The following is a 288,358-nucleotide window of genomic DNA, read 5'->3' as shown; positions in this document are numbered from 1 at the left end:
AATTGGGCTAATTTAATAAAAAAATCCTAAACATTTAAAAAAGGCAACCACATTTTATAATTACCTACTTCTTGTCTCTTTGTCTTTAATTTCTTCCATAGCTAAAACATCCACTTATCTTTGATATTCATTAAAATATAATGCTTGTCTCTTTCTATAAAGGCCAAATTCTGTTCTCAGATGCACACAGGTCTCATTGACTTTAGTGAGAATTGCACATCCACCATCTGATGATAGATTTTGACCCTAAGAAATGGTTGATTAAAGCTCCTTCCTCAGCTTGAGACATCCACATAGTGGTACTCTCAATAGTATGAATGATGGGCTGTAGTGACTTTTTTTCTCTAGTTAGCTACCTGAGTCAGTGGTTTTTAGGTGATTTTCTTAGAATGTCTAAGGGCTAGTCTACACTTACCAGCCAGGTCGACATGGTGAGTTCGACTTCTCGGAGTTCGAACTATCACGTCTAATCTGGACGCGATAGTTCGAACTCCGGAAGCGCCGCGGTCGACTCCGGTACTCCACCACTGCAAACGGCGGTGGCGGAGTCGACCTTGGAGCCGCGGACTTTGATTCCGCGGCGTCTGGACGGGTGAGTAGTTCGAACTAGGGTACTTCGAATTCAGCTACGCTATTCACGTAGCTGAATTTGCGTACCCTAGTTCGACCCCACTTCTTAGTGTGGACCAGCCCTAAGATTCATTAAATGGTAATATGCCAGTCAGAGGATTCTTGTTTTACATAGTGTTTTGCTTCTCTGTTACATTGGTACTTGACATTTTAGCTGCCATTTCACAACAACTTAGAAATCCTTTACCTTAGGCCTGTTGTCACTGTAAATGCGTACCAATGTTCTGTGATTTTCCATAAAAAAGTTAATAACAGTAGCTCTGATCTTGTGATGAGAATTGTGCTGGGGGAACCCTGTGCCTTTGTGGAGATCCACTGAAGTGAGTAGGGTTCTGTGCAGACAGAGGAGTCTTCCTCTGCAGTTCTCTTTAAATATTTCTCTTCTGTATTTGGGGAAAAAAACAGATTACACTGGTCTACAATTTCTGAGAAGTCGTCTGTCTCAGAGAGATAAAAAACTATTTATTTATGTATTTTGATGCTGTTGAATTCAAATATGACAATTAAAACAACTGATTGGCTACTGTTTCTAAGACATTTTTTTTTTTTATTTTTATGTATATTATGTAGTATGTAGAGATAGTAGAGTTTAAATAAAAAAACCTAGGTCTTTCATGTTTTTATGGTTTGCTATTTATGTGATATTAATATGATTCTTGTCCTGTACACTTTAAAAAAAAAATCAAAAAAAGGTTATATACAAAAATATTAAATAAAAAAAAAAAAAAAAAAAAAAAATAGTTTAGTCCATTAGTATTCAGTGTCTGCTTTTGCTTTCTTGCTTCTTGTGTGTTGTGTTCTTGTAGCATCTCTTGTCCAGCATCTCTGTCACTCTCCAAGCATTGATGGCCCCATTGCCCTGATAGCATTTCTCCATTGTTGCAATGTCCAATGTTGCAAATGAAATCGCCTCACTCGTGCTGCGTGTGCTGGAAGCTCAAAGAAAAAAGAAAAAAAAAAAAAATCTAATGTGACAAATAAAATGTTGTTGACAGGTTTTGTATGCCTTTCCTTGTATTTGTTTTGTAGGTTTTTCTTGTGGTTTCCTGTGTTGAACTGCCTTGTTTCGAAAAAATTTGTCTTTCCCTGCCTTTCCATGCCTTTCTTTGCATTTTCCTTGCCAAGCAGTGCAACATCAAACCAACAAAGTTCAACAATCTGAGGACCAACAAATCTTAGCTTCACTTAAGCTTTTCATTTTTAGCTTCTTATTTTCCTTGGACATTGTCAATGCAAAGTGCTGTGTTGTCAAAGTGCTTGCGTAGACCAAGCTTGACAATCTTCTTTGATTCTTGATTCAACAATGTGAACAAATCTTCACTGATTCAACAATAACTCACAACTTTCCTCCCAGGCTCCATCTTTCAGGATGAATGGGAATCTCTTGCAATCTTATCTCTTCTCAGCTGAGAACTCTCTTGCTGTGTATCCATATCCAAGAAAAAGCACATGTAAACAACCTTCAATTCTGCAAAAAAGCAGAAACAACAAACAACCAAAGCACAACCTCAAAAGTGTTTTTGTTGTGTTTATTTTTTCATGCAAAGTTTTCATGTTGTCATATGGACTGCATGATAAACTGACATTGATAACAGAACAATGCCATTAAACAAAAAAATTGCTGCAATGAAACATGAAGTGAATCACTGAACAGTCTGAATCAATGGAAAGGAGGTTGCCATCTGAACGATGTTGAGGTTTGTTGCTGCCATCATCCTTCCATGATGAAATTGGGCAATCCTCTTCCTACAACGGGAAAGAAAAAATGGGACAAGATCCTTTGCCAGGAGATTCCACTGAACCCAACATCACATGCCCTGCCTTTCCACTGCTGTGCTCTGGAGCCCAACAGCACAGCACAAATCATTGTGTGGTCATTTGGTTCAGAGTGTGAGGATGAGGAGGTGTGTTGGTGTGGTGGATTGATGAGGAGGAGATGTGAGACCAATCCTTTTCCTCTCTCCTCGATCTCACAGGACCAAATCTCATCATTCCTCCTCTTCCTCGTCCTCCTCCTCCGTGGGGCATCCCAGCAGTGAGAAGGGGAGTGTTTCCCTAATGCGGGGGGTACTTTTTTCTTTTGACACACCTTTTGTGGATGATTTTGCAACTTTTCTCTGCTGGTGCACACTGCCCAACCTTGGCTCTCTCCAACATGTCTTGGTGGCATCCATTTCCTGTTGGCAATGCTGGCCTTTTCCTGTTCCTGCAAGCAATCGTTGTTTATGTTTCCTTGTGTGTGTCCTGATCTGTTTAAGCACTGGCAATAAAGGTGTTAGCTTTCTGTTGCAGCATATGTGTGGGTGATTTTTTTTCTGCACACGTAGTGGTTATACTGCGCTTTGTGATGCATAAAGTTAACACACCAGAACAAGTGGTTACTGTCACAACAACTGCACAAAATGCACTGCTCACTTTGACAAAACAAATAATTCTGAACTGTAAAACAAACAACTGTCAAATGCACTGAGAGCTAAATTAAACATGATGTTAGATAAGATGTAAATCATATGATTGATGAGAGCATCCATGATATGATGCATCTTATGATTGCATCAGGAATATGATGCTTGATGCATATGATGCATCTGATGCACATTTCATTTCATTCATCATCAATCATTATCATCAAAAATTGTCATTTAATCATCAAAAGTTTATTTTAATCATCAGTTTTAAATTTTGATCCCTTTCCTAAGTATAACTGGTCCTCCCTGATTATTCCCAAGTCAAATATATATATTCCCCGAATAATCAAAGCATTCTTGAAAATTTCAGCCAATCAACCCAGAATTAGTATTTAGCCAATACATTTATTTCAGAAGCATTTTTGTAGCAGAGAGTTATTTTATATAGTCTCATCATAGAGCGATAACACTCTTTCCATTCCACTAATAGCTCTGGAGGTTGGTAAAAAGAAGATACTAAAGTTAGACATTTTAAAATTAGCAAGTCCAAATAACTTGCATCCAAGAGTTTTAAAAGAGCTAATGGGAAGTTTGCTGTATTTTCAATAAGTCTGGAGCACTGGGGAAGTTGCAGAAGACTGGAAGAAAGCTAATGTTGTGTCAAATTTTTAAATAAAGGAATGACCTGGGTAATTATAGGACTGTTAGCCTGACATTGATCCTGGGCAAAATAATGGAGCCACCACTATAGGACTCAATTAATAAAGCATTAAAGGAGGGCAATGTAATTAATGCAAATCAACGTGGGTTTTATGGAGAATAGATCCTGTCAAACTAACTTGATATCTTATTTTCATGAGATTACAAGGTTGGCTGATAAAGGGAATAGTGTTGATGTAAAATACTTAGACTTCTGTAAGGTGTTTGACTTGGTACCACACAACATTTTCATTAAAAACAAAAACAAAAAAACAGAATGATATAAAATTAACATGGCACACATTAAATGGATTAAAAACTCTCTAACTGATAGGTCTCAAAATGTCAGGGCCGCCCAGAGGATTCCGGGGGCCTGGGGTCTTCGGCGGTGGGGGCCCTTCTTCGGCGATAAGTCCGCGGCGGGGGGTCCTTCCGTTCCGGGACGTGCCGCCAAAGTGCCCCAAAGACCCATGGCGGGGACCCCCCTCCGCCGAATTACCGCCGAAGTGGGACCCGCCGCCGAAGTGCAGCCCCCACCGCGGGTCTTCGGGGCACTTCGGCGGCGGGTCCCGGAATGGAAGGACCCCCCCGCCGCCGAAATACCGCCGAAGACCCGGCTGCACTCTGGCAGCAGGGGGGTCCTTCTATCCCGGAGAGGAAGGACCCCCGGCCAGCGAAGACCGGGAGCAAAGAAGCTCCGGGGGCCCGGGCCCCGCAAGAGTTTTCCGGGGCCCCCGGAGCGAGTGAAGGACCCCGCTCCAGGGGCCCCGAAAAACTCTCGTGGGGCCCCCTGCTGGGCCCGGGGCCTGGGGCAAATTGCCCCACTTGTCCCCCCCTCTGGGTGGCCCTGCAAAATGTAACTGTAAACAAGGAATAGTTATTGAGAGGGTCTGTTTCTGGTGGCATTCCACAGAGATCAGTTTTTGACCTTATGCTGTTTAAAATCTTTATTAATGACATGGAAGAAAACATAAAAATATCACTGATAAAGTTGGCAAATTACTCAAAAATTGAGAAAGTGGTAAATAATGAAGAGGACAGCTCATAGATTCAGAGTGATTTGGATTCAGTAGTAAACAGTATGGGCACAAGCAAACAATATACATTTTAATATGGGTAAAGGTAAATGTATACATCTAGGAACAAAGAATGTAGGCTACACTTACACAATGGGGGACTCTATCCTGAGAAACAGTCACTCTGAAAAAGATTTAGGGGTTGTGGTGGATAATCAGCTGAACGTGAGCTCTTAGTGTGATGCCAAAGCCAAAAAAGCTAAAGTGATCCGGAGATGCATAAACGGGAATCTCAAGTAGGAGTAGAGAGATTATTTTACCACTGTATTTGGCACTGGTGCAATTAATGCTGGAATACCATATCCAATTCTGGTGCCCACAATTCAAAAAGGATATTGAAAAATTGGAGAGGGTTCAGAGACGAGCCATGAGAATGATTAAGGCAGTGGTTCCCAAACTGGTTCCGCCGCCTGTGCAGGGAAAGCCCCTGGCGGGCCGGGCTGGTTTGTTTACCTTCCATGTCCGCAGGTTCAGCCAATCACAACTCCCAGTGGCTGCAGTTCACTGCTCCAGGCCAATGAGGGCTGCTGGAAGCGGCCTGGGCCAAGGGACTTACGGCCGCCGCTTCCAGCAGACCCCATTGATCTGGAGCAGCAAACCACGGCCCCTGGGAGCTGCGATCGGCCAAACCTGCAGACGCGGCAGGTAAACAAACCAGCCCGGCCCGCCAGGGGCTTTCTCTGCACAAGTGGTGGAACAAGTTTGGGAACCACTGGATTAAGGGATTAGAAAACATGCCTTCTAGTGATAGACTCAAGGAGTTCAATCTATGTAGTTTAACGAACAGAAAATTAAAGGGTGAGACTATTAAATATTTGCTCCCTATGTAGATTCTTATAATGGGCTCTTCAATCTAGCAGAGGTATAAGTCAATCCAGTGGTTGGAAGTTGAAGCTAGACAAATTCAGACTGGAAATAAGGCATACATTTTTAACGGTGAGAGTAATTAACCATGGGAACAATTTACCCTGGGTTGTGGTGGATTCTCCATCACTGACAATTTTGAAATCAAGATTGAACACTTTTCTAAAAGACGTGCTCTAGGAATTACACAGGAGACAGATGATCATAATGGTCCTTTCTGGCCTTAGAATCTATGAATCTTGGGAGGATCCAATGTTAAGGCCTGGATTCTGCAGTCAGAACTTCAAAGGGGCTCTGTATGGGTGCAAGGGTCTGCACATATGGATCAAATTACAGGATCAGGACCTAAAAATTTGACTTCACCAAAAAGTACACTTGGATATCCAAAGAGATTAAACAGGAAGCGTGAGTCAATGAAAATTTAAGTGGGATGACAGTGAAAGATAAAATGTTAGTGAAAACCACTGCTAACTCTTATGGTTTTATCTTACAATATTTGGTGTTTTTCTTAAAGCCCCAGCTTCTGGATTCATCATAGCACCAGGCACCCAGCTTTCACTTTAAGGAAAGCAAGTTTCTAGCCTTCATGATTGCAGAAAAAAAGCATGAAAACATGAACCAATTCCACCTAAAGGGATCAAAACCCTGAAGACAAATACAAAGGACCTAAAACTTATATTTTTTAAAAATAATCTCATGATTTTAAGACAATCTCATGGTATTTTGGGACCCGACTCATGATTTTTGAATGTTTGGGGTTAGCACTACTGATGTATTTATATACATTTTAGGTTACCTTTTTCACATTTGTGTGTTTGCCACTTCAGGTGCTGTTTACATAGATTTCTTGACATTTTAATGGCTTCCATTAAATCAGTAAGCTTTCTGCCATGCATCCAAGAATTTACTTTTTAAAAAAATTCTGTTTTTAATTTGTATTCATTTGTGGTAAAACTGATCCAGGTACTGCAGGCCTGTGCAAGACTTTCTGAGACTTTTAAAATAGGGTAGTTTGTGGAATACCTCCATAGAGAGGAATTTGCATTAACTGAGTGCTACAGAATGGGCTTCTGTCTGGCTTATTGGCCAGGATTGGGCTGTTTAGGAGCCAGTGGATTTTTGCAAGTGTTCCCAACTGCTGTAGCCACATAAGGAAAGGGGTTATAGAGGGGTTACAGCTGCTGCTGTGCAGTAGCTTCCCCACAGGCAGTCCATTTACTTAGGCTCTGAAGAGAGGTGTGAATGTCACTTGATATTTGGCTGTTCAGTAAAACACGGAAAATTCCACCACGAGCAATCAACTTCTCTGTGTGAACATGTCTCAGCTAACTACGCTCTCTCAGATAAGCTCATTAAGCTATGGAGACTGACATTCGCTCTTTTAGAAAGTTCTCAGGTATTAGAGAGATTCATCTGCTACTTCAGGACAGCAGTTCAGTTCTATTTCAAATCAAAACCAAACAGAGTTGCATTTGGCATGGAGAAAAGGGAAGGCAGGCAGACTGAGAGAAAGGACGCCATGATGCTGTAAATCAAACTAGATCTGATACCATGTTACTTGGCAGTTGTGAAAGAAATAGCATTCATTACCTCCTGATGCTTAAGCGCAGTCAGCAATGCTCAGCAGTAGCAAAACTGCTTTGGACTAAGTCACAGCTTGCATTTCAGTAGGAGGCTTAGCTATATAAATATTTGAAACTGTAACCATACATGGTTTTAATCTTAACTGGCAAAATAATCTTCAAACAGCCAAAAGTTCAGTGTGTGTCTCAAAGAACTGACATTGGCATAGTCACGAAGTGGCAGCTGACCTGGACGTGTGGTGTTGCCTAGCAATCCCGCACTATCACATACAACCCAAATGTGGGTTAGAATGATTTACACAAGGAGAAAACAAAATGCTAATTTGCACCAGAAGGTTCTAGTTTTCTGTTGTGATTAGGAATTATATTAATTTACAACACCTCTTTTTTTCCCCTAACACTTTGTAACACATGAAACTGGAATCATCTGTTCAAAGTCTGTAAACAGGTGAGTTATTTTGTCTTCAATGCATTCAGTTAATTTGTTTCCTCTAGGACATAACCTTTTTTTGAAAAAGGTAAATGCAAAGGAAGGGTTATTCTAATACCATCTGAAAGGCATTCTAGATGTTCAGAATTCTGGATGTATCACCCAGACCCTGATCTTGCAGTGAGCTCTGAACATTGACCCCACATGGAGCCCAGTTGACTTTCAGTGTAGAGGTTTGTCCACGTGGAACTCACTGCATGGTCAAACAAACAGTTTGGGCAAAATCTCACTCCACAGGGAAAGCACACATTCCAAGAGAAGTGTGGAGCTCATGTGTCATCCTATCATTGCTGAAGTAGAGATATGCAGATTTTGGACCTTTGGTGGCAGGTGTTTAGAGCAGGTATCTCAACCCATGGGTTGGGACCCAAAACTGGGTCACCAGAATATTTCAGCAAAAAGAATGCTCTTGTTCCCCAGGGCTAGCTGGGCTCACCTCCCTGCTCCAGGCACTGCAACCTCTGGGGTCCCAGCGGCACTCAGGTTTGGCTCAGCCCACAGGCGCTGACTCCGTGAGTGCTCCAGGGCTGGTGCCAGGGCTGAAAGTAATAATAAATTCTTACTGGTCTGGGGGCCGACTCCAGCCCCTGGAAGGGGCGGGGCCTCGGGAAGAAGGGGCGGGACCTTGGGCAGAAGAGGTGGGGCAGTCGGGGTCAGCCTCCCCCAGCCACCCCATCTGTGCTGCCTGGCCCCCCTGCAAGTGGCTCCAGCAGTGATTTAAAAGGGCCTGGGGCTTTGGCTTCTGCTGTGCACATCCCTGCACCTCCCACCCACTGTGATCAGCTGTTTTGCAGCATGTGGGAGGCTCTGGGGGGAAGGGGAGAGGAGCGAGGGTGCAGCACTCTTGTGGGAGGTGGTAGGAAGGGGCAGAGGTGGAGCAGGGACGAGAAGAGGCAGGGTGGGACGGGGGCAGGAAGAGGCGGAGCAGGGGCAGAGCCTTGGGGGAAGGAGTGGAGTGGGAGTGGGGCCTGGGACAGAGCTGGGGATCAAGCACCCGCTGGAACATTGGAAAGTCGGTGCCTGTGGCCCAGTCATCATGATGACGAGAGTCCAGGTAGGCCAACTCTGAGTGAGTAGCACTGCAACCCCATGAGCCAGGTCACAACTCCACTCACATAAAGTCGGGGGGTGGTGGCAAACCTGAGCAGACTGTAACCCCAGAGGTTGCAACGCCCGGAGCGGAGAGCCAAGCCAAGCCAGCCCCACAGCACAGGAGCTGCAGGAGCCGCCACTGTGTGGTGACTGCCAGGCAGGACCCAAGCTCACTGGGGGGGAGGCTTTGATTGAAACCACCTCAGGGCCTCTACCCCCAAACTATTTACTGGGTCATGACAGGCCATAAATTTACAGATGGGTTCTGAGCCCAAAAAGGTCCTGAGAACCTCTAGTTTACAGGGCCTGGAGAGATCCTTTCTCCCCATACACACACTGCTAAATGGTCCATGTCTCATCATTGAATAGTACCAGATACAGGGGCTGCTGCAAAGTTTGGTTCAAGGGCCTGATCCTGCTGTCTTATCAGCTAAAACTCTCATTGTGGGTTATGAGTGAGAAACAAGTAAGTTTTGTCTGCATAGAACTGTAGGATGGGGAGAATGGAACAATGTGTCCTGAAACCCCAAGGCCTCCAAAGGAAATATCTCCAAAGTGGGCAGAGCTCCATCTTATGCCTACCCACTTTGATGTAGCTTATGTCCTCACAACCACTAGGAGAGGAGTATTCTTTGTACTTGTGGACCACGAGGACTGAGACTATGCCTGACCACTTTGTGAGGGTGCTATAGGGGAGATAAACTTCTTGCATTCTCCTCCACCCCCACCTCTGTGTAATGGCCACACACAATTTCACCTTTATTGTACTAAGAGTTTAGTGTGAAGTCAGTGTTGTGTTTTGGCAGGTTTAGCTTGTCACACTCTAAATACTTTTACCAGAGTGAAAGGTGAAGGGGGAGGATAGCTCAGTGGTTTGAGCATTGACCTGCTAAACCCAGGGTTGTGAGTCCAATCCTTGAGGGGGCCATTTAGGGAACTGGGGTAAAAATTTGTTTGGGGATTTGTTCTGCTTTGAGCAGGGGTTTGGACTAGATGCCCTCCTGAGGTCCCTTCCAACCCTGATATCCTATGATAACCCTACTGTTGCCTGTGACGTGCCAACTGTGTTGTGCAATGAACTACTAGCTTGGAGCACAGCATTGGTCAGGCTAGGTGGCATACAGCAGTACACAAACAGGTCCGTGATATGCTTGACACATTATGAATTTCCATGCAGCATACTACCAAACACTGTAGTTGCCTTTCCAAAATGAGTACAGAAGCTTTTATTTGGTTGGATGCTTTAACATAAGGTGGTCTAAGAGTGAAAGGATTTTAGTACTATACTGCTTAATCCAGAAATCTGACATTTCTAAAAGCTGATGCCAAACGCTTTTCCAGACACATTTCAGAGTTTATTCAAGCCGAGAGGTACCTGTTATCTTTCTGAAATGTCAGACTGCTTGTCTGAGGAAAACACCATTAACCATATGGGAGCAGCACAATGAAACCAGCAAGGGCAAATAAAGAGCCTTTGTACAATAAGCAACCATCAAGTCATATATCATCACTTTATATAAGTATCCCCAACGTTTCCAGTACACTTTAGTTTGACCTTTTGTTAAAGACTACAGGACTTCTGCTTGCTAGGCAATTGATTTTTGCTAGACTCTTGGGATGTTAATAGGGAACACCAGTGATTTTTACTACTGCCTTAGATGATTGCAGAAAGAAAAATAAGTAATCAGAATACATAGCTTCAGGAAATTACCAAGCAGTAGTAAAAAAAAATACCTGAAAACATTTGAGAATCCCCCTGATATGAACTGGATAGCTGTGTGTTCTCTTGAGGCTACCATTTTAACAATAATTTTAACAGGAAACAGCCTGATATGTATCAGGACAGGAAGATCAGAGCTGCAGCCAGAGACAGACAGCAAACTGCAGGCAGGAAGCAGCAGGAGATTTTCACAGTTCCATTTATATAAGAAACATAAGTAGTTTACGGATACATAAACAAATAAAAACCTGGCCAAACAAAACTCCCACCAACCCTCCTGCCCCCGAATAAGCTGTGGAAATATGATACTCCTGTGTCATGAGCTGCAGCTTCCTGCATCACTGGCATTTAAAAAAATACTTATTAGTGAAGTGATAGCAAGTGTCTTTCTAAACAATTGCATTTTGCCTTTATTATAGCCAATTTTGCTAAGCGCCGCTTCAACTGTCATTGAAATCAATTACAAAACTCCCATTGATTTCAACAGGAGCAGGAGCAGGCCCCCATTTCAAGACTCTCTAAGACAGGAAGGAAATAAAATCTCTCAAATTAAATAAAATTTCCCCAACCTCCCATTCATACAAAATCCAGATATGTTCCTGACTCCACATGTAATGAACTCTTGGGGTAATACTTGCTCTGAGAGGTTCACATTAGTAGATTTACATATGCAAAGCAATGTATCTGTACATCTGCCTAGTAGTGAACCCTCAGTGGGCAATGTGAAAGTCTGAAGGGCAAGATATTTTTTGCAAGTGTATTCCACTGATCAGCATGTATTACATGTCCCCCTCTGTTATCATATCACAGAAAAATATTTATCTGTTACAGCTCTAAGCTCGAAAGCCTGGCTTTTTGGGTTAAGATGTAGTGCCTTATTAGTTTAAGATCCAGAGGTCCACAATTCAGCCTTTGGTTTGTTGCCCAAGATGGAGGCTGTCACATAAGTAGGGACTTGTCTAGGATTTGAACTGCTGAGAGCCTCCAAGGCAGGTGATGAGTTTCCTCTGTCCAGAAGTGTGTAACCCACTGTCAGTGTGCTATGTGTCCCTTATCTATAGAGGATACGGGTCTGTTATAGCCAGGGCCAGCTCCAGCTTTTTTGCCACCCCAAGCAGTGAAGCAGAGGGGGAAAAAAAAAAAGCTGTGATCGGCGGTACGTCTGCTGCAGCTCATCATGCTGCTCCATTCTTTGGCGGCTAGTCCTTCGATCCTTCTCTTCCTATTTGGCGGCACTTCGGCGGAAGCTCAAAGAGGAAGAGAGGGACTGAGGCTGAGGGACTCGCCGCCGAATTCCTACCGCCGACCCGGACGTGCTGCCCCTTTCCATTGGCCGCCCCAAGCACCTGCTTCCTTTGCTGGTGCCTGGAGCCGGCCCTGGTTATAGCTTTTAGCTTGAAAGCCCACCTCAAGTTATAGAGACTCAAGTTTTTGCTCTGAAGGCCCATGTTTCAATCCTCAGTGTGTTGGTCAAGATGCAGCCATCACACAAGATCATTAGAAACTTGTTTTCCTCTACCGTCAAAGGGAGAGGAGCCATACTTGCAGCAGAACTTTACCTGCAAACAGGTAGTAGAATGTGGAGTACGTTTTGCCTAAACCATCCTTTTTCCCTGCCAAACTGCACAACCTTTTAATGCTCAGTGAGCACTAACATAGAGGAACTGTGGAGCAGGAAATGTTCATTGTGTCAGATTGTGGTCAAAACTACCGTACACTACTAACATGTGAAAAGTCATCTGACATTAGCCAGCTGTCACAGATCCATATCTCAAGATTGGAATAGGCCCAATGCCCTTTTTTTTTTTTTAGTTTTGGTTCCGGTAGATGAACTCTCTCCTTACTGTAATAATAGTTCATCATTGTGCTATAATTAAGAGCTTTTCATATAATCATCCCTATTGCTGATTATTTTGGGCTACCTCCTACTGACATTGAGCTCAATGGCAAAATGTCTATTGACATTAGTTGTAGCAACATTGAACCTTCCCTTAGCTAGCTACTGTATTTATGATATATTTTACTTTTGATAGTAATAATATAGATCATAATACTGACAATACTATAATGCCATTATATTCATGGATAGAATGCCCTTTCCTGGAATAAGGTGTCAGTTCTGCTCGCTATTTCTAAAAGGACTGGCCTACAGTACTAGGTGCCCAAAGCTCCAGTTTGGGCCAGTGGGAGCTGTAGGTATTCAGTACCTCTGAAAAGTAGGTCTTTAGTTAGTGGCTTAGGTTAATAAACATGAAGGTTTATTTCCCTTATAAATATTCTATATTTGTAACTGTGAATATTCTTAATAGCCATATACATTTCCAATCCTTTTTGAAATCCTAAAAAGCTCTTGGAGAGAAATCCTGGGTGCACTGAAGTCAACGGTAAAACTCCCAAGGTTATACCCTTGGCCTCCATGATATGCAGTGGCAATGAGTTTTTTACACAACATATAATTCGTCTGTGGAACTCATTTCTTTTATATGTTTTGTTGGTGGTGTGTTTTTGCAGTTTAATTTAATGTACCCTTGTTTTTGGATTAGGAGAAGAGGCAAATAGGAGTGACCAATTCACTTTTGCTATACCATTCATCATTTGATCTATATCTTTCATCTCCCCTTCTATTTTTTCCTGTTTTAACAGGCCTAATCTCTTCAAGCCTGGTCTTAGGCTGACTTCAGGATTGTGAAAAAGTTTGTGCCCCATGTGATGTACTCAGGTCAACCTAGCCCCCACTGTAAATGTAGCTAGGTCAACAGAATAATTCTCCCATCAACCTACTACCTCCTCTTGGAGACGTGCATTACCTATTTTGATGGACAAACCCCTTCTATCTATGTAGGCAGCATCTACACTCTAATGCTACAGCAGCACAGCCCACATCCCAGTCTTTGACACTCATAACCTCTAATTCTAGCTCTCCCACTGTCTCGGTGTTTGATTGTGGACCAAACTTCTCTGTGCCTCATTTCCTTCCTTGTAGAATTGAGGATCGTAATACTTACCTACTGCACAAAGGTGTTTGTGAGGATTAATCAATTATTCTTTGTACAGTACTTTAAAGAAATGCTATACAGTATTACTATCAGGTGCTGGGGAATAAAAAGCCAGACAAATGGCATGACCACTTAACTGGAAGGTTGCCATGTGGACTAATATATCATAAGAGGAGATTACTTACCTGTAAGTGAAGGTACTTTTTGATGTGTGGTCCCTATTTGTATTCCAAACATAGATGTGCATGTCCACCATGTGCCTGAACTGGAAGGTTTTCCTAGAAGTGTCTGTTGATCTGCACGTGCACCATGCATCCCCTTGTGCTCACAACCGAGGGTATAATAGGCTATGTGGGTTGATGCATCTCCAGTGACCCTCTTACTACTGTGTAGTCCAGTCTGCAGCAGAAGGGATGGAGCATGGGTATTGGAATACAAATAGCGAGCACACATCTTGAAGAACCTCCAGTAATAGGTAAGTAACGTCCTCTTCTTCTTTGAGTGACGGTCCCTATATGTATTCCAAATGTGGTTGAGTAACGAGCTGTGATCAGTGTGGAGGTGAGTGAGGGTAGGTCTATACTTACCGCGCGGGTCGACGTGGTGAGTTCGACTTCTCGGAGTTCGAACTATCACGTCTAATCAAGACGCGATAGTTCGAACTCCCCACGCGCTCCGGTCGACTCCGGAACTCCACCACTGCGAACGGCGGTGGCGGAGTCGACCTTGGAGCCGCGGACTTCGATCCCGCTGCGTCTGGATGGGTAAGTAGTTCGAACTAGTGTACTTCGAGTTCAGCTACGCTATTCACGTAGCTGAACTTGCGTACCCTACTTCGACTCCCCCCCCCTTAGTGTAGACCAGGCCTGAGAGGATGCGAGAAGAAGTGCAGTCTGTAGTACGGTGCGGCCCACTGCAGCATCTGCAGCCACCCATCTGGAGGACAAGTCAAATCTCCAAGCAGTCCCTGTTGTGTGTGTGTGTATAGATAGAGAGGAGCCACATTTGGAGGCAGCGCATGTGCAGATAGGTGTGCAGTGTCACAGAAGTACAGGCTGTGTATGGCCAAGGAGAGAAATACAACGGCTGACAGTGGTGCGGGGTTGTGGTGTAGGGCTGCCATTACAGCCATCAGCATTGTGAAGTAGTCTGCTGGAAGAAAGGCTCATGCTGCGACAGAGTTGAGCCATGTCCCAATAAAGTTGATTATCTGTGTAGGTATGAGTACCAACTTCTCCTTGTTGATGAAAATACCTAAAGACATTAGGAGTATGTGAAAGGCCAAGATGGTGGAGATGAGTTCTTGCTGGGATAACACCACAAGAAGCCAGTCATCCACATAAGGGTACACTGTGTGGCTGAGGTGGCGTATTTGCACCATGACAATGGCGAAGACCTTTGTGAAGACTCATGGAGTTGTCCCTATGCTGAAAGAGAGAACCTGGAATTGGTAGTGGTAGTGTCCTAGGCAGAAATGGAGAAATTTTCGGTGGACCGGGTGAGAAAGGGGATAATCAATGCCAGAATTACCATGTGGAATTTGGATTTCCTGATAAATGTGTTTAACAGCTGAAGGTCGAGGATGGGACAGCGCCGCTGTTTTTCGGGATGAGGAAGTATAGGGAATAGAAGTCTGTTCCCCCGTAGAAAGGTGGTACCTGCTCTATGGCACGCTTTGCAAGAAGGGCATTTGCTTGTTCTTGGAGAATACATTGATGGGACAGGTCCCCTGGAGCTGTCTGGGGGCAGGAGGGCTGACGTGGGGGAAAGGAGAGAAATTCTATGGAGTCCGTGGTGAATGATCTCCAGTACCCAACTATCCATGGTCATCTTGCCCCAATTGTGAATAGGTCAAGACGGCCCCCAAAGATGACATGGGGTACCATGGGTGACATCAGGGGAGGTTTATAGGTCTTGCTAGTTGCATCAAAACTGAGGCTTCAGGTTTTGGTGTGAGGGGGCAGAGGAGATGGGTGTAACAGAAGTGGGGCCGTGCGGTTGCTGGGAACGATGGCAATGGCGTGGGGTTCCTGCTGGCATCGATAATAGGCCCGATAGGGTGCATGCGAGTGGGGACATAACTGCTGCCCCGTTGTCTGCAGTGTGAGGCTGGGGTATATATCCCCAGGGACCATAACGTGGCCTTGGAGTCCTTCAGAAAATGAGGGGACTCCTCAGTCTTACTGGAAAGTGGCTTTCTTCATCAAAGGGGAGGTCCTCAGTCGTAGTTTGGATCTCCCTGGGAAACTGGAGGACTGGAGCCATGAGTCCCGGTGCCAGACGATTCCTGTGGCAAGATGATTCCGTGTCGGCCGCATTCACAGCAGCTTGGGGGCCCACCTTGGTGACCAGGCATCCCTCATCCATCAGTGCCTGAAACTGCTGCTGCTGGTCTAGTGGCAGTTTGTCTCAGAACTCTGCTAGCCACACATAGTTGTTGAAATCATATTTGGCTAGCAGAGCCTGATAATTCACTATGTGAAATTGTAGTGCTGCCGAAGAATACACCTTCCTCTCCAGCAGGTCCAAGTGTTTCGCCTCCCAGTCCGATTTCTGCAGCTGTTGGCATGCCCATTCAACTATGTGAGGGCACAGGAGGCTGGGGCGTGCCACACTGTCCACGCTGGATGGAGGATGGCCTCGTTAGTGGGGAACACCACCCTACATGGTCTCTGAGGCTGGAGAATATCCAGAAGCTGGTGTTGCTGGTCCTGAACCTTGTCCAGTGGTATCCTCAGGTCCACTGCCACCCTCTGGAGCAGGTCTGGGTACTGGCAGTGATTGTCTGGAGAGACAGGGAAGGAGGAATGAGCACCTTGTTTGGTGAGGAGGAAGCAGCTGTAGGGACTGGCAGAGCTGGCAGTACCGACTCAAGTTCATCCTCTCCCTCTGAGACTGACAGTGCTGGAGGAGGAGCCTGGATGATTTGAAAGTGTGCCTGGGAGGGCTGGTAGCACTGTCAATAGGGATCCCAGGTCTCCCAGCACAGATAAAGGGAGGGTTCCTGGGGGTTCAGTGGGCTAACAGTTCACTAGACTGTTAGCAGACGCATGCCACTGGGTCATATGCTGGCAGGTACTGTGGTCGGGGATATGAGTCTGAGCTTTTCCAAGACACTGGGGAGAAGGAGGGTTCTGGCTCAGAGAACTCTTCCAATTCTGAGGATGGTTCCAGTAGCAAGGGAACTGGCGGAATTGGCAGGTGCCAGCAGGGACCTGTCTGGCAATAGCAAGAGCTGTTCATCTGCCAGAGTGGGGACCTTGTGGGTGACTGGAGGTCCAGAGAGGATCAGAAAGGGTGGTTAGGGGAGCACCAGTTCTGCTACCCAGAGATGAGGCTCCAAGCGTCCGGAAATCTGAGGGGTGCCTGTGGAAACACCTGAGTCCAGGTGGCATCTGCAAGTCTGGCTGGTCCAAATGGCGAGGTGATAGCGGTGGGATGGGTGGTGCACGTGCTGGTGAGCTCTCCAGATGGGCTGGGTACCGAGGTGGCTGCCGGTACCACCGGATCCATTTTGCGCAGAGTCTTTCCCTCCACCCAGGGAAGCTTGGGTGCTGGTGTGTCATCTCCCTGCACAACATCTTACCCAATCTGTCATGGCTCGGGGCGGAAACATTGTGCTTACTAGCAGTTTGCTGAAGGACCTGCTTTTGTGACTATGAGAGTGCTTCTTGCTCTCATGTCAGGATTTGTCTTTAACTACTGGTATCACCAAATCCAAGGCACAGGAAGTGGTCAAAGGGGCACTCACCACCAGTGATGGTTGCTTTACCGGAAGTTCTGACAGCCCCCAATCCGAATGCAGCCGCATTGCTTCCTCCATAAGGAAATTACAGAAGCAGAACTCTTTAGTTTCCTGTGCCCAAGGCAGGAATGACTTACAGATTGAGCAACGTGCCGTGATATGAGTCTCACCATTTTATAGAAGCCCTGTGTGTTTCTGCCCAGGTGAGTTTCATCCCCAATTAAGCCTCCCTGCATCCTAGCTCCCCTCCAGGAGCAGCCTATGGCTAATTGGCCTCTCTTGCCTATATTAACTCCTCCAGGGCTAGTGTGGGGTGAATGCCCCATCACAAGGAGACAGACATGACATCTGACAAACTTGCTCAGCTTATCGATAAAAAGGTACTTTGATCTATTTGCCAGCCCAGCAACTCAATCTGGTCTCTGAAGGTCAACTGGATTTTTTTTCCCTAGCTCCTATATCATCACCAATATTTAAGATTCTGCAGGCCAAATCATTCCCTCTGTTACACCGGTGCATCCCCACTGATACCTAATGGGGTTGTACAAGTGTAATTGAGAATATAATGTGGCCTGCGGTAATAGGAAACCACATGATGCCATTTTTTCCAAAGTCGCTTTTCAAAGTAGAACCATAGTTTAACTATAGAGAAACAGTTAAACAGATACATTGTGAAATGGATTTGGGACATACGTTAATGCTGCTGCAGTTTACTGACATAGTCAAAACAACCCCAGTTCAGGGAGAAGAGACCCCAAAAGCATTCCCACATAATACCTTTTTTTGTTCTTTCCATTGTTAGAATTATAACACCAGCCTTGAGAGGGACTGAGCTAGTCAGAAGTGGGGACAATGGAAAAAATCTTCAGAATTTATGAGAAAGGAGACCCAACTCCAAATCCTACCAAAAAACAAAACAAACAAACAGCGTAGAGAAACAGCACTAGCCCTTCTCCTCTGAAAATCATATTGTTTCCTCAGTGGAATATGCTCTCATGTCTCCTGTTTTCTTTCTCCTCCTCACCCATCACTGTTGAGCCCACCAGGAGGTCAATTAGCTCCAGCTAAACCCCAACTGCATTCTCAGAGCTACCTCAGCAGGATCATTACTCAGTCACATCTCCACATATGTGCAAGAAGGGTCCGATCCAAAGCTCACTGAAGTCAGTGGGAATCTTTTCATGGTATTAATGGGCTTTGGTTCAGACCCTAAGTGAGTAGCTGGTGGAAAGGCTCAGTTTCACCTTATTCATGGACTTGTTACAAATGGCACTGCTATACTGAGGGACAGCATGATTGGTAAGGCTGAAGCTTCATTTTAAACCCATTATTTCCTGTGTCAGTCCAACATACCATAATGAGTATGGTCATTGTCTTGGTCCCTTGCTGTGCTGAGGGAGAGAGAGAGAGAGAGAGAGAGAGAGAGGAGTGTCTCACATTGGTGTCAAACTGCATTGTTATTATTCAGACAGGTAATGATGGCTTCTGCAGTGCCCTATGCCCAGCCCTCTTTGACCAGAGGGAAGAGGACTGTAACACACCCCATTGCAGTGAGCACTGAAGAAATCCATGTAGGGAGAGAAGGTAGTAAGAGGGAGGATCTCAAAGAAAAATCTCTTTCTCACAGAATCAGGATTGGTTTGCACTTGCCATTATTATTTAGAGCTTTTCAAAGCAGTGCATGGGAATTTTGTCACGTGATTCCCATTGATATTGGGGGATATTTGTCAATGCCCTTTAGTGAGTTGCCACATTAACTAAATGAAAACAAAGGAATATTGCCAGTTTGTTACAGCTCACAATTTTACTACACCTAAAAACACCACAAAATAACAATGTGAGGACTCCCTCTGCTGTCTTGACTAACAAATACTATTGCCAGAGCGGTGTTGGTAATTCAAACTGTTCTTTATTCTGACAGTTATGTTTCTACAGAGTCTGTTTCCCTGAAGAAAAAGCAGACTCCTTATGTGAAAAACCAATGGCTAGAATTCAGATCTTCCTACAGTATGTGTTACAGATAGGAGGCTCATGGCTGTGGAAGAAGTAGAAGACAGAGAGAAAGGATAAACACATGCTTTGAGGATCAAAATAAGGAGACGCTATATAAAATGACTAAGTGAACTTTAAAACGCTCACCTTTTGTTGATGAGTTTCAAAATCTGAACCACAGCATAGGGAATTTTATTAAACAAAACTAGTCAATCTCTTGAGTGACTCTCCACAGAGAAGATATTTGGCAGTTTAGTGTGAAAGTCTTGAAGGGGTTTAATGTATGCATAAGGAAAGATAGCAAATCTTATTGAGGGAGGCTGTGTATATTGTATGCAATGTATGTGATATTTCATGCAATCCTTATGCTATTTGCCATCAATTTTTTCAAACAAAATTAATATTTGTGAAAAATGCGAAGTGTATGACGGGGAAAGCATTTTCTACTACTAGTTAGAGAATAGTTACAATATGGGGAATAGAAGTGCAAGCCTCTCTGCTAATGTGCCTCAGACTTGACTGGAAGACCTCTTAAATGAGAGGATAGTGCTGTCTCCATGCGGATCCAGTCCTTGGCCTTTGGGATGAGGCTTCTGACAAAGGTGTCAGTTGTGAGGACAGTTTATGTAATGTGGACATGTGCTTTAGTCAGAGGACTCAGATGACTAACTCACTTCACATAAACCACTTAACAAATATCAGCTATAGATAGCAATGATTTTGGGTCACCAATAATTTGGACAGGGTTTTGATTGATGGCTTTTATACAGACTTAGTTGAGAACATTGAAAACAAGGAGGAGGATGCTCTCCTCATTTGTAAATCAGGAACACAACTCCATTGAAGTCAAGAGTGTTCCATTGATGCATAACCAGCTTAAATAAAGGGGAAATAATCTATATTTATACACAATGATAATACTGAAAGGACAGCATATTCAACTCTGTGCAAAAGGCCTGTATACACCACAAAAGTCCCACTTAGACGCTAAGTATTGACCCTCTGTTTAGGGGTGAATTTCATTCACAATAAGGAACAAAGCAACAAAATATAAAAAGATTTGGAGAGATTGGAGTTGCTATGGCAGATGCACATCGGTGTGTATACAAATGGAAAATAGTCTGGGAGCACCAAACTAAGCGAGGGAATATGTACTAAGTGGTACTATCATACAGTGCACTGATAGGGAAAAGGAGCTGAAGGCTATTAAGGGGAAATCATTGAAACCATCAGCTGAGTGCATAGCAGCAATAAAAAGGCAAACAAGATAATAGGTTGCAATAGCAGAGGGATAGAATACAAAATAAAGAGGTGATACTCCGTGATCAAGAACACAAGACTATGCATTTGCCTCTTAATACATAGTAGTAGGCACACTTTCGGTGTGCTGCTGCAAAAGCTCAAATGATTGAATACGCAAGAGGTCTGTGCATTTTCACTGATGATGCTGTTCCTGGAGTGTGTTACTTTGTACTTATCAAATGTTTTCTTTTAAAAAATTTGTTTTTTTTCTAAAGAAAAATGGATTGAGATGCATATTATCAGCTGGTGGAGTGACTTGGCAGAAATCAGACTGAAGTAATCAGCAAGTTTCCTTCCTCCAGCAGGAATAAATCTTTTAAACCATAAATCAAAACAAGTTATTACAGAGCTCATACTGCTCTGAAAATTCCAAGTAGCAGTAGAAGATAATTAAAGGGGAAAGGTCTGGGCTAAGAACAAGCCTTACATTTAAAATGTTTCAGGAATTAATTGTAAAGCCTCTCTCTCTCAAGTGGCAAAATAAATAAATCTGAAACTCAAAAGTGTGAAGAAAAATTACTGGAAAAATATGCTTAGTGATACAGTGATCTAATAGGTGAAGAGACTATGTAGTCCCAAGGTGTAGATAGAAAATAACATGGGTTCAGAACCCTTTCCCACTCATCAGATGGCAGATGGTATCCAAGCCATTTTGTAAAATTAAATAAAGCACTTGTTAGACTCCATCTGGAATACTGTTCGTGTTGTTATTAGTCACCACATGGACTGGCCTCACCCTCTAGTATCATTAGCTGGATGGCTGGAAAGAGTATACACATGCTATCAAGTGAGAGCTAACAGATTCTTTCAAGGAAAAATAATATTAGGAAAATACTTATTGTATTGTATCTATCTCTTAAGGTGAAACAAGGAGGTGGGCCAGCACTATGTGGCTAGTGAGCTCTCTGCAGGGACTAAGAAGAACACCAGTAGCCCATGGATCACAGCTTAAGAATGTCTGATTTTACTTAACACTAAATATTTTAACTTAGTCCTAGCCTGTACTTAGAATCAAGGCAAAGTTTGGTACTGAAAATATGCAAAAAAATATTTATACCAGCCACTATCTATCTATACCTATCTCAAATTTATTTTCCAGGGTAATAAACATTATACAATAGACTTAAATATAAGCTATCTAATTAAGACTAAGTAGCATGTAGATTCTTGTGTCAGATATACAATGCAAGAATATCTACCCGCAACACTTTAAGATCTTCTTAACATGCGCAACGTGCCTCAGATGGCACGTGACCAGGATTCATCATCGAATTTGATCCACTGGTTGGATCATTAGTTTCCCCAGCCCAGGTCAGGCACTGACGGGGAGTATGACATGAATGCTGATTACCATGGCTTTTACCAGAGACTTGATTAGCACCCTCCAAGATATTAACCAACCTAAACTGGAATGAAGGAAATGAAGAGCAGAACAAAAAGCCATGTATTGGACAGCACAAATTGATCTGCCCTTATACCTTATTGATGTATAAGAATACTGTAACACAGTATATATTTGTATTATAGATTTAGTAACAGATTTCAAAGAATTCTGCCACATCTTTATTTTTGAGATCTAAACATTTTTACTGGTGGATGCTGCGCTGGAGCTTCACAACAGTCAGTATCTAGGATCACAGCTGCTTCCGAAACAAACCAGCTGCTTCTTCTGGCTTATAATATACTGGCTCATAGTACAATTTTAAGAAGACAAAGGAGCAGTGCACAGTGCTTGAAATGACCAGCATGCCTCCTAAACTGAATAGAACATATACAATACTTTTAGTCGACAATGTAGTGAAACCACAGTGGTCAGGGCTGGTGCCCCAGCATTTTTGTATGTGTCTAATATGAAGGAAACCTTTCCCCATCCATCCTTGTTTTGTACCTTACTCTTTCTCTACCTGCAGATTGGAGTTAGTATTAGTATGGAGCTTATGGCCCGTGTTTCCATCAGACCAGTGCCCAAACTACCCTGGCTACTTGAAATTCTGTCAAATTGTTCCAAAGCTTGAGCACTGTAGCAGTATTTCTCCTGTGAAAGGCATTCTGGGGGGCTTCAGACTGAAGGCAGAGCAAATCATGGAAGGATACAAACACTGGCTCCAGGCTGCTGCATATGAGAGATGGACCATAGTGATGGGTAAAGAGAGGTACTGAACAAGCACAAGGAAACAAGATCAGACCAAAGCACAGTGTAAACACTGAGAGGCAAGGAAGAGGTGCAGATGGAAGAAAACAGGGTTTTGACAAATGCTGGAGATGGAGTGGCTTGGGTAGGAGGAGATTGCTTAATGGGTGACTGGGCTATTGTTAATTCAGATCAGTACCTTAGGGGAGCTGATTTCAATTACATTAAGCCCCCTTTAAGCTGTTCAGCTCTGATAATGTAAAGAGGCTTAAAGGGGGTTGCATTGGCCCCTTCAGAATACTCCCTGTGTGGGGAACCTCCGTAGCCACTGACGAGCCAGTGTAAGGGCACTACATCTGTGCTGCTTCCATCCCCAGCATAGGATGTGTTAGGGGAAAGGCGAGAGCAGACCATTATGGCCCTGGGTAGACCATAAGTTAGAGCAGCTGTGTGGCAGCTCTTATCCAAAAAAAAATTAAAAAAAAAAAAAAAGGTTGGGTAGGTCCTTGGCTTCATAAGATAGCTTTTCAGTGGTGCTTACTCTGTCTCTTCATAAGAACATAAGAGTGGACATACTGGGTCAAACTACAGGTCCATCTAGCCAAGTATTCTGTCTTCCAGCAGTGGCCAATGCCAGGTGCCCCAGAGGGAATGAACATAACAGGTAATCATCAAGTGATCCATCCCCTGTCACCCATTCCCAGCTTTTGGCAAACAGAGGCTAGGGACACCACCCCTGCCCATCCTGGCTAATAGCCATTGATGGACCTATCCTCCATGAACTTATCTAGTTCTTTTTTGAATCCTGTTGTAGTCTTGGCCTTCACAACATCCTCTGGCAAAGAGTTCCACAAGTTGACTGTGCGTTGTGTGAAGAAATATGTCCTTTTATTTGTTTTAAACCTGCTGCCTATTAATATCATTTGGTGACCCCTAGTTCTTGTGTTATGAGAAGGAGTAAATAACACTTCCTTATTTACTTTCTCCACACCAGTCATGATTTTAGAGACCTCAGTTATATCTCCCCTTAGTCGTCTGTTTTCCAAGCTGAAAAGTCCCAGTATTATTAATCTCTCCTTATATGGAAGCCGTTCCATACCCCTAATCATTTTTGTTTCCCTTTTCTGAACCTTTTCCAGTTCCAATATATCTTTTTTGAGATGGAGCTACCACATCTGCATGCAGTATTGAAGATGTGGGCGTACCATAGATTTTTTACAAATATTTGCACTGTAAAAAGCAAAAGAAATGGTATTTTTCAATTCACCTATTACAAGTACTGTAGTGCAATCTTTTTATCATGAAAGTTGAACTTACAACTGTAGAATTATATACAAAAAAACCTGCATTCAAAAATAAAACAATGTAAAACTTTAGCACCTACAAGTCCACTCAGTCCTACTTCCTGTTCGGCCAATCACTCAGACAAACAAGTTTGGCAACAATTTACAGGAGATAATGCTGCCTGCTTCTTGTTTACAATGTCACCTGAAAGTGAGAACAGGTTTTCGCAGGGCACTGTTGTAGCTGATATCACAAGATATTTACATGCCAGATGTGCTAAAGATTCATATGTCCCTTCATGCTTCAACCACCATTCCAGAGGACATATGTCCATGCTGATGATGGATGTTATCTGCTTGTTAACGAGCCAAAGCAGAGTGGACCGACATATATTCATTTTCATCATCTGAGTCAGATGCCACCAGCAGAAGGCTGATTTTCTTTTTTGCTCTGAAAGTGCTCTTAAAACGAACATGTGCTGGGTCATCATCTGAGACTGCTATAACATGAAATATATAGCAGAATGCGGGTAAAACAGAACAGGAGACATGCAATTCTCCCCCAAGGAGTTCAGTTACAAATTTAATTAATGCATTTTTTTTTAATGAGCATCATCAGCATGGAAGTATGTCCTCTGGAATGGTGGCCAAAGCATGAAGGGACATGCAAAAGTTTAGCATATCTGGCATGTAAATACCATGCAACGCTGGCTACAAAAGTGCTATGCAAATGCCTGTTCTCACTTTCAGGTGACGTAAATAAGAAGCAGGCAGCAGTATCTCCCGTAAATGTAAACAAACTTGTTTGTCTTAGTGATTGGCTGAACAAGAAGTAGTATTGAGTGGACTTGTAGGCCCTAAAGTTTTACATTGTTTTGTTTGAGTGCAGTTATATAACAAAAAAAAATTACATTTGTAAGTTACACTTTAATGATAAAGAGATTGCACTACAGTACTTGCCTGAGGTGTACTGAAAAATGCAATTTCTTTTGTTAATCATTTTTACAGTGCAAATATTTGTAATAAAATAATATAAAGTGAGCACTGTACACTTTGTATTCTGTATTGTAATAGAAATCAATATATTTGAAAATGTAGAAAAACATCCAGAAATATTTAATATATTTCAATTGGTATTCTATTGTTTAACAGTGTGATTAATCATGATTTTTTTTTTATTTAATCACATGAGTTAATTGCGATTAATCAACAGCCCTGGTTGGGATTATGTTTTCCAATGTGCATCACTTTGCATTTATCAACATTGAATTTCATCTGCCATTTTGTTGCCCAGTCACCCAGTTTTGAGAGATCCTTTTGTAGCTCTTCGCAGTCTGCCTGGGACTTAACTATCTTGAGAAGTTTTGTATCATCTGCAAATTTTGCCACCTCACTTTTTACCCCCTTTTCCTGATCTTTTATGAATATGTTGAATAGGACTGGTCCCAGTACAGACTCCTGGGAGACACCACTATTTACCTTACTCCATTCTGAAAACTGACCACTTATGCCTACCCTTTGTTTCCAATCTTTTAACCAGTTACCAATGCATGAGAGGATCTTCCCTTTTATCCCATGACAGCTTCCTTTGCTTAAGAACCTTCGGTGAGAGCCCTTGTCAAAGGCTTTCTGAAAATCTCAGTACACTGTTATCTACTGGATCCCACTTGTCCACATGCTTGTTGACCTCCTCAAAGAAGTGTAGTAGATTGATGAGGCATGATTTCTCTTTACAAAAACCACGTTGACTCTTCCCCAACAAATTATGTTAATCTATTTTTCTGACAATTTTGTTTTTTTACTGTATTTTCAACTAGTTTGCCTGGTACTGAAGTCAGGCTTACCAGCCGGTAATTGCAGGATCACCTCTGGAGTCCTTTTTAAAAATTGGCATCACATTAGTTATCCTCCAGTCATTTGGCACAGAAGCTGATTTAAATGATAGTTTATAGACTACAGTTACTTATTCTGCAGTTTCACATTTGAGTTCCCTCAGAACTCTTGGGTGAATACCATCTGGTCCTGGTGACTTGTTACTGTTTAGTTTATCAATTTGTTCCAAAACCTCCTCTAATGGCACCTCAATCTGGGACAGTGCCTCAGATTTGTCACCTAAAAAGAATGGCCAGGTTTGGGAATCTCCCTCACATCCTCCGCCATGATGACTGATGCAAAGAATACCCTTGAGTGCTCCTTTAGCATCTCAATTGTCCATTGGCCCCACTCGCTGTTTAGCAGACTTCCTGCTTCTGATGTCCTTAAAACACTTTTTGCTATTACTTTTTGAGTCTTTGACTCACTGTTCTTCAAATTCTTTTTTGGCCTTCCTAATTTTTTACACTTCATTTGCCAGAGTTTGAAGGATGCCTTTTTGCCTCTCACTGCTTCTTTTACTTTGTTGTTTAGCCCTGGTGGCTCTTTTTTGGTTCTCTTACTATGTTTTTTTTTTAATTTGGGCTATACATTTAAGTTGAGCCTCTATTATGATGTCTTTTAAAAGTTTCCATGCAGCTTGCAGGGATTTCACTTTTTGCGCTGTACCTTTTAATTTCTGTTTAACTAACTTCATCATTCTTGTGTAGTGTCCCTTTCTGAAATTAAATACTACAGTGTTGGCCTGGTGTGATGTTTTCCCTGCCACAAGGATGTTAAATGTAATTATATTATGGTCACTATTACCAAGCGGTCCAGCTATATTCACCTCTTGGACCAGATCCTGTGTTCTACTTGGGACTAAATCAAGAATTGCCTCTCCTCTTTTTGGTTCCAGGACTAGCTGCTCCAAGAAGCAGTTATTTAAGGTGTCAGAAAACTTTATCTCTGCATCCCGTCCTGAGGTGACATGTACCCAGTCAATATGGGAATAGTTGAAATCCCCCATTATTATTGAGCTTTTTAATTTAATAGCCTCTCTATGCTCCCTGAGCATTTCACAGTCACTATTACCATCCTGGTCAGGTGGTTGGTAATACATCCTTACTGCTATATTGTTATTATTAGAGCATGGAATTACTATCCATAGAGATTATATGGTAGAGTTTGGTTCATTTAAGATTTTTACTTCATTTGATTCTATGCTTTCTTTCACATACAGTACCAGTCTCTTACCAGGATGATCTGTTCTGTCCTTCTGATATATTTTGTACCCTGGTATTACTGTGTCCCATTGATTATCCTCATTCCAACAAGTTTCTGTGATGTGTATTATATCAATAGCCTCATTTAATACAAGGCACTCCAGTTCATCCATCTTATTATTTAGACTTCTAGCATTTGTATATAAGCACTTTAAAAACTTGTCACTTTTTCGCTGTCTGCCACCATAATGTAATTGAATGGGACTTTTTTTCATTCGACTGTTTCTGATCAGATCCTGCCTGTATTTTATCATTGTCCATCATCTTCTCCTTACAAGGACATAGAGAATATCCATTAATAGATCCTCCCCTAAGGGAAGTCTCTGTCCGAACCATGTGCTCCTCTACACCTCTTGGCTTTCCCCCAACCCTTAGTTTAAAAACTGCTCTACGATTTTTAATTTTACGTGCCAGTAATCTGGTTCCATTTTGGTTTAGGTGGAGCCCATCCTTCCTGTATAGGCTCCCCCTTTCCCAGAAGTTTCCTCAGTTCCTAATAAATCTAAACTCCTCCTCCCTACACCATCATCTCATTCATGGACTGAGACCCTGCAGTTCTGCCTGTCTAACAGGTCCTGCGCGTGGAACTGGAAGTATTTCAGAGAATGCTACCACTGAGGTCCTGGACTTCAATCTCTTACCTAGCAGCCTAAATTTGGCCTCCAGGACCTTTCTCCTATCCTTCCCTATGTCATTGGTACCAACATGTACCACATCCAATTATGGGATCATTTCCCTCTGCTCTAGTTGGATGTTCTTCCCTGAGACTTTCATCCTTCTCAACAGAACAAAGGATGTCAGACTGGGGGTGGGATCTTTCTACTGTGTCGGAAAGTCTCATCTATGTACCTTGGTGTCTCCCTTAGCTCCTCCAGCTCAGCCACCCTGTTCTCCAAAACCTGTACATGGTCTCTGAGGGCCAGGAGCATCTTGCACTGAATGCACACATATGCCACCTGCCCATAGGGCAGGTAATCATACATGCCGCATTGGGTGCAATAAACTGGATTACCCCCACTCTGTTGCTGGACTGCTGCCTGCATTCTTTTTTTATTCCTGACGCTCATTCCTTTGTTGTTGGTTTTTTTATCAGGGGGTGTTTTTGGCTTTAAGTTTAAAGAATGTTAAGTGTATCAACTTCTTCACAAAACTCACCTGTTAGCCACTCCTGTTCACTAGCTCCTTTGGTCACTTAGGAGCAGTCTTTTTAAATCCCTGGTCTTCCTGAGTAGCCCCACCCCCTGGTTAAGGGTTCATGGTGCTAAAGGGCTTAGGGATCAAAGCCTCATTAAGAAGCTCTCAGCCTTGCCTGGCAGGCTGCTAGGTTCAGCACACAGTCCCCCAAACAAACAGACCGCACGGTATATTTCAGTCAAGCAACAAGCACACCACAAACACACACACTACAGACAACAAACTTACCCCAAGGGTCTTTGTAGCATCTTTCCATTACAATCACTGTGTATTTTAGTGCCTTCAGGCTTAGTTCCGTATTTATCCCAGATACCAGTTCACTGTTTTGCTGTAGTATCTCATAGTAGCTGGTGCAAAGTATGTTGATGCAGTGATGGACAAGCCTTCTAAAATTTTGTGGCTCATTTCAAACAAGTTCCAAAATGTTTGGAAGCCTTTTTAAAGTTTGTGATTGTCTCTTCGTTGTCACTTCACTTTGCCCCAGAGTAGCCAGCTTTTTCTCCATTCCTGCCAATCTCATCTTCCTTTCCTTCAGACTCCCCCAATCCCTGTTTCTCACCATCTGAATACAATCAGTTAATACCCCATTCTTCTGATCATATCTGGTTGCCAGTTCTCTAAGAAGATTATATATACATTGAATTTTGAATTAAGTCTTAACTTGAGGTCCCATTACTTTAATAAATGAATGATTGCCCTGTTATATAACTTGGTTGTGTTTTGGATTACATAGCTAGTGATTTGGATTTGAGGCCTTCTATATCTTTCCATTAATAAACTAAATGCAAAACAACTGTGCAAAAATGGAAGACTGAGGGATGAATAAATAGAATAAGAATGCCTGGATTAAAATTTTTTACTGTAAAACCCATGGGCAACCAAGAGGAAAGAGGAGGCCGGCCAGCCAAAAATCACATAACATGATAGTGGTAAGGAAAGAAATTTGAGAATCTGTAGCTTGCTTCCTGGCCTCAGGGAGAAGTAGGTCTCTCTGGACACTGGTCTTTTCATTTGTTATTCTACTTCTGTCAGTATAAAGAGAAATCATAATGTAATCACAGTCCCAAAGAGCCTTAAAAACAACAGCAAAGAAGCTTCAGCAAGACTCAGACCATGAATGTCTTCGCTCTGACACTTGACTATGAGGAACCAAGAAGTGTTCAGAGAATATAGTTTGACCTTTCAAATATCTGCAGTACAAATAATTGAAGAATATTCAGTTCACTGGATAGATTCAAATAGAATGGCTGCAAACACTGGAGAAAAGTGGCAGTAAACTACACTGCACTATTGCTAGAACATGATTCTCTAAGATCCTTAAAGACTTTTGAATCCAAGTTGAAGTATGTGATATTTGTCTTTATTTTTTTCAAAGGTGCAGTGATTAAATTGGCAATTAAGTATTACACCTGTATTACTGCTTATGCTTATTTAATTACAAAAGCAATTAAAAGACAATAGTTTAATTCTGATCCAATGTCATGATCGTATCCCACTATGTTTAGATATTGTAGAATGAAAGATCATTGTTTGTTTTAAATCTCAAGCTACAAGCCCATATAATATATAATAGGGTGGTGAACCTGATCTGTTCTTAATGCCTTCAATTCCCACTGGCTGCATTGGAAATAGAGGGTACTCAGCACCAAATTAGCAGCGTATAGCAACTGTCAGGCCCAGGCCCAACTGGTCTGGGCAGAAAATGGTAAGTTAAAGATACTATACCATGTCCTTGGTTTCAGAGATGTGTACATCAATATCAGATAGTTACATTTAGTGACTTTTAATTTGGTGATGCTAACCCTCAAGCAGCTGAACAGGAGATAGCAAAGTTAATTACACAATGAACATAGTTTTTAGTGTTGCTGTGTATTTTTTTTCATCATTGACATGTCATAATTAAAAATATTATAAAAAAGCACAGGGAGTGCATGTGACTAAAAAGCTTTCAATATTAAAAATCCAGTCTGTTTAAACAAGTATTTTTCATATTGAAAAAGGCCTTAGTCCACATTAATCAATAACTCTAAGTAAAGTTAGTTTTTTAAAACTAGGCCATTTTGTCTTGAGAGTTGCAAATGAGCAATCCTATAATGATTCACTGTTTTCTATTTTGGAAAAAGGGCTTTTTCTAGATAAGCTTCTTTACCGCTACAGAACATTTTATCCCACAAACCCAAACAGAAGATGCTTTCTCCATCCCCTGAGTACACTTCAAAGCAGATTTATCTAGGACCTAAATGGTAAGTGACTATAGTACAACCTAACTCATTTTAATGAAAAAAGAACAGAGTCAAAACAAATTTACACATTGACGGCATAGTGCTGTCAAGATTAGTTAAAATTTTGAAACTCTACAGTATATGGAAATTAGGGTGGAAATACCTGTTAAATTCCTTTTATGCTGCTCATTCATTCTCTATTTTTGAGGCTTATTATGGAAGAGTTTAATAGGGTTTGTGTCATACTGTCACTGCTACTCTAAAAATGAAGATCTCCTGTTTTTCTTGTATGCTCTATTACTGTAGTTTGCTCTATTGTTATGGCTGTGTTGGTCCCAGGATATTAGAGAGACAAGGTAGGAAAGGTAATATTTTTTATTGGACCAACTTCTGTTGGTGAAAGAGACAAGCTTTCGAGTTGTCACCTACAATCGCACATTGAATCATAGAATCATAGAATATCAGGGTTGGAAGGGACCTCAGGAGGTCATCTAGCCCAATCCCCTGCTCAAAGTAGGACCAATCCCCAACTAAATCATCCCAGCCAGGGCTTTGTCAAGTTGGACCTTAAAACCCCTATTGGAGCCCATATGGGGTATCATTAAACAATTACAACCCATACTTAATGGGGACTCCCTCCTGAAAGAAATCTTTCCTGAATCCCCTCTTTTGGCCTTGAAATAACCCCCAGTCTCACCAAGCTCATTATCAGAAGCAAGCTCCCCACAGACCAGGACACACCAGATCAAAGCAGCACCAGATCCTGCCAGAACAATAGATGCAAAATATGAAGACATATTGTCACTGCTACAATGATCAATACAGCCTGCCCAACACACCTTACACATGCTATTGTGGTTTGAAGACTCTTCAGGGGTCTTATACATGACTATCACAACAGGTGGTGTACATCCAGTGCATTGAATGCTCTAATAACAACTGTGGGGGTGAAACCAGATGATCACTATACTCTCAAATGAACTGTCACAGAAAAATGATAAAAGACAGAAATACTATATTACCTGCAGGTTAACACTTTCCACAAAATGATCACTCCCTATCTGACATCTCAGTCCTCATCCTCAAAGAAAACCTGTACAACATTTTCAAAAGATGAGCCTGGAAGCTTAAATTCAGAACTTTAATAGACACTAAAAATCGTGATCTTAATAAAAACACTGGATTTATGTTTTATTACAACAATCCGTAACCCACTAATCCCCGTTTTTGTCCTGTTCCTGCAGAGGTGTGAACAGCCCACTTCCCCTGGAAGGGTCCCTTAGACTATGTGTTAACTACTTATGCTAAACAATCTGTTCCACCTTTTATTTAGCTGTGACACTCTTGAGTACCTTTCCTAGACCAAGAAGTGCTCTGTGTAAGCCAAAAGCTTGTTTCTTTCATCAACAGAAGTTGGTAAAGATACTGCCTCAACCACCTTGTCTCTCTATTACTGTATTGTTACTTCCACAAGTGAAAAAAAAAGTTTAACTAGGCTCTAAAGAGTACAGATTTCACTTCCCCCAACCTCTTTCAATTTAACATCCATGTGGACATGACTTTTCTCTGTAACATCCTACTGTGGTGTGAAAAATACCAAAATACCCACATGAAATATACTTGACTTGGAAATACTTGAGTATGACTCTGATTACAAGTACAAGTCATACCAAGTTGCTGACCCACAAAATATGGCTAAGAATTGGTCAAACTCATTTATTGTTTCAGTTTTAACTAAGCTATATAGCGAGGGGAAACTTTGATGAATTAAAAAAGTTATTTAAATATGTGTGTGCTACTGGAGATCAAAGTATGCAACATAGGAACTGCTAGTCTGGATCAGACCCAAGATCTATCTAGTCTAGTATCCTGTCTCTTAAGTGGCCAGTACCATATGCTTCAGAGGAAGGTGTAAGAACCCTCCAGTAGGCAGTTGTGGGATAATCAGCCACCCTGTTATCCCAAAAAAATAGGTTTTGGGGGGACCCCTAGAATAACCTGCCTATTGCCACCTTAATCTGTCTTTCCTGAGGTATGGGTCTTCAGGGTAGTTAAGGAAACACTTGAAGGACATATATATAACCTTCCAATAAAAAGATTGACACTGGCAGTATTTTTCCCCAAAACAAAGTATCTTTTTATTAATGTAACTAATAAATTCCTAATACAACATAATCTAAAAACATGAATCAGGTACAAATCCCTTATTGCAAGTTAAAGAGTATTCAAACCACAATAGCATACAGTTTAAATGATTTTAAGTGTGTGCACTCTGTCACAGATGGCCGGTCTGTAACAGATCGCTGACAGGAGTTCTTAAATTGTACTTTAAGTTTCAGATAAATAAATTACAACTAACATTAATACACTCATACATCACACAGATAAAAGCATACTAATATGATACTACACTATCCTATATTAATACTATAATTAAATAATAACTGGCAGGCTTGCTCACTCTGTCCATTGACTTTGCTCCAGGACTCCCCCAGTTGCTATCACTTAGGGTATGTCTACACTTACCTGCGGTCGGGCGGAGAGTTCGATTTTTTTTTTGGTTCTATCTATCTGTCTGATCTAGACGAGTTCGAACTCCACTCGAAGCGAGGGCGACTCCGCGCTCCACCCTCCCACCTCGGAGAGGAAGGTTCGGTCGGCCGAGCCGAGGGAGACCCCCGCGGCGCGCTGGCGCGGGTGAGTAGTGGTACTAGTGCCAGCCGAGCTTCAGCTATTCACGTAGCTGAATTTATTCTAATTAATCCTTCCCTCCTTTCAAGTCACTGCCACTGATGCTGCCGTTGCTGCTTCTTCAGGTCTGCCACTGCTGTTACTGTTGCTTCTTAAACTATCAGCTTGGTCAGATCTCTTCAGCAGCTGTACACTTCTTCTGTCCTCTTGGAACTCCCTCTATCTCCAGCAGTTCTTCTTGCTGGCTCCTAACTGAAAACTGCATGCTGACTGTTTGCCTTTTATACTATCAGACCTCTATTGAGTATGCTGTCCAGCATGCTCAGCATACCTCATTCCAGTTTATCGCACATGCTCATTCCAGTTTATCTCATACTACCAGAAAAAGCAGCCTCAAACCAGTCCTGTGTAGAGCAGTTTGACCTCTCTCTATCCTTGTATCACACATGCTCATTTCAAGCATTACCTCATTCTGCACATGCTCACTGCCATTGTTTTTACCTCAGACTCATGATTACCTCATCCAACTTTACTGCCTATGCTCCAGATGTAGCCTACTTCTTAGCCATACCTCATTTAATAACTTACATTCTATTGGGCATGCTCAGCCCAGAAATGCTTCATGGCCATACCTCATTTTACTCTCAGCTCTGGTCACGTGACCTACAACATGCAATGGTAAGTGACCTACAGCTTTCAATTGGTGAAGTGACTCCTGCTTATTTGAAATGAAAGCTAGGAACACAAATTGGAGTCTGAAGGAGTCTGGGGAATTTTTCCAGTATCAACCCATATTAGATCTTATCCAGATCTCTAATAGTTATTGATTAGCTTAAACTCTGAAGCATGAGATTTAATATATCTTACAAATATTTTTGTTATTGTTAATATTGATAAAAGTGGATATTTTTATATAAAAAAATCTAACCCTCCCTTTTAAATCTTGTTATATTCTTGGCCTCAACAACTTCCATTGGCAGTGAGTTCCACATCTAATTACACATTGTGTGAAAAAGTATTTCCTTGTATTTGGAATGTCCTAACTTTTAAATGTCTGCTTGTTCTTGTATTATTATGAGAGAGAGGACATCTACCTTCCCTTGATCAGTCATTGCATTTACATATTTTTATCTGGTACCTTCAGTCTTATTGGTCTCTTTTTTAAGATAAACAACCCCATTCTTTTCAATCTCTCTTAATGTGAGAGTTCTTCCAAGCCCTTGATAATCCTCTTGGCTTTTCTCTGATCCTGTTCTAATTCAGCAGTATCCTTTGGCATAAGGGGTGACTGTATTAGTGATGAGGGTACCCCACTCATTTATATAAAGGCATTGTAATATTCTTTGTATTATTCACCATCACATTCCATATGTTAGCTTTTATGACCACAGCTGCACATAATTGGCAGAAATCTTCACTGAGCTGTTGACAGTGTCACTGAGTTTATAAAGTTAATATAGAACTCTGTAAGGTGAATGAGTAGTTTAAATGTTTCCCTCCAAAGTGCATAATTTTGAGTTAATCAACATGGAATTTCATTTGCCATCATGTTTCCTATTCACCTAACTTGTTTAGGTCTCTCTGAAGTTCCTCAGTCTTCCACTAGACAGGGCATACATTACTTATATTAATCTAAATAACTTTGCCATATGCAAATTTTGCTATCTCACTAGTCACCTGGCTTTTCAGGGCATTAATATATTAACAAGACAGGACTTAGTACAAAACCTAGAGGTATCCCACTGTTAACCTTTAGCCATGATGAAAATTGACCAGTTAACCCTGTCTCCTAGCCAGTTTTTGATCCATGATAATATTTTGGCTGTCATGCATGACTACTTAGCTTCTTCAGTAGTGCCTTGTGCGGGACCTCATCAAAGGCCTTATGGAAGTATAAATAAATTATGTTGACTGGTTCTCCTTTATCCACTGTGTTAGGGGGCTTATTCCTTCACCCTCGCATTTCCCTGGTCCTTCTCACATGAAAAAAGAGCAACAATACCCAAAGTCCAAAGGTGCAAACAATTCGATGTTTATTGGAGTGAACCACCAGCAAGCATGATTCCAGTTTCCTTCCTCAGTGTCCCCCTTCCCAGCTCTGACACCACAGAGCCTTGCCTGTGTCCTTGTTCCCATTCCCTGTTCCCATCCCCCCTTAGCAAAACATGATTTCAATTCCTCCACCCTCATTCCCTGTTCCCATTTGCCCCCCCAACTTACTTCCTGATTGACTGAAGACTATATAAAACTTGAGTTCTGATTAGATATACCTTAACCAATCATTTTACTATAATTTAACTAACCAATCCTACCATATTGTAACATGATTATTTAACCAGTTATATCCCACTGCCTTAATTGGTTTACACCCAACAAAATTAATTATACAGCCAGGGCCGGCTCCAGGCACCAGCTGAGCAAGCTGGTGCTTGGGGCGGCAGATTGTAGGGGGCGGCATTCCGTCCAATCCTAGGGCAGCACGGCCGCTTTTTGTTTTTGTTTGTTTGCTGCTCTGGCCACCCTGTAGGGGGTGGAGGAGGGGAGCGCCCTGCAGCAAACTCGGCAGGGCAGCCCGCGTCCTTCCCTCCCTGCCGACCGGAGCAGCGCGGAGCCCTCCCGGCAGGCGGCGCGGTGGTCGGGGCCACGGGGTGAGCTCCCCGCTGAAGCGCTGGCTGCCCCCTTCTCCCTTCCCCCCCCCAACTAGACCGGGCGCGCACTCTGCAGCACAGGGGGTTCCCCCTGCGCCCTGGCTCCGGCCGCCCTTTGGGGTTTTTTGTTTTTTTTTTCCCCTGCTTTGCCAGCCGCACCGTTGTCCCCACCCCCGCTTTGCCGCTCTGGCCGCACCATGTTTTTGTTTTGTCCCCCCACCCGGCTTTGCCGCTTTAGCTGTACCGTGTTTTCTTTTCTTTTTTTTTCACCTGCTTTGCCGCTCCGGCCGCAACATTTTTTTGTTTTTGTTCCCACCCTTCTCCCTGCTTTACTGCTCCGGCCGCACCGTGTTTTGTTGTTGTTGTTCCCCCCCCCGCCCGCTTTGCAGTTCCAGCCACGCTGTTTTTTTGTTCCCCCCACCCCGCTTTGCCGCGCTGTGTGGTTTTTTCCTTCTGCTTTGCCGCTCCAGCGCACCCCCCCCTTTTTTTTTTTTTGCTTGGGGTGGCAAAAAAGCCAGATCCGGCCCTGTATACAGCAGACAGAAACAATCACAGAACCAGACAGAGATTATACAGACAAACAATAGGGAAGTGGAGACTACAATGACAGAACAATACAGAAATGAGGATTTCACATCCCAGCTATTGATAAGTGAGTTCTTGTCAGACAGGATGCTATCAAACTAAGTTTCCTTTTATATCTTCTAGGCTCTTGCCTTTCTTTGGAGGTGATAGGAATATCAGGGCAGGATTGTATTCCTAACAGCCCAATAGCACCTTATTGCAATGTGACTAGTTCAGAATGTAAGGATGTGACCGTACACTTCCCAGTTTATGGCTGGCCTCTGCTACTTAGCCGAAGGCTTAGCCTAAGAACAAGGCCTCAGACTATTACAGTAAGAGAAGGCCCTTACACCGGCAGACAGTGATTTTGATTCTTTCTTTTATACCTCTATAACTAGCTTAGAATACACCTACATTCTTAAAGTATAGGCCTTTGCAGACAGGCCTGAATATCTATATCCTAACACTCCACCCTTTTCTTTTTCTTTTGGGATCCTCCTGCCCAGGTATCCCTGGAAAAGCATAGGACATATGGTGACACATTTCCTGATAGGGCCAGGCATCAAGGTGGAAGGTGTTGATATTCCATATGTCCCACTGCCCCTTGTGTAGTATAGTGCCCTGCACCTTCTCTCGTACGGGCATACCACACCTATTCCAATTAGTGTTCCAGTTTTCCCATTATATTGGGCTCGTGAAGGTTGGGTCTGGGTTGTCTTGCACACTGCGGGGTGGGGAGGGCTTACTACATTACTTATAGGTTATCTCCATATGTAACGTAACACAAGTACAGTTAACAATTCACAATCCACAGCAACACTGAGTCCTGACCACTGCAGTATTGTCCAACATCCGAGCCACCACCAAAACACTGCCTCTCCTCCTTCGACAGGGTTAAGATCTTAATGTGTCCAGTTGCTGGCAGTTGCAACAAGCTGCCCCTGCAGGTTTTACGTGCTTTTGTCCATATCATAAGTCCATTGAATGTCCACAGAGAAATGGGTTATTGTTCAAACCAACTTAACCACTTGGCATGGAATCAGGCCGTATGCCCTGGTTCGATTATTCACAGCAATAAGATTTACAGATCCATTTGTGCACTAAAGTCCAGATAGTAGCGTGTAGATGTGTGTAGTTTGGTTATGGGCTGGTGTAATTGTGCCCCCTAGTAATATGAACATTTTCAGCAAAACACCTCATACACAGTACACCCAATTGTCCACCCCTTGCCATAGGCCATTGATCCTGCTCCTTCATAGTCATAGGAGAGGGGCACAGCCAAACATCTTCTCTGGATATACACCATTTCACACATCCCTCCATTGATTCCCAGTGAGCTCCTCTCCTTCTCATTATTCCCATAGGGCTTGTGGGGCCTATCTTAGTTGTCGTTCTATTTCCAGGCACCAGGGTAGCTATTACACAAGTTCTGGCCTCCTAGTTGAGCATTTTGCATTCCCATACACATCTCCCCCTCAGGTCAGCCTTTTGAAGCCATCCCGCACCCACATCATGAGGTTTCCTGTTCATTGAAACACAACAATGCTAGCAACAAGACAAACAAACACCACAAAACATAGATCCATGGTATTCTGGGTTATTCTTCTGCTGGCACCAGCATGCTTGTAGAGTGTCTGAAAAACAAAAGAAACAATTTCCACCCCCTGGACAGATTATTGCTTAATAATAATACCAATTTCTTTTACAACTTTCCTTGCTAATTGCAGGAAAAATTGAAGAATTACCTCCAGACTGTCCTTATTTTGTTTTATAGTCAGGCTAGTGAATTACCCCACTCACTGGTCATTTATGAAATTCATGAGGTGGCGTGCCTCAGTTTCTCCTCTTGTACAACAAACGAGGTTTGCAATAGTTTCTCTGCTGTACCAAGCTTTAAGTTTATTCTCAGGTAACAGCTCAGAGACAGCTTTAGATTTCTGCTCTGTACACACACACACACACACACACATACACACACCTTAGGGTTAACCTGTCCCCCTTATTTTCAGGCTTGACTTGTTTTTTCACCTCCCTTTTCTGGAGGGCCATAATCTGAGTCTTCTGGTAGCTTGTTTGCAGACCAGATGTATTCATTATTTGGAGGTTCTTTGTGCTGCTACTTATGAGCAGTTTCTTCCTTCCCCCGTCAGCTAGGTAATTTGCATCCACACAGAGGCTTTCTTGGCTTGCTTTTGGATCCAAAGCTATCAGCAGCTCAGAGACTGTCTTAAAAGGGACACATTTCACTTTCAGCAGAGTTCTGATTACTTTTCACTTTCATCTCCTGATCCAAAACACACAGAGATCTGAAAAAGAAAGCACAATCTATTTGTAGATCCTTTTGGAGCCCTAATAGGATTTTAATTAAATACCATAGATTCATAGATTCATAGATTCTAGGACTGGAAGGGACCTTGAGAGGTCATCGAGTCCAGTCCCCTGCCCTCATGGCAGGACCAAATACTGTCTAGACCATCTCTGATAGACATTTATCGAACCTACTCTTAAACATCTCCAGAGATGGAGATTCCACAACCTCCCTAGGCAATTTATTCCAGTGTTTAACCACCCTTACAGTTAGGAAGTTTTTCCTCATGTCCAACCTAAACCTCCCTTGCTTCAGTTTAAGCCCATTGCTTCTTAAGGTACGTCTACACTATGGGACTATTCCAAATTTGCATAAACCGGTTTTGTAAAACAGATTTTATAAAATCGAGTGCGCGCGGCCACACTAAGCACATTAATTCGGTGGTGTGCGTCCACGGTCCGAGGCTAGCGTCGATTTCTGGAGCATTGCACTGTGGGTAGCTATTCCCTAGCTATCCCACAGTTCCCACAGCCTTATTTCCGGGTTGAGATCCCAGTGCCTGATGGGGCAAAAATCATTGTCGCGGGTGGTTCTGGGTAAATGTCGTCAGTCACTCCTTCCTCCGGGAAAGCAACGGCAGACAAGCATTTCGCGGCTTTTTTCCCTGGATTGCCCTGGCAGATGCCATAGCATGGCAATCATGGAGCCTGTTTTGCCTTTTGTGACTGTCACCGTATGTGTGCTAGATGCCGCTGACAGAGGCGATTCAGCAGCGCTACACAGCAGCATGCTTTTGCTTTTGCAGGACAGCAGAGATGGTTACCAACCATACTGTACCATCTACCAATCCATAAATTGGTAAAAAGATGATCATGGTTACCAGTCCTTTTGCACTGCGCCATCTGTTGCTGTCATAAGTGCCCCTGGCTGCTCTTAGCCAGGGGCACAAAAGCCAAAATTGGGAATGACTCCCTGAGTCAATCCCTCCTTTATGGTATAAAAAAACAGAATCAGTCCTGCCTAGAATATGGGCAAGTGTACTAGAGAACCACTGTATCATAGAACCAGAGAGCACAGCTTCTCTGTGTCAGATCCTGCAGGAATGATGAGCTGTATGCTATTCACAGGGGGTGCTCCTGCAACAACCCCACCTGTTGATTCCGTTCTTCCCACAGCCTTCCTGGGCTACCATAGCAGTGTCCCCCCACTTGTGTGATGAAGTAATAAAGAATGCAGGAATAAGACACAGTGACTTGTTAGTGATAAATCAGTGGAAGGCAGCCTCCAGCTGCTATGATAGTCCAGACAGGACATTAAGGAGCGTGGAGGAGAGGAGCCCAGCATCCTGCTGCTAGTCCAGGGGCAATTGAATCTTTTCTTTACACATGAAGGGTGGGGGCTGATGAAGCTCAGCCCCCTGTTGCTATGATGAAGACGGTTATCAACCATACTGCACCATCTACCATGAAAAATTAGGTGCACATGACATTGGGGGCCCTGACAGATGCTAGTCGGCATGGTTACCAGACTTTTTGCACTGCACCACGTGCCAAAAAGCTCATGATGATGAGGACGGATACCAGTCATATTGCACCATCAGCCACCCATAGCGGGGGAGGTGGGAGCAAGGATGTTGGTGTTGACTGCTGCAGCATTGCGTCTATCTGCAGCATTCAGTAAAGATAGGGTGACATGTTAAATAGTCACGAGGATTTTTTCCTTTTACTTCTGGGGTGGGTGGGGTGTACATTGCCGAGCTATGCCCTGAACCACCATGGACACTGTTTGTTTGACCCTAGAGGCACTTGGAGCTCAGCCAAGAATGCAAATGCTTTTCGGAGACTGCAGGAACTGTGGGATAGCTTGAGTCCTCCAGTCCATGAGCGTCCATTTGATTCTTTGGCTTTCCGTTACGCTTGTCACGCTGCAGTGCGCTGAGTCCCTGCTATGGCATCTGTCTGGAGAATTTTTAAAAATGATTCTGAATTTCGTCTTCTATAATGGAGCGCTGATAGAACGGATTTGCCTGCCCTTACTGCGATCACATCCGCATGGTCCATGCTGGAGCTCTTTTTTTATTTTGATTTCGGACTGCATCGCCACCCATGCTGATCGGAGCTCCACGCTGGGCAAACAGGAAATATTCAAAAGTTCGCGGGGCTTTTCCTGTCTACCTGACCACTGCATCCGAGTTCAGATTGCGGTCCAGAGCGGTCAGTGGTGCACTGTGGGATAGCTCCCGGAGGCCAATACCGTCGATTTGCGGCCACACTAACCCTAATCCGATATGGCAATTCCGATACTAGCGCTACTCCTCTCGTTAGGGAGGAGTACAGAAACCGGTTTAAAGAGCCCTTTATATCGCTATAAAGGGCTTCTTGGTGTGGACGGGTGCAGCGTTAAATCGGTTTTATGCTCCTAAAACCGGTTTAAACGCGTAGTGTAGACCAGGCCTTAGAGGCTAAGGTGAACAAGTTTTCTCCCTCCTCCTGATAACACCCTTTTAGATACCTGAAAACTGCTATCATGTCCCCTCTCAGTCTTCTCTTTTCCAAACTAAACAAACCCAATTCTTTCAGCCTTCCTTCATAGATCATGTTCTCAAGACCTTTAATCATTCTTGTTGCTCTTCTCTGGACCCTCTCCAATTTCTCCACATCTTTCTTGAAATGCGGTGCCCAGAACTGGACACAATACTCCAGTTGAGGCCTAACCAGCGCAGAGTAGAGCGGAAGAATGACTTCTCGTGTCTTGCTCACAACACACCTGTTAATGCATCCCAGAATCACGTTTGCTTTTTTTGCAACAGCATCACACTGTTGACTCATATTTAGCTTGTGGTCCACTATAACCCCTAGATCCCTTTCTGCCGTACTCCTTCCTAGACAGTCTCTTCCCATTCTGTATGTGTGAAACTAATTGTTCCTTCCTAAATGGAGCACTTTGCATTTGTCTTTGTTAAACTTCATCCTGTTTACCTCAGACCATTTCTCCAATTTGTCCAGATCATATTTAATTTTGACCGTGTCCTCTAAAGCAGTTGCAATCCCTCCTAGTTTGGTATCATCTGCAAACTTAATAAGTGTACTTTCTATGCAATATCTTTTGTTTGCATTTCTTTTACCCCTTTTCCAGTATACACTGCACATGTCCTGGAAAACAGTTTAACCTCCATAACATTATATTAGACATATTAATTCTACACAAGGTGTAACTGCCTCCCCCCATGCCCACAGAGTTTTCATGCACCCCCACCAAAGTGACAGTCCGATCCCCCAGAGCCACCCCAAGGCTCAGTGTTCCCATCATTGCTCCCCTTTTCCTTTTCTTTTTCCTGTGCACACACACAAAATTATGTTTTGCCTAACATCCCTTGCACTGTGATTACTCTTTTTTACACAACTGTACCCCGATTACACTCCCATCTTGTACAACCAGAGACAGCCAGGGACAGCCAAGTTAAGTTACAATAGAAACCCCTGACATTCCTTTAGTGATTTTGATTACATTACCCAATAGTCAAATAATTTTGATCAGATTATTTCTCCGCCTGCTGCCTGCAGCAGTTCCTTATAGACCATTTTTGTGGGAAAAGGGCCCATTTTCCCTCAGAATAGCTGTAAAGGCTTCAGGGGACAGAAGCATAGTGGTGGTAGTAGCCACTCTACCTGACCCCCTGGTATAATTTAATTACCAAGCTTCCATCCAATGTGACTGCACAGAGTTGCACATACAGTTACATTTATATAACTGGGTTTTATTATCAAACCAAAAATTGCTTCTTAGAACACCACAATTGTTACCTTTTATCATTTCCACAACTCCCAAATGTTTACTTTCCTCCAAACCCTGTATTATTAATTTTTGCAAAAGGTATTTGTAACTTTTCACTTGCTTTTTTAAATCACTGACTCCTACATTTAGTTCTTTAAGGTAGTGCAATTCGTCTGTAACAACTTAGCCACCAAGTACAGTTATTGCCACACAGCTGCCTTAACCTGTGCTGTCTTTACCTTGAGACTGTTCAAAAGGCAGTAAAACATTTGTCTCCATGGTTGCCCACGGATCTTTTACTCCAAAAATTCCAGTGGAATACAGCAGACCTTCATCATCCTTTGTCCCAAACAAAACAAAAAACAGAAACATTTCACATAAGTATCCAAAGTACCCTCCATTAAAACTTCAGAAAAATAAATGTGTGGAAAGGCTGGGGGAGCAGAGGGGGAAGAGGTGGAAAGAAACCAAATTAAGCCTGCCAGGTCAGTTTAAAGTAGAGGCTACCAGCAGCAAATTAAGTAAAATGAGGAACAAGAAGAAGGAAAAGAAGAAAAGGCGATAGTTAGCTCTGAATGAAGAGTAAGCTCCCTGGGCTGAACCAGTTGGGAACCCTTACCCCAAGGTTCTCATCCTGGCTCTGGGAGAAGAGTGGGGGTTGTTACCTGCTCCTGCAAACCCTGTCACTTTGAAACTTTTTTTTTTTGAAGGTGCAAACAATTTGATGTTTATTGGGGTGAACTTCCAGCAAGCATGATTTCAGTTTCCTTCCTCAGTGTCCCCCTTCCCAGCTCTGACACCACAGAGCCTTGCCTGTGTACCTGTTACCATTCCCTGTTTCCATGCTAAGAGATTAGTGAGACATGATTTTCCTTTGCTGAAATGGTGCTCGTTAGTACAGCTGGGCAAAATTTTTCAGACAAATAGTTTACTCACTGAAAAATGTGGTTTCCAGTTGACCAAAACTATTTGTGAATTCTGCAAATAGGTTTGGATGGAAAAATATTTTTTTTCCAAAAAAATCCCCGTGTGTTTTGTTTTAACATTTTCAAAACAAAATATTTTTACCTTTCATTTCAAAATGACATTTCATTTAGAAATTTAGTTAGATTTTTAGAAAGAAATAAACAATTTATTTAAAGAAAGAAATAAACAAAAAGGATAAAAGACACCTGAAAACTAAAGGAAAAATATATAAATATCTGTAATAAATAAATAAATAAACATTTTTCCCCCACTTTTTCCTATTGGCAGAAAAAAACATCAAAAATCTGTTTGGGTCAACTTGAAACAAATGTTTTTGTGGATTTTTTTGTTCAGCCACAGTTCAAGTTGTTAATCCCTTTCATATAATGATCTTCAGGTGTTTCATTATTCTGTTTTAAATGATCATTTCAGCCAATTTCCCAGGTGTAAAGCATACCTATCTATAATCCCCTACATATTGATTGATCCATCCCCTATTGTCCAATCCCAGCTTCTGGCAATCAGATGGACTTAACCTCCATGAATTTATCTAATTCTTTTTTGAACCCAGTTATACTTTTGGCCTTTACAACATCCTGTGGCAAAGAGTTCCACAGGTTGACTGTGTGTTGTGTGAAGAAGTATTTCCCTAAGTTTGTTTTAAACTTGCTGCCCATTAATTCCATTGGGTGACCCTTATTTCCTGTGTTATGTGAAGGGGTAAATAATACTTCCTTATTCACTTTCTCCAAACGATTCATGATTTTATAGACCTCTATCATATCCCTCCTTAGCCCTGGTTCACACTACAAATGTATGTTGGTATAACTATGTTGCCCCTGAGCGATGCAGTTATATTGGTATAACTCCCGGTGTAGAAAATGCTATGTCAACATGAGGGCTTTTCCTGTTGTCACAGCTACCACATCTCAGGGAGATGGAGTACCTACACCAAAAGGAGTAGGTAGTATCTTTACTAAGTACTGCAGCTGCACCGCTGCAGCCCTATAAGTGTACACAAGATCTTAGTTGTCTCTTTTCTAAACTGAACAATCCCAGTCTTCTTAATCTCTGCTCATATGGAAGCTGTTCCATATCCCTAACCATTTTTGTTGCCCTTCTTTGTACTTTTTTTCTGATTTCAAGATATCTTTTTTGAGACGGGGAGACTAGAACTGAATGCAGTATTTAAGGTGTTGGTGTAACATGGATTTATATAATGGCATTATGATATTTTCTGTCTTATTATCTATCTCTTTCCGAATGGTTCCTAACATCTTGTTAGTTTTTTTGACTGCTGCTGCATATTAAGCAGATGTTTTCAGAGAGCTATCCATGATGACTCCAAGATCTCTTTCTTAAAAGAAAAAACAAGAAAGAAAAAAAAATTAAAAGACTTCTTAGTTAAATATACTGCTAAAAGTCTATCTCTATTGAAATGATTGCGATCTTAATTCCTCATGCCATAATTTCTTGTTATGTAAACCGAGAATGACACCTATATTTCTAAAGCAACTTGAGATCTGTGGATGAAAAATGCTAAGTATTATTATTAGGGCTGTCAATTAATTGTGTGAGTTAACTGTGATTAACTAAAAAAAATTAATCACGATTAAAAAAATTAATGTGATGAATCACAGTTTTAATTGCACTGTCAAACTATAGAATACCAATTTAAATGTATTAAATATTTTTGGGTGTTTTTCTACATTTTCAAATATATTGATTGCTATTACAACACATAATACAAAGTATACACTACTCACTTTATGTAATTATTTTTTATTACAAATATTTGCACTGTAAAAATGATAAACAAATGAAATAGTATTTTTCAATTCACCTTATACAAGTACTGTAGAGCAATCTCTTTATCATGAAAGTGCAACTTACAAATGTCGATTTTTTTTGTTACAAAACTACACTCAGAAACAAAACAATTAAAAACTTTAGAGCCTACAAGTCCACTCAGTCCTACTTCTTGTTCAGCCAATTGCTAAGACAAATAAGTTTGTTTACATTTATGATAGATAATACTGCCCACCTCTTATTTACAATGTCACTAGAAAGTGAGAACAGGCATTCACATAAGACTTTTGTAACCGGCATTGCAAGGTATTTATGTGCCAGATATGCTAAACATTTGTATGCCACTTCATGCTTTGGCCACCATTCCAGAGGACATGCTTCCATGCTGATGATGTTTGTTAAAAAAAAATGCATTAATTAAATTTTTGACTGAACTCCTTTGGGGAGAATTGTATGTCCCCTGCTCTGTTTTACCTGCATTCTGCCATATATTTCATTTTATAGTAGTCTCAGATGATGATAGCTCAGTGGTTTGCGTATTGGCCTCCCAAACCCAGTGTTGTGAGCTCAATCCTTGAGGGGGCCATTTAGGGATCTGGGGCAAAAATCTGTCTGGGGATTAGTCCTGCTCTGAGTAGGAGGCTGGACTAGATGACCTTCTGAGGTCCCTTCTAACCCCGATATTCTATAACTCAGCATGTTTGTTTTAAGAACACTTTCACTGCAGATTTGACAAAACGCAAAAAAAGGTACCAATGTGAGATTTCTAAAGATAGCTACAGTACTTGACCCAACGTTTAAGAATCTGAAGTGCCTTCCATAATTTGAGAGGGACGAGGTGTGGAACATGCTTTCAGAAGTCTGAAAAGAGCAACATTCCGATGCGGAAACTACAGAACCAGAACCACCAAAAAAGAAAATCAACTTTCTGCTGGTGGTATCTGACTCAGAGGATGAAAATGAACATGTATCGGTCTGTGCTGCTTTGGATTGTTATTGAGCAGAACCTGTCATCAGCATGGACGCATGTCCTCTGGAATGATGGTTGAAGCATGAAGGGACATATGAATCTTTAGTGCATCTGGCATGTAAATGTCTTGCGACACCAGCTACAACAGTGCCGTGCAAATGCCTGTTCTCACTTTCAGGTGACATTGTCAACAAGTAGCAGGCAGCATTATCTCCTACAAATGTAAACAAATTTGTCTGAGTGATTGGCTGAACAAAAAATAGGACTGAGTGAATTTGTAGGCTCTAAAGTTATTTAAATACAGTGTACAGTTATTTGTTGTACATAATTCTACATTTGTAAATTCAACTTTCATGATAAAGAGATTGCAGTACTGTTTATTTTGTTTTTTACAGTGCAAATATTTGTAATCAGAAATAAATATAAAGTGAGCACTGTACACTTTGTATTCTGTGTTGTAATCAAAATCAATATATTTGAAAATGTAGAAAACATCCAAAAATATGTAAATAAATGGTACAGTATTCTATTATTGTTTAATCGTGTGATTAATCATGATTATTTTTTTAATTGCTTGACAGCCCTAATTATATCATTATTAATTTAAGACTTCTGATTAGCTGCTCCCTGGAACTTAGAATGATAGGAACATAGGCCTTGTCATTCTGTCTCAAGTGACAATCATGTAAAAAAATTAATTGAAGATTTTAAATTGAAAACTGAGAACAACTTGCAGCTTCCTTCTATGAAATGTGGTCATATTGAGATATTCTGGTCACATGGCTGCAATGAAATTTAGTCATCTGTTGTGACAGAAACTTGTGGGTAGTGATTCAAAGCTATATGGTACTCAAATTAGAAGGCAAAATAAATTAACAGATTTATATGACTACTTGGGCTGCTGCAGTCAGAAAGTTAACTCAAGGGTGTCTGGTTTCAGAGTGGTAGCTGTGTTAGTCTGTATCAGCAAAATGAACGAGGAGTACTTGTGGCACCTTAGAGACTAATAAATTTATTTGGGAATAAGCTTTCGTGGGCTAAAACCCACTTCATTGGATGCATGCAGTGGAAAATACAGTAGGAAGATATATATACACAGAGAACATGAAAAAATGGGTGTTGCCATACCAACTATAACGAGATTAATCAATAAAGATGGGCTATTATCAGCAGGAGAAAAAAAAACTTTTGTAGTGATAATCAGGATGGCCCATTTCCAACAGTTGACAAGAAGGTGTGAGTAACAGTAGGGGAAAATTAGCATGGGGAAATAGTTTTACTCATCCAAATTTTGCCTGAAACGACCAATGTTTTTTTTATTGGGACAAAGCCACTAACTTGTGTTTCAGAGTTGGTTACTAATGAGATAACTTGGTAAACCGTTTTTAATCACGCAGCAGATTTGTCATGAAGATGTTGGTTTAGCTTAGCAAGTAGATTCCACAGTGATGGACACTGTATTAAAAAACCAAAAAACCAAAAACTCCCAGATCATTGGATCGATTCAAAAAAAGCTCCTATTTCAGATACTGAGAACTCTTGTTGCTGAGTCACTGATGTTGCTCTTCGGCTTACATGATTTACAGAAATTCCATTAGGTGAGATTCGGAGCAGAACTGATGTTAAACTTAACATGGCAAAAACTTAAGTCCTGCTCTTTCCTCCCAAATGTTCTCTACTCTTTTCTCTGTCACTGCTGACAACACTGCTATGCTCTCTGTAATTGAGGCTTGTAATGTGAGAATCATCTTTGATGCCTGCCTGTACCTTATCCTACAAAGCCAGACTGTGTTCAGTTCTTGCCACTTCTTCCTCCAAAACACTTCTGCAATGGACCTCTTCTTTCTGTCCACACAGCAGGACCTCTTGTCCAGACGCTCTTCATTTTCTGTCTTGATTACTGTAACCTCCCCATCTCTGGACACTCTGACTCTGGTCCCCTGAGCTTTCCAATCCCTTTAAAGAGCAGCTGCTTGGACTAGATCAGGGGTCTCAAACACACGGCCCGCCAAGCTCCCCGCCCCTCTGCCTACCTCCAGGCCAGGGGTGGGCAAACTACAGCCCATGGGCCGAATCCGGCCCACGGGATTGCCCCCCGTGGCGCCGCAAGCCCTGCACCACTCCCTTAAGCGGCTGGCAGTACGTCCCTTTGGGCCGGAGGGGAGGGGGGAGGAGGCAGAGGGCTCTTGCGTTGCCTTGCTTCAAGGTACCGCCCCCCGCAGCTCCCATTGCCCAGGAACAGGGAACCGTGGCCAATGGGAGCTTCATGGGAGGTACCTGGAGGAGCAGCAGCGGAGCCCTGTGCCCACCCCTGCTCCCCCAGGGGCCGTGGTTCCGGCTGCTTCCTAGAGCGGAGCAGCATGGCATGGGGCCAGGAGCCTGCCCTGGCCCCGATGTGTGCTGCTGCCACCCCACAGCTGCTCTAGGTAAGCGGCACCGGGCCAGAGCTCTCACCCCACACCCCAACTCCCTGCCCTAAGCCCCCTGCCACACCCCACACCGCTCCTGCACCCCAACTCCCTGCCTTGAGCCCCTGCTGCACTCCGCACCCCTCCTATACCCAACTCCCTGCCCCGAGCCCCCTGCCACACTGCTCCTGCACGCCAACTCCCTGCCCCGAGCCCCCTGCCGCACCCCACACCGCTCCTGCACCCCAACTCCCTGCCCTGAGCCCCTGCTGCACTCCGCACCCCTCCTATACCCAACTCCCTGCCCCGAGCCCCCTGCCACACTGCTCCTGCACGCCAACTCCCTGCCCCAAGCCCCCTGCCGCACCCCACACCACTCCTGCACGCCAACTCCCTGCCCCGAGCCCCCTGCCGCACTGCTCCTGCACGCCAACTCCCTGCCCCGAGCCCCCTGCTGCACCCCACACCGCTCCTGCACCCCAACTCCCTGCCCTGAGCCCCTGCTGCACTCCGCACTCCTCCTATACCCAACTCCCTGCCCCGAGCCCCCTGCCGTACCCCACACCGCTCCTGCACGCCAACTCCCTGCCCTTAGCCCCTGCCGCACCCCACACCGCTCCTGCACCCCAACTCCCTGCCCATAGCCCCTGCTGCACTCCGCACCCCTCCTATACCCAACTCCCTGCCCCGAGCCCCCTGCCACACCCCACACTGCTCCTGCACCCCAACTCCCTGCCCCGAGCCCCTTGCCGCACCCCACACCGCTCCTGCACCCCAACTCCCTACTCTGAGCCCCATCACACCCACCGCTCCTGCACCCAACTCCCTGCCCTTAGCCCCTGCCGCACCCCACCGCTCCTGCACCCAACTCCCTGCCCTTAGCCCCCGCCGCACCCCACCGCTCCTGCACCCAACTCCCTGCCGAGCCCCATACCGCATCCCACACTCCTCCTGCGCTCCCTGCCCTGAGCCACCAGCTGCACACTGACCCCCTGCCGCACCCCTCACCCCTCTTGCACCCCACACACCAACTCCCTGTCCTGAGCCCCCTGCTGCACCCTGCACACCTCCTGCACCTCAACTCCCTGCCCTGAGCCCCTGCCACACCCTGCACCCCTCCTGCACTCCCTGGTGACAGGGAAGGGGCAGCGTTGGGGTGGGGACTTTGGGGAAAGGGGTGAAAAGGGGCAGGGAAGGGGTGGGAAGAGACGGGGCAGGAGCAGGGCCTCATGGAAGGGGTGGAGTGGAGGCAGGGCCGGGGGCAGTGAGGGTGGAGGTATCAGTGATGTGGCCCTCGGGCCAATGCACTAGACCTCATGTGGCCCTTGTGGTCATTTCAGATTGAGACCCCTGGACTAGATGATCCTGGAAGTCCTTGACAATCTTGTTTTCATGAGTATGATGTATAAGATCATAAACTCCACATTATAATATGTCATGATGGAACATACGGTCACAAATAGAGGCAAAAAGGAAGGGGCAGAGGGTGGATAAGGTGATGGGGGCAGCATTGTTCAGTTTCACTGGGTCACATAACACCTAAATTCTGTACAGTAACTCCCCACTTAAAGTCGTTCCAGTTAACGTTGTTTCATTGTTATGTTGCTCATAGGCACCGACTCTGTGCATGCTCCAGCCCTGGAGCACCCACGGAAAAAAACTGGTGGGTGGCAGCTCCCCGTGGCCCCACCCCGCTCCCCTGCTCCAGCTTACCTCCGTCTCCTCTGCAAGCCTGCTGCTGCGTCCTGCTTCTCCCCCTCCCTCCCAGGGCTTGCACTGCAAAACAGCTGATTCGCAGGACAGGAAGGGAGGGGGAATGCGGCATGCTGTGGGAAGAGGCAGGGCCGGGGATTTTGGGAAGGGATCCAATAGGGGCAGGGAGGGGGCAGAGTTAGGGCAGAGATTTTGGGGATGGGGTTGAAATGGGGGTGGGGACAGGATGGAGTCGGGGTGGGGGGGCATGGGCACCCACCTGCGCCGGAGAAAGTTGGCACCTATGATGTTGCTGATCAATTAAGTTGGTGCCTATGATGTTGCTGATCAATTCGAGTACATGCTTATTTAAAGTTGCACAATGATCCTTTATAACGTTGTTTGGCAGCCGCCTGCTTTGTCTACTGCTTGCAGGAAGAGCAGCCTGTTGCAGCTAGCTGGTGGGAGCTTGAAACCAGGGTGGACCGGCAGCCCCCTATCAGCCCCCCACCCCTTTAAGTTCCCTGTGCAGCAGCTGCCCAGCAGGCTAGCAATTGCCAGCAGTTCAGCTGTCCCTCTCCCCACTGCCATGTGCTGCTCCTGCCCTCTGCCTTGGAGCTGCTCCCAGGAGCCTCCTGCTTGCTGTGCAGGGGGGCGAGGGGAGAAGGGGAGGAAGAAGGGGGGCTGTCAGGGTGTCCCCCTCCCCCCTGCTCACCCCATCTCCACAAAGCGGGGGGGGGGGAACACGACAGGGCTCAAGACAGAGGGAGCTTGCTGACAGTAGCTGCTGTCTCAACTTGCTGATCTACTTAAAAAGGCAATATACTTAGAGTGGGATCAGCATACTTAAGGGGGTGATACATGTCTGTCACACACACACTCTCTCTCTCCCCCCCCCCCCCATGCTGGCTCCCCCTGTCCATTTGTGCTACCTTGTAGTGTCTGAGGCTACATAAACAACGTGTTAACCCTTGAGGGCTCAGCCGAGTGCTAGTTCATCATTTAGCAGCAAGGCATTCCCTGGGAAATATCCCCCCCTCTTCCACCCTCTGACTTCACCACCTCAACCAAGCTTCACAATCATCATTGCTGTGTATAGTATTCAATTGTTTGTTTAAAACTTATACTATATATATAAAAATAATTTTCTCATCAGCCAAAATACTTCCTTGGAACCTACCCCCTCCCCCCCATATTGATTCTTATGGGGAAATTAGATTCGCTTAACATTGTTTCGTTTAAAGTAGCATTTTTCAGGAAAATAACTACAACGTTAAGCAAGGTGTTACTGTATTATCATACATCCAAGGGTAGAAGGGACCACTGTGATCACCTGGTCTGACACCCTGTGTAACACGGGCCTTGGGACTTACCCGAAATAAGTCCTAGAGCATTTTTTTTAAATCCAATCTTGGTTTAAAAGTTGCCTGTGATGGAGACTCCACCACAACCCTTGGTAACATTGTTCCTAGGGTTTATTTCCCTTGCTGTTAAAAATGTGTGTCTCATTTCCAGCCTGCGCAGTTTATAACGTAAGGGCAGCCGGCCCTGGCCTCATTTTCATGGCTGTGGAGGCCCAGGCTCAGAGCTCCCTTTCAGGAGGCACCCACAGGGCCCCATTACTTTCCAGCGGCTCAGCTCTCCAGCCTGACTCTTCAGCAAATTCAAAAACAAGCCGGTCCCGGCCAGCTGGCCCCTGCACCTCCCCGCCTCCCTGGCAGCTAGCGCAGCCTTGGCTGCATCTCTCCCCAACTAGGGTGGCAGCGTCTCCGCCCGCCCGGCGCCTAGGGCGCCGCTGGAGGCCTGGGGCTCAGGGGCCGCGCTCCCCTTCCCCCGCCCTGACGCGAGGTGGCCGCGCACATGCCCAGAAGCGAGCGGCGGAGCGTCCGGGCCGTGCAGCCTGTGACAGCGGCGGCGCTCTCCCTTCCGCTGGGTGTGGGCTCTGCCGCAGCAGCAGCAGCAGCAGCGCCGCGCCCGCCCAGCCCGGGAGCGGACACACACACACACACACACATACACGCACCGAGGCGCGCCGGGGCCCCGTCCCCGCTTCTCCCCGCGCCCAGGGGCGGGAGGCAGCCATGTCGCTATTGTCTCGGGCGCTGCCCGCGCTGCGGCTCTATTGCATCGGCCTCGCCGTCGCCCTGCACCAGCTGCTGCGCCATCTCCGCCCCGGCGGGCCCCCCGCGCCAGGTGAGAGCATCGCGCCCCGCGCCCGCTGCTGCCCAGCGGCGGTGGGGGCCGCCCCGTGCGGAGCGCTGCCGGCAGGCCCGGGGAGCCGCGCAGTGGCACCGGGCGCGGACCGCCGGGCACTGAGCCCGCTCTCCTAACGGGGCAGGGGGGAGAGCAGGAGGCCGGCGGCCGCTGCCTCTTTGTAGCCTTCCCCCGCCGGGCCCCGCTCTCCCCGCGGGGGCTGGGCTGTGGGCCGTGACCTTGGCCCCTGCGCACAGCCAGGCTCTGCAGCGCCGCCCCCGGGCTCCGGCTCCTGCGTGTGCGCAGCCTGCCCTCCGGCCGCACCGCGGGCTCCGCTCCCTGCCAGGGCTGCAGTACCGCAGGGCCTGGCCCTGCCGCTCCTCCCCCGGGAGCTGCACACGCCGCGGCGGCGGCTGCTGCGCGCTCCAGCCTCCCCGCGGCGGCCCGCTGCGCTGGCGCCCTCCGCACGCGCCTGGCTGCTGGGCTGGGGCCGCTCCGGGCCGCTGGGCCCTTTCCCCTGCTGGCCTCGCAGGCGGTTCGTGGGCTGGAGCCTGCCTGGTTGGTGCTGGCATACTCGGTTACTGGGGAGACACCTGCACACGCCCCCTTGCTGCTTGAACTGCGCCCGTCCCCGTGCTACACGCATAGTCTGTTCCCCCTCCACCCCACCCCAGTTACTGCACTTGCCCCAGGCCCCTGCGTTAGGCCCTTGCATCCCTCTCTGCTGCTGGACCTGAGTGGCCTTGTGCTTCAGTTGCTGGACAGACTCCGGACAGCTGGGTTCAGCTCCCCGCATTGCCTCAGATTCAGGCGTGAGTTTTGATCTGGTTGTACCTCAGGTCCCAGCCTCACGTGGGTGTTGAGGATTGATCAGTGTTGTGATGTGCTCAGATACTGTGGTGATAAACCTATAAGAAATCAATCCCCCTAGCTTCTCCTGCTGAACAAGAACCGTCTGCTTTGCCTGGCTACCTTCCTCTGTCCTGATCCTGCACCTAGATACTGGGCTAGAACCCTCCCTGTTCTCCTTACCTGCTTTTGAATTCTGCAACTCAAGTAAATCCCTCCCTCTCTGCTAAACTTGGGCGTTGGACTTTATTCTTCCAGACTCCTGGCCACTTGATTACATCCTCTCTAAAATCACTCTTCTGGTATTGATAGTGGTGAACTTCTTCGCTGAATCCGACTCTCATAGACTGCTAGTCTTCTCTTCCCTCCCAGCCATTGGAGGGAGTGTTGGTGAACACATTCTATATGCTGAATATATATTGTCATTAATTGCCAGTATTTCAGGTGACAATTCATTTGTGTTACATTTTTAAATGATTTTTGTGGTCAACAGAAAACTTAATGATGTTCTGTTTCCCCACATTAGGTGTCTATGAAGGAAGCCTGAGGTTTTCAAAAATGATTAGTCTGAGAATCTCTTCAGGCCAGACAGCAATACAATAGGAATCTTAAATTTAGAAGGACACTAATTTTTAAAAACACTTTTGAATTTGTTGGTGCTTCTAACAGCTCCCTGCAACTTGGGAGGGCCTGAAAACCATGTAATGAGTGACAGCATCACTGCAGCTCACTAGTTTGGTTCTGTTTATTTTCTCTGACTAGCTTCAAATGTGGCTCTTATGGAGGTGATCGTGGCTTTAACAAGAATAACAACAAAATTGCAGGTATCGGGATGTAGTTCAGTGAGATTATTTAAAATATGAGGCCGAAATCCACTTATTGTATAGTTGAGGTACTAGAGAGGAGAGAAAATAAATTTCTGTGTCAACCATTAATTTTTGTAAAATTAATACAAAGACTGGACAGCACAGATTTTCGCACATGGGTTCATTGGGTAATGTTTCTTCCATACTAATAATTCTAATGCAGATTTGAGTTTTGCTCTCATTCTCAAAAACATATAACATGCCAAAAAAAAAAAAAAAAGCAGATGTGTGCCTACAGTTTTATGTCAGCTGAGCATTCTTCTAGCATTAGTTTTTCTTGGCAGGGTAAAATTGTGGATTATGCCTACGGTGTGTAATTCTTTCAAAATAATTTAAAACTGAACAGAAATATTATGACAAAGATTGACCCAAACATTTTATTTTATTGTAAATTTAAATATAATTAACAAATCAGAAAATATCAAGAATGTATTTGAAACAGTGTGATTAAAAAACAAACCAACTTGTGAACAGGGGTATTTTGATATGGACGTTAGGCTAGTCTAGGTAAGATTTCAAAGTAGTGATCATAGTATGACAAAAACAACACTTTAAAATGTGAAAGTAATTACGTGTGTTTTAGAATGGACATAGTTAATCTTGGATCAGTAATCTGCTACTTTTATTGGAATAAAGAGGCAACAATTGTGTCAAGAAGTTAGTAAACTAAAAATATTTTAAAATACAGAAGTTGAAAGCTTTTTCTAACCCTTGTAGTCCTCAATTCTCAAAAAGATATGGTTACTGGAATAAAAGATGCATAAATCAGGTGTCAATGAGAGACATTTAAAAAAACATTGGGGGGAATAGGGCAGAGGCAGAGATTTGTAGTTTAGCTCCTCAGGTCTCCATGTTCTGGAATTTGGACCTCAAACCTACTTGACCTTATCTACGCTGGCAAGCCACATAGCCATAATTCAGCATAGGTGCAGCTCCATGGTGGAAGCTATATTATAGAAAACCATCTGGCATCCAGTGATTGATCTGCCCTGTGTTGAATTAAGGGTCTGAAGTGTACTAGTGTAGCTGTAGCCCTTATATAGTCAGAAGCTGCATTCATTTAAAAAAAGTTTGTTATACTATTTCACAGAAATATTCAGGAGCTGCAGTCTAAAATAAACTAAATTAAATTAATCCTCTTTTCCTGAATTAATCAAGGTTGTATGCTGTTTTTGCTCCACAATTTAACTTGTCTTTCTAAAAACTGACTCCTCTCCTACTACGTCCTGCTAATATTTGTCTAATTTTACAGATATTGTTTAGGATGGTGTGTATGGAAAGGACAGTTTGAACTGTACAAATGAGCAGCTCCGGGGGCAAAATATATTGCAGTAGTTTTGATTTGTGAACTGAAAACACAGAAGTATATAACATGAAGGTGCAAACATGAAGGTGTAAATTTCACAGCATTCCAGGGTAGGAATATCAGGAAGTTTGCTTCAGATTCTGAAACTGAAACACAGAAGGAGGAATTTCAATGCAGGTTGTGAATTTAATGTAAACTTCACAATTAAGTGCAGTGCTGGATAGTAAAGGAGGAAGAGGAATGACATGAATTATTATTTAAACATTTCTCAATACTAATTGTATAAAATAGTATAATTAACGATCATTATGGTAATATATATCTGTTAGTACTGTGTGTACCAAAATAATTAATTATTCAAATAGATACACTGCATGCATATTCTTCTCCCATTGCTTAACTTTAATAATTAAAATAAATGCTTGTACTGATATCTTAATGTAAGGTGTGACTTTGCCTCAAAATCAAGTTTTAAAAACAAAAATCTAATCAGTGAATTTACAAAAGATGAGCTAGCTAATTGTGACACGGGAAGTTAATACAGGAAATGTGGTTTCAGCCCATTGAAAGTCATCTCATTGTTTTTTATCTTTTTAAAATCATGCTCTCTCTGACACTAATTGTTTCACAGAGTAGGATTTTCTGTGATCATGTTGAAGAGTTGTCAGAAAATTTTTGTTTTTTCTCATGCTGCATTTGATCTTCTATTGCATAAATCATTTCATTGAAATTTGGCTTCAAACATACTCGATGCATGTTTTGTACTTATAGAGAAGACTTGTTAATGTTTATATTTGTACTTGAGAGATGTAGAAAGTGACTTAGAACTGAGTGCTAATATTACTCATTCATGTTTTTAAAAACATCTTTTAACCTGAGAGACTTTAAATGTTCCCAATTTTCTCTTTCTAATTAATCTAAATGAAATTATTTTCTTCTGGCTTTCACTATAATTTTCAAAACTATTAATAGGGAGCTTGGGTCCCCCTCAGTTTTGATTCAAGTATTAATATCTTTTATTTCATATGGAGAAAGTATTATAATAGATTAAGGATGCTGTACTTCCTGTCTTAAACAAGTATGTTTCCCAGTTGTTAAAATTGTTGCACTCCAGAGACAGTTTGTGATCCATTGCTGGTGAAGTGATTCACATATATGGGAGGAACAATATCTGGGATCCATCAAGATGAAAGGATCTATATATAATGTACATGTAAGATATTATTAAATTATATCCAGAAAAAGGCTACATTTAAAAGAGAGCAATTTAGATTGCAAAGTAATGTGTGGTTTAGTATTATAATTAAGGTGGTATGCTGATGTATCTTTAACTGTGGCAATGCTACAATGTACCACTCTAGTTAAACGTTGAGTCTATATATAAATGATAGAAAAGATCTTACAGTCATAAAATCAGGTGGAGTGAGCCTGGGACACTCATTCACTTTGAATGAACATGTGTTTTCTTGTTCTATGACAGGATCTGTATGTTGTAGAATTTCCCTCCTTAATTTTAAATATTAAAGGCACACCACCTGTTTTATTACGCTACTTCCTCTTTGCGTCCAGGAACCTCTGTGTTACAGTAAGGGATACTCTGGGATAAAATAAAATTTGTTGAGTCTGTATGTGTACCAGAAACCCTGTGACATGGCTTGAAATAGAAGTATCTGAAGCAATAATAACAGCAAATACTGATATGGTACATCATGCCAGTGCATAAGATGAAGCTATTAAAACCATCATCTGTAACATTATACTGTATATACCTCTCCTTCAAAGTTATATTGTCATACTATGAGAATGCATAACATGGAGTTGTTAATATGGATCTTTGGAATGATACAGCATAACCATGTTGGGTCGGTAATTCATATTGATGACTGAAGCACTGAAAATAGCCATAGCAAAGGACATACCAGAATTCAGAGCACATTTTAAAAAACAGAATAGTTTTACCTCCTGATGCAGAATCTTCAGATGTAAATATTTAAAGAAAATCAACTAAACCAAAAAAATCTGCAACTCCCCCCATCTGTAACCTTCAATAACCTTGTCTTACTATTTTATTAAAAAAACTCAAAATATTAAAAAATAACCAGAATAGTTAAAAGGAACAAAAGTCCCTTACTCCATAAAGTCAAGTATCAGAGGGGTAGCCGTGTTCGTCTGGATCTGTAAAAGCAGCAAAGAGTCCTGTGGTACCACCTTATAGACTAACAGATGTATTGGAGCATAAGCTTTCGTGGGTGAATACCCACTTTGTTGTATTGGAGCATGAGCTTTCGTGGGTGAATACCCACTTCGTCGGATGCATGTGACATGCATCCGATGAAGTGGGCATTCACCCACAAAAGCTCATGCTCCAATACATCTGCTAGTCTATAAGGTGCCACAGGACTCTTTGCTTCTTTTACTCCATAGAGTAAGATCACAGGAGCAACTGCACTGAAAAGATACACACAAACATTCCTGCAGGTCTGCAACAATGTCATGAAAAGCCTACTAGCTTATCTTACTCACCCAGGGCTTTCTTTTTCTGTTTCCTGGCATGGTGCTGCCACTGACAGGGAATGATGGGGACATGTCCTCTTCCCCCAACTTACTGATTTGTTGACGTCCCATTCTCAGTAGAATGCATCATGAACGTATTCTCAACTCTGGTCCTCTCAAATTTTTGTATGGGCCTGCACCACTGTTCCCTGATGGCTCCTTTACCCTCTCCTTACTGATCTTTTTTACCCATTTACTGGGCATTTCAAGAATGGGGCTGTTTGTTGTTCTGAGGGTCTGTTGGCAATGGTCTGGCAAGATTGCAGCCATGGTAGAGGTAGACAAAGCAACATCTACAAATGCAGTCTCAGCCATGTGTAGTGGTGCACTGGTGCAGAGAAATGAGCTCTGGCAGGTAATTGCTTGAAGGGAGACTGGTGGCTTTATTATACTTTTCTGGGAAAAATATTTTGCCCCATGCAAATCTGTAGGTATAATTTTCCAGAGCACACTCTGTAGAAAACTCTTACATTTGTTCTTCTGAACAGCTAAAGAGAATGTTCAAACTGACATATTTCAATGCATTGATAAAAGTTCCCCTGCCTGCCTCTCTTCCTGCAATTATAAGGTGCTGATATTCCAGGAGCCAAGAGCTCTGAATATTAATTCCACAGAGGCAGGCAGGAAAGTCCTCAAATGTATATTGTTGCTCTGCATGAGGGCTCTGATCCTTCTTTAACTGAATCCAGTTGGAAAATGTCCTTTGATTTGAGCAGAGCAGGATCAGTTCCATAGTTGTAATGTATAACTTAAAAAATTAATCTGACAAAGTCAAACCAATTTAACAAAATTGGTTTAAGCACAAACAAACATTTATTCCTTGTGTATCAAATTTCTGCTGAAATAGCAGAAACAGCAGAGTTCAATAATTCTTGTGCAAAGGGATGTTGACTCAACCTTAAGTATAATTTCAGCATAGGGAGCTTCTGTAACAAATGTCTAATGTACGTGGCAATAACGTTCTTAAACTCTACAGTGATTGTTGCACTTTCTCTACCAAGAATTTTCATGTTACTCAAGAAACTCAGTTTTTCTTGATTGTACTAGCTCAGTCACAGCATCGCTTCACATATTAAAACATTTTTATTTTTGACATTCTAATGGGTCTTCCTATAGGTCACACTTTCTGTAAACTTCATCTTTAATTTTTCAAATGTAATTAGTAAGGTAGGTTTCTTGGTGTATTCACAAAAGCACTGATTTCACATAGTTGAGTGTGCTCCACGTGTGCTTTCTCATTGTATCTTTATCTTACTGCCTTTATCAGGTACTCATTAATGAGTGAAGGATCAAAAGGTGGGACGGTGGCCAAGAAGCAATGGAGAATAAAAGCTTAGAAGGCTCGCCATCAGATCTAAAGTTAGTGGCTCATCCAAGAGCAAAGAGTAAAGTATGGAAGTACTTTGGGTTTGATACTAATGCAGAAGGATGCATATTACAGTGGAAGAAAATCTATTGCCGCATCTGCATGGCCCAAATTGCCTATTCAGGAAACACGTCCAACCTTTCATACCACCTTGAGAAAAATCATCCTGATGAGTTCTGCGAATTTGTGAAAAGTAACACTGAGCAAATGAGGGAAGCGTTCGCTACTGCATTTTCAAAACTGAAGCCAGAATCATCACAGCAGGTTGTTCAAGACACTTTAATTATGAAGACCAGCCACAATTATGAAAACAAAAAGCATCAAGAATTGACTGCTGCTGTGATTAGCCTAATTTGTGAGGGCATGTATCCTTCCTCTATTGTTGATGAACCCACATTCAAGGCACTTTTGAGAACAGCTGATCCTAGATATGAACTTCCTAGCAGGAAATATTTCTGCACAAAAGCAATTCCCGAAAAATACAATGCTATTAGAGAAATTGTGTTAAAAGAACTTACTGAAATTCTATGGTGTGGCATATCCACTGATATGTGGAGAAGTGAAAACCAGAATAGATCGTATGTAACACTCGCAGTTCATTTTCTGAACAGTAGCCCTTCTAACTGTCTGGCTGTTAACTCCCGGTGTTTAAAAACATTTGAAGTGCCAGAGGAAAATACTGCAGAGACTATTACACGAGTCCTCTATGAAATCTTTATTGAATGGGGGATCAATACAAAAGTCTTTGGTGCTACAACAGATTATGGTAAAGACATTGTGAAAGCTTGCTCTCTCCTAGATATTCCAGTACAAATGCCTTGTTTGGGGCAGACTTTTAATGCAGGAATACAACAAGCTTTTCAGCTTCCAAAACTGTGCAGCCTCCTTGCCAGGTGCCGAAAACTGGTGGAATATTTTCAGCAATCCACGGTCGCAATGTACATGTTAAGTGAGAAGCAGAAGCAACAAAATATTCTCCACTGTATGCTTGTAAGTGATCGTGTTTCCTGGTGGGGAAGCACACTTGCCATGTTGCAACGTCTTAAAGAACAGCAGTTTGTAATTGCAGCAGTTCTTGTGGAGGACAGCAATAACCACCATCTGATGCTGGAAGCCAGTGAATGGAATACAATTGAAGGCCTGGTGGACCTACTTCAACCCTTTAAGCAGGTTGCTGAGATGATGTCTGCTTCAAAATATCCAACAATAAGTATGGTGAAACCCCTCCTCCACATGCTTCTAAATACCACATTGAACATCAAAGAGAATGATTTGAAAGAAATTAGCATGGCCAAGGAAGTGATAGCCAAAGAGTTATCAACAACATACCAGCATACACCTGAGATAGACATGTTTCTCAATGTTGCAACTTTTCTGGACCCTAGGTACAAAAAACTACCTTTCCTTTCAGCATTTGAACGGCAACAGGTAGAAAACAGAGTGGTGGAGGAAGCAAAAAGCCTTTTGGAAAAAGTAAAAGAAAACACTTTCAGACCTGAAGAAAAGTTCTTTACAGTGTCAGAAGAGCCACCTGTGAAAAAAATAATCATCTCCTCTACTCCTCCCCCTACCAGCGCAATCAATAACATGCTTGCGGAAATCTTTTGCCAGACAGGAGGGGTGGAAGACCAAGAGGAATGGCATGCTCAGATTGTTGAGGAATTGAGCAACTTTAAGTCACAAAAGGTTCTTGGTCTAAATGAAGACCCCCTTAAGTGGTGGTCTGACAGACTAGCATTATTTCCTGTTTTACCAAAGGTACTTCAGAAATATTGGTGTATTCTAGCCACAAGAGTCTTCCCTGAACGCCTTTTTGGTTCCTCTGCTAATGTTGTAAGTGCTAAGAGAAGCCGGTTAGCCCCAGCTCATGTTGATGAGCAGATCTTTTTGTACGAAAACACTCGCAATGTGTCTGAAGCAGAACCTGAAGATGAGGATGAAGGCGAGTGGGGCTTGGAACAGGAACAGATTTTTAATTTAAATGACACAGTAAATGTGAGCAGCAATTTCTTTAATATCCGAGACAGTGGGTTCATTTAACAGGAATACATGGTACATTAAATAACAAAGAAAAGGTATTTGTCTTAAGTTACCAAAATTGTTCTGTTTGATGCTATGAGTACTGTAAATATTGAACAAGCGTAAAGACTTGGTTTAAGCTTCTATTGTATATGTCTTGCCCACTATCTTAAAACATGAATAACTTGTGATTATATAGCACTGAAATGAACAAGGAAGTAATTCTGCAAAGACCATAACTCCTGACTCTGGCCCCAATTTCAAGAAAGCACTTATGCATGTGTTTAATTCCCGTGTACTTCAGTGGGACTTGAATGTGCTTAAGTGCTTTCTGTAATAGGAATGTTTTCTGAATTTGAACTCTAAACAGAGAAGTTTTAAAGATGTACAAATCCACTTCTGAAGCCAACATAGGTTAGGATTTCAAAGTTTAAATTCCTAAATTTAAAGTTGATTTAAAAATCCATAAGTCAGATCTTCAGAGACTCTTACAAAATTATTAGGAAGAAACTAGTCAATAAATAACTTTGAGCCTGATTTTTTCACTACCTCATACTTTTGGCCTCGTCTACACTACAAGTTCTACTGGTATAACTACATCAATTAGGGGTGTGATTTTTGTATTGACATACAGGTATAGGCTCTAGTGTGGATGCAATTATACTGATATAGCTTTTTTGCTTCCCAAACCACAATAAGCTATATTGGTATAAGCACTTTTATGCCAGTATAACTGCGTCCACACTGGGGGACATTTTGTCACTTAGTCATACTAGTATAGTTAAAGTGGTAAAACTTTCTAGTGTAGACCAGTCCTGATGTCACCCTTACATTTATACTAAGTAGGTGGAAATAACAACCACATCAGAATTGTGGCATTTTACACCCACTTCGTGTGAGTCTAAGTCAGTGGTTCTCAAACTTTTGTACTGGGGACCCCTTTCACACAGCAAGCCTCTGAGTGCGACCCTCCTTATAAATTAAAAACACTTTTAAATATATTTAACACCATTATAAATGCTGAAGGCAAAGCAGGATTTGCAGGGGAGGCTGACAGCTCACAACCCCCCATGAAATAAACTTGTGACCCCCTGAGGGGTCACGATCCCCAGTTTGAGAACCCCTGGTCTAAGTGGTGTCTACACAAGGTGTAAAGCAGCAAAGAATCAGGCCCCTGAAGGATGGGAGAAGTACGGAGATTAGAAAATGGCAAGGACCATATTTGTTTTTATTTGTTTTTATACAAATTGTTTTAATTTAAATTGGGACTTTGACCATGGGGGTTAGAAAGATCTTTGGTAGAAAAAGCCTTTCAAAAAAGTAAGCTTTAATTTTGTGTAAATGTATTTAAGCAGGGAAAACAACCCTCACACAAGTTGTTAGACTTTGATAATGTTTCCTGTTATGTCAGCACTTACGAACTTCCTTTTCCCCTTCTTCCCTTTAGAGTCAGTTTGCAGAGGGCTTTGGTCTAGCCCACCTCAATACTAGTTCTGATTAATCATTATGTGTACTGCAGTAGCTCCCCCTGTGTCTCTATGCCTAAATATTTTAAGTCTTTTTGAGTACTTAGCAAAATAAAATAATAAAATGCATCCCTTAGGAAGAGCTACATGTCTAAAACAAGTCTATAGTCCACTTTTTGGCTGAGAGTGTGGAGGCAGACAGCATATTTTGCTTATGCACAGGGGGACTTTTGGAACTACCATATTATAGGCAAAGTTTTTTTTTCTTTTTTCATTTCCCAATTGGAAATGTTCTGGGAATATCGCTCTTACTGAATAGAATACAAATTGCCATTAGTCTACAACAGGGATTGGCAACATTTGGCACGCCCTAGCGGGCCGGGCTGGTTTGTTTACTTGCCGCGTCCACAGGTTCGGCCGATCGCTGCTCCCACTGGCTGCGGTTCGCTGCTCCATGCCAATGGGTGTGGTGGGAAGCGCAGGCCAGCACATCCCTCACCCCGTGCTGCTTCCTGCAGCTGCCATTAGCCTGCAGCATCCAGTGGCAGCCGTGATCAGCCGAACCTGTGGACGCGGCAGGTAAACAAACCGGCCTGGCCCACCAGTGTGCTTACCCTGGCGAGCCGTGTGCCAAAGGTTGCTGATTCCTGGTCTACAGTGTAGCATGAAGGTATAAGTGGGATGCCCTCTGAAAGTCTGTGTATCATGTGATCTTGGAAATCATTCAGTTGTTGCAGAGATCAGAGACATTCACTCTGTTGTATTAGTCTCACTGACTATGCTATAAAATGCATGTGTACATATAGCACTCAGATACTGCGATGACGGACAGCAGTATAAAATGCTAACACAACATGTATAGGTGTGTGTCTGTGATTGTCTTACGCAACATTGATTTGGAGAGATGTCCACCAGAGACAGTTCAGTGTATTCTTATGGGATGACTATTTGGAATTCATAATCATAGATGCATGGTTTTATAAAGGGGCTGGTCAAAAGTAACACAAAAAGTGACATTTACAGTGATATTTAATATGCGGTGTCACTTGTACTATCAAGCTGTGTATGTTTACATTTTGTTTTTATAGTTCTCACCAACCAATGCACAGTATGATCATTTGGCAGTAGGTGGGGAGAGAGATTAGAATCATGAAACAAATCAAATGGTGTAAATTATCCGGCAACCTTTAGCTAATGAAAAATGACTGTAAATGGTGGTCTAACTTGTACAGACCTAGCATTCAGATGGCTCAGGTCTTCACTACCCTGCATCTTGTGTAATTATTTATACTCCCGGAAAGTGCGTGTAAAATGCACCATTCTGATATGGTATCACTGTACATCCACTTTGCACAGATGTACATGACTACAGAACGTGCAAGGCTGTAGGAGATTGGGCCCAGAAAATATGCAAAACGAGTGTAGCTTACATGTGTAGGAAGCATAGCAGAATAATTAATTAACTGGAGGGAGGAAATTAAAGCAGGCCTCTTAGCTGATTTTCCTTTTACACCTGCTCAGTGTATAAGTTACACTTACTTTGCACATTGATTGCCAAGCTGATGTAACTTACTCTTAAAATTGATGTGGTAGTGTAACTTTTACCACAATTTGTCACCTAATGAATTTGTCCCTAAAGGAGCTGAAGCTGTTAACATAGTGCTTAATTTGTGCCAGGGTGGAGCCCCAGCACCTCTGGGCTTGCCGCGTAAGGAATGAAAGTAAAAAAAAATAAAAAAAAAAATGCTTGAGACCTGGCACTTCTTTCATTAAAAATTAAGCACTGTGTTAACACCAGAGGTTTGAATCTCCTCTTACACTGCTGTAATTAGGAGTAGCTTAACTGAAATCAGTGGAGTTACACCAATGTAAAAAAAAAGAAAATCCGCCGCCCCCCCCCCCCCCGGTCTGAATTCAGCTTCTCCAACCCCTGTTTCCATGTGGACCATCTGAAGGCTAAAATTATCATGCAGTGCAACCTATTTTCTCTCCAAATCAGTTTCACCAATACCAGTGCAATGCACTGTTTTGCTCCTGGCCTTTTAATTTTTGGTATCCAAAATAAAATGGTAATTGGTTCAGTTGACATGTCTCGTTGTTCTAAGACTAAGCCATTGTTTGTCCTACCCATTGTCTGTGAGTTTTTATTTAATGTGCTAAGCTTAGAATATTGTTAAATAATCCAGAGAAATAAATTAGCTACTAATTTATTTGTCTGATGTGTGTTCATATCTTCAGCACTTTATGACGTTGAACTCTCCAGCACCAAGGCCGTGTTATATTTCAAGTTTTTCAAACTATGTATAACTCCTCTGTAACTTACTGAAGTATACTATACAAATCGTTCTGGATAAAAATATGTTGAGATCAAGAATACCTCTCTTACTGAAAAGCTTAGACAATTTCTCTTCATAAGAATTACATGCCGTTTTCAGGCAACAGTACTGCCACGTGGGTGAGCCAAGTTGCAACACTGTCCAGCATGCTGCCACAACATGAGTAAATGGTTCATTATTACCGTGGCGGGACTAGAGTTTGTTACTGAATTGTGCTATAGCCCTAGCTATATGAACTTAAGTCTCTTAAATTCTATATGAACGTACAATCTGGATTTGTTTATATTTTGTGACACATGAAGAAATGGTGATGCGGAAGGGTGACGAGCAGGGATGCAACTTTGGATTTTGCTTCTTGTCTGGAAAATGATTTTATTTTTAACTTCCTTAAAAATTATATTTATGATAAAAGAAGACAAATTACCTTGAAATTACACATCTAAATGTCCTAAACTCAACATTAAGACTTCATGGTAGGAATCAGGATTAAGAAGGCAACTGATAATTTAAGTGCTTTTGGGGACAACCCATATTTAAACACATGTTATGACCTAGAAGGGTAAAGGGCACTATGAAGAACCCATAAGTAGAAAAGGTTTACATTTTTAGCAGAATATATTTGTTTCCTAGTTTTAAAAGTCCCACTTACAGATTAGAAAAAAATACTGTATATAAGATATAATAGAATTCCCCATTTTGAAAGTATAGAACACCTCTGAAAATGGTATTATTACTTTGTATTACTATAAGGCCTAGAGGGCTCAACTAAAATGAGGGCCCCTCCACAAACAAAGTAAGAGACATTCCCTGCCCTGGAAAGCTTAGACTTTAAATACTCTTTCAAGCCAGTGGATCTTTGTAAGGGCAGCCACTGTAGTTTTTCCGTTTAGCTTTTACATGTTTTACGTTTTTTTAAAAAGTTTCACATTAGTAAAAGGAGTGTTGATTTAGTCTTTAGGTTGCACAATGTCTCACTTGTCTTTAAGATACAAAACATAATTAGAAAAAGGATGGTCTAGTGGTTAGGGAGTTAACTTTGGACTCCATAGTCATGGATTCAGTTTCTTGCTCTGCAACAGACTTCCTGTGTGACTTCAGGCAAGTCACTGAGGCCTGTATCCACAAAAATATTTAGGCTGCTAACTTCCACTGATTTCAGTGGAAGTTAGCAGCCTAAATACCTTTAAGGATCTGGGCCTTAATGTCTCTGTGCCTCTGTTTTGATCTATAACATGAGGTTAATAGTTTTTTCCTACTCCTGAGAGGTGTTGTGAGGCTAATTACATTAAAAATTGTGAGCTGCTCAGATACTGCAGTAATGCAGCCCATAAAAGTACTACAGAACAAAGTACTCTATATATAGACCACATGGTACCATATCACTTTCACTGATAATTCCATTGGTCCTGATTCTGTACTGTCTTGCACCTTGTGTCTTGGTGCACCCAAAGATAAACTCAAAAAAAATATTTCCCATCAGTTCGGATGATGAGAGCCTTAGTATAGACAAGGCTGCTGTGACACACCCTGGTTTTACTGCTGTATTAGTTAAACCTGCTAAAAGTAAGTCTGACTTATGCAGTGATAAAAACGGTTTTGCTGTGGGACTTCGTTTTACGTTATGGCATTCGCTGATTCAGCTGAAGAGGTGATAACACGAGTGGGAATTTTTTTGTCTGTTTCTCCACTGTAGACAAGATGGAAGTAGTCAGTTCTACCCGGGTAAAGAGGTTGTACAATGTTACCAAATCTGAATAGTTCAGTGGTTCCCAAACTTGTTCCGCCATTTGTGCAAGGAAAGCCCCTGGCGGGCCGGGCTGGTTTGTTTACCTGCCGCGTCGGCAGGTCCGGCCGATTGCGGCTCCCACTGGCCGCAGTTCGCTGCTCCAGGCCAATGGGAGCTGCTGGAAGCGGCGGAACAAGTTTGGGAACCACTGGAATAGTTCATTCAAACACGTGGTGCCTTATTAATACTAAAGTGCAAAACAATGGAGAATCAGATCTATTGATTTTTCACTGAGTCAGAATGAGGTCCCAAATATTAACCTCCCCCCCCAAAAAAAGATCATTACCTGTGTGTTTAATATCTTAGGTTATTAAAACTGAAGAAAATAGTATTCTGCTTTACTTTTACTTTGTGTTCTCAGTTTACTCACCTTAGGGCACGTCTACACGTACAGCGGCACAGCTGTACCAATGTAGCTGCCCTGAGGCACCGTATCTGGTGAAGACACGCTCTCCCACTAACATAGCGCTGTGCACACAAGGGCTTATGTTGCTGTAATTTATGTTGCTTGGTGGATGATTTATTCACACCCCTGAGCAACATATTTTATACTGACATAGGCTGTAGTGCAGACATAACCTTTGACTTGTTAGTGTCTCCTTCAACCATCTTGTGTTCATTAATATAATGACTGGAGCTATGAGTTATACAGAGGAAAGTTTACGTCATTAGGCATCATATTATTATTTATGTGTATTCCTGTAGCATCTAGGGAACCCCTGGCATGGACCTGGACCCTATTGTGTGAGTGGCTGTACAAATTGAACAAAGGTGGAAAAACTTGTATTGATATTTGTTTTGTAAAATACTTCTTTTGCAGACCTACATTTTAGGTCTAGTTTGACATAACTTCTTATGCTAGTAGGATAATGGTAACAGGGTGTCTGAATAATTTTAATGACTGAATCATAGAGATTTAGAAGACTTTAGTTCTAGATTAGAGTTCATAAGTTTTCTCATCTCTTTAGAGAATGATTTAAAGTACAGTGCATAGTGACACTTTTTAAACAGGTGTAACACGTGTTAAGGTATACCTGTACATGTTAAGTTATGTGTGTATTGGAAAGAGAATAATATCCTTATGCAAGCTCCACCTATTTTACTCCCTCCCTGCTATTCTTTCCATTTTAATATTTCCTTTCAGAAGATCTTGTGATCTGGCTTTTCAAGTTACTACAAGGCTATATATATAGACCAAGCATGGGTTTTTTTGTTACATTGAGAAGGCTCAGTGCATCTCTCTCTTTCCTGGGATTTTTTTTTTTGGGGGTCAACTAAGATATAGTTTGGTGTCTCATCATATTTCCTCTGGACAACTGCTTTTTTGCTAAGGTTAAAATTTACTTTATGTGATGGAAATGGGGGAAATTATAAAATAGTTCCTCCTCTAATATAAATAATATTACTAGTGCACATTTTAAATTATTTTAAAGGTACAATGTCATTTTAAATATTTTATATTGAAAACACAGTTCTTTACTTGGAATACTAATAGCTACTTAAATTATTTTTAAAATTCTTTCAGTATTTATACATTCACTATGTTGTGGTTAGTTGACATAAGTAAGCATTTGCTTCAGCATGGACAATAAAAATCAACTAAATAATCTTTGCTTTTGATTTAGGTCTTGTCATTTTCAGGCTCTCAGTACTCATGTGATTGGATTACTAACACAACAGGGAATTTTAAAACAACGTCCACTGTAATTGCAAAAAATATGGAAATATTTCCATTGATCTTGGAGGTTTAAATACATGTTTTAAAAATCACTATGACAATATGAAGCAGCAAAGAATCCTGTGGCACCTTATAGACTAACAGACGTTTTGCAGCATGAGCTTTCGTGGGTGAATACCCACTTCTTCGGATGCAAGCAGTCCACTGCTTGCATCCGAAGAAGTGGGTATTCACCCACGAAAGCTCATGCTGCAAAACGTCTGTTAGTCTATAAGGTGCCACAGGATTCTTTGCTGCTTCTACAGAACCAGACTAACACAGCTACCCCTCTGATATATGACAATATGAGTTGTCATAAATAAAAAGGAAACTACAGAGATTTTTTTTCAAGCAAGGTTTATTCAGAGTCTGAAATGTCAAAATGACGATTTTGAGCACAGTATTCCTGCTTCTCATTCCTGTGTTTCCTTTTAGGATGTAATATCTTATCTCCCTGTCATATGTAAAGGTCAGTGTTCAGAAATGAGGACACTGCTTTCTGTAGCATTTCGATGCGATAATCTGGCCTATTTTCTTTGTCTCTTTAAGAGGGCTAGCAAAGATCCTTGGGTATGTTATTTCCCATTGCTCTTCCAATCCTTTTTTATTTCTATTGAGGTTAAGAGTCCAAATCTGCATTGCTTTGCATCTCGTGTAGTTATTTACACTTGTGCAAAGTAGATGCAAAACAGCACTGTTCTGATTTGGTAACAGTTTTACACCCACTTTGCTCAAGTGCAAGGCCCTGATTAAAGAACATATTCTTAGTCTGGGGAATGGTGCTTAGGCACATTCATTTCAATGGGATGTAAGCATGTGCTTCAAGCAAAGGGGTGAGATTCTCATCCCTCCTCTGGTCCCTTTTAAGCCAGGTAAAATAGTGGTGTAAAGGGACCCCAAAAGCCCTGTATCTGGCCTGGGCAGGATTAGCCTGACACAAACACTGTGGGAAACAGATATAAGACTGTTACGAGGACCCCCTCGAAAGCCTTGGCATTGAGGCAGGGTGTGTGTGTGTTTGGGCAGGGCTGCACCATGCAGTAATATGGAGATTCCTGCTAGAGCTGTAGCCCACTGGGACACTGTTGTAATTTAAGCCCCCTATGCTTTCTAAAGTAAGGTTGCCACCTGTCCAGGTTTTCCCAGGATCATCCCTTTTTTGACATAGCTTCTCCTGGGGAATCTGTAAGGGTGATCAGTACACACTGCCAGCTGTCCAGTTTTATGGGCTCAGGATGATCCTGCATGTCCTGTTTTATTTTGTACCTCAGAGATGGCAACCCTCGTTTAAGAGCTTGTCTACATGGTGGGGTAGTACGCTCTACCGGGGTGTGATTTCTAAAGTGCACTCATGTGGTGCACATTGATTGGTCCTATGGGTGCACTTAAACTAGTGCTCTTGGAAGGAGTACTATGTAAAAGCACACTAAAGAACGTAGGGTCTACACAGACCAGTTAATCTGCAACGTGTTATGCACTTCAAAAATCACCCCCCCCCATGGAGTGTAATACCCCACCTTATAAGCAAGTGCTTTATTACATGGTGGGCCCCTCCAGCCACCGTAGCAGAGTGCAGTGGTGGCTTAAAGCCACCGTAGTACATCTTCCCTCATGCCTACTCCAACTGGGCTAAACATTCTGTGCTGTACCTCTTAAAGGCACATCACAGAATCTCACCCAAGGAGTTAATAAGCCCATGCTCCAGTGCTTCCCTGACCTGGGCCCAAATTACTACACAAGGGCAAGGCCGTGGAGAATCAGGCTCAATACTGAGAGTAGGAAACAAGACAACAGTAAATAAATTCATAAGGCAAGTTGATCATTCTTCATACAATTGTTTTATGTTAAAATAATTTTTACAAGTACTCCTTAACCTGCCCTCTTGCTGAAGTCTCTCATCCAGAAACTTGGTGCTTGCATAATTGCTTTTATATTTTCGATTTCACATGACAGGCAGCTTTCTGTGGCACTTGACGTGTAGACGCTAAGTGGGTACTGTAACTTCCACTCTGCTCACTTTCATGGCATTTACTAGTTTGATGCATGATATTGCAAGCATTTTGCTTGTAGCAGTACCATGGACTTTAATACACAAAAGGTTTTCGGAACCAGGTTAGGCTAACCTTTTTTTAATTTTTAGTCATCCCTGGAGCTGGGGATAGGTGCTTTTAATTAAACATGAAATAAACCCGGTAAACGTATGTATTAGCAATCTGAAGTGGAAAGTAAATACAAAATCCATAACTGTTGTAAATTACAAAAATGATTAGATATGTTACAGCTCCTTAATTTCCGCAGTTAATTTAGCACACTCAGAAGAATATCATCTTAGTTGTGTATGTGTAACAGTAATTCCCCAGACTGCAAAATGCGTTTTTGAAAAAAGTGTCCTCTATAATTAAGCAGCTTTACTAAGTTCATAATTTCATATTATGTAATTGGTCAAAATATTTACTGTCTTGAACCATAAATTCATTTTGTCATTTTATTTTATGGGTTGGTGCAATTCATTAAAAAAAATACCACATCTTGCTTGTTTTTATTCTAAAAAATATTATTATAGGCTTTTTGTTTGAATTCAATTTGTGAATATATATATATTCTGATTGGTGGAAAATAGGATTGACAGTATTTTTTCTTTTTTCTTGCTATATTTTTGAGAGTCAACGGTAGTGTTTATAACAACATAACACTTTTACAGGGATAAGATGTCAGAAACACTCACTCCACAGACAGCTTTATTCCGTACCTTAAGCAAGATGGCCTATTTGCAAGCTCAATTTTTTCATATTCACAATGCATCTGCACCTTAAATTAAAAACAGGTGCATGTATTTTTTTTAAAGGATAAATAAGAATTTCTAAACAATGGATAATTCTGTTTTGTGGGTGGTTTAACTAGGCTACTAAGAATTCTTGTGAAGGAGCACAATTAAGGAGTTTAGGCCCAGTACTTAAATTCAATAAACATACGATGCTACAAACCTAATGTAGAAATAATTACAAATATAGTGCTTTGTTAATTAAAACAAAATGTGAAATTAAAAAGTCTAGTTTCTCTATGCAAGCTGAGTGAAATGTAAAAACCAGCAAAAATATTGAAAGTAAAATTATATTTTAAAAAGTTTCTTCAGTTAATATAAAGTGTTATAAGTGAGGAATTAAAGTAAAACTTCTGTTTAAACAGCGATTGTTTTTAAGATTGTCTTTGGATGGGAATCTCATCAGCTCTTTTCCTGAGTTCTGTAGAGCTTTTTTGATAGAAATTATTTTTTTTAAACATGTAAGTGTCATGCTGTATGCTGACAGGGCATTAATACGTGCTTTTATATTTGCATGCTTAAATAGATTGGGCTTGCAGGAAGTTGTTAGTACTTCTAAAACACACTTTCATTCAGTCGTTACCACAATATGTTGTCTACTTTATCCCTTCTTTTGCCATGTTCTCGCTGCAGAATGCAAACTGGGTTCTCTCATTTTTTCCCATCTGCAAATTCACTGATTGTCACCGTAAAGTAGGAATGTTCCTGGCCAGAATACATTTATGTTTCTGCTGGAAGACCACAATCTCAGTGCCTGATAGTGATGGCTTTAATTGTACACACACTGTGCCCATAAAACAGTCTGATATGTTTTTATTATTAGATAACTGTTTACTGTAATTCTGACTTAGCAATACAATATGCATACTTGACACTTTATAGATCAAAACATTATTTATGAGGTGCACTATTTTTCAGCATCTGCCATGTGTCAGGGCAGTGAGATTCATTTTATACAGTTGCTGATTGGTTGTGGTATGACACCAGAAACTTGTGTGGTAGAAAAATGTGTGAGCCATGGCTAATTGTCACTGATTTTTCTTCATGACAATTAATTTATGAATAGGGAAGATGGCTGTGTCACTGAAGTAAGATTAAAACCAGCCACTGTGGAAGAAAAAAATTGAAGCTCTAATTCATTTGATATCTAGATTTGTTTGCATATTCTTATTTACAAAAATGTTTCTATATAACATTGCATGCATAAAGACTAATATTTCTGCTTTAAGAAAACTGACCTGAATAAGCCTGTTAATCAGTATTATTTGCTAAGTGAAAATGTATTTACAATTACCCCCCTCCCCTCCCGCTCCCCGAGCAACTGGGCTCAATTATTATTTTAGTGATATTAGCACTGATAAACCCCAGGTCAGATCAGAGCCCCACTGTGTTAGCCAAAAGGGCCCATTTCTCCCCGGAGCTTACCTAATTACACCAAGGAGGCACGGAAGACCAGGAAGACGAGTACCATTAGCTTTATTGATCGATCAGCTGAGCGGGTGTTCTCGTCCCGGCTAGTGCCCGAGAGAGACACACCCCACAAGCCCGGACGGTCCCCTTTTATAATCAGTAACAAACAACTTAGCCTACGTTTGTCTACGTCATTTGGTTGACCTGTAGAACCTGTACATGCATCTATTAGGGGATAATTGGATACGCAGGATACATATATCATTTTGTGGGGGCTACAAGATACATCTGTTGAGGATACATTTGTCATTCTGAAGGGGACACAAGATACATCCGTTGACCCTTTGTACTAGATACTTTGGATGCATACATGTGAACGCAGCTGCATACACTTGGGGAGCCAACATATACTTGGGGAGCCAAACAAAACTGATAAGCGAAATAGCTGACTTAGTTAGATACACGGCCTTCAGTCTAATGAGTTCTGTAAGCTTTCCAACACAGTTTGGGCAAGCATAGCATAACTTTGGTTCACTCAGGCCTAATACAAAAAGGCTTCATTAGCACTATGATTTTCCAACAACTCCCCCCTTTGAGAATACTCACCAAACCTTTTGGCTGAGTTTTCTCACACTTTGAGGCCAAAAAGCAATAAAGCTCTGCAGAAATATTTACAACTGCTCTTTTAAGCTTAGTCACCCCCAACCCAGGAATGAATGCACGGACAAAAGAGTGGAACCTTGTTCATTTAACAACTAAGGGATCGGGGCACTGACTATAACTCAGGTAGGTATACCCAGTGGTTTAATTTTCCAGACGTCTCGGTGAATAATTTAGTCCCATATGCATCCTCCCCATGGACCCGGCAGGATTCGGTATGTGGGAGCCACACCCACCCTAACCGGTCCATATGCTTGGAAGGAGCACTGTAAATGTACACACTTTCATCCAGAAAGTGTCCAAATATGTTTCCATGACCACAGATCAGATGGTACTCCTGATATGTCTGTAAGGGCAGTGGGTCAAGTCTGGTGCTCAAGATCACTCCAAATGGCCATCAGCTGGTCATTCAGGAAATCCTGAAATTTTAAACATACTAGATCCCACTGCAATGCCTTCCCAGCCTCAGTGATATTCAATACCATCTCTGTCAGTAACTTCTGGGTTATAGAACTAAGGGTGGAAATGACATGTAACTCACCAACTTCAGCCTATACTTGGGTTAGCTGAACTTCAGAAATAAGGCTAGTGGCCCTTTCTAGTCGGCCCAATTTCTTATTATGTTCTTGGCCTTTAAGAATATTCCAAATGGCTGCTACACTATTGGCCCCAGCCCACAGGGATCTGCCCAATTTCTTCTTTTTCCAGAGGAAATAACCCAGGCTCTTTGTTGTGCTAATCTAATGGCAGTCCCTTGTGAGCAATCTGGGTATGTAAAAGTGATCTGAAAACTGGATAAAGACAATACCATTTAAAATCCAATGAGGGAGGGCAAGACATACTAAAGGATTTATCCAAAACACAGGGCGCAGCCTGTAGAATAAACCCCAACATTCAATTAATACCACATTCCCAAGCAGGGGTCCCACAAGTTTGTTCCTGCCAATGTATAATTCTTTGATTCTTCACCAGGGTCAGTTCTCAATGTCCTTTCTGGTCAGGAATTCCTGGACTTTGGCAGTGTCAGTGAAGTGAGTGTTTCTTCTAGAAAAGTTCAAAGGCACAGTTGGTCTGTCAGTGGACAAGGGAGAGGTTAGCTAGCATGTCACCTTGTCCTTTTTCCCTGCTGTCCAGAAGCACAGTTGAACTAGAAGAAAGAATAGGCTAATTATCAGTAGGAGAATTCTCCTGATGTAGAGGGGTCTTTTTGCAGTGAGAATCATGGGTCCAAGCAATCAGTCTTTGGCACATCACAGCGGTGTTGGTAGTCAGCAGGACTTAATAAGGGCCGTTCCAGCATGGAGCCAAAGCAGTCTTTTGTTGATGGACCTGTACATTGATCCAGTCTCCAGGTTCCATGGAGTAGCGGGGCTGCTAGGGTCTTCGGATAGTGTTTCTTTACCTGTGAGAAAAGAAACCTAACACATTGCATTAGTGTCTGTGCAGATTTTACATCTGCTTGGGTATATTCAAGCCCCCCTTTTCTGGTTGTTAGCCAAGTGTCCTTGAACGAAGTCAGTTCTTTTTTTTTTTTTTTTGTTTGGACTGAGCATGCTAATTAAAGTTTTTCTCAGTTAACTCGTTCTTTTTCCTTTTCCCCTTTTTGGCTTCTTTTTTTTTTTTTAACCTACAAAGGAAACTTTTACTTTTTTACTTATACACCTTTTGTTAACAATGAACACATACACATTGCTGTTATACAGTACATTAGTCTTATTATTTAATGTATGCCACATATACCCTTCTACTAAAATAACCTTATTACAGAGCTTTGGAACAACAAGCCAGGACAAGCACACCCACTTAGCTGATCGATCAATAAAGCTAATGGTACTCGTCTTCCTGGTCTTCCGTGCCTCCTTGGTGTAATTAGGTAAGCTCCGGGGAGAAACGGGCCCTTTTGGCTAACAACTGCAATAGGCACCGTACGGCCACACAGTAAGAGAGAGTCCCTGCCACGAAGCGCTTGCACTCTACATAGACAAGACAGCAGAGGGGGAAAGAGATGCAGAGAAGTGAGGGGAAACAGAGGCACAGAGAGGTGAAGTGATGTATCCAAGGTCACATAGCAGATCCATGGCAGAGCCAGAAATAGAACCACCACAAAGACAAAATGTCACTAGACTACAGCTGCCTCTCATGACCAACTGATCGTGATGGCCTCTCAGTCTAACCAACTTTCTTATGTGATAACTTGCATACTTCACCTGTACAATAGCAGAAATCATTAGGCATTTTGGGTGCTATTGAAAAGTGTTATCAGGGCACATGCACAGGTCTGTGTACTGGTTCTTTCATTTATTGAGTATTGTATTTCCTTTACTGGCTTTCAAAGGGGCCTTTCTGAATCTTGTGTATGTACCTGTGTTACTGTGCACATGTATAGTAAGGAAGTAGCTAGAACGAGCTTCATTGACAAATTTGTGTAGGCATTGTTTTCTGACTACAGTACATTAGTTATGAATGCCAGAGTGAAGAAAAGTCACTGGTGGGTAAAAATTCTGGAGCAAATGAGAACAGATGAAGTTAGTATGCTATGTCTAGATTTTTTTTATTTGAGCTCTGCAATTTTTCCATCCCTCTTTCCCTGAAAAAGCTATTTTTCTTGTTAACATATTTGCTATTGAACAATATGGAAATACCCAAGCTACTGAGGAAATAATTCAGTTTTTCATGGTCTACAAATCAGAAATTCAAATTTACTGTATATATTTATCTAAAGATTTTTACACTTGCTGATTAAATGTGTATGAGTTAGGGCTGATATTTATTACCAGGCACAACTAATGAATGTACTGTTGACAATTCTGCTAGTACGTTTTTAGGTGTTTGCTGAGCCAGCATAAGAACATAGGAGGAGTTCCTTTGGTGAATGAGATCAGGCATCCTGTCCTCAGTAGTGGTCAAAAACTGAAAGAAAGTTTTAAAAAAGAACAAAAAAACCCAAACCAACTCCCCCAGACTCTCCCCCCTGTAATTAACCCCTCTGGAAATATGCCAGAAACTCTGCCAAAGTTTGCTGACATTTTAAACAAGACTCTTTTTTTTTTAAATGCAAGTTGACAAAATATTAACTATTGGGTAAATTTTAATCTTTAGTTTTACATATGCTTTTGTGGTTCTTTGTGCAAAATTAGGCTTTGTGAGGATCTGCATTAGGGTTGATGGGAGATTCTTCCCTAGCTCAGAGCCTCTGAGGTATATTAGCAGCCACAGCATGGTATGCTCCCTTTGAGAGGAGTTGTTTAATTTGTACTGCAGACCATTGGCTATGCTACTGGCCTATCTCCAAGCCCTTATTTCTCTTGGTTTGTTTGCAGTCTTTGGAAGTGCAGCAGTGCTTATTCAGAAGGCTGCCCATGCACAAACAGAAGGGGTAGCGAGTGCCTAATACGGTGGTTAGGAACTCTAGTTTTTCATTAGAACTTGTGCAACTAAATCATTAATTCACTTCAGAGCTCAGGATTACACCCGTTGTGGGCAAGCCTCAATCCTATCTTTCTTGTCCTATGCCAGTGGAGCATGCTGATGCAGGGCCAGCCCTGCCAGCCAGTACAGCGCAGTGAATGGTACAGACAAATATAAAGCTGCTCCTGTCCTTGCAGCACTCCCTCCTGTAGTTGCTGCTTTCCCTATGCAGTACCTTCCAGTTATATCCTCTCCACCCAGGTGTTCTCCTTCCTCAACAAAGGGTGAATCACCTCTATTCCTGTGATTTGCCCAAGCCTGATCAGATTTTCCCCTCCATCCTTGCTGTCAGTCTAAACTTGAAGAGCCCTCAACTCTCTTCTGACAGCCATGCACTAATTAGACTTCAGTGGTTCAGGAGCCAAATTAGTAATCTACATTACCCAAAAGAACCACAGTAGTGTGAATTCATTTTTTTCATTTTCTCTTTCTTTCTTTCTTTCTTTCTTTCTTTCTCTCTCTCTCTCAAATTATAATTCAGTGATAGTCAGACTGAGGCTCCCGAGCTGCAAGTGGCTCTTTCATGTGTCTCCTGTGGCTGTTTGCAGCACATGATATTAAAACACTTTGATTTAATTATTAACCAATCAGGATGCTTTCTCTATGTTATGAACCAATTGTAGTTGATAAAATAATAATACTTAGTCATTTTGCTATGAGAATATATATATGACTAAGTATTATTATACCTTGCCTAACTAGAAGTGAAACATTTGTACAATGTGAGTGCAAACTTTTTCAAGTAACATATGCAAATGTTACCCGAGGTGTTCCAGAACCCAAAGCAATGGTAACTTAACTGTTTCTCTCCAGGTGGTGTCATGAATAAATCAGTGGAAACATAGCACGTCTGTCTGATAAAGGATTGATACAAGCAAGTGTGCTCTTATCTAAAACTACTATTTATTAGATGGTAACCACACGCACACACACAGGCAATAGGTTTAGGACATTCCCAGATATAGTTACCCACAGCCTGAGATGGTTTTGAGTGATCACCATCTGGGCTTCCAGGGACCCTCTTTCCATCAAGCTGATGGGGCGTTTTGATGTCAGCTCCTTGCCGAAAAAAAGTGCCCTCAGACTGCTCCGAGGCATTTACTTTACCTAATCTTTTATAGCTAACTAACAGTCATATAGCTGTATTTATTAAATTAGCAAACTCTGTGAATTCAATGTTAAAATTAATAGGAAAAAGGTAAGTTTTCTACAGATACATTGACTCAGTTCACATTGGACAAATTGTTGATTTTGATGTTTAAAGGGAAATCAACTTAAATCACACCTCTCTGCAAATTTTGTACCTACTATAACATGGGAAGTCATAAGAAAAGTTCTCGTAGCAGTTTATATGTGCCTTGGACAGCACTTTATCTCAAGTCTGGTTCTCTGGTACATTTGCAAAGTCAGTTTCGTGTGTGTGTGTGTCATAAACAGTTAGTTAAGGGTTAATGTCTCTTTTACCTGTAAAGGGTTAAGAAGCTCAGTAAACCTGGCTGACACCTGACCAGAGGACCAATAGGGGGACAAGATACTTTCAAATCTTGGTGGAGGGAGTTCTTTGTTTTGTACTCTTTGTTTTGGGGGTTGTTCCTTCTCAGGACTGAGAGGGACCAGACATCAATCCAGGCTCTCCAAATCTTTCTGAATCAGTCTTATGTTTCAAACTTGTAAGTAGCACAGGCAAGGCGTGTTAGTCTTATGTTTGTTTTCTCAACCTGTAAATGTTCCTTTTTGCTGAGAGGATTTTACCTCTGTTTGCTGTAACTTTGACCCTGAGGCTAGAGGGGGTTTTCTCTGGGCTATATAAATTTAAGTACCCTGTAATGTATTTTCCATCCTGATTTTACAGAGATGATTTTTACCTTTCTTTTTCTTTAATTAAAAACTTTCTTTTTTAAGAACCTGATTGATTTTTCTTTGTTGTCAGATCCAGGGAATTGGGTCTGGACTCACCAGGAGTTGGTGGGGGAAAGGAGGGGGAAATGGTTAATTTCTCCTTGTGTTAAGATCTAAGGGGTTTGGATCTGTGTTCCCCAGGGAAGGTTTTGGGGGGACAGAAAGTGTGCCAGACACTGATTTCTGGCTGGCGGCAGTGTTACCAGATCTAAGCTAGGAATTAAGCTTAGAAGGGTCCATGCAGGTCCCCACATCTGTACCCTAAAGTTCAGAGTGGGGGAGGAAATCTTGACTGTGTGTGTGTGTGTGTGTGTGTGCGTGCGCGTCCAGGTCCAGCAACAAGAAGGAAAGAATTATTTTAAAACACAGGAAAAGATTATTGTAAAATTGCGAAAACAGATGGGGAGTGTCTGGCAGATGTTATACCTAAAATTACTTAACTTTTTTAACAGACTACATTTCAAGTCGGCGCTGGCTCTTAAACAACGTAATGAGTTATGATTATCCAATCATATGAATCCTTACGCCAGTAGTTTGATGACTTTCCTGGAATGGCTCTGGGTCAAACAAGAATGAGAAATATATTTTTGTAGAGTAATGTGTTTTTTCCACCTCCCCTCTCCCATCCTTAAAAAAAAAAATCTGAAGGGATTTTCCTTGAATATGGGTTTGTTTTTAAGGTCAAACTGCAACAAGAGTGAGGGAGAGAGGTGTTTCCAATCCTGCTCTCACTGGCCTCATGCTTGCAGTTGGCCATTTTATTCTTCTTGAGGAGTATACTTGCTATGGAATGGAACAATCAGTTTGACCTTGTAGTCACTGGGAAGATTGTGTGATGGCTGGAGTGCTGAGCTGCTGTGCTTTTTTGGGGCAGGCAATGTCATTCCAGTTGCAATGTATTGCAGTCATAATTTGAAGGGCACAAAAGCGTGAGCGTCAGTGTCATAATCTGCATACACTTGGAGAAAAAGTATTCCTGTGGCCAGGTGGGATTTGGAAGAAGAGACACTAGGAGCTACTCATCCATGTCATAGCAGCAAAGAGTTAGGGTGACCAGACAGCAAGTGTGAAAAATCGGGACAGGAGGTGGGGGGTAATAGGAGTCTATATCAGAAAAACACCCCAAAATCGGGACTGTCCCTATAAAATCAGGACATCTGGTCACCCTACAAAGAGTTCAGGAGGAACCTGAGACTGTGAGCTGTCTTGACAACCTGAAGACAGACCTCCCCTTCTCACATGATAGTGATTGCATGGGTTTGGCTAGTTCTTCAGTTTCTCTCCTCATACTAGCATCACTTTCATCTTGCCTAGGTTTGGCTTTAGCCAGCTACTTTTCACCTAAACACTGCTCTGGCTTAGGCACTGGGACAGCTGTGAAGTGGTGCTGTGACATTTGATCCCTCCCAGTCCTTCCTCTTTCATGATTCCAAAGATGCCTCTTCATTCCTCCAATATCTTCTTGCTACTTTCCTTCTCCCTTGCTCACAGCACAACTCCCAGAGCCAGATCCTTTCCTTATTCTCTTCTGCACACCTTCCTTCCTTCCACTCCCTCCCCAATATTTGATTTTTTTCACTATTTATTTAAAATTTGACTCAAACTAACTGGCAGAACTCAAGATTCTTCAAAACCCCAAACACTGATAAGTTTCAGAACTTGTCACTGATCAGGGACAGGTGCGGGAGAAGGGGAAAGGTCCAAAAATGTACTTGTTTATAGATTCTAATAACTACTACCATAGCTTGGAGGTACTCAAAATTTGCACCCACCATGAAAATACATCTCTTGTGCCACTATACCAGAGCTCTAAAAATGCCTGTCATCTTGTTGAGAGGTAATACATTGAAGGGTGATAAAACAATGCCCAAGCTTCCCAACTGGATATCAAATAAAGTATAATTGAATTAAATATTCATTGCACATCACTTTGCAAATGATTAAAGTAGAGTTTGACTTGTAAGTGAATCTAAAAGTCTAGAGTCTAAGGCACTACATCTTTGGGTGACATCTTTCAAATTATCAGGGAAAACTCACTGTGTGATACAAGGCATATATTTGAAATGCAGCCACATGACATTCATGGAAAAAGCCCTGAAGAGAGAAATATTGTGAACAGCAGAGAGATACTGTAGCGTACAAGCCAGTACAAGCTCTCAGCCTCGTTTCCTCAAGATTTATCATGCTTGTTTTCTTGCTAAAATTAAATTGCTTTATGTTGCCTACCAAAAAGCGTCATTCAAATCAGGCTAATTATTTAGCATCAAACAGAAGTTGTGTGTATTTTAATATAAATATTGTAGGCAAGAATGCACTGCATCAGGTTTGCATATGCTCTCCTCTAAGTAGTGTGCTTGGATATCTAGACTGCATGGGAACTTGGTCATGAGTTTGATGTATTTTAAAAATTGGTCTTCAAGGACTGATTCTGGTAAAATAAAGATTGTGCTACAAAAAAGGCTCAAAAGAAATCATTCCTTGAATGGAGAAGGGTATTGTAAAGATTGTGTTGCAGGAAGGATAGTTTCAAATTTAATTACCTACAACAGAGTCATCTGTTATGGGTTTGATCAAAAACATCTGGGCTGAAATCCTAGCCTCTGGCTGGACAAAACTCCAGTAGATTTTTGAGGCCAGAATTTCACCCCTTGCATTTGTGTTCTGAAGTATGGAAAGGGTATTAGATTCCATTTGTCAAGAAAATGATGTATTATTTAGAAAATTAATCAGGTCTTAAAACTTTGGAAAGATGTTTATTGGAGAGATTTAGAATGAGGAATAAAGACAGGAATGGAGATTACGTCATATTCCTTGAGAGCATTGCTCTTAGTGCATTCTTTGGGTTTCATTTAGTAAACAGTTAAATTTCTTCAGATAAGAGTGATACATTCTAATTGAAGCATTAATAGGAGATAAATGCTACTATAGACTGATAGCCTCTCATGTCAAGACCAGGGGCTCTAGGCACCAGCAAAGCAAGCAGGTGCTTGGGGCAGCCCATTTGTAGGGGTGGCAGCCAGCAGGGATCCAGCCTGGGAGCTGAGAACCAGCAGGGGGCCCTGGGAGCTGTAGTTCCTTGGTTAGCTCCCTGCCTATAGATCCAGCCCTGGAGCAGGGAAATAACTACATTTCCCAGCATTCCCTTGGCCGCTATCAACAGGAAAGGGAGTGAGAGGGAGTATGGTAGTTCAAACCTCATGCTGCAGCTTGCTGTGAATGGAGAGCTCACTGCTAGAGCGGGGTGGCACTGTGAATGGGAACAAGTGTGCCCCTGGAGTAGGTGGCTTTGGCCCAGATATCCCCTTCAGAAGACATCCCCAGACTGGATTAGGGATACTGGTGTGACCTCACCTTGCAGCCCCCAAAGAAGGAATTGGGTGGACTAAATGGACAGTGCCCCTCTCTGAAGCCTAGCAAGGGAGGTATGTGGATCCCACTAGCATTTAAAATGAAAATAAGGGAGGGGAGGCTCTACTGGACCTGGGCAGCTTTAGCTACAGTACCAGGCATGTAGGAGGATTTCCACTTCTGAGCCATGGAAGCAGAAATTGACTTTTCCTTTCCAGATTTAGTTAATATTCAGAAAGGGAATCTAGAATCTGCCTTCCAGATTTGAACACCTCAAAATTCAGGAGTGCTCAAGCTCAATTTGGGCAGCTGTTACTTCATTTCTCCCAAATCAAATATACTGATCCACTGTAATTTGCTGTAGAAAAAGTAGGATAAAATTGAGCAAGAAATACAAGAAATGGTTTTTAGGACTGGAATTGCTATTTTCAACAGCCATTGCCTTTTTTTTTTTTTTTTTAGTTTTATTTGTTTAAAAGGAAGCCAGTGATATTGCATTGGCAAATTCCCCATAGAAACAAAGGGTGGGAAAAAAGAATAATAAAGGCACCTCAGCTTTTCCTCATTTATGTAGGACGGTCTTATAATATGCATCCAGATATCCTCCAATCACACAAGCTGAAAATTGTTCCACTTTACTGCAGTTATGTAACCATATGGGAACGAATCCTGTCTGTGTTCTGTGCACATCCAAAATTGTGTTCTGGGTACATCCAGGTGGAGGGGGCAGAGACCAGGGATGGGGTGGCAGGGTATGGGTGTGGGGGGAAGGGGAAAGCCCAGAGCTGGGGCAGCATGGTGTGTGTGTGGGGGGAGAGGCTAGGGCTGGGGTGGCAGGGGGGTGCGGGTGTGGGGGGAGATCCCAGGGCTGGGGTGGCAGGAGGTGCAAGTCGCGGGGGTGGGGAGGGAGAGATCCCAGGGCTGGGGTGGGGGCAGCCAAAATTTTTTGTTGCTTGGGGCGGCAAAAAACCTAGAGCCGGCCTTGGTCAAGACACAGCTGAGGAGCTTTTAATCTGCATAGTAATTCTGCATATTAAAAATTCTTTTACAATTTTGATGAAAAGTAATTACAGGGCATGCACAATAGTTGTTTTTATAAGCTAAACAATTAATCAAACCCAATGAATCCACATTAGACTAACGGCCTATAGCATTTCATCATACAAATGAATGTTCATTTTATTAAAGTCATACAAATGTCTAATTTTTAAAGCCTCCAAAAACTACTTGCACCACAACCTTGTGAAGGAAGAACATTCTTCATTGAAAACTAAATGCATGCCCTCAAATGGCCAAGAAAGGCAGAAGAAAAGTGGAAGGAGTATTGGATTCCAGGATAGCTTCAACAAGTCTTAAAATAAATGTTTAAGAATGTTCTAAGAGACCATGACTTCTCACATTAGAGGACTATCACCTCAGGTGAAGGAAACAAAGAAGAAATTGGTATCATTTTTAGAAAACAATGGATATTTTTAAGTTTCATGTAGCTCACCAAAACAAATCACTTTTACTCATCAGAGCTTTTGTGCCAAATTCCAGCTTTGTGAAATTTTACAGGAGAATTTCCACTAATAGTTAAAGCACTGACGACCACTATAAATGAGAGAATAGCAAGTCCAAATTCCATGACTAATTCTAATTCTTAATTGTCCTTGTTTTGCATTTTCACTAATCAGTGTGAGCAGAGTTTACATTAATCCACTTAAATGCCCCCAAAACATGAATCCACTTAAATAACCTCCCACTATATCAATATCAAATATCCAGTTTTTCCATTATTATGTCGAAAGGTACAACAGCAAATAATCATTGCATAATGTTAGCAAGATTCAAGTTGGTCCTTCAGTAATTCTCTCCATCTGTCACATACATACGCAAAAAAGTATTTAGGCAAAGCTGAGATGTTCAGTTTTGAACAGAAACTGTTATATAGGAACTAGCACTCATTCTATTTATTTTATTAGTATTTTACCAAATACAAAAGAAAAAGGAAGCTTTCCAAAGCTAAATCTCAAATTAGCTAGCTGAAACTTTCTTCTTGCTGCAGGGATGAAAGATGTGACTGTGATATGGGTGGGTTTAATCTTGGAGAGACCGTATGCAACTGGAAATGAGCAAATGTAGTTTATTTTCTAAAATGTATTGACAGAGGGATTCTTAAACCTTTTTTCTGCACAGTTATGAATGGCTAAGCTATTTATGATTATTTTGTCCTTTTTTTTCACCCCACGTTGTCTGCTTATCAGGGTTCATTGTGGTATCTGAGCACCTCACAAATGTTAATGAATTTATCCTCACAACACCCCTGTGAACTATCAGAGTATTATTTCTGTTTTAAAGATGGGGAAATGGGGCACATAGATTCAATAACTTCTGAAGGTCTCATAAGAATTCTTTATTGAATTCTTGGCTCTGCTACAGATCTCGTCAATCCCAGTCCAATGTCAAACTCACATGACCATCCCTTCCTTTCTCACACACTGCTTGCTTGTTATGTGCACCTGAATCCAAGATTTGGGTAGCCCACATAGAGAGAAGGGAGAGGCTTACACTCCCGGGCCCCACTATGCGGGTGGGTCGGCTAAGAGACAATTGAGCTCTAAATGAGATGAACTGTTAAATAGAAGAGAATGTTATAAAGCACCGTTTGAACATTTTACCAGACACCTGCTTGCCCGAGAGCTAAATTTACTAGCCAGAGATAAATTTGAAGGATAGGGTAGTAAGGCTGAGGAGCAATAGAGTTGAAAAGACTGTGGGGAAGGGAAACAAAGTGGAAGGTGGGAGGAGGTGATGGGATTCCAATTTCATCTTCTGACAACCTGGTATCTAACTTCTACCAATGTTTTATATTGTGGCAAGTTTGGACTTATTAGCCTTTTGATGCTTTTAATAACATAAAACCTTTCTGGTGTTTAAAGATGAATTTGATGTCAAAATATCTCCCCCTGACTTTTGAATACTGATTGTTTCCTATACTAAATTTCCACTTATCTTACTCTTCCCAAGAATATTGAATCATTTTGCACCATTTATACTGACTAATTATTGGAGCTTTGTATATTTCAACATGCACTTCAGTTCAGAAGTGATTGCCCCAGTCTTGTAAAGTGAAGTACTCCAGCAACTTTCAATCACTTAAGGTTGGATTCCTAAATTGTAACTTTGTAAAAATGAAAATAGTTTCACTCTTAACAAGGTTTGCTTTAGACAGATTGAGTGATAACAGAATATTCTGCTCTTTAGAAGAAACAGGTTTGCGGGTGACCTCTGGAGTATGCTCTTGGTCTGATTGGAGTATGAAAGTGCAATTTCCCCATCTCTGGGAAGAGAGAGGATGCAGTTTACACTGATCGAAAACAATCTTGCCCACCTTTCAGATCGGAACAGGATTTTAGCCACAGCTTCCTAAATGAAAGGGGCTTTGCAGGCTTTTGCTTCCTCTGAATGGTTATAACACTACTAGGTGGGTTTTATGCAAGCACTCTTGAGAAGGGTGGATTTAGCTATAGGGTCTGATTTTTATTCTCAGTCTCATCTGTTACACCAATCAATATAAGTACTCAGTGCTGAAATACCTTACAGAATCGGCTGAAACAGCCTACAAAGCCATGGTATGGATACGGTAGAGTAATAACTACAAATACAGAGAGACCACTGATGTGAAAACAATGGAGATTAAAAAACAGACCCTTTTAGGCTACAGGGCTCCTGAGTTGGAGACAACTAACAAGCACAATTCCTTATATTAAGGAACTCAGTCTGTGGCATATTGCAAGTATTCAGATAAATCTATTACAGTAAAGGGTTTTCTGAACTGAGGAAGTTGCAGAAAACACTAGTTTGTACCTGTCTTTGAGTCCAAACTGGTTCTCAGTTGAATTAAATGGCAAAACTGACACTGAATTCGGTGGGAGTAGAAAGAACATGGTTGTGCATGTAATTGGTAGAAATACTGTAAGTAAAGGAGGAAGGCTTAAGGCTAAAAAGCCCTGGTACAATTGAAATCTGCGAGAGTCTTTCAATTTACTTTATTGGGAGCTAGATTCAGCTTGAATAAAATTTTATCTGCCACACCCATTCCTGGAACTGAAATCAGTTGGCTTGAATGGGAATATATTGCAGTGTTTCTCAAACTTTTGTACTGGTGACCCCATTCACATAGCAAGCCCCCCACCCCTTATAAATTAAAAACACATTTTAATATATTTAACACCATTATAAATGCTGGAGGAATGGGGGAGGGATAGCTCAGTGGTTTGAGCATTGGCCTGCTAAACCCAGGGTTGTGAGTTCAATCCTTGAGGGGGCCACTTAGGGATCTGGGGCAAAAATTGGTCCTGCTAGTGAAGGCAGGGGGCTGGACTCAATGACTTTTCAAGGCTCCTTCCAGTTCTAGGAGATTGGTATATCTCCAATTATTACCTTTAGGAAAAGCGGGGTTGGGGTGGAGGCTGACAGCTCATGCCCCCCCCCATGCTCCCCCATGTAATAACCTCCCAACCCCCATTTAAGAACTCCTGATATATGGTGTTTCCTTACATCTTCCCACTACCTCTTGTTACCTTGATTTACGAATGAACTTTGTGAGATCAGTATCTGAACCGACTGAAATTTCAAGTGAGTATCAGCTAAAGCTGGACACATTTTTTTAAAAACCTGATCCATCATATATAAATTCTTCAAATTACTCTCTCCCTCTCAGCCTCACTGAAACACTTTTACCCAGAACTTTAAAGGTACACACCCACTAACATTACACATCCTCCACTAACATTCTGCTGTTTCTGTATACATTTTGCTTGACACTTACTTCTCATATGCATTGGTTGGTAATCTGTATCTCTCCCTCCACACTCAGAGTGAAAAATGATTGACTCACCATTGGAACCGTTTAAATTTTAATAGCTAGTGAGCAGAAAAAGGAAAGGTTTCAAAACGTAAAGGCAGTAATAAAACAGCTGAAAAGAGGATATTTTGTGGAATATTTAGAGCTTGTAATATATTTTAAACTGTCTACAAATGTGGTAATAGAGCCATGGAAATTAGAGAAAATCTGTTAGCTTCTGTTAGATCTTTAGTGCAGGATTATTTCCTAAAGTATAATTTATAGTGTTTTGTCCAGTTCGGTTTTAAATCACTGTAGTAATAATGCTAAAGCATAGATAGCCATCCGGCTGTATTCCTGGTTCTGTCATGGATTTCTTCTGTCATTTAATCACTCTGTGCCTCAATTTCCACGTCTGAAAAATGGCAGTGATAGTATTTACCTCAGAAGTATTATGAGTCTTAACATTTGTAAAGCGCTATGACATTTCTGAGAAAAAGAGGTAGGAAAGTGTTGTATTTTAGCTTAGTGCAGCTTACTGTGTTATCACGGTTTGTCTGCACTACATCTGGGAGCATGCCTCCTAGCTCAGGTAGACAGCCGTGTTAGATCTGCTTGAGCTAGTATTGTAAAAATAGCAATATGGTCACTGCAGCATTGCTGGCGGCACAAGCCCATCTGACCCCCTGGGTCTGTATTCTGATAGCTAGCCTGTGCCGCTGCCCCAACATTCACATTGCTATTTGCAGTGTGCGTCTGTCTACCTAGGCTGGGAGGCACTTTCCCAGCTGCAGTATAGACATACCCTTAGTCATAATGGATCTCAGAGCAAGACAGCATTTCCTGATACTGATAATACATTTTATTGTATTTCTTGTTTGGTTTGTAAAATGTGGCAATTGCTGGGGTTTCTGGGCAGAGATGATCCCATTACCCCATGTTATATCACCTGGGACCAAGCCCGCTCTTCAGCTCCTGTTTTTACAATGGGAAAGACATAATTACAAGAGGACATGACTTGCAGAGCAGAGAGAAGTTTTACAGAAAATAATTTCACTTACTATGTACAGTACATGGGGTAGCTCAGTGGTTTGAGCATTGGTCTGCTGAACCCAGGGTTGTGAGTTCAGTCCTTGAGGGGGGCCATTTAGGGATCTGGGGCAAAAATCTGTCTCGGGATTGGTCCTGCTTTGAGCAGGGGTTGGACTTGATGACCTCCTGAGGTCCTTTCTAACCCTGATATTCTATGAAAAGGGTCTGGTTGTGAGAAAGAGAGAGAGCATCAGTATGATATGTTCAAGAGAAAACTAGATGATATTTCTGATTGAAAGATACACCTGTATAACATCACTAACCTAAGTAGAGTTACTCCTGATATACATCAGGGTAAGGTGGAAAAGAACCAGGCCCACAGAGTGCAGATATCATAGATAAATAAAAAGAGGGATGAAAAGTAAGTGGGACAATGAATAGAAGGCACATAGAGCCTGTGTCTCTTTCCGTGTACTTGGGATTGTATTTTCTCATGTAAGAAAAAAAAAGACTGTTAAATGCACTGTTTCGATAAGTGCTTATGAAGGGAGCGGTTACTTGTTGGTGTTAGTATCAAATTTTCTTTCTTCACCTTTTCAGCAAATTTCTGAAAACCTTTAGCATATAAGGTGTTGATTTGCAATGTACGGTAGGTAATTACCAGGCTTTCTTCACACTTTTAACAACACCTCCTACTCCTTGTCCTTATTTCACTTGGCTGGGTGTTAGTTTTTTGTCAAGTGGTTTTCCTGTGCCAACCTATGGCTGCAGATACCTCCAGGAATCCCTTTAGTACAGTGGTCTTCAGTTACTTCTCAGGAGCAAGATGGTGCAGAGGTGTCTGTGCTCTGCAAGCCGGTCACATCTGGAGGCATGGCTACAAATACCTTCATTCTCTTACAGCTGTAAAGGAGTTAGTTGGCATTTGTCCACCTGACAAAAACATTACTGTTCAGCAAAATTTGCCATCTCTGGCATAATGCGAGCATAGTGCTGTGCAAGCCTCCCTTCAACCTCAGTCCTTATCTGAGACATCCTTTTTTCACCAGCCTCTCTTAAGCAAAAACTAGCTGAAGAGTGGAATAGCAGAGATGTTTAAGACTGGAGGACAATGGGAGAGCATGCACAGTGTCTGCCTGCACTATACCCAGCTTTCAGAAGCACTAACTTCACTCACAGGATTAGAGTATAAAACAATTTGTCCCTTCTCTTGTTATTCTTTGACTATTTCTGAGGGCCTACCCCTATCACGCTCATGCAGGCAAAACTCGCATTGACACCGTAACAATAATGAGTATGGGATCCCCTGTTGTCCTGTGGAGCTGTTAACATTTTTCCCATTTGTCTGATTTCTATAATAGTATATTCTGTTTCTCTTTTGGGCAGTTCTAAACATACAGGTTAGACTCTCCAAGCACCATACAAGCCTCGGCTAAAGGAAGAAGTAAAATGGAGTTAAGGTTTAAGGCTGTATTACAGCTTTAGGTGTGTACAACTGCATCTTAACCACTAGTTTGCTCCCTTTTTTTCGAGGCCTCTCCATATTTGTTGGGCCAAATTCTCTGCCTTAGTATCATAGAATCATAGACTATCAGGGTTGGAAGGGACCTCAGGAGGTCATCTAGTCCAACCCCCTGCTCAAAGCAGGACCAATTCCCAACTAAATCATCCCAGCCAGGGCTTTGTCAAGCTTGACCTTATAAACCTCTAAGGAAGGAGATTCCACCACCTCCCTAGGTAACCCATTCCAGTGTTTCAGCAGCCCTCCTAAAAAAAAAGTTTTTTTCCCAACAACCACCTCCGCCATTGCAACATTGCACCATTTTGGGTGTTCTTGTTCTGTCATACCACCACTGAGAACACAGTCTAGATCCTCCCTCTTTAGAACCCCCTTCAATAAGTTGAAAAAAAATCAAATCCCCCTCTCATCTCTCTCTCTGAAGACTAAAAGTTCCCCCTCAGCTCAGCCTCTCTCTCATCTCATCCCAGACCCCAACCCCTTTTAATTTGTTCTGGTCCTCTCCAATTCTCCCATCCTTTCTCCCACTTGTGGTCCTTGGGGCCCCAACTGAACACAAACTGAACACAGTACAATAATGAGGATAATGATGATCATGATCCGCCCCTCAATCTGCTGCCATTACCTTATACCACGCAACCAAAATGCCCAAGCCTTCTTGGCAACAATGGCAACACACCAGCTTCATAGCCACTCATCTCCACCATCACCCCTTTTCTGGTTCCTTTGAACTGCTCTGCAGAGCTGCAGTCTCAGTCTCATAGAAGAATCATAGAATCATAGAAATCAGAGAATTCCAGACATCTAGATCTCATCTCTGACCTCCTGCTAGCTGCAGGCCACCCACACAGGCCACACACCCCCCTTACCCCCCTGCCCCTGCCCCTTCGGGAGAAGGAAGGAAAACCAGGGCCCAAACTCCCCCATCTTTCCTGGAGAAAACCAAAAATGGCGGTCAGCTGAACCCCAGAAACTGGGGAGCATACTCTCAGCAATACACACCTCAAAAGGTTATATCATATAAAAATATCATTGTTATCATTGACCATGGTGCTATTTTAACCCACCTATTGACTAATGACCCCTATTCCTATTCCCCATCTCCCTAAACTTATCTATCTCCTCCATTCCTCTTATCCTTAGGTCCTTTCTTCCTCATCTCGGTGTCCTGTAGGCCTGTCCAGTCCCCTGATGGTTAGGAACTCCCCGTCTAATCGCAAGCCTGAATTTGAATTGACAATTTGAATCTCGACTTTCCCATTGTATACATTAGCACTGAGCTGAAGCAATAATCTGAAGCCCCTCCTCTCCTTCTCTGGTCCTTCCCTGAGAAATATATATCTCTGATTATTTTTCTTCTCCTCTTATCCTTCTTCTCTTATCGATGGTCTCAAAGATCCTTTCACAGGCTCTCCTTCTTCTCATCGGCCTCTTCTCTCCCTATCATACCTGCTCCAGTTTCAGTTTTGAATTCTCCTTTGAATTCATCCTTCTTCTTACACAAAGATACTCCAAACTGAACACTCTTTATATAACGGGACTCAGCACTCCTCCTGCCTACTAGAAATACCTCGCCCTCCCTATCCCTCCACCGCATCCTCTAACTTTTTAACAGCCACATCATTACATTTATTTTGTCACATCATCAGGCATCTCCTACAACTCCTAGGTCCTTCTCCTCCTCTCCTCCTTCCCCCTCCTCCCCTCCTTACTTCCAACTGTTAGCGTCCCCAGCTGCAAACTAAATTCTTTGTTTATAACTAAAATTGCCTGTTACTCACTTTTACTCTATTTCCTTCCATCATGTTACCATCCAAATCTCCATCCCTCCTCCCTGGAGATATCCCTCCCCTCCCGACTTGGTCCGAATTAAATAATCCTCCCACCACTACCTCATCAACTCCAGGTCATCCTTCCCAGGTCAGCAATAAATAATCGGAATAAAAAACCCCAAAACCTGACAAACCAACCCCACCCACACCCTCCTGACCCTCTCCCCCAACCTGACAGTTCCTCCTTACCCTTTACCCTCTGAAGTTATCCCCTTTAACTTCACCTCTTCCACCCATGGATTTCCTTTTTTTTCCTTAAATCTCCATCTTTAACCACCAATTCTTCTTCATTCCGAATCTTAGATATATAGATAATAAAGATAGATTTAGATCCACTTCCCCTTACAAAAATCTAAAAAATCTATTACTTTCTTTAAGGAGGGTTAGTTGGTTTGGCTAAATCTATCTCCCAATCTGCCATAATCTCCATCTCCACCACTCTCTATTTTTGTTTTTTTCTCCATGACTCTTCTTTATGTTAAAACTAACACTTGTATAATACAGATGTTAAACTTTCTTTAGTCAGTGGTTAGGATTCTTCTGTGCTGTGTCATCTTGCTGCACCTGTGAAAGACTGAACCTCATCAGATGTCTGTGTCCAATCCATTTCATTTTGGATTTCTCCATTAAATTTGTCCAACCCCCCTAGTTTCCCTCCCTCTACTATCTTCCCTACATCCCAGTCATCTCTACCCCCTGTCATAGTGTCATCATCAAACTTGCTGAGAGATCCTTCCTGAGATCATTGAGACTGATTGATGAAGATATTGAACAAAATCAGGACCTCTGGATGCTCCTGCTTGATACTGGCTGATACTGGCTGCCAACTAAACATGGAGCTGATACTCCACTCCATTCTTATTTCTAGTCGGCTCCAGCTCACATCCCATTATTCATCCATCCCAAACTCTTTTTAACTACTATACTATCAGGCTTTATAACTGTAAGCCATATCAATAATCCATAATAGGGAATAAATCCCACATCATCCACTCATTTTCATAGACCAGTTATATAGACAGGTTATAGGATTAGGTTATAATCACACTGACTTGCCTTGTTGAATCCATGCTGACTGTTCCTGAGTGTTTTTTTTCTTCTTTCTGAGAGACTTGCCTTTCTTCCTTTTCAGCTCAGGACCTGCTCCAGGGTTTTCCAGAACTGAGGAGCCTGGCTTCCTCCAGATGTTCCTTCCCCAGATCTTTTCCCTTTTTTTTTAGTCATCTTATTCCAGTCATCCCCATAAGTTTTCATAGACATAGAGCAATGGCTCTAATGGGCTATGCAGCCCATCCCCAAGTGCTCACATCCAGCTTCTAAATAATTTCCTTCACCAGCCCACACACAGCTTCCAATAGTACAGGACCTCCACACCTCCCTGCCTCAGTGTAGCAGTCTGGCCATGTCTGTAGACAGCTTGACAGAGTGGGCAAATCAAAAAGCACATTCAGGACTTTTCTGTCCTCTCCTCCTCTGTCCACGCGTTCTTTTCACTCATTCTCTACACCCCACACACCCCTGTAACACTCCTGTACCCAGGTATTTCTTCACCCAACTGACTTCCCAGCTTATAACTTAACTTTTGTAATTTTGTCTGTTAGTAAAATGTTTGTTCTTTCTTCCCACAGTGTTACCTTTCTTATTGTTTGTTTTTTTTTTTATCCCATTATCTCCTTTAGTCAGATCCATTTGTGTATTGAGTTCAGATCCCCTGATTTAGTCCTAGTCTGATTAAGTCCTACCAATTCCTTTTCATTGAAAAACCAGCTGTTTCTACAGTTTGACCTCCACCTCAATTTCCATTTGATCATCTCCATATCTGATCTCTTTCAAAATCTTTTCCAGCACTTTTAGTCTCTCCACAAAGCTGTTTTAATTTGTGAACATCTGTTTTGGACAAATTTTTATATTTATGTGTCAATTCTACCATGAGATGTGGTATATAGCAGGTAACTCAAAAGGCCTCAGGAAGGTTTATAGCAGGTAACTCAGGAAGCTTTAAAGCACAATTGAGTGTACTTTTACACCAATATTTAAGAAGCTTTTATATTGTTGTCTGGGTAAATTAATGTATGGTCTGCTAAGTTATAAGCCTATACTGTTGCCCAGCTGTTTATCACATGTGCGGTTCCAGTGCATGGCACATGCTTAGTTCACTGATCATTGAAACAAACAATGGTCTAATTAGCTGTGTAGAGACACCATTAGTTCATATAACATATAAACTTCAAAAACATACTGCTCATATTTATTTTAGATCTTCATATATTCTAGTATTTCAATACTTAATATTATTTTGTTTTTACTAAATGTCTTTGCAATCTATATTATGATAAAACCAAAAAATAAAACAATTTTAAATCAAAAATCAAAAAAAATCAACAAAAAAATCAAAATATAATTATTCTGCAGAACAATAAAAAATATATAATAAATATTAAAGCACATAAAATAAATTCAAAATAAAATGAAGATAAATAAAGTATTATATTGATTTTAAAATATTATTATTATTTCATTTTTTTAGAAATTATTAGTCATTCATTTTGGCATATTAGTGTTATGTTATTTTGCTAGAGTTTAGTCTGAGTCAAAGTCACCGTGGATTTGCATTTTGAAAAGATGGGATTTATGATGCTGGATCAGACCATTGTTCCATCAGGCCTCTAATGCTGTTGTCTAAGGGCTTGTCTACACTGGCACTTTACAGCGCTGCAACTGTCTCGCTCAGGGGTGTGAAAAAACACCTCCCTGAGCATTGCAAGTTCCAGAGCTGTAAAAGTGCCAGTGTAGACAGTGCACCAGTGCTGGGAGTCGTGCTCCCAACGCTGGTAGCTATGCCCCTCGTGGAGGTGTTTTTTTTTAAAGCGCTGGGAAAGTTCTCTCCAGCGCTATGCTGCGACTACACAAGCCACATTAAAACGCTGCCGGTGAAGACGCGCCCTTAGAAGAGTGAAGTAGAAAGTGCATTTAACTTTTCTACTATTTAAACATTCTCATGAATTGCCCCCTATGTCTTCCCTCTTGGTGGTCTCAAAGCATGCATGCAGATGCTTTGTTCCTTTTGGAACATATCCTATCTTTCTGCATCATCACAGTTGGCCTTGACTGCAGTGAGTCCATTGTGGTTCTACAGTGCGGGAGGGGTGAGGAAGGGAGGCAGCCTGTGGAGAATCTACACAGAGGTACAGGAGAAAGGGCATGAAGATGGATGTGGAGGTCCTATTTGAATTGTTTGAAAATGGGGTCCTAATTTTTCGTTATCTTTTTCTGTTTAAGCCTTCTGCCAGGTGGTTAACGGCAGTGAAAAGAGCAGGGTTTAATATACCTAGGGCCTCTCTTAAAACATAACTAAGCTGGATTGATGCCTCCTCCAGAAACCTGGGAAAACTAAACACATATGAGACTGTGTACAAACAAGGGGATCTCTATTAAGGGAAAGGGAACACAGTCATAGCCTTGGGAAAACACAGCAACAGAATATATATATATACAAGTTACAGGTCAAATACTGTCCTTCTTCTGGTAACTTTCACAATAGTCTAACTCCCTTCACACCTGCTGGTGAGAATATCCCACCAAAATCCAAGTTTATATATAGTTATGGTGACCTCCCAAGTGTCGCTAGGGGAATTGTGGATAAATAGCCTATGCAAATGAACATCTGTCTGGTAGCACATTTCACCAATAAATGGAATTGAGAGGGTTTTTCCCTCTGGCTTCTAGTCATAGGACTTACATCTGTAAGTATCAAAAGAAGTTTCTCTCAAAAGCTGTCATTTATGTTATCAATATATTCCTTCTGCAAAGGGTATTTTGATGTTCCATTCAGTCAGTTAATAATTGGGTAGCTAAATCACCCATTATTATTACCATTGTAGCAAATTATTTTGTAACTTCATTTCTAACATGTTGATCTCTTAACATGGTACGGTCTTCATCTGATTTTTATCTGGAGGCCTTTAGTATAATCTTAAAATTAAATTAAAATTTAGCACTAACAATGCTTATCATCACTCATATCATGCTTTACAAAGTGTCCTACAGATGTCTCCCAACATTCTCATAAGGTAGGTGAGAAGTATTTCTTTGTAAATGAGGGGAAACTGAGAAAGCGGTTAAGCTACTTGCCCAAAGTTGCAGAACTGGGATAGAACTCAGGAATTTCTAATTCTGGCTCCTGTGAGTAGCTTGAGTCCCCTCTGCAAATGTTACCTATTATTATTTTTATTTATTATTTCCATGACTAGTGCCAAGGAACCCTAGTCATGGACCAGGACACCACCATGCTAGGCTCTATGCAAACACCTCTGTCTCCTAATACTCATGCTGGAATATATATTAGAAGGGCACACAGAAATATTATAGAAATACAGCAATGGTTGCTTTGTTTGTTCATTTTTATTGGCATTTTGAAGGTGTCATAAGCCACTAATTCAGAATAGCTAGTTTTACCATGTTTAGGTCTTCTAAATTTTTATGGGTGCCATTTCCTTCTCACTCAGTAGGATCAGTAAGAGTTGGGAGTGCTCAGCACTTTGTAAGATTGGCTGCTTTGTTTATGAGAGCACATGGCTTTTCCAGTTACTATTTCTGTCCCAGATTATCATCCTCACATCCACACACAGGGAGGTATCCAGTGCAAGGCTCTAGTGAGAAGCCCCAGTCTCCTGCTGGCAAAAGGTGCTGTGATTTCTACTGGGGCCCTATCCCTGGATCCATCTTTTATATCAGCCTTTGTGTAGTAGGTATCGGATAAATTCAAAGTCTAGCCCCCTCAAGCTGCTGGAGGAAGGGAAAGAGGTTTTTTCTCTGTTCACCCATTTTGAGAGCCCTCTGGCTGTTATGGCTCTTTTAGAAGCGCCTTTGGGTTTTATGGGATTGGGGGGACACATCTCCACCAGCTTCTGCCACAGCCTCTTGGTTGCTACAAGGGAGAGGAAGAAAGAAATTTCTGCTATTCTACTAGCCCTCAGCCTACATTTCTTTGCCTCTTCTGCCATAAAAATCTCCAGTGCCAACCTCTGCTGCTCACCGTTCTGTGCATGATTCACAACTTGCCCACAGGTTTCTAAATAGTGGGAGTAAAGCCACTCCAAATCTTATGGACTTTACTTTGTTGCTGCTTGGCAAAATGGTGACAGGCAGAAGAGGCATAGGAACTGTCTGCAGACTCAGTCTGGAAGATTACATTTGGAATGTTCTCCTCACAACCAGGAGGGCTAGGAACTTTTTTTTCTTTTAATGAAAGTTTAAATTGTGTGGAAGCTGAAGGCTTAAGCCCCCACACTTGCCATGGAGTGATTTGCACTTGTCATTGGCAAATGGGTATGTTTTTTCTAAGCATTGGAATAATTATTTTCTTCCTTGGTTCTATTTACTAGCTTTCCACAAGGGCTAAAAAACTATTGGGACCTTGTTATCACATAACCGAAGTAGACAGAATTATCCAGTAGCCAGGTGATTACAATCAGGAATAGCAGTGCAGATTAATTCTTTTGTAATATACCATTTTAAAGTTGGTGAAAATGCTTTAAAGCTCTGCATTGTTAACTTACCCCTGTAAATAAAAATGTAGGAAAAATATTTGAATGTTTAGGATGAGAAAAGCTAGAGAATAATGTTGTAGTTGCCTGAGCTCACTATACTATTTCCTTTACCCAACTTGAAAAACTTGATTGTGCTATGCTGTGTCACAGTGAATTATATTGTGTCTGGCAACAACACTCATCTATTCACCTTCCTTTCAACTTGAATATTGCTATAAGAAAACAACTCTGAACTCGATACCTGTCATCCTGTCATCAAGCTAAATATTCACCTTTCTTTTGTGTCTCTACCAGTCAAGGCCTATGCTCTTACATCTAAGGTTTGTGACACAAGTGGAGCAATTAGGTAATAATGCAATTCACAAGAGCCAGCAGGCTAGGCAGGCAGCTGTCTACGCTAGCCAATGGGGGATGCCAACGAGAGGAGCATGTGCTATGCCCCTCCTCTCTCTTTGAGATAGGTATCTTCCTGCAGTCTGGACTTAGGTGCTTATCTCTGCTAGCCATCCATGAAAGGGAACCCATCTGGAGTCAGGAGGCTCAGGGTATGTCTACACTGCAATTAAAAACCCATGGGTGGCCTGTGCCAGCTGATTCAGGCTCTCAGTTCTCAAACTGAGGGGCTGTTTAATTGCAGTGTAGATGTTTTGGGCTGAGGCTGCAGCCAAGCTTGAATGTCTACACAATTAAACAGCCCCTTAGTCTGAGCCCCGTGAGTTCGAGTCATCTGCAGTGGGCCAACCACGGGGGTGTAACTGCAATGTAGACATATCCTCAGGCAGTTATGGCCTTTCTTGCAGGAATGCCTTAGGTGCCTGCTGCACTCCACACAAAACAGCTGGAGGAGGAGATGGTGGTGCCCACTTTATAACGTTTAGATCAGTAGTTAGAGTACTCACCTGGGATGTGGAAGAGGTTCAGTTTCCCTCCCTCCCTGCAAGGGAGAAAGGATTTAAACAGGGGTCTCCCACCACTCAGGAGCATTCTCTAACCACTGAGCTATGCGATGTTCTGTTGTAGGGCTTCCTCAGTCTGTCCTGTTCTAGCTGTTCCACTGTGGATAAATAATGAAAGAATAATTGGAGCAGGGGGACATTAGGGTAGAGAATCACCCCCTGCTTCTTCAGGCCCAATGACTAATTAAGTATTTATTCACACTTGAACGGTCGTTGGGACAGGACAGAGAAGAGACATCATGGATTGCTTTGGGGCCTAGATGGGAGACAGGTGTCCAGACACCTAGAGGGAGGCAGCAGTGCATATGCAGAAACATAGGCGCTGAGGGAACTTTTACCCTGAAAACTTAGGCTCTGTGTGAGTTGAGGCACCTACAGGGTTCAGCAGGAGTTTTGTGGATAGCAGTGGAGCCTAAAACTGTGCCTTAAGTGCCTAAACCTGAGATTTAGGCACCTAAGTCTGGGGTCTAAATATCTAAGTACCTTTGTGGATTCAGTGATGACTGGGCCTGATGACTGGCTTGTCAACTTTATAAACCCAGTTCTGGTGAGAGGGTTGGGTTTTTCTTTTCCCATTCCTCCAGCATTAAACACCACTCCATCAGCTTCTCTTCCTCATCACATGTCCAGCGTATATCACTTTTCTGACTTCTTCCCATCTATCCTTCCCTCTCTCTCCGCTCCTCAATTTTCCTTTTTGTTGTTCATGCATTTGCTGTATTCTTCCTGCTTGTCAAAGACCCATCAGCACTGGCCCCTTCTTGTTCCCTTGATCCATTATGCTGTAGTCCACCTCCAAATTGTTGTCCTCAGCCATTTCATCCATTGTTTCAGATTGGCACTTGTCAGTGCTGTGTCATGTTACAAAGAAATCATCCAGCTGCTGCTCTGGTGACCTTCCTCCTTTCATTTGCACCTTCAGTGATCATACTACCTTCTACCATATGCACCTGTACATTGAATGAGACAGAATTTACCATAGTATTTTGATAGAGTCCAAAATGCCACACAAGTTACAGTGCCTACATAATGTGATAAGACTGCTATTTAATAAACCATTATTGTTATTCCTTTTTAGCAACTCTAACAATTCTGCTAAGTCAAACTATTTTCACTGGATGGCTGAAAGGAACACATGTGGCCTAGAGACTATTTCTTTGCCAAATTACAAATTTCTGCCTTGTCTTGTTTAGGCACAAGAGCTGTTCATAGAAAAGTTGGAATTTCTTATTTAATTCTGGAAAAAAAAATTTTTTTTTTATAAACTCTCTTCATTTTCAAAAACTGCAGAGGCATTTTTGCTCAACATTTATTTTCAAGTGTCCTCATGGAGAGAGCAGACCTGGAAAATATCAGCCAAAAAGGTAAAAGCTTAGCAAAGTAATAAACACCTGAAAAAGGCCTTTGGAATAGAAAATTTAGTAGATTACTCAGTGCTCACTGCAGCTGTAATTTCAACTTTAACTCTTAGGACCTGCAGTTACTCAAATAGGTAGTCAGTGGGGCTACTCCTGTGAATAACTGCTCCCCTAGGTGAATAAGATGGGGGAGGCAGCATAATCTAGCCTTTAATGAAGTTTTATTTATTGGAGAATATATTTATTGGGGCAGGTATACACACAGCTCTCATTTTTTAAAAAAAATCCTTTTTAAAAAATGAGGGCACACCTAAACATGGGACAAGGGCTACCCAAAGAGGATAACAGAAATATATGTCCTTTCAGTTACAAGGAAAATTGTGAATTTAAGATACCAAGGGTGGAACTCCTGGCCTTGTTGAAGTTAATGGAAGTTTTGCAATGGACTTCAGTGAAAGCCAGGGTTTACCCAATATGTGTACGGGAAGAGAAAACTCATGAGAGCAGCACAAGTAGTGTGTTTAAAGACTACTTAAAAATATGGGATTGTTACTACATTTTAGGGGGTTCCTTTCTTAGGTAACACAAAGTTAGAGAACTGTTGGACAGATCAAAGCCTGCTGCTTTTTGAGCTAGTGTGAGACTATTGTTTATTTGTTATTTGTATTATACTAGTGCCTTGCAGCACGAGTCATGGACCAGGATTCCCTGGAGCTAGGTGCTGTACAAACAGGGCCTTACAAGCTAAGAATAAGATAAGAGACAGCAGATGGAGACAGACAGACGGGGAAGTACAATTAAACAATGAGACTGTATTGGTCAGTGTGGTATGTGGTGGTCTTGGCACACTCGCAGCATCACTGTTGTCAAGTTTTTTATAGACCAGACCGCAAAGGAGTTTTCAGGAGGAGTTTGAAGGTGGATAATGAGGTAGCTTTGTCAATGTTTATGGCGAGTACCTCCAAACCATGTGGGGCAGCATGGGAAAAAGTGCAAAGATATTTGTTTGAAAATGTGGTAGTGGAGGCTGGCATGACAAGCTGATTGGAGGCGAGCACTGACAGCTCAGTAGGAATTGAGAGATGACTGGTAGGGCAGGGACTGACTGTGAAGGTGGTGGTATCTACTCCACTCCGTAGGGACACGACTGCTGCAGACTAAAATATTCAAGACAAATTTTCTTCCTGAGCATCCAGTAGTTTACTCTCAAAAGAAAGAAAAACCCTATTAACTTTACCAATGCTGCATTTTTTTACACTGAAAGTCTCCTCACACCTCTGATTTTATTTTATTGCTGTAATTTATTTTTTCCCAAAGCAATTAAATTGAAGTCATGGCTTGTTCAACCTTTCTTCTTTTTTAGCTGCAATTTCTTTTCTGTTGCTGCTGTTGGGGTTTTTTCATATAAGGCTTGATTGTGCAACCCTTAAACCACATTGATGTAATCCCTACCCACATAAAGAGTCCCTTTAATTAAGCCAAGGTACTGTCCCAAATCGATGTGTCAATAGAAGAGGCTTTAGAGCAAACTGGTAAACTAAACAGAAATAAGTCACCAAGCCTAGATGGTATTTGCCCAAGAATTCCAAAGGAACTCAAATATAGAATTGCAGAACTATTAACTGTACTACATAACCTGTCGCTGAAATCAGCCTCTGTAGCTGATGACTGGAAGGTAGCTAAATGCTCATTTTCTAAAAAAGGGCTCCAGAGGGGATCCTGGCAGTTACAGGGCAGTGAGTCTAACTTCAGTACCAGGTAAATTGGCAGAAACTATAGTAAAGAACAGAATTATCAGACACACAGATAAACATGGTTTGTTGAGGAAGAGTCAACCTGGCTTTTGTAAAGGGAAATCATGCCTCACAGCCTGTTAGAATTCTTTGAGGAAATCAACAAGCATGTGGATAAGGAGGATCCAGCCGATAAAGTGTACTTGGACTTTCAGAAAGCCTTTGACAAGGTCTCTCACCAAAAGCTATTAAGGAAACTAAGTAACCCTGGGATAAGAGGAAAGGTCATCTTATGGATCAGTAACTGGTTGAAAGATAGGAAACAAGGGTAAGAATGAACTGTCAGTTTTCACGGAGAGGTGAACAACGGGGTCCCCCAAGGATCTGTACTGGTACCTCTGCTGTTTGACATATTCATTAATGATCTGGAAACAGTGAAAAGTGAGGTGGCAAAGTTTGCAGACAATAAAAATTATTGAAGATATGTAAGTCCAAAGCAGCCTGTGAGAAGTTACAGAGGGATATCACAAAATTGGGTGACTGGGCAACAAAATGACAGATGAAATTCAACATTGATAGTGCAAAGTAATGCACATTGAAAAAAAATAATCCCAGCTATAAATGTACAATGATGAGTTCTAAATGAGCTTTAACCACTCAAGAAAGAGATCTTGGATAGTTATTATGGATAGTTCTCTGAAAACTTCTGCTGAATGCGCAGCAGTGATCAAAAGTGCTCACAGTATATTAGGAACTATTAGGAAAATGATAGAAAATAAGACAGAAAACATGCCTACACTATATCCATGGTGCACCGACACCTTGAATATTGTATCCAGTTCTGGTTGCCCCATCTCAAAAAGGATATAATGGAAGTGGAAAAGTTTCAGAGAAGGGTAACAAAGACAATTAAGGATATGGAACAGTTTCCATATAAGGAGAGACTAAAAAGATTAGTGCTGTTCAGCTTAGAAAAGAGATGACTAAGGGGGACAATGACATTATAGAGGTATATAAAATCATGAATGGTGTAGAAAAAATTATTAGAGAAGTATTATTTACCCTTTCAAACAAAACAAAAAAACAGAGGTTACCTGATTAAATTAATAGGCAGCAGGTTTAATACAAACAGCAGGAATTACTTTTGTCACACAACTAACCTGTGGAACTCATTGTCATGGGATGCTGTGATGGTCAGAAGTATAACTGGGTTCAAACTGGATACATTAATGGAGGATAGGTTCATCAATGGGTATTAGCCAAGATGGTCAGGGACACAACCCCATGCTTGGAGTGACCCTAAACCTCTGACTGCCAGAAGCCAAGAGTAGAAGACAGAAGTGGATCAGTCCATAATTGTCGTGTTGTGTACACTCCCCCTGAAGCTCTGGTATGGGCCACTGTTGGAGACAGGATGCTGGGCAAGATGGACCAAGGTCTGACCCACTGTAGCCGTTCTTATGTACTTATGTGAGTAGGAGTTGCACAGTTCTGCTCATAATGAACAAAATATGGACTAAAACAGATAAACCCTCAAATATTCACAGGGACATATGTTTTTAATATTTTTATATTCTATAGAATGGAGAGCAGAAATGTTGGGAACTGGACATCAGGAATTTTGTTTTTACGGTTTTTCTTGTTCAGCTTTTTTGTGATTTTGCTCCCTATTATTGGGGAAGCAAACGCAGAGCCCCTTCCCAAAGGGTCTGAAGGATATCATGCTGCTAACTGAAAAATTCTCATATTATCCCTGTATGCATGTTTGACTAAATAAACAACCTGTAAATTGACTTGTAACAGCTGCCATGTGTCTTTAGACAATAGAAATAGCTAAGCTGAAAATCGTAAAGGACAGATCGTTGCAGGACAACAACAACAGAATGCTTGCAAATAGAAATGACTACATTTTTCTAATTGGACATCTATCATTTGTGTGTCATCAACCTCAGTCTTTTGTGAACTATTAATACTAGAAAATTATACTGTGGTTGATAAACGTAAGTGTTATGTTCCTTTAATTGCCTACCAGATTTGTTGTTGCATTTTTTATTGGCCAAAGTTGAGTGTATGTATGTATGTATGTATTTATAATATGTGCCTTATATCCTTATCTGTATTGCTATTGTGAATTAATGAGTTATTTTTTTTCTCTTCATGTAGTTTTCCCTACACAAAATGGAAATGTCGCTATAGTGACTGGAGGTGCTAAAGGAATTGGTTATCATACTGTGAAGCATTTGGCAAGACTTGGCATGCATGTTATACTAGGTACTGTCATTATTTTGTCAATACAAATGTATATTGTGCCTCTGGGACTAAAATCTTAAAGAAATATCTGTCCATTAGTATAACTAAAAATATGCCTGGTTGTTACAGAGCCAAATCCTGCCAAGCCTTATGTTATTTAAAATGTTTATTACGGCAGTGCCTTGGGCCGACCCAGAGTGGGGCTCCATGGTGCTAGGCCCTGTACAAACACAGAGTGGTAGATGGTCCCTGTTCCAAAGAGCTTACACAAATCTCTTTTGTACGAGTTCTAATGCTTAGCCCCTCTGAATATTTGGCCCACAGTTTATGTTGCAAGCGTTTTTAAGAACTAGTCCTGGAATCCTTTCATGCAAAAAGCAGTCAGTGTGAACACACATAAAAAACACACACTTGAGCATGGTAATTTGAAATACATTGTACGCTGGGCACACTTTAAAATGTTCCTTTTGCTGATTTTTAGGCAAAGTTCTACCGTTATGAGGAGGTATTCCTCCTACTTAGGATGTGGGAGACTGTAAAACTTTTTTAGGGTGTCCAGTCCACATTAAGAGGAAATTATTATGAAAAATTTAAAGGTATTTTTTGGTGTATGGGGGGTGGTTCATGTTTTGTCCCATATAATGTAACTCAAAAGAAGTTAGGAAAATTGTTCTAAGCAAAGCAAACATTGAATTATCCACACATAAAAATATCAGTGAAGATCTTGAGTCATCTTTCACTCCAGTTCTGGGGTTTTCTTGGATTTTTTAAAATTATATAATGTTTAAAACACTACAGTATATTACCTAATCTTTTCCTGTTGCTAATCCACTAGCTTTTAATTTAGAAGAATGTAATTTAGAGCTATTCCAAGATTACTCTATTTGTGTTTAATTATACTTCAGCAATCCAGTAATTTAACTTTATTCAAATGGAAAATATGACTATATTAAGAGTGAAAAGCTACTAGCAGTGGTGGATCAGTCTGTTCTCAGTCATGTGGGTGGGAATGCAGAGTACCTCCTTTAACATTAAGGGAGTTACTCTGTCTTAGTACAAGTGTAATGCAGAGAAGAACCTAGTCGTACACGTTTTAAAAGTCACATCAAAATCAAGCATCTGAAAACACAACCAGGTGCTACTGTATTCTAGCTAATGCTGTCACTGTTACTATTGCACTCAAAGTATCTTTATGTATTTTTAAGGTGAACTGCAAAAACTTTACTCAATTTTCTCCCCTTTCTTTAGGAAACGTACAAACACACTTTTGGTTTTGTTTTCAAAATAATTTTATATCATTTAAGGTAGAAATGATGAGAATTATTTCAATCAAGTGCACTATCTGAGCCAAACCCTGACCCAAGCATGGAGCCCAATCAAGCTTCACAGCCTGGATGGGTTCTGCATCCATGGAGCCCTCCAGAAGGGAGAGGCCCCCTCAGCAGACTCAGCAGTCACTCTGGCAGGCGAGTCTTGCCCTGTTTGGCAGTGCACCGACATTTCTGCACAGAGGCAGGAGGAGAGGGGGCAATGCAGCTACCACTGGTGCCTGGCCAGAGAAAGAGTTAGAGGACCAACTGACCCCCTCACAGAAATGTATGACAGCTGCAAAGGAAGCTATTGACTGGTAACAGTGGAGTCCATCATGTGCTGACTTACCCTGGTGATGGGGGCAATATAAGAACCTCAACAGAATCCCAGGAGTCGGTGCTGGAACTACGGGTGCTGGGGGTGCTGCTGCTCCACCTGGCCTGAAGTGGTTTCCATCATATCCAGGGTTAAAGTTTGGTTCAATGGCTTTCAGCACTCCCACTATACAAATTGTTCCAGCACCCCTACCCCCAGGCAGGGCCGGCTCCAGAGTTTTTGCCGCCCCAAGCGGTGGGGAAAAAAAAAAGCCACGATCGTGATCGGCAGCAGCTCCCCTGCACCGCTTTCTTCTTCGGCGGCAGGTCCTTCCCTCCGAGAGGGACCGAGGGACCCGCCGCCAAAGAGCCTGACGTGCTGCCCCTTCCCCTTGGCCGCCCCAAGTGCTTGCTTGCTGAGCTGGTGCCTGGAGCCGGCCCTGCCCCTGGGGCAATCAGTGCAGGAGCACAGTAGCGACCTCTGGATGCTTCCATTCACCAGATATGCTTTCTGAGCCCTCAGGTTCCCTGCACAGGGGAGATAGAGAGGTATGGCTCTTGTCGCTGTCATTTTCTCTTATTCTGTTGTCCCTCCTCATCAGGAGATTTAAAGCAAATTCCTATTCTGATTTCCTGTCTTTATTCCCCAGTTTTTATGTATAATGGCTACTTCACCTTCTGCAGCAAACTGGAGTTCTGCACAATTTGTTAATTTCTTTTGGGCATAGAGAAATCTGTAGGGGTTAAAAGAGAGATATGAACACTAGATAGTGCGGGGAAAAACTTGACCCCTGTGTAGTCAATGAGGGTTTTGCCGTTGGCTTCAATGACTCCAGGATTTCACCGCAGACTTTGATACTAAAATGCTTAATTATTAGATCTTATTCTCAATATATCTGTGACCACAAAGAAGCTTTTCCACATACTTCCGCTGTTGATGCAAGAGCCTTCCCCTCTTCTGTAGTTCCTGCTGTCTGGAACAGCTGTCATGTATTTCATGGCCTTATTATGGGCTCCCATCTGCTCCCATTAAAGTAAATAGCAAAAGTCCTAATGCCTTCCATGGGAGCAGACTTTGGGCATATCTATATTACCAGCATTACTATACTGGTATAACTCCCAGTTTGGACATCGTTATTTGGAATAATACTGTTAATGCACAAATTCAGCTACACTGAAAAAAAGGTTGCTGTAATTCTGAATAAGAGTCTCTACACAGTGAGTTATACTGGTATAACTATAGTGGTGTAGTTCATCTCATGTGAAAACTCAATATAATGTAATATGACACCGTTGAGAACGTTATCTGCAGCAGGAATTATATCTCTGGATCTAAAAGCATGAGCCTCTGCTGCCTGAGCTAAAAGACCCAATTTTGTCACCTCAAAGGTTGTAGGGATTCATAAACCTCTATGTGGTCCAGCCACTAGGAGACAGAACCACATTGTGGGTATGTCTACTCTGCAGTCGAGAGGTCTGATGGAAGCAGGGGTTCACATACCTGAACTAGCTTTCATCGCATGGCAGCTGCTGGACCATGTACCCAGGGTTTCACGTGGGTGGGGCTTGCTTGAGCAGCCACCTATGCTGCTGTGGCTTCCCTACTATTGTTAGAAATTGGGTCACCTCAAATTGTGAGCCGGAGTTTAGACTTATTCAAAGCTTGTGTGCTTTAAGACCTGCCATGCCCCCTGGGTGTTCCAGCTTTAGAATGAATAAAGAAATATTTTGCTTTGCATGTGTTAAAAATTCTGACTTTAAATATTTAGAACTTTAAGTTGGTCTCTTCCTTAAATCTCAGTGAGTTAATAAAACAAGCCTAGCATAGTGATTCTAATTTGAGCTGTTACTTATGTGAAAAAAAGTCCATTTAGCATATGTGGGGAACAGTTGGGTATTCTTCCCCACCCTTGTCCTTCCATCCAACTCATATACGCTTTCACACCCATAATTCAAAACAAAACTGAACCAACGTTGTTCAAACCAGGGGCATAAGTAGCGGTAACTCTAAAACACCACTCCTTGTAGCACTTAAATGAGACTCTCACGCAGTAAACCGTGTAGCTCTGTGATTCCTCCCTCTCCTTTCTTACATGAGGAGCGAACAGTTACCAGTTCTGACACTTGAATTATCCCTAGGCTTCTGAGTTAGCTCCTTACTGACAGGAATTGGGCAGTTCACACTACTCAGAGCTATTGTTCCAGATTCTCTGTAAGCATCTTTTCATCAGTTACATGAGTCAAATTTTTTAAGATTTCTTCATAACCATTACATCTGTAAACTGAACTATTTAATGGAAGCTGAGATTCTGGATCATGATACCAGTTTCAGAGAAGCGCCAGGATGCCACAGGTTAGCTCAATCTTAGCCTGGGTTCAACAGAACATTCCATTCACTGAGTCCAAGCGTGGAAAACTTTAGATCAAAAAGAATTTGTATCCAAAAGTTATGAAAAAGCAACTGAAAAAAGGGGTTTTAGAATGGAAGTTAGAACTTGCCTTACCTGTGGCAGGCACTAGTCACTGAATAACTGCTGTAATATAGGCTTTCTGTTCTACTTTGGAATTACAAATATCTACTTTTGAATTTCCCCCTTTGTAAGGGCTGGGGGTACTAAAGGAAGTGGCAAATTTTGATTTGAGTGGCAATATCTAATATAAAAGCTCTCATGCTTCACAGTTTTGCACCGTCACTGAAAAGTGAGCATAAAGCACAAAAGTTCTGATTTGGCAGCATTCTGTGCATGCTGGGCACAGCTGAAAACACAAAGTAGTGGAAAATCAGGCCCATACTGTGCTTCTTTTGAAGTGTAATCATACTATAAATACACTTAATCTATTGGAGCCTCAAATTTTGTTACAGATTAATAAAATTCCACTGAGAAACCCAGCACTTACTTGAAGCCCCTTCAAGTCCAGCTGCAACCGAGAAAGCAAATACACCTCTACCCTGCTTTAACGCGACCCGATATAACACGGGTTCATGTATAGTGTGGTAGCAGCGGGGTTCCGGCAGCGCTTTAAAGGGTCCGGGCTCCCCGCAGCGGCTGCAGCCCGGAGCTCTTTAAATCAGTGCCGGAGCCCCATCGCCGCTGCAGCAGCAGGGCTTGCCTGCGATGTGGGGCTTCTGCGGGGACCCCCAGGCCCTTTAAATCACTGCTGGAGCCCTGCTGCCCCTACCCCGGGACTGTGGTGGTGGGGCTCCACTGGCGATTTAAAGGAACTCAGGCTCCCCTCAGCGGCTGGAGCCTGGAGCTCTTTAAATCACCGCCGGAGCCCTGCGGCCCCTACCCCGATATAACGGGGTTTCAGCTATAACATGGTAGGGATTTTTGGCTCCCCACAACCGCGTTATAGAGGGGTAGAGGTGTATCTTTGTCAACTTTTTCTGTTTTGTCTGGTTTCCAATTTTCAAGTTAGACTCCTTATGCTCTAAATCAGTCCATTTTAATACAGTATGTTAAAACTACAAAGGTGACTTTAGAAGGATAATTAAATCCTATCTAGAGGGTGCAGTTTTTCATTTTCAAAGATAGTTTGATTTAATTTTAATTACAGAAAATTTATGACCAACACTGTGAGTATGTCTACACTACCTGCCGGATTGGCGGGCAGCGATTGATCCAGCGGGGATCGATTTATCGTGTCTAGTCTAGACATGATAAATCGACCTCCGAGCCCTCTCCCGTCAACTCCTGTACTCCAGTGCCGTGAGAGGCGCAAGCAGAGTTGACGGGGGAGAGGCAGCAGTCAACTCACCACGGTGAAGACACCATGGTAAGTCGATCTAAGTACGTCAACTTCAGCTACGTTATTCACATAGCTGAAGTTGCATAACTTAGATTGATTCCCACCTGTCCCAGTGTAGACCAGAGCTAAGTCTCCTCTCACTCTAGATTGTCGCAGAGAGATATTTGAGTTCTAATATATGCAGGAAAGCATTTCTCTTCCTAAGTGAGGCATATTTTGTTAGGATAGTATGCATGGTAGAGTTAGAGTTGAGCAGTATTTCATACTTGAGAGTTTGTTTTCTAATTCTCTTATGAAAAACATATAGTTGGTTGCCTAGTAATGATCTCACTAATATTTTACTACAGTAGTTGCACTACAGTAAAGGCTACAAGAGGTTCAGCTATCACCCTCTATTTTTACACACACACAGCCTTCCAAATCATTCACATATTTGCTGAAATTTCCCCAGCTTAGTCTGTTTAAAGACAATTAAAAAGTAAAACCTGAGCAAAGCCCTTATTCCTTTGTTTGGTTAGGGATCGCTCTATTGTTTTGTTCTGAGTCAAACAAAGCAAAACGTGTACTGAGTGTAAAACCATCAGTTGTGTGTATTACAAGTCAAGAGGTGGAATGTCTTCTCTGCACTGCCCTGTTCTAGTCATTTTAAGTGTACCTGATATACTTTTTTTGGAACTTCCTGGTTTCATTTCATTTCTGCATTTCTTTTTGTCAGTAGTCATGAAATTCTCCAAGTTGCCAACTTTGGTAACAACATTTCTTTTTTATTCTAGGCAATCTTAAGCTTTGCAGGTTGTGACATCATATTTGAAATATTTTAAGTTTCCTTTTTTCACCCGAAATAGTTTCTCCCATTGTGAGAGCTGTTCAAGAAAGAAAATATTTTTATAGGGCTGTCAATTATTCACAGTTAACTACAAAAAATTAATCGTGATTTGTCATAACTATAAAGGGAAGGGAACAGCCCTCCTGTGTACAATACTATAAAATCCCTCCTGGCCCGAGACACCAAAATCCTTTTACCTACAAAGGGTTAAGAAGCTCAGGTAACCTGGCTGACACCTGACCCAAAGGACCAATAAGGGGACAAGATACTTTCAAATCTTGGTGGGGGGAGGCTTTTGTTTGTGCTCTTTGTTTTGGGGTTGTTCGATCTTGGGACTAAGAGGGACCAGACATCAATCCATGCTCTCCAAATCTTTCTGAACCAGTCTCTCATATTTCAAATTTGTAAGTAACAGCCAGGCAAGGCGAGTTAGTTTTATCTTTGTTTTCTCAACTTGTAAATGTTCCTTTTTGCTAAGAGGATTTACCTTTGTTTGCTGTAACTTTGAAACTAAGGCTAGAGGGGATTCCTCTGGGCTCGGTGAATCTGATTACCCTGTAAAGTTATTTTCCATCCTGATTTTACAGAGATGATTTTTACCTTTCTTTCTTTAATTAAAATCCTTCTTTTTAAGAACCTGATTGAGTTTTCCTTGTTTTAAGATCCAAGGGCTTTGGATCTGTGTTCACCAGGAACTTGGTGGAGAAGTCTCTCAAGGCTACTGGGAGGGAGATAGTTTGGGGGGAAGGTAGACAGAGTTTCCCAAATAATTCTTAAATGATTTGGGTGGTGGCAGTAAAACCAGATCTAAGCTGGTAATTAAGCTTAGAGGTTCTCATGCAGGTCCCTACCTCTGTACCCTAGAGTTCAGAGTGGGGAAGGAACCATGACACGATTAAAAAATTAATCACAATTAATCGCAGTTTTAATTGCACTGTTAAACAATAGAATACCAATTGAAATGCATTAAATATTTTTGATGTTCTTCTACATTTTCATATATATTGTATTCTGTGTTGTAACTGAAATCAATGTATATTATTTTTTATTATAAATATTTGCACTGTAAAAATGATAAACAAACGAAATGGTATTTTTCAATTCCCCTCATACAAGTACTATAGTGCCATCTCTTTGTTGTGAAAGTGCAACTTACAAATGTAGATTTTTTTTGTGTTACATAACTGCAATCAAAAACAAAACAATGTAAAACTTCAGAGCCTACAAGTCCACTCAGTCCTACTTCTGGTTTAGCCAATCTCTAAGACAAACAAGTTTGTTTACATTTACAGGAAATAATGCTTCCTGCTTCTTGTTTATAATATCACCAGAAAGTGTGCATGGCACTTTTGTTGCTGGCATTACAAGGTATTTATGTGCCAGATATGCTAAATGTTCGTATGCCCCTTCATGCTTCGGCCACCATTCCAGAGGACATGCTTCCATGCTCGTTAAAAAAATAATGCTTTAATTAACCTTGTGACTGAACTCTTTGGGGGAGAATTGTATGCCCCCTGCTCTGTTTTACCCACATTCTGCCATATATTTCATGTTATAGCAGTCTCGGATGATGACCCAGCACATGTTGTTTATTTTAAGAACACTTTTACTGCAGATTTGACAAAACGCAAAGAAGGTACCAATGTGAGATTTCTAAAGATAGCTACAGCACTTTACCCAAGGTTTAAGAATCTGAAGTGCCTTCCAAAATCTGAGAAGGACGAGGTTGGAGCATGCTTTAAAAAGACTTAAAAGAGCAAAATTACGATGTGGAAACTGCGGAGATATAGGAAGAAGGGGACACACATCAGGGCCCAAATGAGGCTCTGGGTGATCATTACTTCCCACCACCCAACACAGATGTAATGAGGTTAAATGGTGTCCATATAAATAAATTAAAACTACTGATTATTCCTCAAGAAAGGCTTTTAATGACTTATGGCTATGAATGCAACACAGAAGACAAGCACATGTACAAGTAAACTTTTACTACTATTTTTAATACTGCAGCATTAATATCATCTGAGATCAAATTATCCCGACACTGCCATTCTTAATACTATAGTGTCAGTACAACTTGAGATCAAAACAGCTCGAGCAACCCAGACTTCTTTACTCTGTTACCTTATTCTGCATGCAACCAGACTATTTTACTTTAAAACCTTACCTTGCCGAGAATACGTTACCCTTTAGTTGACCACTCTTTGCACTGGCCAGGTACAGATAGTCGGTGTGATTCAGGTTTCCTTGGTTCAGGGGGTATGGGTCCAGACGGTCAAAGAGAACAACATCCTAGACCAAGACACACACACACATGCCCACCTGAAGCTCTACACATTTATTCTTATCTGCCCGCCGTGTTTTGAAGCAGGTCAACCAATCAGATTAGGCCAAATCTTTAATCTGATTAGAGTTGGCTGTATAATTCATGCTTACTTATTTTCTTGTAACCAATTGTCGTTTTAGTTTTATAAGTTATACACAAGGAGATAACTTGTATCCATATAGCCCATTGTCTCAACTGTGGTTTGTCTAATAGCCAAATGTTCTAAATATGGTCAATGTGGGCTAGACAAGCTGTGCCCAGGGGGGTACAACTTATCTCACTTTACAGGAGTTAGCATAATGTGGCAGAGCGTCTTGACCACAAGTCTGTTTCCTTTTGCAAAGCTTGCTTCTTAAAGCTAATTCTAGAATGCTCGCCTTATGAAGCTTCCGGAAGTTTTAGGCCTAATACTGACAATACTATTGTTCTTTTTAAGCCTAACAACACTCTTGTTCAAATTAATCACAGAAACTACAGAACCCAAACCACCAAAAAAGAAAATCAACCTTCTGCTGATGGCATCTGACTCAGATAATGAAAATGAACATGCATCGGTCCGCACGGCTTTGGATTGTTATTGAGGAGAACCCGTCATCAGCATGGACGCATGTCCCCTGGAATGGTGGTTGAAGCATGAAGGGACATATGAATATTTAGCGCATCTGGCACAAAAATATCTTGTGATGCTGGCTACAACAGTGCCATCAGAACGCTGTTCTCACTTTAGGTGACGTAAACAAGAAGTGGGCAGCATTATCTCTTGCAAATGTAAACAAACTCGTTTGTCTGAGTGTGATTGGCTGAACAAGAAATAGGACTGAGTGCACTTGCAGGCGCTAAAATTTTACATTGTTTTCTTTTTGAATGCAGTTTTTTTTTACATAATTCTACATTTGTAAGTTCAACTTTCATGATAAAGAGATTGCACTCTACAGTATTTGTATTAGGTGAATTAAAAAATACTATTTGTTTTGTTTTTTTACAGTGCAAATTCTTGTAATTAAAAATAAAGTGACCACCATACACTTTCTATTCTGTGTTGTAATTGAAATCAATAGATTTGAAAATGTAGAAAACATCCACAAATATTTTAATAAATGGTATCCTATTATTGTGTAACAGTGCGATTAATTTTTTTAATCACTTGACAGCCCTAATTTTTTATTTTGGTTACTTTTTTCTTCAGCCAGGTGAATAATTAATTCCCTATGTTTACAAAGCACAAATCTAGCTAGAAAATACCCCAGTCTTTCATTTGGATCAGTCAATCCTGTCTGCAAACGGTGAACATGATTGAAAATTATCCTTTTTGAGAGATTCCAAATACATTTTAAAAAATTCCAAAAAGCATACATTCATACATGAGATTCCAGCCAGTAGAAACTGTTTCATTTGCAAAGAGTGATGCTGAATGCAGGTTAAATTGAAGAAGTGGAACTTTATTAAACCCTGTGCACTGGTCTCTCCATGTGGCTGAGTTGCTTTCAGCCTAACTCCATGGCATTCCCTGTGTCCACTGGTGTGCCATCACTAACAGTCCCTCCAAGGAACATGGGCCCTCTGACTTCAGTTCCACTGATCATGATACATCATCCCTATTTTACAGACATTTTAATATAAACATTTAAAACAAATTATTGATGCCCAGACCCCAATCCGTTTTCCTTCATCCAGAAGTTGCTAACATATAGCCAAGTTGGAGTCTCATCTTTACCACAAACTTAGTTGTTTACATTTTCTTGAAGATAATTTGGTCTCCTCAACAAGTGACCACCCTGGGAATTACCCATCTCCTCCTTTCTTGTGGGGTTGGTCTCTGAATAATTCTCTGTTATGTGATGATCTCTCTCTCTCAGTGGGCTCTCTGGCTGTTGTGTCTACTGGCTTGTAACAGCCTCCTGTTCCTTTGGATCACTTGTCCCTCTTACTTATCTTATATGATCTGATGCCTCTGCACCCCTTCAGGATCTTTTAGCTGACTCTTTCTGGTGTCTCTCTAGTGGCTGGATCCTCACAGGGATGCCTGTTTCTAGGGCCAGTAGGTCCTTAGCTGACTTGTCAAACTCTAGTGCCTACAGTCTCTGATTGTTGGACATCTCCTCTCAGTGGTGTCTCTATCCTTCTGATTGCAACAGACCTCCTCTCATTGACAGCAGGATTTTAGTTCTTCATCCCATCAGTGCCTGTCCCTGACTGTTTTGGGACCCTTCTGATAGGGTAATCCTGTGAGCCAAAAATGTTAACAAGGGGTCTGAACCAGAAGAAACAGCCTTTTAGCTGTTTTTACAATTGAGTCAACTGGTGGGGAGGAGGTAGGGTGGTCAAATTCCCATTTGCATGCTGATTAATTAGAATTTTTCTGAGGCAAATTAGGAGCTGCTGTTGGTGAATACAGTGTTCAGAATGCCATATCTTACAAAATGGGCCCTCAGTTTGACTTGTTTCTTGTATCAGACAGGGCACTGACATCCCTAAAATTTGAATAGCAGTTCACTGTAATCAAGTGCTGCTTTTCATTGAAGGTAAACAAGTCTGCTTCCACCTTTTCCCATGGTAAGGTGGGCCACTTATGTGGTAAGAGTCTTTCTGCTGGCATTTATCACATGACTATCAGGCATCACTCATCTATCAAGGAGCAGAGCTGTGTATTTGTTCCCACCCAGTAAACACATTCTAGGGCACATTTAAGTCAGCTGTCAATACCCAGGTGCGAGACATGTATTTTTCGCATGAAGTGCTTATGTAATGAGGTGGAGACAACAGCTCTTTGTTCAAAAAATATGATTGTATCCTGCCCTCTCAGCTAATCTTTAATGCGAAAAAATAGTTCTGCCCCTACTAGTACTTGGCTTTGGTAGAATTGCTGTCTTTACTGCCTGTAGTTGGGTGTCCTTTTTCATAGATTATTTGATTTTCATCAGTTTCACTTTTAAAACTGGGAGACAGTCCAGCATGTCAAAGGATTCAATGTCCTAATCTTCTCCTCCCAACTCGCTGATTCTGGGTATATATGCCCTGCTCAGGGTGTTAGCTAACATCAATACCCATCTAGGAACAGTGCTGGGTGAGACTTCTCTGGAACATCTTTTATGCTGACCTTATGCATATTGGCATGTGCAGCCATCTATAGCAACCAAATGGTGTTGCAAGTATTGTCGTCATGCTGAACTCTGTCCCGGTTTCTGTGACCAAACCCATTCCTCATATCACAGACTGTCAAGATTCTGGCTTTGGAAAGTTCTGACAAGATGTCATCATGGATAGTGGCATCTTTCCAATGCCTGGGTCTATGCAGATGCACAGTTTGACTGATGGCTTCTTTGCCACCACCATGGTACTAGGATACCCTTGCTCTGCAGACGTTCAAACTCCTTGTGTACTCCCTAGTGCCACTGGAATTTTCCTTCGTGGTAAGCACACAGGTTCCACTTTGGGAAATTAGGTTGGATATTAGGAAAAACTTTTTCACTAGGAGGGTGGTGAAGCACTGGAATGGGTTACCTAGGGAGGTGGTGGAATCTCCTTCCTTAGAGGTTTTTAAGGTCAGGCTTGACGAAGCCCTGGCTGGGATGATGTAGTTGGGAATTGGTTCTGCTTTGAGCAGGGGGTTGGACTAGATGACTTCCTGAGGTCCCTTCCAACCCTGATATTCTATGATCAGATTCTGCCATCTTACATTGAGAAGAACCTCACTCTGAAGGCCGTTTCAATGGTTTCAGTGGGACTTACCACAAAGCAACACATTATTCAGTTTAATTCAGTGAAACAAAATCTGGTCTTAGTAATTCAACACAGTTGAATGATTGTATGCATTATTGGTACTCCAGATGCATTATCCAGGTATTCCAGAGGATTCTGAACTAATGTTTTATTTATTATTATTAAAACACATTTATCATGGTAGTGTCTTAGGGCCAAGCAAGAAGAGTGGGACCCCATGGTGCTAGGCACTACACAAATACAGAGTAGTAGATCAGAGGTTGGCAACCTCTGGCACGTGGCTCGCCAGGGTAAGCACCCTGGTGGGCCAGGCCGGTTTGTTTACCTCCCTCATCCGCAGGTTTGGCCGATCATGGCTCCCACTGGCTGCGATTCGCTGCTCCAGGCCTCTAAGGAAGGAGATTCCACCACCTCCCTAGGTAACCCATTCCAGTGCTTCACCACTCTCTGAGTGAAAAAGTTTTTCCTAATATCCAACCTAAACCTCCCCCTCTGCAACTTGAGACCATTACTCCTTTTTCTGTCATCATCTACCACTGAGAACAGTCTAGATCCATCCTCTTTGGAACCCCCTTTCAGGTATTTGAAAGCAGCTATCAAATCCCCCCTAATTCTTCTCTTCTGCAGACTAAACAATCCCAGTTCCCTCAGCCTCTCTTCATAAGTCATGTGCTCCGGCCCCCTAATCATTTTTGTTGCCCTTAGCTGGACTCTTTCCAATTTTTCCACATCCTTCTTATAGTGTGGGGCCCAAAATTGGACACAGTACTCCAGATGAGGCCTCACCAATGTCGAATAGATGGGAATGATCACATCCCTTGATCTGCTGGCAATGCCCCTACTTATACAGCCCCAAATGCCATAAGCCTTCTTGGCAACAAGGGCACACTGTTGACTCATATCCAGCTTCTCGTCCACTGTAACCCCTAGGTCCTTTTCTGCAGAACTGCTGCCTAGCCATTCGGTCCCTAGTCTGTTGCAGTGCATGCGATTCTTCCGTCCTAAGTGCAGGACCCTGCACTTGTCCTTGTTGAACCTCATCAGGTTTCTTTTGGCCCAGTCCTCTAATTTGTCTAGGTCCCTCTGTGTCCTATCCCTACCCTCTAGCGTATCTACCACTCCTCCAAGATCCAAAGCCCATTGGGTCATGTAACCAAATGGTTTGACAAGCAGTGTTTATATATGTAAATGAAGATTAGGGCAATATTTTTAACTAAGTTTATACTTTAGTTTTATTATTTGCTTTATACAGCTGTAGTGTTTCACTGAGAAATAGAATTTTTCATCCCCCTTCAATCATGCCTTATTTTATGCATTTATTCAGTCAAATTTGCATGACTAGTTTTATTTTTTGGACTTGATTGCAGAAAGTATCTTTGCTAAATCAATCTCACCTGCATTTATTTAATTATTTACATGGTGCAAAGTAGAAGAAATAAGTCAGAAAAGAGACAGACCAGCTTTGCATACATTACTCCATGACCAGCTGTATTTTTTTTATTCCCTCTAAATATTATGCATTTAGCAGAGAAAGGAGAAGTGAGGAAAGTGTTTAAGTAGCTCAGTAGTCTAAGTTCCCAAGACAGTTATTTCTTCTAAGCAACTTTTCTCAAAGTTCTTTCAATGGATATGAACATGCCAAACTCTCCGAAGCTTTTTGTATCTAGGGTAGGCAGTTCTTATCAAGTGAAGGCTGCTCACCCCCAAATTCTCATGGCTAAATTAAGAAGTGGTGAAAGTGAGCGCAATTTCATTGAGTCAATGGGGAAAAAAAAATCCAGGAAGGGGACTCTACTGTGAGTCACAAAAGTTCGAAGAGGTCATTTACAAGCATGTTAAAACACAACATTGTGGCTGTTTATACCATGTCTGAATTTAGTCCTCATACCATATACTCTCTCAGGTGTTAAACGTCTCACTCTCTAGTTGAGAATACTACATCTGTTTTAGCATTGTGCATCTTTCTGTATTTGAATGCCAGCCCTGTTTGTGATGCACAACATTCTCTCCCGTTTGGATTTTCAATAACCTGACTCTGCTAAAATAAATATACTTTACTTCCTCGGTTTCTTTGTTGGGCACCATCTTTTAAGGCCTGATCCAAAGCCCATTGAAATCAGTGGGAGGCTTTGTCTTGACTTCAGAGAGCTTTGGATTGGGCTCTCGTTTAGTAAAACAAAATCTTGAACAGCATCTTTTACATACCTTTTCACTCCAATTTTTCACTCCAGCTATCTGTATGATGTCTGCTACACTGCTGCTTTCCTTCCCTTCTGTAACCTTTTACAGTATCAGTCAGACACAGTATATGTTGATTCATTCTGGAACGTATAGATTTAGGGCCAGATGCTGCTCCCATTGAAGTTCCGTGAAAATTTTGCCATTGACAGCAATGGAAGCAGGATCAGAATTCCTTGTTGCTGAGTGGTCTAAATTGTCCTTAGTTTTCTTCCTCAAAGGCCTAATAGTTGGAGTGACTGACAAGATATTGCTGTGGAAAAATTATAGAACGTTTGAATCAGCTTTGGGTTTGTTTGTTTTTTTATTTATTAATTAACACAAAGCACAGTTCTAAGTCCTTTTTTAGCTTTTGTTTTTAATAGTTTTATCTTTTGCATTCTTTGTTTTTTGGGGAGCACTTAGACACTTGTCATTTTATCCTTCTCCTTGTGGCAGCTCGATTTTTGGCTCTGTCACTGACCTTGGGCAAGTCACTTTGCCTCTCTGTGCCTGTGGTTCCCCGAATCCCCACCCACTCTTTGGCCTGGTCTATACTGGGGTGGGGGGGGTTGATGTAAGATATGCAACTTCAGCTATGGGAATAGCGTAGCTGAAGTCGATGTATCTTATTTCGACTTACCTCCCAACCTCATGGCATGGGATCGACGGCCGTGGCTCCCCCGTCGACTCTGCTTCTGCTGCTCGCCCAGGTGGAGTTCCGGAGTTGATGGGAGCGCATTCGGGGATCGATATATCACGTCTAGATGAGATGCAATATATCGATCCCCGATAGATCGATCGCTACCTGCCAATCTGGCGGGTAGTCTGTACGTACCCTTTGTCTGTCAAGTCTATTTAGATTATAGACTAGGGCCTGTCACTTACTAGGAGGCTGTACAGTTTCTAATCCAATGGGGCACCGATCGTATCTCTCCCATTTAGATGCTACCATAGTACAAATAAAAATAATAAACATTGACATTTTACGGTCATATAGAATTTTAATGCAGGTTAACCTTTAGTTAGACATTTAAAACCAATGCTATTATGTTGCAGACATACATGTTTCTCTGAAATTGTATAGGGTGTTTTTAAAATTCTGTTGAAAGGATATTATACTCCATTATATTCCATGGTTGCTTATCTTGATTTCTATGGAACCCTTTAAAAAATTAGAAAACTTTTTTGTTTTCATCCTTTATTATTACATTTTATAGGACATTTCAATGAGGATATTTCAAATGGTACTTAAGAGTGTTATGACCTTTCCTTTCTTTGAGTATCAACATTCCTGGTGACTTCAGCACAGCTTTGTTTGAAGAGTCTGCAGTGAGAGGATGCAACATATTTTGTATTTTTGTCTAGGTCCTACATAAAACAGATGATAGACTTTGTGCGTATGATTCTTAAATATTGATTGGTGACTTTGAAAAATAAAATCAGAGTTTACTACCACATTGGAACATTTTAAATTAGCGCTCAGTAGGACTGTTCTCCTTTGTGTGCACTGCTCACTTTACTTGTGGGTTACAGAACTACTTGCTAGACAGCAGTACAATACAAGGAACTGAGATGTGTTCCTGGCTCTGGAAGGGAACTGTGGTCCAGTTTAAAGCAGGAGACTGAAAGTTAGGACTCTTAGCTACTAATTGTTTGATAATGATGCTTTGCATTTACATATAGGAGTCATTCAGTTGTGGATTTTAACGAACTTTCTAAAGGTGAGCATGCAGGAGTAGATCTGTTTTGCAAACACAATAGCCAAGCACATAGATTTGGCATGTTCATTCTAGGAGGCAGCATGTTTAAGTAGATGAGATTCAGCTACACATGAAGTCTACTCCCAGTTCTGCCCAAAGTGATCATATGAAACCTTTCAAAATCTAGTTAACAGTTTTTAAATGAGGGAGCATTTTATCTACTTGTGTGTTAAGGCAGAAGTATGAGGCCTTCCTCAATAATAAGGGTTATAAGTGAGCAGAATATTTAAACTAGTCCATGGAAAAAGCGAGACGAGAATTCATTGTCTGGTTCCCACCCCAGTGGATCTTCCAAACAGTATTTCTGTGGAACTGCTGCTTCCTGTCTTTAACCCTTTGTAGTTGTTTGGTGACAATGAAGGAGTATCACTGGCTACTAGCCAGGATGGGCAGGGATGGTGTCCCTAGCCTCTGTTTGCCAGAAGCTGGGAATGGGTGACAGGGGATGGATCACTTGATGATGCTAAGGCAGAGATCAAGCATGGAAAATTTCAGAGCAAATGGTTAGTTTGTCACAGTAAAAGCAACTGAAACAAGGGATTATAATGGAATGTGTTTATCAACTTTGACTATAAATGTTGCTATTGCTTTGCCCCTAATAAGTAAGGAATCACTCATCTCTTTAAATAAAATCAGAGATGTAGATTATTACTGTATCTTTTTGCGATACATTACTTTGAACTTTTCATAAGGATTTTGTCACTTATTCAGTCTCTTTATTCATCCCTAAAGCATTTGCTTTGCAAAATTCATTTCAAAAGCCTCCAGCAAACAAACAGCTTTTGTCAAGGCAATTTTTAATTTTACGATGTTCCCAGCTCCTAGACTCATGTTTTCAAAACTCCCTCTTACGCTAATATGGAAACAGATTTGAAGCAGCTATTTAGTAGAATGATTCTTTTGTCCCAATGGTCTTGAATTAAAATATGCAAATAAGATAAACTGAGCTCGTTTGGAGGGTCCTGAGCTTTAATGAGGAACCATTAATATAACAGTGAAAATAATGTGAATTAAAATTTGTTGTGCAACGCAAGGTCTTTGAAAAATAAATGAACATACTGAGAGTTAAATCAAGTCACTGGAGGTTTTAATATGCATGTTCACTCTGTGATAAATGCTGAATGAAAGGAGGATCAGATGGGACCCTCACAGGGCTTGCCACAGAAGTCAGTTTTTAACATAACTGTATCTAGCACTGTGACACATTGATTTTTGAAACCCCACTGTAGGAAATCACTTAAGCTGAAAGAGTGAGGAGAGTTGATTCCTTGCCCATAGCGGCTTTGTGCAGAGTTTTACAGACATGGCAGTTTCACTGTAGGCTTTGTTCTTTGACACTGCATCTATTTCCAGAAATTAGGATCAAGCTGAATGTTTGTGTGTCATAAAACCCCAGATGGATTTTGCAGAAAAACAAATACTACAAATGAGTGTTTCTTTGCTTTGTTTCTAAATGGTTCATATGAGGAGGTCAAAAAGGAATTGAAAAGCTGATCTAATCTGTACATACCATTATAGACCAGTATGCTTGTGGGTGTTTAGAGGCAAGCTGTCTTCTCATTAACAGTTTTAACTGGCAAAATTGCCTGTTTGAACTGCTTTCATATAAAGAGTGAGTCTTCTCCTTCCATTTCATGAACCCATCCATTTCTCACCTCCAGACAGAATATTGTAACTCCCTGTACCTGGGGCTAAATGTGGAAGCAACACAGAGGCTCCAGCTTCTGCAGAATGCATTAGCCTACCCCCGCAGTGGCCTGGGAGACATCACCCCTGTGCTGGTCTGATCCTTCCACTCGCTCTTGGACTGTGCTGCTTATACAATCCAGAATGAAGTGTAATTAGGTCCCAGAGATAAAATGTTCTCTCTCAAGGGCGTACAGGGAGTTCCCAGATGAAGTCAGACTAATCCAGAGTCTGATTGAACTGTTCAGCATGCCACAATAAACTCCTCTGTGAAAGATCTCTTCCTCCATAACCAGAAAGAGAAAGGAACAAATAAATGGAAGATAAATAAGCAAAATAAATACATAAATAGCCTAATAAACAATAACAAATCAAAAAAGGGGGAAGAAAAATAAAACCTTCCTTATCATCCAGGTTTATAAAAACGCAGGCAGTCTTTCTATAACTAGAGGCAGCAGAAGACTTTTTATTGTTCATTAGGGGGCTTACTAGGTGCATCTAATTTACCTAGGAAGGACTCAGATGCTGTGATGATGGGTGCTAGGGAAAATCTCTGTATCTGTTGATGGTTAGACAGAATGGTAAATTCAGCTTTCAAAATTAAACTGTTATGAAGCACAGTATTTTTTTTTGTTCCAAAGCCAGCATTGTTACAAAGCAACTGCCAAACAATGAATACTATCCAATTGTTAACTAGATTGTCTACTGTACTTCAATAACATGAGGATAGAGTCTCTTCTCTATCTTTGATGTCTACACTGATTTTCTATTAATGCTAGTAAGAACTGTGCCTATGCACTGAGTCAGATGGACTGGACATTTTAGTGAGTATCCACCAAAATACTCAATGAAATCCCATCAGTTCTTTTTCATTTTGGAAAAAGAAATGCTATGCAGTCCAAGCTTATTGCTTTATGACTGTTTCAGACTCTGTTTCTGAAACGTGCTTCACTTGAATCACCAGATTTGGTTTTAGCTGCAGCTGCTCAAGCATGTGGCTGTCCAGCCTTCATGCATTAACTAGAAGAGACAAAACAGTCCAGTCATGTGTGAATAGCAATGTGTTTGTATGGTGCTTTTTGAAACCTCTGTTAGTGTGATTGCAATAAATAATTCTCTTTCACTCCAAGCTTGTTGTTTGCTTTCTGATTGTGGCATTTTACATTGCGGTTAACCTATACTTGTGGGATGACTGGGTACTCAACAGTCTTTAAGATCATTGCATTATTAATTTTGCATTTTCTTGATGATGACAGCTGGAAACGATGAAAGTGAAGGCCAAGAAGCGGTGAGGAAAATAAAAGAAGAAACTGTGAATGAAAAAGGTACGATACTGTACGCATTTGTAAAACAGCTGCTGTTTATACCTCATGGCAATTTTCTTCCTGAGTTACAGATTAATCCTTTTCCATGGTATTTATGTGCAAACAAATGAGTATGTGTGATTGTGTGCTCTTGAAGTGTTGCATTTTGGGAAATGAGTTCCTGAATCATCCTGTCTGATTTTATGTAAAGATACAACAGAACTGGCTGTAGGTTCTGCAGAGCCTGTGTGGACTGCAGTAATTCTGTGTGTGTGTGTGTGTGAGAGAGAGAGAGAGAGAGAGAGAGAGTTTGACGACTGGGCAGAAGATCATGACACTAGTAATTTTGGTTTAAAGAAAGGATGACATGTCATTTATAGTGAGTGTGCTCTTGTCTTTGTCACTGATGGGCTTTAAATCTCTCTGGGAAGAGAGTGCTAACAGTGCAGAGATATAAGATGTGTGGGTTCCTGTCCAGCCCTGCTCACTTGGCACATCACTAAAGCTTACAAACATTAGTAACAAAATTCTGTTTTAAAAACAAACTTTCAAGGTAAGCAACAAAAACTGTCAGGCAATACAGTGAAAAGTAACAGCTAGCACTTGAGGAGAATTTAAGCTTAGAGCTCTAGCCTGAGAGAATGTTGATTCTCTGATCTCAACAACTGTGTGCCTTTAAAATGCCTAGATATGTCAAAGAAAAGAGAGTTTGTCAGTTGTGCCCTGGGTTGCTTTAATACTGCAGTTTGAACCATAATAAATCCATTGTATGCAAAGTGTTTGATCTGTACGAGTCAGAATCCTTGAAACCTCACCAGTAGAAACAATTTTTCTACATTCCAACACACAATCTAATTGATTGGCTGGTAGAACTTGGTAGCGTTGATTCGTTATAATTTTTTAAACCTCTTAAAAAAGGCCTCTTAGTTTTCAAACCTTCATCAACTGGTTGAATTAAGTTCTACTGTACCCAAAGGCGACCCTGATATAGTCTGAGCACTAGTCTGTTTGAAAAAGAGAAGACTGGATTTGTGTGGACACAGCTTTATTACAGCTGGAAGAAAAGTCTAACTGATTCACCATGAAATTTAGGATTACTTTAGCCATGTGCTTTTGAATCTGTTGAATGAGTGATGAAGTAGGGCTGTCAGAAAAGGAAAGTGGCTTTATTTCTGAGAAAAGTCGTATAGCAAACTCTGTTGAATGGCAATTCTAGTTTGCAATTTATTCTTTAGGCCATTCTCTCAGTTAGTTTTATGTTCTGAAACCACTGGGTGTAGTTTTTCCAAAGTAATTTGTGGTGACTCACTATAACTGCTTTGATGTATAATCTCATGGCCAAAAATGCTGCACAGATACTGGAGTGTTGAACTCCAGCCTGTTGAGGACCTTCATGGCTTCTTCTAAAAGCTGATTCTGCTTTTGATGCGTCTTTAATATTTATCGTTGTGATGACTGAAAAAAAAACAAAAACTTTCATTAAGGTTTATCTTTTGATTTATTTTTTTTTAGAAAGGGCACCCATCATTGCCTCATGATGCATCATAAATTAACAGTCAGAATCATAAAAAGAATAGGGTAATTTCTATCTTCTCTAAACATTTTCCTGGAAGTTTTATTTCTGAGAAAGACCAAATCATTTTGACTAAGTTATATTGGTAAATTTACACCCCATTTGAATAATCCAGATCTCTTATCCCATTTATGCAATCATAGAAATTCCTAGGACCTTGGACTCACCTAACCTTCTGAACTAAGGAAGCTCTGATTTTGGGTGATAAACTGTTTCAACCTACAATTGATAGAACCAATAGTTTCAGTAAGTTGAGGCTGTACCTAAAGATGATATATATATATCAAGTCTGGCCTACATTACAGTTCTAATGATTAAGAGGCATCAGTAAATTTAGATCCTGATTGGTCAGTATCTGAACAGACTATAGAAAATTATTAATTTAATTTTGAAAATACGACCTAGTTTGGAGAGGATTTTTATGTATAGCTACTCTATGTTGTACAAGTAGAAGGAACAAAAGGTAGAATCCTGTTCCTGGTGAAGGGGGAAGGGGGAACACCATTAGGATTGAAGATGAATGGAAAGAGAGAAATCCTGGCCCCAGTGAAATCAGTGGTAAAACTCCCATTGACTTCGATTGGGTCAGGATTTCACTTGAAATATATATTGAAAATATTTTCTTGGGCTCGTGCTTATTTTTCCTCTTCATGATAAAGAATGGTATTTTTTAAAGTTAGAAATACCAAAAAGGTCAAGTCCAATCTTCTTTGGTGTTGCTGGAAGACTTCTGGGAAGGCTCAAGGATGTTTACTGTAGAAGCCAGAATTATGTCAAAGTTGTAATAGGGAGGAAGTATTATTATTATTATTTATTCTTTGCATTATCATACAGCCTAAGAGCACCTGTGATGGACCAGGACCCCGTTGTGCTAGACATTGTACAAACATAGCATAGCCAATGGTTCCTGCTCCAAAGCACTTAGCATCTAAATAGACAAGACAGATCCAGGATAGGGGACGGTGTCTTAATAAGCAAGCAGAGTGACAATGTGATGGCAGCAAACAGCATATTATTCCATGTATTTTTTTAAACTTTTTTTTCCTCTTTAGGTGGGTATATGAAGGAGGGGTAAGCTAGCAGGAAATGGGGGAGGGATAGCTCAGTGGTTTGAGCAGTGGCCTGCTAAACCCAGGGTTGTGAGTTCAATCCTTGAGGGGGCTACTTAGGGATCTGGGACAAAAATCAGTACTTGGTCCTGCTAGTGAAGGCAGGGGGCTGGACTCAATGACCTTTCAAGGTCCCTTCCAGTTCTAGGAGATAGGTGGGAAGGGATGGCGGGAAGAAGGTAGCAGGGCAGGGGAGAAGAGGGTAAGAGGAGCAGCTGTGGAGTGATACTGAGGTGAAGGGATTGTGAGGTAGGGGCAAGGGTTGAAGCAAACTTCCCATCAGGGCAGAGAAAGTCCAGGCAAAATGGTAGAACATTCTCCTCAGGACAAAGGTCCCTGCTTTGGCTGCTTCTGCCCCTACCAGCTGGAATCCCTGGCTGGCTCCTCATTGTGGCTTTGTCCTAACACCACATGTTGGAGGGGAGAGGAGGGAAGGGAAGGCAGCGTGTGGATCCTAGTGCCCCCAGAATAAGTGTGTGGGTGGGTACGGGGTCTCCCAGGCCCAGTTTGCTCCACCTGGTTTGTACCACATTGACAGCATGCTCAGCATCTGAGTCACTTGAGCAGTCTGTCTGCTGCTTAAGGAAGACAACACTTTATTGGTTTATGTTCAGTTCATAGTGGGACGTTTATCTTACCAACCATAAGGCTGGAATTTAAAAAAAAATTGATTTTGTATTATTATTGTAAAAAATATTTATATTGCAGTAGCATCCAGAGCTTGGGTACTTGGGCTCCATTCTGCTGGGTGCTGTGGAAACACATACAAAGATATGGTCCTTGCTCCAAAAAGCTAAGATCAGGAACTAAGGAAAGCTTTCAGTTGTCAGACACTGATGTCTTCGGCCTCCCCTTTCCCCCCAACCCCTACTACCCCATTTTTCAGGGAAAAGTTCCCATGTGAACTGATGTGACAGCACCATCTTGGCCAGCACACCAGAAACTGAGCTGGGGACCTCCAGAGCTAAAAACACAAGTCTCTACAGTTTGACTCACAAGCTAAGGCTCTCTAGATAGGACTGTAAAAGTCTCATATCCTTTGCAGATTGGGCACAGAGGCATCTGTAACACACAACACACACTCACGAGTGGGTTACACGGGCAATTAGATTTTTCAAGATCTGATGTAAATCCAGAGTAACTCACTTGATGTCAGTGAAGTTACCTTAGATTTACCTGAGTGCAAGTGAGCTCAGAATTTGACTCAATCACTTTGCTGTTTATGCTATCTGTGCATTTGGCCATTTGATTTCAACTGAAGTATTCTGTGAGCAGGATTCGATACTATTAGTATGCCAGCTTTTCAAAAGATGAAATTTGAGACCTATTTATCCACTCCATAATGATAATCGTTACTATCCTGATAATCTTCTGCATAATTAACTTTCAAGCACTTTTAGTGGCATATATGCACTAAGCAGATAAAGTCTAATGAATTTATTAGTTAGAAAAAAAGTTTCATTAAAAGGGAGCTGTTCCCATTTAGGATAATTTATAATGACTTTTAAGGAAGAACATTTCAAGATTTATTGCTAAACAGATAAAGAAGATGTTTGAACGAAAGCCACATTGTAGTGACATGATCATGAATTAGGACTTGTAGGTTGGGAACGTCTTAATTTCAGCCAATAATATGCATCAATGCCATCTATTTGCTTTCCTAGATGTCAAATTCAAATGACTAGGAAATATTTCTCTCTCATCAGCAGGCGATCTTAAGGGATTTCTCCTCTGAAATAGTGGAAGAGGTTGGGGTGGTAAGAGATGTGACTGGAATTAATCAAAGAAATTCTCTGTTGTGGAAATTCCTTTCCTGAATAGAATTTTATCATGAGTCTAATCTATTAATACAGGGGAAAATTTGCCTCTGGCAATTGCATGGTGTAAGGAGGGAGCCAGGAGCCTTCTCCTGTCCCTTCTACCCACTGTGTACAGCCACAGAGACTGCTGTCTCCTAGCATTTTAGGAGTGCATGTCATACCAAAGAGGAGGAGAGGCTGGGCAGATGCATGCAGACCACAACATCTTAAGGAGAGATGAAGTAAGGATCGTGCCTCTGAAGATACAGAGCTCCCCCTGGTGTGGTGCATGTTCACCCAGCCCCGACTGGCTCTGATTGTAAATGACGCAATCTGGTGCATGGCTATTACTTAGCAGTCTACTGCATCTTTCGACAGTGATAGAGAGAACCTCTTCTCTATCTCTGCTGCAGTTTTCTTGCTACTCATCAATTCTGTTTATAATCTGTGTTTCAAATAGCAGTCCAATTAATTCTGTGGATTTAGCATGCCATGTGTTATGATCATGTTTTAATTTGAATTAGTTGTCACAGTAAATGTTGGGAAAGATTAATCACAAACCTCTCCTTTTCAAGCTGTTTGTGATTAATGTGGTTTTACACCTAATTTTCCCCCTAACTTTTAAATTTTTTCCCCTTGAGCTTAGTTGTTATAACTCCAGGTCCCACACTGTGTTTATGAAGGCCTCCCCTTGGTATTATGCTAAGTAAAAGAATTCATGTTTATGCATAAGCTTTTGATAATTTTCAATTCCATCTCCATTCATGAATACAAATGGAGCATGAAAAGGGATTTTGTTGATATTTATATATTAGTTTAATTCTTATGTATCTTTGTACTCAACAGGTCAAAGCCCATTTCATTTACACAGATATAAACCCAGAGAGACCGGGTTAGTAGAGTTGCTCTATAGTTTTGCTGGCATCACCAAGAGCAGAATTTGTGCCAAAGACTTCTAAATTCCCACAGATCACTCGAGTATGTGCATTTAGGCTATGTCTACACTAGGAGCTAAAGGAGCGATTCCCTCTTGCTAGATCTCATTGAGCTACTGCAATGTGGTAGCACGGGCAATGGCGCAGGCTAGCCGTGCTGTGTACGCACACCCCTGAACCCTGTGGGCATGTGGTTGGGGTCGACAGCCTGTGCCAACACTCACTGCTGCCACGCTACACTATTATTTTTAGCATGCTATTTCAATGAAAGCTGGTGAGAGAATGTCTGTGCAAACTAGGGAATCCCATCCCTAGCTCCAAGTGTTGATATGGCTTTACATTTCATTCAGTGCTGGTAATTGCACGTAAATGTGAATCAATATATTTGCATTCTCACACAATTAGAACATCAGTGTGGTGATTTCTAGCCTAGTGCTGGATTTTTTTTCAACCATATAACTACTAATATTAACAATACAAGTAAACATTTTAGTAAACATGTCCAATTAGCTACTATGAAATATTCTGATTCAGCAAAACCTCTAACAGGTTAAGCTTATATGTAAGTCTTTGTACAAGCTTGGCCAAAAAATGTATGATGGTTAGAACCCCTGCAAAGTTGAAAGAACTATGGATAGGGCTCTGCACTTGACCCCTGATGCCACTGACCCTACAGTTGAAGAGCCCTTGATCTGTCAGGCAGGGAATATTTTAAGCAAATAAAAAGAACTTCTGATAATAGCACCATTGGATGGACCGAATGACAAACAAATCAATTTTTCCTGCCTTTCTTCCATTTTACCTAATACTGTAACATGAAAATATGTTCACAGTCAACAAGTATGTCTGTTTGTATGTGTTTGTTGCTTGCCTTTTAATTTTAAACGCATCAATTTTTTAGGGAGTGTTTGAAGCCATTGAAAATAACTGAGAATTTTCTGTTTTTTCCATGAGCCTTTTAACTTCTTAGAAATTAAGATGTGATGTTAATAGGATGGCAGTTCAAACACTAATAGAATTACACATATGGTTAATAGAGAGAAAAATGAGCTATAGATCTGGAGAGATAAAGGCAACATCTTTCAAATATAAAATGTCGTCATAATGCAGACAACAGCTATAGCCATCAGTTTCTATAATTCCCATTTCCATTGGAAATGTGAAATGGAATTCATTAGCAAGCTATTCTGTAAAGAAACCTGATTTTCTTTTATATATGTTTTTCCTAACTGATACTTGGAAATAACAAAACAAACCCATAACAAACAGTTATAGCTTTAGGCAGAGAAACAAAGTCCTTTAAGATATTTAGAAATTATTTTCATATCCTAAATCATTGTGATGGGGTGGACTAGGTTCGGATTCCCCTTGCTGGAGGCCTCAGGGCCCTGCCTCACCCTGCACCAGAAAAGAGCAGAGGAGAAGTCCTCCAGGTGGCCTAGAGTGGCTGCAGAGAAGCAGCCAATCAGAGGGGCTGCTGGAGTGACCAATCAAGGGCCATAAGGGCCATATAAAAGGAAGCAGCAGAAGCAGAGAAATCAGTTGCTGCCTGGAGCTTGCAGAGGGAGAACAGGATGCATGGCTTGCTGGAAGAGCAGCAGGACCAAGGACAGCTCACTGCAGGCAGGACTGACCCCAGGAAAAGCTGCTGAAGATCGGGTGCCTGGCTGGCTGGAAGAGCAGCAGGACCGTAGATAGGTCAGTGCGGGTAGGCTGATCTCAGGGGACTAAGCCCAGAACCTAGCCTGACCAGGTGACAGTACCATGATGGGCCCTGCTGGTCTGGTTGAAGACTGAGCCCAGGGAAGGCTGCCAAAAGGACACCAACCGAGGGTACCAAGATGGGCCCCTGTTGGGCTGTTAAAGAAGGCAGTGTCTCCAGGGGGAAGCCTTGGTGCTACGGCTCCATAGCAGAGCTGTGAGAAAGAACTGTATACCCCAGAAGGGGGGACAGTGTTTGTGACTCGGCCAGAGGACTGAGTCACTGAAGACCTGCCGAAAGAACCATTGGCTGGGATGTGGGGGGTACTCGCAAGAGGTGGGTGCCAGTGCCGTTACAATCACATACATCTCTGTGTGGATATTAGGGGCTAATAATGTCCTAATGGAACCAGACCTTGGTGTTTAGAATTTCACTGATCACACTGCTCTATTAGAGATGGACTAGGGGAAAGGAATTTAAAAATGAAATCACCTCTGGAAGACTTGAGAATTCTTCTGTTTCACTCGTCACACATTTTTGTCCTCTTTTCCATTTCAAAAGACCTGGTGTCATGCAGGTGACCTTCCCGCTGATGGAAATAGTGCTGGATTTCATACCCTCCAAAGTTTGTCACTCTTTTTGGAGGCACTGGAAGCTCTCGCAAGAGAACAATGTGAGATACTCCAGGCCTACCAGTTCAGAAGGAGATTTTTGTAGGATCCTAAAAGACAGAAAGAAAAAAGGCAATTTTTTTGTTTTGTTTTTTTTTCCTTCCAGGATCCTTCCAGGTCTCGTCCAAAGGCTGTTTTATATAGTCCTGTCTTCCATGGGTTATGCACAGGGTTTGAAAAGTTCACTTGTACATAGAAATAGGAAGCTTTCCTGAGCAAATGCCTTCAACTTCTGCAGAATCCAAGCTTTCATTTTTTTAAATCTTAGGAACCTGAGTTTCAGAAGTGTTGAGCATTCATAACTCTAAGTGAAGTCACAGGAAGCCACTGGTACCCAGACCTCTGAAAATCAGATCCTTCTATACTAGCACTAGTGGTTGTGAAGACAATCTTCCAAATGTGAACTATGCTAGGTTTGCATAGAGATTTAGGTGTCTGCCTCTTTAGGCACCTAATTTCAACATTTAGGCACCACTGTCATTCACAAAATCACTCCTCAGCGATTGCCTAAATCCCCATAGGTGCCTAGGTTTCCACTGATGAGCAATTGCCAAGGCACCTAAGTCCTGATACTACACTACAGCTAATGAGCTGCTTGCTCACACCTAAACCACAGCAGGATTTTCAGATTAAGCTCTCGCCTACCTATCTTACCAGATCAATCCCTGCAGGCAGGTGTGATCAGAGCACATCTAACCCACACAGAATATAGATGTAGGGGCAAGTAGGCTGGGAATTTTTTGGGTAAGCTACCTGGCTGCCATGTGTATGTTCCAGAACACCCAATAGCACAGTGATTAGGGTACTCCCCTGAGATTTGGGAAACCACTCTGCCTGATTTGGAGCAGGGAGTTGACCCTAGGCCTGCCCAGGAGAATGCCCTAACCCCAAGGCTATTGGTATTTTGTGGGGTCACTCTCAAATTCTCTTGTTTAAACTGTTCCACATTGCATAAATAGTCAGTCATTGGAGCAGGGACTTGAACCTGACTTTCCCACATACCATATGAGTGCCCTTTCCATTGGGCTATAGCATCTTTCTCTCTCAATTTCAATGAATATTGAGTTTTTGAAGCCCTAGCTATATATACAAGTTCTTAGATTGTAAGTTGTTTGGGGCAGGGACCCTCCTTTAGTCCTGTGTTAGTACAGTACCTAGCACAATGGGGTCTGGTCCATGACTGGGGCTCTTAGGCACCACCACAATACAAATAGTACGTTCTGACTATAATACAGCCTTTGAAAGCAGTCTTTGGGGAAGGTGAAAGGACTTTGGAGAAGCAGATTAGGATTACATGAAGCATGATGTAACATGTATAAGTAGGGGCATTTCCAGCAGATCAAGGGATGTGATCATTCCCCTCTACTCAGCACTGGTGAGGCCTCATTTGGAGTACTGTGTCCAGTTTTGGGCCCCACACTACAAGAAGGATGTGGATAAATTGGAGAGAGTCCAGCAGAGGGCAACAAAAATGATTAGGGGGCTGGAGCACATGACTTATGAGGAGAGGCTGAGGGAACTGGGATGGTTTAGACTGCAGAAGAGAAGAATGAGGGGGGATTTGATAGCTGCTTTCAACTACCTGAAAGGGGGTTCCAAAGAGGATGGATCTAGACTGTTCTCAGTGGTAGAAGATGACAGAACAAGGAGTAATGGTCTCAAGTTGCAGAGGGGGAGGTTTAGGTTGGATATTAGGAAAAACTTTTTCACTAGTAGGGTGGTGAAGAACTGGAATGGGTTACCTAGGGAGGTAGTGGAATCTCCTTCCTTAGAGGTTTTTAAGGTCAGGCTTGACAAAGCCCTGGCTGGGATGATTTAGTTGGGTTTGGTCCTGCTTGAGCAGGGGCTTGGACTAGATGACCTCCTGAGGTCCCTTCCAACCCTGAGATTCTATGATTCTATAGAACCTTTGCTCTAGTTCTACATTCCTAATGGCAACTAGGGTATTCATTTGCACTTCTAAATCTCTCTCAGACTATCTAAAGAGCTTCAGGAAATCCATAATAACTGAGCCTTCATTTTGCAGTGTTTTGTGAGCCCCTTGACTATAAAACTGAGTTGGAAGAGAAAATCCTGCTAATGATATTTCCTTTAATGAAGCAGAAGAAACCTTATGATGTAACATGAGTTGCATTGGATTCCTAATTCTAATGTCTGGATTTGCATTTTTGCTGTTTCATTGTGTGATGTTTCTGGGGGTGCGGGGTTGATGTCAACAGTCACCAGGGCCTGATTTATTTTGATTTCATACCCTTCATCCATATCTTAGTGGCAGACAGTCCTTTATTTAACATTCTATGTACTCTAACCAAGATTCCTATTGATTTCATGCTGCTTGACTAGAGTAGCTCTTCAGAACTGATCTGATTCAAGGTGACAAAATGAATCAAATCATTTTTCAAACGTTTAGTTTGACCTAGTTGAAAAATAATTCTTGTCAGTGTTTTATCTCCCCAGTACAAAAATCTATAGGCTTCGTATCCAGATACAGTGCAAATCTCATGTACACAGGGGACTGTTTGTCTATCCCCTGGCGAGGAGAGGGGTAATCCTCAGAGAGGAGGAGGAGGATATAAAAATAAAGGACAGTGACCTCCACAGGACCCCTTTCTCCTCCTTCCATCTCTCTACTTATGAGAACAACAGATCTCAAAGAACTGAACAAAGGAGGGAGTGGTCCCAGGCTGGAAAGGGACCCAGCCTGTGAAATGTATTGCAGCTCATGCTGAGACAAACCTTTTGCTTTTAAGTCTATTTAGCCTGATGAAGTTTAGGAATTAGCTTGCATGTGTTTATCCCTTTCTTTCTTTTGTAACCAATTCTGACTTTTATGCCTATCTTTCTCTAGTTGATAACTTGTTTTATTATTTTATTGTTTTATCTAAACCAGTGTGTTTGAAGTGTTTGGGAAATTTCTACTCAGGTCAACAGGGCTGGTACATATTCATTACCATTTTTGGAATGATGGACTATTTATGAGCTTGGACAGTTCAGTGGGCTACTGAATGGTACAAGATGCACATTTCTAGGGGGCAAGGCTGGGACTGAGCGATATGTGGGTGTTGCCCTATATGTAATTCATGAATGGCTGCGCATAGCATTCATGTACTTATCTGGGAGTGACTTTGCATGCTGGTGGCTGAGAGTGAGCAGAGCCTGGAGGGGTTTGCTGTTCACTAGCAAAGCAATGTAAAAAGCATCCTAGCCTGGTGAGTTAAGGGGACACAGCAGTTCAGGTTGCACCCCGGGGAATGTCACAGTAGGTATAGAGTCAGTCTCTCTCTCTCTTACACTAGAGAGGCCTGGACCCCTGAAAAGCTCATGTTAGATCTAGAAATGGGCATATCAACACAATTCCATTTTCTCAAACACGTCTGAAAGCTTTTTTTCAAAATTTATTGAGAAATGGAGGTGTTCTCCTCTGGACAGCTCTACCTTCAAGTGAGGCTAAGCCCAGTTTCAGTCAAACCTGGCCATATTTTATGGCTCTTGCATTGAAATCATGGAAAATTCATGGTTTTGCAGTTTTGAAGGAAAACTAGGTAAACCCCTGTGCTTTCACAGAATTTCTCTTTGAGATTTTCTGTCTGAACCCAAAGTTCAAAGGAAATGTTGAGTGCTGTGAACCCATGTATGTTGAAACCAAAGAAAATGGGCAAATGGAAGGTGAGAGATGGCAGAAAATCCTGTCATACTGTTAATGTTGAACATCTTTTCCTCTGTGTACCCTATTTTAGGCTATAATGCCCCCATCAGACTTTCTTTATCAAAGAGAACAATTTAAGCTAACAGCCACAGACCTACACTAGCTAATTATCTCACAGGCAGTGGTGGTATATAAAATGATGAAAGCTGGGTTTCAGATGGGATGCTTTTATACTACCAAGTTTGAGAATGTGAATATGTTTTGACTAAATCTGTAGGCCTCATGTTTTGGAGTGTTGAAAATGTCATTTACTCATTAAGGAGCAGAAGGGGATTTACCTTTAGCTGTTCGATAGCCCACATTGAAGAAGAACAGGTATGGGATTTAAGGCATCTGTTCATGGCAGGTTGCATCTTCTGTGTGTTGCACAGCTGTACAGGGGTTTTCCTGTTCCCCAAGGCAGCGGGGAATTCTAGGGTGGGGGAAAAGACTTTCTGGCCATTCTCCCTGCACAAGTGTATTGGGGATTTGATGTAAGTGGGTTGGAGATCATTGTGGCCTGGAGAAGAGAACTGGATCAGTGGTCTGTGTAAAGGAGTTTCCTCTCTTCTGGGTCCTTCAGATCTCTCCCAAACCCAGCTGTTCTGGCTCTGCAGTGAGATGAATCCCATTGGGAGAGCCAGCGCTCTTAGTCATCTTTCTCTATTTGTATTCCCATCTGAATGCCGAACAGTCACATCCTTTAGAGTTCCATTGAATTTATGAGGATCTGGTCCATTTTTATGAATTCTGCATGAATACAGTTGTGTGAAAGTCTAGCCTGTAAAGGCTACATTCAAAATATAATCTCTTCAGTTTTATTCTCCCCCCGCCCGCATTTATGGGGATAATATATTGAAACAAAACACCACTTTCAAATTTCCCACCTTCAAATTATAATATGTATAGACCACGTCCTGAAGTTGGCAGGGAATGAATTAACCTCTTTCCTTCAGCTAGATAAAGAACTGCTGCCTGCTGTGAGCCCAGTGATTTGCAAAGCAGTAGGGCTGGGCTTGCTATAGGGAATTAATTTCCTTCAGCACACAATAAAAGGCACATGCTGTGGAGAGTTCGGGCTCAGTCTGGCATGATGAGTCCGAGAGGAAGATAGCATAGGAAGTAGGCAGGAACCTGAGAACCAGAATTCGTGCATTTGGCTTTATGTATAGCCAGCTTCACCATATTCCCGTCCAGCTAGTCAATGAAGATGCAAGTTGATTTGATTCTGCAGATTGACTTCACCGTTTTAGTGCCTCTCCAGGCAACTTCAGAAGCTCTTTAGGCATTATTGGCACAGCAGTCCAGCATGCAGCCAGAGAAAACAGGTTAACAGTGTGAAAAACATATATACATTGGCTTATTTGAACACTTTATGGGGAGAAACTCAAATCTAGGGGACAGTTGTTCTCTGAAAATGTTGATCTTGATGGGTTATAGACAAATGACCACCCTTTCCATAGCTCCAAATTGATCTCTTCATTCTGGCCAGATTCTCTCCTGGTATAACTCAGTTGACTTCATTGGATCCAAGCAGGGGCTGGCATCCAGCCACACTAAACAACTTGTAGAATTGATACAATTATTTCTGTTTATGTCAGTCTTTCACAAAGGAGAAGTAGAAGGAAAAACATGTTTAAAATAGGAAAAGATGGGAAAACCCATAAAAACTGGTAGGGGGGATCAGAGGCAGGTGTAGTGTCTGAAAGATCTAACTTTTTTTTTTTTTTTAATATCAGCTTGATTTCAGGTTGACCGTGTCCCTCGGCATTACCTAAAGAAATTAGGCCTTTTAATAGTTAACCGCAGTGATCATTGCCTAGCACACCGAGAAAAGGCAGCTTCTAACTTTTAATGTTATTTCTTTCTGCTTGATCACATGTAACCACCAGATAGGATGATGAGTGATTGGTGATGTCAAAGGTATCCTGTATCATTGGGGTGATGTAAATTTATGCGTCCAGAGATAATATATTTCCACTATTTAAAAAGTGAGTTTTACTAGGTATATTATTGTAATACTATAAATTGATTTCCTTGATCAGTAGATGAATTATAAATTATTTATGTATTTTACTCATATTATGGTAGTGCACAAAGTCAGGACTGGGGGCCCATTGCACTCCATCTCTAAAAGGAAGACAAGGGGCCTGATTTCAAAGGGTGTTGCCTTTATAAATCTCTGGTCCATGGTCCTTGCCCTAGAGAGCTCACAATGTAAAGAGACAAAATGGGCTGAAGATGGGAGGAAAGGAACACAGCATGCAAACAGAGTACTCAGAATGAGGGGTGAAAAACACCAGGTTAATCCTATGTTCGTTCATTGGTCATTTTTTAGATTGTATTTTTAAATCCAGGCAGGATGAGGGAATGGGGAAGGTGGGGAGGAGCTGAACTGGTAAGAGCAAAGGATTAAAGAAGAGATAGGGAAGAGGGTACAAGGTGAGAAGGGTAAAGAAGGAGGGAAAGAGCGTGGGAGTTGAGGGAGGGAACTTGTGGCAAGACCGTGAGGGAGAGACATGGGAGGAGGTTGGAGCAAATAGCTACTTAACAGAGAGGAAAGAATATGTGTTGGTAATTTAACATGCACAATTTCTGAAATTTGAGGAGGCCCATTGTGTTTTGTTCCAGGAGTGGATGGAGGAGCAGACAGCAAGGAGTATGTGTGAGTGGGTGGGTGGGGCGGGGGTGGGAGGGATGGCAAACCAGTTTGAACTAGCAGGTATTGGACACATTTTTAAAATCTTACTTTTATGTGCTGGGTGAAATTCACTCAATTCAGAGAACTAGCACAAAGCTGATGCTCTGTATAAATCCCACGTAAGCCCTCAGGGGAACATCTAAGACTTTGTTCTAGCCCTCTCCTTTAATACCATACCCAATTTAAATAAGACAAATTTTACATCTTTCTTTCCACTCTCTGCCTCTTGTTTCACATACTGTAATTTTTCTGTATTCTAAATTGTTTTGCATCCCTTGCATCATCGTAATATGTCCGTTCCTCTTTTATTATTTATTTGTGAATAAGAAATCTGTTCTTTCTAATATATATCTTACTGTATTTTTTTAAATGATGGTAAGTTACCCATCAACACACTTATAAGAAAGAGACCTGTACATACTCTGTTTTTATTTAATGCCAGCATACAGCAAATACAGTAAACAGCCTGTACTTTATTTCACTCATTCATTTCCAATGCAAAATTGATCACAATTTCATGGTCAGAAAATTACACATTCTTTTGATATGAGAACCATGTGGTTTGCCACTCTGCATGTCACTTCCAATTTCTTAGTTTTTATTTAGCTGCTGTTCAGCTGGATTCTCAAATGGAAGCATAAATATATATAAGCTAGCCATTAGAAAGAGACTCCTCGATCGTTTCCACAGGATTATTGTGGTAACACACTGAAGAGACAGGTCCCCGATAGAATAGATGCCAAAGCAAGGCTATCAGTTAATTTTGTAGCTGTCACATTTCAAAAAAGAAAATAAGGGAGAGACATATATCATGTCCAAAGGATATGTTTGTCCTGGCAAGGAGTGTCATTCCTTTGTTGGCCAAGAGGCAGAAATAACTTCAGTTAGGTTTTAATTGGAAACCACCAACCCCCGATTAAATCACAGCTTCAACATGCTGAAAGAAACAAACTTTCCCTGAATAGAAGGCAATAATTTATTATGTTGCTGTTTCTCTTTCCTATCCTCCACTCTTTTCCTGTCTGTATCTTGAGTCATCTTAGGTCTTTGCATATTCATGGATTTTCCTCAGCTTCACTTCATATAACAACACCCTTTAAAGTGTGTTGGGATTCATCCTCTGAAATTCTCTGGCATGTTTTCCTTTCTTATTTGCCCTGTCTTTTTGTCTCCTTTGGTCCTGATCTCATTTGTATTGAAGTTAATGGAAAGTTGCCCCTTGACTTCAATGGGCTTAGGATCATTTCCATTGTTCAGATCCCATTCCCGCCTAACATCTTCTCCATTATCTCTAGTTTCAATTCCACAGTCTCTACTTGTCTGCTCATGCCAGTCATCTTCTGCTGCTCCTTCCTTCCTCTTATCCCTATTTGTGTTTCTAGATTGTTCTGTGTGATGCCATCTTCTTATTTACAGGTCAAAATACTGAGTGACATTGCCAAAAATAAGGTAGAAATGGAATAAGAGGGAATCTCGTTCATTAAAAACGGTTCTTAAAATGGTGTATTCTAGAGGCCACCTCTAAAGTAGAGAGTGCACCAGGAGGCCAATATCAGGAAGAAATAATGAGCCAGCACTTGGACTTACCTTCCAGATACGGTTATTCATCCCTATGTTTTCAGCAGTGCCCTTCACCAGTTCCTTGTAAATCTGGATCCTCCCATGTTTTGTCCTCAGAGCTCTTGTACTCATTTACTGCAGCAGTGGCACTGATACTCACCAGAAAGTTTTGAGTGCTGTTTTCACTGTATCTTATTGCCTCTTCAGGTGATTTCAGATGCTCTGGAGGTATTATTGGTGCTGCAGACGAGCATGCAGCAAGTGAAAAAGCTTAACAGTATGAAAAACATATGTACATTTTAGGGGGACTCTGCAAAGGGTGACCTTGTTAGCTTATGGCAAATAACCATCCTTTCCAAAGCTCCAACCTGACCTCTTCACCATGGGACAAATTCTCTGTTGGTGTAATTCAACTGATTTAGTTAGACTTATACCAGCAGAGAATCTGGCCTGCTGAGTTTCTGTAGTAGCCAGGCAATCTGCAGGAATGTACTTGAGACTGGCAAATTCCTCTTCTGGTGAACTCATCATATTGTATTTTATTCGTTTTTATTTTCTTGTAGTGTGGCCACCTTTACAAATCATTAAGGTAAGGGGGAAAAACACGCTAGTGAAACGGCAAATACAGACAGGTAACCACTCAGAGGGATGTTGCAAGGGTAAGGGCCCAAGCCACCTTGTCTGAGCATGTGGTGTGGACTGACAGGGTGTCCCTAGAAATTCAAAACACAGAGGCTATGGGCTGGTTACAGGCAGTGTAGATTTGAGTGATTAAGCCAGGAGAAGCAGTTGTGTGACCCTGAAAGGAAGCAAAGTCAGAGAGGCAACCTTTCCTCGTGTACAGGAGAAGCTGGAGGGACTCACCTGGAGTTTCTGAGAAAAGAAGCTGTCTGTGCATTGCTATTGTTGCTTGGGAAAATGGGACTTTGTGTCTGTACTTGTGAAGAATCAGATTACAGTGTCACCAATCTCTCATCCAGCCAGAACCACCTCACAATGCACTGAATTTCAGTTTTCCATTCAGCCTAAAGAGGCAACAATATTAAAACTACAATTCCTAACAATAACATAAGCTATAACAAAGACCTCAGAAAACCAGCAGCTGAGCTTACAAAACCCAAGCCTTACTCAGAAAACGTAACTTAAAATCTCTATCCCTCAGTTTCCCTAAGAATCCCCTTTGCCCTAAACACTTTAGCCCTCCCCAGATACTTATCAAAAGAGTTCTGTAGAGTCTCATCAGCATACTGAAAACACTTCAATCTGTATCTCCTTACTACCCCTTGTAATTACCTCATTTCCACATTGAATAGGAAGGGTGACAAAGTGGAAACTGTGACTGCCTTCTAAAAGTTCCAAGGTGGCTGAGGTTGACCAGAAGTATCTTCCAGTTTCTTTCTTGAGAGAAAATAAAGAGTGTAGCTCTATTCCTCACTGGCAGGGCTCAGGCAAGTGAAAAGCACCTCCTTCATAATCAATGGCCTCAGGCATCTGATAGATCTAATAACGTGTCCAGGGCACCTGACCTTCATCCATTGCCAGGAGGAAATCTTCGTATGGATTCTGCATCCAGAAAACTATGATTACAATGAATAATTAAACTATTAGATTATTACATCTAAATAGTTACTAATCTTTTGGAAGAGGAGCGTCTTGCATTTTACTTTCTTAAATTACATCTTTTCAGGTGCAATCCCAGCTTCACTCAAGTTCATGGCAAAACTCTCATTGATTTCAATGGAGCCAGGATTTCACTGGCCTCAATGCATCTCCAGGTCATCCAGGATCCTGTCATTATCAGGTGGTTATGCCAGGTTTATTAGAGAACAAATAAACTTTAATAATTTACCTGGATAATTATTCAATCCTATATCAGAAAGGATAGAATTTCTGATCCCAGCTGGCTATCCATTTATGCTGTGAAGCATGAAGTCTGATGGCCTTTATATTTTGAATCATAGTACAAGTACATGCAGATTTTATCCTTATTAAAGTACATGATTATCACTTAAAAAAATTACAAACCTAAATGTCTATTTCCTGAGGAAGTGAGATTTCCATTTCAACTGTCATTGTATGTCCTTTTTTATGTTTTCAATTTTAAAACAATTTACAGTTAATTGCAAGATTTTCAAAAATAGAAACTAGAGCTGTCGATTAATCGCAGTTAACTCACGCGATTAACTCAAAAACATTAATCACGATTAATCACAGTTTTAATTGCACTGCTTAACAATAGAAAACCAATTGAAATTTATTAAATATTTTGGATGTTTTTCTACATTTTCATGTATATTGTATTCTGTGTTGTAATTGAAATCAAAGTGTATATTCTTGATTACAAATATTTGCACTGTAAAAGATAAATAAAAGAAATATTATTTTAATTGACCTCATACAAGTACTGTAGTGCAATCTCTGTGTTGTGAAAGTGTAATTTACAAATGTAGAGTTTTTTTGTTACAAAACTGCACCCAAAAACAAAACAATGTAAAACTTCAGAGCCTACAAGTCCACTCAGTCCTACTTCTTGTTCAGCCAATCACTAAGACGAACAAGTTTGTTTACATTTACAGGAAATAATACTGCCCTCTTCTTATTTACAATGTCACCAGAAAGTGAGAACAGGCATTTCCATGGTACTTTTGTAACCAGCATTGCACGGTATTTACATGCCAGATATGCTAAACCAGGGGTCGGCAACCTTTCAGAAGCGGTGTGCTGAGTCTTCATTTTTTCACTCTAATTTAAGGTTTCACATGCCAGTAATACATTTTAAGATTTTTAGAAGGTCTCTCTCTATGTCTATAATATATAACTAAACTATTGTTGTATGTAAAATAAATAAGGTTTTTAAAAAGTTTAAGAAGCTTCATTTAAAATTAAATTAAAATGCAGAGCCCCCCGGACTGGTGGCCGGGACCCGGGCAGTGTGAGTGTCACTGAAAATCAGCTTGCATGCCGCCTTCAGCACGCATGCCATAGGTTGCCTACCCCTGTGCTAAACATTCATATGCCCCTTCATGCTTCAGCCACCATTCCAGAGGACATGCTTCCATGCTGATGATGCTCATTAAAAAAATAATGTGTTAATTAAATTTGTGACTGAACTGCAGAGCCCAAACCACCAAAAAAGAAAATCAACCTTCTGCTGGTGGCATCTGACTCGGATAATGAAAATGAACATGCGTCAGTCTGCACGGCTTTGGATTGTTATTGAGCAGAACCTGTCATCAGCATGGACGCATGTCCCCTGGAATGATGGTTGAAGCATGAAGGGACATATAAATCTTTAGTGCATCTGGCAAGTAAATATTTTGCGATTGTTGTTTAAGACCACTTTTCCTGCAGATTTGACAAAACATGAAAGGTACCAATGTAAGATTTCTAAAGATAGCTGCAGCACTTGACCCAAGGTTTAAGAATCTGAAGTGCCTTCCAGAATTTGAGAGGGATGAGATGTGGAGCATACTTTCAGAAGTCTGAAAAGAGCAACACTCCGATGCGGAAACTACAGAACCCGAACCACGAAAAAAGAAAATCAACCTTCGACTGGTAGCATCTGACTCAGAGGATGAAAATGACACCAGCTACAACAGTGCCATTAGAACACCTGTCCTCACTTTCAGGTGACATTGTAAACAAGAAGTGGGCAGCGTTATGTCCTGCAAATGTAAACAAACTTGTTTGAGCGATTGGCTGAACAAGAAGTAGGACTGAGTGGACTTGCAGGCTCTAAAATGTTATATTGTTTTGTTTTTTAATGCATTTTTTTATGCAATTTTACATTTGTAAGTTCAACTTTCACAATAAAGAGATTGCACTATAGTACTTATATTAGGTGAATTGAAAAATACTATTTATTTTGTTTTACAGTGCAAATATTTATAATAAAAATAAATATAAAGTGAACACTGTAAACTTTGTATTCTGTGTTGTAACTGAAATCAATATATTTGAAAATGTAGAAAAACATCACAAAATATTTAAATAAATGGTACAGTATTCTATTATTATTTAAGAAAGTGCGATCAATTGTGATTAATTTTTTTAATCACTTGACAGCCCTAATAGAAACCTGAAGTTAGGCTCCTAAATCCTTTTTAGGCTCCAAAGTAAGTGGTGTGATTTTTCAAATGTCCTAAACACCCAGTAAATCTAATCTGCTTCAATGGGATCTGCTTTTTCAGCACTGTTGAAAATCAGGCCCCTACCTGGTTTTGTTTGGTCCTTCAGAAGTGCCTGACAATCCTCCCCAATATTGACTAAGCTGAACATTTTGTAAATTGTCATCAACTTTCACTACTTGTCTATTTAGCCCATTTTACAGATAATTCATTTTTTTTTTTGGCAGAGATCCACTTGCTTAGGTACAAAGCAACTAAACCACCATTTCCCTAGAGAGCGTCAAGCCATTCAGGAGTAGCAGCAGACAGGAAATTGGTCTGTTCCCGATGAACATCATCATTAGTCTGTCTTGAGACTCAGGTGCAGACTGAAAGGCAGCTGCGGCTCCCATCAGGGCCCAAACAAACATTCAGTGAAACTTTCAAAACCTGGGCTGACTTTTTAGTTATGTGCATACAGAATATTCAAATAAACCAATGCAACCCCAACAAAACCAATTTTGTCCGTCTCAGATCAGCTTTTGCTTTTAATCGCAGGCTTCTCCTTGTGAAAATTTTGGCCTTGGCCCTTGCTCTTGCTATTGAACTCAATTGCAAAATTCTAATTGAATTCAGTGGTGCCCAATCAGGCCTTTAGAATCATAGATGAACATTTTCAGCCCTGGGTGTACATATATAGGTTCCTAAATAGAGGACTGACTTTCAGAAATGCTGAGCACCCACAAATTCATTGAAGTCAGCTTTGCTCCTCTTACTTTTAGGAGCCAACCTGTACATGTAGCAATCTAACTTTAGGCACCAAGGATTGAAAATGTTGGCTATGCATGTTAGGGATAGAACAAAATTTGATCATGTAGGTCGTTCCACTGAAATTCAGGATTGTGGGCCACAGTACATTTTCTCAAGATTTGTCCAGACTAATCTTAAAAGTCACAAACAATAGAGCTTTACCACTTGTCTTTTGTCTTGTACAACTTAAAAGATCACTGTTTTCAGGTAATTTTTCCTCAAATTCAGCCTATAATTTCTCTCCTTTAATTTCGTCCTATTACTCCTAATCTGAACACCATGGATTATAATATAAAAAGATGACATCTCTAAGGTAGAGTTGCTGATTCAAAAGGACACTTTCATGTCCAATTAATTTGGTTGGAAGCATCAGGAGAGGGATAGGAATGGGGAAATGAAACACTGGAAACACCTTGTAGGGTTGAGAGAGGTTGGCCTATCTAAATCAGTGGTTTTCAACCTTGTTTCATTTGCAGACCCCTAAAAAATTTCAAATGGAAATGCTAGACCCTTTTGGAAATCTTAGACATAGTCTGTGGACTCCCAGGAGTCCGTGGCCCACAGGTTGAAAACCACTGATCCAAATGATAAAAGTCTGAAAGTGAAAAGAATGAGTGTCTCTTTCTTGTGCTCGTTCTATGCTAGACCTTTTTCTTTTTTGTAATGTTTACATTTACCTTTGTGACAGTCTCTGAAAGCTACATTTCATTAAATGAAGCAGACAAAAACATAAATTAAGATTAATGATGGCTGTGGAATTTTTCTCCAGTTAACTGAAAAGATATGTTCACTAAATTAATAAGCATTGTTTTATTTCTTCAGGAACATGTCAAGATTCTCAAATATAAGCTTTTATTGATCTTTCCAAATCCAGTTTTCACTGCCTTATTTACCTTTTTTAATTAAGAGTTGGCAGGAGAAAAAAGAATACTGACTCATTTCTGAGTTGATACAATCTTAATGGAGAGTGCCAGTTCTCATGCTGACATTGATAACCTTGTTTTCACAATATTAAAGCAAGTTTAAGAGCCATATCATACCCTCCCATGGCAGAACACATGGGCAAGGGCTCAGAAGTGTTCACAAGGTTCGCTTTATGGTGTTTACACAAACACTCTGCAATAGGGTGTGGTTTGGGAACCTATGGAGGAGGCAGGTGATGTAGCTTCCAATCCCTGGATCCATCAGTAAAGGAAGAATTTTCATGGTTCTCACTGAACTCTTCCTCCTAAGAAGCTATGCTATCATAAATTGTCCCTGCCACACTTGCATAATACCTCTTATGAATGCAGCTACACAGCAAAAGGTAATGATGCTTCCATACAGCTCTCATCTGGGTCTTCCCAGACACAGCAGAAAGTGGTTGCTGCATGGCCATGCCACCTTCCATTCCCAACACTGCCCTACAAATGTTTGTGGGGCCTTTAAAGTGCAGAGTTCTGTAGGATGGCAGGAGCATGAGCATGACCCTGCATTAGAGATTTTCTATCTGTTTTCCTTATCTTTGCTCCACTAGCTGCCTCACATCAGAGGGGAATGTAGGGGCAAAAATAGCTAGATAATATTTTGTGTTTAAAAAATCTTGGTTCTTCTTCCGTATGTATATTCCATTGCAGGTTATGGATGCACTTTGTGCCTGAGACCAGAAAATTCTTTGCTAATAGGGTCCTTTGGTCCATGCCTGTGCTCTGTCTCCTTGTGGTCTGACCTGAGGGTATGAGGGGTGGTGCAGAGCAACCACCTCTCCAGTTCTTTTTTTACTGCCGCATGATCTGAGATGGAACACTCCAGTGTCTTCAATTCTCTTCCTCTGGCGTTATCTGTAAATAGTGTGCTTTGTTTTTTCTTATTAGATAATTTGAGTACGGTCAGTTTGGAACTGGGGATTCAATTTCCCCTTTGGGAGCTCCTCCCACTCTTTCTAGTGTGGAGATCGTGTATACCTGGAATGCTGGGACTCAGACTCAGTTTCCTTCCCGCAAGCCTTCCTGATTAGCGATGATCATCATTGTACTGCCAGGGAAAAGCACTCATCTCTGTCAAGTGCAGTATCTGCTGCTCCTTTCCTAGACAGAGTCACCAGCCATGGGAGTTGAGGCTCAGAAAACAACTTATGGAAGAGGTGATGAAACCTCAGTTTGACCCTGGCCAGGCAGGCCCCCACTGCACAGCAGTCAGATGCATTGAGAAACACACCTCCTAGTAACACCTTCTGACACAGGGGTGAGTAGGGATAGAGTTAAAGACTACTCAGGGAAAGCACATTCTAAAATCTAGAGATAAGTTGAGATAAGTCTCCCACTAAGTCCTCTAAGTCCTACTCTAAGATGAAGATTTTGTCCCCAAACCCTTCTGAGTTGGCTGAATTGTCACACTCTGGTCACAGATCCCCAAATACCCACAATATTGATGCTCAGACATGGAAGGCAAAGACTACTTCGATTCCAGTACTGGCTTCTACTACTTGACTATTGGTACTGAGACAGGAGAAACACTGGGAGTCTAGACTTCCGCCACTGATAATGCGAGCAAAGTAGAGAGACAAAGAGCCATGTGCACCAATGGTACCAACATACTTGCATACAGAAGCTATGACTTCCTACACCAGCTCCATTGGTATGGGGAGGCCAGAACTTTCATCCCTCATCAGGGGAGAGGTATACTACCACAGAGAATACCACTATCCTCTCTGATACACACACTGGTTCTCACTAGAGAGATTTTGACACCATTGACATGGGATTACTATGAGGAGAGAGATTCAATTCCACCAGCAAGATATCCACGGTACTGAGGGTATCACCTTTAGAAATGGCCCCTACGTTTTCATCAAAAGCATTCTACCTTGAGGACTGACATCACCCCCACTGAGGGAGGTTAGTCCAGATGTGAGATCCAGAATTTCCTGGCTTTGGGCAGCATACCCCCCAATCTCTAGGACCATTGGTACCCCATGCCTTGGGAACCACTGAACGAATTCAGCTCCCTTTGCTCAGGCCATATTGGGTACCATGGGCCCTGTATACGCATTACCAAGAGGCAGTACGGTCCTGTAGAGAATTACATAGTGCCTCTTCTCTGAGAGATCTGCCTGAGCATCTACTGGAGCCCATGGAAGAAGAGGAAGAACAGCTGGATCCAGTGGTACAACTGTCCCATCAGGTATAGCATCTTCCTCCTTGGATGATCACAAATAGTTGCAGAAACTATTAAAAATGGTGGTTGAGGTGCTCCAGATCCCTGTGGAGGAAGTCCAGGAGCCACCCCACAAACTCCTGGACATTCTACAGAGTGCTGGACCTGGTAGGGTGGCACTCCCAGTCAACAAGGCTCTCCTAGAGCCAGCTAACGCAGTGTGACATATTCCAGCTATATGGACAACTACACCTAAGAGGCAGAGAAGAGATGCTTTGGCCCAGCTAAGAGTGCAGAGTTTTTGTTTATTCATCCTGCCCCAAACTTCTTGGTGGTGCAAGCCACCATGGAAAGGAGAAGACAACAGCAAAGCAGATCTACCCCTTCAGCTAAGGAAGCATAACACCTGGACCTTCTGGGGAGGAAGCTATTTTCATCAATCAACTTACACTTCCGAGTAGCTAGTTATCCAGCTTTACTGCTAAAGTATTATTTTTGTCAACTAGTCCAAGTTTTTGGAATTTAGAGGCAAGCTCCCGCAGGAAGACAACATAATTCCAGGTTCTTATTGAGGAAGATAGGCTGGTGGTCAATCATCTTTTCAGGCAGCAGGAGATGCAGCTGATACAACATCAAGATCAATGGCAACTGCCATTGTGATGTGACAGGAGTCCTGGCTTCATGCCTCAGGGTTCCCCAGAGAGGTACAAGTGACTGTGGAGGACTTACCCTTTGAAGGGGACATTTTTTTCAGTCATTAGACTTATTAAAAGACTTAAGGGTGATTCTCTTTACCTTGGGTAAATACAATTGAGCTCCCAAGAGGAAATAACAAACCTAGGCTGCAACCCAGCCTTTTTACCATCAGAGAGGGTACAAATGCCAGAAAAGAAAATGGTTCTTCCTCTTTTCATCCTCCATCACCAGGGAAGAAATACTTTTATGGGATTTCTGAGAGTTGTGAATCAAGCCAAATGTCATGTTCTTCCAGCCTCAACATTCAATTTCATGGCCAGATGGCCCAGTTTCTCCATATATGGCAAAAGATAACAATGGACAAATGGGTTCCCTTTGGTTACCCCATAGAATTTCTCTCCCTTTTCTTTCCAAAATCCTCTTCCATTCAGGGACCACTCTCAGGAGGAATACTCTTATAGGAAGTACACTTTAATGAGGGACCACACAACAGATACCACCCCATTACCAGAGAAAGGGATTTTATTCCAAATACTTCCTGATCCCTAAGAAAAAAAAGAGACCCATCTTAAATCTTCATCACTTGAATATTTTTATGCCAAAACTAAGATTCAGAATGGTTACTCTGGCATTGAGAATCCTGCCTCTAAACAGAAAGGAATGGTTCACAGCTCTCTACATGAAGGATGCCTATTTTTACATTGGCCAAACTGGACAGCCCCTACATAAAAGGATAAATGGACACAAGTCAGATATTAGGAATGGCAATATACAAAAGCCTGTAGGAGAACACTTCAACCTCCCTGGCCACAAAATAGCAGATTTAAAAGTAGCCATCCTGCAGCAAAAAAACTTCAGGACCAGACTTCAAAGAGAAACTGCTGAGCTTCAATTCATTTGAAAATTTGACACCATCAGCTCAGGATTAAACAAAGACTGTGAATGGCTAGCCAACTACAAAAGCAGTTTCTCCTCCCTTCGTGTTCACACCTCAACTGCTAGAAGAGGGCCTCATCCTCCCTGATTGAACTAACCTAGTTATCTCTGGCCTGATTCTTGCCTGCATATTTATACCTTGCTCTGGAAATTTCCATTACATGCGTCTGAAGTGGGTATTCACCCACAAAAGCTTATGCTCCAATACATCTGTTAGTCTGTAAGGTGCCACAGGACTCTTTGTTGCCTTTTACAGATCCAGACTAACACGGCTACCCCTTTGATAGTTCTACATAGACACCCTTTTCTCTCACAGGAGGCTCCTGACGTTTGTGATCAGTACAAGTCATAATCAGTAGAGGGTGCTTCCCTCTGGACTGGTAACATTCCCCAGAGCATTCACAAAGGTGCTTGCAGTAATGGCAGCTCACTTCCATTGCACTGGCTCAATAGTCTTTCCATATCTAAATGCTTGGCTTCTTATGAGGAGGAGAAATAATGACATCAACGTCACCCTTACTCAGTCTCCTAATGTCACTAGGAATCTGCATAAATTTAGATAAATCCACTTTAGCTCCAACACAGGCCATAGTTTTAATTGGAGCAACTCTAGACTCAGAGCCAGAGCCTGCCTCCCTATGGATGTTTCAATCAATGAACCATCTGATTAATCAGCTCAGAAAGAGTCCACAATCATTTGTTCAGAAATGCCTCACACTCCTGGGTCACATGCTGTCTTGCACCTACATGACCCCATTTGCAGGACTTAACTCTGCTGTCTACAAGCTGGCTTCGGAAGGTTTACATGCCAAGCAAGCACAGTATGAACAAGTTGAGTTCTGATCCCTGCCCGGGTATGAGACGCTCTAGCTTGGTGGCAGGACAAAGAACAGATGTGCCTGGGAGTTCCCTTCCCTTCACCCCACCACCTCCACTTTCGTGCATCTAGTGATTATACAGTGTCTGAAGGGTTTACACAGAATCTTTCCTCCAGTAGCTAAACATACTTCAGCTTAGGATCCTAACCTGGTCCTTTCAGCACTACCTAAGCTACTGTTTGAATGAGCAGAGACATGCTCACTGTCTCATTTATCTGTGAAGGTCTTTGACACTAAGACACCAGGGGGTTGGACTAGATGACCTCCTGAGGTCCCTTCCGACCCTGAGATTCTATGATTCTATGAACCCCTCAGTGCCTACTGGTAAAGGGCTCACTGTCATATAACAGCAACTCATATGAGACCTGAAAAACTCACTACATATAACACACTGCTGTCATGGTAGTTATCTATAAAGAATGTCATGTCAGGTATCAAGTGAAAACTGATAACGTACCGATAATTAATATCTTTGTGAAATGTGTGTATTGACACTATATGAGGGATTATGAACACTTACTGATACTATGCTTTAAAATCTGTAACCAAACAAAGGGAGAAATAAGGTATTTTTTTAGAAAGGTAGTTACCTCCTTATCTCTAATGGGAATTAACCAGGCATAGGCAAAGACAATGGTAATTATATTTGCATATTGAGTCAACAGGAAAAGTAAATGAACCAAGATGCAAAAACACTGGAGTCTGAACCCCATGGGTTCATCCTGACTCTGGAAACAAAGACAATAGATTTTGGGAAATACAAGGAGAAGAAAAAGATCATTTTGTTATTCATTTCATTGAGGAACACTCCTGGCAGAGAGGAATGATTCAGAAAAAGCTGCTGATTTTTCAGTTAAATCAGGATTCAATCTCTGCAGAAAAGAACTTTGAAGGTGAGAGAACTGCTTTGACCAAAGAATTATAGCTTGTTAAGTTTAGTCACTAGAAAATGTGTTTATCCTTTTGTTTTATTTTTGTAACCATTTTCTGTTTCTATTATCTTGGCTTAGTATCACTTAAATCTCTGTTCTTTATTAATAAACGAATTCTGGGTTTTTCTATAAATTCATCTCATTGCAGTATGTTAAAATGTGCATCCTCAGCTGAGCTAATACTGATGAGTATTATGTCTCTTTGGAGACAGTGGACTTGGTAATTTCTGAGAGTATTCAGTGACATCGGGCAGGGCAATACTCTTCTAGGGAGTTCAGGAACTGAAATGCACCTATGGTTATCTCCAAGGTTAAATAGGGCTGGCAGGGTCTTGAGGGAGGAGTTTGTTAGGCTGGCTAAACAGACTGGAGTGTTGGAGCTGACACACAATTTAGCATCAGCAAATCTCTCACATGGAGGCAGAGAGGTAGCAAGGTGACTTACATTTCTGGATGCCTAGAGAAAGTGCTACAAGGTTGCCTTCCTAGTGGCTATCACTTTGGCTAGAAGTGGAGGCAAATTGGTTGCCCTGATGGCTGACCTACCTTATACTGTATTCCATAAGGATAAGGTTTCCTTAAAAGTTCACCCTAATTTTCTCCCCACAGTAGTCTTTGTTTTCCATGTGAATCAGTCCATACAATTACCTGTTTTTTCCTATACCACTAATGAGTAACAGAGACTCCATTCCTTGGAGCATGGGCATTCTATCTTCAGAATAAAACCCTTTCAGAGGTTGCCCAGTGTGACCCTAAGATAAATCCTGTTTGACTATCCCAGTGTGACACCCAGGCTCTTCATTGCCCTTGTGCAACGCATGAAAGGGCAAGCGGTCTTGTTGCAGACTGTCTAAGTTGATCTAGGGTAGTATCTTGCTCTGTCACCAGTTGTTGGAGACTCCCCTACCACAGAGAATGAGGGTGTACTCCACCAGATCCGGTGATCCTTATGTATTCTGTTGCCCATCTGCCTTCTCCTCTGCTTTGGATCATAGATATGATTCACAGTAGAGAAGGAACTGGAGAGATGGTCAGTCCATACAACCTCTCCTACCTTTGGTCCAGAGCACATAGAGAGAGTGTAGGCATGGACCAATGGACACTATTAGAAAGAATTGTCCTGCCCTTTGTGGCAAGAGAGAACAACTTTTCTCCATCTTTTTTATGGCAGCCTTTCAAGTATTTGAAGACTGTGATCATGTTCCCCCTGAATCTCCTCTTTTCCAAACTAACCATACCCAGTTCCTTCAGCCTTTGCTTATATGGCTTGCATTCCATCCCTTTGATCATCCCTTTGATCATCTTTGTTGGTTGCCTTTGGAGCCTTTCCAGTGTGTCTACATCCTTTCTATACATTGGTGACCAAAATTGGACACAGTACTTGAGCTGAGGCCTAACCAGTGCCGAGTAGAACAGTATTATTGACTCCCATGACTTGCATGCTGTGCCTCTGTTAATGCAACCTAAAATTGCATTTTTTTTGCAACAGCATCGCATTGCTGACAAGTTGAGATTATGATCTACCACAACTCCTAGATCCTTCTCAGTAGTGCTGCTGCCAAGCCAGTTATTTCCCCATTCTGCATTTGTGCATTTGGTTTTTCTTTCTTAAGTGTAGCACCTTACATTTTTATTATATTTTTTTTATTATATTTCTTTTTGTTGTCTATAGCCCAGTTCTCCAATTTATCTTGGCTCTATCCTCCAAAGTATTGGCAGTCCCCCGCCAACCTTGTGTCATCTGCAAATTTTATCAGTATGCTGTCTATTCCTACATCCAGAACATTAATAGAGATATTAAACACCACTGGACCCAGAACAGAGTCTAGCCTATTGGGACTATTCACACAGTGAAGTACTATTCACTGAGAATAAGGAGGGCAAAAATCTGGCCACAATTAGTTTTCACTTAAATAAATATAGAAACTGGTATAAGAAACATGTGCAGAGGAACAATGTACTATTTTTCCATCACATTCGCTCCCAGCAATGTCTGTTGGGATGAGTGCTTTCAACAATCCTAATCTTCTCTAGCATTCTGGAGTGACTAAGGGTGAAAAAATAGAATGTAGCCAAGGGAAGCAGACAGCTTGCTTCTGTAAAATTATGGTTAGTAAACCTTTCAGGAGTTTGTGTCACTCATATCTGAAATGCTCTTAGTCATGAAAAAGAGAGGCATGTCATGTGGTGATGAAGGAGCCTTCTGGGTGTATGGAGGAGCTGTTGATAAAGTATCTTAGCCAAAGAAAGGGAACTAGTCACCAGCTCTGTGTGGAAACCTAGTAGTATTCATTACCTATTCCAATGTATATTTTTAAGATTTGGAAAGCATCCAAACTAGAAGCTACAAACCTAAATTGCTAAATAAGAAACACATGGTACCCCTGTCTGTCACGGGGCAGCATGGTCTAGCAGATAGGGCATTGGACAGAATCCGGACACCTGAGTTCTATCTAGAGCTGGGTGAAATTTTTCAGCTGACATTTTTTTTGCCAAAAAATGCAATTTCAGGTCAAATGAAGCATTTCATTAATTCATATAAATTGCAGTGAATTGTTTCAATCAAAATGAAAAAAAAACAATTTGGAAATGCTGAAATGGCTCATTTTGACATTTCCTAAACGAAACATCTAGATTTTTCAGGCTGGATTCACAAGTAGGCTCTGGGGCAGGATTTGGTGTAGGAGGCATAGTCCACACATTTGTTTACATATGACTCCTGGCTCGGCAATTTAAATTATGCTGGCCCTTGCCTTTCTGTCTTTAGCCGGGATAATCTTTGGAGGTAGAGTGGAGATTAGGGAAACTGCAGTTTAGAATGTGGGCATACATCACTGCTTTTAGGGTTCTAATGTGTGCTTCTTTCATCTCCTTATTGATGTACATTATTTTGTCATCTTCTTACCCCTAATCCCATCAATTGGGATTTGGTCCTGCAAGCATCGAGCATCTTCATCTGTCTGAGCCGGCACTAAGATCCACTTGCTTACCATCATCTTTGATGCAATCCATCTATTTCTTCTTTGGCTTTCCTTGGGGTCTCTTTCTTTCTTCCCTTTCCTGCCATACTATCTTCACCAGATTCCCTTCATTCATCCTCTGCATGTGTCCAAATTAGCAAAGTTTGTGCTTCATGAATTTTTGTCATCCATATCCTGGACTTTGACTTCCACCTGAATATGTTCATTTTGAAATCTGTGTAACTCCTCCTGTGGCGTAAAGACCTCTCTTCTCAAACACCTGTAAGTGTTGATCCTGCCATCTCTTAATTTCCCATGCTTCTGCAACACACATCATTTGGAGGGTGCACCATTGTTCTATGAGGTTTGGCTCTTAGTCTCAGTGGCATATGTTTGTCATATGCTACTTCTGGGAGGTCATTCCACACTGTTCCAGCACTCTCCAATCTAGACTGTATCTCATGCTCAAGTTCGACATCTTCCATGACCCAGCTGCCAAGGTACTACAACTCTTCAGTCTGGTTTAATCTCACTCCATTAATCTCTCTATGTCCAGTTTCTCTGTGGTACCTCTACTGACCCCCATGACCTCAGTTTTAGTCCTGCTCATTTTCATCCTGTCCCATCCTATCTCCTCATATATGAGTGATTTAGTATTTCCTCTAGGTCTTCTTCTGAGAATTCCTTTATTGCTATTGGTGTACAATATTTCACCAGCCCATATTTCACACACATTGCTGATTAATGGTTTTAGCTAACTGTTCGGCAGTGGAAACATTTTATATACAGCAAGACACAACAAATGGATGTTTAATGCATATTTCCATTCAAATGTGTGTGCTCTGACTATTTTTTGCTCCGCAACAATTTGTTTTAAATAAAAATGATGGATTGCTGAGATTTTATTTAGATCATCACATTGCACTATTCTTCCTTTTTTGTTGCTGTTAGAAATGCCAGTCACAGGACCCAGATGCCAAGTAGGAGTGGCAGCTGGCTGTATGGCAGATCCCTAAGGCTGCAGCTGTGTGAATGCTTCTTGACTTACTTGGACTGTATCACATAGATGGATTGCAGATTATTTGTCTGGTCTGTCTTGCCTTTCAAAAGCCTCCAGTTCCTTTCTTTCCTTCTCCTGATCAAAAATATATGCAGTTTTATGTTGTTGGAACTGCAACCCTGGGTAAATCTCTCTTGAAATGTGTGAGCATTGTAGGCAAAAAGGGTTGTTTAATTTTAACTGTATCATTCCGCATGCATAAATTCAGTTAATTCATTCAGTTAATAAATAACATTAAATATTGTCAATATAGTACTAGATTAAGGATGCAACCTTTCCTTGAATACCCCCAATCTATTCTCTCCTTGTTCTGTGTATATAGAAACTTGGTGACGATAGGGGTCCTGTGTGAAAATCAAAGCAGAAATATTAATTGAGACAGGATTCAGTTCTGTTTTTAAAATAAAGTTCTCAATGTTTTTAGGCTAAATTGATTGACTTTATGTGGAGCAAAGTACCACTTAATGTGAGCACTGGTGGTAGAATATGGCCCTAGGTTTTTAAAAGAGAACAAAGGTTACTATTCTGAGGCTATGTCTACACTACCGCAGTAAGTCGACCTATGCTACACAACTCCAACTACATGAATAACGTAGCTGGAGTTGACGTACCTTAGGTCGAGTTACTGCAGCGTCTACACCGCGGGGGATCAACCGGAGAAAATCTCCTGTTGACTTACCTTACTCTTCTCATCGGGGGTAGAGTACAGAGGTCGACTGGAGAGCGATCTGCAGTCGATTTGGCAGGTCTTTACTAGACCAGCCAAATCAACTGCTGGTGGATTAATCCCAGAGCATTGATCCCGGCTGTCCAGACCTGCCCTGAGAAACAGCTTTCCACCCACACAAAGGAACTGCAGCTAGCACTTTGAAAGCCTGGAGCTGTCCAACATCTTATATAACCGGTTGTAGAATATGTAATAATTCTGTAGCCATATCAGTCCCAGAATATTATAGAGATGGGATGAGTGAGGTAATATCTTTTATTGTACCGATTTCTGTTGGTGAGAAAGACAAGCTTTCAAGCTACACAGAGCTCTTCAAGTCTGGGAAAGGTGTAGAGAGTGTCACAGTTAAATACAAAGTTGAACAGATAGCTTAGCATAAGTAGTTAACACATATTCTAAGGCAGTGTTTCCCAAACTTGGGATGCCGCTTGCGTAGGGAAAGCCCCTGGCAGGCCAGGCCGGTTTGTTTACCTGCCCCATCCACAGGTTCCACTGATCGTGGCTCCCAGTGGCTGCAGTTCGCTGCTCCAGGCCAATGGGAGCTGCTGGAAGCGGCAGCCAGTACGTCCCTCGGTCCGCACCGCTTCCCGCAGCCCCCATTGGCCTGGAGCAGTGAACTGCAGCCAGTGGGAGCCGTGATCGGTGGAACCTGCTGATGCGGCAGGTAAACGAACCAGCCCGGCCCACCGGAGGCTTTCCCTACACAAGTGGCATCCCAAGTTTGGGAAACACTATTCTGAAGGACCATTCAAGGTGAAGTGTCTTTTTATCATTTTTATCATTTTTGTCTTTTTATCATTTTTCCTGTGTGTGTTCATTTGAGCGTGTAGTGATTGTCTGGATGTAGTCCACACATTTGTTTATATCTGACTCCTGGCTCAGCAATTTAAATTATGCCCCCCAATCCCTCTGCACAAATTACTGTTCTTAGGATCCTGTGAGGGAGAAGGATTCCAGAGCTCAGATTTCAGCTCAAGCCTGAACATCTACACTGCAATTAAACAGTCCCTTAGCCTGGACTCCGGGGGCCCAAGTCAGCTGGCACAGGCCAGCTGTAGGTTTTTAACTGCAGTGTAGACATACCCTGTGTAGCTTGAAAGCTTGTCTCTCTCATCAACAGAAGTTGGTCCAATTAAACAATATTATGTCACCCACCTTGTCTCTCTTGGATGTAGAAGAGTCAGCACCAGGGAGATCACAGTGACAAAAGATACTGGAGTCAGTGATTAAATTAGCCCTTTATCACAAACATAATACTCCTTCCCTTTGACAGCATCAAGAAAAGGGGATTGCTCCAAATTTGACAAAGGGGCTATCCAAATGGCCTAACCGTGCCCAAGCTCTGCTTAACTCACTGCTTATTTTCCTAAGGCTTTGGAGAACAGCTGCTAAAATGAGCTAAGTGCTATATATTTTTCATCACTTTCCCATCACATCTTCCCAGAAACACTGCTTATGCTTTGCAGAGCTACTAGTGAATATTACTGTTACGCAGACATGACTTACAGTAGGGATTGCAAATGCACAGTCTGCAACCAAAGGCAACTCCACAGTCATTTGTTTTAAAGCTGCTGCATTATCCTTATGTCTTTTTTACAGTGACTGCACTATATCTGTTGTTTATAGCTCCTGCATTGTCTAGTTAAGTGGCACAGTCAAATAACATTTCACTTGTGTGACTTTCTCCAGCTGCTTTTGCATGACCATCAGTTCATGTTGTCACTTCCTAATCTGACAAGAGCTGTGCAAATAACCAACATTTCAGTATGTGAACCGAAGAAAAAAATAGTTTCAGGTTAACATGAAATGAACATTTTTTCAAATTCTTCAGCAAACCAAAAAGTCAAAATGTTTTAATTAGAGGTTTTTTACCTTTTAAAAAATTGAAGTAAAATGAAAATAAAAAAGTCACACTATTTCATCTTGAAAATGTTAAAATGAAACATTTTGTCTTTTGAGGAATTTTTTTTTCTTGACAGTTTGGCTACTTCAGCATGAATTCACTAATTGTTTCAGTCAATGCAATTCTTTTTTTTTAAAGGAGATATGCCAATCTCCTAGAACTGGAAGGGACCTTGAAAGGTCATTGAGTCCAGCCCCCTGCCTTCACTAGCAGGACCAATTTTTGCCCCAGATCCCTAAGTGGCCCCCTCAAGGATTGAACTCACAACCCTGGGTTTAGCAAATCTGCATTTTTATTTTATTTTATTTTATTTTGGTGGGGAAAAAAAGTTTCTTTGCCAGCTCTAATTCTGAACTTTCAGCTGCTAAAGATATTTGGTACTCCAAATGATCTCCAAAAAGGCATCACGGATGGTATGTTTGCTGCACTTTAAGCCACAAAAGCTTCTCTCCCTAGCTCAAATGTACTTTTGCTTTGTCCTGCTAAAGGAATTGCAGTGTCGTTATCAGTGTTGCCTTTCTTTTGATGAAACCATGAACTGCAGACTGATTGCTCACTTGTTGTGTCACTTTCCTATAGGAAACAAGTTTCTGTTTGGCAGCATCCTGTATTTTCCTCTCATTGTTAGTTGTTAATAGATCCCCTCTTTTGCTCTTGTCCCCATAGTGGCTATTCACCCACTGTTACAATTCTGACTTAGGGAAGTACCTTGTGGGGTTGTTCAATTCCTTTGACCTCAATTTTTTGCTGTCTGTGAAGGTCCTGTTGCATCTGTCATGCTTCCAATTGATAGGATTCCTGACATTTAGGCTCACACTGTTTGACAAAATGTGCTGGCAAAATGTCTTGTCTGTCCCCTCCGCCCCCCCCCCCAGTCTATTGCAAACCTGGCTGCTGAAAATTAGCTGTTGCTGGCAACAAATCAGCGTCAGAAAGCAAATATCCATTTTTGGCTAGATAATGTTTCTTCATGCTCTGTCCCATTTCATTCAATGGATGCATCTTCATTCCTGAGGCTTCTGTGTTTCTGTTCTGGTATTTTATTCTTGTTTCTGTTTGTATCTGTGTTTTTTTCTGCTCTATTTCTGCTTAATCCAAACATTGTATTACATAACATCCCAGGGGGCCTGAACCAACAACCATTGATGTCAATGGAAGGAATACGCAAAGTATTTGATTTTGGGGACCTGTGCTGACCTCCTGGGGTTAAATATGCAGATTGTGCTGGGTAATTTCATTGCTAAGCCATCATATACAGATATCTCAGTCTCTTTAATGTGTTCCTTAACTCTTGTATTTTTGGTCTTAATTACAGTCAGTCCAAATCACAGCTGCCAAGGATATCTTCTCTCAGTTTTCCAATAACATCTCCCTATACTTAAAGCTGAGTCTGCACTGGCCCCCTTCTTTTACATGTTCAGTTCAGTCTTCTCTGCCTGTAACCTATCCTGTGCTGTATGCTGCACACAAGTCTTTTGGCTGCTTCTTGTCATTTTGTCTACATCTAAGACTATGCCTTCCTCCACATCATCCCCAGTGCTTGCAACAGTCTCACCATTAATATTTGCTCAAGCTCCTTATATTTTCTCCTTCAGATCATTTCTAAAGACTATGGGCTTGTTTTTATTGCTCCCATTTGAAGTCAGTAGAGGTTTTGTTATTGTCTTCAGTGGAAACAAGCTCAAGCCCTGTATACATAACCCCAATGGCTATAACTAATGTTCGCAATACTCTGCCTGTTTGTGCTTTTCAGATTGTTAACACTTTGGAGTAGGAGCTCTTTCTCACGTGAGCTACTTCATGAACTTCAGTGTGACAGTGCCAACGAGTCAGGACCACTTGCATGAGTAAAAGTTTGTAGAAGCAGACTCCTTGTTCTGGTTTTCTTTAGTATTGTTAAGAGCTATCCACAGTGCTGCAGAAATGCTAATAATCACCTGAGCAGCCTAGGTAGGGTCAGTCAAGGTTTGAGCTTCAACTTTCCTTTTCCTTGGTACCAACAAGCCTTCTTTCTCTCCTCTTGTATCAGGGGCTGATCCCAGGGCCCACATTCTCCATGATGTGTCACAGGCAAGGCTTTTCCCCAGCTCGTTAAGGACTCGCTACCACACCACAGCCTCTTCTAAGCAGCTTTATTTTTCAAACAAAACCGAACGGACCCTCGGCTCCTCTTTTACGTCTCAGACTCTCACGGCCTCCCCTGACAGTGGCAGCCACTGCTACCTCAGCCAGTTCTAACTCATCGGGTCTCTCTCGGCCCCTGTATAACCTCAGGTGCAGTCCCACCCCCCTTAATTGGCCCAGCTGGAAGCACCTGTTCTGGCACAGGGCATAGGGGAGCTGGACTTGCATCAGTGACAGAGGCCAGCCACCTGTGATGCTCTTCTTGAAGGGTGAGGTAACTTTTGTCATTAAGGGACAGAGAGCCCAGGGATGGTGTGTTGATCAAAAGGTTTGGTTTTCTCTGCTTTTCTAGAAGAAGATGAAGAAGTAACAGTACAATACATATATACATACATATAATATTTTAACAAAATTATGTATAATCACTGTAAATTACACAGCAATTTATATAGTTTACATTTCCCCCCTCGAAGAATATATAATCTAAGTTAAAGCAGAGAAAAACAAGTCAATGGGCAACACTTTATGAAGGGAGGGTACAGAGATAATCGCTGATGTGAAGAAGGCAAGAAGGGTTGTTTGAAGACGTAGGGCTTAAGGAAGGATCTGAGAAGTGGAGAGAGATGTTCCATATAGATACACATAGGGTTTCTACAGGGCTGCAGTATCATGTGTGTCTGCTCCAATAGGGTAGAATAATTATATGACAGTGATGGAAGCAGTAATTCATAGCTACTTGCAGCATTAACACTAGCAGAACCCATTATCTGCAAAGCTCCAAAAGTGCTGTGTGTATCGTTTGTTACTCTGACTGCTTATGAATTTGTGGCCCTGAACTTCGTCATGGAATTCAGCATGTTTTTGAAAAGTTCACTTTCATGGCCTATGGACATACTGTCTATTGTAGAGCATGATGAAATGCTGCCAAAACTACTGGGGGAAGCAAAGGGCAGCTGCAAGAGTGGGCACGCTCCTGTCCCCGGCAGTGCAGACAGGTCAGTTTGGGCACCTGGAGCACCCAGTAGAGACATAAATCACCATCGGGACGGGAGGGCTGGGCAGTCATATGTGTGTGAGAGAGAGAGACACTCTGTCCCTCTCTCTTGCTACTGCGTCATGCTCAGCATGGAGGGGCAGGACTTTGGGGTGTTTCTGGGGAGATAGGCGTGAGGCAGGCTCTGTCCCCTCAGGCAGAGCTTAATGTAGCAGCCTGCCTGCTTAGTGAATTATTCACATTGTTCTTAGTGAATTCCCCTAGGAGTATAAAACAGGTGTAAAAATTTTAAGGCTCCTTTACATTGCCAGAGTGGTAAGGTAAACATTTTAAAAACCTTATTTACTTTTCATACAACAATAGTTTAGTTATATATTATAGACTTATAGAAAGAGACTTCCTAAAAACTTTAAAATGTATTACTGGCAAATGAAACCTTAAATTAGAGTGAATAAATGAAGACTCGGCACAGCACTTCTGAAAGGTTGCTGACCCCTGCTTTAGTGATTAGAACTGGTCTAAATTTTTGGACTAAAAAAAATTCCTATCAAAATGTGCTCCATGAACTGTTTGCTACTGACCTCTCTGGAGATGGTCAGTGGCCAATATAAATTGTGAGTTTGAGTCCCCAGCCCTCGCTTGCTCTTCAGTTGCTTATGATGTAACAATGAGCATATGGCTGCATATATTTGTTGACTAATAACTAGAAGTAAAGGGTCAATACAGCTACATTACTATCAGACAGAGGGGTTTGGGGGATTTCCTCCAGTGCTCCCCACTCCCATTCTTCATCCACTGTAATGTATTTTAAACAAATTACCAAAGTAATTGAAATCAGCTTGATTATATTGCATTATTTTAACAAAATATGCAGAATTTTGCAGAATATTAAATTTTTTGGTGCAGAATTCCCTCAGGAGTACAACACCAAAAAGCCACAGGAGTCTGCAGCTCGAGACTGCATGTTGTCAGGGAAAAGAGAAAAATAAATGAATTAAATAAGTAAAATAACAGTCTCCCCATGCAGGATGGAGCTAGACAATTCACATGGCAGAAAACAGATAATTTATTCAATGACCATTTTGATTACTTGCTGGAGTTCAGCACTCTTGTGAGTGATATTACCTGGACAATTACAGGCTACTATATCCTCCTTCTCCATTAGAGTAAAGCAACAAAGCAAGGAAAAGCCTTGAGCTAATCTGAATAAAATATAGAGAATTGCTTGTATTGTGAGCAGTATTCTGTGACAGTCCTAGTGCTGTGGAAAAACGCTAATGTAATCTCTTCAGTAATGTTGGTAAGCTTTCTAATGTCATTCAGAACCATTTTCTATTAGCATTTTCTCCCATTTGAATGCATTTTGCACAGGATTTCTTCCCCCCCACCTCCCCTATTAATCAGCGTGGTGTCATAACCATTGAGAGAATATGAATGACTGCTGGTGGCATTGTGGCAACCAAGTGATGATGTCAGATAGTCTTGTAAAGAAACAAATTGGATTTTCCATTTGAAATGCTGGCATGATTCTGCATGAAGCCACAACGGCATACAACTTCCCCCACCCTACTCCCCTCACCACCCTCTTATTCCCCCCTAATTTTGCACTAGACAGGATTTATTTATAAGCCCCATTTAGACACAGAGAAAGAGGGGCCTTTGGACTATCTAGCAATATTTACCACTTATTCTATAGCTAGCTATAAAAAGCATGTAATGAGTGAACGTGTATGTAAAGTATGTATGTAGACCCATAGACCAATGCTCTCTACTGGATGGGAACAGAACTACTCAACTAATCAACTGCACCAGGGTCTCCTCCCACAACTATTAACTATAGGATATGATCTGGGCCTTGGGTTTTATACTACTCCAAAGAAGGTATAAAATGATAGCAGATCAAAATGGTAGTATTTTTACATCCACATTGCAGTTGCTTTGCATGAGGGTAAGTCACTGCAGAAGCTGAAAGGCAATAGAGAATCAGGCCCATTACATTATGGCAAGGATACGATACAGAAAAATAATACCGCTTTCTAATTCTGTCCCGTTACTTCATTCTTACCTGAATGTTGAATAATCTAAAACCAGGGGTGTTTCTCTACTGCGAAGTGATTGCCTCCATTTCTATATATCTACAAGTATACACTCATCTCGATGTAGGTGCAATTAAAACTTGCTATTGCGTATCAAAATCATTATAGTTGAAAGAATGAAAGTGCACAGAGTTCTCCATTGAAAAGTCATCATTGGACAACACTGAACACAAAATAGTATCAGGGCTACTGCAGTTCTAAGGGCTTGTCTTCACTACTGGGGTAAGTTGACCTAAGTTATGCTGCTCCATCCATATGAATAATGTAGCTGGAGTTGATGTAGCTTAGGCTCACTTGCCACGGTGTCTTCACTGCTCTGCATCTCGGAGAGCTGGAGTATCGGGGTTGATGAGGGAGTGCTCTACCATCGATTTAGCAGGTCTTCACTAAACCTGCTAAATTGACCCCTGCTGCATCAGTTGCAGCAGCATCAATCTCCCCGTAGTGAAGACAAGCCCTAAGTATGGAGAAACATTGTGGCCCCTGAAATGCCACTAGATGCGATGAGCCTAATGCTGTCTTTGTAATGGCGGGCACTTAATATTGTACTTGTCATAGGAGAAAGTAATACGTGAAGGAACAGAGCCACAGTGGAAGTCAGTGGATCTATCACAACCAGGGGCGGCTCTAGAAAGTAGGCGCGGAGCGCTGCGCCGCCCTTCCCCGGCGGCAGGTCCACCGGAGCCCGGGACGAGCGGACCTGCCGCAGTCATGCCTGCGGGAGCTCAACCGGAGCCGCGGGAAGAGGGGACCCGCCACAGTCATGCCTGCGGCAGGTCCGCTCGTCCCGGGCTGCGGTGGACCTGCCGCAGGCATGCCGGCGGGAGCTCAACCGGAGCCAAATGCCGCCCCCCCGGGAAACGGCCGCCCCACGCGCCTGCTTGGCGCGCTGGGGTCTAGAGCCGCCCCTGATCACAACGTATGCCAGCTGAGGATCTACGCTGAAATCTTGCACGAATGCTGATGTTTTTGTTTCCTGTCTAACAGCCAGATTGTGCCTGGATCTTATGTGGGTTCATAAGATCTTATGTGTCTAACAATAAGAGGAACCAGTACGACATAGCTGGCTTTCTTATAAACAGGTTTACTAACTATATATACAACTATGCAAGGCCTAGCTATATGTATACACAGTTGCTCCATTAGGATCTGGTGGCGTCTACAATCGAAGACAGAGAGGCTCACTAGAGAACTGTCATGTTATTTAAAGGGATGCTGCCCAGTTCCTATACTCTGCAATGGGGAAGGCAAAAGGTGTTGCCTCCTCATTTGCATAACCAGCATAAGGGTCAGGCACTATTGCTGTCCCATTTTCCCCAGGGTTTGCAGGGCCCGAAAGGGGATGGTGAGGTAACTGGATCAGTCCTCTCCTGTACCAGATTGTGGAGGAGGACTGCCCCAGTAGGGAAGGGGCGGTAAGTTATACACCATGCAGAGATGTTGTAGCTGGTGTGCTCCCTCGTGAACACGGGGGAAGAATTCTTCCCCAAACTCCCCCAGGGGCATTGAGGCTCCACGCTATTTCTGAAGTTGGGGCTCTGCCTAAATGGCACAACTGAGTCCTAATTTTCCATATTTATATTTATAAAATATATGCATTCATCTTAATGAACTAGGCAAGTCTGTTAAGTAAAGTGAATTGAATAGACTTGAATATAATTGCTTTGTTTAAATATGCGGTAGCTCTTGTTCACATATAATATGGCACACCTTTGGCAAAAACTTAATATCCTGTGGTGATTGCTCAAATGTGCTGTCGTAGCCTAGAGCCTAGAAACTTGTTGATACTGTTGCGGCTTCTCTAGTTAGTACCATAGGAGAAACTGAACTATACATTATCGTGCTTCAAACCCAAAATGACTGTTGCAACTCCAGCAATTCAAAGGTTGGAGAGTCACTGTCCATTTGATTTATGTAGGTGTAATTCACTGTCCTTTTTAATATGTATATTTAGCAAAAGTGGATCAACCGATTTCAGAACAATGAACTTCAGTACTTCCAAACATGCATGTAGGTTGATTATTTTGGCCCGCAGTTGAATCAGCTGTTTATATTTAAGATAGCCCTGTAGGAGTTTTAGCTTAATTAACTTAGATTAGTTAATATTTGTAAAGGGCTTTGAAGATTAACTGCTAGATCTCCTTACTGTAGGTTAAGCAAAGATGAGTAGCTTTTATTGTGAAAGGTGTTTCTATGACTTTCTGGCATTGTCAGCAGTTTTGTTTTCTGACTAGGCAATGGCACATCTGTGGCTGCGATTTTCAAAGGCGCCTAAGGGAGTTTGGCAGCAGATTCCATTACTTCTGTGTCTCTCATAAAAGCTGATGCCCCAAATCATGTCAAATTGATTTGAATCTGAATCCTGTCACATAGAATGAAAACTGACTGAAAGGCCATAAATAAAACAATTAAGTTGGGGGAATTTGTGTAATGGGGTGCATTACAGGTTGGTGATACGGTTCATCTGATTTAACATCTTTAATGATGGGGCATGAATTCATGTTGACTAAGGCTGAGAGCCTATACTATAACTGACTCCATGTGGGTCCAAGGGTCCATGACAGACCCTTGGATCCCCACTGAGCCCCCTTGATTTCAACTGGGTAAATGTGTGTGGGCCAGTCTGCAGAACTGGGGCCTAATATCTCCCTTTAGGGAAGTATCCCTATTCAGAAAAGCACTTAAGCATACGTTTAAAGTTAAGCACATAATTAAGTATCTTCCTGAATCAGGGCCTCAATTAGGAAGTGTTATGAACAGCAGTGAGAGCAGAAAAAAATACAGAGACATAGAAAAATTATAAATAAGGGCGGAAAATAGCAAAATGTTATACCAAATGGCCAAATGCAGGCTAATACACCTCTACTCTGCTATAACGCGACCCGATACAACACGGGTTCGCATATAGCGTGGTAGCAGCGGGGCTCCGGCAGCGCTTTAAAGGGTCTGGGGCTCCAGCTGCTGCGGGGAGCCCCAGACCCTTTAAATCACAGCTGGAGCCCTGCTGCTGCTATCCCGGGGCTGTGGCAGCGGGGCTCACTGGCAATTTAAAGGGCCCGGGCTCCCTGCAGCGGCTGGAGCCCGGAGCTCTTTAAATCACCGCCGGAGCTCTGCCGCCCCTACCCCGATATAACAGTAGGGATTTTTGGCTCCCCACGACCACGTTATAGCGGGATAGAGGTGTACATCTGAGAAAAAAACAATCTGAAATGCTTGATCTTCAGTGGGAAGAAAAAAATCTGGAAAAGGAGTAACAGGAGATGAGATTATAGTGCAATATGAGATAAATGAGAGATGAGTTTGTAATGTGATACTGTAGTTATAAACAACCCAAATGCTACATTGGGCTGCCCACACTGTGGCATCAAGTCAAGGATCAGGGAGGAGACTCCTTCCCTGGCATAGGTCTGGCAAGATCACAACTGGAATATTAACTCTTATAGAAGTATCCTTCAGCTCTCTCAGTAAGGGTTCCTCTCAGTGAAAGAGTAGCTCATTTTTTTCAATTAAAATATTTTCTTTTTCGAAGCATTCTTTGAAACACAAACACACAGACAATCTTGTTAAATTATGCTGCTTGTTCCATCAGTGTCATCTGATATCCATTTAAAATATGAAAATACTGAGTGTTCAGTGTAAAGTTTGTCAATGAATGTACCAAACTGATTATACTTCTCTATAGTTTTACACACAGGATCTTTTAAATTTTGATTAACACTCATAACACACAATGCAACTAACTCTGAAGTATATACACAATAATTGTACTGCATGAGAAATTCAAATAATTTAGCACCACAAATACATAACTAGATTTTAATCTGTCTACAAAAAAATAACACCTGTGGTTCTGAACTGATGTGTGATCAGAGAGCTGTAACAATAACAAAGAATAGCATGGTAAAATGAAATCTCAGAGTCTAAGAATGCACTTTTTTCAGAAAATAATACAGGCTATATAATTGATTGATATACCTTCCTTAGCAAAAGTCTATGTATGTGATACAATCTAAGAATAAAGGGAAATTTTTGCTTAATAATTTCTGTTAATTAACTTAAACAACCAACAAATTTATGGATATTTATGCTAATTAGAGCAAGGCACTGATTGTACTAGCTACACCTAACAAACAAGATTTAAATCTGTTTAACAGCAGATTCTCCATCCTGCCTAACCAGGTTCTTTGGTAACCTTGAAGAGACAATTTTTTCTTTTGATACAATTTTTGAAAGCTGTGGGTATGATTTGTATGTACTTTGGCAATGTCAGTTTTATTGCTTGGCTGTCTTTCCAGTTGCTGGTTGCCTGTACAACTTAATTTTGTATGGAACAAGCAAATAAATGTTCTAGTTATATATAAGGAAGCCGCTGTTTTGATTGTCATGTTTTGAATTCTTAACAATAGTTTAAAGTATTACAGTTATCAGCATATTGTGGCAAGTCTTATGAATTAATTTCAATAACGAATGCCAGGAAAATGCTACTAAAACCCTACAGTACAGCTCTGACATATTTTCATAGCTGTGGTTGATTTAACAATATTTCTTGTAGCTTCCATGTAATGATGATTACTGTTCGTGAAACTAGGGAATATAGTGCACAATTTAGTTCCTGCATAATTTTATAATTTTTCAGAATTCCTTTAAAGAGAGACAAAATCTTACTATATTTTGAATCCTACAGTAGTACTCACAGCACTTCCTTAGTTTTAGACTTTCAGAGACAAATACGTACTCCTGCAGCAGAACCAGTATATTTCTGCTGTGCAAAAAGTGGGACAGGCTGTGCTTCTCAGTGCACCACAGAGCCCAGCATTGATTGCAGGGGCTACTTGAGTGTAGCTCAACAAAGGGAATTTGGATGCACACTTTGTATGCATGCAAACACATGCACCTACACCAGTGGGGAGAAAAAGCATCAATAAATTATGTCTGCTGCTATACTAATAACAAGAACAGATCCAGGTATATTATACCAATTTTTTATCTAGGTTGCTACATCCAGTCTTTCCAGTAATGGAGATATATTGCAGCTTTCCCATGCTGCTCCAACTGTGGCTAAGGCAGATTTCTGTTTCTCATTCTAACCCCCCTCCACCTCCTCTTTTCAGTTGCTTATATCTTTCTTAAGCAAATTGCTTGAGCTTTGCGGCTGAAATTTGCATGCTTGATCTCATCCCAAAGTAAATTATTCTGAAAAGTTCAAGTAAATGGCTATGCAGCCATTTATGAGTTACACAGTTGGGAGGAAGGGGGGAATTTTCTCTCCCAAGTTGTTTAAATTCCAATGCTTGGGTTCACGGGGCTCAGAATGACACGACGCAGCAACTTCACGTTTGGCCATTTTAATAGTGATTATTGCAGAAGCAAAAAAGAAAATTAATATGTGACTTGATTACAGTGTACAAGTAATTTCAGGGGAGAAAATATTAGGTACCAAAGGGCTCTTTAATCTAGTGGAGAACAGCATAGCAAGAGCAATGGTTAGAAGTTAAAGACAGACGAATTCAAATTAGAAATAAGGTACATATTTTTACCAGTGAAGGGGATTAACCCTTCACCAAACTACCAAGGGAAATGGCATCGATGGAGATGAAATCAAGACTGGATCCCTTTCTGAACAATGTTTTGTCAAACAGCAGTTATTGGCTCAACACAGGAGTTATAGGATGAAATTCCGTGGCCTGTTTTTATACTGGAGGTCAGACTAGACGATCTAGTTGTAAGGCTTTGAAATGTCTGACCGTGAAGGGGCATGCCCTCACTCTGGTGGAGAGGAGACGAACAAACTCTTCTGGGCCTGTTCAGCACTAACAAGGCGCACCCACAAGGCTTGCGATGCCTGAAGGCAAGGGAATTTAAAAAGGGAAAACCTATCACAGGAAGGGATGGTGAACAGGATGACCCAAGAGGAAGATCTGGAGATAGACCCTAATAAAAGACTGTAGATCTGCTGATAGGCCAAGCCCAAAGAGCTGAATCCAGAAAGATTGCCTTTCTTTCCTTTCACTGGGATTCCTCTTTCTCATAAGGGAAAGAGAGAGGAAAGGACCTCTCTTTTATCTGTTTGATTTGCTGAGAAAACCCTTCATCTGATAAGAACTGGGGAGGAAGGACATTATAAATGACTTGAAGGGGCACTATAGAGGGGACTCAGGGGAAGCCCTCCCCCCCCACAATGATTATGATTGCGGGCCATTTGATATGATAAGGGCCATCTGCATACCTAGAGAACTAGATGGATAGGCACTGTGATGCTGGCAGACCCGGTACAGCTCTTGCCAAGGCCCGTAGCTCTCACGGAACACTGACAAATGCATAGCTGGAAACCAGTCTGGTTCACCTGTGTATTAGTATTGTTAATATGAGTATTAGATTTATAGAGATGTGTTTAGCGTTTGGACTTTATGAAATGGCTGTGAGTTCCTGCATGCATTAATCTCACTTATAATATCTGTATCCTGTGTTATAAGGTAATATTTAACTCTGTAACTATAAAAGTGTTTGACATGTAACTGGAAACCCCCATGACCCAGTGAGAAGTGTTACCAAGTGTGAAATACTAGTTTACCCTAAGAGGTGTCATCTCCTGCCCAACAAAAGCAAGCCTATAGGCACCAGACCAAGGATCGGCAACCTTTGGCACGCAGCTCGCCAGGGTAAGCCCCTTGGTGGGCCAGGCCGGTTTGTTTATTTGCCGTGTCCACAGATTCAGCCGATCGCGGCTCCCACTGGTCGCGGTTCACTGCTCCAGGCCAATGGGGGCTGCAGGAAGCAGCGCGGGTTGAGGGATGTGCTGGCCGCCACTTCTGTGCCTCCCTCCCCCCATTGGCCTGGAGCGGCAAACCGCGGCCAGTGGGAGCCAGGATCAGCCGAACCTGTGGACATGGCAGGTAAACAAACCGGCCTGGCCCACCAGGGTGCTTACCCTGGTGAGCCGCGTGCCAAAGGTTGTCAGTGGACAAAAGACTTTGTTGATTGTTTTCCCGACACCTGTGAGGAAGAGATGTGCACAAATGCTCATCTCATCACAGCTTGAAGTCTGGGAGGAAGGGAGTAAAAATCCCTGTCAAGAGGATATTGTGATCACTATGCTGCTTGGAATTTGGAGAGGGCAATATTTCTAAGTATAAGCGAGGGATCCCCATGTGTGTATGTATGTGTATGTTTACTGGCTTTAACCTTGTAAATCACTCTTGTTTCTTGTTCTTAATGTATGTATTTAGTTATGTTATTACAGGATTGGCTACAAACATTGTCTTGAGTGTGTGATCTGAGGTTCAGTTGACCTGGGATAAGTGAATGGTCCTTTTGGGACTGGGAGTATCCTGAATGCTATTGTGATTTTTGGTGTGATTTTAGGGACCATCTATCACAAAGGCAGATTTGCCTTGGTGATAAGATAGACCAGAGTGTCCAAGGGGGACTGTATATGGCTCCATATTAAGATTGTTGCAGTGCTTGAGAAATTCACACTTGATATTTGGTTGGTGAAATGTAATTATAGAACACACAACCAGTGTTCCCTCTAATTTTTCCCACACGTGTGTGGAATTAATTTTGTAATATGTGACACACCGCCTCCATATTGGTGCACATAACAAAATTCATGTGGCGGGGTGGGGCCAAGGGGTTGGAATGTGGGAGGGGGCTCAGGGCTGGTGCAGAGGGTTCGAGTGGTGGGGGGGCTGAGGGGTCCAGCTGGTGGTGTAGGCTCTGGTGTGGGGCTGGGAATGAGGTGTTTGGGGTGTAGGAGGGGGCTCAGGATTGGGGCAGAGGGTTGGGGTGTGGTGGGGTGAGGACTCCGACTGGGGATGCAGGCTCTGGGGTGAGGCCAGGGATGAGGAGTCTGGGGTGCAGGCTGCCCCAGGGCTACAGGGGGAGAGAGGACTCCCCGTAGCTCTCTCTCCCTGCAGCAGCACTTGGGTGGGATAGGAGCATCTCCCGCAGCTGCAGCAGGTCCGGGGCTGGGTTGGGGCCGGGAGGGGGCCCGGCTGTGGCAGGTCCAGGCCTGGGCTGGGGGAGAGGGAGCCTGTCACCCTGGCCGTGGCAGGTCCAGGCTGGGACTGGGTTGTCCAGGGCTGCACTGGGTTGGGACTGGGGGGAGGGGCACCTTTCACCCCGGCCGCAGCAGGTCTGGGCTAGGGCTGCGTTGGGGCCGGGGGAGGGGCGCCTCTACCCCGGCCGTGGCAGGGCCGGGCTGGGGCCAGTGGGGAGAGGCATCTTTTCCCACCACAGCCCTGAGCACCTGCATGTTACTTAGTAGGTTGCTGTGCAGCAGCACACCTTAGAGGGAACTTAACACACAGCCAATTTAGGGTTTGCACCCTGGTTTGTAACAATATGCCCTGAGGTTGGCACCCACGTTTGCGAGACACTCCAGACAGCTTGATAGTGACTTCCTAAAAAGTGGCTGGATTATTTTAAAAATATCCCACAATCAGCCACATTTGAAAGCTGTTCCTGGAACAATCACCATTTGTAGATTCTCTGGTAGAAGTAGAATTGCAAGCATAGCACACGTTCTCTGCCATGAACAATATCGGTTCTATTGGAGGCCTTCTATTACTGTGTGATCCTGGTTTCTATTAAGCCATAAGAGTCTTCCAACTCATTTAAAACACAGCTAATGTATTGATTTTATTTTTATATTAATACATTTAATATACTTAATAGAGTCAGTAGAATCTTCATAATAAAACCAATGGAACAGAGATGGTTTCAAAAATGGAAACATTTAGGGATTTTCAGACGTTGTTAGGATTGGCTGAACTCTGATCCTATCCAAGTTAATGGCGAAACGCCTGTTTACTTGAATGGGATCAGTTAGGCCAAGGCTGAGCATTTTTGAAAATTTCACCAATGTGTTAGGGGAATAGGGAAGGAATAATCCAACACTAAACAGTTATGCATTGACCTTTCTAAGGCTATATCTACACTGGCAATTGAACGACAAAACTTTTGTCTTTCAGAGGTGTTAACCCCTCCCTGAAAGACAATGCAAACGCCGCTTGTAGAGGCTGGAAGTTTTTTGTCGGCAGGAGAGCCGACAAACAGCGGCTACACTGCACGACTTTTAGTGGAACGGCTGTAGCGACACAGCATGTGTAGACATATGACATATGTGTAAACATGTGTAGACATAGCCTAACTAAAAATGACATAATAAATCCACAGTTTTTCAGCAGGCCATAATGATGAAGGAAAACATTTAGTTAGCTACTTTGTTATTCAGACTTCTGATAATAAACTTCTAGTGTAATGCACTCAGGCCGTTACGCACAACACTTACAGCTAATGTATAATTATCGCTAATTTTCAAATAACTCATGCTTCTTTCCTCTATGCATTTCATTAAAATGCTTTCAAACATAATGGAATTTCGTTAAGGAAAAAACAAATGTACAGCAACTTATTTATGAGTTTAAACGTGTCACATATTCTTCATTAAAGTCAATGAGACTTTTATCAGAGTAAAGACACACCCAGGAGAGTCACATTCCAATATCATATCCTGAAAAAAAGTCAAAATTGGGCCCGTTAGCTGTAAGAAAATGTTGTTTCTGAAAAAAAACAGCCCAGATAGCCAGCAGAATACAGTGGAGGTTGATGATGTGGCTACTCCTTTTCACACTGTATCTGAAAGACCCAGTGGAAAGAACATGCAGCAAGATGTGCAGATTTATAGATGACATGAAACTGCAGGGCAGACCAGTGCCAAAGGTGAGGCAATCTGAATATAAAGGGTAACTCGAAAAAGTGAGGGTGTGGGCTGGCAAATAGCTTGTGCAAATTTAGGTTCCAGTCATGTAAAGACTAGTCAGAACTATACATGGTGCATAAAGTAAAACGTGTAAGTCTCTGCAGGATGCCCAGTGTGGAAAAGTCTGTTATAGATATGGGGTTGAAAAATGGACAAGAGGATTTTGCCTTTAATGATCAGACACTTCAACCTATGACATGGTAGTGGAGAGAAACTTAAAATCACCAACTGTCTCTCTGACCATCACAGAGAGCCAATAGAATGTTGGGATGTGGAAATGAGAAGAATGAAACACAAATCAGAAGAGATCATAATGGATCAGTGTAGAGTTAGTGATGTGACAAACTTAACCGGAGGACGCTGTGTGATTGGAGCAAGGCCGGAAGTACAGGGAAGATTTTATTCAAAGTATAGGATATGTTTGTAGAGGGCTGAGAACACTGTCTGCACATGACTAATAGGTAATAAAGATAATTACACATATTTAGTATTAAGACACCAAGGATAATAGCAAATCTCTGTGTTTATAGCTGAAGATAGCTTTGGAAAACTAGGCCTGCATTCAATTTGAAGAGAAGCTTTTTCCTGGCTGCTACACAATCCCAGGATATTGTCTAGGAGTTGCCTTCTGTTATCCCAGCCAAACCAGGACATTTATATGAATGCAGTGGACCATTTGTAAACGTGGTGTATTCTCTGGTACACTTTGGTTTCATTGGTTAGAATACAGGTGACAAATAAAAGATTGTAGCTTTTATAGACTAGGTGTTGTGAGTTTTTAAGTATGTAAAATATTAAACTCTATCTTCATAAACATTTACAGGGAGATTGGCTTGGGTCTGCAAGGTAGCACAAAGTCAGAGGAGTAGTATTATTTCATATGTATTGCAGTAGTGCGGAGCGGTCTCAATCAAGGACCAGGATTGTGCTGGGCGGGTACAAACAGAACAAAAAGACAGTCCATCGTGAGTTCTAATGGTGTTTCATGGCATCGAAGGCATTTTTCAGAAAACTTGTTTGGAACTTTGCGGTGTATTTTAGCTTCCCTCTACTCATCCTGCTGCTTAGTTTCTGTTACCTCTGCTGCTGGTGTGTTTTTCACTATAACTATATTACTTGTTTCATTCTTGCCACTGAATGTCTCAAACAGAGAAGAACGACTGAAATATGACATCTGTCTGCAGACTTTCTCCTCCCTACATCATATTCCTATCTTCCAGCAAAGGAAGAGTTAGGGGGAATGTGCTAGAATGTCTCCATGATTTATAGCGGTGTCTCCCCTCTATGCCTCATGCATGAGGAAAAGGGCAGCTTTGACAGTGAACTTTTTCAAGGCTGTCATAGTTGATTTTTCTGTTCCCCATGTTGATATAATGAGACTTTAAAGAATTGTAATGGTAGATTTTCCAGTTTGGTTCAGACAGTACTTTGGTATTGTCACATAGACTCCAGTCCCATCTAGTGCAATCAGCTCAGCAAAGGTATGGTTTGCTAATAAGAAACTGCAGAATGTTAGTCCTGGAGATGATCTTTCCCCTCTTCGCTGACATGAGATCCACTAAAAGTCATCTTAGGAACTTTAATTTAAAATAACTAATTGCATAGGTGGTGTTTGTGCATAGTCCTGTACACTAAATTATATACGCTAGAATTTCCAGTTTCTTTGCACTGCTTTCCATGCACACGGGGCACACACAAAATTTGAGTATCATTTTATTATTTATTATTATTATTATTGTTAATAATAATAATAATAATCATGTTTAGTACTGTACTGCCTAGAGACCAACCAAGACTGTGGACCCATTATGCTAGGCACTGTACAAACAGAGTAGTAGATGGTTCCTGCCTCCAATGAATTTAAAAAGAAAAGAAGCAATCTGTCACTACCTCAAAGTATGTCATCCATTCAATGTATTCACCTGATTTCTAATACTGACATAGCAGTGTGATTGACTCTTATAAGAGCACTTTAGTCATTTATTGCAGATTGTTTCTAGTACAATTTTTATTAGAGGTGTAGCATATAGCTACAGCTATATCTACAGTTGCACAACCTACTTCCATTCTAAGGGGCTATTTTCATTTGCTCATAATATTTTTACATTCTTTAATCTTTCTGGCAGAAATTTAGCAAGTTGGTTTTCAGTTTGGAAGTCAGCAGAGCTCAGAAAGCTTCAGTTCATAGGATAAGTGAGATGATGTATGTAAGGAAGTAAAGTAAAGGAGACCTGCCTTTTCCCATAGGACACAGAAATGTGTTCCTGGAATAAGGCTAGAGCAGTTCCTGGGAGAATTCTACACCAAAAAATTAAAAATTCTGTGCACAATATTTTAAAATTCTGCAAAATTCTGCATATTTTATTTGTCAAAATAACACAATATAATCATGCCAGTTTCAATTAGTAATTAGTCAGCAAGTATGTCTGTAACAATACAGACAACAAAAAAATTCAGGAATTTATTTATTTATTTATTTGACAAATAGATTCCTTACTTGGAAAATCAATACAGAACTTTGAGTAATAATTCATTTAAACTACAATACAGAAACATATTTCCTGCACCCCTCAGAAGCAGCACAAAGGCTTGGGGGAGTCAAGAGTAAGGGAGGAGCTGAGGAAGAGGGAAGTAATTGCTGGGAAGAAGTCTAGGAGGAACCTGGACAATTGTTGGGTGTGGGTGGGAGAAATATGGAACAGGTTTTTTGGCAGGGGGAAGGGATTGTTAGGTAGTTGGGAGCCTTCCACATGCAGACCTTGGTTGACCGCTAGCCTCTCTCAGGCACATCTGCCCCTATACCAATGTCACTTGGCACCCCCACTCAGCCACCCTTCCCCATGTGTCCCTGCACCCCCTTCCCTTTGTATATGTGTTATCGCTCAATATTTTATTACATGTGTACTATTTTTTCTTTAGACTTCCTGCCTCATTCCGGTCAGGGTTATGTGATACTAAGGTTCTCGAACTGAAGTCTATGGATCACTCACTCCTGATCCATGAGGCACTGGCTGATTCATTCATTCATAGATTCCAAGGCCAGATGGTATCATCTAGTCTAACCTCCTGACTAACTCAGGCCATAGAAATTCCCTAAAATAATTCCAGGGGCATATATTTTAGCTAAACATCCAGTCTTGTTTTAAAATAGTTAGTGATGGAGAATACATCACGACCCATGGTAAATTATCCCAATGATTAGTCTCACCATTAAAAATCTATGCCTTATTTCCAGGCTGAATTTGTGTAGCTTCAACTTCTAGCCCTTCAATCATCTTATACCCTTTTCTGCACCAATGGGGGGAGAGATAGCTCAGTGGTTTGAGCATTGGCTTGCTAAACCTAGGATTGTGAGTTCAATCCTTGAGGGGGCCACTTAGGGATTTGGGGCAAAAATCAGTACATGGTCCTGCTAGTGAAGGCAGGGGGCTGGACTCAATGATCTTTCAGGGTCCCTTCCAGTTCTATGAGATAGGTGTCTCTCTCTCTCTCTATATATATAATATTTGTGTCCCATGTAGGTAAGTATAGACTGTAATCAAGTCACCCATTAACCATCTCTTTGTTAGGCTAAATAGACAGAGCTATTTGAGTTTATCACTAAAGCATGTTTTCTAATCCTTTAATCATTCTTGTGACTTTTTTCTGAACCCTTTCCAGTATATCAGTGTCCTTCTTGAACTGTGGCCAATAGAACTAAACATAGTATTCAAGTAGCGGTCACACTGGTGCCAAATACAGAGGTAAAATAACCTACTCCTATTCAAGAGTCTCTTGTTTATGCATCCCAGGATCACATTAGCTCTTTTGGCCACAGCATCACACTGGGAGCTCATGTTCCGTCTGGCCTTAAAATCTTAGACTCTCTGAAGGCAGTGTGGGCAATATTAACCTAATTATTTTGTGACTTCTGAGTACACTATTTTACTTTGCCACATTTAATGTTCTTTTCATGTAGTACTTTTTGTATGGAATTATAACTGTTATTTGAACTATCTACTGTACTTAGCACAGTGAGCCAGGAACAACTTTTACACTGTTTTTAACCTATACTTTTGTTAGGCACCAGCCTGTTTAACTTATTATTTGGTAGTCTTCAGCCAGTTTAAAAATGCATTTGATCAGAATTTAAAAGTGTCTATTACTGTATTGTCTGGCTGCTCAAAACACTTAACATTCTTCTCACCAATGCTAGTGCATCATCATTTGATTCTGTGCTCTGTTTTGAATCTGATATTCCTACCGTTTTTTATCATTATAGGCTAAGTATTTGTCTTTGTCAGCTCATCTCTTCTTGTGCATGTTAGTATACTATATTGATGCTGAGAAATGCAGAGTTGTGAACAGATAACTCAAAGATGAAACATTTGTTGTCATTTAGCCACTTCACTTATCTTTCAAATAACAGCTCATCCTCTTGCTTGATAGGAATTCCATTAAATCATAAGTGCACGGTAAGAGTCTAAGGAGGGTCTGCATATTTAGAAAAAGCACTTTTCTTCTGCTCCTTTTCTAATCATGTCATATTTTTGCCATATGAGAAATGTTGCAAGATAGTCTCTTTTGACTCACCTGGCTACTGAAGTGAGGGTTGTTAATGATCTCATGACTTTGCTAATCTGATCTGTTGCAGTGCTTTATATTACACGCTTTCCTTCTCAATGCTCAGGGGTAGGCAACAGTGGTTTAGAACAGTGGCTCTCAACCTTTCCAGTCTATTGTACTCTTTTCAGGAGTCTGATTTGTCTTGCGCACCTCAAGTTTCACCTCATTTAAAAACTACTTGCTTGCAAAATCAGACATAAAAATACAGAAGCACCACAACAAGCTATTACTGAAAAATTGCTTACTTTCTCATTATTACCATATAATTATAAATCAATTTAGAATATATATATATATATATATATATATATATATATATATATATATATATATATATATATTACTTACCTTTCAGTGTATAGTATATAGAGCAGTTTAAACAAGTCATTTCTATATAGTCGAGAACAACAGACAAAATGCTCTTCTTCTTGAGTTCTGCTAAGCTTCCTTGAGTTTTAATTCTAGGCTCAAGTTTTATTTCACCACCACCTTCCCCCCTCTCCCCAGCCTCTCAAGTGTCTTAAAGCTAATGAGCTTCTATGGTGTGATTATGATTTTGCAAAGCTTGGCAGCTTTTGAGCCGCTTGTGCATGAAAGATTATGCAAATTGATAACATTAATCATTTATTGGTGATAAAGTTATTCCTAAAAATCTTTAGAGTCTGAATCCATCATCTGATAAAAATAAGTTTCTTCATCTAAAATTGCTACGATATGCAGAACATTCTTGGGAGAAACAGAAGATATGCCTTAACATGTGAAATTGGAGACCTTCATAAGTCTTTCTTTATTTCGGTGGGAAGTTTTGTGTTATCCTCCATGATAACATCATAGTTTCCCTTTCCTTTTAGTAACTGAAATCGGAGTATTGTGCATGCAGTGGCATTGTCCCTAATTCCATGTATTAGCTGATTTGTTCCAGAAATTCAGAAGTGTGCAGTGTTTTCTTTGCAGTTTGCACCTTCTGCCACTATGAGGAAGTGTTCTGAATTGTTGCCATGCATTGTACTTTCATTTTGATCAGCTTCAATTTTTTTCAGATATAACTTAAGAGTTCTCTTGAAAACTCACAAACCACTTTCTGGCTGACGTGGGCAATTGTTACTTTAAAAAGAGTAATCAAATTGTCAGCCATGTCTAGTCTATAGTTTTCAGAGTCTGGTAACTGGTTGGCCTCTTACTGTTACACACGTAGCTTCATATTAAGTGAGAAGTAAGGAGAACATTTTTTATTTAACCTCTTGCATCCCTAAATGCTCTTCTAAGGAACCTAGACTTGCAGATAGGGAACAAATTTGGAGCATTTGTTATCTCATAGGTTGACAATTCTGCTAACAAGAGAGTAAGAAGGATTCACTCATCCATCCAAAAGCAAAATCTGGCCCACAGTGATTCAATTTATAATGAAAGGGCATGACAAAAGATTAGTTATTATTAAACCCAAGGATATCATCACTGCAGAGTTACCTCAGGGCTCTTACTTGGATGTTACTCCTAACCTGCCTACCCATCCACACACAAAATCCTGTCTCCTGAGTTTTATGATGCTTTAAACCTGGGCCAGCTGGCCCAGTGGAACTGTTGGCAAAAGCTGGTAACCCCACCCACTTTGTAATGACAATGCAGGCTAACTCACTTGAATGTTGATAGTCTTCCAATTCCTTCCCACAGTTCCACTCAGGTGCTCAGAAGGACAGACAAGTTGTTCCATAATTCACTGGGAAAGAATCATAGAGCAATTGACCATGAGCACAAAGGATCATGGAATATGCTCCCAGAAATCCTAGTGATACACATGGGGAGGGCAGCACCAGTAAAGACACAGTAACTTGAGTATGGCTTTCAGTGTGTCTGCTCGCTCTCAAGTTAGGCTAATTTGGGTGCTCAGGCCCAGGAGCCAGCCAGTGAAGGTACATCCCCAAGAGACCATACTGTAACCTGCAATATGTTTAACATATAGCTTCAAGCTGCCCCATGAAGGATGTTGGTTTGCGCTTTCCTTATTTTCCTTATCCTTTATTCGAGGACATTGGTTTGCTCTTTCTTTATTCAAGGGCTAGCTTTAAAAATTAAAGTGAGCTCTTGAATAAAGAAAGTCCCTTTTCCTTCTTTGCTGACATTCTTATTTGAATGCTCACTTTTTCAGAAGCCCTCTGCAGGCATGCTTACATTTGGATAACATAAAAATATAGGAGTGTGACAGAGTAAGCTGCATTTTCCAAAAGGAAGTGAACCTTGTAGAAAAGGGGGGGGCGGGGATTGAAAAACAGCGGTCAGAAAAAGTTAATTCAGAGCTGAAGAGTGTAATCCTTTGGAATGAACAAGCCAAATATTTTAAAGTTCTGTTTTCTGATGGGAGATGTATAGTTCCTGAAAAGCATTGCCAAACCCTAATGAGTTCTTTACTGCCAGCAAAATGAAATGGTGCCGAAAACTGATGTGGCACACAAACAAAATAATATTCGACATTGTCCAAATGTCTAAAACCTTCCTCTGTAGTTTGGGCTTGACATTTTTGTTTGCTTGCCAGAAGCGAGGGCCAGGATCAAGGAGGTTTGCTGTGAGGAGTGAGGAATGCGATTGTTTCCAAAATGGGGAAACAAAGTATCTGTGAAAACAACAAGGAGTCCTTGTGGCACCTAACAAATTTATTTGGGCATGAGCTTTCGTGGGCTAAAACCCACTTCATCAGATGCATGTGGGTTTTAGCCCATAAAAGCTTATGCCCAAATAAATGTGTTAGTCTCTAAGGTGCCACAAAGACTGCTTGTTGTTTTTGCTGATACGGATTAACACAGCTACCACTCTGAAAAATATCTGTGATCACTTACCATCTCCTTCATTACACTCAGAACAGCTCAACAGGGAATGGCTATTACTAAGCTTGCAGTCATTCCAGTTCACCTCTGTCACTGGGAAGGTAACTTTGAAACAGATGTAAAGTCTGGGTACTGTTGGAAGTCAATCTTAAAATATACAGGGCGAAGGTATTTTATGTGAACTGTGTCTGTTCAGTTACAATTACAATTTGCTCAGTGTAAAGTGCTGAAACTGTTAGGATATATGTTATTACACCAATATTGAACCAGTTGTTTAGAGGTCAGTACCTCCGACTCATAGCTATAAGCTATTCATATTAAAGACAACATATCAAAACCACTGAAATTGAAGGACCTGTCCTGTTACATATTTAAACCTTAAGGTTAAAAGCCTGGCCATTTAGGTCAATGGGAGTTTTGCCTTTGACTGCAGTAAAGCCAGGATTTCACCCTCAGTCTGCAGTTTAATGGACTAAAATATAGTATATTACAACGTGAAGGATTAATTGGGCTAGGCTCCTGTTAACTCTAGAGGCTTGACTCAAAGGTGAGAGACAGTAGGTCCACCAAAGGGATGGCCAAGTCAAATAGGAAAATGTGTGATATTGATGATGGTGCTATCTGGCTAGCTGAATATCACCTGACTAAAATCAGTATGTACATTCTCAGGGGGCAACAGTAGATCCTCCAAGGCTTATTGTTGATCCAATGGTGTTATCTCATTGGCTAAGAATAGCTAGAGGAGTGCAGACCAGTTTCTCCACTGGTGTCATGAACTACAGTGCACCCTCTCTGTTGCCACCAGGGGTGAAAGTAAAATGCAGCTCTTACCAGTACGGGGCTGCTCTGCCCCCTCCCGCAGAAGGGGCTGTGCCATGGGTGTAAGAGGCGGGGCTGGGGTCAGTGTCCCCCAGCCAGTCCATCTGTGCTCCCTGGCCCGCGCTGCCTGGGGCTCCAGCACCGATTTAAAGGGCCTGGGGCTCCGGCTAGTGCTGCTGTGGTAGTGGCAGAGGTGGCCGGAGCCCTGGGCCCTTTTAAATCGTGGCCCTGGGGCAGCTATTTCTTTTGTCCCCTGCACTGTCAGCGACCGGGGCAGGGGAAGGGGCAGTGCTTTAACATCACTGCCCCTTTTGCGCCCCCCCCCATTGGCAGCCCTGTTGGTAGGGAGCTGGCAGGGCCGCCGATCGGGGGCACAAAAGGGGCCGTGATATTAAGCAGAGTTCTTAAAGTGCTGCCACAGCAGCGCTTTAAAGTCAGTGGTACAGGCCAGTACTGACGACTACCTTTTACCGGTACTCTGTACTGGCTGGTACCCCCTTACTTTCACCTCTGGTTGCCACACAAGATACTCACTGGCAAAGGGGAGTGCAACACTCACCAGTTACTCCGCACCCCAAGATCCTAAGCACTGGAGAGAGGAGAGTAGCCCATTTTTCCTGCCATTCTGCCTCAATCCCTGTACATTAGGAAGGATAAAAACCTCCCAAAAGGTGGATGTCTCTCTAAAAGATGTGATGGAGCTGAACCAGACGTCATCGTTTCAGTACAGGACTTATTGGTTAAAGTTCTGTGCTGTGTTATGCAGCAGGTCAGATTAGATCAGGGGTGGGCAAACTTTTTGGCCTGATGGCCACATTGGGTTTCCAAAATTGTATGGAGGGCCAGTTAGTGGAGTCTGTGCCTCCCCAAACAGCCAGGTGTGGCCCAGCCAACACCCCCTATCCGACCCTCCCGCTTCTCGCCCCCTGATGGCCCCCCCCCCGGCACTCCTGCCCCATCCAATCCCCTGTCCCCTGATGGCCTCCTTGGGACTCCTGCTTCATCCACCCCCACCGCTCCCTGTCCCCTGACTGCCCCCGGACCCTCCCACCCCTGACTGCCCCCTGCCGCCCCATCCAACCCCTCCTCTCATTCCTGACTGCCCCCCCCGGGACCTCTGCCCCATCCAACCACCCCTTCTTCCTGACCACCCCTGGAACCCCTGCCCCTGACTGCCTCCTGCGCCATCCAACCCCTTCCTCTTTCCTGACTGCCCCCCCGGGACCCCTGCCCCCATTCAACCTCCCTGTTCCCCACCCTCTGACCACCCCACCCCTATCCATACCCCCACCCCCTGACCATCACCCCAAACTCCCCTGCCCCCTTACCATGCTGCCTGGAGCACCGGTGGCTGGCGACGCTACAGACGCACCACCCAGAGCACCAGGACAGGCAGCTGCACCACTGTGCAGCACAGAGCACTGGGTCAGGCCGCAGGTCTGCAGCTGTCCTGCCCCAGGAGCTCGCAGCCCCGCTGCCTAGAGCATTGCGCCGGAGTTGCAGTGAGCTGAGGCTGTGGGGGAGGGGGAATACAAGGAGGAGCTGAGGGCTCAGGGGCCGGGCAGGAGGGTCCTGCAGGCCAGATGTGGCCCGCAGACTGTAGTTTGCCCACCTCTGGACTAGATGATTGTAATGGTCTCTTAGTGCATTAAAAATCTATCCATTTATGAAGCACCCACCAAGGACAAGACACTTCCCTTATTAGGAGCCATGTTCTAGAAATAGTGTGTCCTGGTGGCATCTATCCCTTCTCTTAGCTTCAGGCTCTGTAACTTGGTCCTCTCTTTCCTGGGTTTTTAGGTTTTTTGATGATGATGTCTGGTAGGCAGATAACAATCCCCCTTAGTCTTCTAGTTGAAGATCTTTGAGAGGAGTGTAGCCTGCACCTCAGTTCTTCTGCGGTGTGGGACCAAGAAACACTGCCTACAAGTCCTGCAGATAATGGCCCTTTAATTCTGGACAGTGGGATGTGGTATAGTGCCACTGTCTCTAGAGTATAGAAGGTGTTCTTTCAGCAGGTACTGGTGGAATATTTCTTGGTCTTGTGGTAGAAAATTAGAGTGAGGAAGTGGGTCAAGCCACGCATCCCCCCAAAGAAGATTTATTTTCTGTTCTTTCTTTCTTTGTGTGTGTGTGTGTGTGTGTGTGTGTGTGTGTGTGTGTGTGTAAGGTGATTAGCTGAGCCTTAGCTTACCACTTTGAAGACTTTGGAGGTTGAAAGTAGAAGAACATCTGGTCATCTCCTTCCAGTCAGAACGCAGCCCTAGGTATCTGGGGTGTGTGAACTAAATGCATGATGGAGGGGGGAATCCAGTGCGAGAGGTCTGTTGCTGAGAGGCCGATACTTGGATAAAGTGAGTACTGGGGTCCTGATGTCTCTCATATCGGGAACCCCAAACAAATTCCATTCGAATATTGGCTCCTTTGCATACTTTTACCCAGCAGTATATAAGAGCAATCAAAGAAGATTATGAAATTATAGAGAAAATAAATGATGATTTGTATTAGTCTTCCTCACAGAAGATTATGGTGAAATCCCTACCTCAGGATATCTTATTGTAAGTAGTGAAGGTCTGCTATAGTTGGAGACTGAATTGTCAACAAACGGGGGTTTGTAATAAGTAGAGAAATTAGATTGCAATAAATCACAAAGAGTAGATGGCAGTCATCCAAGCATTCTGGAAGACCCAAGCGATGAAGCTGCTGAGCTGCTAACAAAAATATGTAATTCATCATTAACCTGGAAGCTTTCCAGTGTCTTCTACCTGTCTTATAAAAATGTGCTAATGTTGATCCTGGGAAGTATTATAATCCAGTGAGATTTACTGTAATACCAGAAATAGTAGCTGAGAAAATCATAAAGAGATGGATTATCACTTTACAATTCAGTGCAAGGAAGGAGCAGGGGGAGGGACCGCTCAATGGGTTGAGCATTGGCCTACTAAACCAAGGGTTGTGAGTTCAATCCTTGAGGGGGCCATTTAGGGAGTTGGGGCAAAAATCTGTCTGGGGATTGGTCTTGCTTTGAGCAGGGGGTTGGACTAGATGCCCTCCTGAGGTCCCTTCCAACCCTGATACTCTATGATATGCAAAGCAGGGATTGAATCCTCATGGAGCCACAATTCAGTCACTACTTCTCCATGTTGTTCCATGGGATAGCAAGCTGCACAAGCCCTTTCTGGGCATAGTTTAGTTTCCTCTCCACATCAGGTTAGCTGTGCTTCCTTGCTCAGCTGTGTGAGAGGGGAAGTAGTAGCCCCTCAGCAGCTGTTCTCCCCACACAAGGTCTGGTGATGCTGTAGACCCCACAAGGAAGTAAGGAGCCTTCTTAGGCCCTCTCAGTCAACTCAACTCCATAGGCACACAGCAGGGCTCACTGTAGAGTCCTAAAGATAGAATGATGAAGCATCTACAGTAGTTAAGAACAAATAGCACGGTTCTGTAATTTATTAACAAGGCCCTGTACATTCTGCAGCAAACTGAACCCAAATTCGGCAGGAGAGCCTTGATCTTGCAGTTCTGCAGGTAGAGCTCTGCAGCAACTGAAATACCCCAAAAAACATTCACATAAAAGAGTCTTTCCTGAATGAAATGAATAACACTATAGATTGTGTAAACTATACTATCTGAATGTTTTTCAATGCATTTTAAGATGCTATGGAATTATCACCTTATCAAAGAATGCAAGTCTGACACACAGAAGAAATCAGAGGACCTTGATGAAACATATTGTGCCACAATTATATACGTTCGCCCCCACTTTTCATGGTTATTGGGAGATTATGATGTGCTCCTCCAGCTCCTTCCAGGTCTTAGGGCTAGTCTACACTGGCAACATTAACATGCCTTGTGTAGTCGCGGCACAGCACTCTAAAAAACCCACCTCCATGAGGGGCGCTGTCTACACTGGTGCTTTACAGCGCTGAAACTTGCTGCGCTCATGGGGGTGTTTTTTTTCACACCCCTTAGCGAGAAAGTTGCGGGGCTGTAATGTGCCAGTGTAGACAAGTAACCTCTCTCTAATCGGAGGTGGTACCACATAAATCATCTGAGGTCCTATCACTGGTGATTAGGGGAATGCATAGATCCTTTCCTTTCCCCTATCAAGATCTGGCACCTACTAATCTGTTTCTCTTTCATGCCACACCAGATGGTGGTCAAATGTATTTGTGAGTGAACTCAGAGGGACGAAATAGTGAGTTAGGAATGTTTGCAAGTTTGCAACATTATTGAGGGTAAGAAAGAGAGAGAGTTGGGATGCAGAAGAAAATTTCAGGTAATTGGGCAACAGAAGAAAATTAAACATAGAAAAGTTCAAGGTACTTTGGAGGGAGAATTTAATTTACTGTCATATTATCATGGTTTCTGAATTAGTTGTGACTTCTCAGGATACAGTTTTAGGCATCATTGTACAACATGAGATCATCTGGTTAATGTGTCCTGGCAGTCAGAGAAGGTAAAGATGATATTTTTGGTATTGGTCTTTTTTCGTATGTGTGACTGAGCTGTAGGAAATTTTGCAATAGATACACTTTGGTTATCATTATCATGGTAGCACCTATAGACCCTGAGTGAGACTTGGGTTCCATTGTGTTGGCACTGTACAAACACATCGAGCAGGTGACATGGGGTAGACAGGTGACGTGACTTGCACAAGCCCATATAATGAGTCAGTGTCAGAACCAGGAATACAACCCAGGTCGTCTGACTCCCACTGGACTATGCTGCCTCTCAGCTTATACTTCAGTACAAATAAATAGTTATCATTACAGTATATCAATGTTATGTTCTTTTCCATTTTTTTCTTATTAATATTACATCTAAAGTTTTAGAAGAACAAAGCTTTAAGAGAAGTTTTTTATTGCTTCTTTCCTCTATGGTTCCTTTACTTGTTCCCCTTTTCTTCCTCTCTTCCCATCCCTGGCTCTGTTTTTCTGTTACTTTTCACCAGGTGATTCCAGTGCAGTGCCCATTTGTAGTGAGGGGCTTCAAAGGAATTCTTTCTCAGAACAGTACCCGCTAATGTCAGCCATGAATTCAAACAGTGTAAGTCAGGTCAGTGGAGCAGGAATTCATATGCTGTTCTCTTCTGCCTCTAGTTATTTAATTTTGAGGTTATTTTCTTTCTGCTTAGAGGCAAGTGTTCTACTGAGCATTATGGAGTTTCTGAGTAATTCTTGCTTTCAGAACCATGCATCATCTGTATTGTCTAGTGTTAAATCATGCTGGCAACAGCTTTCATTAGAAATTTTACAGACACTCTCCCTTTGTCCAGACTTCAGCTGATCTCATGATTACAAAAATAGCTGTAGTCAGGTTTACCCAGGAAGGTACATTTTAATCTGGTGAAGGTTTAGGCAAGAATGGGCATTTCCCACTAAATAAAATCTATATCTATATCCATAGAATATATTGTTTGTGAAAGGTACCAGATCAACACTACTGGAAGCTAAAGTCCTTCATCCATTCAAGCAAACAGGTTCATTAATGACAGGAGCCATTCAGGCTCCCACACACTGCCTTGCCACTTTACTTTCAGCTAGCTCTGGAGGAAGGTCCACCTATATACTGGTAGATGACAGAGCAGTGTCCCTATAGATGACAGAGCAGGTTTTTTTCCCCATTTCTATTTAGTCCTTGACCTCTTTCCTGAGGCTGCTACCAATCAAGCATGCCAGTGGGTTCTGTGATATAGGTGCTTCTGAAAAGTTTACGCGATCTCACAGAACCTTTTAAGAAGTAGGCTCACACCACCAACTCATGTCATGTACAGCTAACAGCCGTCAGATAATAATCTGACAAAGTGGGAATTCACCCACGAAAGCTCATGCTCCAATACTTCTGTTAGTCTATAAGGTGCCAAAGGACTCTTTGTCGCTTTTTACAGATCCAGACTAACACGGCTACCCTTCTGAATCTTTTTTGGTCACTTCTGTGTTGGGAAAAATTCAAACCAATGACCTAGAAATTTCAAAATCTTTTTATCTTTCCTGTGAGCCAGCCAACCCTCACAAAGTGATTTGATGCAAAGACTAAACTGAATAGTTTCTGAAATAGATTACCCTTCCACATTTTTTCCCTTTCTTTTTGATTACTACTTAGCAGCTTTCCATGAGTCATGTTCTGCCATCAGTGAAGCTACTTTCACAGTTTATATTTTAGTTGTTGTTGGGTGATAGAAGTCTGGCAGGATGGGAAGCCACACATGCTGTAATGCCCTGCAGGTCTAGAACCCAGACTTGCACAGCTACCAGGCAGCTGTCATCTCTTTGCTATCACCTAGCAGCAGCTGTAATCAGCTTGCGCTCCACTGCCCATGACCCACTATTGACACAGACCAAGGGAGATCCCACCTCAAGGGGTCTATAGGCAGCAGTCTTATGACTCCTGATTGGCTTCCTGCTCTATATAAACTTAAGGGGTGTTCCAGGAAGTGTCTAGGTAGTAGTGTGGATTTCCTGTAGCTGCCACAGCCATTCCTTGCTCAACTCCTGAACTCTTGGCTTCGACCTTGGCTTGATCTGGACGTCGCCTTCTGATTCGGACTGTGACCCTTGGTGTCGACTCTGGCCTAGAACCTGACTATGAAATCCTTTGCTACTCTCTGTCTCAGGTTTGCCTCTAATCTGACCTTTGGTCCTGACTGTATGTGTTGGGATCCTGACTCATGCCCACATTCAGAGCAAACAAAATGGTCTCCCTGGGATTACAACAAAGTGGAACTTGGGGATAGAGCTGGTCAAAAAATTTCCATCTAAATGTTTTTTTAATTGTTTTTGATGGAAGTGTTCAATTAAATGGAAATTTCCCAACAAAATGCAGTTTTTGTTGAAAACTTTTGAAATTTTACCAAAAAAGTGTGTGGGGAGGGTTAGGCTTGGAGGGGCGGTTTCAGTGTAAACCTCAAAAAATGGTGACAATTAAAGTAATTTTCAGTGACTTTTTGCAGGAAAAAAATCGTTTTCATACCAGTGCTACTCAGGGCAATGGTCTTCACCATCAGGGCAAACATTCAGCAGACCCACATGTACATCTTAGTGGGACATGTAGATACTATCAGGATAGCCATACTGGGTACGACCAATAGTCCATGTAGCCCAGTATCCTGTCTTCCAACGGTGGCCAGTGCCAGATGTTTCAGAGGGAATCGACAGAACAGAGCAATTATTGAGTAATCCATCCCCTGTCATCCAGTCCAAGCTTCTGGCAGTCAGAGGTTTAGGCACACCCAGAGCATGGTGTTGTGTCCCTAACCATCTTGGCTAATAGCCATTGGTGGACCTATCCTCCATGAATTAATCTCATTTGATGAATCAGCAGAGGGTATCAATAAGTCCAGATCAAACATCAAAGCTAGAGTGGGTTGAAATTTTTCAAACAAAACATTTTTTTTGTCAAAACATTTTTAAATTGTATTTTTTGGAAGGACTGGTGTAGTTTAAACTTTTTTTGTGAAAAATGTCATGTAATTTAAGAAGAAAATTAAAATATCCTTTGTTATTTTCATTCCTAAGCAATCATTATTTAAAGTAGGCTACGTCTTACACTTCTTATGGAATGTGGAGCTTGCCAAGCCAATTTGCAGCAGCCTCATCATTGAAATACAGAGCCCTCAGACCACCATGAAATCTGGTCAGTGGGCAGTCACCACCCCAGTGTAAGCAGTGTGTAGTGTACATGTGGTTACACGCTGCAGTGAAAAGCAGGCCATGTTCCCACTGCAGTATGTAGTTACACGTCAAACACTCTGGCAGCTGGGAGGCAGTGGGGAAAGAGTTCAGCAGCTCCCTGCTGCCAGAGCCTTTCACTGTGGTGAAGAAAGGCTCTGGCAGGGCAGAGGCAGCAGGGAATCCCCCTGCCAAAGCCTTTCCCTGCTGCCAGAGTCTTTTCCTGATGCGGGGAAAGGCTCCAGCAGTGGGGAGCTGGCAGAGCCTTTCCCCACTGTGTCCCTGCTGCTGGAGTCTTTTCCTGTGGTGGGGAAGGCTCTGGCATCAGAGAGCTACCAAAGCCTTTTGCAACTGCACCACCAGAGCCTTTTCCCACTGTTGGAGTCTCTTCCTGAGGCAGGGAGAGACTCCAGCAGCGGGACACTATACTTCTAAAAATAGTATGTAGACAGGGAGGCCTGGCTTAGGAGAGTATAGTGCCATGTAGGGTATGTACTTGTGTCTTTACTCTACTCATTTAACCCGTGCTAGGAGTGCTAGGTGCATATGTTCTCTACATGCCATTGAAAGAAGCATGCAGTGTAGACGTACCTTTAGTGTTGTCAAAATTGGGCCTACAAATTTACCCTAATTGTAAGCTCAGTTGTAAAAAGTACACGAAAGTTCATAAGATGTTATAACAACTTGTAATAACATGTTGATGAAAAGTGGGTCAAGTTGCTTTCAGTAATGAATGTTTTAAACAGGTGCAAGAGAACCAGAGAGACTAAATTAGTCTGAAAAAAAAGGCCACACTGCTATGATTCAAGGACTATGTTGAAATCATGCTTGGTAAAAATAGAAGATGTGGAATCAGAAACCAAAGAACCAAAATTGGTGTGCTGGATATTAGGTCAAATTGGTGGACAAAATAATGAGGGGATGGACTATTCCATGCACCACTTCCTTTGTGGGCTCTTAAAGAAAGACTTTGGGAGGACAAGAAAGGAAGAACAGCAGAGGCTACTGGAGCAAGCTTCACAATCATGACTTGCACCCCCACTGTTTCCTTATAATCCAGATCCTAAGAGATGTCTTGACTAATCTGGGTCAGAGAGAGGGATTGAGATGACATTGCCATCCCTGTCTGCTCCAGATCAATCCCAAACACCAGCTGAGATGAAATGGGATTGGAGTTGAACAACAGCTCCAGCTCATGTAAACTCAGTACTTCTCTTTTATCCAAAAGGACAGTTAATATCATTTAAGACACTTGTCAAACAAAATATCAGAGGAGTAGCCGTGTTAGTCTGGATCTGTAAAAGCAGAAAAGGGTCCTGTCGCACCTTATAGACTAACAGATGTATTGGAGCATGAGCTTTCGTGGGTGAATACCCACTTCATCAGATGCATGACAAACAAAGGGATTGTTGCTCCTAAAACTGTCTCTAGCTAAACAGAAAGGGAACAAGGGATGTTATTAAAATGAAAGCTGTACTTAATACTTTACATTTCAAATGCTTTACCTGGTTTTTCTTCTTTTCTGTATCTTGAATAAAGGGTTAAAAGGATTTTTAGAATGTTTGTGCCATGGTACCAAAGAGGCTGAGATCTCTGTATACCAAACCTTGGTTACCACTGTTTAATGTGGGACAGTGATTGGGTTATGCTAAAACCTTTTGCTCATTTATTCTGTCTAAATCAATGTCTCTCAACCTTTCCACACTACTGTACCCCTTTCAAGTGTCTCATTTGTCTTGTGTACCCCCAAGTTTCCTCACTTAAAAACTTACAAAATCAGACCTAAAAATACAAGTGTCACAGCACACTGTTACTGAAAAATTGCTTACTTTCTCATTTTTACCGTATGATTATAAAATAAATCAATTGGAATATAAATATTGTACTTAACTTCAGTGTATATTTTTATGTAGCCTGTTATAAAACTAGGCAAATATCTAGATGAGTTGACGTACCTCCTTGAAAGGCCTCTGAGTACCCTGGTTGAGACCCACTGATCTAAATTAATGCAAGGGTATTTCCAAAGAAAAATGATAATATTCTTGGATGACCTCTTGGGGGGCAGCTCAAAAAACTGGCTGGCTGTACATGAAAGGCATCATTTTCTCCCACACTTTCAGAGATGGCATTCTGTGTCTGTGTTGTTTAAAAGAAAGAAAGAGGAAGGGGAGAGGGATGATTTATTTTTTTATTTTTGTCCATCTACTGGTTGCTGGTCTTCTCCTCTCCCCTCCTCCCCTGGGCTGGCCATATCTACTCTATAGAGATACATCTTTACACCCTGAATCAAACTAGCATTGCCTTTGACATAGTTACTGCCCCCCCTGACATGGTTACTTATTACCTTGTACGGGTTGGTTTGATTAAAACATTTTTATTTTGTTATTCTGACCTTATCTTTTAGGAGGGGTCAATATGTTTCCCTTATCCGTGGGGAATGTTTTTGTACCATCCTTGATATCGGAATGTTCTGGTACCACTTGATATCGGGATGTGTTTGCGCAAGTACTTTGTGCTTAGAACTTTTTAGGAATGTGTATTTCTGCAATATCAGCCCTGTTCTTGCCAGATTGTGTGAACAGGTTCTGCCTTATACCAGGCCTCTGCTTATGTCTTAGGCTCTCTTTCTATTTCATTGGCTAGCTGCAGTAGCTTCATAAATAAGCTGCTGTCTTTCCCACTACCAACTGACTGTGATGTTCATGCACAGAAATGTGGAATGGCCACATGTATATGCCATGTATGCAGTAAACATGGCATAACCTAATGAAAGAGAGAGGAAGGATGGTCCCATGATTAGGGCACTAGCCCGGGGCTTGGGAGACTGTGATGCAATTCTCTGTGCTCCAGCACAGGCTTCCCGTGTAAGGTTGGGCAAGCTGCATACTCTCTCTGTGTTTTAGTTCCCCATTTGTAAAACAGGGATGATAGTACTGCCCCACCTCCTAGGGGTGTGTTGTGAGGTTAAATACATAAAGATACAGTAATGGGGGGCCAAGAGAGAGAGACAGATAGTCTTTCTCCGACTTGGACTGGCTAAAAACATTCTTTTGTCATTGTCTTAGAGAAATAAATGCTCCCTTGGCCAGGGAGAAGGGGAAGGAAATTGAAGACCTCCTTCCTCCCCCATCACAAAAAGTTAGATTCCAGATCTTCTAGGTGACAGTGATTAGGTATCAGTTCCACCTAGACTGGAATGAAGGGCATTCCGAGTCTAGCAACATGTATGTATATGTTTGGCTTAGTTAATGGGGAGGAAGCTAGAACTAGGTTAAAATGTTTTATGGTTGCAACATTGATCCGTCTTTTTATGTACGATAACCTCTTAAGGAAGAGTGAGAGAGAGTAGATAGCTCCTTGTCTGCTTTAAACTAAGGTACAAATAAATGGAGAAGCTTGGTATTTTTCCATGTGATTCAGTTATATAAGAAACATAACACATATCCAGAAAGACCAGACCTCTTTCTGGTTTTACACCCTCTGTATAGAATTATTCTTTTTTAACCTTGTGAACTTTTTAATGCATTATCTAAAATCTGTTAAACAATCTAAAGATCCCCCCGTTCCTACCCCAAATGATATATTCTTGTTTCTAACGTGTTATAGTTGTGAGGCTATTCCCAATATTTCCAGCCAGGAAAAAATATATATTATTGATGAAGTAATCACCTAGCATATTTTTTCTTGAATAGGAAACACTTTCCAAAGCCACATTTGTTCAGGTATGGCAGTGTTTTGCACTGACATGTCTTTCTACTCTCAAAAGGTAATTTAAAGGGAAAATAGTCTCTGTGTGTCTTGTCAGTTTCAAATTGGGCACAGAAATATTGAACATACTGTACATCCCTTAAGATATCTTTGCCTAGAGTGAAAAAATATTGCCTTTTAATCATTTGTTTAAAAATGATTTGACCTCCACAAGATAATTTTTGATCTTTGAAGTATTAAGTATAACTATAATCAACCTACTTCTGTTAGCTCAGAGATCACAGAACTCCAAGGTGTTTTGCAGATGATACAGAGCTGTATTACAATAATACCTATACACAAAGAAGATTGCTCTTATCCTGTGGTGTTGAAAGGTTAAACAGTTGCACCTTTCTGTATTTCTCCAGTATTGTAAGCTCTTTCCAGGAGATGTAGCCAATGGGAAAACTATCTTGCCATCATATAATGGTTTTCTTATCTTAAAACTGAACACCATCTTGAAGGTGTAAGTGTGAGATTCAGACACAACGTTGACTACAGATCTTATTAAGAGTGAATTATTGTAGCTCTCCAACCTTATTTGCTGTATTTGTCTCTGTAAAGAAACCTCTGTTCAGCATACTAGAAAAGATTTGCTTGGGTGCTCCTTTGAAAAGAATATATTCATGTTTTCAGTTCCATTACCAGCTAATTTGTCTAAATTTGTATTAGTCTAAATAAGCAGACCTGCTACATTTAAGGATATAATTTTGTGTTGTTTAAAAAAAAATCAAGAACATGGGGCAATGAACTACACCTACAGGAGGATCTATCTAATCCACACTTCAGTAAAGCCTCCTTCTTTGTAGTAACAGCCAAGACAAGAGAATAGAAGCATCATCAATGGCAACAACGGAATTTATATGGCCAAGCTTGAGAAATGTGTGAGCACTGTGACGTCACTAGCATTGACTTCATTCCTGCAATCCATAAACCTCACTAATCTGCATGGGAGCTCTCTCATCTAAAGGAAGTTCTGATGTGCTAATATAGTGAATACTACAGCTAAGCTTGTAATTAAGATGTCCATTGTAAACTCCCATTTGCACACATCCATAATTTTCTGAAAAGTTCACTTTTTTAACTAACTTCTCCTCTTCAGTCTCTGTCCAAAAGTGAATGCTTCTGGGAAGTTTGGACCCTTTCTTTTTGAGTTAGGTGGGGTGCCCCATCTCAAAAAAGGTATATTGGAATTAGAAAAGGTTCAGAAAAGGGAAACAAAATGATTAGGAGTGTGGAACAGGTTCCATATGAGGAGAGATTAATAAGACTGGGATTTTTCAGCTTGGAAAAGAGATTACTAAAGGGGGGATATGAGAGAGGTCTGTAAAATCATGACAGAGAAAGTAAATAAGTATTATTTACTCCTTTTCATAACACAAGAACTAGGGGTCACCAAATGAAATTAATAGGCAGCAGGTTTGAAACAAATAAAAGGAAGTATTTTTTTCACATAATACGTAGTCAACCTGTGGAATTCTTTGCCAGAGGATATTGTGAAGGCCAAGGCTATAACAGGGTTCAAAAAACAGGGTTCAAAAAAGAACTAGATAAGTTCCTTCAGGATAGGTCCATCAGTGGCTATTAGCCAGGATGTATAGGGATGGTGTCCCTAGCCTCTGTTTGCCAGAAGCTGGGAATGGGCGACAGGGGATGGATCACCTTGATTACCTGTTCTGTTCATTCCCTCTTGGGCACCTGGCAATGGCCACTGTCAGAAAACAAAATGCGGGGCTAGGTGGACCTTTGGACTGACCCAGTATGGCCGTTCTTATGTTTTTTATGAAGGAAATCACTTTATTTTTTAAAAAAACCCTAACACTTTTGGGGGGGAGGAAGGGACTATGGAGCAGGGATACAAAAAAGATGGCTGAAGCTGAAACCTGGTATGTAAATTGCCTTAATTGGGGACTAGAGGCTTTGCGAGCTTTGCAGAAAAAGTGGTTTTGATTTAGTAAGTGCATGCATACTTGCAAACTGCACATTGTGCATTCAGAAAACACAAATTCTGTAAGTCTTAGAGGTGAACACTTTGTGAGAAGAGCTGGGTGCATAATTTGGAGTATGTGCACTTTTCATAAAAGGTTCTGAAGTCCTGATTGCTACTTTTTAAACCAGACCCTCTTGCTCTCTGCCCAGCTCTCTTATTCCTGCATATATCTCTGTTTTTTAGAAATCTTGATCAATAGAATATATATATGATTCAAATGGTAAGTCTATACTTGAGCTGTAGGTGTAATTTCCAGCATGTGTAGACATACTTGCACTAGCTCTGATTGAGCTAGCGTGCTAAAAGTAGAAGTGCCAGCGGCAAGACCAGCTAGCCGCCCTGAGTACGTGCCTGTGATTTCAGACAGGATCGTGCTAGGGCATGTTTCTCATGGCACTGCAGCTGAACTATTTGTAGCATGCTAGCTCAGTCGGAGCTAGTGCAGGTATGTCTACCCCCACTGCAAATTACATCTACAGAGCCAGTGTCGACATATCTAAAATGTCTTAGCTTTTGGGCTTTGCACCCAGAATGCACTGCAAACTGCAACTCTAGAGTTGGGCAATTTAAAAGAGATGATAGAGTTTGTGGGTTCCAAAGTTTTTGAGCTAGAACCTCACCTGATATCGTTGGGCTGAGCACCACTGACTCACTGAACTCCAGCAATTTACACCGTTTTAGGATTTGGCCCTTTGTCTGGGTGTGCTTGACTGTTATTTGGTCCGTCTGGGTATGTGTCAGTCCTAGCTAACTGTGAAGTAGAGTTTCATTTTGTCCTGCTTCTGCCCTGCTGGTTTTTACCATCTTTAATAATCTATACCTGTGCTGGATGCTGATTTTTCCATTCAGCCTCTCAAGGGGTAAAGATAAGCTTTAGTTTCCCCACAGGTTTTTAAAACTTTTAGCACATTGGTGGAGAAACCTATAATCACTTTAAAAGTTTGATGGGAAGGAACAAAAGAGAATTTCTCAGACCTTATTTATCTTCAGTTTACAAGAACCTCTTCTTTTAAGTTATCGTACTCAGTTTGAATTTTATACAGCCATGAGAACAAACCAACAAGAATCAGCAGGGATCACTATTTCTTTTCTTTTGTATTGCATTTGGTGGCAAATACCTATGCATTGCTTGGAAAACGTTTTGCATATAAGTGAAATTCACGCCTCTATTAGGGGGAAGAGGCACTATGAGGACAATGCACCACTTATGCCCCACATTAAGCCCTATTTTGCAGGCATAAGTGGAATGTAAGTGATGCACAGAGTAGGTCTTGTGCTGACCCTCTGCACAGGGGGACGGAATGTCAACTGTGGAGGGGAAGAAAAGCAATTTGCAGCTTGCTAATTATAGGAATGAAAAGTGTCCATACTCACTGTTTCAAAAACCCATTCCCCAAACTTTCCCTGGTAATAGGGGCGAGGAGATTCCAAGCAATCAATTTTTGCAGTTTCTTTCTTTCAACAAGAGATTCCCTTTTGACAGAGGAATCCTCAGATGCTCCATTAGAGCACCTATAAGTTCCCTTTGTACCATCCCGGTGATGCAAATGGTTTTCATGCCAGATCCTTGGTCCAGGTTGTTTCTAACCCTTTTGGTTGTGGAGAAAATTTTCCAAATGTGAACTGATGCATAGCTACCTTCCTGAGTCTTCTAACAGGCAACTCCGGTGCCCCTGCTGCTGCACCTACTTTTGCCAAACCACATCTGCGGAGTGAAACTGTTAAGTCTCTGGTTATTTTCACTCTGGTGCCATTCAGAACCCTGTGGACAGCTGCAAATGTGACAAAGCCTTGTCAATTTCACCCTAAAGCTACAGAAAGATCAGAAACAGATCCTAAAGACATCCAGGAGAGAGGGGGACCCCCCAAAACCAGTCTGGGGAAGGGGCAGAGCTACAGGAAATCTCCTCCTAATAAGCAAGAGTCTGGCAGGATAGCAGAGACCTCCTGCACCTTTCACTGCAGCAGGGACCTGACTATAAGGAAAGCTGGGGACATACCCATCAACCAGGAGGCTCTGGAATGTGGGGAGGGGACAGAGAGCTCTGGCTTTCCAGCAGCCATAGGAGTGAGCTTCAGATGTAATGGACTTCTAATACTCATAGGCTGTTATGACTAATCAGGGAAAAACTCCCTCCCTAGAGGAACCCTTCTCCGTTGCAGGCAGCTGAGGCAAGGCTTCTTACCCAGCTTTCTCACCATGGGACTGCCCTTGGACCTTGCAGGTGTCATCCCTTCCTCTCATTTTTTGTATCTGCCTCTGGCTAGTAGGTTTAGGCCTCTGGTTAGATGGTGGCTGCTTGGTTTTTCAAGCCCTGTCCATATTGAGCTGCAAACATATGCAAATATCATATAGCAAGGCAGTGTATTTACATGTGTTTATGAAACACATGCATACTGTACCTGTAATGTATACATTTTGAGGGGAAAAAAGCTTGTTTCAAATAACACACAATTTGTGGTATAAATAGATTGAGGCAATCATGCTTGAGTAGTTCTCAGCCTTTATCTGAACTACTTTTTGCACCACCATTCTGTGATATGTGCTCTGGAAAGGTGACTGAACTGTGAATCAGTCTGGAGATTCTGTTATAATGATGTACTATTTTGGCAGTAAGTGGAGCAGTTGCTAGTGATGGAACTTGAAAGCAGAGCTCTTATTCTAAATTTTGCTTATTTGAGGACCAAGTGTTGCAGTAGAACTGGCTGACTTTGACACACAAGAGGGTCAGTGGACTATGACATTTAATTCTGCTACACTCCTTTTTCTATATATAAATATCCTCACCAAGATGGTTAAGTTATAGGAGGTGAAAATGGGTCAGTCAAGCTGCACTTTAAAAAAAAATTCCTTTCACTTTTAGCCTTTTAATTTTTGTTAAAGTAACTTGTGAAACGTAAATCCTGAAAGTTTTTTTCCCCCCTTCCCTCTTAGTACAGTAAGTCAAAGCTATGTAGTTAAGAAGTGACGCTATAAACTGCTTTTTCAATTGTTTCTTTTGAACAGACAATGATCAAACAGTTCTGGAAAAAAGCATGTGCCAATAATTATCCACCAAGAATTTCTAACTATAGTATTCCTTAAACACCCCCCACAAAAGTCAGATTGCAATGAATAGGCTGGAGAATGCCACTATTACTGATCTTAACCAAGGACTTACAGTATACTGTCTTGGAAAGTTCACAATTTCTACTTATGCACTTTGGCACCCATATTATGACACCACAAGGGTGCACTTTGACATTGGTGAGTTTGGATTTTCTTCTCTGAACATTACAGAAACCTGTTTAAACAGAGAGTTGATCTGTACAAGGATCAACTTTGGTTAGCTATATTTGTTAATGATCTGTAAAAGGGGGAGCAAAGAGTTTCCTTAAGACCATTTAGCTTGAGGTGGGGTAAGTTCAAAGCTCCTTACCTCCAATATAGCATCCAAATGTACTGGATAGAAGTTTGAAGGTGGGTGTGCCACAGATACAGGTGAGATTGTGTTTGCCAGATTTGCGATGACCGTTCTGTCCTCAGCTATGTACATTTTGCAGTTTGTTGTTAATCATTTTTTTTATGTACAGAAGATTTAAAGCAGACATTGTTATGATATTGAGGTACAGCCAGTACCTGCTTACGCAAAATGCTACAATAGAATAAATGTATATTAAAAAACTTGTCACATTGGGCAAAGCAGCAATATTGATAATATCAAACATGCAATATTGATAATATCAAACATTTGGCATCAAACACCAAACATGTCTGGGTGTGAATAAGCACAGAATGAATTCTGGTCATCTTTTTGCTCCATTACACTCCATTTGTATGTAACTAGCTAATAACTTTCTGAGTGTTGAGTTAGGTGTCCCCAGATTACAGCAAAGTAATAGTCAAATCTTTTTTTTTTTTCATTCTGTGTGAATATTTTAGCTAGCATCTGACAAAGATGTAATTGCTTTGCTTTTAGTGAAGGTATTACATAGATCAGCGTGTCAGACATACCCACACAGAAGAAAGAAATACAGGCTCATGTGTCATTCTAGAAGTGAATGTCTGTGTGTGAAAGAATAGTAGAAGGAACTGCTGAATGGAATAGTGTTAGAAATGATTATGATGATTCAGCAGCATTAGCTGCTAGTGTTCTTCTTCCTAAATTCCAAATCCTATGTTCTTGCTCTGTTTTTGTTTGAGAATTTGAAAGTCACATGCAAAGCCAAGGACTGATTAGTTTTAAAGACCTATTATGCTAATAAACTTAGACCATAAACAAAATTACACTTGTTAACAATTCTGGGGACAGGAATGATTTGAGGCCTAATGGACTGATAAACTGAAAATGTTAAAAATAATTTTTGCCTAATATTGGCATCAGCTTTAATTTGGAGAAGTATTGGCTTTGTTTGTATTCCATCAAAGCTGATGTTTGCTTTCTTTGCTCAGACCTACTATACATGAAAAACTTCATGAGCTGTTGTTTCTCATTATATTGGGCAAGTAACAAAGCTATTGCAAAGTTAAGGCTTAACTCCACAGTGGGGTGAGGGCACTGACATGCAGAAGACTCATGACTGCAGGTTAAGGGCTTCTCTACACAGACCAATAAATGTGCATCACATTAATGCACTTTAGAAAATACAACTCCTGTAGAGCACATTACCCCACTGTGTAGAGAAGCCCTTAATCTGCAGTCATTTGTCTCATCTTTATTGCTAAATGTTGGGTTTGGTTAAAGGGTAGTTAAAAAAATATATGTGGGTGGAAAATTTAAAACTGTTATGATCTGGCAGTATCATTTAGATTCTTAATATGCAATTCTTTAATCTACTACTCAGGCTAAAATAACAAACCATACGAGAAAGGAGATCTGGTTTCTGTTCTCTGCTCTGCTACTGATGCACTGCAAGACTGTGGGCAAGTCACTTAGGGCCATATTCAGACCTTCTCATGTGGAATAGCACTTTAATCTCCAAAAAGTTCCATTTATTTCAGTAGAACTACTATCAGAGTAAGGTACTGCTACACGTGAGTAAGAATGTCAGCTTCTGGCCCTTAATCTCTCTGCTTTATGAGCAAACTAAGATTAATGTTCCCTACTTTGTGAGGATTCGTTTATTCATTTTTGTGAACCGTGTGTTGAGATCTTTTGACAGAAGGAATTTTAAAATGACGAAGTTACAAAATATCATTATACATTTGCCAAGAAATGAGCCTGAAGCAAGAAAACAATATTAGTAGTACTTGTGGTAATGCCCAGAGGCCCCATTCATGGATCAGAGTCCCATTGTGTTAAATACTTTGTCATTGTCATTATGAATGACTATGAAGTGCCGCTATGAATGGCCGTGAATAGTCATTGGTCCAGGGGAAAAGAGTGAGACTGGCTCTATAGCTTGGTGGTTAGTGCCCTTTCTGAGAATGTGGAAGACCCAAAATCAAGTTCCTGCTCCAATGACTATTTCATTATTTATAAAAAGCAAAACAGCTTCAATAGGAGAGACTGAGAAACACCTATGGCAGAATACTCCAAAGCCCAGTGGTTAACGCATTCACCTTTCTCCTCATTAGTTAAGAGGGGGAAATTGAACACCCACATCCCAGGTGGGTACCCTACCCACTAGGCTAAAGGCTACAAGGATGATGATGTTCTTTCTTCCCCACCGCCCTCAAGCCATTTTGTGAATCTAGATCCCCTTTGCTTTTGTTAAAATTTTGAATTGGGTCAAAATGAAATGTTTTGTTTTAACATTTTAGAACCATTGCAATTTCTCAGTCTGGTTGAAACGTTCAATGAACTCAATGGTTTTTGGTGTATAGTTTATTCACTGAAAAAATGTTGCTCAGCTCTAGTCACAAGTGCTTTATGTCTGTTGTTATATTGTATTAAAAGGAACTCCTCCTTTCATGGTGCATGCATATCTCCCATGGAAGAGGCAACCATTCTTTTCCTAATTTCTCTTCTATTGGGGCGCTAGAGCCGATTGGAGAAATAAAAAGCTACGGTAGATTCAGAGTATTTTTTGATATTTCTGTTTGCACACATAAAGGAAGGATCGAGATGGTCGTCAATACTGTTCAGAGTTATAACCGTACATTATTAGTTACTAAGCAACAGGACACAACAGGTAGTAACTACCTGGGAGATTACAGCATTGCTCATGTGGCTTTATACAGCAAGAAGGCCAAAGAAGGAATGGCTGTATCCACTTTCAGTGTGCAGTAATCCCCTAGAAATATGCTGTCTGTTGTGTCTCATTGCCACTTGCAAATGCAGTATACAAATAAAATCAAGGAAAGCAGCCAGATCTAACCATATAGAGAGTGTTATTGACAATAGTCTGACATAATTGACAACCAGTTGGAAACTTCATTTGTGTCTGAAGTTTTAAAGCTGTTTCAAACTGGAAAAGTATTCTGCTGTAATGAATTTGAATAAGTGTTTTTAAGTGCTTAGCCGTAATGCACTCTGTACCCACAATCATACCCCAAAGAACTCACAGTCTATCTTGTGACCATATAAAACATTTGGATTAAATGAATAAGTGAGGAATGGAACAATGAGGTAACAGTCGTAGTAGGAAGAGAGCTTGAAACATAAGCCCTCGTATCAGAGTCCTGGTATGAGGCAGGACCTGCTCACAGAATCTGGCAAGAAGGGGGCTGATATTGCAGAAATACACATTCCTAAGAAGTGCTAAGCACAGAGTACTCACGCAAACACATCCTGATATCAAGTGGTACCAGAACATCCCGATATCAAGGATGGTACAAAAACATTCCCCCTGGATAACAGAAACATACTGACCCCTCCTAAAAGATAAGGTCAGAATAACAGTAAGTAATAAAAATGCTTTAATTAAACCAACATGTACCAGGTAATAGCTAGCCACGTCTAGGGGCAGTAACTGATTATGTCAAAGGATACAAACATAACTTGTTTGTATCAGAGTATAAAGATGTATCTCAGGGGGAGTGTCTTTGTCCTGCCAAGGGGGCAGTGGAAAGTCCCGCCATTCACTGAGCTGCGTCCATTGTCATGGTCAGAAATGTCTTAGTATCCTTGTAGCGTCTACCATGTGCTATTATGGTGTTTTGTCAACAATAAATCTGGCCTGGTGCCTTTGCACTTTAGTGGATCTTGTGGTCATTGGGCAGTTCATTCAAGGTCTGCTGTACTGTCTGTCTGCGCATAGCTGGAACAGCACATAGAGAGAACACACACGCAGCTGAACATCTAACCACACTGGTGGCCACATATACAAGGTAATAACTAAACACATGCACGCAGCCAAACATCTAACGACAACAGAAAAGCTGAGTATGTTACAGCACAATAAATAGTAATCTCAAATCACTAAGTGGCTAGCCTAATAGTCCTGTGTCATTGGCACAAATTGTCGTTTTATGTGTAAGAAACCAAAAGAGAGAAGAAAGAGCACATACTCTAGAGAGTATAATTGAACCCCCCTCTCTGTGTTTGTCAGTCTACATTTTTTAAAATGGCATGCAGTTTTCATAGCTCTTCTAAAGGGAGCCTGCAAAAAAGGGAGGTTGCACTTTTTTCTTCTGCCTCCTTGTGATGTATAAAAAACATCTGAAAGTTTTGCTTTAAAAATAAAATGAATAAATAAATAAAAGTTTGATAGGTGAGCAGCAAGGGGGGGAGCAGAGTTATTAGTTTTTCACATAAGACATCCAGGTCTTGTCTGCCCTGTAATATTCTAGACAAGAGAACTAGTGAATTGGTGACATCAAAAAAGTCAAGAGAGTGGGAGTTGAACAACTGAAAGGGGAAGCAATTTTTAATCAGACTGTCTGAAACATATTGGGAGGATTTTGGTTGTGTTTGAATGTTTATTAATTTTGTTGACACTTATTTAATTACTGATTAACAGTGGATAAAAGACATTTTTGTTAAAGATTCAACACTCTTTCAATTAAGGTATGATATTTCACAATAAATGTGCTCTGAACAATTCAACAGATACCCTAGTAAAACAAGGGAAGACCATACTTGACATTCCTGATATTTAGAGGGTGAAAAACCAAGAACTTGAAAAACAAAAGCTGAAAGAAAATGAAAGAAGGGGAAAAACCTAAACAAATACTTTGCCTCAGTTTTGAATGAGTCTAATGAAGAACTTAGAGGTAGTGGTAGTGTGGCTAAGGGTAGTAAGGATATGGAGGTAGAAATTATCACAGGCGAGGTAGAAGTAAGCTCAAACAGCTTAAAGGGACTAAATCAGGGGACCCGGATAATCTCCATCCAATAATATTAAAAGAACTGGCACATGAAATTGCAAGTCCAATAGCAAGGAATCTGTAAACTTGGGGGTCGAACCTTTTGACAAGAGAATTGCTGATATAGTTCCTAATTTTAAGAAAAGGTAAAAGTGATCCAGGAAACTACAAGCCTGTTAGTTTGATCTCAGTTGTATGCGAAGTCTTGGAACAAATTTTGAAAGAGAAAGTAGTTCAGGGCATAGAGGTGAATAGTGAGTGGGATAAAATACAACATGGTTTTACAAAAGGTAGATCTTGCCAGACCAACCTGATCTCCTTCTCTGAGAAGATAACATATTTTTTTAGACAAAGGAAATACAGTAGATCTAATCTACATAGATTTCAGTAAGGCATTTGATACAGTTTCACATGGCAAATTATTAGTTAAATTAGAGAAGATGGGGATTAGTATGGGAATTGAAAGGTGACTAAGGAACTGGTTAAAGGGGAGACCACAATGAGTCATACTGAAAGGTGAACTGTGAGGCTGGAGGGAGGTTACTAGTGGAGTTCCTCAGGGATTGGTTTTGGGACTGATCTTATTTAACATTTTTATTACTGACCTTGCCACAAAAAGTGGGAGTGTGCTAAAAGTTTTTTGCAGATGACACAAAGGTGGGAGGTATTGCCAATACAGAGTAGGATCAGAATATCATAACAAGAAGATCTGGATGACCTTGTAAACTGGAGTAATAGAAATGGGATGAAATTTAATAGTGCAAAGTGCAAGGTCATGCATTTGCTATAAGCTGGGGATTTATCAGTTGGAAGTGACAGAGAAGGAGAAAGACCTGGGTATATTTGATCATAGAATGACTATGAACAGTCAATAAAATACGGCCAAGAAAAAGGCTAATGCAGTCCTAGGATGCATGAGGTGAGGTATTTCCATTAGAGACAGGGAAGTGTTAGTACTATTTTACAAGGCATTGGTGAGACCGCATCTGGAATAGTATGTGCATTGCTGGTCTCCCAAGTTTAAGAAAGATGAATTCAAACTGGAACAGGTGCAGAGAAAGGCTACCAGGAAGAGACTCAAAAAGCTTGGCTTGTTTAGCCTAACCAAAAGAAGGCTGAAGGGAGATACGATTGCTCTCTATAAGTACATCAGAGGGATAAATATCAGGGAGGGAGAGGAGTTATTTAAGTTAAGTGCCAGTGTTAACATAAGAACAAATGGATATAAACTGGCCATCAACAAGTTTAGGTTCGAAATTAGGTGAAAGTTTCTCCCAATCAGAGGAGTGAAGTTCTGGAACAGCCTTCAAAGGAGAGCAGAGGGGGAAAAAAAACCTAACTGGCTTCAAGACTCAGCTTGATTAGTTTATGGAGGGGATGGTATGATGGGACTGCCTACAATGGCATGTGGCCCATCGGTGACTGCCAGTAGCAAAAATCACCAATGACCAATGATGGGACACTGGATGGAGAGGGCTCTGAGTTACTACAGAGAATTATTTTCCAGGTATCTGCCTGGTGGGTCTTGCCCACATGCTCAGGGCCTAATTGATCACCATATTTGGGGTCAGGAAGGAATTTCCGCCCAGCTCAAGATTGGCAGAAATCCTGGAATTTTTTTTTTTTTGCCTTCCTCTGCAGCCTGGGGCACAGGTCACTTGCAGGTTTAAACTAGGGTAAATGATTTGAGGACTTCAGTAACTCAGCCAAAGTTTATGAGTCTATTACAGGAGTGGGTGGGCGAGGTTCTGTACACTTCAATGTGCAGGAAGTCACGATGATCACGATGGTCCCTTCTGACCTTAAAGTCTCTGAATCTGAATAAAAGAGAACATTTTTGGCCCTCCTTATACATTATAAAGAATTTTTAAAAGGGCATGGGCCAATGTTTTTTTTAAAATCCCTTTCTTTGTAGGTCACACTCAAGCATAATGGGTGGGATTGTGATATATAAATTTGTATTTTGTTTTATTTCACTGTAAACTGAGTTCACTGGGTGTTTTTTCTGTTTCTTTCTAGTGGAGTTTTTACACTGTGATTTGGCTTCAATGAAGTCCATACGGCAATTTGTGCAACAGTTTAGAGCAAAGAATTGTCCACTTCACGTCTTGGTGAATAATGGTGAGTTCTCTTTCACCTTCTCACATGCTTACTGTAAGATTTTGACATACTGGATTCTTTACAGTGCTTCACATTTCAGATACTTTATTTGAACCAAACAACAAGATAGCAATTGACTCAGTTACTGCTTGCAGCCTTGTCAGCACTTCAGTACATTCTAAGAGACATCTCAGTTTGCCAGCTCTTTTGATTGTAGTGCAAGTGTCATGATACTCGTGTTATTTTTTTTTAATTAAAGCCCAAGCTTCTGGAGTCACGGAAGAGAATTCCAGCATTCATTTTTTAAAAGTTTCTAGGCCTCAGGTTGTGGAGAAGAACTGGAAAATGTGACCCTAAAAGTTCAAAAATCCAAAGGCAGATAAAAAACCCAACTTGTGTGTGTTTGTTTTTTTTTAAATCTCAAGATTTTTGGGGACTGACTTTTGATATTTTTGAACACTAGGATTGGCAGTTCTAACTATCGAATGTTTTTATAACCATGGTGTCTTCAGGATCCAGCCCAGAAAGAGATTTTTTTCTTCTGGCATTTTTATTTTAAAAGCCCCCTCTGTACTAAGTACTCTGCTATAAAGGGAACTTTTCAGATAAGCATTTAACCGGAAGCAAATCAGCAACAAACCCACGCCCCTTCCCCACTCACTTGGGGCTGTTGTCTAAGCCCTTCAGTGCTCACACACTTTTTTCTTTCCCCCCAATTATTTGCCTGAACCGTCTCTCAATGAAGACACAAGGGAGGAAACCGAGAAATCCAAAAGGGCCCACACTGTTTCCTCCTCCCATACAACTGTCCTGCCCTGCTGAGGGCAAAACAAACTAATAATTTCACCTGCATTACATTAGATGATTTGCTACATGCACTAATGTACTATAGGAGCTCTTGATAGTGCAAGCAAACTGTAGCTCACACAATATTAAAATGAAAATTTAGAGTTTTATTCCATGGAGTTAATGTAAATGTGTGCCAAATCTTAACTCTTTAGCTCTTCTCCTCTGCAAGTGTCCATAAAGACAACCCTCTCCCCCTGCTGGTCATCTACAAGAACAAAATTTTGACGGCAATGGATGGGATTCTTAAAGTGGAATGGATCTTGGTGTTCTTTTAAGAGAAGAAAAAACTTCCGGATTTCATAGAATTGTATGCCAGAAGGGGCCATTAGATCTATTAGCTCTATTCAGAATTGAAAGGCTAGCTTCCACCCTAGCTGCAGCCTGTGCAGTAAAAATGAACACCCATACTGTAACTGTTCATTCTTGAAAAAAAACAGGAGTACTTGTGGCACCTTAGAGACTAACCAATTTATTTCAGCATGAGCTTTCGTGAGCTACAGCTCACTTCTTCGGATGCACAGAATGGAACACACAGACAGGAGATATTTATACATACAGAGAACATGAAAAGGTGGAAGTATGCATACCAACAGGAAGAGTCTAATCAATTGAGATGAGCTATCATCAGCAGGAGAAAAAAAACCTTTTGAAGTGATAATTAAGATGACCAATAGAAGGTGTGAGGAGAACTTAACATAGGGAAATAGATTCAATTACTGTAATGACCCAACCATTCCCAGTCTCTGTTTAAGCCTGAGTTAACTGTATCTAATTTGCATATTAATTCGAGTTCAGCAGTCTCTCTTTGGAGTCTGTTTTTGAAGTTTTTTTGTTGCAAAATTGCCACCTTCAAGTCTGTCACTGAGTGGTTAGAGAGGTTGAAGTGTTCTCCCACTGGTTTTTGAATGTTATGATTCCTGATGTCAGATTTGTGTCCATTTATAGAGAATAAATGGACACAAATAGAGAATAAATGGACACAAATCTGACATCAGGAATCATAACATTCAAAAACCAGTGGGAGAACACTTCAACCTCTCTAACCACTCAGTGACAGACTTGAAGGTGGCAATTTTGCAACAAAAAAACTTCAGAAACAGACTCCAAAGAGAGACTGCTGAACTCGAATTAATATGCAAATTAGATACAGTTAACTCAGGCTTAAACAGAGACTGGGAATGGTTGGGTCATTACAGTAATTGAATCTATTTCCCTATGTTAAGTTCTCCTCACACCTTCTATGGGTCATCTTAATTATCACTTCAAAAGGTTTTTTTTTTCCTGCTGATGATAGCTCATCTCAATTGATTAGACTCTTCCTGTTGATATGCATACTTCCACCTTTTCGTGTTCTCTGTATGTATAAATATCTCCTGTCTGTGTGTTCACTTCTTCGGATGCATAGAATGGAACTGTAGCTCACGAAAGCTCATGCTGAAATAAATTGGTTAGTCTCTCAGGTGCCACAAGTACTCCTGTTCTTTTTGCGGATACAGACTAACACGGTTGCTACTCTGAAACCTGTACATTCTTGCTCATCAGAGCAGATAAAAAGCATTATAGGCCCAGTTTTTCAAATGTGGATGCCTAAAGTTAAGCATCTAAGTAATTATTTAGGCATCTGAATAAAAATGGCTTGATTTTCAGGGGTGTCCAGCTCCCAATGACATCAGTGGGATTTGTGGATGCTCAGAAATTCTGAATATCAGGCCACTTTTACTCAGATGCTTAAATAATGCACCTAAGTTTGAACATTTGATCCATAAGCTATGCAATTATTCAACTGATCTCTGGCATCTTAATAATAATATCTAGCTCTTCAATAGTGTTGTTCATCAGTAGATCACAAAGCTTGTTACCAAGGAGGTCAGGATCATTATCTCCTTTTTGTTGGTGGGGAAACTGAGTCACGAGGAGGAAAAGTGACTTGCCCAGTGTCACCCAACTAACAGCAGTGAAACTGGGATTAGAATCCAGATCTTCACAGTCGAAAGCACAACCACTAGGCCACATTGATACCTGAGACAAGGTTGACAAAGGAACAATGATGGTAGGGAGAGAAGTAAGAAATACATGCTTGATCTTGCAAATTACTACTGAGCATATTGCTCATAACTTTATGTAGTTCCATTACTGCCTTGATTAGTCCCACTGAGTTATAGGACAACCAAAAGCACGAACCACTACACTTGGTAATATAATTGTGTTTGAAGGATTAGACCCTAAAAGAGTGGCTTTAGGAAGATGATAGCAAGCATCTGATTTTCAATGCTGTTACATTTTTGCTGTATCACTACATGGGAAACAAGGAGCCTGACTATTACATCAAAGTCCATCGTCTTGAAAATGTTATTCTTTGATGGGCTTAATAAAAAACGGGATACGACACCAAAGCCTCGAAGTCCAAAATATAAACTTTAAAGAGGCTTGACATACAGTGCCCTGAACTAGTTTACATTTTCATGACCCCCAAGAAAGGCATTTTATTTAATTCATGCTCAGTTACTGTTGCCCAGATAAATTAGCTCTTTAAGAAAATCCTTTCAGAAGCTGTAATGAAATGGATGGCTTAACTTTGCCTTTTACGAAGGCTATAACAGAATCACAGGAATAATCATCTCCAGAGCCGCTGTAAAGGCTTCCTTCTAATAATTAGGTTAGCCTCCGACAATCACATGGTGAATCACCAAGCTTCCGCTTCTGGGGGCTTGTTTTCCTATTCTGTTCAACATCTGTTTTAGCTCCTGTAAATAATCTGGCATTTGGCTGACATTAAAAGGGAAAGTCGGTAGATTCCAACACAGTGAGCATCTGATCCTTTGACACCAAGAGAGAGGCTCCCAGTGACCTTGGATTAGTGCTGAGTGCATAATTTTGCGCATAGAGCCATTGAAGCTAATTGATTTTTATTTTCCTTTTTAATTTTGCATTCCAGAGTCTTCACTGAAAATCCGTTCAGTGTGATTTATAATGTGTTTAGGGAACATGATTCATTCAGAGAATTCAAGGCAATAAGGGACCAATATGTTCCTAGTCTCTGACCTCTCTCCATGCTCAGACGTTGTTGTTTTTCCGCCTCCCATATTCAATTACAAAAATACCAGTCACTAGAACAAGGGCAATGCCAGCTGTAATTCTGCTTTGGACTGGTTCTGATTGGATTACAAAGATGCGTGTTTGCATGTTTTTTGTTAAAATATTTGATTGTCAAAACACAAACCTTTTTACATGAATATTAAGCAGTTTGGGGAAAATTAATTTTCTCTAGGGAAACTTTGTTAATGTGCAGATCTAAAATAACCCATTTGTGAAATTGTAGAGTTCTCTATATTGTCAAATATTTTTAGTTTAGCATTGAGAGCCTGATCCTGAAAGTTTTCTCTGTGCAAAATTCCGATGCATATATGGGTTATGGTGCATTTTTAAGTGTCCAATGCAAGGCCCATTGGAGATAATGAAAAGACTCTAACTGAGCTTTGCATGAGGGCCATAGGAGGGGCTCAGAGGGCTTTGTATCAGGCCCTAAATGACTTTAATAGGAGTTCTGCACACAGAGCACTTACTGAGCTAAGAATTATATGATCAAGGACCGTAAAATGGGGAATGAGTAATACTCGGAAATATTGTCAGATTTAATGCAAAATAAATCACTTCAGAGCATTACTTAGTTTATTTATTCCATTCTCACAAGGTCTTTAAGTTAGTTTAGTTGCTTGAAATGAAATATTTAACTTTTAAAATATAGATATCGTTTCATTTATTATACATTATTCATATTTACATGATGTAATTGTATGATTATGCAATACATTTATACCGGGTTTGTGTGTGTATCTATCTATACACACATACTTAATACATTATTCACTTTAAATAAAAGTTATTGGGCCAGAGAGACAGTGAGAATGACTCTATAGCTGAGTGGTAAAGACATTCCCCTGAGAGACGGGAGACTTGGATTCAAGTCCCTGAATATTTACATATTTTATACATATTTTATACAGAGTGATCCACCACAGAAGTCACTGGTTAGGGGACTCATCTGGGAGGGAGAAGACCTTGGTTCAAGTCCCTGCTTCAGATCAGGCAGAGGGGGGAATTGAACCTGGATCTCTCACTTCCAGGGTGAGTCCCTTAACTACTGATCACTTTTTTGGGGTGGGGGGGAAGGGGGGAGGAGCAGTTCCTCTTTCTTTTTTTTCTTTTTTTTAAACAAGAAAGGGCTGACTTGGCTTGGCTGTCCAACTCCAGGAGAGCAGAGAGAGGTACCTCCCTAAGGCCTTTGAGGGTTGGGGCTTAGACCATGCCTCTTTCCTTGGCATTTCCTCTTGGCTCATTTAGGTGGATCCCTGTTCAACATGCTGGCTTCTGTGAACCAGAGACAGAGCCACTGGTGGCCCCTGGCCCACACAGTTAGCACCCAAGCTCACCCAAATCTGAAAAAAATGTCAAAGTTGAGCCAGGCCACTGAGGGGCGCAGTCTTATAATGCAGTTGCTGCTGCCTCAAACTGCTCCGCTCAGCTCTGCTTCCCTATCAACATGGGCTCCGACTCTGCGCCCTCCCCTCCAGCTCCAGTTATCGCCTCCCTGTTGGCTGATTATTTCTTTACTCCCAAACAACCTGGTTTTGGCCAACCCCTCCCCCCCCAACAGTGGGCAGGAGCAGGGCACACCTCTCCCTATGGGGAGGAAGCAACTGTGTGGCATGGGATGGAATTGGTACCTTTGTCAATGGAGAACAGAGTGGAGCCTGTGTCAGGGAGCAGAAGCCCATGCACTTGTGTCTTTGGATGTTTGAAAAGCACACAGCAAATTATGGGCACTACCACGATATAAATGTTAAATTAATAGTAATCACATGTAGAAGAGGCATGTATTAAAAAAACTTTAGGAGCTGACAGTGATATGGTATGGAAATCTCTAGAGCTGTAAATTGATGGTATTATTTCCCACTTAGATTTTTTTTCCGTACCAAATTGGCACTTGTCTTCCTTGTACGCTTAAATACACTTGTTTCTTTATTTTATTCTTTTTCTATGGCGAGTGATTCCACTGATCAGTAAATGTAACAGGGACGTTACAACAACCTTAGTGAAAACAGAGCATCCACATACCATCAAAGATTATTAGAATACAAATTGCCAGTCTTGAGGGACAATGAAATACTGTTTGAGACTACCTGAATGTCTTTTTTGGCACTGGGTTGGGGAGGGAGGGAAATCTACAAGACCTTGAATACATTTCTTGGTAGAATTGGAGGTTGAGAGATTTTAATATATTAGCCCATTGTAGGCAGATCACAAAGCTAATGAATTTCAGGCTGAACACTTTCTAAGACTTTAAAATCAGACAATAATTGTGAACTATTGACCAGTTCAGAAATTCATCATTGCACATTTTGTAGGTGAGTGCAGAAATTTATTTCTTATTATAATATGTAACCCTCTCTAAACCTGCTTGTTTGTGGGGTACGGCTGTATGATACAATCAAAATTATAGACACAGATATGTGTATGAGTTATGTAAGTGTGCTTGTGTGTAATATACCAGATATATATGCATACATACTTATATGCATACACACTTAGACTCTGATTCTTCAAACACTTATACATATGAATAACTTTATGTACGTGAGCAGTCCCATGGAAGTCAAGGGGACTAATCACTTATGTAACGTTACTCGCATGCTTAAGTAGTTCACAGGATCGAACCTTAAGAAGAAAACTGATATATGATGGGTAGGGGACAAAGGGATTCAATCAACTATACATACAATTTGTATACACCTAAAATATATTATTAATAGCTAAAGTACGTTGTAATTTAGCATTTATATTATGGTGCCACCAAGCAGCCTGAGTAAAGATCCTGGGCCCAATGGTGCTAGTCATAGGCATTGACTTCCCCTCTGCCCTGTGGGTGCTCGACCCTCACCCCTGACCTGACCCTGCCCTGCCTCTTCCTGCCCCTGCGCCACCCTCACCACACCCCAATTCTACCCTCTTCTCCCAAGTCCCTGCTTCCTGCCCTGCCTCTTCTCTGCCTCCTGCCCTGAGCGCACTGCATCCCCGCTCCTCCCCTTCCCTCCCAGAAAGTCCTAAGCCCTGCCAAACAGCTGTTAGGCGGCAGGAAACGCTGGGAGGGGGAGGAGCGGGGATGCGGCATGCTCAGGGGAGGAAGAGGTGAAGCAGGGGGCGCGGGAGCTTGGCTTCTGGTGGGTGCACAGCACCTGCTAATTTTTCCCTGGAGTTGGCACCTATGGTCTAGGTGCTGTACAAATACATAGAAACAAACAGCACCTGCCTCTAAGAGTTTACAATCTAAATATACAATATAGACAGTATGGGAGAAAGGAAGTATTTTATCCCCATTTTACAAATGAGAACAGAAACAAAAAAACTTAAGGTGAAATCCAAACCCCATTAAGTCAGTGAGAAGTTTTACCATTGACTTCAATGGAGCACAGATTTTGCCTAAGTGACTTGCCCCAGATTATACAAGAAGTCTATGATTGAACCAGGAATTGAAGCCAAATCTTCTGAATCTTAGTCCAATGCCGTAATCATAAAACCATCCTTCATCTCCTATGCCCTATATTACCACCTACAGTTCCTCAGAAGCCAACTAGCCCCACTTGCCATTCACACAGTGGTTAATTAGCTGATATTTTACAGGCATCATGGCAGAGCTGGGTCTAGGGGAGAACTTTGAAGGAGGAGAAGATAGTGACTTTCTGGATTAGCTCAAAGAGGGTTTTCCATGCATTATTGGCAGCACTGAAGGAGGCATAAGGATATTTGTGTGTAACACTAATTTGTTGTATAAATGTGAGATATTCATGGAGAGCCAGATTTTCAGACAAACTCAGCATCTAACAGCTACCATTTAGTCTCCCACATAAGTGGTTGGATTTTCAGACAAGCTCAGCTCTTAATGTAGACATCTAAATTAAGTGCCCAGATTTTCAACAGTAATCTGTATCCAGCAGCTGCATCCTTCAGGGGTATTGTTGTCAGCTGAAATGATGTGTACAAACTTCACCTGATAAACATATCAGAACTCTTCTAAAAGGTCTATATGTTCATTATAATAACAAGTCAGTAACAGGAGCAACTTGCTCATTCAGGATAGTTCTGGAAGTCAGAGAATCCACATCGCATACATTGAAATCCTGACTTTTGTTTAGCACGGTCTTGTTTTTTCCTAAAAGTTTTTCTCATCCTATGATGTCAAACACTCTATGAAACTGTAAATATCTCAGTCTCCACAGGTGGCGAGTTCACCACCTTTGGTTTCATGTCTCAGCTGCAAATTAATGATGCCAGCTTGATCAATAGAACATAGATGCAAAGCTCAGCTGCAGATGTGCTGTATTGCTTAATCTTAATCTATTGAAGTCTATGGGACTTTTGCAATTCACTTCAGTGGGAGCAGGATTGGGTCCATAATTTATTTTTTTACCAAACCCTTTCATTTTGTTCTACATTAATTTATTTTTAATGCAAATCACAAAATAAGAAATTTCACCATCTAGCAGCATTTCTTATTGAAGTAGGATGATGTGGCTGCGTAATCTCTTTTCTGACTGAGATTATGAATGCTTGTCTTGAATAATAATGCACTGGGGGGAATGTATTTTCAGGAATAAAATGTTTTTCTGCAGCCAGACCCAACCAAGAATGCTCTATTTTGTTTTAATGAGAAAAAATCCATTATAAAACAATGTATTAAAATAAAATATGAATTTGTAACTTGTTTTTTGTGTTTTCTAGAAAGCCAGGTTGGGTTTTATGTATTTTCACTATACACATAAATCAACACTCTGTTATGCCCCATGGCAGAATTCAGATGTGTCAAAAATCACATCAGCCCTTAAGGAGAATATTATATTTATAGGCTTTTCATTTTTCAAAAACCTGATGAGTTTCAGTTATTGTTTGTTGCATTTGGGCTCTCTGTCTCCCTCTCCCCTGCCCCCCGCACCTGATAAACCTAAGCCTTGTCTACACTAGAAAGTTGTACCACTTTAACTATACAGGTAAGTTAATCTTCTCTACTGTGGATGCAGTTACTATAGGCAGAACTGCTCGCACCACCTATTATTAAGGTTTCCTGACACATCTCATTATAAGACCCTGTTTTCAGTTGTTTATAACATTGCCTTACTTAACTGTTTGGGTTGAAATTTTCCATATTGTGTGTTAGCCTCAGGCTGGATTTTTAATTATTTTATTTTATTGGAAAATTTCAGCCAAAATTGTTCAACTGTTTCTGTCAAGGAGGTGAGGGGGAAATAGTTATTTTGGCCAGTGTAAAAAAGTCTAGCAACCTTTTTAAAAAACAAAAAACAAACAAAAAAAACCCCCCTCCTGTGTCCCCATGCTTTGGAGCAGGGACTTGAAACTTGGCGGGGGGTGTCCTTTGTGTCAGAGATGTGCCTTTTGCCATCTTTGTGAAAATCTACCCCAGTTTGGCTAAATTATAAGCCTTTGAAAAATGGCAATTCACACATGCTCAGTAGAGACATCTTAGATTTTAGCAGCTAATCTCCCTGAAGATTCCATCTGCACTGTGCTTGCTCCATCTCAGGGCTAAGCAAGACTTTCCTGCAATTGCCACTGGTCTACTGCAGACTGTGCCAGGCCCAGATCTGGGCAGTTGAACTGAGAGCAGGGAGCCTGTCTCTCCTGTGCTTTCAGTGACCCCCCCCCCCCCATGCAGAGAAAGCAGGATGGAAGAGGAAGCTGCCTCATTCAAATACAAAGGCAACAAGAGCTAGACCCTTTGAGGGAAGAGGGAAGGAGGAAAGATATTGGGACAAGGAGTCTGGGTGGACAGAAACTGGAGTGGGAGGGAGAGAAAATGGGAGTTGAGATGGGAGGAGTTTAGGACTGGCTGAGCAAAGGAAACTGGAACTGGAACAGTGCAGCAGCGGGGAGGAGAGACAGCTCTGAGGAGCTGGAGCAGTGGGGTGGGAGGCTGAGCAAAGAAACAGGGACAAGAAGTTGCAGGCACAATGAGATTGGATGAGGAGCCCAGGAACAGAGATTGGGGATGGGGAACATGAGCGAGGGAGAGGAGGGTGATTGGAGGTAAGAATGGGGGAAATGATACAGATCAGATCAGGAGCCGGGGAACTGGGTCTATCTGGGCAAGGAAACTGGGAGGTATGGTGGGGGGTGATACTGGATCTGGCTAAGTGAAGAGAATGAGATGGGGATGAGGAACAGGGGAGAAGAAATAGGACTGGGACAGAGACAGGTTGAAGAGGAAGGGTTCAAGCTTGAAGTGAATGGGCAGAAGAGGCAGTGCCCACTAGAGAACACTCCTCCTCCAGGCATTGGAATGGAACCAGAGATTGAGACTCACCATTCCTCTGCTGTTGGCAAATATCTCTGAAACCCCATGGCAAAGTGGACCATCACTCTCTGATCCTGGCCCACAAAGAGGATAACAACCTACTACTGTTTTCAATTACACCGTTAGCTCAGGTGGCAGAGGTCTATATGGTGGATCTAAATGTTCCAACCTTGCTGATGACCCATGTGGGTGTCAATATGATGCCACACAATGGAATTTCTGGGTTTTTTTTTTGTTTTTTTGTTTTTTTGTTTTTTAATCTAGGAAATTACATGCAAAAAATTGTTAGGAAATTACAGAATTAAGGTTGCCTGTGCAGCCCCCTGTAGAAAAAATATTGTGTGATCATTTAATTAAAGACTGTGTATATCATAATGTATAGGCACAAGTAGGCCAAATTATGATTCCACAGGTAACTTTCATTATGTCATTTCCCAAATATGGAGTGACTTGACTTTGAAACCTTAATAATGTTCTTTTAACATAGATTTTGTGTATAGAATATCAGTATAAAGATGCCAGTATAATTAAAGCAGTACAGCCCCATAGTGTGGATGCAGTTATCCTGGCATAAAGGTGCTTATGCTGGTATTCCTGTACAGAAGGGAAATAAGCTATACCAGTATACGATACCTGTTTACCAGTATAATCGTATGCACAATAGGGATTGCACTGGTATAACTATTTTGGAATTATATAAATTGTAGCAGTGTAGTGGGATGACCATGTTAGTAAAAAAAATCACATCCCTAACAGAAATAGTTACACTGGTATAAAAACTGTGTGTAGACAATGCCTTTGTCCTCTCATGTGGAACAGCCTTCTGTTCATTGTTTCCCCTAGAATTTCTTTTTTAGAAGATATTCTTCCTTTGTAAACCAGAGGAAAGCACGTCTGGGAATAATATAAAGCCTGTGAAAAATACTTTGAGAGAGAGATTCAGCTTCTCTGCAAGGTGACTTGCATGTAAATATGTATAACTGAGCCATCTCAATGCCCAGCATTGTGCTGCCATGGATGGAGACTTAGGTGCAGTAACAATGCCCCCAGAGCTGGGTGACATTTTTTGTCAGTAATTTTTTTATGACAAATGCAAATTCAGCAACACTGAAACATTTAATGAATTTGTGTCGGATTTTGTTTCAATCAGAGAGAAAAAAATTCTGAAAAAATCAAAATGTTTCATTTTGACATTTTCTAAATTTAAACATTTCAGTTTTTCAGTGTGAAACAACTTTTTGTTTCATAATTTCCTTTTTATTTGTATAGCCAAAACAATCAAATGTTTAAAAAGGTAAAAAACAAAATCAAGCATTTTAACTTTGTTCAGTCCTAAATTAAATATTTTACTTTTCAATTTGCAAATAAAAATAATTGTTTTGACTTCAACCAGAAATTATCCCCACCCATCAGCAAACTGAAAAACCTGTTGTTTGCACAGCTCTCCTTGGGACTCCTGTTCCCTGAGCCAGTTGAAAACAGGCAGGCAAGGGGGACATGTTGATTACTCCATGGGAGAGACAGTTTAAATCTTTTGTGTATTTGTGCCAGGCTTGATTTATTTAAAGTAAAAATTGAGAAATATAAATATCTTTAAAACAAAACAAAACAAATTGAAGTAACCCTTTGTAAATAACAGTCTTTCTTTAATAAATCCTTTGTTTTAAAGCTTTAAAGGGTAGTTAAAAATATAAAGCTTCTAAAATGCATTTACTTACAATATTTCATTCCTCAACTCTAGTACAGCCAGCCACTGTGCAAGTTCTACATACAATTCTGTGAAGGTTCCTTGGTCCTGACCTGTAACACTTATTATGCCAGTCCTGAACCTCTTGTTATGCCATGTGCACTATGGACTAGTATGAGATAAAGCCAGCCTTTTAATATAAGGCTTTTTTCATTGGCTTTCTCCCCCCTCCCCCGGCCAAGGGAGAGGTTTCTGTAGAAAAAATATAAGGCAATTCACAATGCCATTTCTCATTGGGCAACTGTATATCTCAAAACTTAGCAAAAACTCTCCATTATTCACCATTCATAGAAGATAATCATTATAAATGCCTCCTTATTAAGTGTAGCTAATTAAAACATTTATGTATACAACAATACATCTAAATGCAATTCAGTAGAATATAACTATCTTTACAAGAATGGTCTTTCAGGGCAGTTAATGAAGTACAATATTTTTGCTTGTGCCAATTTATTATTATTAATTATGTATTTTGCAGAATCTCATGGCAGCATGGCATTTTATGCGGTTCTCAGTATGCATGCTGTCAGTCCTCTGCTTGGATACTTCAGTAATAATGGTTATTCAATCACAAAGCAAAAGCCCCATTAGCAGCTTAGTTATTAATTCATTTTCTAATGTCATGTTTCTATTGGTGATGTCTGTTTAAACAAAGATTTCTGGAGTCAATCCAGCTGAATCAGAGAAAATAACATATAAGACAGTTGAATCAAAACAGAGGTTGTGAATGCTAATGGTCTGTATGTTGCCATTTCTTCTTTAAATCCACTTTCAAAGCCACTCTAAAAACACTGGGGAGAATTACTAGTCCCAAGGCAATTTGTAATGAAACAAGTCTGAAAGATATTGTTAGGATAAGAAGAATACTAATATCCCTCTCAGCTCTAGGTAGTTTGCAATGAGGATATGAGAAGGAAATGCTGCATGTTCTTGGCATCAAATAGTCTCTGAGCTATTGGAAAAATAGAAATAGCTTTTGTTCTTTTACTTCATCCCTTCAGGGCCTATGAGTAAAGCTGATGATGTGTCTGGACAAAAGAAAATCAATAGTGTACCACTTAATACCTACTGAATGTTAGGTAGTTAATAATTAAAAAAAAAAAGAGAGCTTGTTACACTTGCAAGGTTTACCCTGTTGTCAGAAAACCGACCCGGGTCAGTTGTTTGCTGTACTTATGCTCTGTCTTCCTGTAGCTATGGACATTAAAACTGCTCTTCCTCAAATTGCAGGAAAGGTTTTTCACTAAGCTTGATGTGAATCTCTTCAAAGCCTTTAGGAGAATGGGGGAGAATATTTGTTGAATACTGATAAAATCTCAGTTTGTCAAACTTGTTGGATTAATATTAGTTAACCAATTCTTTAAAAAAAAAAAAAGAGGTGGAGGAGGAAGACATTCTAGCAGAAATGACTGTGCCTGCTCAAGGACTGAACAAGAATTTCTGCAAAGAGGAAGCTCTTAAGCAGTGACCAAAATAGTTTGATGGAATTTATACTTTAGAAATTACACCCTTGAGTGGGTGTGAGCTCTCTCCCTCCTCCTCAGGACCACAGGCATAGGCTCAGATTTGGTGTTGTGCCTCCTGGAGGTGCAGCCCGAAAGGTGGACCCCAGTGTGGGAGTGGAATGCAAAGGCATCTCTAAGCCTCCTTTGCACTCACCAAATTCAATGTATCTCCAGAGCTCAAAACATCTCCTGGTTCAGCCCTAGAGCCGCTCTAATTGAGCTGGTTGAAATTTTTCATCCTAAACATTTTTTGGCAAAAAATACAAATTCAGCAACACTGAAACATTTCGCGAACGCCTGTTGGTTTCGCTGAATTGTGTGTGTAGAAAAAAGAAAACCTCTGACAAAGTCAGATGTTTCATTTTGACACTTTCTAATGAAGGCATTTCCATTTTTCAGTTCTAACCAGTTTTCATTTAGAAATTTCCTCAGATTTATTTTTAAAAATTCAAAAATGTTAAATGCTCAGAATCTAAATGAAAAGTTTCCTTTTTCATCAACTGAAATGTTTTATTCAGGAAAAATATTTTTGACTTTTTGATTTGCTGAAAATTTCACAGAATGTGATGTTTTGGGTTGACAAAAAACACATTTTTTTTCTTGAGTTTTCAGAATTGCCGGTGAACTGAAAAATCCATTATTTGCACAGCTCTAGCTCTAAGTTATGACAGCCTCCCCGGGCCTGCCTATGGCTTGTGACAGAAGCCAGAATGTCTATAGGAGCAAGCGTCACAGCTCTGTCTTCTTCTACCTTAACACACACCCCTATGTCTGGGCTGGCAGGGGGACAACATACAGCTGCCTACAGCAGCCCACTGGTTAGGGCTGCCAACTTTCTACTTGCACAAAACTGAACACCCTTGTCCCACCCCCTGCCCTTCCCCTCCTCTGAGTCCACGCCCCTGTCACGCCCCTTCTCTGAGACCACGCTCTCGACTCACTCCATCCCCCCTCCCTCTGTTGCTCACTCTCCCCAAACTCAGTCACTTGTTCATTTTCACCAGACTGGCTCAGGGGGTTGGGGTATGGGAGGTGGTGAGGGCTCCAGCTGAGGGTGTGGGCTCTGGGGTGGGGCCAGAAATGAGGGGTTCAGGTTGTGGGAGGGAGCTCCGAGCTGAGACAGTGGGTTGAGGGTGTGGGAGGGGGTCTGGGCTGGGGGTATGGGCTCAGGTGTGGGGCTGGTGATGAGGTATTTGGGGTGCAGGAGGGGGCTCCAGGCTGGGGCTGAGGGGTTTGGTGGGCGGGAAGGGGATCAGGGCTGGGGCAGGAGTGCGGGGGGTGTATGAATGGGCTGGCTTGGGTTGCAGACTGTAGGATGGGGCTGGGGATGACGGGTTTGGGGTGTAGGAGGGTGTCTGGGCTGGGATTGAGGGGTTTGGAGGGCTGGAGTGGAATTCAGGACTAGGGCAGGCAGAAGGGGGCATGGGGTGCAGGCTCCGGGAGGGAGTTTGGATGCAGAAGGGGGTTCCAAGCTAGGGCAGGGGGTTGTGGCATGGGAGGGGGTCAGGGGTGCAGGCTCTGGCCAGCGCTTACCTCAAGCAGCTCATGGAAGCAGCGGCGTGTCCCCTCTCCGGCTCCTACGCAGAGGTGCGGCCAGGCCAATGGGAGCTGCAGAGCCGTCGCTTGGGGCAGCGTAGGAGCTGGAGGGGGGGATATGCCACTACTTCCGGGAGCTGTGCGGAGCCACAGCAGACAGGGAGCCTGCCTTAGCCCGGCTGCGCTGCCAACTAGGCTTTTAATGGCCCGGTCAGTGGTGCTGACTGGACCCACTAGGGTCCCTTTTCTACCAGGTGTTCCAGTTAAAAACAGGACACCTGGCAAAGCAACTTGTGTCTGTGCCATGAGACTTTTCCCTGGCCCCGCGGGCTGTGTATGATTCCTACATGCTGAATGGGGGACGGAATAATCCAGTTCAGTTCAGAAGGAGTGCTTGGAGTTTCACATTTACTTTATTTTGGATGTGCAAGGCCCTCTGTGATCAACCTCCTGCCTTCTGATGCACTTTAACTGTTGTCAACATTGCTGGAAACAAAACTATCACTAGTTAGCAGGACTGTCACTTCTCTCTCTTCTCCAGCCCAACCATGTGTCTGAGCTCCACTGCTCCCATGTGATGGGACTCGCCATTCCTGACACTTTACTGCAGCTGGGACTCAGATTGAGACCCCAGCTTTACCAGGTTGGCCCAAAACTAAGCCTTCCCCAACTGAGCCAATGGATTCTGCAGGAAGCTTGTCTCAGCTTGAAGTTGCTCTATAACCTTCCTGCCAGTGCTCAGCCCAAATGGCTGGACTGGTTTATGGGGTAGGGAAGGGGGAATCCTCCTCCCTTCTCCAGCTTCAGGGCGTCTCCACAGCTGCTCCATGGAGGACACCAGCCCTGAATAACAATGCTTCAGTGGAGCTGAGGAAATAGAAGAGTACAACAGAAGCCCTGCGGTCTGGACACCGCAATTATAAAAAATATGAACTGACATGCAGATGAACTGCAATGAACTGGCTATGGAGTGCTCCTCCCATTTCGGGGATCTCAGAGAGTCATAAAAATATCAGAATAACCTGCCAAACAGGGTCTTCATAGAGCCCAAACAGATCGCTTCTATCGGGTTTCCTTATGCCATCAGCCTGCAAAGTGAGAGGGACTTTACTGAGGTTCAGCCTATGTTTTCCATATAGTAGCATGTTACATTTCTTCTGAGCTACTCACTCCTTCCACTTTGTTCTTTTCCCCCCTACCCATGCTCTGTCTTCTTTCATCCCTTCCCTCTACTCCTCTTTCTACCTTTCTCTTGCTTCCTCACCTCTGCTTTCCTTTCCTCTGCATTTTCCCTTTCCCTTTCTTTTCCCTTCCACTATTGCTCTACTCCCCTCCTCTTCCTCCTCCTCTCTCTCTTCTTAACTGTATAAAAGAGCTGTACATAGAAATGGTACAGTTATTTATCTCTGCTCTTACAGAATGCTCATGCCCCATTCCAGACTGTCACACACAGCCATCTATTTTTCACTGTATAGGCCCATTAAGGAGTAGGAATTACATATGTATTAGAAAAAATTGCGACAGTTGCGTGCCATACAAAGAAAAAAAACCTACTCCATTATTTCTAAGCACCCTGTAGCATAATGACATTGTTTGGCAATTGGACCCCAAAAAGGAAGCAGTGATACAAAAGCACAGTGGGAGCAAGTCAGATTGGGAGGTTCGTATGCCATCATCAGCCTGTCTCTTGGTAAAAGATTTTTAATGGAAATGTGAAGCATCGTTGGGAGGAAGCTGATATTCTTTCATGTCAAAGAGCACAGTTAACCTTCCCATCATATGGTACTTAGTGTTTCAGTGAAAAAGCAGAAAACCTTCAAACCTATTAACGACATGAACAATATGCATCTCTGATTCTCTCAACAGTGAAATCCAGTTGTGCAGGAATTAAAAAAAATGAAATGTATTTCATAACTTTTGAATTCAATTTTTTTCTTGTTTTTATACATACCCCTTCCATGTCACCCTGATACATGTAGCATTTTTGAAGTTGAGTGCTTCAAGTTATGCTCCTAAATCCATAATTAGGCACTTAAATAGAAGCTTTAGGCTGATTTTTCCAAGGTGTTGAACAACCTGCTTCCAGAGAAGTTAATAAGAGCTGCAGCTGCTTGAAAATTAGACCACTTTTATATAGGGGCCTAACTATGGATTTAGGAGCCCAACTTTAAGCATCCAAGTTTGAAAATACTGTGTATATAGATATACACAGTATATATTTCCCTAATGAGTCCTAATAAAACTCTCTCTTTGTGTGTATACACTGTTTTGTTAATACTTATCAGGGTAGATTTATTTCTGCTACAGCTTTCCCCACCCCCCCATGGAGACAGCTGTTGGGATGGGGGTTTGCCCCTAGGGGAGGGGAGCTTTTAAAACTCCAGCCAGGATTCAATAGAAAAGTTGCCTGGAAGAGCACATCTGCTGATTAGCCTGGTCCTGCCCACTGGTAGGGTGGCAGGGAGCAGTTTGCATTTCTGCATTCCCACTCCAGATGGACTTACCACTGCCAGGGGCCCACAGTGTTGAGAGCTGGTGCAAACCCAAAGGTTAAATTGACCCCATCATTTTCAAAACAGCTTACAAAAATTAACTAATTAATCCTTACAATGCCGGAGGAAGGGAGGGATGATTCTATCCATTTTCTAGATCGATAAACTGAGGTCTGGAGTTTGTCATTTTTCTCCAGGGGAGTCAATCACTGTCAGTTTTACAGTTCACAATTGCAATCACCAATTATCCCGCATGCTGAAAGTTGTGTTTAAGATGTGTAGCAGGAGTCTTGTGTTGCTTTTGTGTCAGGAATTCTCATTCAGTCTCTGAAGTTATCACACTTTTTCTGCACTTTCTTCCTTAGCGGGGGTGATGCTGGTCCCTGAAAGGAAAACAGAGGATGGATTTGAGGAGCACTTTGGCTTGAACTACTTGGGACATTTCCTGTTGACTAACCTTCTCTTGGAAACATTGAAACAATCAGGAACTCACAGTCGCAATGCTAGAGTCATCACTGTCTCATCAGCCACGCATTATGTAGGGAGATTGCACCTTAATGATTTACAAAGCAGGTACAAATATCTTTTTTCTGTTTGCACTGGCCTGCCATAAGACTGCATAGATTAGAGTCAGTGTGAATTGTCATTTAATGTCAACTGTGATTTTCGTTAACCAGAGGCTCAAATAATTGCTGATACCATTAACTTTCATAATGCTGTGATAGTTTTTGGCATGTGCAACCCTTCCAGTCATGGACAGGAAATAAAAATAGCATATAAACACATTTATAAATTAAGCCTGTTTTACATTAGGCCTTGAAAATCTTTGGGCCCATTTCAGTTGTTATATAATTGTGATGAATGTTGTATAAAAACCATTAGACTGACTCCATAACCAGGGCATACAGGATTCTATGTAACTGGGGCGTTGTAAAATGGCATAGATAAATACTAATGGATTCTGGATTCAGGTAATTGTCCTGCAACCAGATCCACAGGCAGATGCCGGCACAGAGCCCCATCGTAATTCCCCTCCAGTGTAACGCACCACTGTTGTGGTATGCCAGAGCCATTCTTAGCTTAAAGGGTTTCAGTGCTTCTGGACTACTGAAACTTTGTGATCTGCCAAAGCCAGCCACTCCTGCCTGGCTGGCTGGCTTTTAGCTTCTCCTCCACCCACACACTGTCTGCCTCTTCTTCCTTGGCAGCTCCACTGGCTGGCACACAAGTCTTCTCTAACTAGCCAGAAGCACACTGTATAAGCTTCTCCTCAGAAACCCTGCTAGCTGGCTGCCACTGCATCATGTTGCAGATGGCATTCCTCCTGCTCAGGTACCATAACCCAGCCCCCTGCCTGCTTCTCCTGCTTTCCACCACAGCTAGCGTACTATATCCCTACTAAGTCTTTTGTCCACCCTGCTTATTTGCCTTTTCCCTAAGTGTACACCTACAGCTGCTGCCCAGCTGCTCCTGCTCTCTCTCCATTGTCCTCCAGCTACACAGTACTCCCACTCCACACACTGTGCCAGCTTTCCCTGTTCTGCTTGCAGCCTTACTGATCAGCCCCTGTTACTGACTGCAACCATCTACCCACACCCCAACATACCGGCTATGCCCCTTTGCCTGCCTCCTAGCTTTGTCACCCCCATGTCTTCTGAACTTTCAAAAAATGTTGACTGATTAAGGGGTTAACAGAATCCAAAAGTATATTAATGCCCTTTTTTAAGCTGGGCAAAGGTGCTGCATAGCAGCATTTTTCCAAATAGTCGACAATGTGACTCTCTGTTTTCTCTTTTGTGCAAGAAAATACAAATCTTTATGCTAAGTGAAACAGGGCTGCTTGTATCATAAGTAACTGCCTAAAATTGTTTAATTAACTTTGAGAGAGAGAGAACTGTGTTTCCAAGCACGATTTACTAACTAATTCAAATGCTTTATCCTTGCAGTCAAAGTCATAGAGTTTCAACTAGTTTCAGTATGAAACCAAGCATTTCACATAATTTCCACCAAGTCATCCTTCAGTCCCTGTGGCCCTTGAGGCACCTGGTCTGAGTTTTCATTTTAGAATGAAACCTTAAGCCGCATTAAACTTGTCAAGACTTCCTATCTGATTTCTGATTTTATTCTAGGGTATCCATTTCATCACAAGTATATTGCATAATCTCTGCAGAGCAATTGTAATTCATTGTCTATGATCTGGATGACGCCATTTAATGCAGCTCTACTATGTCTCTAGATAACAACAGCTTCCTTTATTACAAAGAAACCTTGCACATTGCCTCTTTAGTTTAGGATGTATTTTACCAGTAGCTCATTGTTATTAACTCTTTTTTTTCAGGGAGATATAAACATAAATGTTTAATTTAGAAAAGCTGTGGCTTAATGTGTATAGGAGAAATCTTGCAGCAAAAGTGCCAGTGAGTTTTAGTATGCAGTCTTGGTGTTGCATGGTTGTAAATGAGGACATAATCTGACCACTTGTGTGCATTTCTATCGCAGTGGGAGTTCTGCCTGAATAGAGAATTCTGACCTACTATATATATATATATATATATATATATATATATATATATATATATATATATATATATGCCCACCAATGATTTCAAGAAGTGAATTGCAATTTGAACTCCAGACCTACATCTGTGAAAAGACAACCTTCTCCCCAGATAGGAGAGGATCTCCACTTATTTTCCAAGTGCCAGATGAATAGTTACTCACACAAATTGCCCCACTCAAATCAGTGAACTTAGTTGTGTATGAGAGAGAGAGAGAGAGAGAGAGAGAGAGAAACTGCTCACTAATGTAAGGGAGTTCAATAACCTGGCCCTATGCAGGCATGGAGAAATATCATAAATACACAGAAATTGACTATACTACATGACTTGAAATGCATTGATTCAGAGTAGGATATAACAACTTTCACAGCTATAATAAATAAATCCCAGAATAATCATTACAGTATCGTTCATTGTGCTAATTCCTAATGATGTCCCCCTATTTCTTTCTTTGAAATTTTTTTTAAAATACTAACGTCACAGATTATGGCTACTTTTCTAATGTAATATAATGACCTAAATGCATAGAGTAGTCATACCACCTTTACCTCACCCTTTCCTGCCTACATGTTGCAGTAACATTCATGGCTCTTGAGAGATTTCACATCACAGGACTCTTAAAGCTCCACAGCACACTACTTAGGACCACTGTCTTGTCCTTAACCTGATGAGGAGTGAGTCCCCATGGTGTTTTTAAAGATGCAAATGCTTTGTTTGTGGGTTTTTTAGTCTATGTATGTGTATGTATGTATATGCCCCAGGGAAGCAAGTTCGTTTTATGGCACTGTGTTTCTCTGTCCTCTTGTTCTGCTGAACTGCCACATTTTCCAAAAGACCGTGCCAAAATCGCTCCTTGTTTTTGCAGTTAAGATGACTGAGAAATCTGTGAGACACATACCTTTTGGTAATTTTGAGCTGCCTTTAGTTGGTTCTGATTGGTCATATGATATTGGTTCTGCTTTTCTGATTGGCTGAACATACCCCATATTATCAGGAGAGTTAGCAATTTACTCAAAGGGAGATGATCTATTCTGTGTGCTGTCTCTGAGACAGTCTGGTAGAAATGTCGATAGAAGCAGAGATAACTGTTTATTATGCACTCATCCATCTGAAGACATCTCCGGGATTTTAAATTGGTGATGCCCAACCTGGTGACCCATTAATAACACCAGAGAAGAGACCCATCCCTCCATTTGAGACTCCAGAGAGAGAAAGGTTGAAGGACATCACTACTTTGGTGCACAAATACCAGGTAGGGAAATAGCCAGGGAGCTGACCTGTGTTAAATTCTCTACTCCACCAGACTTCCTCTGTCACCTTTTCCATACTCTGTGGACTCCTTGTTGAATTTTCCTTCTGTTTCTTCCTTTTTTTAAAATGGAACACTTCACAGATTTGCATGTCATTCTGGTGCAGGGGCCATGCTAGTTGGATATACTCTATTTTATCTGCCCTATACCTCTGTTCTCTAGCTCCAACTGCCCAAAAATCTGGTTTGAAGTCACAAACCACATCGAGTACACTGGACACAAAACACCAGGAGGAGAAATGATTTTAAAACAGTCTCTTTCCTGTGTATAAAGTTACAGAAAATATATACAGTGGCCCTTGTTATGTTTCTCTTCCTGATGTTTGCGCTTCTAGTGCTCTGACTTCTCCATGTTTTTCTCCTGTTCCTTTCCCATATACAGTATCTATTAATTTGCATCTTTTTTCTTTTGATTTCTTTGTTGTATTACATTCCTTTTTCCTCCTTTCTTTTCTCTCTCTTTAATCTGTTTACTTGATTTCTAATTTTACATTTTCATCTTCTTTTCTCTTGTTCATTTGTATATTTATTTCTCTATCTTCTTGGTCTTTTAGCTTCTGCCTCTCTATTTTCATCCTTGCCTTTGTTTTCCCTGTCTGCTTGTTCTGCTTCTCCTTTCCACTCTCTTCTCCATTTTCACCTCCTCTCTCTCTGTTTGCTTCTCATCCTCTTGCCCTTCCACCCTCCCCCCCAACCCGATTCCTCTCTTCTGAATGTTTATTTCCCGCTAACTGGGCACGCTGTCTGGGTACACTATGACAAGACACAGCTTGTTCCACATTGACAAAGGATCATAGAATCATAGAATCTCAGGGTTGGAAGGGACCTCAGGAGGTCATCTAGTCCAACCCCCTGCTCAAAGCAGGACCAAACCCAACTAAATCATCCCAGCCAGGGCTTTGTCAAGCCTGACCTTAAAAACCTCTAAGGAAGGAGATTCCACCACCTCCTTAGGTAACCCATTCCAGTGCTTCACCACCCTCCTAGTGAAAAAGTTTTTCCTAATGTCCAACCTAAACCTCCCCCTCTGCAACTTGAGACCATTACTCCTTGTTCTGTCATCTTCTACCACTGAGAACAGTCTAGATCCATCCTCTTTGGAACCCCCTTTCAGGTAGTTGAAAGCAGCTATCAAATCCCCCCTCATTCTTCTCTTCTGCAGGCTAAACAATCTCAGTTCCCTCAGCCTCTCCTCATAAGTCATGTGCTCCAGCTCCCTAATCATTTTTGTTGCCCTCCGCTGGACTCTCTCCAATTTATCCACATCCTTCTTGTAGTGTGGGGCCCAAAACTGGACACAGTACTCCAAATGAGGCCTCACCAGTGCTGAGTAGAGGGGAATGATCACATCCCTCGATCTGCTGGAAATGCCCCTACTTATACAACCCAAAATGCCGTTAGCCTTCTTGGCAACAAGGGCACACTGTTGACTCATATTCAGCTTTTCATCCACCGTAACCCCTAGGTCCTTTTCTGCAGAACTGCTGCCCAGCCATTCGGTCCCTAGCCTGTAGCAGTGCATGGGATTCTTCCGTCCTAAGTGCAGGACTCTGCACTTGTCCTTGTTGAATCTCATCATATTTCTTTTGGCCCAATCCTCTAATTTGTCTAGGTCCCTCTGTATCCTATCCCTACCCTCCAGCATATCAACCACTCCTCCCACTTTAGTGTCATCTGCAAACTTGCTAAGGGTGCAGTCCACACCATCCTCCAGATCATTAATGAAGATATTGAACAAAACCGGCCCCAGCACCGATCCTTGGGGCACTCCACTTGATACCGGCTGCCAACTAGACATGGAACCATTGATCACTACCCGTTGAGCCCGACCATCTAGCCAGTTTTCTATCCACCTTACCGTCCATTCATCCAACCCATACTTCTTTAACTTGCTGGCAAGAATACTGTGGGAGGCTGTATCAAAAGCTTTGCTAAAGTCCAGAAATAGCACATCCACTGCTTTCCCCTCATTCACAGAGCCGGTTATCTCATCATAGAAGGCAATTAGGTTAGTCAGGCATGACTTGCCCTTGGTGAATCCATGCTGACTGTTCCTGATCACTTTCCCCTCCTTTAAGTGGCTCAGAATTGATTCCTTGAGGACCTGTTCCATGATTTTTCCAGGGACTGAGGTGAGACTGACTGGCCTGTAGTTCCCTGGATCTTCCTTCTTCCCTTTTTTAAAGATGGGCACTACATTAGCTTTTTTCCAGTCATCCGGGACTTCCCCCGATCGCCATGATTTTTCAAAGATAATGGCCAATGGCTCTGCAATCTCATCGGCCAACTCCTTTAGCACCCTCGGATGCAGCGCATCCAGCCCCATGGACTTGTGCTCGTCCAGCTTTTCTAAATAGTCCCGAACTACTTCTTTCTCCACAGAGAGCTGGTCACCTCCTCCCCATACCGTGCTGCAGAGTGCAGCTGTCTGGGAGCTGACCTTGTCTGTGAAGAGAGAGGCAAAAAAAGCATTGAGTACACTAGCTTTCTCCACATCCTCTGTCACTAGGTTCCCTCCCTCATTCAGCAAGGGGCCCACACTTGCCTTGACTTTCTTCTTGTTGCTAACATACCTGAAGAAACCCTCCTTGTTACTCCTAACATCTCCAGCTAGCTGCAACTCCAAGTGTGATTTGGCCTTCCTAATTTCACTCCTGCATGCCTGAGCAATACTTTTATACTCCTCCCTGGTTAAAGATAGCTTGTTTCATGTGGTTTTTTGGAAAGGTAAACTCACAAGAGCAATGACTGTTCTCACAATCCTTTTGCTGAAGAACATACTGAAGAACATCAAACGTGTATGTGGTCTTTCAGATCCAGTCCATTTTCAACAGATCTCATGTGAGCCAACATAGGGATCCCTAAGGCGAATCATACTCCATCATCCACATTTTGAGTAATACCTCTTTAAAGAGTAGTGTACTTCATGAATGTATTCTCTGCATGTCAGAAAACAAAGTTGTGCCTGGAGGTGGGTGGGAAACAATTTTCTTGCCCCACGAGAATTGTTGAGATTTTTAATTTTTCCCCATCCCAAGTGGGATGAAAAATTGTTCGAAAGAAAGAAACGCAGGCCGATAATATGAGCAAAACCATTAAATTGGGTCAATCAAAATGTTTCAATGTACATCTACACTCGGAGCTGGAGATGTAATTCCCAGCTTGAGGAGGCATACCCACACTAGTTCTGATCAAGTTAGCACACTAAAAATAGTGTAGCTGTGATGATGCGAATGGTGGAGTGAGTCAGCTGCCCAAGTATCTGCCTCAGATGGGGTCATACTTGGGATGTCTAGCCCCTGACACCACTCACACTGTGCCAATTTATTCATATCTTAAAATAGTTTGGTTTTAGTTCAGTTAAAAAATACTGGAGAAGATTTGGTGAAGGTATAGGGGGGAAGACGGGACTAATTTCTTTATTTTATCCAAACTATCTGCCTGTGAAGTTTTAAATTAAACCAGCAATGGCACCTAAGGTTATATCTCCGAGAATAACTGGGACTAGTGTGTATTTTTAATTGCTCACATAAGACTGGTAGAAACATTTCTCTGCCAAGCCTCTTGTGTTTTTTACTAAATAAATATTTTTTGTAAAAGGCATCTGTTTTCAACAAAAAAAATTCAAATTTTAATTGAAAACCCAAATGCCAGAAAAATGAGCGATTTTAGCTGAAAACTGTAATATTTTTATTTGGAAACGCTGCCACAATGCCTCCTGTGAATTGTAGTTTGGTTGCTTCATGTCCCTATTCTCCTTCATGGGATGGGCTCCCTGGCCGGACTACATCTCCCATAATGCACCATCACAGTTCTCTGAGAAGGTTGACTTTTGTGCATCATGGGAGATATAATCCAACCAGGGAGCCCAGCCTACGGGGGAGAATGGGAGCTTGAGGCACTGGAACTACAGTTCCCATGAGGCACTACAGCAGCATTTCCAACTCAAAATATTTTGATGTTTGGATGATCTATTTTGGTTTTCAGCTGAAAATTTGTAGTTTTCAAATTACCACTGAAAATTAAAATTTTCCACAGATAAAAGCCCCATTTTTGACCAGCTGTATTATATAAGAACATAAGAGCGGCTACACTGGGTCAGACCGAAGGTCCATCTAGCCCAGTATCCTGTCTTCCAACAGTGGCCAATGCCAGGTGCCCCAGAGGGAATGAACAGAATAGAACAGGTAATCATCAAGTAATCCATCTCCTGTCGCTCATTCCCAGCTTCTGGCAGACGGAGGCTAGGAACACCATCACTACTCATCCTGGCTAATAGCCATTGATGGACCTATCCTCCATGAATTTATCTAGTTCCTTTTTGAACCCTCTTATAGTCTTGGCCTTCACAACATCCTCTGGCAAGGAGTTCCACAGGTTGACTGTGTGTTGTCTACTCAAATGTTTTTCCCCATAAAGGAACAAATCATCCTGCCCACCCACCCTGCGTCCAGATAGTGAGATTCCCCAAGCACAATAGAAAAGGTGCATTTGTACATTGAGGGTGAAGGAGGTGGGATTTGGAGACACCATGTTGGAAGTAGGACACAGAGATTCCATGTGGTTTCCTTGAGAGCTCTAATATAGAGAGGTTTGGTAACAAGGGAGGAGGAAGGCCCAGACCAGTGGATCCATCACTAAGTTGCCTGATCAGCCATTGTCTTACATGAAAATGAGCTTAAGAGCAATGTAGGCTACTGAAGCTGCAAAAATTTGCAGCAGTGGCGGCCATGGAGTGGCTACATGGCCTGAGAGAAGGGTCTGTTCTCCCCAGCACTTGTAGAGCATCATGTTTCACTGCCCAGGTACTTGTGCTATATATTGATTTTCAAGATTTGGCCAAGAAACTTTTAAAATATTGTTTGGAAGCATTTATAAGCTTTGAGGAGTTACTCTGCCTACTTCATACATACCTTGTTGGTCCTGGCTTTGATTGAAATGCTCATGTGTAATTGCACATTCTATCTCCACTTTCCACCTTGCCGCTGTTTTTGGAAATAATTGGTTTTTCATCACAAATCATGCAGGGATCAGCTTACTGTGATTCAGTGTGACAAAGTATTTTGGAAATTTAAAACCTACTGGATGGGAGGAAGGTGACAACAATACTTCTTTCCCCCTGTCTCCTGTGGTAGCGGTTCTTGAAATGCTGGTTATAGACCACTTGAGCTGCACTGCATGGCCCAGGCTCTCAAGACAGATATATGAATCATAAATGACATTTTTAAGATGTTGGTGAGGCTGGATTATTGGCTCTATACAGTTTGAAGAGAATGTTAGTGTGCCACAAATAGTTTAAAGTCAAGCCAAATTTATTTGACAGAAAAGACTGCACTAAACAAGCCTCAAATCAAATATCATTCTGAGTAAGACGGAAAGGGAAACATTTTATTTTTTGCTTTTACTGTCTGCTGAACTTTGCCATTTTAGACTTGTTAAATAAAAATCCCCTCTGCACAAGCTATTTTCCATTTTCCATACTTTTATTAATCCCACATCTTTTTTGACAGCTGGATGGGGGGCCTCTGGTGACCTGCAGCTTTATATAACTAAGGCCTTCATAAAGGCATTGCATCTGGGAAGTGGATCAAGCTTGAGGTCCAAAAATCTCAGGCATTTGAGTTGTGTCTGTACCTGTTTCCGCTGTATTCCCTACTTCAGCCATCTGTGTCCTAAGAGGAGGTGGGGTTTTCATGAGATTTCTTGAGTGTTTTTAGTAAATCATTTTCTCCCCTGGCCATTATCTTATTCTGTTACTAAATTAACTTAATGGGTTTGGTGGCTGTGTACCTCTGTGAGTCCTCAGCTGTATTCTTACCCAGGGTATATAAAAACAAACTTTGAAAAAGCGGAGATAATTAAAAAGAAAATTATCTTGTTTTTTTTAACTGCTAGTCTTAGAGACTGAAGTTTTTATTGATAGTGATAATGCAAGTGTTTCCTCTCAGTCCTGCCAATGGTCCTCAGTGCTTTTTTTGGAAATAGCTCTGTGGATGGAGAGTCATTCAGTCTTAATGCCATTCAAGCCTTGACCTTTCTGCTAAGACAGCCTGATTAAGACAATGGGAGCTGAGGATGCTCAGCAGCTCACATGGACCATCCAAGGGTAATAACCAGGGGCAGCTCTATGTTTTTTGCCGCCCCAAGCAGAACAGTCAGGTGGCCTTCGGCAGCACACCTGCGGGCAGTCCGCTGCTAACGCGGATTCAGTGGCGTTTCTGTGGGTGATCTGCCGCCGAAGTCATGGGACCGGTGGACCTCCCGCAGGCATGCTGCCGAAGGCTGCCTCTCTGACACCCCTCACAGAAGGCTGGCAGCACTGGTGCCTGGAGCCGCCCCTGGAAATAACTCTTGGTCATTATTAAGCTGGCTGGATTTGAACTGGCAACAGCATATTGTTCATCACCAATCTCCATTGCCTTCCAGATCCCAACAAGAAAAGAAATAATATATTTAAGTTCAGGATCTGTATTAGGCAGTACAAATAACTCAAGAAGTGAGTTAATTTTAATATGGTTTTACTAAATAGAAAATGACCATATACAAGAGGTTAGGTATTGTTTTTATTATTATTGGCCCAGCTTGTACCCTAATAGAGTTACCATCTTTTAAATGCAAAAAAAAACCTGGCACCCCTCCCCACAAGACAAGTCTGTGGCAACCTCAACCACAAGGCAACTCTGCAACGCCCCCCTTCAACAGTTACTTATAGCACCTAGAGCAGTGATGGGCAACCTGCAGCCCGCGGACCACACACGGCCCGTCAGGGTAATCTGCTGGTGGCCGTGAAACAGTGTTTACATTGACCATCTGCAGGCATGGCTGCCCGCAGCTCCCAGGGGCTGCGGTTCACTGTTCCCAGCCAATAGGAGCTGCGGGAAGTGGCACGGGCTGCAGGGATGTGTTGGCCTCTGCTTCCTGCAGCTCCTGTTGACCGGGAACAATGAACGTGGCCACAGGGAACTGTGGGGGGCCATGCCTGTGGATGGTCAATGTAAACACTGTCTTGTGGCCTGCCAGCGGATTACCCTGCTGGGCTATATGTGGCCCACAAGCCACAGGTTGCCTATCACTGATTTAGAGAGAGAACACACAAATAGGTAAGACTGATACCATCATTGTCTCACCTTTGTCATTTTTACCCAAGCTGCTTTGTTTGCATCCATCTTCACTGAGATTATTTTTTTCCAAACTGCCTTGATTCTATATTTTAATTATATACTTGAATATGAACATTTTGGAACTTTATACATAAAGAAAATCCATTGAGTCTATTTCTTGAATTTGTATTTGCCATTTAATTTTGCCTTTTCCAGCAATTTCTTATTTTTAATGGCAACGTCGTAGAATTCCAAACAGGAATAGCTGAGGTTGCATATAATGCAAAGCTACTTTTGATCACTTCAACACTTGGGCGATTCCTCTTGTCAATCCAAAGGTTTGGTAGTGGACAGGGAGACTGCTGTATTTTCAACAGCTTTGATCTGTTATTGCTTAAACTACAGAAGTGGAAACACTGCAGCATCTTTAGCTTGACAGACATTTTTAACATTAGATATCCCAGTATATTGTGATAACAATGCAAATCTTTAGACCCATGTAACAAGAAACGGGCCGATTAAATTATTTTTCTGCAATTGGCAAATCCATAAAAAATTCAACAAGGCTGGTCAAATACCGGCCAGGTGGTAACCCTACATCCTGGCTATGATGAAGCAGCTGTTAGGAACTCCCTTGCTCCCTGGTGCACAACCAGCACTGCAGGAGTGTGAAGGAACTTCCACAGAGGCCTTGTTCTCCCCTCCACACATATGGGCAGGGAGTGGGCAGAGCCTTGGCAGTACACCAGGGGAAGTAGTCTGTACCAAGCATAAGGATTAAGCAAATTACTTCCCCTGAGGTGAAGGGGAAACCAGGAACTAGATTGTGACCCTCAGAGTCTTGGTCTGCTCCTGGGACAGTGCGGCTGTGCGCTGCCCCTTACAAAGGGCTTGCTATGACTGAGCATACTATTGATTGTGCGGATTTTGAATTGAACAAATGAGTACTGTTCATGTTTCCTATTGGGCTACTTCAAATGGTAACAAATAGTTCAAGTAATTATTTCTGAGCATCTGTTTTTTGTAGAAAATGGGTATTTTGTAAATACTGACTTGTGCCAATATCTAGATGTGGTTTTGTTTCCTGTGAATATGGACGTCCTGTAGTTACTCCAAAAACTGCTCATTACTGTTCAAAAGTAGATAAGGAAAGGGTATGCATTCATAACTACCTTTCTAAAAGCAACGACTCTACTGTCCCTTTGAGGGATCTGGCCTTTGTTGTCAAGTTGCATAGATTTCAGACTTCAGCCCATGACTATGGAAGTGGGAGAGTGGAAGGAAGCCCCTCAGTATCTTGCTGTGGTACTTTAAAAGGGGGACCCAGGTCATATTACAATGATGTGTCCTTTCCATGTTGGCAAGGCCCATTCTGACTTATTTTGTTATTAATACTGTTTGTAATATGGTGCCTTAACATTTATTTCCAGGCTGCAGGTTTACGAAAAGAGAGAGAGGAATTCACTCTTCATTTCCCACATATTATAAATGAATCTGTGTATGAGCAACACAAGACATGGAGTGACTGATTTCAGAGAGTGGGACAAGCTCTGAGACTTGATCATTTAATTCCTTCCTTTCTTTCTACTGCAGGTCAGAACAAGGGCTCTGACTGGACTGGTTTAAGAAATATACTCTGCCTCTGGCAGTTCAAGAAATCCTGGCAATGCAGGACTAGGTTTTCAGCTGGTATAAATTGATGTAGCTCCATTGACTTCTCTAACCAAACTAACATCAATATTTTCAAATTCTGGTATCTGAATGTAGGCACCTACAACCACATTTTCAAAATATTAAGTGTGTATATAACATTTGCACAAGAAAGTGCAGGCTGAGCACTCATTATGCTCATGCATGCAAAATGGATAACTGTGCAATTCCATTTGTGTGGTAGATGCAGTCGGTAGCAGGACAGGTACAGTACACATCTCTGTGATGAAATATAGGTAATTTGGTGTATCAGTTCCTTTGGATTTAGTTCTATTTCACTATTGTATATCATGGAATAATAGAAATGTAGGGCTGGAAGGGACCTCAAGAGGTCATCAAGCCCAGCTCCCTGCCCTGAAGCAGGACCGTGTAAACGTTGACCACCTCTGACAGGTGTTTGTCCAACCTGTTTTTAAAAGCCTCCAATGACGGGGATTCCAGAACCTCTCTTAGAAGCCTATTCCAGAGCTTAACTACCCTTATAATAGAAAGCGTTTCCTAATATCTAACCTAAATCTTCCTTGCTGCAAATTAAGTCCATTACTTCTTATCCTACCTCCAGTGGACATGGAGAACAACTGATCACTGTTGTCTAGTCTATATAACAATCCTTGATATATTAGAAGACCGTTATCAGGTTTCCCCCATAAGTCTCCTTTTCTTATGCTAATTTTTTTAACCTTTCCTCATAGGTCAGGTTTTCAGAACCTTTTAACATTTTTATTCCCCCTGGACTATCTCCAGTTTGTTCACATCTTTCCTATATGTTTGTTTTTTCAATTACTAAGACTTTTTTTCAGCCGGAATGTACATATTCTCTCAGATCCTCCCATTCTGCCCTTTCTTGGTTTGTGGTTTCCTTTACTTACATCAATGGAAAATGACTCATCAGTTTCTAAGAAGTGATTGTACAGGATAAAGAGATGTAGCACAGACAAGTAACTTTCATAAATATAATGAGCAATATTTTGGACTCTGACTTTGGTTTATCATAAAAAGGGAAATGAAATATTTATAACAAATAGCCAGAAAAGATGCACCCAGGTTCTGCAAAGCATTTATGTAGCTTTGTTAAAAAATAAACAAATTGTAAAGTCTTTTAAAAGTCTTAGGGCTTGTCTACACTGCTGCTTAAGTCAATGTAACTTATGTTGCTCAGGGGTGTGAAAGACCCACCCTCTGAACAACATAAGTTACATCAACTTAAAGCAGTGTCTACACCGCATTGAGGTGGAGTAATTACATCGACGGGAGAGTGCTCTCCTGTCAACATAGTGAGTCTTCACCAGATGTGCTACATCGGTGTAACTGCATCAATGCAGCTGCACCGATGTAGCACAGTAGTGAACACAAGAATACTTTAAACTCTTGCATACCATTCTTTGTGGGGGACAAAATCTAAAAATCTGATAGCACTGTCAGTGTTTAATAATGGTCTCTTAGATTCTTGACTAAGCAACAGTGATTTATTCAAGGTTAAAACATAAATCATTTAAGAAGTTCAGTAATTTTAATAGATCATGCCTGCTTTTGCTGTATAAACTGATTCTACCGAAGGCGTGCATTGCAGTTGTGCATGTGGTCTTTCATTAAAAACCCCAGCATGTTACCTACATTGTGCAGCAGTCCCCAGGTTTTGATAGAGGACACAGCTATCTGGCTGTACTGCAGTTTGATCTTAGGGCACTGTGCCCTGTAGCCAATTAAACACACTGGGAATTGAAGGGGCATGATAGGAGAGGGAGAAGGCATCAGGGGTTTGACCTGTAAAACAATACAATGGTTAGGTCAGAAAATCTGAACTTCCTGCACCAATGAGATTAAATATTGCTATACTCATGTGCCTCTCTGAGGCTTTTGTTTAAGCAAGAGGGGAAGAAAGCCTTCAGGATCTTAGAAATGACATTGAGAGGACATTTAATGTGTTATTCTAACTAGAACTGGGCAAAACACTGATTTTTCGTTTCACTGGTAGTTCCAAAAAAAATTGGTTTGGGTTGAACAAAACATTTCATTCAACCTGTAATTAAACATTTTTCTTCGGGTACTTTTAATAAAACCAAAGGAAACTAAGGGCTAGAGTCAGAAAACATAGCTGGAGGAGGAGGTGATGGTAGTGGTGGGACTTTCTTAACATCTCCTGTTGAAGTTGTTCCACTTTGTATGAAATAATTAAATATTCATTGAGCCAGAAAGAGAGAGAGAGTGAGTGACTGTGACTCTATAGCCTTATGATTAGGACATTCACCTGGAGGGGTGTGTGGAGGGAAACCTGGATTTGTAGAGAAACAATGACTTACCATGATGCTAAGGAGGCAGCTGTTGGAGATAGCCCCATATGGATGATTTGTAAAACCAACTTCCTGATTATAATTAATTGGAAATATTTTTTATTTCGCTGCAAATTTAGACCAAACCAAACAAATCTTTCATTAATTACCCCAAACCTTTTGGTGAAAAAATTGGGTTTCCATCTAAAAAACAAAACAAAATAGTTTTTCAGTGAAAAGTCAAAAATTTCCATGGAAAACAGATTCTTTTTGTGACAAAATTGTTTAGTCAAAAACTACATTTCTGTTGAAAAACAGTTTAAACAGAAAATTGTCACCCAGATCTAATGCTGATCAGTTGTGGTCACTGGAGATTCCAAAGCATTTTCATAAGAGTAACAGTTGTTCATTCTAGTGTCTTTGACTAATTTGATTCTGTCTACCTTACTTTCCCTTGTAGTTTCAATTGAGTAAATTATTCTTTCTTTCCACTACTATGTAGTATAGCTGACGCAGAATTCCCTCTAGAGAGGATTTCTTTTCACTGGTGGGAGAAATAATCACTGTGTAGGTGTAACTCACATACCTCCTGAGTGTGGTGTTTTGTCCCCTCTAGTGGCACTGAGACCATTTAGAGATTAATGAGTATGCTCTACAGCCTTAGCTAAAAGGCCTCTGGCTTTTGGCTCATGGAGCAGAGGCTCATGCACTAGGCTCCAGAGGTCCCAGGTATGATCCCAATAAGCAGCATCTGTCAGTGTTGCCCGATGCTCTGTAAAGTATTTTGAGATCCTTCTGGTGGAAGGATCTCAACATTTATTCAATTTTCTTGCACAGTTTTATAAAAGATACTACAGAAAGAACATAAAGAAAGTGGAAAGTGCACAGAAGAGCAACTAGGGCAGTGAAAGGTTTACACTGAAATTGATAGGCTCGGAGGCTAAATTCAGGGAGTTAAATATATATTGTACTCCCTGGAATATAAGGGATACAATTATGATACATGAGCACATATGAGGAGGGAGAGGAATTTCATTAGTTAGCAAAAGTAAGACAAGAAATAATGGACTTAATAGTAGTAATTAGGTTTTCAGGACCCGTGTCAAATGTTTTATTAATGTTTAATTTAAGTCCCTTTAATTAAGATTATTTTTACCTCATTTCCATTTGATTAGAGAAAACCAATCCAATGTGTTTTCATTACTTTTATTCAAGACTATAAACAACTACTAGGTAACTAACTTATTATATTTCTCTAAAGTTCTAAACACTATGAAAATTAGATTGAGGTTACAATGTAAATCAAGTTAGTAACTCAAGGAGTTAACAATAATACAAATTAAAATTGGTTAACTAAACAGAAAACAATTTAAGACCAATAATTGTTCAGACAAGCACATGAGCACAATCAGTAATCAAATTATAAAGTTAACATAATGACTGAATGGTATACTTAGTCTTTTTGTCTCTGTGGAGTTGATTTAGCAGCTTATACTTTCCCTTGTGGAAATAATGTGTTAAGGTTAGATTCCTTTTCATGCCCAGAGTGACATCAAGTGATCAGCTTTGAACATAGGTTAACTGATGCCCAGTGGTAACTTGTACTATGGACTTATATGCATCCGTTATAACTGGTCTCACACATGCACGCACGCTACACCTAAAGTGGCTACAACAAGTCTTTCCTGGCAGGCATCCCTGAAGAGGTACTCAGATCCTCTCAAAGAGACCAAAAAAAAAAGAAAGAAAAAAAGTTACTTAGGGCAGGTCTACAATACAATTTTACATTGGTGCAACTGTTTAAAATGTCAAAATATGTGTGAAGAATAAGGTGACATTTTGAGTATTTTAGACCAGACATTAGCAAATCTAAACTATAACTGCACTACTTTGACTAACTCAGTCACTTTTATTCTAATGCAGTAACACTTAAAGTGGTTTTTATTCATTATTAAGAAGTCCTAGTCCACTCCTAGAGCCAGCTGATATCTTTATAATGGTTGAACTACTTTATCTATTATGTTACAGCTCAGGCAATTGACTGATGTTCTGACACTTTATATCATCTTCTTTATTACTATCTCACAGCTAAATACATGGTGGAACAGCTTGTTTAGCATAAATAGTGAACGCATATTTCAAGGGACCATTTCAAGTAGCCACTTTACTTTGAAATATGTGTTAACTGCTTATGTTCCATCTTGTATTTAGCTGTAAGGCTCTCAGTACATTCCCTAGACCCAAAGAAGAGTTCTGTATACCTCAAAAGCTTGTCTCTCTCACCAACAGAAGTTGGTCCAATAAAAGATATTACCTTACCCACCTCATCTCTCAAGGTTGTACTGTCATTTTGTTTTTGTTGCTACTTGACTTTTTCTTTTGGACAAATATAGAAACAATTAAAGAAAATGAACTGGAGAGTTAATGTTATCCTTCTTTACTTCCTGCAGCTGGAATGAAAGTAAGGCCCTTTGCTTTCTGTTTTTATTTCTTTTCTTAAATTTCCCTGGAATTTATTGGTATTTGTTAAATTATTTTTAAGGGTGAAAAATCTGTAAAAAAAACAAAAATGAAGGGTAGCTGGCATGGGGACAGGGGTGTGGGGGAGAGGGTAGGAAAGGTTACTCACCATGTGACAGTCAAGAAAGCCTTCTGCTTCCTGCAGCAGTCGGGTGGTCTTGGCTGCTGGGGCCTGGCTCCCTGCCCTTCTCACTCCTCCACTGGGCAGAGGAAGCAGACAGGAGCCATGCTGAAGGGGCAGCATCAGGAAGGGAGCAGAAGGCTGCACCCCGTGAGTACTGATAGCCCTGTCAGAGAGAACCCCCTTTTCTCCCCGGCCCTGGGATCAGGAGAGTGTTCTGTCTGGCAAGGGGGGGCCAATACTCATGGGGTGTACTGTTCCACTCCATGAGGGCCCGTCACTGCAGTGGTCAGGTAGTCTTGGGTGGCGGGACCTGGTTCCCTTCCTGTCTGTCTTCAAGAAATTCCCAGGTCCTGCAAAAGCCAAAATTCAGGTGAAACCTGTAAAATCCAAATACTAGCTTTTTCCAATAGCTGGAGATTTTTTCTGAGAAAAATTGGTAAATACCGACAACAAAGGGACTTGGCTATTAGAGTAACCATTGCTTCTGAAAGTACCTGATTGTCCACATTGTCGGCATCCAGGCACTGCTAACAGTTAGATAGCTTCAGTGGACTTCTAGATCCGCATGAAATGAGAACGCTTGCTAGAGGCCTATGCTTCCACCTCAAGCCTGACTAGTCAAGTGTACAGAACATTAAAAGCCAGGTATTACATGGGAAATTAAGAAAAAACAGAATTCTGAGAAACCATTACTATTCAGTCAGCACATACTCTTTTGTGCATAACAAAACACAGAAAATCTTCCTAGGCATTACCCTTGGCTCTGTGAAGCGCAGAGAGATTAAATGAAAGGTCTGCAGTAATTACAGAAGCAGAGTTGTCATGGAAGTGGAATTCATGGAAGTGATGTTGAAACCCCAATCTGGGGGAGTATTTTCAGTGACATACCTAATAATTTGCTTGACAGTAGCATTCTTCATTCAGACAGAATTAAAAAAAATGAAGTGAAACATGACTAATCAGCAACTACTAACTAAGAAGGTTGACTTTGAGGAATTTGAAGACCAGAACTTCCAACATCTGAGTCACAGAACAGGCACATGGGTTCTTAACATAAATGTTTTGACATAGATTCTGTCATTTTTATGTTTGCATTACATATGACGTTTGTAATGGGCTCCACTTAAACTGTTGTTCTAACCAGTTATCTTCCAATGTTAAAGGTTTTATGACTTCTGTAGTGTAACTTTTAATTAGCTTGTCATCATGCTAACCATCACACTTTTGCCTGCTTATCCACCTGTTGTATCTTGTCATAATCCTAGACTGTGATCTGAGGCAACGTAATGCAACTGTGCTCAAGGCCCAATAGGTGCGGCAGTAGTATAAATAATAAATAAATAATAATAGGAGGAATGAGACTGGAGTCTTCTGTGGCTTGATATTTCAGCATTTCCAGGGAAAACAATATCTACCACAAATTGTTTGCAGCATGGATTCTGATAACATGTATGTTTATCTAAGATATTTTCCCTAAAGCAGTCATTGAATCTAGTGAAATAGTCACCAGAACTACAACAAGCAATCTGCTTTCAAGTGATAAGACTTTCATGTGCCTACTTACTGTGTTGCTGTCTACTGCATAATTTAGCAAACTGGCAATGCATGTGATATCTGTGCTACAACATTTTTCTTCTGGTTATTTTACTGTCTCTCTCTTTTCTATGCAGATGTTCTTATTCACCCCATGGAGCCTATGCCCAAAGCAAACTTGCCCTTGTATTGTTTACCTATCAACTACAGCATCTCATGACAGCAGATGGGAGCCATGTGACTGCTAATGTAGTGGACCCTGGAGTAGTGAACACCGAGCTCTATAAACATGTCTGTTGGGCTACAAAAGTGGTGAAGTGGATGACAGCCTGGCTATTTTTCAAGGTACATGATTATTTTAATCATTTTGGTGTCATGTTTTTGCATTGCTAGAACTGCAATCTGTGCAGGACTACAGAGACTTTCAGGATTATCATTATGTGTTGGTTTTTTTATTATGGTAGTTTCAATGCTGATAAAGTGCATAGACCACATAGAGTCAGTCTCTGCCCCAGAGAACTTATTTAGATGATGGAGAAAAGGACAAGACATGGAGTGAGATCAAGAAGAAAGCATTACCATCTCTTTGTTTGTAGTTGCACGTATGGATACTCCTGGGGGAATTCTGCACCAAAACATTTTAAATTCTGCACACAATATTTTAAAATTCTGCATACACCTCTACCCCGATATAACACTGTCCTCGAGAGCTAAAAAATCGTACTGCGTTATAGGTGAAACCGCGTTATATCAAACTTGCTTTAATCCGCCGGAGTGCGCAACCTCCCCCCCCGTCCCCCGAGTCTTGCTTTACCGCGTTATGTCCGAATTCATGTTATATTGGGTCGTGTTATATCGGGGTAGAGGTGTATTTTATTTGTCAAAATAACACAATATAATCACTGCAGTTTCAATTATTTTGATAATTTCAGGTAAGTTAACAAGTATGTCAACAATACACACAACAACAAAAAAGATTCCCCCAGGAGTAGAGTTAAATAAACCCCTAAGACCACCCAGTTCCAGTTGGCGTTTGCTGGAGGGAGCTGCATGGGGCCCCCAAAGCACAGACATCTGCACCTCTGTCCCCCTAGAGCCCAGCCGTGGGGCACCCCCAGATCCCAGACACCCACACCCCCGTCCCCTTCACCCCAGAGCCCAGCCGTGGGACACCCCCTCTGGCCCAGACACTTACACCTCCAGAGCTTTTAATCCCCCCAGCTTCTTTACTATCCCACCGTGGGACATGGTGTGGTGTTGCCCTGCCCATCTCTCACCCTCTGCCAGAGCTGGGTCTCCAAGGCCCTCTCCAGTCCCCAGGAGAATGAGGATCAAGCCAGGCAGCCAGAGTATGCAGCCTCTATCCTCGGTTGCTACACTCACTGCAAGCTGGGCTCTGAAGAGTCCAGCAGCCCCAAGTGGTGGCCAGCAGCTCTGCAGCCCCAATTCTGCAGGGAAAACATGGAATTCTGTGCAAATTCTGCATTGTGCAATGGTGCAGAATTCCCCCAGGAGTAATATGGATTGGGTGTAATTATAATTAGTGTGTACAAATAAAGAAAAAAAATAGATTAGTGTAAGCTTGTGGAATCACTTGCTAACACAGAGGCCCAAATATGCAAAATGCTCTCATGAAGCACCTTCCACGTCCTATCACATTCTGAGAACAAGAGGCAAGCTCTAATGGCAGTGTGTGTTTTACTTGCTTATGTGATGTGTCCATCACACTGGATGGCACTATGCAACAACCATATGCTATGTACAGGAGAGTGGAAGGAGGAGAGAGGCAGAGCAAATGAAAAATAGTGGTGAAAAGTGGCCCAATCTCCAATTGATGTGGCTCTGTTTTGAATGCATGCTTCCAGTTCCATGTTGTATTCTAGGCCTGCTCTATGTTGGAAAAGTTGCAGCTGTGTGACTAAATTTATTTAAAATCGATCTTGTTACACTGGTGCAAACCCCTTATGAAGATTCACTTAAACCAGTTCAAACGTCACTTAAATCCTATCTTTATTAGGGGTTTGCACTGGTGTACGTACATCAATTTTAAATTGGTTTAATTACACTGGTACCAATTTTCTAATATAAACAAAAGAGCTGTCAAGAGAGAATTTTTTGCTTGTGACTCATTCCACAGCTTTGCAGGTAGGATTGGGTTAAGTGAACTAAGCCTGATTCCAATGGAAAAGTTTGTTTTCCTAATTAAAATGAACCACTTTAGATGATCTAGGAACAGATCCTCAGTCCCACAAAATAAAATAATTTAAAACTTTAATATGGAAATAGTGTTAGTTTTAATGTGTAATAAAGAGCCTGGAGTCTGAAGGAACTGCTGTAAAAACAGAATATGAACAAATAAAACCATGTTTTAGAAACACTTTATAGTGTTTTTTAAATATATTGTTTATTTTTTCACTTGCATACTGCTAGCAAAAATTGTAAGGAGAACACTCGTACGGAATGCAACACACCATTCTAAAAGAAAGAGAATCTCATTTTGCTACATTTCATGTCTTGTCTGCCATTTCTTTTCAAAGTGCCAAACTCTAGTTTCGTTGTTTGTTTCCTTCCTACCTCACTTGCTAACATAAATTTTCTTTAGGGTGTTTAAGTACAGCTCAGCATTCCATGCACAGTCACAGCAAAAATTCTCTTTCTCAGAAAGGAAATAAAATATCAGCACTCAGTGCCGCTCAGCTTTATTGTTGTGTCAAGGGACTCATTTGGGTACTATACTGACAATATTTAGAAACTAAACAGGATGTCACTAAACACAGATAAAGTGAGTTTGGATTTATCACAGAAGGGAATCGAGTACTTACAGCTGTAATAGTAGTGCCTCCTACAGTCCCTCATCCCCTCTTATTCCTTATATGAGATGCCAGTCTAAAAAAAAGCTGTTCCACCTTGTATTTAGCAGTGCACTCTGAGTTAGTTTCCCAGACCTTATGAAGAGCTCTGTGTAAGCGCAAACGCTTCTCTCTTTCACCAACAGAAATTGGTCCAATAAAATATATTACCTCACCCACCTTGTCCCTCTAATATCCTGAGACCAACACAGCTACACCTACACTATGTATATTTAACCAAAAAAAGCAAAGCTGTCTTGTATCAATGGATGAAGGAGAGATCGTGAGTTGCTTTAAAGTGCTGTGCTCACAGAGTCTGAAATGAGAATCCAGCAACTGAGGGGTTGCTTTTTGAGTCAGAATGTACTTTGTTTGTTTGTAGCAATGCTGCACTTTTCCTCTAAAGCAGGTGGGGCGGAGGGAGGACAGAATAATAAAAGCTGTCTCTATGAATTTTGTCTCTCCCCTCCTCATTAGCTGTCTGTATTGTACCTTACTTTACCTTCTCCTTTTTATTGCTTAATTTTGGACAACATGCTTTCTTATGTGGGGCCCAATTCTGCCACTCTGTCCCACATTGACTTGCTGCTTATTCCGCATAGGGTCCAATTCATGGCAATGGGACTGTATGTACACCCATGCAGAGAGCCAAGACAAGGCCAACATGCCACTTAAGTCTTTAAAATAAATGGTATGTGATAGTCCTCTGCTTAGGGGTGAATTTTCCCCTAGAAAAGTACATGAGTAATGATGGCAAGAACTGGCTCCCTTAGTTACACCTAATGAGAGTGGATATTATTTCTTTCTTTGTGGGTTTTTTCTTCCCTCCCCCAGAATTTCATTTCTGAGTTGGTAAGTGTGAGTCTGATTTTTAGGGTTGCATGGCAACACATTGAACATGGGAAGGTTTGTTATTAATATCGGGGTGTGCCTTTCATCCTAAAGGATTTCAAAGCACTTTGTAAACATATACAGGAATTCCTTCACCCTCTGACACTGATGGATATACGCCTGGCCCAACTAGCTCCCAGAAAGGAACTATGGAATGGTTTTGTCACCTCTTACAGTCTCTCATTTTGTTTGTCGCCATTTTGTTTTATTCCATTTAAGGGCCCAGAAGGTCAAATAGAAAACATCCAGCTTACTGTATTACTATCTTCACTAGCATTAAATCCATTTCCTTTACATCTATGAGCTCAAACTTCTGAAAAGACAAATATCTCCTGTGAGGTGCCAGTCACACTCAACTCATCACCTCCCAGGAGATCCTCAGCACTTTGCAACTACAGTCCCTGGCCTGCCTAAAAGAGGTATTTATGTGCCTGATTTTAACTCTTAAACAGCCAAGTTTAAAAATATGCCACTGCATGTTCATTTAATTTTCTTTAAGTACTGACAACTTAAGCTGCTTCCAGCATATGAAATGTTTTCTTCTGATTACTGAATAAAGCTCGGAAAAAATCTCCCTAACATTATTAAAAATCACTCTCCAACACACTGCAGTGATGCACCCCAGTGTAAAACCATGGATCAGTGAGTATTACTAGCTCCTTTAATCTTATAAAAAATGCTAGACTCATGTCCACTCTCAAGTAGTGACTGAGGGGCTGCTCTTGAGAAGTGCTGATCATCTGCAACTCTTATATTTTCTGTCAAGGATGCCAGTCCCCACTGTAAAATTTCTTCTTTAAATACCTTATCTCCGTTACAGTTTATAGATTTTTGTTTTCCCTGCCGGAGGTTTCAATACATGGTCATTACCCCTGTAACTCTGTGAGAGAAATCAAGTATTCCTTCTTTAAAATGTAAATTGATTTTCACCCTTATGACTTGCTAGTAGACAAAGACTGATAGCACTCTCTCTAGAGTTCAATCAGAAGTTATCCCTTAGGAATCCTTAATGATAATGGACTTCAGTTTAAAGGAATACAGCCCCAAACTGTAAAAGATAGCAAATTAATAGAATAATAATTGACTAGTTAACAGGACACTCATCAAACCCACAACTGAAATATAGTTAATTCTGTGGTCAAACACAAGAACTTCTGGGAAGGATACTGGCTGAAACTCAAGCAGAGAAGGTGATGCATTTTGTCCTTTCCAGAACTGCCTCTTCTCCTTTAGAATTTGAAAGTTCTTTCTAAATCGAAATTCCCTAGTCTAATATAATAAAAACTCCTTACAGAAAGAAGCAGCAAAGAATCCTGTGGCACCTTATAGACTAACGGACGTTTTGCAGCATGAGCTTTCGTGGGTGAATACCCACTTCTTCAGATGCAAGCAGTGGAAATTTCCAGGGGCAGGTGTGTATATATAAGCAAGCAAGAAGCAGGCTAGAGATAACTAGGTTAGATCAATCAGGGAGGATGAGGCCCTGTTCCAGCAGCTGAGGTGTGAAAACCAAGGGAGGAGAAACTGGTTCTGTAATTGGCAAGCCATTCACAGTCTTTGTTTAGTCCTGAGCTGATGGTGTTAAATTTGCAGATGAACTGGAGCTCAGCAGTTTCTCTTTGAAGTCTGGTCCTAAAGTTTTTTTGCTGCAGGATGGCCACCTTAAAATCTGCTATTGTGTGGCCAGGGAGGTCGAAGTGTTCTCCTACAGGTTTTTGTATATTGCCATTCCTAATGTCTGATTTGTGTCCATTTATCCTTTTCCTTAGAGACTGTCCAGTTTGGCCGATGTACATAGCAGAGGGGCATTGCTGGCATATGATGGCATATATTACATTGGTGGACGTGCAGGTGAATGAACCGGGGATGGTGTGGCTGATCTGGTTAGGTCCTGTGATGGTGTTGCTGGTGTAGATATGTGGGCAGAGTTGGCATCGAGGTTTGTTGCATGGGTTGGTTCCTGAGCTAGAGTTACTATGGTGCGGTGTGCAGTTGCTGGTGAGAATATGCTTCAGGTTGGCAGGTTGTCTGTGGGCGAGGACTGGCCTGCCACCCAAGGCCTGTGAAAGTGTGGGATCATTGTCCAGATGGGTTGTAGATCCCTGATGATGCGTTGGAGGGGTTTGAGCTGGGGACTGTATGTGATGGCCAGTGGAGTCCTGTTGGTTTCTTTCTTGGGTTTGTCTTGCAGTAGGAGGCTTCTGGGTACACATCTGGCTCTGTAGATCTGTTTCCTTATTTCCTCGTGTGGGTACTGTAGTCTTGAGAATGCTTGGTGGAGATTTTCTAGGTGTTGGTCTCTGTCTGCGGGGTTAGAGCAGATACGGTTGTACCTCAGTGCTTGGCTGTAGACAATGGATCTTGTGGTGTGCCCGGGATGGAAGCTGGAGGCATGAAGGTAGGCATAGCGGTCGGTAGGTTTTCGGTATAGGGTGGTGTTAATGTGACCACCACTTATTTGCACCGTGGTGTCTAGGAAGTGGATCTCTCATGTAGATAGGTCCAGGCTGAGGTTGATGGAGGGGTGGAAGCTGTTGAAATCGTGGTGGAATTTTTCCAGAGTCTCCTTCCCATGGGTCCAGATGATGAAGATGTCATCAATGAGCGTAGGTAGAGAAGGGGTGTGAGTGGACGGGAGCTGAGGAAGCGTTGTTCCAGGTCGGCCATAAAAATATTGGCATATTGTGGGGCCATGCGGGTGCCCATAGTGGTGCCACTGATCTGGAGATATATATTGTCATTAAATTTGAAATAGTTGTGTGTGAGGATAAAGGCACAGAGCTCAGCAACCAGTTGTGCTGTGGCATCATCAGGGATACTGTTCCTGACAGCTTGTATTCCATCAGTGTGTGGGATGTTTGTGTAGAGAGCCTCTACATCCATGGTGGCTAGGATGGTGTTTTCTGGAAGGTCACCAATGCATTGTAGTTTCCTCAGGAAATCAGTGGTGTCACGGAGATAGCTGGGAGTGCTGGTAACATAGGGTCTGAGTAGAGAGTCCACATATCCAGACAGTCCTTCAGTGAGAGTTCCAATGCCAGAGATGATGGGGCGTCCAAGATTTCCGGGTCTGTGGATCTTGGGTAGTAGATAGAATAACCCTGGTCGGGGTTCTAAGGGTATGTTGATTTGTTCCGGTGTTAGTGTACACTAACAAATCAACATGTCTGGATATGTGGACTCTCTACTCAGACCCTATGTTACCAGCACTCCCAGCTATCTCCGTGACACCACTGATTTCCTGAGGAAACTACAATGCATTGGTGACCTTCCAGAAAACACCATCCTAGCCACCATGGATGTAGAGGCTCTCTACACAAACATCCCACACACTGATGGAATACAAGCTGTCAGGAACAGTATCCCTGATGATGCCACAGCACAACTGGTTGCTGAGCTCTGTGCCTTTATCCTCACACACAACTATTTCAAATTTAATGACAATATATATCTCCAGATCAGTGGCACCGCTATGGGCACCCGCATGGCCCCACAATATGCCAATATTTTTATGGCCGACCTGGAACAACGCTTCCTCAGCTCCCGTCCACTCACACCCCTTCTCTACCTACGCTACATTGATGACATCTTCATCATCTGGACCCATGGGAAGGAGACTCTGGAAAAATTCCACCACTATTTCAACAGCTTCCACCCCTCCATCAACCTCAGCCTGGACCTATCTACACGAGAGATCCACTTCCTAGACACCACGGTGCAAATAAGTGGTGGTCACATTAACACCACCCTATACCGAAAACCTACCAACCGCTATGCCTACCTTCATGCCTCCAGCTTCCATCCCGGGCACACCACAAGATCCATTGTCTACAGCCAAGCACTGAGGTACAACCGTATCTGCTCTAACCCCGCAGACAGAGACCAACACCTAGAAAATCTCCACCAAGCATTCTCAAGACTACAGTACCCACACGAGGAAATAAGGAAACAGATCTACAGAGCCAGATGTGTACCCAGAAGCCTCCTACTGCAAGACAAACCCAAGAAAGAAACCAACAGGACTCCACTGGCCATCACATATAGTCCCCAGCTCAAACCCCTCTAACGCATCATCAGGGATCTACAACCCATCCTGGACAATGATCCCACACTTTCACAGGCCTTGGGTGGCAAGCCAGTCCTCGCCCACAGACAACCTGCCAACCTGAAGCATATTCTCACCAGCAACTGCACACCGCACCATAGTAACTCTAGCTCAGGAACCAACCCATGCAACAAACCTCGATGCCAACTCTGCCCACATATCTACACCAGCAACACCATCACAGGACCTAACCAGATCAGCCACACCATCCCCGGTTCATTCACCTGCACGTCCACCAATGTAATATATGCCATCATATGCCAGCAATGCCCCTCTGCTATGTACATCGGCCAAACTGGACAGTCTCTAAGGAAAAGGATAAATGGACACAAATCAGACATTAGGAATGGCAATATACAAAACCTGTAGGAGAACACTTCAATCTCCTGGCCACACAATAGCAGATTTTAAGGTGGCCATCCTCCAGCAAAAACTTTAGGACCAGACTTCAAAGAGAAACTGCTGAGCTCCAGTTCATCTGCAAATTTAACACCATCAGCTCAGGACTAAACAAAGACTGTGAATGGCTTGCCAATTACAGAACCAGTTTCTCCTCCCTTGGTTTTCACACCTCAGCTGCTGGAACAGGGCCTCATCCTCCCTGATTGATCTAACCTCGTTATCTCTAGCTTGCTTCTTGCTTGCTTATATATACACCTGCCCCTGGAAATTTCCACTGCTTGCATCCGAAGAAGTGGGTATTCACCCACGAAAGCTCATGCTGCAAAACGTCCGTTAGTCTATAAGGTGCCACAGGATTCTTTGCTGCTTCTACAGAACCAGACTAACATGGCTACCCCTCTGATCCTTACAGAAAGAAATACTCCACCACTGGATGGAATCACTGAGGAGTCTCCATAATATCCACTTTCAAAAACAGTTCCACTGCATGGGACTTCATTGTGCTATGGTGGAAGAAAGGAACTAATTTTATTGCTTTCTGCACAGCTGCAAGATTCCCAAAACTCTTTATGGTGCATTTGGTTGGACTCAGATTCTTTGCCACTGGAACTCTAGGTGTCTTCACTCATGCTTTATCTGTCTCAGACCATCTGTATATTCCAAGGTATCCTGTAAGGATGAAATTGAGGAAGAGGTTGTCCCTCTGTTGATTGTCATTCATAGATTTTGTCCCATATAAATAAGAATTACTGACTATTAAATCCAAGCAAAGAAGAGGCTGAACATAAGCATTCATGACCTGTATTGATTTGGGATGTTGAGGGGAGTGTAGTCAGGCATAGGGACTGTAGCAGTCAGTCAGAGTGAACTACCCCATTTCTTCCAACACTTGAAATAAACTTAATCTTAGGGGTGTGTTTGTTTTCTTTGTTTTCTTCATTTGTTTGCATTTCTAGATTGTTATAAATAAATCTTACAAATGCTCAAGTGATGCTGGAAAACAAAATCCAAAAAAGCTAGATTTATCTTTCATGCCAGCAGAATTTTTGCATAGGACTTAGTATCACATTTGCTATTCAGAATGAGGCACTTTTTCCTTTTGGCACTCTGAATGTAGCAAATGCATTTCAGCTTCCTGCTTGAGGTGTTAGAAGACAAGCACTTCACCACATATTAACAGCAGCTGTACAGAATTAGAATAATTAAATTCTACAGCTGAAAGTAACAATACATCAGTATCAAAACCCACTCTCTATGAGTGTCTATCCCTATAAGATCATAGAATCATAGAATATCAGGGTTGGAAGGGACCTCAGGAGGTCATCTAGTCCAACCCCCTGCTCAAAGCAGGACCAATCCCCAATTCCCATGACTCGTTTTACCCTGAAATATGGCCTAAGGAAACCCAGGATAAATCTACATTTTTTGTACAATGGATGAAAGTTATAAACAAGTGGGGAGTATATTGACAAAGCTCTAGTCTTTAATAAAAGATGATATCTATTGTTAACTTCTGTGTGGTAAAGGATAAACTCTCAAATTCATTTGATTTTCATCCATGCAAGTTTTACAACATACCTGAAAAGATACAATTCCAGTAGAAATCAATGAGGAAATACTCTTTGTAGTGCCTAAGGCATGGACAGGATATGGCATAAAGAACATTTAAAACCTTACAGCAGGTGCCAAAGATCATTATCTCTTTGAAGAGAAGACACATGAAGTTCTTCTGATGGTGAAAACATTTTCATATTCAGTATTATAGAAGTGAAAGATGGGGAAAACTTACTAGATCATTTAGTCCACCCTCCTGCCACCCTCCTGGGGCGTGTGCAGGATTATTTTCAATCATACATTTTCCAGTGAGTGTTCAGTCTAGTTCCAATCAGTGGGGCATCTGCCAGAGTTGATGATGAAAGTGGAACTACAACTAATGGAGCAAGATCATTTGGAATGGATCAAATATAGTTTCAACTCAGCAACTGGACTCAAAACGATCATTTAACGAAACTTCTGGATGATAAGCATTTAGAAGAGACCACCCTAAACTTTCCTTTGTTTCTCTGAAGAAGGATTGTGTAGAAATGCTGTATTGGAAATTCCAATTCAAATACAGCATTTCAGCAACATGGATAAAAGAACAGGGCTTGGAGTAAATCTGGATAAGATCTAGTCACAAACAAGGCTCTATGGAACAGAGTTTTAAAAACAAATAAAGAATATCCATAGCTATTACTAAATCTAAATGAGTGTCTATATAGCAAGTTAATTATTTTTTCCCTGAGGAATGCATCTCATCATGATTTCTCCTTCTGGTAGCAAGTGGTTCAAAAAATGAAGTATTAGCTTCTAACTCAGAGGTGGGCAAACTATGGCACGCGGGCCACATCTGGCCACAGGACCATCCTGCCCGGCCCCTGAGCTCCTGGCCAGGGAGGCTAGCCCCCAGCCCCTCCGCCACTGTCCTCCTCCCCCACAGCCTTAGTGCACTGCACCACCAGTGCTCTGGCCCACTGCTCCTCCGGCTGCTCTGAGCAGCATGGTAAGGGGGCAGCGGAGGGGGGTTGGATAAGGAGAATGGTTTCCCAGGGGACGGGGAATGGGGGGATTGGATAGGTGTGGGAATCCTGGGGCTGTCCGGGGGCAGGGATGTGGATAGGGCAGTCAGGGGACAGGGAGCAGGGGTAGTGGATAGGGGGTGTGGTCCTGGGGAGCAGTTAGAGCTGGGGGTTTGGATAGGGGTCAGGATAGTCAGGGGACGGGGAGCAGGGGGGTTGGATAGGCATGGGAATCCTGGGACTGTCGGGGGCGGGGTTGTGGATAGAGGTCGGGGCAGTCAGGGGACAGGGAGCAGAGGGGGTTGGATAGGCATGGGAATCCGGGGGGGGGGCTGTCGGGGGCGGGGTTGTGGATAGAGGTTGGGGCAGTCAGGGGACAGGGAGCAGAGGGGGTTGCATGGGGGTGGGGTCCCAGAAGGGGGCAGTCAGGGGACAAGGACCAGGGTGGGGGGAATGGTTGGGGGTTCTGAACGGGGCAGTCAGGGGGCGAGAAGTGGGAGGGGGGTTGGATGGGGGTGGTGACCAGGCTGTTTGGGGAGGCACAGCCTTCCCTACTTGGTCCTCCATACCTTCCGTACCTGGTCCTCCATACCATTTTGCAACGCCGATGTGGCCCTCGGGCCAAAAAGTATGCCCACCCCTGTTCTAACTGCCTCTTTGTGTGTGTCTGTACACAGAGTGCCCTTCTCTGGGTCACTCTGTCAACAGTCAGAGGATTTCCAGTTGCTATTGTGTTACTTCCTCTCGCCATTCTCCAGATAGCAAGTGTTTTCTTTTCTGTATTATGTCTGATCTCCACTAGATAGCCCCCAAAACAAAATGCAAGGCTATCCCTGACTTCAAGCCTCCTCCAGGATAGTGCTTCTGCTCCACTATCAGGACAAGCTTACGTTTTAGAGATCTGTGACATTATTCATTCAAACAACATTAACAATGCAATAGGTATTGTGGCAACAATACTATAATTATATGTTCTCGTAGTTGTGTGTGTCTAACGCTTTGCAATGCAATGTGCTCTCGTAAAGAGCTACCATCTTTTTCAGGCAAGTTTCATTTCATTAAGACCATTATTAGAATGCTGTCCCAGTGGCCTAGTAGCAGCATTCACATGTTTATTTTTATTTAAAATGTTATAAAAAGACACCTAGGATCTTGCATATGTGCATTAACATCTTCAGTTAATTATACAGTGCAATAAAGTCCTAGCAACATTAAAATAATCATTCCAACAGGAACTCAATATTCTGATAGGACACTACATATGCAGTACTACATACTCCAAAGCAGGAGTTTCCAAGTTCCTAGTCTAACTAAGGCAGGGAAGCTGCAGATAGTGCAGGCCTCCAGCTCCGGGGTAATAGAATGTGTTTTATATTTTAATCCATTGGCCCCAGGGCAGAGAGTGGTTGCTACTAGGCTCTCCCATTGGAACAGCTGCCTGGACACCACCTGTGGAGGGGGAGAGTGAGCCATGCAGTATTCCCTCTGATTGAAACATCCAGCAGCAGAGGAGAGAGAGAGTATCAGCGAGCCTTCACTCCATTCCATCAGGAGGCACAACTGTGAGGCAGGGGAAAAAGCCATTGGCCTCTCACTAAAAAATCCTGTCATGCTACCCTGAGTGGAGGAGCAGTTATGGGACATCATCATCAAAAGTAGGGAAGATGCAGAGGAATAGTTTGGATGGGGTGTGTGCAGATAGAAACTACATGAAGGTGTGGTGCGATATATAGGTTTGCTGAGACAAGGTGAGTGAGGTAATATCTTTTATTGGGCCAACTTCTGTTGGTGAGAGAGACAAGCCTGCCAGTTTACATAAAGCTACAGGTTTGCTAGCATTCATTTGGGCACGACTTGCATAACTCACTTACTATGTTGCCACTTACAGACAGTGCAGCCATGCCAAATTGATGCTGATAAAACTTATTCCATCTGCATGTGCCAATTATTTGACAGAAAAAAATATTTTTGGAATGTTTTGGAGAGTTATTGGCACTGTTTCCCACATCCCGCCCCCAATCTCTGTGCTTGTAAAGCCAGGTGCCTTAGTTACCATGAATCCAAGTGTACAGGGCTCAAAGCATGACAGAAAGAACTCTATACGTAATCTAAAACAGCGTTTCCATAGATAAACAGACAAAACGCTGAATCTTTATCTCAGGCCTTCAAGGAGGAGCAGCAATTGCTGGGTCCCACTGGAAAACATGACAAATAATAAAGCCAAATTTTGGTCTCGGTTAAACTCACTGAAGCTCATGGAGTTTCACTGGTGTAACTGAGTACAAAATTTGGCCCAATATCCCTTGCTGTGTGTTCCAAGAGTACCATAATCCTGGGCATCCCATAGTTACAAGTAGTCAATACACATATTGGCAGGTGAGTGTTAGCTTGTCAGTTGATATGCATTATTACACTGTGTAAATATTTCCTTCAAAATATATCAAGTCTGTAAGTCTTCACAGGGCACATAGTTACAGTTGGCAGTCCCAGTTTTAGGGTTGGAACGTGTAAGCTCACAGCTAAGTTACATGACCATGTTCCAGCTGTGTGGGAGGAAATGTGGGTCAACAGTGACAGAGGCTGTGCATGAGTCCTAAACAACATGCAATAAAACCACAATGTGCTTGCACAGCTTCCCAGGGATGGAATTTACATAAGAACATAAGAATGGCCGTACTGGGTCAGACCAAAGGTCCATCCAGCCCAGTATCCTGTCTACCGACAGTGACCAATGCCAAGTGCCCCAGAGGAAGTAAACCTAACAGGCAATGATCAAATGATGCCATCCATCTCCACCCTCTGACAAACAGAGTCTAGGGACACCATTCCTTACCCATCCTGGCTAATAGCCGTTAATGGATGGACCTAAGCTCCATGAATTGTGCTGGTTGGGGCTCTTTCAGACTGAGCTAGTTCTCTGTCACTGGATGAGATGGAGATGGATCTCCCAGTCCAGTGTTCAGACGTGCTTTTAAAAATTAAGAGTTGCCCAAAATGTTTGGGATATTTTTGGTTTGCTGTCTTGAGCTATGGAGCTTGCAACCTTTGACCTAGAATCCTTTCTTCATTTTACTAATGGTTTAGCCAGGGTTGGTGCATATGTTTTGAGAAATGATATTATTCTGATTCTAATGTAACCTTATTCAGTATCTTTGCCTGCTGAGCTTTTAGGAAACATTGCTTTCTCAAATAACTGTGATATTACTTGCAGCATATTGTGTTCAGATGATTAAAGGCAGAGAGAGAGAGAGGCTCTCATTTTTTTAATTTAATCTGTTGAAAATAAGATGACATATTCAAAGTAATTTTTAAAGAGAAGCTTTGCTCTGAAGAGTGGCTGTAAAGATGACATTGTGGGATGTTTACTGTACATATCCAATGTATTCACTTTACAAACACGTCAGACCTGTAAACTCAGCCTGCATTCTGAGACAAACTGGATATTATGTTCTCACACATTATTAACAGGACTACAGGTTCTGAAAGCTAAACTACAGCCTATATGCCGCCCCATTGTCTTCAGATGATGTCTTCTATGGGTACTTCGGTGGTTCTGCATAGGTGTAACTGAAGATAATTTTGGACAGGGAAATTGATCAGCATAGCTATAGCAAAATAAGTTATTGCGCTATATCCATGCCAGAATAACTCCCAGCATGGATGCTCTATTCTTGTATAAAAGTGACTTTTATTTGGGAGTAGAGTGTTCACACCAGGAGTTGTTGTTTTGCTATAGCTATGCCAGTTAACTTCCCCATGTAGACAAGTCCATAGTAAAGTAAACAATCAGGCTGATGATACACAAAAAAGAATAGAATTCAGCTCACACTCATCTTTCTTTTGGCTCTTATAGAAGTAGTGCTTACCCAGTCTGGCTCTGGGGCCTGCCACAGTCTTAGTTTCTCTAGTTAAGAAAACTTTGCACTGTGGGTGTTTTCTCAGTAACTCTCCCCTTCTGGGAGTCTGGTTTATTAGCATAAAGTTCAAAATAACACAACTTTCAACAAACCTTCCTAATTGGCTCCTGCTCTCTACAGACTTGTATTTCCCAGGCTGTCCCCTGGGAACTAACTTGTATGTCTCTGTGTAGTGCAGGGATCGGCAACCTTTGGCATGCGGCCCATCAGGGAAATCCGCTGGCGGGCCGGGAGCTGTGATCGGCCAAACTGCAGACGCTGCAGGTAAACAAACCATCCTGGCACGCCAGCGGATTTCCCTGATGGGCCGCATGCCAAAGATTGCTGATCCCTTGTGTAATGCATCATGTGACCCTTTTATGCATCTATTCTACCCTGGCACCAGTGCAGCTGAGCCCCAACTCCCTTAAAGGGGTATTTTTGCCACTGTTGATGCTGAATGTAGATCTAGTAAGTCAGAAGATGGCAGTTTCCTAATCACTTTTCTGAATAATTTTCACTGTAAATGCTGTTGCAACCATACATTCAGTCCTCAGTCCGTTTTCATTCAGGCTGAGCCTCTTTTTCAGCTACTGTAACAGCTTACATATCGTAAATGTGTACATCTCCCAGTGCTTTGGCTGGGGAACCTCTTTCTGAAAGGTCTGCACTGCATTAGGTCGAACATGGACTGCTCAATGGGTCATAGATTTCCAGCTGTTTAAAAAGTAGTAGAATATAAAATGTGTTTATGGCAAGATGTTTAGATCTGTCACCTCTGGGTCACTCAATATACTTTAAGAAGAGGATCTAAAGGAGATACGGTCCTGTCAGTGCTCCCACACTGTACTAGTATGTGTGATGATGTAGCTGTGGTTTTCTGCTTATGCTCATGCTCTCAACACTGAGATGAAAGGCATCTAAAGCATCAGAATTTAAAGGCTGGGATAAAGCAGGATTGTGCCAGTGCTACAGTAGTTGCCATAAAGAGCCAGCATTTACCAATGGAATCCTGTGCAAGTTACTGTACTTCCTATTCTAAGAACCATTCTGTGATAGCTGTCGGCAAAGGCTGACTTTTTAAGAGTGTCTACTGCCAGCATATATCATAAATGGGGGAATCAACAAGCACAAAGGTGTTTATTGACATGTCATAAACCAAAATAAATAGGAGTAAGTTTTGTTTTCTTCTCTCATGCTGGGAGTCCTTCCCTTTATGCTCACATTGTTTTCTCTGCCATTCTTTCATTGCCTTTTTGACCAAAAATGGGGAGAGGGTGCTTATAGTAAGACCCCAAGTAAATATTTAGGCACCTAAATAAGTACCCTGATTTTCAAACCAATCAGCTCCTCCTTTTGAAAACCTCAGTCAAATTTCCTGCTTATTGGCCTCTCTCATCTCTCTCTGTTGTGCTTTTCGGAATAATAGTTCTTCCTGTTGGCGATTGACAAGAAGAGCTGATTCCCACAGTGCTGATATAGAACCATAACGGAAAGTATTGGGCTATGTGACTGGAGTGGAGCAGCTTTCAACCAAAGCAGGAACTTTTATTGTTCATTTTCAGGTGTAATGAAAGTTGTGGACATCACATAGAACAAATTTGTCTAGGTAAAATGGGATGTGTGGCAGCAGTAAGTATTTTTGCCTTTTTCGCTTCCTATTTGGATTACCATAATGTGCTCCTGGAGATTAGGCAGTCCTTGGAGGTTCCTTAGAAACTTCAGCTAGTGCATCATTCAGAAGCCAGGCTGTGTGGAGGGGTTGATTGCAGGTTGATTGAACTACATTAGTGCTCCCATAGGCTGTTCTGGTTTCCTGTTCATTACCAGGTGTAGGTTAAGTGCTGATCTTGATCTTTCAAGACTTATGTGGTTTGATTTGTGGCTCCCTTAAAGACTGTAGCTCTTCTGGTATCCTGCTGTGACACTTGAGGTCAGCGGATGAACTCTGGCTAACCGTCACTAGAATGGACTGCCTGAGGGCTAAAGGGAGGTGTTTGCCCAGTATCCTTAACTCTGGAATCACTTCTCTCAGTGGCCTCAATAAGCCTGAATTTGTTAACCTCCAGAGCACTGAGCAAATGCCATCGTTAAGTTCAGGCTTTTGTATGAGAGGCTGGGAGAGGTATTTTTATGTTCTTGTTTTAGTATGGTGAGTCTGCTTCATTTGAACTGATGCTTGTAACACTAAATCTTGTGTAGTTTTTATATACACTTGGAGAATTGGTAATGGGCACATTTAAAAAATTGAAAAATAAATGTGCTGCTTCTGTGTTTTTTAGTGTGTGTTTTAAAAACATGATACTGTAATTTAAAGCACGCAGGGTGAGTTTATAGTCTCTAGTGTGCTCTTGGACTCCAAGTTATAGGCCTGTGGTAAACCACTGACCCCTGATCCCTTATGACAGGTAAGATGTGTTAACAGTCCACAGAATTACTGAGCTATATGTTTGCCTTCTGATGTGAATCCATGTCTAGATTTAAAAACGATAAATCCTTTGGATTATATTGAAAATTTGAACAGTCAAGATATAAATGGTGCACTACACTGAAACATAGGTCTCTTAAGCTGCCCTACATTTAGATGCAATTCACTAATCCCTCATGCACTTTTCATTGCTGTTGGCAGCATGAAGGATTTCTCTTATATTTGTGATGGAAACATCTGTTTACAAATCATGTCACTGAGATACGCATCTTCCTTATTAGTTCTCCAAGGTATTAGGTAAATAGGCACAGTTCCTCTAGTAAACATCACTGCATTGCAGACTCATGTGCACCAGGAAATTTTTGTTCATGTACATTTTTCTGCTGCGTAAAAAAATCCCTTATTTTCACATGTGGTAGCCATGAGATATCACAGTGGAATACATGTAGCTCTAGCTCTCTATTTGCCTTACTCATGGTATCAGCTTGTATCTCTGGTTGATGGTGAATATGTATTAACAGAGCTTTGCAGGCATTTTATTACAACAATCATACAATGCCATTATCATGGAATAAGATGGGAATCTAAAACTCAAAAGGCTAAGGCACTCTGCATGTTATCGATAGATTCTAGGTAGTTTTCATGTTCAAGTATTACTGTTATATTCTGTTGTTTTCCATATACTACATTATGTCCATGAACTAAGTCATTTATATTTTTTACCATATGCTAAACAGGAAGGTGAACTGTCATTCTAATGTTGCGAATCATAGAATATTAGGGTTGGAAGAGACCTCAGGAGGTCATCTAGTCCAATCCCCTGCTCAAAGCAGGACCAACACCAACTAAATCATCCCAGCCAGGGCTTTGTGAACCTGGGCCTTAAAAACCTCTAAGGATGGAGATTCCACCACCTCCCTAGGTAACCCATTCCAGTGCTTCACCACCCTCCTAGTGAAATAGTGTTTCCTAATATCCAACCTAGACCTCCCCCACTGCAACTTGAGACCATTGCTTCTCATTCTGTCATCTGCCACCCCTAAGAACAGCCTAGCTCCATCCTCTTTGGAACCCCCCTTCAGGTAGTTAAAGGCTGCTATCAAATCCCCCCTCACTCTTCTCTTCTGCAGACTAAATAAGCCCCGTTCCCTCAGCCTCTCCTCGTAAGTCATGTGCCCTAGCCCCCTAATCATTTTTGTTGCCCTCCGCTGGACTCTCTCCAATTTGTCCACATCCCGTCTGTAGTGCTGGGACCAAAACTGGACACAACACTCCAGGTGTGGCCTCACCAGTGCTGAATAGAGGGGAATAATCACTTCCCTCGATCTGCTGGCAATGCTCCTACTAATACAGCCCAATATGCTGTTGACCTTCTTGGCAACAAGGGCACACTGCTGACTCATATCCAGATTCTCATCCACTGTAATCCACAGCATATATTAAATTTAAGTCACCTACAAAACTAAATAATATTCCAGTATAAACTTAGCTATTGCACTGAAGACAAAGCCTTGAGAATGCTGGCAGCTTACACAATCCTTTAACTTCCACATACTATTTGTCATTGTCAGTGCAAATCATGGAGCAGAAACCTTGCAATTATCCTCCAGTTAATGTACTTTCAAATCGAAAGAAAGGGCAGATCTGTGGTATGTCTGACAAGCAATCAGCTCACCTTCATTCCAAGCAAAAAAAAAAAAAAGCTCTTCAGTGGGGCTTCTTAATGATGAAACACGTCATGCCAGGTCTGCTAACAACACTTAGAATAAGAAACATGAGAGTAACTTTTTCTTTAAATTAAGCCAGAAGCTTGAGATCAGACAGTGCAAGGTGCCCAGATATGTGCTCTGTGGTAGTATAGTAGCTTCCTGCCCTGCCCTTCACATTATGAATGAATTAACAAACAACAACAACAACAAAAAAGCATTGCAGTATTATTGATATTCTTCTGTCAGGTTAATACCCACTAGCCTGCTACATTTCATACCATTCGGAAATAGTGAAGAAGTACAGCTTTTGTGTGTAGACAAGACCTGTGTTTGAAATGTGTGTATTGACAAACCCATGGATATCATTTTTCATTTATAATTAGGCAAATATCAAAACTCAAACTCAGATATGATTATATTTTAATGGAGAAGTTCATAACAGTTAAAACTATTTCCTGTGGTTGTTTACTAATTAAAGAAACATTTAATACAAACATTTGTACTTAAATGTTACATTTGAAAATTTCTGAGCATGGTTATAGTGTTTCTGCATTATGCTTGATCATTTATGGATTTTTACAGAGTATTCTTAGCATTTGTTTAAACTAGAAGAGCAGTTTGCTCTAATATGGAAGGCCATATTAGAGAATTAGGCCTCTTTTTTTTTAAAAAAAAAGACCAAATAGCTTTTTCCCTCTATTATCTTATATTTACAGTTATTGGTGCTTATTGGCAGATTTGATAACCTCACAGATTCACCCTGTGGTTTGGGAAACAGCCCAGAGACATTCCCCTCTGGTAGAAGCCACAGTCCAAGTCAATTCCTCCTGTGTTTGATCAGGAGTTGGGAGGTTTGGGGGGAACCAGGGCCCACCCTCTATTCTGGGTTCCAGCCCAGGGCCCTATGGACTGCCGCTGTCTAGATGCCTCCTGGTACAGTTGCACGACAGCTACAACTCCCTGGGCTACTTCCCCATGGCCTCCTCCCAACACCTTCTTTATCCTCACCACCAGATCTTCCTCCTGATGTCTGATAACACTTGTACTTCTCAGTCCTCCAGCAGTATGCCTACTCATGCTCAGCTTCTTGCACACCTCTTGCTCTCAGTTCCTCACACGCACTTCCTCTCCTCTGACTCCCTGACTTCCCCTTGGCCTGACTGGAGTGAGCCCTTTTATAACTGAGGGACCTTAATTAGAGTCAGGTGCTTAACAGCCTCACCTGACTCTTAGTAGGTTAATTGAAGTCAGGTGTTCTCATTAGCCTGGAGCAGCATCTGCTCTGGTCACTTGGGGAACAGAAAACTGCTTATCCAGTGGCCAGTATATCTCCCTTCTACTACTCTGCTGTTCGTCCACTGGCTCCCTTGACGCCTTCGAGGAGCAGTGGGCGTTGTCCGGGGTTCTCTGCTCGGTGTCCCCATCTGGTTCCCTTCGTTTAGCCCTGTGACCTCACTCCCGCTCCTGTTTTTTTTCATTAGTTGTCCCACATACTTAGTTAGTGTCCCGGACCTGTGGATCCTCTCCTTAGGCTGGGGGGAGGTCCTTTAGCAGTGGGCGGGCTTTGCCCGCCCACTTCCTGGATACTAATAGGACTACTCTGCTGTTCGTCCACTGGCTCCCTTGACGCCTTCGAGGAGCAGTGGGCGTTGTCCGGGGTTCTCTGCTCGGTGTCCCCATCTGGTTCCCTTCGTTTAGCCCTATGACCTCACTCCCGCTCCTGTTTTTTTTCATTTGTTGTCCCACGTATTTAGTTAGTATCCCAGACCTGTGGATCCTCCCCTTAGGCAGGGGGGAGGTCCTTTAGCAGTGGGCGGGCTTTGCCTGCCCACTTCCTGGATACTAATAGGACTACTCTGCTGTTCCCAATTGGCCTGGATCTATCACAGTTCTAAATAATATAGATAAAGACCCGATTGTCCTGGTGAGTACTTGGATGGAATACCTACAAGAAAATACCTGAAGGGCCTGATTCTCACATTGCCTTGAACCTGGAGTCAGTTATAACTGGGAACTGTGTGTAAAAAATTCTACTGATGTTGTGAGTGAGCAGGGAATTCTAACTTAGAAGCTTTTTTAGTTTTATGACCGCTTTGTACTGGATTCACATAGGTGTAAATGACCACCCAAGATGGAAGCCATATTAAAGAATTAGGCCTATTATGCTTTAAGAAGTGGTGGTTATGATTCAGAAGGTAGCAGAGGACCTACTAAGTCAGTGATAAACCTCTGTACCAGGATACTCTTAGGAGCCATTGGGCCAGATTCACTGACACTCCAGCGGTTTTGTGCCATTCAAGCTATTCCAAGCAGTGGACCAGTGCATCTGGGATATTGCTTTGCTGGAGAGGCCTGTCTTTTGGAAAAGACATAGGACCGGAGTCATAAAGTCATAGATTCTGAAGTCAGACGTGTCCACTGCGATCACCTAATCTGACCTCCTATATAACCCAGGCCATAGAAATTCCCCCAAACTGTGTTATTCCAGGTTCATGCTGAAATAACTCCATTGGCTTCAGAGGAGAAACACCAGCATAAAACTTGAGTAATGCAGTGATGAGCCAGACCTGTAAAAATTGAAGTCCTGACCATTTTGTGGTCATTAAACATCCCTCGGAATAAACAATAGAACACAGAGTGCCAAATTCACAGTATCACAGTGATATTTCTAAGCAATCCTGCCACTGAGAGTGATCAACTGCAAATTACACAGGTTCATTTACGTTTCAAACTAATGTTGAGTTGTTATATATTCGCAGTATCACGACAAAGAAAAAATGCACCTCAGTCTAAGAAGGAAAGCAAATATTACTATAGAACTCTTAAATAGTGTGCATATTTCTTCTGGGTATAGATTCACATGCTTCATGGCTTCAGTAATTATTTATGAATTAGAGCCAGTTTTTTTCTCAAAATGGAGCTCCTACTCGTTAAGTACAGTCATTATCAATGATTAGCTTTAAAGTTATTGTCATGCACCAGCGGTTCAGATTAAGAAAATAAGTAACTTATTTTACAGCAACATGTAACAGCTGTATAGTATTTATTAATAGCCGACAGGATTCTTTGGATTTCTTTTTAATTACTATTGAAAAGAAATTGTCAACCTTTTAGATTGCCACAAATCCCAGAATGACTAGAACAGTCTTTGTTTTTTAAATGTCATGTTATCTCAGGCCAGAGCTGCAAAAAGATGAATTTGTCAGTTTGATGTTCATATAATTTGCTGGTACTCAGGGTACATGACTCTCCTTTTAATCGCAGTTGTGCTGATTTCTGTGTAATAGACAATACATTACTTTTTCTGATGAAATGATGAGAATAGTGATCTAGCAAGGAGGAAATAATTAAAACTGTTTGTCTTGCAGACTGTCAGAGGCTGTTAGGGATTACACAAATAAAAATTAACTTTTTTTCTGTCTGTGTTACAGTCTCTGCAAAGTTCACAAACAATTGTAATCCTCTTTTACTGAGCACAGACTTAAAGGTTGGTTATTTTTCATTCACTTCATTAAGGATAGTCTTAGATTAGCGAAAAGCAAATATTTTATTATGAAAATGTGCTGATCAGAAAACTGCCTGGCTCCAGATTCTGAGCTGTATTTTGGCCTCTTTATGCCACTTGGGGACTAAAAACCGGCCGGATTGCTTTACCAGCAATCCTCAGAGCTGTGTAGGCCATCAGAAAGACCCTCTGCAACCTCTCGATGTAGCCCCCACACAGGAGCATGCCTGAGGAAAGAATGTTTGTGGCTCAAGCACTTAGCACTCCGGCTATGCTAGGGCACCAGACAGTAATTTGGGGTTGTTGCAGCCAAGCCAGAAGTTAGAGCAGCCCTTGGGGCTTCCAGCAGTCCAAGAATACAAAAAGGCACAACATATTAGAGTCACTTTCACCTCTGCTCTTGCTGGCTTGTGCTTTTCACAGGACGACCTGCACTTTCTGCCCCAGCCTGTATGCATGACAGCTAGTGCACTGTAGCCACCTTCAGGGCCAGCTGTGAACACCTTTCCCTACACTTTGCAGGGTTGGCTGGGTCAAGGTGCTGACATTCATTCACTTGATGTAGGTCTGTTCCTCCTTCTGTTGAACTTATTCCTTCCCACCAAAATGCTGCTACCGCACCCCACCACCACGCATGTTGGATGCCACTCGTGTCTGCTCCAGAGACTGGGAGAAGGGAGTCTGCCAGAACAGCTGATCTACTGCAGCCTTCCACATATCCTGCACAAGCTGATGGAGGGGTTGCAGTAGTGATAGTGGTGTTCTGAGGAAGGGAGTTGCTAGGATGGCATTGAAGCCCCTTGGCTCCTGAAGCACTGAGGAGACCTCAAGTTCCATCCCACTCCACCATCAGGGGTGAACTGAGCATATTTATCAAATGAGAATGTCCTGGGAGACCCAGAAGAGAGTGATAACTTAAATGTGTTGTTTGTTTTACAATCAGGGTGGCGATGGAGCTATATGGCAGTGAGTTAGCATTTGTGGGCCTTGTGGAAAGACTGGGCTTTCCAGAGGGATATGAGGGAAGGGAGGGTGGGTGCTTGGCACACTGGGGTAGGAACATTATTCTAGGCATGGGTGAGGGTCAGGTGGCCGCATGGAAGGAGACATGAAAAGGAAATTAAGGGAGAGGTGCGGCAGGCATCTCTGGTGAAACAAAAGAGTGATGGGGGGGTCATAATTAAGAGTGAGCTGAGAAAGAGATGAAAGTTTAGCATGTGAACCTGCTTGCATGATATTACAGTGGAGCCCTGATTGAAGCCCCTGGGTTCTGCTGTACAGTACATACTAAATAATAAATGGATGCAGAATTGTGCAGAGACTTCAAGGTGAGGACCAGAATTTTAAGCATGGTTCAGTAAGCGCAGGGGAGACAGTGGAGGGATTTGAAGCACAGTGCCAGCTGATTCAGAATCACAGTTCAAACCTCAGTTCAAGTCCCTGCCTTTATTTTTATGTGTTAAAAAAAATGTACTGAATCACAACACACAACGATTTTCATTCATGAATTCAATTGGAAATTTCCCCCAGCAAACAAAGGCTTAATAATCCAGCACACCCCTTGGCTTGCGCCGCTTCTCGCAGCCCCCGTTGTCATGGAACGGTGAACCACAGCTAGTCGGAGCCGCGATCGGCAAAACCTGCGGACGTGGCAGGTAAACAAACCGTCCTGGCCCACCAGCAGATTTTCCTGATGGGCCACGTGCTAAAGGTTGCCGATCCCTGCCCTAGACAGTTATCAGACTCAATTCTTGCCTCCTTAGAGTCGGTCGAAGGGAGAATGAAAAGAGTGGCTGAGACTCAATCGCTGAGCCTAAGGGAAAAGATTAGTACCAATAGATTAATCTCTCTCTCTCTCTCTGTCTCTCTCGTGTAACAGCTATTGGAAAGCCATCCAAAAAAAATATGCTGGCTGTCTGGGTGGCTGGCTGGCAGTCAAATATAAAATCTCACTGGTCTAGGGCACCAGATGTACAGCTATATGTGTCCCCTGCTTATCCATTTGCAGAACGTTGTTGCATGCCAATTGCTATACTTCAGGAGGAGTGAATGGAAGGAGGATCCATTAGAGAGTCCACACAAAATTTTTTAAACAAATGTTTTTTTCCTTCTGATTTATTTCCTCTTCCCCAGTGTTTTTCCTCTTTCATGCTATTAGAGGAGTGCAGAATGCTTCGATGTACTTACAGCACCATGCAATCATCTGGGGCTAGCTTGCTTATCTTACTGAATGAACACTAGCCACACACACACACTTTGAGCCCAGTTCTTTCTTATCCAAGTGAGTTGACTGACTGACTTCAGTGGGACTAGGACTACAGGATCAGGTCCTTTACCAGGCACCTCAGAGGTTAGTTTATCTGTTTACTTTCTGGGTATTTAGGACTGAAGGCTTACTCTGTTCCAGTACTGACACCGCTAGGTGTTTACTTGAAAATGGTAGTGCTCTTGAAATACCTGGTGTTCTCTATATCTTTGGAGTATTTAATAAATTACTCTGTTTTTTGTCTCATGCTTTATCAACCTGTGTCGGTTTACCAAAAGATTTCCTACGCTAATACTATCAAAACATTAGAGTGCTTTGTATGTTCTGAGCATCCTAGAGAGATTAACTAATTGTAAAGTACGTGAGAAAGTATCGTTATCTGATTTTATAGATGGGGAAACTGAGATAGCAAGGTAAACTGACTTGCTTAAGGCCAGGTCTATACTACAGACCTATATTGATATAACTATGTCACTCTGCGGTGTGAAAAAGCCACACCCCTGAGTGATGTAGTTATACAGACCTAACCCCCCTGTGAAGACAGTGCTATGTCGACAGGAGAACTTCTCCCATCAACATAGCTACTGCCTCTCGGGGAGGTGGATTAACTACACCTACGGGTGAAGCTCTCCCATTGGTGTAGTGGTGCCTTCACTAAAGATAGGTCAGATATAGAGTGATTGCTTTGTGAAAAATATTTTACATCATTGTGTGTGATGTGAAAAGTCATTCTACATTACATAGGTGTGCATTTAATTAAGAAGAAAATAAATTCCAAATCCACTGGGAAACATCTTTATTAGGATGTTGCTTGTCCTCATAACATCTTGGCTTGGTAATAGTGTAGCAATCAGTGTAAGTTAAAGACTACTGATTTGCTGTGGTGTATCATTATGGTTGCCCAGAGCCTGGCATTCTTTGAAAAAATTCACTGAAATGGGGATAAACTATAAATTGGCATGAGACAATGCATGGCAGAATTATAAATTAAAAGCCTTCAGAAGGGGTTTGTTGTTTTGATTCCTCTTTTAATTTTGATCCATTCACTCTTTGCTTCATATTTAAATTGGTTTCCCAACAAAGGGAAGGGGATGTAAGTCATTAGATGAAGCAGATGTTCTAGCATTAGAAATCAAAGAGGATCTCTCTCCAAGTAGCTTTGTTGTGTTTACTGAGGGAGGAGCTGTCTTATGTTGTCAGTTATATGACTCAGATAATAACAATGATAGCTGAAAACTCTCTGTAGAATTAAGGCATAGCATGATTAATAGGAATAACAGTATTGCTCTTTAACATAACAAGTCTCTAGTGTGAATACTAAACTATGATTAAGTATTCTTAGTTAATGATAGATCAGTCTATATTTAGGAGTGAGGAGAGGGTTAAAAAAGATCTGTACTTTTTCTCTTATAATTAGGTGTTTGCATGCTATGGTAATGAAAGCCATAGAAATGGCTATAAATAAATGAATGCCATATTATATTACAAACTCAGAGAAGAAGGACAAGCATGGACTTGATGGCTAAGGTACTGGACTGGGACTCAGGGAGCTGGATTCTACTCCTGTCCTCGATCTGTGACCTGAGCAAATCACTGACTGGCTGTGCCTCTGTTTCCCCTCCCACCCTTATATACTTAGATTGTAAGTTCTTCTCGGAAAGGACTGGCTCTAACTACACCTTTGTCCAGTAGGACAATGCAGTTCTTGTGGCTGGGGCCTCTAGGCACTATTATAATATGGAGGAATTTGTGTTACCTTTACATATATATTAATTACGTGTTGATTGTTAGTGGCTCGGTCTGAGATGGTAACAATGAAATAGGGAGACAGGAGTAGTCAGGATTGATTGTCTTTATTAATAAAGTTGCCTTTATTATTTAAGAGTAGCACATAATAAGAATAGATATACAATACCCAATCCAAAGCTTGCAGCCAATGCCAGTCTGATCCCAGTCCTGTCTGAGCCAACCATTAACTCAAACTTGCAATCTTTTATAGATAGGTTGTTGACAAGCCATAACTTCCTTTTTTACACATGACAGTTACACATATCCCCTTTTGTCTGGAACATGGTTGCAAATTTCTAAGCACATAGTGCAATATCCAGACTTACATCCTCATGTGGTTAGTATGTATTGTGGTTAAAAAAGGAATATTATATTAAACATTAAGAAAAGAAACTTTCCATTCTTATTAAACTAAATTTCCCTCTTCATAAAGGTTACACCACTTAATATTATTATTGAAAATTATTCTTAAAACTTCATAGGGGTTTGGTTCACTTAACAATAGGCCTTTTCTTAGCAATAGACCCTTTGGCTTAATGGTTAACGTTGTTATGCTGAGAATCATCTTCGCCGGGACTTCTCACTGGATAGCCTTGTGTCCCCATGAGAAACATTTCTAATGAACAGATGTATAATTTTAACTGTAATGCTGCAGTCCAATGAGTTATACATAGCCTGGGATGGTGCCAGACAGGCCCATGGAGTTGGGACGATACCATCTGCCATAGAGAGGGGTTTAGGCTCCTGTTTGACTAGCACCTAGAACAGACATGGTTGCAAACATCAACCAGGATGGCTCAGTCTATATAGTGTTGTAGAAGGAGCAAACTAATAGAAACAGGCCAAGAAGAAACAATTCATATACCTTCTAATGGTATCACTACGAAGGAAGTCTCATAATCCAGATAGACACATTCACCATGAGACTTATTAGTATTATTTATTATTTGTGTTTCTCTAACACCCCAAAACTCCAATTAGGATTGAGGCCCCCTTGCACTAGATGTTGTATTAATACATGAAAACACACTTTTCCTTCCCTGAAGAATTTATAATCTAATTTAAATCAAAACATAATGAACCATAAGAGGGAAGAGGGATGGAATAGGATAAGGTTAACAGTAATAAATGTATGCTTCCCATAGGCCTGCTATCCTGGGGGCATCTGGGGAGCCACGTTAGCTCCAAGTGTAACTCAGAATAGCCTCAGGGCTGCTCTACCTTATCCCAGTTATGACACTCCAGATGCTGTTATTTTGGCAGGGATCTCTAGAGTGCAGCATTCTTCAGTCTTCCTCCCAACATAAATCCCTACGCTGGGAGGTTAGAAGGGTTTGGAGTAGCACTGGCTATTCTGGCTTGATGCTATTCATAGATTCCAAGGCCAGAAGGGACCATTGTGATCATTCAGGGCCCAACTACATGATTAGGGCATCTTTAAGTTCCCTTTGCCCTGCACACAGCCATATGAAACATACGCATTGGTAGCACAAATTGTTGGCTTTGACAGGCTTCCACTCAATATGTGTCTGATCAAATGAGTGCTCATACCTCAGCAAGTTGTAATCCTGTGGTGACAGATGGCTAAGTTTGTTGTGCAGAAGACTAGATCCAGCATCATATCACATGTGTGAGACACAGAACATGTTACTATTGCTGGCCTCAGATAAAAGTTCTGTATATTCTAATAAATATATGTAGTTCTTTGGTGTCACACCCACCATTGCACTGTGCTGAAAACATATTTGCCACCATTGCATCATACATCCTTTTAATAATTCACTTAAATCAATGGGAGTTAGGCACCTAGGCACTTTCAAAACTCCCACTAAGTACCTTTTGACATTTTTTGGTCCCTAAATACTTCTGAAAACCTGTCTCGAAGGCCAGAATTTTCAAACATGACTGTTTAAGGTTAGCCTCCTCAGTCCATATTTAGGCTCTTAAATGAAAATGGCTTGATTTTTCAGAGGTTCTGAGCACCTATATAGCTCCTACTGATTTCAGTAGGTTTCAGAACTGTGGCCATACTCCTCCTAAGTAAATGTTTGCTCATTTAATAGTTCAGCTTTGTTTCTGTTTTAAGTGACAAACCTAGAGTCTGACAGAATAGATATCAGAAGGCTTCAGAAGCTTTCTCAATTTTCTAGTACTAGAATTTCCAGGAAAAAGCCGGCAATAGGTATCAATTATCCAAGTTAAAACATGTGTCTCTCTTGCTGTGCCTTCCACGGTTCAATTTTTTTCTTTGAAACCGGATTCACAATTAGTTCAACCCAGTACTGCATCTTTTACTATATATTAATATTAATATTTCTAATTCCAGAATAAATTGTCCTCCGCCACAGCATTGTCCTGGAAAGGGTACACTTTTCAGCTCTGTCTCCTCTGTTTCTAATTGTCTCTCTTTTTAAAAAGTGAAACGTAAACCATTTTAATATTGAATGAACCTATTAAAGTCTTCACTTTGCTCGAGGTTAGCAGTTCAAGTGGTCTGAAATTAATTTGGAGGTGCTGGCTAAGTCTTTATGTAGAACAGTATAGTATAGTGTATGAAACATCTCCAGATCTTTCTTGGTCTCTAATTGAGGCAGAACAAAGAGAAGGGTAGAAATAGAGGAGTAGTGGATTAGAAGAGAGAAAATGGAAGAAGGGAGAGAGGGATGCATGAAGGAGAAGAGTAGAATAAGGCTTTTTAAGTCAAGAATGAAGTCTCTGGTCTTGAAAGCTGTATCACAGATTCTTGTCCTGTCTATTTGTGTATCTGACATTTTGTATTAACATTAGGTGTTGTCATTGTTATGAGCCCAGCTATTTACTTAGTGACCACTGTACATGTAATTATGGCTACATAATAGTTTCCATTCAAATTTTCAAATGAGTGTTTTCAATCACTCATAATTTTCTGAAATGCTCACTTTTGGGACTGAAACTGTCCAGGGTTTGATGTACATAAGGAGCATTGTAGCTACACTAGGAAAGCTGCAGAGCAGGTCCTGCAGAACAAGTCCTGGTGAAGAGTCTAAGGTTGACCACCATCAGCTAACACATTTTAAAGATTCATGCAGGCAGACCTCTGAGTCTGTTCAGAGCCTGTTGAAGTTGATGGAACTCTACACAAGTGCAAGGGTACACACGCACATGTAGCTCCATCACCAGCACCTTTCAGGATTAGGCCTTTCATTGAGAACTCCAGTGCAACATTTTATTTTTGGTTATTTTTTAAAAAATCCATATTATTTTAGTCATGAACTATCATCACTGGAATTTGTGAGTCACTGACATTCTTCCTTTACACTTGTTGAACTCAGTAACACAATGTCCAGTGACCCATCACATGAGTAATAGGCGAACGGTATCACTAGCTTTATAATTAAAATACAGACAATACCTTAAGACTCAATGCTTTCCTTCTGACAGATGTAATATATTAATGAAATATTAATGATTACTACTAATTGCTATCCTTCTGCTATTACGAAATTTAATTTGTTGCTATTAGTGACGATGATTTGTTAGTTATCCAAGGTTAGAAAATTTAATTGAGACACAAGCCTCTTTTAGAAGGCAGTCCTGGCTAAGAGTTAAGCCCTTATTTGGCAAAGAATTATGTACATGCTTAACTTAAAGCAGTGTCAATATTATCTTTGAAGCCAGTGGAACTACTCACAGTACGTAAAGTTCAGCATGCACACTAATCTTTGCAGTATCACGGCCTTATTTGATTTTACTGTTGCCAATGCCTTCCCAGTGCAGAGTGGTTTTCATTGAAACATCAACATTTACCATTACTTGCCTGGGCTGGATTTTTTTTACACATGTTGAGTAATATCTTACCCTGTGAATAGTCTGTTATCTGATTACCATAATATTTACTATGCTATCTTTGGACTAGGAAATAACTGTGGTGCCTTAAATACCAAGTCTTTGTGGGGTAATTGATAATAACTGTTGACATTTTAATTGTGATCAGTGCAGTGTTGTTTACTAATGGCCTGATCCGAAGTCAATGGGAGTTTTCTTGTTGACTTCAGTGTGTTTTGAATCAGGCCTGAAGTGGAGAAATTGGTCCTTATGTTCACAGTAACACATACGTAGAATCCTCAACAATGTAAGATTCTAACATTAACTTAAATTTCTTCTTCAAGTAGGTGAATGATTGTGTTGCTGAGCTTTGTTCCAATTAAAGTATACTGTTCACAATTATTCACATTATGAGGAATGTGCCAGGAACACGGTTAGAGGTCCTGGACAGCTCCAAAGCCACACAGTTTGTTCTGCAAAACTTAGCTTCAGTCCTAATGGCAGCCATCTGCTGTTAAGGCTTCTCCCACCTCCTTCCCAAGATAGTGCTTTGTCCACAGCTGCCCTTCTGCTACTGCCAGCTCTGCATTAGGGACCTGTGCAGGTATTATAGCCAGCCAGCTGCCAAGCTCACCTAATACTGTCACATAGATCTCAATTTACTACATTATTCAGCATGGCTCTGACACATATTGGGGGAATGGGGCCTCAGCACCTAATTTATGCCCAATGAATCAAAAAGTATAATGGTTGCTATTAAAACCTTTATGAGATTGCCACCGCAAGCAGATAACATTACTGCAGAATTTGTGCTACAGTGGGAATGCCGTTGAATGAATATTGTTTTAAGTGTCTATTTATTAACAAAAATCACACACAAAAAATCAAATAAATTAGGTGTGAATATATTTGTACGAATCAACCACCCTGCTCTATAGCATTTTGATTTATGTTTAAAACAGTAATTGAATAAGATCTTAAAAATATTAGGTCTGTCAATTAATCGCAGTTAACTCATGCGATTAACTAAAAAAATTAATAGTGATTAATTGTACTTATAACAATAAAATATCAATTGAAATATTTTTGGATGTTGTATCAATTTCAACTACAGCACAGAATACAGAGTGCACAGTGCACTTTATATTATTATTTTATTACAAATATATGTACTGTATAAATGATAAAATAAATAGTATTTTTCAATTCACCTCATACAAGTACTGAAATGCAATCTCTTTATCATGAAAGTGTAACTTACAAATGCAATTTTTTTTCGGTTACATAACTGCACTCAAAAACAAAACAGTGTAAAACTTTAGAGCCTACAAGTCCACTCAGTCCTACTTTTTATTCTGCCAGTCACTAAGACAAACAAATTTGTTTACATTGACGGGAGATACTGCTGCCTGCTTCTTATTCACAATGTCACCTGAAAGTGAGAACAGGCATTCACATGGCACTTTTGTAGCCAACGTTGCAAGAGATTTACATGCCAGATATGCTAAACATTCTTATGCCCCTTCATGCTTCAGCCACCATTCCAGAAGACATGCTTCCATGCTGATGATGCTTGTTGAAAAAAATAATGCATCAATTAAATTTGTGACTGAACTCCTGGGGGGAGAATTGTATGTCTCTTGTTCTGTGTTACCCGCATTGTGCCATATATTTCATGTTATAGCAGTCTTGGATGATGACCCAGCACCTGTTCATTTTAAGAACACTTTGACAGCAGATTTGACAAAACACAAGAAGGTACCGATGTGAGATTTCTAAAAATAGCTACAGCACTCGACTCAAGGTTTAAGAATCTGAAGTGCCGTCCAAAATCTGAGAGGGACAAGGTGTGGAGCATGCTTTTAGAAGTCTTAAAAGAGCAGCACTCTGATGCAGAAACTACAGAACCTAAAGCACCAAAAAAGAAAATCAACCTTCTGCTGGTGGCATCTGACTCAGATGATGAAAATGAACATGCGTCAGTCCCCACTGCTTTGGATCGTTATCAAGCAGAACCCATCATCAGCATGGAAGCATGTTCTCTGGAATGGTGGTTGAAGCATGAAGGGACATATGAATCTTTAGTGCATCTGGCACGTCAGTATCTTGCAATGCCAACAACAGTGCCATGTGAACGGATGTTCTCACTTTCAGGTGACATTGTAAATAAGAAGCAGGCAGCATTATCTCTTGCAAATTGTAACCAACGTTGTTTGTCTGAGTGATTGGCTGACCAAGAAGTAGGACTGAGTGGACTTTTAGGCTCTAAAGTTTTACATTGTTTTATTTTTTAATGCAGTTTTTTTGTACATAATTCTACATTTGTAAGTTCAACTTTCATGATAGAGAGTGCACTACAGTACTTGTATGAGGTGAATTGAAAAATATTTTTGTTTTGTTTTTTACAGTGCAAATATTTGTAATAAAAAATAAATATAAAGTGAACACTGTACACTTTATTCTGTGTTGTAATTGAAATTAATGTATTTGAAAATGTAGTAAACATCCAAAAATATTTAAAATAAATGGTATTCTACTGTTGTTTAACAGTGCGATTAATCACAATTAATTTTTTTAATCACTTGACAGCCCTAAAAATACTATCACATTTGTCAAAAAAGTTTTTGAGAAATGCTATCCAATCAGCTTTAGGCAATACTGTGAAATGACCACTGTACTGTTAATTACTTACAGAAGCAAAATTATGAAGATTAAAATGATTATGTATGAGGCCTTGATCATAATCTGTATCACTAATAAATGCAAACATTCAAAATAAATCTGTACTTCAGTGCAAGTTTAAAAACAACAAAAACTGGCATCATTTCAATGGTGAATGTGTGTGATCCCTCTATATGCAGTCTGGAGAGTGTTTTGGGTTCCCTCAGGATGAAAGGTGTTTCATGAAATAAGGTATTAATTTAATTTAAACATTTGTTTCATGCTAAATGTTACAAAACTTCTACCATTTTATTTTCTGACAGCAGCGAACTCGGATAATTATGTTCTATGCAAAATATAATAATCTGGTTTACCTTTCCTGGTTGGATTAAACACCAGAATTTTCATTTGCTATTGTAGATGTCCTGGTCTTTTGCTCATGCCACATTATTAAAAAGTGTGCTTTATCCACACAGCCTAAACTTTCATCTGCTTAGAGCAGATTAAAGAACCTGTCCTTATAAATGAATAATTACACGAGCGATTTTAATATTTTTGTTTGCTTTTAGAAATGAATTAACTACCTCCCTGAGAAACAAACTTCGTATTGGTTTATTGCTGGAAAAGATGGGCCTGGACCAAAATCCTGGCTCTAAATATCTCATAGTTTTCCATGTGCATGTGAGAGTTTTGTGGCTTGAAGCTGTCTCTAAATAGATAGTTAGTAAAATGCTATACTGTGCTGGCTGGATACATGGCCTTTTTCCTCCCCTTCCTCATCAGAGTGTGAATAAAACCACAAAGCTTGCTACAGGACAAGGGAAGCGCTTTGATATTGGTAGTGTATAGTGATGAACCAAGTTCTTTATGTATATGCACTTGTCTCATTTAGCTTTGCTTTCTACTGGCTGCAGACTCCGGAGGAAGGAGCCTTTACATCCATCTATGCAGCTGTCTCACCAGAGCTGGAAGGAGTTGGTGGCATCTATCTTTACAATGAGCAAAGGACAAAATCTACTGATGTATCGTATGATGAAGAGCTGCAGCGAAGGCTCTGGACTGAAAGCTGCAAGATGACTAGGATTTCTGATGTAGGTAGCAGAGATCTCTAAAAGTAGCAACTTCCAACTGGGTGAATGAAATGTGTCCAACAAGCATCCTTACCTGACTCCTTGCAGCATGAACCATCATCCTGGAATTCACTGTTCAGTTCCAAAGGCAAATGTGAACAGTGCTGCTTTTCACTTGAACCCATAGTCTGCTAGGGAGTCAAGGGGAAATATTCCCACAGAAATGTGCATAGGGTGGTTTTAAATTTAACCATCAGTTTTGTAATCATGATGTTTTGGTCTGTGATTAAAAAAATCATTAACCTTGTGCAGAATTGTGCTTTTCCCTTTTTATGTAACAAGAGGAGACTGTCCCTTGTGGGACTGTTCTGTCTGAGAACCAGCTCTGCAAATCTTGCAAGTATAACTTAATCCACTTCTTATCACTTCAGAAAATTTAGAGTTTCTTTCCTTAAACTTCTTAAATCCTGTCAACACTTTATAATAAGTGACAGATCATTATAATTCATTCTTTTGGCCTTCATGATAATCATACTGTATCCACCACAGGAACTACAGTCTAGTACAACACCCTTTATCCAGATGTTTCAGTGGAAACCAGACACGTTTAGAGAAAAGGGCTTTAAGATAGGAGGGTGGGTTGGAAGCTTCGAAAAATTGTTGAAAACTTGGAGAGGGTTCAGAGAAGAGCCACAAAGATGCTTAAAGGATTAAACAATATGCCTTATAGTGATAGACTCAAGGGCCCTGAGCCACAAACCCCAGACTGAGGCTCCAAAGTCTCAGTTTTAGGCTCCACAGCAATCCACAAAACTTCTCCTGAACCCTGTAGGTGCCTAAACCCACTGAGTGTCTAAGTTTTCAGGGTAAAAGTCCCCCTCACCTATGTTTCTGCGTCTAAGCATGTCCACTGCTGCATCTCTCTAGGTATCCAGGGGACTATTGCCCACCCAAGCCCCAGAGTAATCCACAAACCCAGGGAAGATAGGTGCTCTGATGGGTGGTGGTGCCACCCAGTGGTGCCCATCTTCTAACTTTTAGCCCTATGGTTAGAACACTTGCCTGGGATGTGGGAGGCCCTGGTTCAATTCTCCCCTCTCTGCCTGAAGGGGAGACAGAATTTGAACGGGGGTCTTCCACCTCTCAGTGGTGCTTTAAACATGGGGCTATGGGATATTCGGACGTGGGATGCCCTCAATCTCCCCTGTTGAAGCTGTTCCACTGTGGATAAATAATGATAGGTGATTGATTAAAGCAGGGGGACTGGACCCAGGGTTTCCCACCTCCTAGATGGGTGGACTAACCACTGAACTATAGAGCCATTCTCTCTGTCTCTCACCCAATGACTGAGTATTTAGTGGAACAGTCAACCTCAGGGTAAGTGATTTTTGGTTAACAAGAGGCTGGTAAATGCCTGGTGTATTTATGTTGCCTGCCTGATACATCCACTCAGCAGAATCTCAAAGGGATGGGTTTTTTGTCAGTTTTGTTTTAAGAAAGTTTTTATCCCTCATGGTTACAAAGAAAACCTTTTCAATGTGAACGGAGTGTTGTCTCCAGACGGCCTGAACCCCGACTCTTTTAGTGGTGTGTACGCTACCCTACTCCCACCCCACGAATCAGATGTCAAAAGCAAAATGATGACACTTCAAATGTCAGCAATATTTCATTGCTAATTTTTTAGTGGATGGGATGAGAAGGGGGTGGGAGTGAAGGATTGGGAGTTGCTGCAGGAAATGAACTACAGAAAAAAGAAAGTCTTCTGAGAGAAAGGGGGATGGGAAAAGAAAACTGGCAGAGGGCAGAAATGTCTGTGGTCCCAAAGAGGATCATATTTTCCCTCTGGGCTGTGAGGTGTGATCTAGCCCTGGGTGTTTGCATTTATTATTTGCAATGGTGAGCAGCAGGCAATTTATCATCCAGTCACTGAAGCACTTTCCCTATGTCACTGGCTGATTTTTTTTTGCTTGTGAAATGTGCCAGACTGATACGTTGGGAACTAAATTCCTCCCTTTATTCACAGATCAGGCACAGAATGCAGTGGAGGGTGTTAGCTAGCCAGCATTTTATATTGCAATATTGTTCCCACAGAATATCATTGTTGGCAGAAGTACTTCCTGAATTTACACATTGTGATTCCATTGAAGCCAGATGAGTCTGCCCCATGGTGATCAGGAGACTGCAAAATATTGATCTTCAAGGGGAATTCTTTCCCCATATCACATTTTAAAGTTATTTTAAGATGCTTTAAAATAATAGAAGTTCAGTTGAGATTGTTGGTCTCCAATAATTTCAAAGTTTGGTTTATACTGTAATGGGAATCAATAGCTCCTGCTTCCACTTGCTGTTTCAGATGGGAGAAGGCTCCTCCAATTAGAGGAGCTCCTAGAGGGCTATGATGGGCAGAGTCCTTGATTGGCAGTACTTTGCCTGTGATATAGGACTGTTTCTTTGGGCTTCTCTTTCTCTGGCAGCTGTAGAGGATCCCCAAATTTCACAGGCTGATGGATCTGGCAGACTTCCAGCTGCAAACAAGAAAGGTGGGGGCACGGACACAAGCTGATCTGCCAATTGCCTGGATAGAATCATTCTCTTTGTCTGTCACCCAGTGACTAAGTATTTAGGACTTCTCTACACTGGCAAGTTTCTGCGCAGTAAAGCAGCTTTTTGCGCTCAAACTGCAGACGTGTCCACACTGCCAAGCCACTTTGTGCGCAGAAACGCCTCAGTTGCAGCGCTGCAAAAAACCCCACCTCGACGAGAGTCGTAAGGCTATTTGCAGAGGCTCCAGCGCTTTATTGCCAGTGTAGACACCTGATTGCTTTCTGCGCTGTAATTGGCCTCTGGAGCTGTCCCATGACCACTCTGCTCATTGTTTTGAACTTGGCTGCCCTGGAGACATGAGCCCCTCCCCTTTCAAAACACCATTTCTGACAGCCCTTGTGTGCTGTGCTGATCTGCTGCCGGACACAAAGCAAACCATTAATGTGGAATGCTCATGCTGTTGAACACAGAGGCAGGGGTGTGTGTGTGTGTGTGTGTGTGTGTGTGTGTGTGTGTGTGTGTGTGTGTGTGTGTGTGTGTGTGTGTGTGTGTGTGTGTGTGTGTGTGTGTGAGAGAGAGAGAGCCAGAGAGACAGAGAGAGAGATTGCTGTGCAGAGAGCCCAGGGAGGGAGGCTGGGGCTGATGTTGGGGTTTCCCCCGACCCTGCCTCAGGACTGGTTGCTTCCCGCTGCTGTCTGAACTTACAAGACAGCATGCCGACACGCTCTCTGTCCCCCAAAACACACTGTCTCTCTCCTCCCCTCCATACACACACACACACACTCCCTGTCACATTCTTCCCACCTCCGACCCCCCACTTCAGTTGGAAAGCAGCTGGCAATGTAGTGGGATGCACATGGAACAATGGGATTGGGAAACCTGCATCATGTGATGCTGTGCCTGCCCCATGAGGCATTGCAAACCCTTCCCAAAGCACCTCGCAGCCAGTGGGATAGCTACCACAATGCACTATTCCCTTTGCCGTTGCAAGAGCTGCTAATGTGGATGTGCTCCAGTGTCACAAGAAGCACAGTGTGGACATGCAACAGCAGTTTAATTCCAGCATTTTAATAAAAGTGGTATAACTTGTGGTGCAGAAACTTGCCAGTGTAGACATACCCTTAGTGGAACAGTCAATCTCAGTGTAAGTGAATTTTGGGGAGGTGTATCCCCAAACACTTCTTGCCTCTGTGTGCCTTTGGCAAGATAGTAGCTTTGTGAGGTGCTCTGATGCTACTTCCCCATCTTCATCATCATTAGGGATGGAAATTGCTTTCACTTGACTGGTAGCAGCAGATCTGGACGTTACACTGATGCTGTTTTAGACACAGGGTTCAATGACTGTTTTCCCAAAAATAATGAGCTTGGCAGCTTTTGCTATTGGCAGTAAAACCAAGTCTGATACTCAAAGACCTTTCACATTTACAACATTGCCTTTGATAAAACAGTCTTCTGCTTGTGTAAACCCGTAAGCTTTCACTTGAAGAGTTCAATGGTTTTCTTTCATAAAGATGGATGATTGGTTTCCAAATAGAGCTGTATCTCCCCTGAGCCTTCATTTTGTTAGGCTAAACAATCCAAGCTCCTAAATACTCCCCTCATAAGGTAATTTCTCCATTCCTCTCATCATCCTAGTAGCCCTTCTCTTGAAGAGAAAGCTGGGGAACAAGAAACCACCACAGGCAAATCCCAGCAGGGCAAGGACACAGAAAAATAATGGTGAACCTCTGGCTGCAGCAAAATGATAAATCCCATGGCAAAATTCTCCATTTCATGGTATCATGAAAAAGACGCCGGTTCCATGGCCACAGAATTGCAAAATCCACAGGGCATTGATTTGGATGAATGGTTCGGTTCACACCTCTTAGAGCTATTGTTTCTGTCTGTCTGCAGGTTCAGGCATGGATCACTACATCTGTTTCTATTTGGTCCATTTCTACCAGTTCCTAATTGAAAAAGGCAGTGACTTTACCATGACATGTCTAAATACCCCAATGATGGGCACCAATAAAGAAACTAGATCGAAAGAAATTTAGGATGGACTAGAACAAAGTGGATCTGATACAACACTGTATTACTTCAGTTTCATGTGGATGTGACTATATTTAGTGAAATACAGTATTGTATCAGCCTCATTAGCTGTAATATACATCCCCAAAAACTGTAATGTTGCTCAGAGCTGTCATGTCTGGGGCATAGGTGGCCACAGCTAATGGCTGGAGCAGGAGTCAGGCCTAGTGGTTGGAGCAGGAGTTGAGAGCCAGGAACCAGAGCCAGCAGTCAGAGGAAGAGTCAGGAACTAGCAGTCAAGCCATGCTTAACTTAAAGCCAGAGTCAGGCGCAAACAGCAAACCAAGGCTGAAGCAGAACAGGGATGAGACTGGGACCAAGGCAGGCACAGAGTGATCACAACTGTGGGCATACACATTGAGCAGCCAGCAATCTGCTGTTGTTGAGTTTAAAAGCAGGCCTGCTTGACTCCTGTCAGCCAGTCAGGCGGGCTGGCCAATCAGTCGGTCCTATTACAACTCAGCAGAGCCCTTTAATCTGCTTGGAGGCCGGGCTCGCTAGTCCTTAGGTTCAACTGAAGGAGCTCACTCCTGTCAAGAGGTTTGACTGAGCAGTACTTCACGCTGTTTTTACAAATAAAACTTTGTTAAATTGAAGTTAAGTTGAGATCACAGGTCAGTAATTTAAAAACATAACAGTGATGTAATCTCCAAAACCATCTATCATTATTAGAAGTAGTAGTATTGTAGAACCTGGGAGTCCCAGTCATGGACCAGGACCACATTGTGTCAGGTGCTGTACAAATAAAGAACTAAAAGACAGTCCATGCCCCAAAGAGTTTACAATCTAGACAGACAGTTGGGGGAGTACAAGTCGAAAATGAGCCAATACTGGTCAGCATGATAGGCAGTGGTCTCAGCACACCAGCGGCAAACAGTCATTACAAACCTAAGCACACATTTTAAAAAAATCTAAACATATTAAGGTATAGAAATGCAGAGCTGTGGTACTCAAATAACCTTAACTATGCCCTGTAATGACACCATGCCATAAATATACAATTATAATTAGTTCATAGTAGTGTTTATAGTTCTAGATTAATTAAACTGATTTTTAAAGACACATTAGGTTTTTTTCTTTTCTTTTTCTTCCTGCGGGTGTCATAATCTCTATACTGTTAGGAGTGCCCATATTAACTGAGGGCAATTTGGCTTCACTCCTATTAAGGGCAATGGGAGGCAGATGCCATTTGGAAGAGGGCAACTGTATCTTCTGCCCCATTGAAAACAATAGGAGATGGCAGCTCTTTTTGAAGAAAGCAATTTCTTCATGGAAATCTCTATAAAAGATTGTTATTTGTCAGCTCCCATTGAAGAAGAAACTTTTAATTATAAAGAATAACAGCAAAAAATGACCATTAATCCTTATAAAAAAATTACCATTTGCACAAGCTTTCAGTGAATTTTAACTAGGTTGAAGGTTGAAGATTCAGAATTATTATTTAATTACTGAGATTATTCAGGACAAAAGAAAATGGGTCTGACACAAGGTGCTAAATTTCTTAACAGACCTCTTTATAAACTAATTTTAACTCTGAAACTAACTAATTCATTGTAAATTCTCAGAAAAATAGTTCTATACTCAAAGAATTAGTGCTGTCATTTCAGGGAGGCTACACTGTGTTCTTCATGCATAACGAAGTGGTTCATATATAACAAAATGTTTTAATCCCTGCTTAATTGCAAAACTCATGTCAATCTTAGCTATATAAACTCAAGCAGCAGTTCCATAATGTAATTTTGTAAATAACTGAACTTTTTGCTGTTCATTAATGAAGAAAAAGTACTGAACTATATATATAACTATATATATAAAACTAATGAATGTACTTTATACTTCAATTATTTTGCACATCTATCAAATTGCTTTCATACATGACCAGAACTATATATGCTACAGTCACAAAAGATAGTCTTTAGGACTGAGCATCAGGTTTATAGAGTTCTGGTACTAATGTACGGCACTGCAAGCCTTAAACACAGTAACACTTCACAAATCCCTGTACTGAAAAGGCAGTCATCTTCAAGCAAGGAATGACTCTTGTACCGTTCTGGCCTTAGATTGTTCCTGCTCATTATATGACATTACTTATGCTCCAGCAGCTACATGGGAGACACAGCAAAGTTAGCATTCCTTTGCTGCATGAGCGCTTCAACTCAGGTGGGATAGAAAAGTCTGAGATTTCCGATAAATAATTTTAAAAAGGACACAGGTGGACAAAATAAGAGCATCAGCACATTGACGTTTCTGATTCTACCCACATGGTCATTGCAGAATTTAAGCACACTGCATGGTGCCAGCCCACAGAAGGCAGGTACGTCACTTTAAAAAAAATCAGTATTGTTTGATTTTCCAACTTTAATTTATTTATATTTAAAAAAAAAAAAGTAGCTCCATGCTGCAGTAGTATTCTCTGGTGAATGAACACATAGCCCAGTAGACACAACATAACACCACTTGTAATGTGCTGACCACCATGGACCCTATCAAAAAAAAAGGAAGTCCCAGGTTTGTGCTGAATGGCCTTCTCAGACTGTCTTGTTGAGGGCAACATAGGTTCCATGTCACCTATTAAGTCTTTTTAAGTATTGTTCACAGAAGAATACTCAGCAGATTTCTTCTAGGCAAAGGAGATAGATTAATATTAAGGTGATGAGTGAAAGGAGCAGAAGGGAATGGTTGGATGCTGTAAATTTTTAATATTTTTAGGTGACTGTAATGCGCCCGAAAGATCTTAGAATAATATCCTTGAGGGCTAATGTCTCCTGTGTATCCACAAAGCAGATAAAGCTTGGGCCATTGCAAACTTCCCCTCACTTTCTGCACATGTGCCCTCATCATTGCCAAGGAGGGGGCACCTCAAGGAGTAAGAGGGTAATGTAGTGTCCAAGTCAATGCAGTCTTTAACCTCTCTCCTGAGGCTTCCAACGTGTGTTGACATCTGGCCTTTAGGAAATGGACTGAAGCCAACAATTCATTTCACACAGGTCATTTACAGCCTCTAGATGGTAATGACTTTCAGTCATTTATACAAAGGCAGGCTGCTTTGAAACCAGTGACCTAGAGGTGAAAGTCTCCATATCCCAAAACCCAGACTGCAAGTTATACAGGCCACTTAAATCCTTTTAAATTTAATTACCAGGCCTTCATAGACATGGGTGGCTTGTTGAAAGCTCACTTCTTCAAAGATAAACCGCAAGTAGTAGAAAGATGGCCAGGGTACTTATACCTCCCTTTCTAAGGCCTGGTCTACACTAGGGGGGGTGTCGAACTAAGGTACGCAAGTTCAGCTACGCAAATAGCGTAGCTGAACTCAAACTACCTTAGTTCGAACTACTCACCTGTCCAGACGCCGCGGGATCGAAGTCCGCGGCTCCCCCGTCGACTGGAGTTCCGGAGTCGACGGGAGCACGTTCGGAGTTCAAACTATCCGTCTAGATTAGACGCGATAGTTTGAACTCCGAGAAGTCAAACTCTACGCGTTGACCCGGCAGGTAAGTATAGACCTATCCTAAGTGTATAGCCTCAGAAGCATGGCATTTTCCTCCTGCCATAAAAAGCTGTGTAGTGCTTTATGCCTTGGCTGAAATGTTGGCTTTGAGTGGCGTCATGCGCAGAGGCTGTAATAGAAATGCCTGATTCATTCTGACTCACCTCAGTCTGCCTACTAGTGACATCTGTAATATCTCTGGATGTCCAGCTTTATCGATATGGTGATCTCTGCAGTGCTAGTCTGCGTAGCTCCAAGGGCCATGACTGTCTCCACTCCTTAAGGTATGGTAGGGTGACCAGACATCTTGATATTATTGGGACCATCCCGATATTAGGGGGTTTGTCTTATATAAGCAACTATATCCCCACCCAAAGAAAGTGTCTTGATTTTTCACACTTGTTATCTGGTCACCCTAAGGTGTGGGTTACCAATCCTGAAGAAGAAAACTGTATCTAAACTCTTGAGATAGCTATGGGCCATGTCCTGTATTCCCCATTCAGGCAACGCTCCCATCCAAGGCAATGACAGCTTAGTCTGAGAAAGGAACGGAAGATTGGGTTCTATAAGGTTAGATTATGATATTTTTTTGTGAAGTTCTGCCCTCTACACCCTCTGCTGAAGTCAATGAGATAGCACAAATTCTGAACTAGAATAGTGAGCACCTTACTGGAATAGCATAAAAAGTCATGAAAATATGTATTAGTAATATGTAGTTTAGTAATACCTAGAGGCCTCAGTGACATAAGGCTCCATGGTATTTGGTACTATAAACACATATATTAAATGATTGCCTTTCCCCCAAAGATATTATAACCTGAAAGATCTGCAATCAAAAGGCTTGTCTATGTGAACATTTACATCCTGGCAAGCTGCAATGTGAATCTATCCCACTCTAGCATGCCACAGACTAACTGTTCATGTGGACCCTGCTGATGCACATTAGCAGTTGGTTAATGCGCTTTGATCTAGTCCAATTTCAAAGAGGACTAGATCAAAGCACATTAACAAACTGTTACGTGCATCAGCAGGGTCCACATGGACAGTTAGTGACTTGGGAAAGCAAATACATTAAAAATTCCATGGAATCTAATTCTTCAGCCACAATTGCTTTGTTTATTATTTTATAACTTTTTTTGTCTCTCGCCTTCTTCCCCACCCTTTGCAGCTTCTCTGGGCTGGGACGCAGGTGAATGATTTCTTCCAAAGGTGACTGTCAAGGCCTGTAAAGGGGCAGTCTGATCTAGTGGTCAGGAGTGGAGTCAGAGTTGTGTTGGGAAGTCACATCAAAAGTGAAAGCCAGTGTCAGAAACCATGTCAAGAGTCTGAGTCGGAGCCAGGATGAAGCTGGAGTCAGAAGTCATGATAACAGTCAGAGACAGAGTCAGAAGCAGGGTGAAGATGAGGAACAAGGTGTGCTAGCAGAAGTGGGGATGAGGCATGGTAACAGGAACAAGATGTGTCAGCAGAAGCCAGGAACAGGGACTTGATATCAGGAGTGTAGACAGCAGTAGACCTAGCAATTAACTGCTCAGACGGGGGTGAAACAGGAAGCTTTATAACCACTGGTGTTAGGGTTGCCACCTTTCTAATTGATGGTAACTGAACCCCTTGCCCTGCCCCACCTCTTAGAATCATAGAATATCAGGCTTGGAAGAGACCTCAGGAGGTCCTCTAGTCCAACCCCCTGCTCAAAGCAGGACCAATCCCCAGACAGATTTTTGTCACAGATCCCTAAATGGCCCCCTCAAGGATTGAATTCACAACCCTGGGTTTAGCAGCCCAATGACCAAACCACTGATCTATCACTCTCCCCTCAAGACTCTGCCCCTGCTCTGCCTCTCCCCCAAGGCCCACCCCCATTGCTCGCTTCTATGCCCTGCTCCTCACTGTCGCTCACTGGATCATCTCAAGGAGCCTGCCTTTAGGTAGGAGGCAGCCCCTGCTGAGCAGGTGCTGGCATGGGTTAATGATCTGGTGCCTCCCTCTCCTCACAGTAACCAGGCTTTTGGTTTTGGTTGCTATTTAGGGTTGCCAGGTTCCTGAAAACCAGGCACTTGGCAACCCTAAATGGCACCCAGACACAGAAGCCAAAAACTGGACTGTCCGTGTAAAAGCCAGACAGGTGGGAACCCTAGGTAGTGTCCAATCAGCAGTCTTCTTTGCTGAGTTAGCAGATGTAGCCTCTGGTGATGGGGCATTAGCTGCAGTTTCCTCATCTGACCTTGCAGTGTGCTGATGCAGCAAGCAAAGGTCTTGCTTTGCAATCCTGCAGGGCTGCGTTTGAGACCTGTGGCACCTGACGTTGACAGAAACAAGGTTTTATACTGTAAACCAGCATGGCATGACAACACTCAGCATGACACTAGAATTCCCTCTTTGCTGTGTTGGGTCCTCTTCCTCAGAGGCTAAATTCTGGCTGAAAGGGTACCACCTTTCTTTTTTGGATGAGAATTATTTTTATACAATTCTGTACCGTATTTCCCACAGTATCTAGATAATACATAACTCCTTAATTCAAGCCTTGCCATATCATGGCAACACAGCAGAAATCTGCCTTGCTGATATTTCAGCTCCTCCTTATTCTCCAGAGAGCACTGAAAGTAGAGCTGCCATCCTGAGGGAAATTCCAACATTCTGAAACTTCCTTTCATCGGAAAGCAGGATGACAAGTTGAAAATTTGAAAGTTACCATGGAGCAGCAGTTCTGAAATATCTGTATTTTGATTTAGTTTAATAATGTTTCATTTTGATAATGTCAAAACATTAGACTATATAATATACATTAATATTTACATTATAATAGTTGTATAATATTAAAATTGATTATGTTTCTAAAAAGTTTTTGAAAATTAAATATAAAAAACAATTGTGAAAGTCAAAACAACACTCCATTTCAATTCAAATTGTTCAAAATTGACAAATTCCCATGAAACATTGAGATCTAAATAAAACTGCATTTTTCTATGGAAAACTGTTGTATTGAAACAAAATGTACCAGCTCTAACTTGAAGCATTTAAGGCAAGGCAATGCTATATCCTTCATTCCTGTTCTGAAAATAAAAATCTTCACCTTTAATTCTTGGTTGGAGGAGATTTTTCTATCAACAGAGGGAAGGATTAATTACACAGAAGTCCTTTTACAATACGGTTGATTCCATGGCCTCATCTCTTCTGCTGCTGTTGCTGGAACCTATCAGAGACGTGGTAAGGAGAAGGATGCGGTAAATGTTTTTCTCGTTGTCCCTGCTATGAAGTCTACATCCAAAACATAGAAAGAAAACAAGATGAGGGACTCCAGAGGCTACTGTGAGGGAAAGTGGTGCATACAACATATAGACAAAAGCCAAAGAAGCAGGGCCAGTGCAACCATTTAGGCGACCTAGGCGGTTGCCTATGGCACTAGGATTTGGGGGGCGACATTTTCTTTGGCAGCGGCCAGGTCTTCGGCCACCCCGGTCACCACCGGCATTTAGGTGGAGGGAGCTGGGGCAGGGGAGTGGGGGAGGGCCGCCTGCAGCAAGTAAGGGAGGGGAAGCGGCACACAGGGGAACTCCCCGACCCAGCTCACCCCTGCCCCGCCTCCTCCCCGAGCCAATCAGCTTAGGCGCCGCAAGCCTGGGAGGTGGGAGAAGTGAACCAGCGACGCCGTGCTCGGGGTGGAGGCGGAGCAGGGGTGAGCTGGGGTGGGGCGGAGTGCCTCAGGGCGGCGGGTAAGGGGTGGGGAGCGGCCACAGGGGGAGCGCCTCAGGGCGGAGGGAGGGAGCTGCTGTGGGGGAGGGGGCTCAGGGCGGGGCTTGGGGACGGGGGAGGGCACAAAGTGGAAGTTTCGCCTAGGGCGCGAAACATCTTTGCACCGGCCCTGCAAAGCAGTGATCCAAATCTTAATCAGACCAAGCATGTCTCATCCCTGCTGTGTTCGGTCTTCAGAGCTCTGTGAAACTCTGTCTAATGCCCTCCTTTGGTAACTCTGAAGGCCACAAGAGTTGCTGTCAGCAACATGAAAGATAATTTAAGTTCCAGCTATTAGGGGATTTGCCTTAAATGACTCTTTTATATTTTTTCTTTCATTTTCTACACTCTTCTAACCATAATTTCCTAATAGATGGTAGCACAAAGTGATTGAAGTCTTCATCATGGCTGAAAAGGTCAGATTCTTAGTGATGGCACTTTTGAAACTTCATCAGCTTAATTCATTTGCAAATACAGGGAACATCGTTTTGGTTTTACTTCAAAAACTCTCAAGCCGGATAACGTACTCTGTGGCTTTATGCACATTTTGAGCCTGCGAAACTGTGCAGATATTGTGTTCTCCCAAATCAAAAAACAGATTTGGTTCATTTGTCAACCTAAATTAACTCGACTTCTGTAATTTTGCATTTCCTGGGAATTCCAATGACATTAATTAATTCTAGTGACTGTATATGATGTGTTGGGGAATTTCATTCAGACACAGACTCTTCCTAAGGGCCCCAATTCAGTATGCACTTATCTTTAAGGAGAAGCTTGAGCCCATTCCTATTCAGCAAAACACTTTAAAGTATATTCTTAAAGTTAAGCGCATGCTTAAGTTCTTTGCTGAATCAGGACTTTAGTGCATATCACTGGAGTTAGGGATAGGTTGACAGAGGATAGAATCACATTCAAGAAGGCAGGACATACAGCAGAAATAGGAATTGATGCATCCAATATCCATATACAATTGGAAGGGACACACATCTACTCCGTGCTTGAAAGAGGCTGCCACAAATGCCAAAAGATGTTTTTCTTAACATTATCCCTCAGCCATTTACTTCACTACTGCAGTTTAGTCAGTAAATCTTGCTGTCTGCATAATGTTTGCAGATGAAAACACCAGGGACACTTAAGTATTTTTAAAAAAATCACACTGCTCCACTAGTAAATCTGTATTACCACCACACAAGCTTACTAGGGATAGAGATCACAGAGTGTGGTGAGAAGGCCTTCTGTTGGCAAAGTATTATAAACTGATGATTGTTATTTGCATGTACTTGATTATATACAGTATTACAAGAAAATTGAAAGATTTACGCCCATTTACTTTACAAGAATGAAGATTAGAGAGTAATTACTGTATGTCAATAGAAAATTGTTTATTTTCATGAATGGAAAATAAATTCAGGGCTGTTTGGACTTCAGATGTTGGAAATGGAGCTCATTTTCTGAATGAAGATAAATGACTAGATTTTCTTTTATTTTTTTATTATTTCTTCTTACATTTTTAATAAGATTTTTGTTAACTAGATCTGATATATTGCAGTGAATGCTCAGCACTGAAGTGACAGAAGATTTAGAATACACCTCTTGAAATAAAATCATAATTAATTATTATTTTTTTTTAAATGGGATTTGTTTTCCTTCTAAAAACATAACTGCGTTTCCAAAAATCTCCAGCTGGCAGAATAGAACCATTTTTCTCTCCTGATTGCAAATTGCCACTTTTAAAATGGCATAGCAGTGGCATTCAATACTAATTGCTTACAGCTGGCCTGGCTTTTAACTTTCATTTTTTTATTAAAATAACACTATATTCATACTGTTATATTTTCAATATAGCATTTCCAATACTGAGCACAAATTGTTAGACATGTTTGTTAGTTGCTTGTGTATTTTAGGGAGAATCGAAGCGTCTTACTATTTCTTGAGGCCAACCAAAATTCAAAAAGCCCCTTGTATGTTGGCCCAAATGCACTATGGACTTGATGCTGCAATATACTAAGCAATGTAGCCTGATCCAGAAAAAATACTTAAGCATATGCTTAAATGCATAAAATTAAACATGTGAGTAGTCCCACTGACAATGGAATGAGTAGTCCCACTGACAATGGGTTATGTGTATTGTTGGAGTGGGCTAGAGTGCACAGCATGATTGACTCCTATGGCTGGTTTTTTGGTTTACCCTATCATTAGGGCCCTACCAAATTCATGCCCATGAAAACGCTTCACGGACCATGAAATCTGGTCTCCCCTCATGAAATCTGGTCTTTTGTGTGCTTTTACCCTATACTATGCAGATTTCATGGGGGGATAACAGTGTTTCTCAAATTGGGGGTCCTGACCCAAAAGGGAGTTGCAGGCGGGTCACAAGGTTATTTTAGGGTGGTGTCGCAGTATTGCCACC

General features: G+C 41.7%; 2 protein-coding genes and 2 long non-coding RNA genes across 6 annotated transcripts; 3 read left to right on the top strand and 1 right to left on the bottom strand.

Annotated features, from left to right (window-relative positions):
• Positions 1–52,394: 52,394 nt before the first annotated feature.
• On the top strand, positions 52,395–274,419 carry DHRSX (dehydrogenase/reductase X-linked). The gene is made up of 7 exons (XM_039535496.1): positions 52,395–52,587; positions 103,428–103,535; positions 122,684–122,752; positions 203,483–203,584; positions 221,422–221,629; positions 240,318–240,525; positions 273,957–274,419. Exons 1-7 carry the CDS (start codon positions 52,476–52,478, stop codon positions 274,152–274,154), a joined length of 1,005 nt encoding a protein of 334 aa, XP_039391430.1. The 5' UTR covers positions 52,395–52,475; the 3' UTR covers positions 274,155–274,419.
• ZBED1 (zinc finger BED-type containing 1) lies at positions 56,772–103,535 on the top strand. 3 transcript variants are annotated; one of them, XM_039535482.1, is made up of 3 exons: positions 56,772–56,821; positions 59,429–61,602; positions 83,671–83,792. In XM_039535482.1, the coding sequence occupies exon 2, from the start codon at positions 59,480–59,482 to the stop codon at positions 61,565–61,567; it is 2,088 nt and encodes a 695-aa protein (XP_039391416.1). In that variant the 5' UTR covers positions 56,772–56,821; positions 59,429–59,479; the 3' UTR covers positions 61,568–61,602; positions 83,671–83,792. The 3 variants fall into 3 exon arrangements, with proteins under 3 accessions (XP_039391416.1, XP_039391405.1, XP_039391395.1); XM_039535471.1 differs by lacking the exon at positions 83,671–83,792 and having other exon boundaries at positions 59,429–62,538; XM_039535461.1 differs by lacking the exons at positions 56,772–56,821; positions 83,671–83,792 and adding an exon at positions 103,428–103,535.
• On the bottom strand, positions 98,175–112,455 carry LOC120403803. Its single transcript, XR_005597739.1, has 3 exons — positions 111,883–112,455; positions 98,657–99,123; positions 98,175–98,271 (listed from the first exon to the last, which is right to left on the bottom strand). It is a non-coding gene; the product is annotated as an uncharacterized LOC120403803 (long non-coding RNA).
• Positions 129,707–143,019, top strand: LOC120403804. The gene is made up of 3 exons (XR_005597740.1): positions 129,707–129,845; positions 140,154–140,267; positions 142,821–143,019. It is a non-coding gene; the product is annotated as an uncharacterized LOC120403804 (long non-coding RNA).
• Positions 274,420–288,358: the final 13,939 nt, after the last annotated feature.

This window comes from Mauremys reevesii, linkage group 1 (genome assembly GCF_016161935.1).
Source record: "Mauremys reevesii isolate NIE-2019 linkage group 1, ASM1616193v1, whole genome shotgun sequence".
Classification (NCBI taxonomy): Eukaryota; Metazoa; Chordata; order Testudines; family Geoemydidae; genus Mauremys; species Mauremys reevesii.
The sequence above is the reverse complement of the archived record's forward strand: the minus strand, read 5'-3'. Positions and strand labels throughout refer to the sequence as shown.

Coding starts and splice junctions, on each gene's coding strand:
- DHRSX (XM_039535496.1), top strand. CDS start 52,476: ATGTCGCTATTGTCTCGGGCGCTGCCCGCGCTGCGGCTCTATTGCATC. Junction 122,753..203,482: donor AGAAACTGTGAATGAAAAAG/GTACGATACTGT, acceptor GTTTCTTTCTAG/TGGAGTTTTTACACTGTGAT. Junction 221,630..240,317: donor CTTAATGATTTACAAAGCAG/GTACAAATATCT, acceptor TTTTCTATGCAG/ATGTTCTTATTCACCCCATG.
- ZBED1 (XM_039535461.1), top strand. CDS start 59,480: ATGGAGAATAAAAGCTTAGAAGGCTCGCCATCAGATCTAAAGTTAGTG.